A 288,358-nucleotide genomic window follows, 5' to 3' on the forward strand; every position below is an offset into this window, starting at 1 on the left:
GACGTGGCATTTTTAATCAGAGATTGTGTAGATGTTCTGTGTCACCACAGGTATTTTCTGTCACCTATTCCACTGTTTAAGCATATTTGAAATATATTTAGTGGGTTTTCCAAAGCCAAGGCAGTTCTTGTCTTTGTTACAGTTATCTTTGAGCTGATGGATGATGTCTTATTTTGACTGATTTGATTAACTGTGGAGCCATTAAACCCAGAGGTGGGTCGAGTATCCAAAAATTGTACTCAAGTAAGAGTAGCATTACTTTAAAATATTATTACTCAAGTAAAAGTGAAAAGTAGTCGTCAAAAAAGTTACTCAAGTAAGAGTAAAAAAGTACTTGGCGAAAAGACTACTCAAGTAGCGAGTAACTGTTTGAAATGTCCGATTTATTTTTTAAATAAATGTTATCAGACAAACAAAAATAAATAAATATACAAATGTTACCATTAATTTAAACCACACTATAAAACATTAGCTCTCTTTTTAATCCATTTAAACAACTGACTGGCTTCCATTAATCTCTTTTAGTGGGTGGTTCATGCAAACTTGCTTTATATGCAAATAAAACAAAACTGAAATGACAGAACAATAAAAGGAGAATTAAAGGTTTAAATATCGCAGGCTGCCGATAATAAAAGTTTATGTCTAATAACGGAATAAAAACAGTGCATATAAAGTAGAAAAATCAGAAATTAAGATGGTAAATAATTATATGCATCAAGCCTGATCTGTTTAAAATGATATATTTTGAGTACATCAGTGGTTACGTTGTTGCACTTTGCTTTTTAGTTTGTAGTTAATAAAACTAGTAGTAGCACAACTTCCCTGCAAATCTGACAGAGAACCAACACAGAACATACATGTTGTATTTTACATTTTTATTACACAAAATAAACCCCGCGGTAAATTGTTTTCTTTTTGTTGTTGTTCTATTGTGTGCATTACAATTTCACCTTTTCCTTTCTTGCAGTATTTTCACACAAAGGGGTCCCGGCAGTGATTAGTGAAAACTTTGAGCGATTCTTTTGTCTTTAAAACAATAAATTTATGAAAGAAAGTCTCGTCCGGGCTTCGTTAGCCGGGCCTTCTCCGTCGGGGGTAAATGAAAATGACATTTAAAACAGTTTCTTAAGCAGAAAACAGCCGCCAATCACTCTTAAAGGGGAAGGATTGCAATTAACAGCCCTCTCCTAATCCCCTCGTTTCACCTCCTACGCCGCCTCAGCTTTGTCCACCTCTCTCTCTCCGGCTCACTCCTCTCCCACTCTCCTCTCTGAGCTGGAGTGGATAGCGTCTGAACTCAGCTACTAAATGCTCTTTACCATTGGAGTGCATCTGTTTGGGGCTGTTTGTCACACAAAGCGAATATATTTAGAGAAATGCTAGGCAATCAACGCCAGCTGAGCGACTGCAGGCGGTGCACATAGCGGATCTGGGAAGAGTGAAGTTGGAGGGAGAGCTGCTGAGAGGAACAGGTGGAGCACTGGCATCAGTAACTTCAGTACTTCAGCATATTTACTTCCAAGAGGTAAGCACTGCCACGGTCTCATTCGGCTCTAATTATTTACTTCTTATGTAACAAACACAGAATCATTTGCTGGAAATCCAACAACTTCATGACTTATTTGTCAGGAAAAGTGCACGTTAGTCCAAAGATTCACCCAAAATGTGACTACGTTTAAAAATGTTAGCCTGAGTTTCCATAAAATTAAGTCCAGCAGTAAAACGTTTTATAAGAAAGCCTCTTTGTGTGTGAAGTTGACCCATAGTCACAATCTTATTAGTGGTTTGTTGGAACACTCAGAGTCTACGGGGTTCTGACCCTCTGGGCCTCCGAAGAAGATAATCAGGTTTAGGTGGATAACAGTCATCCTAGGTGACCTAGTGATCTGCGTCTGCGTAGCCTCACCCAAACATCTTCCCTCGACCCCAGGCCCAGGTGATTGCCCAGACGCTCGAATGCATTTATCGCTGGATACCATGAGCATGGTGGACGACAGCTGTCTCTCGCCCAGCAATTTCCACGAACTGGGTAAAGGTGGGGGCGTTGCAGTGGGAGGCCGCGTCCACAGCATCGATGTCATCCTGGGTTTCAGCAAAGAGCAGGACCCCTTGCTAAGTCCCGCCACGACCCCCGGACCCCACAAAGTGAACATAGACAGCCTGGCGGAGACCGGGAAGCAGCTGGAGCCCTCGTCGCACCCGTCCTACAGCGGGCACCTTTCCTCTCTGAGAAGCAGCAGCGGCACAGAGCAGCAGCAGTACCACGGTGAGTCCGGCTGTTGCTCTCCATCCTGGCAAAGCTGATTTTGTAAGAGTAGCACCACCTTTTAAGATGATTTTGTTTCATTAAATTTTGTGAACTCTTTGAGCAGTATGGATCAGCTGCTGCAGAGTTTGTTACTGAGGGTGAATCATCAAAGCCTCAAAGCATAGAGATGGTCAGAGATATTGATTATACAGCAGCAGCAGCACTGCTGGACTGAAGTGATCTTTGCTTTTTCTAACTTTAAGGATTTGAATGATGTAATGCAGAACATAGGTAGACTGAAGTTATTGATGCTGCTGGGCAAACATAATATGTTTTTATACTACCAGATAGCTGAACAGGATATTATCTGACCACAAACACAGTTCGAGCCTTTTATAGTCCAAACCTCGCTCAGGAACCAGAATAAACCAGTCAAGCTTCGTGACGTGACTGTTTTGTCGGCAGTTGTGGTAAAAAACAGGAAACAGATCAAATGACATAAATAACAAGTGAAGCAAACATTTTAAAACACAATTAGATAAAAACAGCCACTTAAAGGACATCACACAAACACCCAGGCCTTTATTTTGACCTGAGATTTAGAATCTGGTGTAAGAATCTAATAAACCAAAATCTGATTTTCAACTCTCACACACACAAAATACACAAAATGAGTAACAAAAGCAGCTTCAAATCTGTGACATTCAGTTATAATTACAGCTCGTATTATTTCAACAGCCTATCGTCAAAAGTCTGATCACTTTAAATGAGGTTATTCCACCTTTGCATGAAAACCTCTCACGCACCGATTCGAAATCAGTGCATTAAACACCGTTGGCATGTAAAGCTGCATTAACTCCACCGTGTGGACTGAGATTGAGAGATAAATCACAGGACAAGATGGTGTAGGGGGTTTATGTCCCCAAGACCAATCCCATCCCCTTGTGGAATTCCCCTAATCTTCTCTTCTGTGCAGATTAGATTGTACCGTAGTCCAATCGCTCTTTATTGTTATCGTTCGCTCCTAGAATCAAATTGAATCATGTTTAATCTGAAGCTATTTTCACACACAGGATCAGGCAGGTGGTTGGTGATTTTGTGGCAGGAACAAGAGAAAAAGTTGTTCCTGTGAACCGGAGACGAAGCAGAAACACTGCTTTTAAGTGACTCAGATGCAGTTTGGTTTCAGTGCATTAACATCCATCAACACCAATGACATCACTCCATCCTGTGTGAAGTCAGCCCAGTTCCTCCTGACCGAGCAGCTTCTCTGTGTTCGGTGTCAGTCGGGCCACCCCCCTCTCCTCTCCGTGCTGAGATGTTCTGCTGGCTGATAAACAGTAGGGAGGCTTCAGACCAGTGGCTGTGATGGGCTGACAGGCCAAGAGCTGGTCACTGAACCAGGCCTGACCTCTGCCTTTGTCGGAGCCTGGTCTTTGTCATAGCTGCTTAATGAGAGGTGGATAAATGAACCCCAAAACCCTGCTTTGCTTTTGCCTCGGCTCCCGTTTCTCCAGCAGAAAGACCACAGTCGACCCCCTCCTTCATCTCCATCACCGCATCCCATTAACAGAAACAAGCTAGCATTCAGATTCGTACACAGTCTGCTGAAGCTCTGAAATGTCATTCAACATAAAAGTGTATTCCTGAACATGTTATGACCTGTAGCTTCAGTCCCTTATTTCACTTCCTGCCTTTAAACATGACTGTTTTGGTTTGGAGCTGCACTGATGAGCGATGAGGACTCGTACCAATATCAGCTTTTAGGAAGTCAAAAAAATTGGGACTATAAATCAATTCTTCACAAACACACGCAGCCGATAAGACTGCCTCACCTGTGATGCACTCTCTGCTGCTAACACAGCCGAGACTATTGTAAACCACACGGTCTGAGCTGGTCGTGCGATGACGGCGTTTTTAAATGACCCCGAGATTTGAAATGACCTTTTCCTGCTCTTTAAAGTCTTGAACTGTCGTTATTAAATCAGAGAAGAAGAAGTCTCATTGAGATCGGGGTCTAGCCCTCACATCTCTCAGCCTGAGAAACCTGAAAAATATCTGCAGTCAGAATACAGTTACATCTGTTACAGTTACATCTGTTACAGTTACATTTGATACAGTTACATTTGTTACAATTACATTTGATACAGTTACATCTGTTACAGTTACATCTGATACAGTTACATTTGATACAGTTACATTTGTTACAGTTACATTTGATACATTTACATCTGTTACAGTTACATCTTTTACAGTTACATCTTTTACAGTTACATTTGTTACAGTTACATTTGATACAGTTACATTTGATACAGTTACATTTGTTACAGTTACATTTGATACATTTACATCTGTTACAGTTACATTTGTTACAGTTACATCTGATACAGTTACATTTGATACAGTTACATTTGTTACAGTTACATTTGATACAGTTACATTTGTTACAGTTACATTTGATACAGTTACATCTGTTACAGTTACATTTGTTACAGTTACATCTGATACAGTTACATTTGATACAGTTACATTTGTTACAGTTACATCTGATACAGTTACATCTGATACAGTTACATTTGATACAGTTACATCTGTTACAGTTACATTTGATACAGTTACATTTGTTACAGTTAATCTGTTACAGTTACATCTGTTAAAGCAAAGAGCTGAATACTTCCTTAGAGGGCTGATAGAGACCAAAACAGAGCAAAAATATGGCGAATGTCAGCCATCACCTTTACACTTTTAGATAAACACCTGTGCTGCTCTGTAGAGTAACTGCTGAATATAACAGAAATGCTTTGAAAGCTCATAAAAAAAATGAGATTTTTGCTCGTCTCACTATATGTTAGTTGGTGTAAGAGATACTGATGATACTGATGTTTCTATTGTTTACCTAAATACAAAATTAGCCCTTAATTAAAATCAGCTTAACCCACTGTCTGTGATTTGCAACTTATCTAACATCCTGAATGAAATTAAGTCTTCGAGTCAGATCCAAGCTTGGCACTTATTAACTCTTAACTCGAGTAGATTATTTTATTCCTGGATCATCATCTCTGTACTTTGTTTAGCTAAATCAGTTTGCTGGCTGGTCTGGTTACACCTCCCTGTTTTCCCCTGTGGCCTCTCCCATGTTTCTGTATACTGTTGATGAATATGCACGTTGATTCGATTAGAAATAGAGCTGAGGAAGAAGAATTGAGAGAGGAATCGTTTGACGGGGAGGGTTATGAGGAGGAACAGTGCCAGTGAAAGCTTTGTAGTGTCTGTAAACACCAGCTTGTCAGTAATCTGTGATCCTAAAGACGGACAGAACTCGGGACGTTTCCGTGCTTTGGCTCTCCTGCACAGGGGAAATAGATTCTTTCAGATCTGCTGTGAGCTTAGCCAAAAATGGTAACAATCTAAGAGTGGCTGTTGAGCGTGGTGATAAAAACTGTGGTTTTCAAATTTCTTTTTAAAGACCTTTTAACTTTGAAGAAAAGTAAACACTGGAAAAAGCTTCCTAAATCCGATTAGGAATGTTTTGGAGCTTCATTGAGGTACAGGGAATTGCTTGCTTCACTGACCTACAGTGGCCTATTGTTGCAGGTGTCAAACTAATGTTTGCTCTACTGGAAAGTGGGAAACTGCATTCTCCATTTGTATTTCTCTCTAAACTGTAGTTCTCATTCACTTAGTCCAGTCAAAAAGCATGTGGAGGAAATAAAAACTCACAATATTTTTTCCTGGGCTCTTCCACAGACTCCGGCTTATTTGCAAACAAATGTGATCAGGAACTGAGCGAGCTGAGGAAGAGTATAGAGAGCGATGAAGGCAAGTCTCCGGACCCAAGCAAGGATGAGCAGCCCAAGAAGAAACACAGGCGCAACCGCACCACCTTCACCACCTACCAGCTGCACGAGCTGGAGCGTGCCTTTGAAAAGTCCCATTACCCAGACGTGTACAGCCGCGAGGAGCTCGCCATGAAGGTGAACCTCCCCGAAGTCAGAGTTCAGGTAACGTGAACTGCATTAAAGGCAACACCATTTCAGAGATTGCTAAGAAGCACTTCAAACGTTTCTGTCTTGTTTTTGGGGTTTTCTTAGAGATATTCTCATTATTCTGGAATAAAATCTCATATTCACACTACGTGAAAGGCTGTATTCATCCAAAAAACTCCCCCAGTGTTGTCGAGTATATTCGAGTATATTTCCCTACCCAGAATGAAAAACTCTGCACTCCATCATATTTACACGTACCTTATTTTTCTGTCATTTTCTTCCAGGTCTGGTTTCAGAACCGCAGAGCTAAATGGCGCCGGCAGGAAAAAATGGACGCCAGCACCATGAAGCTCCACGATTCACCCATGCTCTCTTTCAACCGTCCGGCACCGGTTCACACCAGCATGGGTCCAATGACCAACTCCCTCCCCTTGGAACCCTGGCTGACCTCTCCCCTGTCCAGTGCTACACCTGTGCACAGTATCCCAGGCTTCATGGGTCCAGCTCAAGGCCTCCAGCCCAGCTACCCAAGCCACCATTTCCTCAACTCCACCCCCCACGCTCCTCACGCTCCTCACGGTCCTCACGGTCCTCATCCACACCCTCACACTCACACTCATCCCCATCCGTCCATGGGTCAAGGGATGCAGAGCATGGCTCCTCCTCCTTATCAGTGTCCAGCACCATACCCTGAAAAGTACCCTTTGGAGGATGTGGACCAGCGCAGCTCCAGTATTGCTGCGCTGAGGATGAAAGCCAAGGAACACATCCAGTCTATGGACAAGACCTGGCAACCCATGTGACTAACGAGCTCGGCGGTCGACGTGAGCAATGCTGGAAGTGACACACGTCACGTGCTACGCCACTAAGTGAAAGAAGTGGATTCTGAACTGTGAAAGCTGAGGACGTAAGAATTTTTGTTTGGGGGGGAGACTTTCTTTTCTTTTCTACTTCTTCCCCCTTAAAAAACAGCTGAAACCTTCAGCGGGTTAAAAGTTTCCGATAGTTTTGCTCGTCCAATCTCTAGGTGTCTATTGTTGCCTTGGGTTCGTTAAAAACAAATGTCTTCTTGGTGAAACAAACGGTTTATGACACCTAGAAGTATTTCCGAGTCACAAACAGGCTCTGAGTGCACGTTTCATGCCTGAGCCCTTGCTGCAGCTCTTTGGGTGCACCAACAGTGAAGACACGCTATATCATTAAAAACTGCCAAAATGCGGGAATTCTTATTCATCACTTTTCATTTATCCAAATCATTTGAGTCGAGCAAAATATCATTCTCATGCTTTTCTTTTCTAATTTTTTTTTTACACCACATTTGTGTTTTTACTAATTAGTCCAGCCGTCGAATTTTCATGGGTCTGCAAATCAGAGTCTTAGAGGACTTTGTGAATGGACCTTTGGTCTCTGTTTAATGTGACATCGAGGCATGAAGACACACTACAGTGTCACTGCTCATCTCACTAATCTGTTTAATTATAAAAGCCGTGTAGCTGGTTTTCGTTTTATGTCCACCTGTACTATGATTTATGTTTCTACTTGCTACGCAGTTTAGATACGCGAGTCCATGTTTTAGATATCTTGGTGTGACTGGAAGAAGATGATCAGTGAGGAGAAGCTTCTTTAAGAGATCTTCATCTGGTGGGAAAAGGGTCACCTCAACTGGGACCGGGAATATACCAAAAATATCTCTGCACGGATACATTTTTTCTGACTTGTGCTTTAAAGAAGGGAGGAAGCAGAAGAAAGGCAGAGGAAGTAGACAAAAAAACGCAGGCTAGTCAGCGGAGTAGCCCTCTTTTTGCTTGAGTGACTGTTGGAGGAGAAAACCTGTTGGCAGCTCAGTGTTGGGTGGCTGCGTGTACGTGCAGGGCAGCAGAAAGAGCCCTGTGTGATGCGTCACCCCACATAGTTCGGTCTTTGTTCGACACAATTGATCCAAGTGCATCCTCTTTGTCCCGAACAGAAGGGGGAGAAACGGTCTCAGGCTGCACTAAATAGGCCCTTGTAACCATTTTGTTGTAGTTTTTTTTTTTCTTTTTCAAACAAGAGGAAACATGGATTGTTACTGCTTTGGTCATTAGTGACACAATATTAGTCTTATGCCATCTGTTACAGGGTTAAGCCCCAATCATCTTAAAGTTGGAGCACAATATGCTTCATATGGACAGTAGAGGTAAATAAATAAGACTGTGACACTGAAATGTTTTTGCATGTGCAGGTACCATCTCAAACAAATCTTTGGAGGTTGAAATTTATATATTTTTTGACTTTTTAACAGAACAAGAGGGATAGAAAACTCTGTCCTCTTAAAGTGCAATTTTAGAAACCCATTTTTTATGTTTCTATATAAAATGTGTTTTTTCTTTTGTTAAAAATAAAAAAGGAGACTCATTTCTGCCCAGATTGTTACAAAGTCACACCCCACTTTTTTTTGGATACTTTTGAAATTCACTCTTGTCCGACCTAAAGGGGATAAGTAATGTTACAGCCGCTGTTCATCATCTGTCTTCATGTAGTTTTACACAATGGTGACCTCACACAGCACAGGAAACCAGAATTATCTTATGTGTTAACAGGACATTTAGTTTGCAGCATAAATGTTTTGGGCCAAGAATAAGCCAAAGGTTAGATAACAGACAAGATTGCACTAGTTTTAGTTATTTTTATTGTCTTACATGCCCTAGTTATGTCTGTCTTAGTGATATCGTTGTTTTATTTCTTTTGGATTTTGTCTGGATTGTTGATGTTCATATTCTGGAACAAATGGAGATCTACTGAAAATAAATATAGTTTGATAGAAATTGTATCTCTGCGTTCTCACTGCAGTGCTTTCATGTTGACCTATGCACTCATTCCCACAGTCACTGTGGGGTTTTTAACCTCCCTAAGACTACTAGAGCAATCCAAGATTACTACAGTATAATCGTTGTCATCTGACATACATGAGCAGAGACTTTTTTTTTTGCTGCAAACACTTGTGCGCCTTGTCTCACTGTCATGGTTTTCTTTCTTTTTACCCCTCTCAATCCTCTCTGCTTTTCCATGGGTTTGTGGCAGGATGCCAGCCTGTTAGGAAGATGAGACTCCAATCAATCAGGACTTCCCAGGGGGGCCTCTGACCACAGGGCTCGGCTCCCTAATTGCCCCCAGGCAGGCAGGCAGGCTGGCAGGCAGGCAGGCTGCAAGGTTCAGCCGCTGCAACACATGTTCACAGAGGGCCGGTGCCGCCGTGCTCGCTGGGCTCCTCAGCATGTGAGACACTGTCCTGGACAGATGGAGGGCTGAGCAGACCGTACTTCAAGGACCATATGGATAAGCCAGTGGATGAAGCATGGACGTTTTTGCAGGATCTTTTTAAATTCTTAACATGAAAATAGATGTGTTGCAATTAGATCCAAGTTACAGAGCTCAGCAAGATATCCTGATTTTAAAAATAAGTTGCATACAGTTTTTTCTGTGCAATACACAGATACAACATTTTAATATGCATATTTATGTCATGATATTTCATCCCAGCATCAGAATCAGAATCAGAAAGGGGTTTATTGCCAAATGTTGAGCAGGTTTACAACATTAGGAAATTGCTGCGGTGCTTCAGTGCAAACATAGTGTCATAAATAGCACTTAAATAGACATGAAAAAATAAAAGTAGGGATAAGAATTAAAAGTGCTACGTAGAAAGATATGTGCATGAGATATACATGAGATATATACATGAGAATAAGAATTAAGAGTGCTACGTTGAAAGATATATACATGAGTGCAGGTGGTGATCAGTGCCAAACATGGAATGATGCAGTGACACAGCGTAGGGTCATGTGTTAGTGGTGGGAACAGTCATATGGTTATTGTTCATGTGTCCGACAGCAGAGGGGAAGAAACTGTTCTTATGGCGAGAGGTTCTGGTGCGAATGGACCGGAGCCTCCTGCCTGAGGGGAGCAGGTCAAACAGACTGTGTCCAGGGTGAGAAGGGTCAGCTGAGATCCGAGCTGCACGCCGCAGTGTCCTGGAGGTGTACAGGTCCTGCAGAGATGGGAGTCTGCAGCCAATCATCTTCTCAGCAGAGCGCACAACACGCTGCAGTCTCTGTTTGTCCCTGATAGTGGCTCCAGCGTACCACACGGTGATGGAGGAGGTGAGGATGGACTCGATGATTGCAGTGTAGAATTGCATCATCGTCCGTGTTGGCAGGTTGAATTTCTTCAGCTGCCTCAGGAAGTACATCCTCTGCTGGGCTTTCTTGATGACGGAGGTGATGGTGGGCTCCCACTTCAGGTCCTGGGTGATGGTGGTACCCAGGAAGCGGAATGAGTCCACAGAGGTGATGGGGGTGTCAGTCAGGATGATGGGGGGGAGTGGGGCTGTGTGCTTCCTGAAGTCCACAATAATCTCCACTGTCTTCTGGGCATTCAGCACCAGCATTCAGCACCAGCATATTCTCCTTATAAGAAAAAAAATGTGGTGACACGATGTTTTGCACTTTACTTAAAAGGGAAAATTTGTGCAGAACAAAGTTTGTATTGAAAAGTCAGTAAGTACTTTTTCTTTAAAGGATTACCCAAGAAAAGTAATACAGGACCTCAAACTGTGGAAATGGCTTTTAGCTCTTTTGTGAATATAACAAGTGCACAGGTAAGACTTTCACTATTTACACACTTTTTACTTTACTGTCAGGCTCTCATATGTGAATAATTAAGCAAACAACACATCCTGAATGAAAAAGGGGAAAAAAAGTCAAGCTTTTGCCGAAAGGATGAAAGAGGCCGAGAATGTGAAGAAGCCAGATTAAGTTGGAGAAAAGTGTGGGTGTGAGAGACATGCAGAGAGAGGGAGAGTGGAGAGGGGGAGACAGGGGGTGGGGTGGGTGCTCATCAGAGTTAATGATGTAGAAAATCCCCCAATTAGAGCGTTTTCCTGTGTTGCAGGATGAGTTCAGAGTGGGGTCCTCTGACAGACCAGGGATTAGTACCCGGGCCGGGCGAGGCCGAGCCGGGCCTGAGCGGACACTAACTAACTGCTGGACTGCTGGCACTGCTCAGCTGGGGCCGGGTCGGGGCTACAGTCACAGCCGGGGGCTGGGGTAGGCATGCGTTGAGCCACAGTGAGTGGCACAAAGGAAAGCATGGGAAAAGGAGCAGCAGATCGGCAGGAAAAAGGTTCTGGCAGAGGGTCGTTTTCCTGTCCCAATGCTACTAACATTTACTCAACCACTACTTCTGGTCTTATTTGATAAAAATATTAACTTTTTAAAAATACATCACAGTATTACATACAAGAATGTGCTCACCCAAAACATTATCCAATATAATCTGGACATGTGATTAATCAGTCTTGTCCACATATTGCTTGATGTCAGACAATAAATCACCAAATGTGGCGTTGCATTAAGAAGCAGGAACACAACCTTTAATTCTCCCTGATACCTGGAACAATAAATCCTTCTGGATCATTACACAACAAGGAAGCTGATTAAACATAAACAATGACATCTGTTGTCATAGTTACCTAAATGCAAGAGATGTAAAATGCACACTCACACAAACCCATCAGGGACAACTGCACTTTACCCAAGGATGCTTTGGCATGCGGACTGGAGGAGTCAAGGATGCTCCACCCACCCCTAAACTTACAGCACCTGGTATTCCAAGGAGGTGGTAATGGGGGTGTGTGTCGCACTGAGACCCCAAAGAGGGGGCAGCTGTTAATATCAGCTACCAAAAAGATTTAAGAGATGTTTGAAGAAGTCTTGAGGCACGAGTGGTGCAAAAAAAGGTGGCATTTATTAATAATAAAATAAATAAATATGAAGTCTCTGCTTTGTGCTAACAAAGGCTTTACCATATGTATAACCTGCACCTCTACATACTGAAAGAATGTGAAATAAAGCCTCCTACTGTCCTCTTCTGTGTCCCAGTTGACGTCTCGGGACCTAATCATGCAAACTCTGCATTACCACTGATTACCAGCCAATTACCAGGAACCAGAGATGGGCAGTAACGCGTTATCCGATTACTTTTTTCAAGTAACGAGTAAAGTAAGGGATTACTATTGCAAAAACGGTAATTAGATTACCGTTACTTTACCGTAGGAACGCTGCGTTACTAAAACCGTGATTTCTTTGCAAGAACGTCTCATGACAGTGACGTAAGCGAGTGCGACGTTGGTGACAACAGCTGTGTGCAGATCAACAGTGGATCATATATCGAGTGCAGAGAGAGTATGAGCGTGCAGCGTTTAAAGTGTGGAAGTACTGACCTTACTTTGAGTTTGATTCCATAAAAAGTGACAAAAACATTAGTGTCCGCTGTGCGTGGGAAGAAAACTTCTTTTTACAGCGAAAAAAACCCCTAAACTTCCAACAAGCACCGAGTAGCTACGACGTAATGGGAAACTCACAGAGAAACTCACGGATTCTTCCACTGACCGCGGCACACCTGCACCAGGGTAAACCTCCGCCTACCCCACTCCTGCTTTACAGGTGAAAATAGAGCAACAGGACCGCTGAGTCTTTGACTTTATTTATGTTCTGCTGTGTTTCACTTGCATCTATTTGAAAGACTGAGTGTAAACACAAAAAATACTTTATTTTATGTGCTGGAATGTGCAGAAAATAGGTTTAAATGTTAAACTAATTTCTTCCAGTCAGAGAATGTTGCATATAATTAAATTTTTGCTTGATGCATAAAGTTAAAAGATTAAAACTAATAAAACAAGTTTTAAAAAGAGACTTTTCCATTTGATTACATTTTGTATGATGGATTATGTAGAAAAAGTAGAATTGGGCTGAAAGATCTATCGCTTTATCACCTATTCAGGTTGTAAATCGTGTTTTTAAAAAGTAACTAAGTAATTAATTACTTTTGAAAATAAGTAATCAGTAAAGTAATGGGATTACTTTTTTGGGGAAGTAGTTACTGATTTCTTTTTTCAAGTAACTTGACCAACACTGCCAGGAACACAGGTGACACATTAGGAAGTCAATTAAATGACTGAAGCCAACGTGATCAGTAGTGTAACAAAATTCATAAAGTTCTTTCAGTTGTGTTTTCTTGTGCAGTACAGCGGTGAAAGTCAAAGAATTCAACTTGTAGACACATTTCCAAACAGAAAGACGAGGAACTTTGAGGCATCTCTAACGCCCCTCTTCTACACAGCAACTGTGTTCATTAGGAACAACTGAATCCCTAATGACTAATTGATTAATTGTGCAGTCTATTATTTTGCTCCTGCACCCGAGTAGATCTGAAAGCGCCACGGTTGGAGTTAACAGTCTTATTGGAAAGACGCGTTTCTTGCAAAGGATAATAAGGGAAAAAAGCGGAATTAATTGGGTTTGATTAAGGGAGCTTTTCAATGGGACACAGCTTTTTCGCATGACATAATTAGAGGTCAGCTAACGGGGGGAGGGAGGAAAAGGGGTGGGGGATTTAGTTGTTGGCGCCAGTGCTGTGTGGGTGTGTCTGAGGGGGACAAATAGATAGAGAGAGAGAGAGAGTGTGAGTGAGTGAGTGAGTGAGTGAGTGAGTGAGTGTGTGTGTGTGTGTGTGTGTGTGTGTGTGTGTGTGTGTGTGTGTGTGTGTGTGTGTGTGGGGTGATGCGATGCTTCGTTCACACTTGCAGGACTACGTTGTGTGTCTGATGTGGTAAATTTCTTTAGGCCCACTCACCAGAAAACACACAGTGAAGTTCACGGGGGGGAAGCCCTCTCTGCGCTCAGTGTGTGATTATCATCACTACAATTGGCAGCATTAAAGGCCCAGTGCTCAGGCTTTTGTTGCTGCTGCATGGTCATTAGCTGTGCATTTCAAAGGCCACTTTACTATATGGAGGGAGGCGATGGCAGAAAAGTACTTTCAGCAGTCTGTTTGGATGAGCATGCAACATTCAAACACACACACACTCACTTTATGACTCTATAATCCTGTTACAATATCATCTAGAGCAGGACAGTGGGACACGCAAGCTGTCGGGTCTAAAAATACACCCAGACTCTCTTAAAACAAAACCAGGCTTCAGATTTGATTAGATGATCAAATATTTCATTGTGAGTCACTCCATCTGCATTTTTTTTCTCAGAAGAGCTGCGATCTTACTTTGTTTCAGCAGAGTTTGTAGCAGACAATGAGCCCGAATAGAAAGTGAAGACACAATCCCACCTTATATTAAGCATCCAATTTACTGACTGTTGTTCAGTAAGATGTTACACTACAGGTTTGTGCTGGAAAAATGAAGGCAGAGAGGATATTTCTTCTTAACATAATGTTAGATCATCATAGCTGAAGCTTTTATTTCTACAGCTGAATTTCCCAGCGCAGGACCAGCAGAGTACTCGTACTTTGTTATTGATTCCCTGATTTCTCACTGAACCCTGTCTTTCTTATTTCAGCTGCTCCCTTTAGGGATCACCACAGCACATCATCTGCCTCCAGCTCACTCGATCCCTGGTATTCTCTTCTGTCACACCAACCCTCTGCATGTCCACCTTTGCTGCATCCATGGATCTTCTCTGTGGTCTTCCTCTTTTCCTCCTTATTCATCGTTCTTTGTCCAATAAAGCCAATATCCCTCCTCTAAACAGTTTGAAAGTAGATCCTCAGAAGCTGAAACCACTGACTTTACTGAGGTTTGTGATCGGCTTTTATTAAAAATGCATAAAATACTTTCATTTGCTTACTGTGACATGTGGATACAAAAAAAGAGACGGTGAACTTCTATTACCTTCTTTGTGGTGGTCGTGATCGACTACAGCTGGTAGTTTTTTGTTGCCTGCATGAGAAGGATTTGCTTGAGAGCACTCAGTAGATTCACTGATACTCAGAACAATGTGAAAATCCAAAAAACTCCGTCAATATCTATAAAGAAGAAATGTACATTTACACAAGTTGGAAAAAAGTCTCTGGAGCCGTCTCCAAACAACTGCAGATTCCAAGAATTACAAATTCAAACAGGGTGGCTACAATGCAGCTGCCATCACCAGTGTGTGAATGTGTGTGTGAATGGGTGGATGACTGGATGTGTAAAAGCCCTTTGGGGTCCTTAGGGACTAGTAAAAGCGCTATACAAATACAGGCCATTTACCATTTACCGTGCCCTGGGTGGGACTGCTACACTGCAAAAAGTGGATGGAATAATGAAGAGGAGGAATCTTCACCTCCAGTCCACATCCAGACAGTTGAAACTGGGACACAAGTGGGTATTTAAACACAGCAGTGATATAAAGCACACATCAAAACTGGTTGTAGGTTGACATTAACATCTGGAATGGCCTTCTCAAAGACCCGACCTCAACCCTACTGAAAGTGGACTACGCTTGGTCCATGCAGGAAGAGTGGTCAAACGTCCAGCCAGGATTATATCAGAAGTTATTAAGTTATTAAATACTGTTATTTTTGCTGTGCAACGTATGTTTTTTGTTTTATTTTCCCAGTATTCTGTGCAAGTTTTCTTCTTTTCTTTTTTAAATAATGTATATAAATTTCTCTTATATTCTTAAGTGTGCATAGATTCTTTTCATACCCTAGATTTAGATTTATTTGTTATTTATATTGTACAATCAATGGTGAATAAAAGCACCAAAATGATATTCTGATGTGCACTAACTGGTGTGTGTGCTGAATGACAATAAAGTGGCTATTTATTCTGTTCTGTTCTTCTAAAGATGTATGCCGTGAGCATCTATCCAGCTATGGGTCGAGTGCTCCCTCTATACTTGAAACGTGGGTATTACAGGTAACTGAAACACAATGGCAGGAGGTGTTCGCTTTTAATGGTTTTATTTAAGTTTGAGCTGCTGCATCAGAAGTTCCCAGCACGACTCATGTTGATGTTAAACTGCTTCCCCTTTAATATTTTGGACCATTTGGTGAGACTAATTTATGACATCACTTTAACTGTAGCACAGATATTGGGATAAATATAACATCCTAACCGTGTCAGTCTTTATCCACGATCACTACTTTTAAAACACTTCTTTTTCCCGGTAGTTGGCTCCAGTATCCCACCTTACAGCATCCTGCTTGCAGCAATAAATATGGACACTTCCGTGTTATGATGTACGTCACCGGAGTGACACAAAACTCCCACAATGCAATGTTACGTAGACCTCAGCTAAACAACAAGCCGCACCTGAGCCTGAATGGTTTTAAATAGCCGGTCCGGATCGTCTGCCCCCGCTGTTTCTGTCCGGAGGTGGTCTGCCGGAGCTGGCTCGTTTTAGGTATGCTGTCCCGACAAATATGAGCGGATAGCCCTTAGCTAAGTAAGCTAACGGTAGTTATCATAGGCTGCTTCTAATTTAGCACAAATAAGCGTCTTTGAAGACATTTAGCTACAAATGAATCTCGGAAGCATGTTAGATTCTCGTAACTGGTTAATAATGAGTTGTGCTGTTACTCTGAGGTAATTAGTGCTTTTGAAACTAGCACTGATTCGGTGTAGTTGGGGCTAAATGTTCTGCTTATTTAAAGTTGAGTAATCGATTTGTTTTGCAGTGCAGTTAGCAGGTGAGCACTGAAACTGCTGCTTTTAGCCTGCTACAACTTCAAGATGGCGACTTAACAACATTTTTTTTTAAAAAACAACTTCTTGCTTTTATCATTTTAAAACTTAAATCAGAAAAACACCCCGTCTTTACTCTAATTTTCTGCGTCCACCTAAAATGTGACCACAAAAACGAAACAAAGCAACAAAAGGCCAAAGGAGCTTGGAAAGACAAGCGTCTGGACTTCTTTAAGTTGCTTGAAGACGTCTCACCTCTCATCCGAGAAGCTTCTTCAGTTCTGAACTTTAAGCAACTTAAAGAAGTGCAGACGCTTTTCTTTCCAAGCTCCTTAGACTACGATGACTGAGAACCTTCACAGACATAAAGCAACAAAAGTGGGCACAATATAATTCTCATGGTCCTCCTGCTCGACCATCCCAGATTTACCTAAAAGTTTTATGCTCCAAATTGTATTAATATATACAGATTTCTGTGAAGTTTAAAGCTTTTATAAGATGCTTTTCTAGATAATTTTATTAGAAAAATGGGGTTTCCAGCAGGTTTGTTCACACTTTGAAATCTGAGGCAATGTTTGAACTTGGACAGCTCAAAAAGTATTAAAGATAAAAGTCTGATGTATCCTTTGGGCTTTCTTACCATAAAAATGAACCACTAGTTAGGAACGGGTACTTTAAAAGTGTCAAAGCGGTCCTGTGAAGTCCCGTGTTTGAGCACAAACTAATACATTCATGTTGCAAAAGAGTGATCATTTCCAAACAGTATAAAGTCAAACTTCACAGTAATGCAAAATAAAACATGTAAAACACTTTTAACTTTAAATTCTTCATCAAAATCTCCATATTTTTACTCAACTGTGATGCTGGTTGAGTAAATATGACAAAAACAAAAATGTCAGCACATAGTGTGATACAAATAAAACGCCATCCTAGAGTTTTCAGATGGTACTCTGTAGGACTGCCTGATTTTTTTTTTTGATGTGTTGGTAACAAATTACATATCTTGATTTATTTTTTATGATGGGGGGTGGACTATTGTAAAATCTAAATATCTTAAAACACAAAAATTTCACAGCGTTCATTTTATATATCCAAAACTTGGTCCATAAAAACTTTTAGGCAAAGATTGTGGTTGCAAAGAAAGTGTTATCACAATGGGATGACTTTTACATTGTCTCGATTAAACTGCTTGCTTATTTATTAACTCCCTTGTTTGTATTGCACAGCTGTGTCCTCCCACTCTGCGGTTGAGGGTTCAGGGTCCAGGATGGATCCCGACTATGAACATCGCCTCCTACGCCAAATTAACACCGAGAATGACATCTTTGTGAGTCGTTCGCTTAGTTTCTCCTCCTCTTCCTAGTTTTCATCATTAATAATATGATAAAGTGTCATTTTTTCCATCCCTTCATCTGATTTGAAATTTGCTTTATTAATTTATTCCTTGTAGAGAATTATTCTTTTATCTACTCCGATATTGTAACCACATTGGCTGTAGTATGGGAACTTAATAAAGATGTGCATCAGTGCTGAATGTGTGACATTATTAAGTTAGATCTTAGATGACGTAATCACTAACAAACCTCTGTGTTCATAAACGTACATACTTAATGATAAATGTTTGTGTTGCAGAAACTGCAGAACAGTCGGACACCCGCCGGCTCACCACTGTCCTCGCCCACTAAGCTTGGAGACCGATTCATACCTACCAGAGCGGGGGCAAACTGGAATATCAACTTTCACAGGATCAACGTGAGGCTGTGTTTTAAGTTTTGGGTTTTTGTAAGAGAGCTGTGTGGACACACCCAGTGGTTCAAGTTCTAATTCTGATGTTGTGGAAATTTTTTTTGTTTTGTTTTGTCACTTTAAGTCTTTAAAATTCTTGAAAGAGCATCTCAGAGCACTTCTGTGTTTTATTTAAGCAGCGAAAATAGCCGACAGTAGGGAAACTGTCTCAGTGTCCACAGCTGGTGAGGTCGCTCTTCTCTGGGCTTTGACAGCAACTTCATGAATTAGTGGAAATTAAATAGTCGTGTAAGTCGGCTGGTTCGGGTTATGGAGGGAAGACTCAGATTTACTGTTTCATATTTTCTAAAGTTGTGATGTTTGTTTTCCAAATGTTTAAAATGGTAAAAATGAAGGCGAACCCTTGAATGATGATTGCTTGGTTTGTTGTGTGAAATAATTTACAGTGTAAATGTTATAAATTGATCAATAATCTTTATGATTTATGTGCAGGAAAATGAGAAGTCACCGACTGTGAACAAAAAAACAAAGGATGCCTCTTCTGACAATATCAAAGGTGAATATGTTTTGAAATTGTCTAAATTTTGCTGTTTCCTTGTTATTCTTTTATACCTGCACATGAATCAAATATCACTGCTGTCGTCGCTGTAGCAGACGGGCTGGCCTACTCTGCTTTGCTGAAGAATGAGCTGTTGGGAGCAGGAATAGAAAAGATCCAAGATCCCCAGACGGAGGACAGACGTCTGCAATCGTCCCCGCCCGAGAAGAGGAGTCTCTTCTCTGTATGGAAGTCTCAGATTCTCTCGGTCATCCATGTTTGTGCTCTGATCAGACCTCTGTTTGCTCTAATGATGCACCTTTACTTTTCAGTACTCGCTCAACACCAAAAGCTTGTCATCAGAAGACGGCGCCAACGTCTCTCCCTACTCGTTATCACCCGTCAGCAATAAAAGGTAAGAGCGCTGTTTGAGCTCTAAAGTTTGAGATCATCCCTGCACTTTGGAGTCACGTTATACCTGAACTTCCTGTTGCAGTCAGAAGTTGTTGCGTTCACCAAGGAAGCCAACTCGCAAGATCTCCAAGATTCCCTTTAAAGTCCTGGATGCTCCAGAGCTGCAGGATGACTTTTATCTTAACCTGGTGGACTGGTCGGCTCTCAATATGCTCAGTGTGGGGCTGGGCACGTGTGTTTACCTGTGGAGCGCATGCACCAGCCAGGTACCGATACTGGAGTGTAAATTTCTGTTTGTTGTTGCTGTGCTGTGCAACAGTGACTCACTAGCTAAGTGTCCTCAGGTGACCAGACTGTGCGATTTGTCAGTAGAGGGCGACTCTGTCACATCGGTCGGATGGTCTGAAAGGGTAAGTACACGTAGCAGACTACTGTCAAAGAAACCTGTTAGTTGTTTTTTGTTATTAAGAAGATGCTTTGCACTTTGTTTTAGGGTAACCTTGTAGCCGTGGGAACTCACAAAGGCTATGTTCAGATCTGGGATGCTGCTGCTGGCAAAAAGCTTTTTGCCTTGGAGGGCCACACAGCCAGAGTTGGTGAGTTAGTGTGATCGTGGCTTCAGAAATGATCCTAAAGGAATACTTGAAAAATCAGCCAGGATAAAGTTGAGACATCTTGGAGGTCATTCAAGCGGAGCAACTAAGACTGTCTAAGCTGAGGCTTAAGTTAAAGTTACTCTGATTACAGGAGCTCTGGCTTGGAACGCCGACCAGTTGTCTTCGGGAAGCCGAGATCGTATGATCCTCCAGCGAGACGCGCGGACGCCTCCGCTGCAGTCAGAGAGGCGCCTGCAGGGACACAGACAGGAAGTGTGCGGTTTGAAGTGGAGCACTGACCATCAGCTGCTCGCCTCTGGTGGAAATGACAACAAGGTAGTTTTGTTTTTTATGATGATATTGATATTTAATCAACCACAAAGACTGTACGGATTTGCTTTGCTCACTGATGATGTGTTCGATTTGTGGTCTTAGCTGTTGGTGTGGAACCACTCGTCGCTCAGTCCCATGCAGACGTACATCGATCACCTGGCTGCAGTTAAAGCCATCGCCTGGTCCCCCCATCAGCACGGCCTGCTGGCCTCGGGCGGCGGCACCGCCGACCGCTGCATTAGATTTTGGAATACCCTGACATCACAGCCGCTGCAGTGCATGGACACCGGCTCTCAGGTCTGCAACCTGGCCTGGTCCAAACATGCTAATGAGCTGGTAAGAGACCCCACATGCACAGTGGATGTGCTGTCCGCGGATTTATTACCATTTGTAATTGTGAAGACACTGATTAAAAATGTAGGTCAGCAGCGATGCGTTAAGAGTAGGGATGGGTATTGTTTAGGTTTTATCCAATACCGGTGCCAAACCGGTACTTTTGAAACGGTGCCGGTGCTTAAACGGTGCTTAAAGAACGGAAAACACAAACTTTGTCCAAAAACCTCTCATGTTTTTTTTTTCTGCAGTTTTGGGGCATATATGGCATCACTCTTGGCTGGAAGCAGTGCTTAAGCAATGGAAAAAAAACACAAACCTCTCATGTTCAGCTGTTTCCCACTTTTTCTTTGGTCATTTTAGCCTTTTTGGCCAGGGTGAAGGGAGTATCTGCCATCAAACAAGAAGACAGCCGCATGTAGCTATGATGATGTTTGCTAGTTCACCTTACGTGTATTAATGTAATAACGTGGTTAGCCTACTCAACGTAAATTAGCTACTCACGCAGAGAAGAACGGCTGCTGCTGCATCATCATCCGTCATCATTTCTGCTACACTGGCAGGGCTAGGGGCCAGGACTCTCCTCTTTGTGTTTTTGGGGAATGTTGCTAACTCCGGGTCCGATAACAGGCACCACACCCGCAGTAGATGTGCTCGGTGTGAGGTCTCGCAGCAAGCTATCAAATACGGTGCATTTCTCGGCTTTTAACAAAATGCTATACGTCTCCAGGTGTTTCATCAGATTCGAGGAGTCACCTCCTTTGACAGTATCACAGTATCAGCTTAAAGCACTTGTTGCTGCTGAGTTTGCATCTTTTGCTGTGAAGTACAGCCAGACTTTGACCGCTTCGCCTTGGACATTTTTAATCTGTAGCTCTGCTCTAAAAGAACGTACGTACCTGGCCCCGCCTACTATCCTTGGAAAGGTAAAATGATTGGCTAGAATCCAAAGTGTGTGACATCTCAGGGGAAAAAAGCACCAAAATAAAGCACTGAAATGTGCGCTGCTTTTCGGTCTGGTTACTACCGTTTATGTCATTATGGCAACGGATACCGGTACCCATCCCTAGTTAAGAGCATTTTCTGAAGTCGATTGGATACATGTACAGAGCTGTTCTGATTGGCCAGCTCCAGGGGCTTCTGCATGGATCGACCTCAGCTCTATAATCATGAGTGAGGGAGATTAAAACTCAACTCTGTTTCGTTGCATGTAAAATTAGCGTAAACCTACGAGTGCAGAATGAATCCTGTTTTGTGTGTTTTATTGAAAATGACAAACTTCAGAATTAAGAATAGCTGCAAAATTACTGATTTGTCGTTGCTGGACCCAAAACTGGCAGGTAGGTGAGTCTTACTGTCACATAAGGTAACTGTCATGTTTGATTTAATGTGAACTTTAAATACACAGATAAAGAGATTAATCATTTTGTATTAGTGATGAGCAGGATGACAGATTCTGTCAGGCAGGAGTCTCGTACTTTATTCTTCATCAGTCATGCTCTTTATTATTAAGGACGTGATTTATATCTTTAGTGATCCTCCCCCAACCCACTCAATCACTGACTCTTCAGATATCTTCTGGGGGGAAGATGGATGGAGCATGCTAATCATCTTTCCAGCCCTTTTAATGACATTTTGAATTTGTGATCCGAGCTTGACACAAAGGTTATCCGTTATGGAGAATGGGTTCAACAGTTACCCCATAAAACGGTAACATAATGGTTTGGACCTGTGCAGAGGGAAGGGTAGTGGAAGACTACAGAGAAGGTTCGTGGATGCAGTGAAGGAGGAAATGCAGAGGGTTGGTGCGACAGAGGATGCTGGGGATAGGCTGAGATGAGGCAGATGATCTGCTGTGGCGACCCCGAAAGAAAGAAGAGGTTTTCAGAGATTAAGCTCGCTGTTAATTCAGCTATATCGCCTTTACATACTGTGATGGCCACACCCATGACTGCACTCTAAAAGTCGGTAACTCTGATGTATTCTTTATTTCTTCATTAATAATAATAACACACTTCAGTTTGCAGTAAGTTTATTGTTTGGTTTGGATACATTTGTTTGTAAGCGCGCACATTTAGTTTGCTTATGTATTTATACCAATTTATTTCTGATTCTTGGTTTGATTTTTGTATAGTCTTTGTCTGGCCTCCCTCACCGATCGTGGCAGGTAAGAAACAGGTAAAGGAAACAAAAGGTGGCGTTTAAAGCAGTGAAATGCAGAGAGGGGATGATTGGACCGCACCACCACCTCCTGCTGAAGGGGGAGAAAGTGTGTTTTCTTTAGTTAAATGTTTGAGTTTAGGGTTTAGTTTTGATTTTCTTCTTTGGTGTTTAGTTTATTAACAAACTGGACTGTGCTGCATCGTTTTGTGGTTTGTTTACTTCTGTTGTGTCATAGTGGTCTGATCAGCCATTATATGTGTGTCATTTCCTGTTTAGGTCACTCATGTTTGTTTGGTTTGTTGAGGTCACAGTTCACTGTTTCTTTGACTTCTTTCATGAGGTCAACATTTACTGTTTGTAAATAAATGAAAACCCATTTTCGGATCATTCCTGCGACTCCTGCTTTTTCAGCTCGGTCCATCACACATACATGAACTGGAGTTCGCTGTTAAAAACAACAAAAAGCAAACAAATGCTTTTCTTTTTCAGGTAAGCACCCACGGATACTCTCAGAATCAAATCTTGGTGTGGAAATATCCAGCTCTCACTCAGGTGGCCAAGCTTACAGGACACTCCTACCGAGTGCTCTACCTGGTCAGTCTGGGTTTTTTTTCTCTCCACTGATAATATAAATGGCCTGTATTTATATAGCGCTTTACTTTAAATAAGAACATTATTGAGATAAAATTCGAATGACTTGTTGTACTCTCTAGGCCATGTCTCCAGACGGTGAGGCGATCGTGACGGGAGCTGGAGACGAGACTTTACGCTTCTGGAACGTTTTCAATAAAACGCGCTCGACAAAGGTGAGAAAGCATCGACAACAAACCCCGCCCATTTTAATACCCGCTGAAAACATTAACCAAGTTTCTTCATTTTTTGTTTCAGGAATCTGTATCAGTTTTAAATCTCTTCAAGAGGATACGGTGACTTTAAGCACCTTTTTTTTTTTTTTTTTTTTTTTTAAAGAAATAAAATCCTGCCATCATCGGCGGATAGCTCAGCCGCCCGGTGCTAAAGACATAAAGTACAATCAGAGGCTTATTGTGAGTTTTCTTTTCACAAAGGGAATGACAGCAACACCTAGTTTTATTTTTATTTTTTAAAATTGTGTGAAAAATTCTTTTGCACCTGCTGTGAGTGTATTATTTGTATTGTATGCTTAAAAAATGTAAAAGTGGGTGGGTTTTTTTTCTTTCTTTTTTGTCAGTATACAAAAGTAGAAATCACAAGCCTTAAGAATATTGGTATCATCTGAAATGTGTTTTGTTTACCTCAGATTTAATTTATTTAACACACTTATTATACAAAAGACATTCAGAGACTTATTTTTACACCATTGTTCATAGGATGGAGGTTTGGAGTGATTTAATGACATTATACTATGAATAAATAAAAAAACAAGCACCATGGTTATTGTGACCTTTGGACTGTGGTTGAGAGGAGGTGACTGAGTACACAAAGTCTAATGCTGTGCATTTAGACGTCTACTGAATTGCTGATTATTTGCAGTAAAACAAATAAAAGATACTCAGGAGCCACTTTCTGACTTTGTGTTTATTTATTTATTTTTCACAACTTGTACAGCGTGGATGGAAAACCCGCCAGTGCATTCAGAATTGTTATAATTTCTTCGCGGCATAAATTGAACAAGCTGCTGGAAACATTCCTCAGAGATTCTGGTAAACTTGTTGCAGTGTTTAAGAAAAAACAACCAAACAGTTTTAGATCATTCGAGTTTTGTGATGTGGCGCGTTATCCTCCCCAGACGCAACCATCAGAAGATGAGTACACTGTGGTCATAAGGGAATATGGTCAGCAGCAGAACTCGGGTAGGCTGTCGCATTTAAGTGATGCACAACTGATACTTCTGGACCCAGTGTGCCGAGATGATATTCCTCACACCACCATCAACCAGCCTGAACCACTTGCACGGGGCAGGGCGATGCCATGCTTTCATGTTGTTTGCACCAAACTCTTTACCGTGTGAATGTGAAAGCAAAAATTGAGCCTGATCAGACCGGACAAAGTTTTACCGAGCTTTTGTTGTTCACGTTTGATGAGCCAGTATGAATTAAAGCCTCAATTTCCTGTTCCTGGCTGATAGGCACAAAGTATGGTCTTCTGCTGCTCTAACTCATCTGCATTCAAAGGTGCTCTTCTGCATCCCTTGAGTGAAACGAGTTGTATTCCCTTGACCTCTGACATCAACACGGCAAATTCAAAGTCACTTAAATCACCTTTCGTCTCCATTCTGATGCTTGGGTTGAACTTCAGCAGGTTGTCATGAGCATGTGTATATATACCAAATGTCCCTGATTAGAAGTCATGTGAGTAGCAGATCAGATTTTGGGGTTGAACAGTGCAATAAATAACATGACAAACAACATCTTTTAAATTATCTCCACGTTTTAAAAAAATGAATATTGGCTTCTGGATCATTACATGATTTTCATTATGTGAGATGTTTGTGTAAAATCAAAGCTAAGGCACAGTCTGTGCTGATGACAGCAAATGGCTGTAGTTGTAATTGCTCTCCAATCCAGCAGGTGGCGGTACTTTTTTCCTCTTCCTCTGTGGTCGTTGATCGGAAATGCTGTCGACAGGCGGGAACTTGAAAGTTTGAGTAGGTTTAGGTTAAACAATATTCCCGTTTTAGCGCCGTAAACTGTTTTTATTGAATTAAAGAGGCGTCTTTCGTGGGAGCACGGTAAGTTGGAGGGACATCTGTGAATTACGTGCACTCATTAAGCTAACTACGCTGGCTGATGATAATAGTCTCCTGTTGTTGTTTCTAGCTTTAGCTCGTTACCCGCTGTTATTTGTCAGGATGGGAGACAGAAATCTTGTTCAGGACTTGAAACGCTGGGCGACAGAGGAGTTTGGGCTGCCCCCGGACAGGCTGCCTAATGACAGCTATTTTAAAACGTAGGTATCTACACTTATATGACCTGTCATCAATGTTATTACCTAACTTTTTAGCCTTGAACTAATGTTGATTGTTTTCCAGACTCTGTGTTGGGACGGGGAAGTCGATATGGAAATATGTCACCCAGCATGTTTTCCAGCAAAGGTGAGACTTTGCTCCCGCTTGCTTTTTGTTTTGTTTTATAAACCTTTTGATCACTAAATTATAACGAGAGCACGGCTCATTTCCTGTCCTCAAACATTTACTCAGGACTCTGGTTCATTGCAAAAGAAAAAACATTTGTATGAATGGCCTGTTTTCTAAAATAAACTGCAACCTCTGACTGATTTCTGTCTTTTTAGGAATGTGAGGATCATGCGTGGCAATCTTCAGTGGTATCCTTTTTGGTCTTGACTTGATTTGCAAAGCTTCCAGCTTCTTTCCAACAGACTTTAAATTTCTCCCGGACCTGAATGTTACCTTTCTTTGTTATTTATTTGCGCTGTTATCCTTGACATTGTTATTAGGTATAAATCGCTTCAAGACAAAGAGGTAGGCTGCAACTTATTTCTTTTCCCCAGCAGTTATAATTTAGTTTAATTGTTAGTGATTGCGCTTCACAAAGTGGAGTGTCTGTAAAAGCTTTGTTTGTGTTTACTGGTGTGCAGTCTTGTCAGGCTGAGGGCCAGAGTGAGGCTGCAAGGCGTAAAGATCTCCAGAAGAAGATAGAGCAGCTGAAAGAAGAGATTAGTCACCTGGACTCTCAGATGAGTGTTACAGAGGAGCAGATGGCCACACAAGGTTAGTCCATCATATACACTGTGGGCAGGACTTCCAGCCATTCCGCCATAATTTTCCTCCAGTCAGGGTTGTGAGGGGACTGGAGCCTGTCCTGCTGAGTGAGACGCAGTGCACATTGGACACTAACGCAGAGACAGCAACCGATCATTCTCACATTCACACCTATGCTCAATTCAAAATCATCAGTTGATGTGTTGTCACTACTTTGATTAGATGCAAACATGTCTGATGTTGTGTATGTTTGTTTCAAAAGGTACTGAGTTACACTTTGATTGTTTTCTTATATAAAGAAAAAATAATTAAAGTTAAAATGAGAGAAGTTCTGAAAAAATATCTTTTTCACACATTTCACATGGTGACAGGTTCAGCTCAAATATATTAGTTATACCACAAAGTGCTGAAAAGGTTGAATCGGTGATATCAGTTTTCTCAACTTAATTTACATGGCTGTGAAAAGATCTTTCTTCTTTAACTTTTGTTGAGGGTGAACGGCAGAAATGGTTTTTCTCTACTATTTTGCCGTTTGCGTTTAATAGCTGCATTTTCTGCTGTGATTACACAGAGAGCTCTATCAGTCGAACCTGGGCCCAGGTGGAAGACGGCCAACGCAGAGAGCTGCTGCTTCAGGCTTTCAGGCAGCGCTGCATCTCGAGCTGCAAGGATCTTTCTGATGATGTCCAACAGATCAGTGTGCACTGCCAGGCTCTGGAACAGATGGCCAGGTAAGACAAAACATTTACTAATACATTTTAAGTGAAAATGAGCCGCGATGCCTTTTACATGTTTTTCTTTTTGTGTGTGTGTTTATTGCAGAAAAGCAGAAATTGAAGTGCTGTTTGATAAATCTTCTTGCAACAGCCTCAATGTCAAAGTGGCAACAGAGGCACAAGTTCTGGTAAAACATGCCCGAATCTGTATTTTACTTAAGTTTAAAATTTAGAATGTTTATCAGACAGAAATATAGCTGCTTTGGAGGGACTCTGTGTGTTTTCTATCCATCAGACAGACATTCAGACTTGGGGCCAATTTATAGTTACCAGTTAAATGGTAAATGGCCTGTATTTGTATAGCGCTTTACTAGTCCCTAAGGACCCCAAAGTGCTTTAACCAACCAGTCATCCACCCATTCACACACTGGTGTTAACCCAACATTACTTCACCTAACCTTACCTAATGTATGCTGGGAGAAATGTTAACATTCGCACAAATCTGGAATCAGTTGCTTACCGAGGCAACTGTAGCATATCAGCTGCTGACTTCATGCAATCATCCATTACTTTTGTTTTCTTTCTTTAGCGCGATGTGAGAGAGCTGTGTGACGACAGGGTCCACTTCTATCAGTCTTTACAAGAGTGCGAATCGAAAACACAGCACTCTGCAGCCACACAGTAAGGACCGCAGACTGTACTCGATTTAAGTTATTCAGCTTTTAAAATGTATTTAGTTTCTTGTTTGTTTGTTTTCCCTGTAGTATGACCCGTGAGCAGCGGACTGCTGTATTCCAGTACTGGCTGAGTGCTGTTGAGGTTGGTGTGTTTGTGTCTGATTTTACAAAATATTTTTGTATTTGTGTTAACACTGTCTTTAATTTTGACTTTGCATTAACACGCTGTTGCTTGTTGTGTCACCAGAACGTGTTGGGTACTTACCCTCCAAACCATGTTCTATCAGCACTGCAGTATTTGGCTTCAAGAGAGCAGAAGGTATTGGAGGAGAAACTGTCGTCTCTGGACGTGACACGGGATGTAACAGCTCTGCAGTAAGGCAGTGACTGGGATCTTTCATTTCATGTTATGCTTCCAGATTTCCAGTGTAATGCATTTTAAAAATGTATTTATTTATTTTTTGACATGCAGGTTCCGCTATGAAAGCGATCACCTTCTGGATATGTCAGCAGAAGAGGAAAATGAGTTGCCACCAGTTAAAACCCTCTTAGAGGTGCGGTCACATTGCAGTATACCAATAGTAACGCAGACAAAACCATGTTCATACCATCATGATGAAAAATAGCACACCCCCTGTTAATTCTAACAGTTTACATATCAGGACATAATAAAGATAATCTGGTCTTAAAATGAGGTAAATACAAACAATAGCACATGTCATATTAAACCATATCATTGTTGATTTAACAAAAACTAATCCAAAATGCAGAAACAGTGTCAAAGGTTAAACACACCATATGATTCAGTAGCTTGTAGAACCAGCTTTAACAACAATGTCACATTTGCTGATGATCAGTGAATGAAATAAACAGAAGCAGTAAGAGTGGACTTATTTTTTCACACATTATGTCCTGATACATAAAATCTTGATCGAACCATGATCATCTCTTTCTTTTTCCTGGAATCTGCGATTGGTAACTTTTCATGCATAGACCCGCATGTGATTGTTGCTGCAGGCTGCTTGGGAAGAAGTGGAGCAGAACTTGGTGGAACTGGCCCAGACTCGCTCCAGAGTCCAGCAGCTCAAAAACCAGCTGCAAACCCGTAAGAAGGACGCTGAGCTCGAGGTGTCCAGTATTAGAGATGAGCTCCAGGATGATTCCTTGGCACTGTAAGTTCATTCCAATTCACTCTCTGCCTTTGCCATACATTTCATGTTTTTTTTGCAGTACTGCACCTTGGGAGTTGGGTTTCTGTGTGTGTGTGGGGGGGGCAACAAACAGCCACTGTTATTGTTGTTGTTGTTATCTGAACGTTACAATGTTTTTAAACTTTGTATTTACATCCTGTTTGAAAACAGCTATGTGAGCTCATTTTAATTAGTGGTAATATCTTTAGAGGCAATAATTTTGTCTCGTCTTCTACATGCTTTTTATTTTCCTTGCGCTCTGAACTGTTAGATCAGCTCTCGAGGTGGAACTGCAGTGTGTGATGCAGGCAGCCGCCAGGGATTATATCAGAGACCGCTGCATCCAACTTGACCAACATGCCCAAAGTCGACAGGAGGCGCTAAGAAGCCTTCGCAGGCAGTGGCAGAGCATACTGGACTTCAGACAACTAGTGGTGAGAGTTGACAGACAATATTTTGGGATGAAATATTTTCTACATGGATTATATATTGTAGATCTGTGGTCTAGATGGTTGCTAGGTGTGAGGAGACTGACTTTTTGTCAGCATTTGTCACATCATCGCAGCAATTTCCTAATGTTGTAAACCTGCTCAACATTTGGCAATAAAACCCTTTCTGATTCTGATCATAAAAATAATCATGTTCTGCTTTCTTGTTTTTATAGCTTCTCAGACAAGAGCAGATCAGAGGTCTGATTAAGGGGAACTCGACAGCCAAGACGCAGCTGATTCATCTTCACAGAGAGGTCAGGATCAATGACAGTTAAATATGTTTGATGAGAGGCTTCAGTCTGGGGTGAAAAACGAGAGTGACTAAAATTTAATTCTTATGGGGTTTTTTTTGTAGCACTCTGAGGATTTTAATCTTTGTGTTTTGTCTCAGTTAGAGGAATTCATCCAGGCAAAACTAGTGGCACAGTTTGAAGATGTGACCACTGCAGCCAACAGTCTAAGGAACGCTGTGTCTAAGGAGGCCAGACAGATGGGAACAGTTTCACTTCTTTCACTGGACCGCAGAACTATCGAAGGGTATGAGCATGTTGCTTGGTATCCCTCTATTTGCCTTGTTGGTGGTACATCTGTGGGCCCAGCTGCAGTGAATCAAAACAAAAACATATTTAATTGTTGTCCTTGTCCAGCGGTGACATTCGCTGACCAGAAATATAATTCCATTTTGTTTTGTTTAGTATGCAACGAATTCCTGCATCGTGGTTGTCCATCCATCGCTTGCGGTCCCCGACCTTCAGCAGCGTGTGTCAGAGTCTGGCATTCCCTCTGTACAAGGTGAGTTCTGGCATATAATATGTAAAGTATTGCAGTTTTACTGTTTTCTCTTTGATTCGGCTCGCTCTCACGCTCATGTTTTGCTACAGTTGCAATCTGTTTGTGATGATATGGTGATTAATTAGTGAAAATTGCAAATCTGTGTCCCTCCCTTACCATCTAAATACCACAGAAATTCATTTAATTACTTGCATTGAGAGCCCAGCCAGAAACTCATAGGTTTAAAACATTCTTTCACAAATTGCGACGTAGTTACTGCAGGTCAGTTGTTTATTGCAAATCGACAGGCAGTTGGAGTCGTCTCTTACAAATGAAGATTCAAGATTCTTTATTTGTCACGTGCATGGTTATACAGGTATAACACGCAGTGAAACTGGACCTGATAGGCTCCTCTGAACGCTCTGCAGACGAGCTCTTCTGTTCAGCTGACTCCGAATGATTGCATCGTTCAGGCAGACTGTCCGTGTTCGTAAATTAGACACCGATTATTTGCAGACAACCTTTGCAGTCGCCTTGTGATTGAAGGTGGTTGCCAGAGTTTGGAAGTGTTGCACACTCAAACTCAGGGCGTCCAGTTGGAGTTGGTTGCTGAACGCTAAAAACATTCAATGCAGTCACTGGGCAACCACTTCATTCTTCCTTCCTTCCTTCCTTTGCTGAAAGGAGGTTGCTATGATGATCTTGCTTTAGTGTGACTGAGTCATTTGCTTCAGTAAAAGTAGATGTTAGTCAGTGGAGCATTGTTCTGAACTGGTGACATCATGATTTTGTGTTGTATTATTTTAAAATATTCAAATTGTAATTTCAGTCACTAAAACAAACAGTTTATTCAGTCATGCTGCCTGGGTAATGGCCTCCAAAGAAATCTTCTAAAGGGACTTAGTGACCGTCTCACTATCCTAACATCACTTATGTTTCCTGTGGATCTTTCTCAAATCATTTTCTACAAAATCAGTGTTTGCAGCCAATTCTTAAATGTGGCCTAAGTGATTGTAACGGACGGTCATTGATCGATGCTGAACCCCTCACAACCAGGGATGATAAAAATTGCATCTTTGAAAGTCAGTTTCACTGAGCAGAAGGAAAATAGAGTTCCATGTACCAAAGCTGCTGGGAGGTGTCCTTTTTCACTGTTTTATTTTTCCTCATATATTGCATATTAGTAACTTTTTTGACTTTCACACCCGACTTCAGGCTCCGGAGGAGTTGTGTTCCCGATCTCGCTCACAACAGCTTGAGCTGCGTTTTCTTCGTCAGTTACTTCAGCTTCACTCTGCCACTCTGCAGAAGATAAAGAAGGAAGCGGATCAGCTGGAGGCATCTGATCAAAAGGGTAACCAGGAGAACTTATCGGGAGATAAGAGATTTAAAGCATTTGGTTTAAACACAAATGAGGGCAGTGTTTGGTGTACACGTACTTAATATGTTGAGAAATTTCCTCAAAAAATAAAATGCTCAGTGGATTTTTAGTAACATACTGCTGTCTGTCTGCACTCTTAGCTCTCCTGTCCAGAGTCATGGAGGAGGACCAAAAGCTTCTTAAGTCTTTGGTACCAAGAGTCCGAGGGCTCACTCACCGCTGTGCACAGGGCCTTTCTTATGGGGACCAAGTCAAAACCGCCATCTCTTATTGGTGAGACGCATCTTTTAAACCGATAACCTGTTATCATTTTAATTGCTGCTTAATCGAGATTTCTCCTTTCTAATCTGGGTGTATTTTTACAAATTGAGATCTGGGAATTACCTAGAGTGATACGGTTACCTGAACAACATCTGCAAGTGAATGGACGAGTTATCACTAAAAGAGCATGTTTTAAACACTCATTAGAACTACTTCCTGGTTTAACCTTTAGACAATACTAAGATTATTCGTGCACACTTTTGTAAGTGTTTTTTCTTTCCAATGTAAGTGATTTAGGCAGTTTTAATGATCTTTCATTGATTGTCTGACTAGGCTTTTGTTGCTGGAGTCCATTATGGAGAGATAAATGTACTTGCCATTTTTAACTGGTCTCCGTAATGCAATGGATAAATTACACCTGGTCAGTGATTCTGATTATTATTGACTTTTTTCTTTTTTTTAAATGTAGAAGCTTAATCCAGGTACGGAAACTGACTGATAGTGGTTTAAGTCATCTAATTATAGTTTTGCAGCTCAAACTATTTCAAAAAAGACCAGCTTTCTTAATTCTTTGGTAGTAAATGAAGTCTTAAACCTTACTGTCAACTTGCCTATCTACAGACAGGTGATTACACCATTTCTAAATGACTTCATGGCTTGAATTAAAAAAAAATAAAATTCATGCTAGTACATCTGAGGCCAATATCTAACTGAATTTATTGGCTCTAATTATTTTCCATTCATGCCCTTGCTCAGTAGTCCAGCGTCTCATTCTCTAGTTAACGTCCCTGTTTTGTGTGTTGTAGGTGGGAAAGGCCAGCCCAGCATGTCCTTCCCGAGGTCAGTAAAGGAGGACTGACTTTTCAGCAGTGGTTACAAAGGTGGAAACTAGCAGCAAAGTCCCCATAGTTTAATACTGTGATGGATTCCTTTCAGCACCTTTCAGTGGTAGAATGAACACTGTGTTGTAGATATTTAATGCACAAATTGTGTTTGTTTGTTTTTTCTCTCATTTGTCATCATTACTCCTAATGTCTTACCATGTGTAAATCAGTCACTAATAAACCCTTTCGAAGCAAAATACTTGTTCCTTTCTTCTTTGCTTCCTCATATCCATTAAAGTTGTTTAAAACTGCCTCTGGCTCCTGCATTGGAAAACCAAGCTGAATCCATTGTGAATGCCCTCTGAATGAGCCGTAGGTGTCTATCAATAGCCATGTATCGATCTTTCTCACAGTCGGCATTCGGTCCACCGTCGAGCTCCGTGGGCACCGTTGTGGAGTGTGCAGCCATCCTTTGCATGGAGTAGCGCTGCTCCTTTGTAGCAGTGAAGGGGGAGTGGAGCAATCTGATTCTTGTGAACTCAGCTCCTCCCATCGCTGCGACTGCGCAGTTCAATTTTTCACTTTTTTTTTCACTCCTACTCTGGCTTCCGGACGCCAAGACAGAGCGCTGCCGCCGAATTTAAAGAGACAGGCTTTAGTTTTTTTTAAATACGAAAAACGGTAACCATTGTCTCTGGGCTTATTTTCCGATACTTCTTGCCTGGGCTCGTTTAATTCGATGGTGATGTTTCATCAAAGTCACCGAGAGTAGCAGGTTGTCTGTCATCAACCTTCATTCTGCTGGATTTCCCGTCCTTTTTTTTTTTTTGCCTCTGTACCTAGACTGTCCAGCTAGGCAGAGTAGGGTTGCTTGCTGGCAGGCTGGCTTCCCGACCGAGAGCAAGGTTTGTCGGCTAGCCAACAACTGGAGGTAACGCCGAAGCTTCCCTCTTAAGTTGTGGTAGCGGCTCTCGAGCCTCCTGTCGCCGGGATAATGGCGAAGATTCAGGCGCACAGCACCGCGAAGCAAATAAACCAAATTCAAGACAAGCCTTACGTTATAACACAAAAGCAAGTGCAGCAGCAGCACTTCCAGAAGCTGAAGGTAAGGAGACAACGGACATGACAAGGGAAAAGTGGCTGAGAGTCAGAACCATTTTGTTCGTCGGATCATTGCATTGGATTTGAGGCTTTTTTCTCTTTCTCTCTTCTGTCGTCGAGAGTAGTGAAAGGAACGGCTGGCTAACGTTAGTTAGCTCGCTGGCCTATTAAAAGTAATTCATTGCTAAACAGCCTAACGTTAACATTTAATGTTGGATTTAGAAGCTATGTTTCGTTTAGTGGATGTGCGAGTGACAGTGGAGTGGCACAGTTAGTGGTACTTTCTCATTTGCCATATCAATAAGTGCTTCTGTGAGCAAACGTTAACTCAGACCTCGCTTGTGGGAAGTTCCTCCTTGTTCGTTTTTTCAGCCACCCGAACAAAGTGGAGGACGTCAGCCAGGCTAGCCAAGAACGGCTATTTCACTTCATTAGCAGCTTCAGTACACGTTTCTTTGTTATAGTAGTGTTTTAATATGTCGTACTGTTTTTGCCAACGCGACACTGTTGGCCGGGGACCAGCTGTGACTAAACATATTGTATAAATTTGTATGCGGGTAGGTGTTGCAAGTGTTGGTGGAGTTATTATCGTGAGTCGACTGGCTCCTGGCTAAACGTTAGCTACAACAACCCTCTTTAAGATGTGGACTATTTGTGACAATGGCTTGTGTGAAGACATTTTTCCCCCTTTAGCGCAACCTAAACTAGCCTAGCTGTGGTAGCGAAAGAAAGCAGTGGAGTAATGAACAAAAGCTGCCTGGTGTCTCTTGTGTATGCCCAGTTATTTATTTATTTTAGCGTTAGTTGTACAGCTTGTACTGCTAACCAGAGGATTTGTTGATGTTGCACTTTGGCTGATAGTGAACAAATCAGTCAGCATTCACGTAACTTCACGTATGCAGCACTGAAACAAATCTGTACGATGGGGCTACCTGTAATTTTATAGTACAAATCGGAAATAAATGCATTTATTAATAATGCAAAACGTAGCATTTGAAATCTATAAACAAGCTTTGTAGCTGTAAAATCATCCACCGTGAGCACCGTGGCTGGATTCTGGGGAAAATGCTGCTCCATACATCCAGCTGAGACTGCCTGTGCTTTGTTCTGTACTGATTTTTTCTTCCTCTTCTCCATGTTTAGGTTGAAGATGCCTTGTCATATCTGGACCAAGTCAAAATTCGTTTTGCGAATGACCCTGGGATATATAACAAGTTTCTCGACATCATGAAGGAGTTCAAGTCGCAGAGGTATCATTGGGCATTTATGCAAACAAACCACAAGTAACTACTACACAGGGGCACACAGGGAGCACACTGATTTCTGTTGTGCAGTTTTTAAGGGAGGTGGTCCAGATCCACTTTAAAATACAGTGGGATCTTCATTTACCCATACGCCACCAAGTCTTATGAAATTCAGCTTGATGGTTTTTGTATAATCTTGTGACCAACTGGCAGCTGTACTTCTGCCAGGGTGAAAACCAGAAGTAATGGGAGTTCTAGTAATGCATTCTTAATGACATACATTCCCATACATATTCTTTAGATGGTGATTGTGCTGCTTGTTTATGGAGTTTCATTACGTTGTGCTGTTTAATCCTTGACTAGTTCTGTTTCACAATCTGGAGTTTATCAGTGCATATGAAACTGCACATAGCTTCTTACTGTAATTATGCAACTGGTATTATTATCTTGAAATGAAACGAGGACTAAAAGCAAATCCTCTTTGCTCCTTTTTCTTTAAAGCTAACATGTGTAGCGCTTATTAATAACTTGTTTTCTGTTTTTGCTTTGTGGTGTTTGAGAGAAGTAGTTAATCAATCTTTCTCAACCAAACTTCTAAACTATCTGTATGTCTTCTGAAATAGCATCGACACACCGGGAGTGATAAACCGTGTATCACAACTGTTTCATGGACACCCAGACCTCGTCTTGGGCTTCAATGCCTTCTTGCCACCGGGGTATCGGATAGAGGTCCCTAAGAATGGGATGGCTTTCCTTCAGTCTCCTTTCTCTGCACAGGTAAGATACTCTTTTTAAAGAGATATCAGATATAAGTAAAGCAATGTACAGCAGTGTATGCTGACAGCATTATATGTTTAAGACCACAGAACATCTTAGGAGGAAACAGGTGTGGCTCTACTGCCCTGAACTTCAGCTGAATGATCTACCTGAAAAAGCCCTCACGAAGATTTCACTACAAAATGTGACAGCAGCTTTGTAGTTTAACAAAATTTCAGCTGGAGTTCTGCTTCTTCCTGTGCATTTTTGGCTGAAACAAGCACTTAAATCTCATCACAAAGAGCCAAATATATACAAGTTGTATATAAAAAAGAATTTCAGAGATTAGGAATCTATGTTAGACTTTAAAAGAATTTTACGGTGTAACACAAAAACGACTACACTGAGGAATTTGTAATGATTTCACTCTGTGGCATTTGGTCCGTGTCAGATTGAGTTAAACTTTTATATGTGTCAGCTCCTTCAGTTTCTGTGTACAATTTTATTATTTTAAAGTAAAAGCTGGGAACTAACTTCCAGGGATGTTTTGTTCTGAGAGATGGATCGTGCTTAGGTAGTGGATGGCAAGATAATGGGATTTGGGCAATCTTAGGTGTAATGTTAGTGTGACTTGGGATTTGCATCAGAACTACTTTCCTTTAATACTGACTTTAGATTACAAGTACATTCATATAAACATCCAGTCACTTTTCTTTCTGAACATTAGGCATAAAGTATGCATAATGCATGCGTTTCTTTTCTAAAACCTATGAAAGTTTATGTAAACTTTTTCTGTTAAATCATTTTAATATTTAGTGCTTTATGTTTACTGTGTACCTTTTGTCTACAATTACAATTGTTATTGTGTTATATAGAGTTTATACACTGCTAAGAGAGGGATTTAAAACGAACCCACAGAGCCAACTTATGTTTGAGTGTTTAATATTTCTGCAGCAACACAAGCACATTAAAGTTGGTTTACGTCATCATTTTAGCTGCACCTGCACCGGCATATACAAACAGATATTTCTCCCCAAGTCGTAAATAAACAGTCTTTTTCTTAATGCATCTCTGTGCAGGTATCCCCAAGCCCGCAGGGGAAGAGTCCTGTCGCTCCTGCTGTTGCTGCAACCTCGGGTAGCGCCTCTTCCTCTCACTCTGAAGTGGGACCTGCCCAGACCAGTGAAGTCAAGGTGGCCACAACAGAGCCCCTGTCTTCATCAGCAGCAGGACCTCCAGAGCCTCCCAGCAGACTTTCTCTTCCCCTGACCAGCAGAGAGAGCCAAAATCCAGCAGCCACCTCATCTGTGTCCCCGCCTGCCTCAGAGACGAGCCCCGTAGAATTTGATAGCGCCATCAGCTACGTCAACAAGATTAAAAACCGTTTCCTGGACCATCCAGAGATCTATAGAGCCTTCCTAGAAATTCTTCACACATATCAGGTACTGTAGAAGTAAGGCCATGAATACTGCATATTCATAGCATAAAAGGTGTTGGGTTTTTATTTGCAGTTTCTGAGTTTTGTTTTTATTTTGTGTGTGTGTGTCTCCCCTATATCTCTATAACATTTTAGAAGGAACAGCTGGAGGTGAAGGAGAGTCGAGGCAGTCGAGGCAGCAGTGGGATGACAGAAGATGAGGTGTTTTCTAAAGTTGCCAGTCTCTTCAAGGGACAAGAAGACCTGCTGGCTGAGTTTGGACAATTCTTGCCCGATGCCAAGAGATCACTGGTGAGTTGAGCAGCATAGACGGAGATTTCTGATGTTCCACTTGGGAAGGAGATGAAAATCTGCACAGTTTGAACAGAAACAATTTGCAGTCGGGCACGAAAGCAACATTTCTCATTTCCAGTTATTTTAACACAGTTTACAACAGTGACATTTTGTATATTTACGGCTCTGAAATGCCATCATGATAATATTCACACAGTCACAGTGAAGTGCCACTTTTGAACAGCTGAATATATAACTTGTCAAAAACGTTGTATTTCTGTCAGTCAGTTCTCTAAGAAGTTCCCAAAGTCCCAAGAAGTACTACTGAGCATTTTTTGCCCACGTGCCTCCTCTTCTGTAGTTCACAGGCAGTTCGCTCACCGGGGGGAAAGAGCAGCTGAAAAGAACAGAGGAAGAGGACACGATAACCAAACAGAACAAAAAGAGGCCGAGGCCCATACTTCTCCAGCATATGTCCCCACTGCTCAAGGTAAGTTCTTCTCTCTTCAGCGGGTCAGTCAGTGAAAGAGACAAAAGCTGTGCATTATGAGCTCAAATGCTACGTTTTATGATTGTTTTTGCAACTTCATCATCTTGTGAAATAGGGTCTAAAATTCTGACGTATTCACAATTAATTAAAAACGAGAGAGGGAGAGAGAGAGAGAGAGAGAGGTGGAGCTTTGAAAGACACCATTCTTGTTACAGACGCTACAGAACGACTGTTACCCTTATGGACTTTTTATTTGCTTTTACTTTGGTAAATTTCTTTATTTTCATAATTGTTGAGTAACACAGTAACAGTTTAATTGAAGAGAACTTACTGAATACCAGTTTATTTTTAATCTGTTACATTGAGTCATTTCTATAAGTTAATGTGTTGCATGTAAGCCCCGTGATGTATGTCATTTACTATTATGGACATTACAGCCTGCAACATGCTGGGCAAAATGTGTCTCACAAGCTTGTAACATAATTACAGAGTATTTGCATTCCTTTACTTCATTTCGTCAGCACCAACTCATTTGCTAGAAAATAATTTTGTGTTGCACAACACGAACTTTTCTTTAAAAGTTTCAACAGCTCTTTGGGATTTTCCAAAAGCGGTCGAGTTTGTGATGTTCAGATTTTATTCTTCTCTTTATTTAGAAAAAAATGAAGTATTCCTGTACCAAAGATCAGTCCTTTGCTTCGGTTGGCAAACATGGAGTCTTAAGAGAATTTTCCTTCTTTGATAAGGTGAGGGATTATTCTTCTGGGCTGTAATTCTGGATTTTATTTATTTAATTTTTTATACTAAATTTTTAATCCCATAATGTTTTTTCTTTTTGTTTCTTTTTGTTTTTAACTGAAACTTTTTTTTATTTTTTAAAGTGATTGAGCGAATTTTATTGTCAACCCAACTGTCGTTTAGGTTCGTCGCCTGTTTAAAAGCCAGGAAGTATATGAGAACTTCCTGCGCTGCATCGCCTTGTTTAACCAAGAAGTCGTTTCAGGAGCTGAGCTGCTACAGCTTGTTACTCCTTTCTTGGGGTGAGTGGATGGAAAGAATTTTGAGATGGATAGAAAGAGACAAACTAAAGTGGAAATGGTTTATGATGCTAATATCCAGTGTTAGTGAAGCAAATGGCAACAAATATTAAGATATTGTTTGTTTTCAGATATGACATTCAGGTCAACTTTACAAATTTGAAAGTTATCTCTAAATGGTCGTCACAGGGCTTTTTATACTAGCTGAAAATACCAGATGTACTTCAGTTATCTGTCATTAATAATTTTGTCCATATCCTTGCAGGAAGTTTCCTGAACTGTACACACAGTTCAAGTCATTTCTCGGGGACAAAGAGCTCTCTCATGCTGTGTCAGGGCTGTCGGATCGTTACATGGAGGGAGGAGGGGGCAGGGAGGTGGATTATGCCTCCTGCAAGCGCCTGGGGTCCAGCTATAGAGCACTGCCCAAGACCTACCAGCAGCCTAAATGCAGTGGGCGCACGGCCTTATGCAAGGAGGTATATCTACTTAAGAGTTTACCAAACAAAGACCACTGCGTCATTCATTTCTTAAAGTTATCTGTGTGCATTTGAGCCCCTTTCATCTGTTCCTTATTATTTCTTTGACAGCATCTTAACATGTTGGCTTGATGTCTGAATTTAAATGTTTATTTTTTTTCAACATAGCACAAGTTTGAACTGCATGCATAGAAACTGATGTCTAGATACGCACAATATTATGATTCCTGTTATCTTTGCATGCCTCTTTTGTGCCTTTGTCCCTCGATCAGCTCACCTAAGAATGTCATTGTTTTTGAGGACTCCCTAAACCTCACATGACATGAGGGGGTGGGCGAGGTTGCCAACTTAAGTTTCTGTCTCACACCTTCAGGCTGCCAAATATGAGGATGTCTCGAAGCTCTTCCTTTATGAAAACAGCTGCTGTTAGTAAGCTCTTATGCACACAGGGCTGAATCTTGCTGACAAGTTTTTTTTTTTCTTTCTTTTTTTTGTTTTTACCCCACATTTATTTCATCATCAACCCTGGTTGATAAACATCAGTCCATAAGTTACAGCTTGCATGCTTGTAGCTGCTTGAGATAAACGCGCAGGCTTTTACAAAATCACATCTTGAGTGTCGACTTTCCCTCTTTAAGTTTGTTTGACTTGAATATTAAATTACAAATTTGATCAACTTAACATTGAATTGTTCAAGTTCGCAAGTGATGAATCGGTGTTGTCTACATGTAACACGCAACCAGTGTTGGTCAAGTTACTTGAAAAAAGTAATCAGTAACTAATTACTGATTACTTGCCCAAAAAAGTAATCCCGTTACTTTACTGATTACTTATTTTCAAAAGTAATTAATTACTTAGTTACTTTTTAAAAACACGATTTACAACCTGAAGAGGTGATAAAGTGATAGATCTTTCAGCCCAATTCTACTTTTTCTGCATAATCCATCATACAAAATGTAATCAAATGGAAAAGTCTCTTTTTAAAACTTGTTTTATTAGTTTTAATCTTTTAACTTTATGCATCAAGCAAAAATTTAATTATCTGCAACATTCTCTGACTGGAAGAAATTAGTTTAACATTTAAACTTCTACACATTCCAGCTCATAAAATAAAATATTTTTTGTGTTTACACTCAGTCTTTCAAATACATGCAAGTAAAACACAGCAGAAAATAAATAAAGTCAAAGACTCAGCGGTCCTGTTGCTCTATTTTCACCTGTAAAGCAGGAGTGGGGCAGGCGGAGGGTTACCCTGGTGCAGGTGTGCCGCGGTCAGTGGAAGAATCCGCGAGTTTCTCTGCGAGTTTCCCATTACGTTGTAGCTACTCGGTGCTTGTTTGGAAGTTTAGGGGTTTTTTTCGGTGTAAAAAGAAGTTTTCTTCCCACGCACAGCGGACACTAATGTTTTTGTCACTTTTTATGGAATCAAACTCAAAGTAAGGTCAGTACTTCCACGCTTTAAACGCTGCACGCTCATACTCTCTCTGCACTCGATATGTGATCCACTGTTGATCTGCACACAGCTGTTGTCACCAACGTCGCACTCGCTGACGTCACTGTCATGAGACATTCTCGCAAAAAATCACGGTTTTAGTAACGCAGTAACGCAGCGTTCCTACGGTAAAGTAACGGTAATCTAATTACCGTTTTTGCAATAGTAATCCCTTACTTTACTCGTTACTTGAAAAAAGTAATCGGATTACAGTAACGCGTTACTGTCTAACTCTGCACGCAACTAATCAATTTAATTTTCTAATCAGCTGTTTTTTTTTAAACATTTTACTATCACTATGTTTTGAAACCATGCCATTTTGAATCTGTATAATGCCGATGGGAACAGCTTGACAGGCATAAAATAGTATTTCTAGGCCAGCAAGTCAATTCCTAAAAAGCTATTAGCAGAAACCTGTCACTTGTCAGTATGGTGTGCAGTGTGTCCGCAAAAAAGTTTGAGGGAAGTGGAAAACCGGACAGGTTGCAGACAAAATGAGTGTCAAACCTAAACAATTCTCTACAGTAGATGAACAATATCTGAAAGTCATGTCCTTAAGAAATGGGGAAAATAAAATCCAGCAAAGACTTGACATGGAACCTTTCAGTTGATCATCTAACCCTATCCCTGATCAGTATCTAACAGAAAATAACACTATAAATTATTCCCTTTTCAAAACTCTGAATAACCACAGTGATGTACAAGACTCTGACCTCATATGTCACTTTATGCATCACTGATGTAACGTTTTGCAGATATGGTGAATATCTTGTGGAGCACATCATTGCTCTCTTTCTGATTGTTGTGGGCGTGTCTGAATGAAGCTGCGAGTCAGTCTTCCCACATTTTCTCACACTTTATTGCCACCTGTATTTTAGTGAAATGGTGGGAAACCAACGGGGGGAAAGTGTATTGCTTGTGCATGTGTTTCTGTCTCGAGTGCAAAGTACACAAAAACAGGAACTCGGTTTTGAAAATGTTGAACCATGGCAAAAGGTTACACATGCAGTTAGGAGCACATGTATATACAGACGTACTGTTTGCTCAGTAGTATGCACATCGTGTGACCACCTAATAGAAACTTTGACCCTACTGCCATATTAGGATTGTAACTTCAGAAGCGTCTATTACTTAGCAGTCATCAGGAGCATGTTGAGGGAAAGAAATCCTAATTAATGGCCTGGTAGCTGGTAGTTGATTATGGTTATGCAGAATCAGATGAGTACAGTAAGGACAGGGAGGCAGTATGTAGCTTAAATATGTTTTTCCTTTTCTCATAGAAAAGTTTCAAATAACAAAGGCAGCATATGTACAAGTAATCGCTGAGGCTCAGCCTCCAGGCTGCTTTGAACCTTTCCTGCATACCCCTAAAATATGCCTTCTTGATAAGGCGTTCTGTCAGCACGGCAGCCTCACGTACCCTCTCTTCAAATATTTTGTGTGTGAGGGGCACCCAATCCGTAGAAAGATGCCTTAAAGGGATCTGTGCTACAGCAGATTGATCGGGCGATCATATTGTAACTTAATTATACTTTCTGAAGTCCAGAGTAAAAATATCAAGGTGCATAAAAAGCAATCTTTAAAGTGTTACCATAGAAAAGTGTGCTGGCATGAAAACTCATGTTTTTATCTGTATGTGTGCAGGTATTGAATGACACCTGGGTGTCTTTCCCCTCCTGGTCAGAAGATTCAACCTTTGTTAGCTCCAAGAAGACTCCTTATGAGGAGCAGCTGCATCGCTGTGAGGATGAAAGATTTGAGGTATGTGCATCTTAATGTTAGCGTTTTTAACAAGTAGTAAATATATTTGGTGACCCCGAGGATGTTTTATTCTTAAACACATATATCGCGTGGTGCTAAGCTTTAGAAGATGCCCTCTAAAAGCCGTCTCTAACACTTATTCTTTAGTTGGATGTTGTTCTGGAGACAAACTTGGCCACCATCAGAGTCCTAGAGAGTGTCCAGAAGAAGCTTTCTCGCCTCTCACCAGAGGACCAGGACCGATTCAGATTAGACGACTGCCTGGGCGGCACCTCTGAGGTCATCCAGCGTCGTGCGGTGTATCGTATCTATGGCGACAAAGCCCCTGAGATCATCGAGGGACTGAAGAGGAGTCCTGCTACTGCTGTGCCTGTGGTGCTGAAGAGGTCAGGACAATCTCTTTATCTCAGAATTCCCCAGTGACGTCTGACATGTGCAGACACTTTAAGCCTTATAGCCACAATATTCTTTCATATGCATATGAAATAGCAGGATGTTGAACCAACACATCTAATGTTTACATCACTGTGGCTATAGAAGGAAAACTGTTGATTATACTTCTGTTTACATGACCAGCTGAGAGATTTAAGCAAGTGACAATATGATGGGAATATTCAGCTGCTGACAGCGTGAGCAAGATCCTTGTATCAACATGGAGGTCTTTGTGCACCCTGCTACACGAATAGTGCTTTCTGAAGAACTGCCTTTTTCCTTCCAGTCTAACATGTGAAAAAACAAACGCACTGTGGTGACAAAATAGATTCAACTACATGAATGTTTTTTTTAGGCGTCAACTTTAAAGCTTTTCTTTCCTCTCCAGGTTGAAAGCTAAGGAGGAAGAGTGGCGAGAGGCCCAGCAGGGTTTCAATAAGATTTGGAGGGAGCAGTACGAGAAGGCCTACCTGAAGTCCCTCGACCACCAAGGAGTCAACTTCAAACAGAACGATATGAAGGCCCTGCGGTCGAAAAGTCTTCTTAATGAGATTGAAAGCATCTACGACGAGGTAAACACTCCTCTATTCGCGACCTTGAATGGTGATGAAAAGATAACGAGGTGTGAAGCCTGATATAGCAGTCCTGCATAATCGCTTCTGTATAATCATAAGAAGAGTCAGACTCAGTGAGAGGGTATAAAAGCGTTCATTATAGTGTAACCTGACTATTATCCTCTCACATTTTCTAAAATTTAAAAAGATTATTCTGGTGCTTACAGTTCATCAGTCAGGTGCACAACATGCGTCACCTGACTGAAGTTTCACATTTGACATTTTAACTTGTTCAAACTTCTGATGGTTCTTTAGGATTTCGCGTCCACGTTGACGTTACTAAAGTGGACCTGTTGAGGTCTGTATACGTGATGGGTAATCCCTATGAGCCAAAATCCCTGGGCAAAGCTCTGACCACCAGCCCCGCCTCCTGCTGTTCAAACCTTTTGTTTGTCATGGACAGCCAATTAGAGGACAGCTAACTTATGAGGAGGGTGGGCTTAAAGGGGGAGGAGCTAAAACAGTTTTTCCAGACAGGAGATGAGTTGAGGGCCTGAACTGAAATAAATTAACATTATTAGGAATTGTGAGTATGCAAAGCTACTCTAGTAGCATTTTTAGTAAGAACAGAGCTATAAAATTTTCCTTAAGTGGCTTTGCTCTAACACCATGGCTCATAATGAAGATGGTGTGTTTCAGTCAAAGGACATTGAGTGCAGGTGGGGTTTTTTTGTTGAAGGGATTTGTCAGAGGTCAGTGAAACCTCTTGGTGTCAAAGGTTTCCGTATTTCTGCTTGGCCTGTAGGAGTTTCCTTCTGCTGTCTGATTTTCTTCTTTTTACCTCAGCGTCAGGAGCAGAGCACAGAAGAAGGTGGTGTTGGCCAACAAAGCCGTAATGGTTCAGCCTCATCCAGTGAACCTCACATGGTGTTTACTTATGAGGACAAACAAATCCTGGAGGATGCTGCCTCACTCATCATCTACCACGTTAAACGACAACCAACTATTCACAAAGATGACAAGGACCACATCAAACGCATCATCCAGCACTTTGTCCCCGACTTGTTCTTCTCCCGCCGCGGTGAGCTCAGTGATACTGAAGAATGGACGGATGAGGAGGCTGAGCTGGAAGAGGGAGGCGATAAAGGAGGAGGTGGAACCGCCACCACCGCAGCAGGCGGAGGAGGAAATGGTAATAATGCATCAGGAGCAGCAGCCAGCAGTTGTCAGTCTCAACCCCAACCTGTCCAATCACAGTCCCAGACCCAGTCCCAACCGCAGCAGCAGCTCAACGGTGATTCCAGGAGGAGGCGCTGCAGCCCATCCCAACCTGCAGAAAACGAAGCCTCGACCACCTCAAGCAGCATAAGCCAGCCTGCTGGATCCACACCGACCCCGGGGTCTACACCTATGGAGATGAGCTCGGGTGCAGCCGGGGAGAAGGTGGACCTTCGTGACCCCGAAGCAGAGCACCAAAAGGAGCTGGATGGTGTCTACAACCTGTTTTTTGTCAACAACAACTGGTATTTCTTTTTGCGGCTGCACCAGACTCTGTGTTCGCGGCTGCTGCGGGTTTACCGACAAGCAGAACGGCAGCTGCTGGAGCATCGAGCTGAGCAGAGCAGAGAGAGGCTGCTGATGGCAGAGGGACGGAGGGAAAAGGCGTGTGACCTCGCTATGGAGCTCCGCCTCAAGCAGCCCAGTAAGTCCAGTCTATGTTTACAGTTACTCACATCTTTACAGTCGTCAGGTGTTTGATTTTTAAGTGGGGTTGGTCAGCTGTGATGTAGACAGGTAAGCTCAGTGTGGGTGGCTTTATTCCAGATCACTGAGCAATAATCACACGCTGTAATATACAAGTTACTTCATCAAGACGATTAGATAATTAGCTTCAATAAATGTGCACTGAATCAGAATGTGCTTTTAAATTGGTGTCAGTCACACTGTTAAATAAGATTAATGTTTGCTAAAGGGAATGATGTTCCAGATATGTTGAAACATTTCTCAGTGTTTAAAACAGCACGGCAATAAAATAACGTTTGAAAAATGATCGTTCTACTAATGCTACGTGTCAACCTTTATTTAGTTGACTTTGTTCAGAATCTGAGTGTTGTAGTAGCATTGTTGTGTTTTGTTTAGGGAAGAAATCTGTGGTGAAAGACTTTTTAATGCTCTGAACAGATTTGCAGGACCTGTATGGACCAGTTAAAGGCACTTTTCTAAAAGTCTGTTTAGGACAAGGTTTACTGGTTATCAAAAACAAACTAAATTCTTGTTCAGCATATTACAAGCTGTACATGTAGAGTGTCTTAGGCCACAATATTACATTCCTTGTAATATAAGACACAGAAAAGCCTCTTGTTTGAGAAACTTTCTAATATTTAGTCATTTTAACCGATAGTTTCTGATAACTGACTTGTTGCTGCAACCCTTCTTCAGATCAGAAGAATCTGTTCTTCAAACACACATCAGGCCTGCCTTTTGTAAATAACTGCTTTTGGTTGCTGGGACAGGGTCTCTACTAGGCCTGCACAATAAATCGAACTGACCAAAGAAACCCCTTTACACATTTGACCAGTCGAATAGAGCCCTTCACGGCATTAACCAATCAAATGGATTAGAGGCCCGCCTCCTACTCAGGTGGGGAACGAACAACGCTGCAGCACCGAGTCAGAGTTGTAATGGCTGAGAGCGAGACGCATGACGAGAACGCTACTGACTATGAACTCGTGGCTAAAAAAAAAAAGTACCTCGCTTATTTGGAGGTACTTTGGATTTGATAAAGACAACGTTCTCCAAACACAGGTGCTCTGCAACACTTGCCGAACACTCGTGGCAACCACCAGAGGAAACACGACTCCACCATCATCTTCAATACAACCACAGAGAACTGTTTGAAGAGTTCCAGAAAGACAGGGCTAGCCAAACAAAGGTCGCTAATGTTAAGACAAAGAGCACCGCAGTCCAACAGCCGTCTCTGTATCAGAGTTTTTCAAGTGGAACTCCTTATGAGAAAACGTCGAAGCGCTACAAAGAAATAACAGAGGCCATTACACATTTTTTTGGCTAAAGACATGATGCCTATAAATACAGTTAGCAGAGAGGGCTTCACCAGTCATAAAGTGGACCGGAGAAACCGCATCCCCTCACGAAACTACTTTTCCCATGTTGCCATTCCACAAATGTACGAAACATGCCGCAAGACCGTCACGTTTGAACTGAGCCAAGCTGAAAACTACGCAACAACTACAGACCTATGATCAAGTCGTACAACGGAGCCATATATGAGCTTCACAGTGCACTTCCTCACCGTAGACCCTGAACTGAAAACACGGTGTCTAGAGACTGTGTGTTTTCCAGACTCTCACACTAGTGAAAATACAGCCCGTGTATCACGTGAGGTGCTGGCCAGCTGGGATCTTAAAGAAGACCGACAAGTGTGTTATGTTTATTCAAAACGAATTCTAGAGACCGGGAAGGATGTCTTTCAGAATTCAAGCCTCAGACACTTTTTATGGGGGCAATGTTTCAATGTTAAAGTGCACTTTGGTGTTACTCTGCTAATACAGCAGCTTTCTTTAAATAAAACTGTTGCAGTAAAACAGAAATTATGTATTTGTTTTTTTTGTTTTGCTATTTATTTTATCGCAAGTCATATCGTTATCGCAATATTGATCACAGTTATCGCACATCGCAGGTTTTCCTAGTATCGTGCAGCCCTAGTCTCCACTGCACATCCACACAGATGATTTAATGAGAAGCTGCTCTAACAAAAGTGCTGTCCTTCCCCTTCCACAGGTGAGGTGGAGTTAGAGGAGTATTACCCAGCTTTCCTCGATATGGTGCGCAGTTTGCTTGATGGCAACCTGGACTCTACACAATATGAGGACACGCTGAGGGAGATGTTCACCATCCACGCCTATATCGGCTTCACCATCGACAAAGTCATCCACAACATCATCCGACAGGTAAACAGTTTCACACACAGGTTAATTCTCTAAGTCCCGTGACTCTGTAATGTGAACACTGGCATATTCTAATATTTACCTCTCTGACTAAAGTTGCAGCACCTGGTGAGCGACGAGGTGTGTCTGCAAGTGGTTGAGCTTTACCTGGCTGAGAGGAAACGAGGGGCAGCCGGGGGAAACCTGTCCTCACAGTGTGTTAGAGCAGCTTGGGAGACCAGCTACCAGTGGAAAGCTGAGCGAGTGATGGCCGAAGAGAACTGCTTCAAGGTGAGTCCAGTGGGTTAAACGCTTGGCCCTGACACACAGCTGTTGTTTGAAGTAGTGAAACTATTTCAGATTATCCTTCTCTGCAGTAAAAATATGCTGCTCTGCGATTTCACAGGACGGTAAAAATTTCAGAAGACTAGATGTACCCATAAAAGGAAAGTGCATCACTTAAGCTGTTTTTGTAAAGGAATGTTTTACGGACAGCGATCGTGATTGTAGGAAAACAAAAGCCAGCTCACTCCTCCAGTCCAAGTATTTTTTTCCCCCAAGGATTCATTCTTTACATTTTTCTCATGCTGTTGAGGCCTTTGGTGCAGTCGATTGAAATTTCACCTTCCAACTAATGACTGAGATTTAACTACGTTTTTGTGGACCTGAAATTATTTTATGACAGCCAGCTGTACCACAGCGTGATAAACACGTTTACACTTCAATGTAATCAGATGCTACCTTTCTCTGGTACTAACGCTTTGATAACAGCTGTTGAATACTTGATTACCGGTTGTAGAAGAATGGAAATGCTTTTCTGGGATCCAAACAGTTTGCTTGCTTTGTTTTTTGTTTTGTTTTTTAAAGATGTTATTGTTCAATTGAGAAAACAGCACAGTGTTCAGTAATTTTATCTTTTTAAATTTTAATTTTATCTGCATGCTAGGGATGAGAAACGCTGTACTACTGACCGCACAGTATAACACTTTTGTGAGGAGGGTGGGGGGAGATGTAGTGTATTATTGTTATTGGGGCAGGGATAGCTCAGTAGGTAGAGTGGTGGCCCCATGATCGGAAGGTTGGTGGTTCGAATCCACTGAACTGCTCCCCTACACACTGCTCCCCGGGCGCCCGATGGCTGCCCACTGCTTCACTGGGTGAACGGGTTAAATGCAGAGAGGAATTTCCCCACGGGGATCAATAAAGTATACTTTCTTAAATGATGTGTATAATATGGCACAGTTCTACTGAGAACCAAGAACGCCACATCTCGGCTTCTCTTTGGTTGGGTGCAGACTGTTTTTAATTTCTCTCCCAGATATCTGGATGCTGCTGTCCATCTTTGACTCAAGAGGAATTCATTGCGTTTATGTCCATTCGTGCAGGAACTTTACTACACAGAGCAAAAGATTTTGTGTGTGAAACAATGCAGATGTGCTTGTGTGCATTTCTACCAAAACAACACAAACCTGATGATGATGTTGTAGGTAGACTGATGGGAAATGAGCCAGAGCTCGGTTCAAAGCGGACGAAATATAACAAAATGATCCGAACAGCAGAATGAGAATCACAGACAGTTTTGTTTCTAACACTGTTTGCTTCACTACAAAGACGTTCAATGAAGGTGAACCAACAGCAGCCAAAAAACCCCCATAAAGGCCTTCAATAGACTAGTTGCTCCAAATATGTTTGGTACTGCCCCTCAGTGACCGTACACAGCTATAACATTCAGACTGTGCACAGCCACGTGGGGCCTTTAGTTTGGGAAATTACAGTCAAGTCGGGGCGACCGTGGCTCAGGGGGTTGGGAAGCGCATCTGTAACCGGAAGGTCGCCAGTTCAATCCCCGGGCTCTCTGTCCTGGTCGTTGTGTCCTTGGGCAAGACACTTTACCCTACCGCCTACTGGTGATGGCCAGAGGGGCCGATGGCGCGATATGGCAGCGAATGAATAGTAGTGGCATTGTAAAGCGCTTTGGGTGCCTTGAAAAGCACTATATAAATCCAATTTATTATTATTATTATTATTATTATTATTATTATTATTATTATTATTAAGTAATTGTTTGAATAAAGCAAAGGCCTTTGTCACACTTTTGGGTCATAGTTTTGATTCAGGTGTAGTGAGGTCATTCAAACATGGGTGTTTCATTTTTGTCATCAGGTGATGTTTATTCAAAACAAGGGTCAAGTGACAATGACCATCGAGCTGCTGGACACTGAGGAGGCCCAGGCTGATGACCCGCTAGATGTTCAGGTAAACACTTATTTATTAACAATTTCTAAACTTGTTTACATACCAGAAACTTGGAAATGAATAACTGGACTTTGATTAAACACGCTGGAACTTTCCTCTGTTAGTGCCTGTCGAGCTACATGGAGCAGTTTGTAGGAACAGAGTCCAGTCTGTGCTCTCAAGCAGAGGGCTACTTCTTCAAGCCCGTATTTCTGCCCAGGTATGACAGATGTTTCTACTGTTTCTACTTATGTGGCAGTATAAATAACAGCAGAATAAAGGTGTGACAGTGGAAATGAATCTGTAATATATTATATTTCATTATACTTGGAAAGAGAAACCAAAGTGCATTTGAATTCCTGCACACCTCCTGCGTTACGTGTCTTATTTTTAATAAACGTTGTGCTGTGATGGTGCATTTCTTTTGTGTATTAGACTAGACAGAATTTGTTCAACTAAAAATCAAGTAAAACTTACAAAACTGTGTCCCCAAATAGATTTTGATTGATTTCATGTTTTTATGTTTGGCTCGTTGTGCCTCAGCTGGTAGCATTATGGGAACGCTCTGTTAAAGGTATCTGATGACAGATCTGCTGTCATCTCAGATAACATTTGTAAAGATCAACAGGGTATAACGGATGTCTTTCAGGAACCCTGAGAATACGTCAAGCCAGTTTTTTGTAATCCGCACCGTGTCTCCATTTTTTTCAGGAACCTGCGCCGTTTTCGCCGCTGGCAAGTGCGACAGGTGGAGGCGATGCGCTGCAGGAGAGAGTGGCACCGCCAGCTGGGCGTGGAAAACGCCGGCAGTCTCGACTGTCGTTTTAAACTCAACACTCACAAGATGGTGTTTGTCATGAACTCTGAGGACTACATGTACCGCAGAGGGGCCCTCGTCAAGGCCAGGAAGGTAGGCTGGCATCTAAGTTTAAATTTAGACATCCGTCCTCCGCGTGGGTCTCATCAGAGCTCTGCTGAAGAAAAGAAATCCAACCCTTCTAGTTTTCTGCTTGTTAAATCCGGTTTTGTCTCTCAGTGACAAGTCTCTGACAGTTTGTCTTCTTCCTTCACAGTCGCAGCACAGAGTGGCAGCGAGCCAGCACGAACGCTTCGACAAGTGGCACCAGAGCTGGCTGACCAATCACGTTACAGCCTCGGCTGAACGCTCCGTACAGAACTGGCTAATGGGCGAAGACGAGGAGGATCTCATCCCCTGCAAGACTACCTGCCTCTCGACTGAAGTGAAGGGGCAGATGGTCAACAGATACCAGGTTCATTACAGCGGAAGCAAAGCCCCTTCTTCACCGTAGAGGCCTGCACAGAGATGGACAGTAATGCGTGCACACACACACACACACACACACACACACACACACACAGGTAAATGCATGAATGCAAAGGACATACGTACACTAAACACAGACATAAACAGCTGCAGTCGTGTCTCCACGACGTGCTCGCTCACTCACTCTGACTCACGGATGAAGAAACTGGCAGAAACGCAGTGGGTCAGTGAGCGAGCGAGAGGAGTGACGATGTGGGGACGAGGGCCAACAGACAGTGAAGTAATCAACGAGAGCCAGCTCGGCCCTGATTGGCTGCACGAGTGGAACGCACCGGGAAGAACGGAGTTCATCATCCTCAGCATCTTTATCATTCAAGCTTCTGTGGTGGCAGTAACGTTAATAAGGCTGACGGCTGAGTCAGCTGATCAGGTGAGGACTCATGAGATCATGGGATTTGTTTGAGAAATGTGAATGTCTGTTTGTTTTTCTTTTTCTTTTCTTTTTTTTTTTTTTTAAGTCAAATGTAGTTTTTAGCCTCTAAAGCCGGAGAGCCTGCCTGTGGGTCGGTTGGTTGGTTTCTGTGTGTTTATATGGGGAGATTATGGTAAACGTGTGTATGTATGTGTATCCTGCTCTCTTCATTTTTGTCTAATTGTAGGCCCACTGCAGGCTCTGCAACTATAGTAAATGCGTTATTACTGTATGTGCATATATATACACACAACAGGGATCCTGTATTTTTATATATGCATCTACACATCTAAAGATCATGTGGTTCTCTACAGTGTTTGCTGTCAGCCAACTCTTGATGTTTGTTGTTTATTTTTTTGTATTTCCCCCTTTTTTGTGTTGTAGCTAAACAAGTTATCACTGGGGCAACAATGAGTCCTTAAGATTAATTGGTTTAATATTAATGAAGATCAAATTATGTATCATATTCATCACCAAATGTTTAATTTCGCATTGTTCTTTTTTTGCATACTGACATTGAAAATAAAATCGAAATATCAGTGTTAAAATAGAATGTATAACATTTATCCTGTATCAGTTATCATAAAATAAACAACCTAGTTGTGAACTTCTTAGATGTTGACTAGCAGCTTGTTTGTCGTTGAGTTTAACCAACACAGCCTCGCCGACGCAAATCAGTCACTGTTGAGGAGTGTCTGTGTGCGCAGATGGAGCCTGTAAAGAGGAGATAATCTGACAGACCAAAAAACCTGGAGCTCAAACGACAATGGTAGAAACCTGCAGCTGCTTCGATAACTAAAGAGTCATTTATTTTTAAAGGTATGTGCAAAAGTTTTGACAGTCACAAAACAGAATCTGTTGTCATTTCTTAGTGGAAATCTATGAAAAATGCCAAAGATGAAACAGTTTGACAGGCATGAAATAGTAACAAAGTGATCAGCAAAGAATATCTGTGTCATTTAGAAAATTGAGGAAACTAGATGAGTAAAAAAGAGAAGTGGTCTACAAAAAACTGCATACAGTAGATGACCTGAAACAGGACCTGAGAGAACATCTGGCCCTTCAGTTGATCCATCTACTGTTCACCAAAGCTTGGTTAGAAATGGCTTCAGAGAAAATATGGATATAAAGAAGCAATTATTAAGGACGGGAACAGGGCTGAGGTATGCCGAATTACATAAGTACTGGAGCAAAAATCAACAGCTGAGGCTGAATTTGACTTTTTGGGTTAAAAATCCTTGTCTTTATGCCCAAATATGGCTATAGGCTGTGTCACGATCTGAGGCAGACTGAAGCCAGTGGTGTTGCGGATCTTGTCAAGCTTGATGGATTGATGAACAAATAAAAGTGCCACCAGATTTTAATCATGTAAAACCATCTGCAAGGCATCTGATTATTAATGGCTTCATTTTTCAGCATGACAGTGACCCCAAACATACTGACAGTGCAGTAAAAGCATAGCTCAACAGAACAAAGGCAGCCAACATCCAAAGAAGAGCTCTGAACGTCCTCCAAGGAGCCTGCAGAACTATTCCTGAACACTTACAGAATTAAGAGAGTTCAGACTGCGGTGCCAAATATTGACTTTAAGCTCATTAGAAATGCACAAACTCTGTGTTTGCCTTTTACACTGTTTGTACAAGCTTCAATAAATTACTGGACCGATTTCCCATTTTCGGAGCAAAATGGAAAGAAATGAGACTTTTGCACAATTCTGTATTTAAATAAGAATAATCATTGTCCGCTTTTCCAACAAAACAGAATATAATGGGTCCGGTAGTCTGTAGTTTTGTTACAAATTAAATCATTAAATGTTCCTCAGATGTATCTGGGTAAACTGGTCACATGACACGCAAACACTGACGCAGTGCCGCGGTGGCTTCCAAAGTTAGAAATAAACATTTTTTTTCCCTGAAGGGGAGAAAAACTGCTGCGATGCTTCAGCTGGATTATGAGAGCTTTTTACATGATGATTCAACAAAGTTCACCGTGTTCTCCTTTGATTTTTGTGGGGGCTTTCTCTCTGCCAACAAGCGTGATTTTCATGCTTCTCAATGATTCATTTCTCCTGGTTGGCACGCTGAATGTGACGGCGTCTGTCTGCCCGCTGGGAATTAAAAGAAAGAAAAGAGAGAAAGACCTCAAATCCCCAAAGGCTGCCAGCGCTGTTGGACAGACCTACATAAGCGCAAGAGCGGGTGAAGAATCAACTTCAAAACCGCACAATACAGTGCAGACATGAAACGAGCACGAATCCTAAAATGCAAAAGGAACCAAAGAACACTGTTAAAGTGCAGAAACGAACCATAATGCATGTGTGCTGAGGTTTATTTCTATATTCACAGAGCTGCATCGGGGCCCCGCTGCAGGGTGGAGACGCAGATAAAGGTTTGCAGAACAGAATATGCAGCGGCGGTTAAAAGAAGAGTCGAGAGGCCAAGTGAGCTTTAAAAATAATCGTGGTTTATAAAACCCAGATATGACAGGATCACCAAAGTGTATACAGAAATACAAATACCATCAGAAAAACCATCATAGAACAGCGTTATACACTCGACATGTACAAACTACTTTGTAAAAGGGACTCGGGGAGGATGGTTCAGCATGTAAGACATTTTCCCTTCATGTCTCTTTAAGTCACATTTAGCCACAATGTAGTTATTCTGTCATCTTTTTCAATTTTAAAGTATCTTATCAAAGTAGAACATCCATCTACCAAACTACAGTTACTATCACGTTCAGCTAGTTTAGAGAAAAGGGTACAAACAACATCGATATCGAGCACTTAAACATCGTGAAGGTTTCAGCAGGCAGTGAAAACAAAACCTTCACTCGTGAGGGGAAAAAGAGGGATGTCAGGGCTTATCATCGTGTAACATCTGTACAAAATCACCCTGTTTTTTGTTTTTGTCAGCGGGTTACACACACTGAACATTTCAGACAGACACTAATCACTAAAACATCTGTTTTTCTCACATCCAAGCACCTTGAAATGCTTCCAGTGAGCAGATAAAGATCCTTCATTAGTTTGATCAGATATTCAAGAAGTACACGGTGGATCAGTTTAGCGGTATCATGTTGTTGTGGTGTGGGTCCTCCCCGGACTGGGATCTCGTCCTGTGCCCTCCCACGGTACTCTGCAGGGCGACTAACAACGATAGATATGATGTCCACAATATTTCCATGCACATTCACAAATGTACGGACAGCGCCGCAGCTTGAGGACGCTGGAGTCCCCCCACCTCGTCCTTCTCCTCGAGCCCCGTTTATATCTAAATACGAAGGAATCACCAACAAGGTACGACTGATCACGTTCTCCATCTTTGTGGATTCGTTTTTTTTTCTTCTTCTATTTTTATACAAACACGTTTCAACAGATTTACACATGGAGGGGAGAAGTGCGGGACTGTGAACGATCAAAAATCTCCTCGTCGCCTCCAAAATACTGTTTGCTCTGGAGCAGAAATGGCAACGTATGAAATCAATCATTGTCAGTGGCTACAATGATTACTAATATACACATTATGTCAAATAAATTAACATCTATGTACAATGTAAAACAAAAAGCAGCATGCAGGCAAGACAACGGAGCCTTTTTACAAAACTATCTGCTGTAGTGTTTGTGCTCTCTGACACAAGAGAGGCAATGCGTGCGTGCGTGCGTGCGTGTGTCATGTTTAATGTGTGTATAAAGTCATGCTGTGTGTTTAAACGGACAGACGCTCCGTCCACGTTCTAAACTCTAAACAGATACGGCACAGTTTGACTTTCCAGCTTTTTCAAGTTCACATTAAGCTCATTGCACTCGGAGGCTTTTCAGCCTTTCAGCCACTGAGGAGGAGGAAAAAAGAAAAGAATCAGAAACAGGAGACATTTCTGTAATAAGTCGGTCTTGTAGCTCCCTGGGCTTTGTCTCATGACTAGTGGGTGGTGACACAGCATAGCCACGGGGAGGAAACCGCGGTAAAGTGAGCCGTCGTTTGTGAGCCGCGGTCAAGCCAGCCGCCTCTTATCCGCCGCATAAATTTCCTTGCGCTTTTACACCAGTCTTTACGGTAGCGCCTTTTCGCTTTATGTGCCGATTGAAAGCCTATACCCGCGCGCACGTGCACGCGCGCGAACAGTCGCACGCACATGCGCGCACACAAATTACAATGAAACAGCCCGATACAGTCAATACAATTATGGAAATGTCAGAAATTCATTAAAAATCATCCTGTCCCAGAGAAGTAATCTGTTGAAAGTTGGACCTCAACTACTCAGGATGATTTTTAATGAATTTTTGAAAATTGACATAATTCTATTGTATTGACTGTATTAGAGTGAATAAATGTTTCCATTAATTTCTGAGGAATTCTACAGTAAATCTGGATGAAACTTGGCACACAGGTACAGTAGGTGTCCCAGAGGAGGGATGTGTTGAAAGTTGGACCTCAACTACTCAGGATGACTTTTAATGAATTTTTGAAAATTGACATAATTATATTGTATTGGCTGACTGCATTGGATACAAGTACCCTTTAATTTCTGAGGAATTCTACAGTAAATCTGGATGAAACTTGGCACACAGGTACAGTAGGTGTCCCAGAGAAGTAATCTGTTGAAAGTTGGACATCAACTACTCAGGATGACTTTTAATGAATTTTTGAAATAAACATAATTGTAGTGTATTGACTGTATTGCACTGAATATGAGTTTACTGTGATTTCTGAGTAATATTACAGTAAATCTGGTTAAAAACTGGCCCAGAGGTAAAGTAGGTGTCCGAGAAGAGGATTGTGTTGAAAGCTTGCCCTCAACTTTTAAGAATGATTTTTAATGAATTTTTGAATATGCAACCAGACTGTCACGATGGCTGTATTGGGCTGTTCCATTGTAATTTGTGTGCGCGAGTCTAGGCTTTCAATCAGGATATAAAGCGAAAAGGCGCTACCGTAAAGACTGGTGTAAAAGCGCAAGGAAATTTATGCGGCGGATAGGAGGCGGCTGGCTTGACCGCGGCTCACAAATGACGGCTCACTTTACCGCGGTGGGAGGAACAGCAGAGCGAGAGGGTCAAACACGCACGCATAGACGCCAGCGTTAAAGCGTCGCCATCGTTTCTCGGACAGCCAGGGGGCCTTTCACAGGAGAAGCTCGAAACTTAAACCAGTAGCTGGTAATAGCATTGGCCAGACACGTGGCGCACTTACTTCAAAATGTAACAGTAACAGCTGAGATAAGTGAAGCAACGCTTGAGCTCAAGTGTGTGTTACAGAAGCAAAGACACCTGATTGTTCTCGTGGCACGAAATTGTCACAGATCGTGGATAATGCGCATTATCCACGATCTGTGGATCTGACATGATCTGTAACCATGGTTACTGTTGTTACAGCCTTAGATGCGAAGGGCTCGAGTTTAAGCTCGGGAAGAGAGCGGGATCACAGAGGGCTTCTAGCATCATCCCAAGCAAGAGCGATTGCAGCAGAAAGAGCATCCGGTGTAAAATCTGCACCAAATCAAGCATGCAGATCCATCCGCTGCGGCGTCCCTCGGGAAATAAAGCCACATGAAGCCGAAAGCTTCATTGTTAAAGAGCTGAGAACGAGCTTATTAAGTGTTTGACCACTGCCAAGTCCCCTCATGGCCTTACATGCAGCCCAGTTTTGTTTTTGTTATTAATCATTATGGATTTTATTGCCCGAACGAAACGACCGTTTACCTGCAGCTGGATGGAAAACCAAATCTGGCAACACCGCCGTCAGTAATCACAGGAATTCTGTTATTTTGGATGGGAGGCGAAACATCTTCATCAACATAAAGAATCCCAGTCGCCTAATTTTCAACCATTACTCAAGACTAACATGGTCCGGAGAACCAATGCAATCATATTAAGACAAGATGCAAAGACATGATCCGGCACATCGGTTTTAAAACTGACGGGACTCACTGAGCTCAGTGAAATCTAAAAGTGCTCCACGGTTTACGTGGGCCGCGTTCCAGAGAGCAGGTTTAGTGAAAACTGGAGTGAAAACTCTGGATTTGATGTTTTAGAGACGGGATTCATCTAAACATCGGGTCAGTTACCGGGGCAACAGACTCTCTATAAGTAAACTGCTCACTGACAGATTTCCTTTAAACAACTTTTAAGGTTTTCTCATTCGTGCAGTCAGTCTTAAAGCACCAAGGGGAACAGAAGCTGGTCCATACAAACAGTCCAATCCCATTTATATGTTAGCTTGTTGTTTATGATGGCTAACGTGGCTGCTTTCATAATAAATCTGTCATCAGTGTAACAGCAGAGTCAGCGACCACGGCATACCACGGATTTATTGCCGGCTCTGCTCTATAGGATACATCCTTCTGGCTCTGTGGGCAGTCAGGAATCTGTCAGGTTGTCCATGAGATGCCCTGCACTGATGCCTGACAGTGCGCACTACTGTAGTAATCACTTTCATTAGCTTTCACGTTGGAGATGACAGGAAGATTTCAGCATCTTCAGCGACTTTCAGGTTCTGAAAGCATTTTAAAATAAGTTTGAGAATCAGGACACATCCGGAGTATCTGGATGAATTCAATTGAATTGAATTCAATAGATGTCTACAGATAATTTATTTTCTACTCTAATTGTGCCAAACTCAGATATATTTTGGTTGGATTCAGTTTAAGTAAAGAATGACTGAGTGGACAATGCTGACTTTGTTTTTCATTTACTTTTATGCTAAATGCCGTAGCCCACAGTCAAACCCATTATTGGCTGATGAGCGCTGCACTGATCACGGCTTAGTTTCCTCACACTCAGAGTTGATTTGAAGCAACTCCGATCAGCTTGTTCTGGAGCCGAAAACTTAGAATTTGTTGAACCTGCTTTCTGGAACAGGACCGAGCTGATCAGCTGTACCTCTGCTTATGTTACTGTGATCTCCAGCCTGCAAACTTCAATCTGCTTTTAAACGTTTGGTTTTTATATCAGTTGGCAGGCTTGTTAAAGGAAGCTACCCCAGCCACAGTCACATTCACAAAAAATAAAACTTTGGTAATTAATGTAAAGAAAAGCAACGCATGTACATTTGCTGCAGTTAACAGGGCACGTTCACGCACTAATTAGAGGTCGGGGATAACCGAGGGTCCTAACTCTGAGCTCGTTAAAAATGTGGCACAAGTTCAACCATGAAAAACATTCCAAACATTATAAAACACATCGACAATCAGATGCTCCAACTAGTCTGACTAGTATAAACAACAATGTAAAAGGACTTAACAACTACAACAGAGTCATAATGCACATCAAATATTACAAAGGAACTTCACAGACTTAGAAATGTTTGAATCAAAATTTCCCTTTTTGTGTACAAGTACAAGATTTTGTGTAATAAATGCACTTTTCCTGCAAGTGCCTCCAGGGTTGTGATTGCACACTGATGTTATTACAACTAAAAAAATATTAAAAATTAAAAAAAAAAACAAGGAGAGAGAGAGATGGTGTATAAAAAGAATCAACAAGCTGAAACCAGTTGATTTGTTCTGATATGCTGTGATATGCGTGTAGAGTCCTTCCTCAGGTTTGTGTTTGTTAGTCTTTTGATTGGCTTTGTCTTCTCCCTGTTGATCCTAGTGTAGGTGTGCAAACAGTCGTCGGTAGCCTATTTTGTGCAGCGTCTTCTAAACAAATTCAGGAAATAAAAGAAGAATCTACAGAAAAGTAAACAACAGATATTAAAAAAAGTCCGTTTAAAAAACAGAAGAGGATAATCCCCGGGCAGTGCGGTCTTATCTCGCCGGTTATGTGCAGAAGGTTTCCCTTGATGTCTGTCCATCTGTCTGACTGTGTGGCTGTTTGTCTGGGTGGCATTAGCTCTCTCCTCACCTGCAGCGATATTATACTATACTTGTGCTTCAGCGGGTCTATCTCTGTGTGTGTTTCTACATTATAGGTGTGTGTGTGTTGTTTCCATACTTATAAAGACCAACTGTACTTACAAGGACGTAAAGATGAGGTAAGTTTCCCAGAGGTGAGGACAGTGACTGATGGTCCTCACTGCTTTAAAGGTTTCGAGACTGAAGGGTAGGCCTGCGCGTTAACACTACGAGGGAGGAGCTTTGAGGTCAGGCGTTAGCGAACGAGGTCTTTATAAGTACAGTGTCGTAAAGTGTGTGTTTGTGTGCGTGCGTGTGCCGATGTTGTGGACTCAGCTGAAGGCCTCATCGTCAGTATCTTCAATTAGCACCTTGGTGTCCTTCTTCGATCTGAAATAAAGACGATTAAAAAAAGAAAATCAGACGTTATCTGACAAAACCGAGACTTCATTTCACGTTGCGTTACTTATACATTACTAACTATTTAAAACAACTGCATGGACTGCTTTTTCATGCACTCAGTTCAGTATTGTCTTCACACAAGTCCAGACACTATGTGGGCAGCAGCACCGGGCCACCTGCAGGAGCCATGCAAACCATGCCATGAAGCTCCCGGTGCACAGTTACTGTGCTGATGTTAATGGAGGTTTGTGTAACACTGTGTAACACTTTGTGACTTTAATTCAGACAAAGGCATATACAGCATTTTACAAATTTATCAGACCACCTGTCATAAAAACAAGAAAACACATGTCACAGTAATATTTTTTAAATCATATTTTACTTCTCTGAGAAGTTGGAAATTAATCAAGAATGACACTCAGCCGCTAAAACTACTTTTGTGTTCAGGAATGAAAGTAAATCAGTGTCATTTTACATATTCATAAAAAAAGTTTTTTGTAAAACAGCAATAATTATATTTTAGCATTAAAATGTAAAATTTCTGCACATACGATTGGATTTTTGGTATCTCTTCATAGCTCAAACACCAGGATGTGGGAAAAGTTAAGTTCAGATCCTGGGTTTCCTTGATTGCTCAACATAAGGGACCTCAGCTGTACAGCCTCTAATGCAACATCTGGATACTTCCTCTACTGAAGGAACAACTGTTTTTTTCAATTTCAAATGGGTGTAGTATCTTTGAACACATTTAATTAATGAAAAAATGTTCAGTGTGACAGTTTTATAATCTCCAGGAGCAACGACGAGGAATGTGTAATCCTTCCATATCTGATGTTTAATAGAAGTATAACTTCTTTCATCTACAGTAATACCAGCTCTGCACTCGTCTTCAAAGTGAAATAAAAGTGCACGATGTCTGGCACACACGTGGTTTCTTACTGTGAGGTGGACAGCAGGGGGCGTCGGAGCGACAGGCTGTGGGACCTCTTCCAGGTCTTCTTGCCCGAGCGGTTCCGGACTCCGTCCTCCTGGTCCATCATCTGTTCCAGCAGCGTCTGGTCGTCAGCGTTGAGCGGCGCCACAGAGATATCCCGGACCGCACGAAACTCACCGCAGTTGTTCAGGTGCTCGTTCTCCAGACGGAAGAAGTTCCACACAAAGCGCCTGCAGTGAGGAAGGTGAGGAGGGCGACACGAGTCACCGTGGGTGCTCTGCGAAGCTCGTCGTAAGGAACAAACTTTGTTCAGACCCACCTGAAGACCTCAAGAGGAGCCAGCATGGTGGCCAAGATGTCGCCCACAGAGTTGATCTTGGTCGTTGTGATCAGAGAAATCTGGATCGTCCAAGCAAAACGCAGGATCACATCTTCCACAATAGCACAGTAGTAGTAGGCCTGGACACAGAGCAGACGGGGTTAGTGTCTGTTTGGGTGGGACGGGCACGGGGATTAAACCAGACGCTACCTTATGTGGATAAACGATTTCTTCCCTGAGGAAGATGTTTTCGCCAGCTCCACGATCAAACAGACCCCAGTCCATACGCAGATCCCAGATCAGTGTGTACAGGGAGCTGATGATTGAAGACACAATCAGAAGGTAGAAGAAGGTGTTGGCGTCTGCGTGACTTTGCTCTGAAAGAAAACACACGAACACAACTTGTGTCAGAGGCTTGCATTCAAGAACTCCTCTGGTTTTAGCTGCAGTAAAGAGAAATGCAACAGCATCAGCACACTCAGAGCAGGGTCGCAACTTTTCTATTATCACTTTTACCACTAGAGGGAGCCCTCCTGCCACGAGTAGACCAGCATTGATTGATTGAACAGATACCCTTAGAGAGCTATAACACTTCAGTGTTCACTTTTCATTATGCCTGCACTAAAATCTACACACTTGCAGCCCACAGCATAAAAACAGAGTGTGAAAAGGTGTTAAGGCTCGGTAAAGTAACCAGACTGTTTTTCATTGTCTTTAATCGGAACAGTTTCATATGCAAATAATCAGCGCCAGTTAGAGCGCCACCTAGTGGGAACAGGAAAGATCAAGTTTTGTCCTCTTCACAGGTTCATTACATGCACCCCAAAGGTCGTCTGCATTAACTTCAGGCCCTGGTGATGCCTTACTGTGAAAATTGTGAGTTTTTATTTAAGACCACGCCCTGTTGGCATGGTGATTCACCATTAACGGGTAAGCTGCAGATGAGGAGCTGGGAAAGCTTCAAAAGTCACGCCTCGAACGCGATGAAGGCTGTCATGTTTCATTGGTTTTTTCCCTGGGTGTGGGAAAATAGCTCTATAGCGCCACCTGTTTAAATAGTGGTTTTAGGGACTCCTGAAAATGTACATAGCATGTCTGTTTGCACTTTTTATGGGTCATTTGTGTCAGAGGTCAAGGGGAGCCGTGACACTGTCATGAAAACTTTAAATGTACTTATGTGGTACATGTAGTTTCGACTTTCGCTGCCATGAGGCCAGGTCTCTATTGGAAATGAAATGTTTAATCTCAATGAGATTTTTTACCTGGATAAATAAAGGACCAACATTTGCCTAGGTTCCTGCAGAGACGGGCACCTACTGGTCAGAGACAGACCCACAGAGGTCTTTGGGCTGTGCCTGAGAGAACTCATGCAGACACATGGCACTTTTAACCTTCACACACTCACACTCGGATGGATACAGCAAAGAGCACTTATGGGATGCAGCATCCTACCCAAGGATACTTCCCCATGTAGGTTGGAGGGTTGAACCAGTGACTTTTTACTAAAGGAAGCCGAGACCTTCTTGCTGTAAGGTGATAATGCTAAATAAAACAGGACCTGATGTTATGACAGTAGATTTTATTTCTCTAAAAAACAAAAGTAAGTCCTAAACCCCCCTCCCCTCCTCACTCTGCCTTCTGAGACATGAATGAAGGATTAATCGTGATAATTATTATTAGTTCAAGTGCTCTCAGCTGTGGGCTGTACAACAATCTGCAGTTAGTTTACAGCTGAGTGATGTACTGCGTAATGTCACAGTGTTTTTATAGCTGTGCTCAGCAGCGCCCGCGTGTCTCTGTGGGAGCCGTGCGGATGTGATTTCCTTGTTCCTCAGTGGGCGCCGATGTATAAATCAGCACCCGATGGCCTTTCACATCGACTCGCACAGACGGCAGCCACCAGGCAGAGATCGGGCTCGCTCTCATTTGTCATAGTCACTGTTCTACGTGCCTCCAGCCTACGAGACGCCAGGGATCAGAGCCGGGACAACAGAGAATTACTGCTGTTCTGTTAGCCGCTGCCTCCATTGTGCTGTTTGCTGCATCAGCTGAGCGACGGGATGGAACCGGTCCCTACGGCCACACCGAGGTCTCCCAGCTGTAGATTAGACTTAGTCCCAGACAACAGACTCTTTTCACTGGAGAATATCCACCGATGTGATTTCCTTTAGCTTTAACGTACTGAGGTATTTAATCCTCCACTCGCTGATGCTGTCTTTCCACAAGGATGGGTCACTGTTGGGCCATTAGGAGGTCAACCATGGTGGGATGGGCATTGATTGAACTGGTCAGGATGGGCTAACGGTGCTTACTGGCTCCTGTCACACACACTCAACCTCTATTTTCTTTTCAAACACACACACTGTTGTTGTCTTGGCCAGTCGTGCTGATAAAGACAGAGCACATCTTTTGCAACAGGTCAACAGGACTTGAAAACAACAAGAATGGCTGCTGTTGAATTATTTTTCAGCTTTTCCTTTTCACTGAATCCAGCACTCGTCCTCACAGCGCGGTTTGTTCTTCATTCTCTTACTTTAGTTCATTTTCACTTTGTGTCCCATGTTTTTGGCTTAGTTAGCAGTTACAAACACAGACACGTATGAGGGAATTTTTGATGCAGGCCAAGAATTCCACACCGAGCGAACTGTGAGGGCGTGAAACATGAAGGTAGGCAGAAGGTTAACGTGGAAGTAGACAGCTCCCCCCACACTTCCACGGCGCTGTCACAAAGGCCAGATGACCTTAGATATTGAAACACCATCCAATTCTTCATCTTTCAGTTATTCCCTTTTGGAGCTTCCCACCCCGTCCGTTGCGAGGATGCACACCAACCCTCCTCTTTTCCTCCTGCCTGATGCATCCAGAATCATATTTCTCTGTCGTGTCCTCGCCTCCCTCTGGTGTCCTTATTTTCGTGCTACTTGCTGTTCTTCCAACACCCAGAGCAACGTCTGGTGTCTGACAGTCCACAGCATCATAATTATACAGGTCATACATTTATTTCATAATAAAGGTGAAAGCAAATAACTTTGCAAACAGCGTATCATCAGCGTTTAAATGGTTGGATATTGTTCCATCTGAAACACTTGACTACATTAGCTGGTTATCACCTTACATGTGTTTTCAGTGGGGCTGATTTCCCCTTTGGTTTTACTATTAAGAGCCACTGTCATTTATTGCAGCCCTCACTTGTCCAGCATCACCAGGAAGAAGCTTAAAAAGACGAATAGAAACCCAAAAGTACTGGTGCAAAGAGATAACATGATATTTAAAATTAGAGAAAAGTCCAACAATTCAGATATTTTTTTTCTTTAATACCTCATTAATGATCTGATTTATCTTGTGCCCTGCTGGAGAGACTTGCAGCCTCACTTTATGAATAAACCATGTAAATGTCATTCGATCAGCTACAACAGCACAATGCAAAGGGTTAATGCATAAGTACAAACAGCCTAATACTTCTGTAGTATTATAGTATTACATGATAACAAATACAGCCCCAGCGTCAGTTTTAGGTGCTTTTAGTTTGAATATTTTATAGACATTTTCTGATAATGCCTTTGTGTTCAAAGCAGGGTTTAAACGCTATTTTTACCCTGTTGTCTCAGTGCTTTCAGATAAATCAAGGATCTGAGTGTTTATTCAGCTCAGACTTCTTCCAACCTAATATGATACCTACAGCTTTATTTGAATTATTTTACCTGTTAGCTCCATCTCAACATGTGCACTTTATCAGATTTCCACCTTGTATCTGAATCGAGATGTGCTTCACTGATAATAACAAGAGTCTGCTTTTGGGGTTTGCAGGGGTGAATCAGAGTTCAAACAGATGGCGAGAGAGACTCAAAGCAGAGCTTTTATCTGTTTTCAGTAAACGTGAGTACGTGTTTGACTAGAGCTGTGTCGGTGTGTGTGCTGTGATTCCTGTCCTGATAATGAACGAGGGTCAGTGCATGAAATTAAGTTGTAAAAGCTGTCAGTTCAGCCTCATCTCTATTCCAGCAGAGTCCAGCAGGCATGCGTTCAGCCCGGGGCTGGTAATTACACTCCTCTCCTCTCCTCCATTACTTCCGGTTTGATATCTTTTAAATATTAGTATCTCCTCCCTTTCATGTCCTCACTTGCCCCTGCTGCACCCTTGCTTTCTCTCCAACCTCTTCGCATTAAATTTCCCATTTTACTTTCCTCTCAGCGGCTATCGCTTCTAAATTTAGGGATTCTTCTCTACAGCCGTCTCAGTCCGTTTCCACCCGTCACCACCACAGTTAACCTCACACAGACCAGCAGGAGTCGTGTTCCTCAAGGTTATTTTAGATGTTTTACAGGATTTGGTGTTACAGATGGAGGGATCTCTTTAAAACCATGCCTGCAGTGACTCTACACTGCACTTTGGGGTTTACCTTTAACATCACATTTTCCCGTCTCCCTGCTAGCACAAGGCTGCGTTTCTCTTTCTGCCCGTCAAACATCGTTTTCTTCTGCCTTTGCCTTCCCTCTGGATAGATCCCAAGAATTTAAATTAGCATTAGGCCTGCAGCTCCTCTGCATCTCAAACAGTGATAAGTCTCAGGCTGCTGTACATAAAGCAGATTCCGTATCGATCCCGAGAAAAGCAGCTGCTTTACTGTCAGGCCTCAGTGCAGCTACACAGTTTGGGAACTCTGCCCACACCAGGAAATCCTCCAGCATCTCTCAGGTTACAGGCCTCAGAGCCTCTGCTGAGATTACAGTTTCATGACAATGTCCAATCAGCTGCTCGCAGCAGTGAGCTGAGCGTTTCCTCTGAGGGGAGAAATCTGCTCAGTTTTGCTGAATCACATTAAAAAATATGATTCAACACACACAGATTACTTAATTTCCACTTTGGCCCATACAGACCACAGAGGAGACTGTGCCTCTTAATTTTACAGATTTTGATCAGCAAATGGAAGCACGAGCCAATGGACACCACTCAGTCCTCTATGGAGAATCCTGTGATTTATTTCCTTCCTTTTGCTTCCCGGAGGTCTGTGTGGGCAGTTCCAGGAATCGGCAAGGTGATGTGGCAGCGAGGTCACAATGGAAGCGTTAGTGATGAAGGTGACACATCCACTCGCAGGCGCTGGGACCTTTGCCAGATCCCGACTGACACTCCAGACAGCTTTTACAGCCGGACCGAGCGGTGTGAACATGATACCAACCTGCTGTCTTTGCTGTCAGGTCTGCTGGGCGATGCAGGCAGACTTGGCACCGTCCTGTCCGCAGTAAGGCTCCAGCGAATATCAGCGCTAAAGGCTCCTTCGTACATCGACTCTGTATTTTTAGTGTGTCTGAGGCTCTTATTGCTTCTTTACCAGATTTGGATTCAGGTTATTCTGATATTGGCAGCCGCATTCAGCCATCAAAGCCTATTTATGTAGGAAATACTCAAACGATCTCCTCAACAGGCAGTTTCCTCAACCATTTATTCAACGTCCGTGTCTGTGTCTGTGGAGCCGTCTTCCCACCCTCCTCCTTCACTTAACCAGCGATCAGCCTTGGCCTCCATTATCATGCTGGATGAAAGACAGCTTCATACAGAATAACACATGAAGGGAGGCCATTAGTCTAAGGGTACACAGGCTTCAGACCAGAGGAGGAAGGAGGATATGGTTTAATGGACGCCTTTCCTACTGAGATGGAAGAAAAAAAAGAAAAAGAGGTCTGTCTCTCCTTCTGGTTCCTCCAGTATCACTGACGGTCAGCTTGGGAAGCAAATGCACTGATTTAAATTTAAATCGAAGAGAAAAAAGCCAAACCGAGAAATAGCATTTAATGATTTAAAAGGTTGCAGATGAAGTTTCCTTGCTGGCATTTTGCTGGAAAATAAATATATCGGCGAGCAAAATGCCAGCAAGGGTTTAAATAGAAAAGCAGCTTTGAAAGGAGACGTGTGAACAAATATCTGCGATGCAGACGGGAAATGCAAAGCTGCGTGCTAAAGAGATGCTTTTACTGCCCGAGCGTCTCTGAACATGAATTCCTTTGTGATTTGGCTTCTGAATCAGAATAATTTTAATCATTTCAGGGTAATTACGAAGCTGTTACGGAGAGAGTGACTCGACTATTAATGCTCTCTTTTTACATCCAACCTGCTCGTAATTTCAAATCTCTGCTTTTTCTTTTTAAATCCTCGACTTTCACCGATCTGCTGCCTCTCCTCTGTCTGACCTCCTGAACCGAGAGCAGAGCCTTGCTTACATACAGCTGTGTTTGACAGACCTCTCCCATTCTCTTTATAAAGCTCCAGGCATGGAAACCAAGGCCAGCTTCTAGCATTTGCGCTCAAGGTCACCTCAGCTCTTTGAGTACACACAGCTCCACACAAAAGGCATTTTAGCCTTTTGTGTGGAGCTGACATGTTCCTGTAATACACGAAACACACGGAAACTGTCGACTCTTCAGCTCGAGACTGACCGTGTCTGCGTTGGGTTCCTCTTTGATTCGAAGCACTGCAAATGACATAAGCTGTTATATAACGTCTGCCCAGCTGATACCTCAGCGTACACGTGCTTATCAGTCCCGTCTCCTACCTTCGTGTGTGGCGTAGAGGGCGGCAAAGGTGACAACAAAGAAGGTGGTAGAATATTTCCCAGCGTTCACCAGATGCGGGAAGGCCCTCTTTGTGTCACGGTAACGCCTCAAGCACTGGATGAAACGCAGCCAAGCAGGCAGACACTGGATGATGGCACGGAGACCGTAGGAGTAGCTGTGGCACATGAAGTCTCGGGAACCTACAACAATATAAAACAGAGCACTGTTCACTCCAGTGTGTGTGTGATCAGGGAAAAATGCACTCGTCCTCACAGCGCGGTTTGAATTATGTTAAAATGCTCTTCATAGACTACAGCTCTGCATTTAACACCATAATTCCCTCCACACTCACCACCAAGCTGGAGCATCTGGGACTCAGCTCATCTATGTGTCAGTGGGTCTCCAACTTCCTAACTGGCAGACCACAGGCAGTAAGGATGGGCGGACATGTCTCAGCCTCCACCACTCTCAGCACTGGAGCCCCCCAGGGGTGTGTTCTGAGCCCCCTGCTGTACTCTTTGTACACATATGACTGTGTGGCCACTACCAGCTCCACCACCATCATCACGTTTGCTGACGACACCGTCGTGGTGGGCCTGATCTCTGATAACAACGAGACGGCCTACCTGAAGGAGATTAGGAATCTGGAGAACTGGTGCCAGAGGAACAACCTCCTTCTAAACGTCAGTAAGACAAAGGAGCTGATAGTGGACTTCAGCACTAAGCAGGAGAGGAACTACCAGACCCCCGTCATCAACGAGTGCCCAGTGGAGAGAGTGGACAGCTTCAAATACCACGGAGTTCACATCACGCAGGACCTGTCATGGTCCTGTCACATCAACACCGTGGTGAAAAAGGCTCGTCAGCGTCTCTACCACCTCAGACGCTTGAGAGACTTCCAACTGCCCTCCAAGGTGCTCAGGAACTTTTACTCGTGCACCATAGAGAGCATCCTGGCGGGAAACATCTTAACCTGGTTCGGGAACAGCACCATGCAGGACAGACGAGCTCTACAGAGGGTTGTGCGGTCAGCTGAGCGCACCATCCGCTCCGAGCTCCCTGACCTGCACTCAGTCTACAGCGGGCGGTGCTGGACCAAGGCCAGGAAGATGGTGAAGGACCTCAGCCATCCCAACAACAGACTGTTCTCTCTGCTGAGGTCAGGAAAGCGATTCCGCTCCCTGAAGACCAACACAGAGAGACTGAGGAGGAGCTTCTTCCCGCAGGCGATACGGTCTCTCAATCACACCACCACACAGTACTGACCCACACATATGGTTCTTACACACACACTGGACTTTCTGGACTTTGGTTTCACTTCATTACTTAAATCACGCTGCTGTTATTGTGTATATATTTATTTATATTTCTTCATACATTCTTATATAGTTCTATATTGTGTATTTTGTTGTACAGTTATTTTATTTTCAACTTTAATTTATATATTTATCTTTATCTTATTCTTCCCAGTTAAATTTACCCTTCATTCTAATTTGTGTTGTACAGTTATTTCATTTTTAACCTTAATTTATATTTTATTCCTTCCTAGTTAAATTTACCCTTTTTAATTTTTCATATTTATTTCCTATCTTATTCATAGCCTTTTCCTTTTTTGTTTTCTTTAGGTCACGAGCAGTCGTCCAAGCATTTCACTACATATCGTACTGTGTATGACTGTGTACGTGACAAATAAAATTTGAATTTGAATTTGTTTTTATGTTTCTACTGTGCATGCTTTTCCAGTAAACAAAAGCAGAGCATAACGCCTCACCTCCAAAGTCCGGTAACAGGCCCTTGCTGTTGCTCCACTGCAGCTCAAAGATGTAGAAGCAGAAGAGATACTCCAGGTCCATGAGAGTAAACACCAGAGAGTTGAGCTGATCAGCCAGCCAGAAGTCTGCAAACTCCACCCGGTGAAATGGCGCGGTGAAAACACGAAACTGAAGAATGAAAAGACGGATGGTGAAAACAGAAAATGTGCAACAAAAACCTGAAAAATGCTTCTTGCGTTTCAGAAAACGCCCCAGCTGACCTCCCTGCAACAAACCTTACCTGGGACGTCATGCTGCAATTACCCCGAGTCTGCGGTTCATCACTGAGACTGAATTAGCCAACAAATTATTTGCATGCAAATCCTGCAGTACTTTACGAGGGAAGTGCAAAGCCGAGGGAGACACCTAACGCAGTGGGATAAAGCCTCCGGTCTATCTTATCAGCACGCCACAGGACGCTCTAATGAGTCATGCTTTTGTGCCTGTGCACATGAATTTGTGTATTTGCGTGCCACTAATTATTAGTGAACACAAAGACATGAAAGGAGCTGGCTGTGCTCTGCAGCCTGCTTCTACGGGCGTGTTATTTGGGATATGACTTTGGCAGGGGTTCAGTTATTGACCACGCTTTGTAAAATGATACAACCCTGCTCGACTTTTTCCATTTAACCCCCCCCCCCCCCCCCGCGGCTACATCTGACATTCAGGAGCGAATGCACACACCCTCCCAAACCCCACATACTCTTTATTCCCTACAAATGTCACACAGTATTGATATCTTTTGTTTTTGCACATATTAGCTGATTTCTTTTAACCCGTCAGTCAAAGTCAGTATCGATCGAGTGGCCATCTCACTCATATCCACTCCGTGTGTTGTTGTCTAAAGGCTAAGCCTGCTGCACTCATGGTAACGTCTTCATTTCTTGAGCAAACACTTGTAATTCAGCTGCTAGCTCTGCAATTTGTCCTGTAATGAAATCTTATACTGTTTGTCATCAGAGGCAACACGCACACCTGACATGGATACATGTGATCTCATTACTAGTAAGAAAACACACTGTTTACTCCAATGAAACAATAATCCAACACTTCATATCTACTCTAATTCTATGCTGCCATCATGAGTGTGCAGGACCAATCAAGAGTGAGACTGACTGTGAAGCCCAATCAGAGGAGGAGGGCTGAGGACTGCGGGGAGCTGCGAAAGAAGGGACACGAATACGAGCAGGGGGTCTTCTGCTGATGCTGGGGGACAGGTGGGGAGAAGGAGGGGGGATGAGGGGCTGAAGGAGAAGTGGAAGAAGAGGAGGAGGGAAAGGAGGAGCTCGGGGCATCAACATACTGATAGATCTATGCCTGTAATGATTGCACAGTCACAGCCTCCACCTCCCCAGAGACAAGCTGCATTCTATTATCCCTCACCCCCTGCCCTCTTTGTCACCACACACACACACACACACACACACACACACACACACACACACACACACCCTCTCTCCTGAAGGCCCCTATCACAGCTTAGACAAAGGACAGAGTAACACGCTTTGTAAACATGAGGTTTGAGATGGATATCTGAATTGTGTGAGATAGAGACGCATGCACACATGTGCGCAGACACATTTAAATCGCAGGTTAATAAAATAGAAAATGCTAGAACAGCAGACACAGCTCAGAAATTAATTTCTAATCGGTTTTCCTTTGTTTTTATTTTAAATCTTTGTTGCGTTAGGATAATAATGCCAAAATAACACAGGAACAAAATTAATTACACCTCGTGCTTGCTAGTGTATGTTCTCTACATGTTCTCACTGGTGTTTATTGAAAGTATAGAATATTTTTTCTCTTCAGGACTTAAAACGTCTGCGTAATAAACCTTCTGTTTGCCACGGTTGTGTCTTTCTCTCCGACACTGCAAAGTGACAGCGTTCATTCCTCAGCACACACACAGAGCAGGGATCTTACACCATCTCATCGTGTGTGCACTGGGTTCATGTTGTTAAAGCAGTCCGTATCAGCTGCTGTGTCACAGCTGTAAACATCTGTTACTGGACTTGCAGGAACCCTGACTGTTGGGATCATGCATCCACTTTGAATTACAGACTTTTCAGCAAAATACCCAGTGACTCAAGACACAACTCCCTTTAGCAAGTAAGGTAGGTGGTATCTTACTATAATACACCAAATCTCTGTCTGCCTGTGCATTTGTTTCTTTGTCTGCAAACTCCTCCTACGCAGTCAGGAGTGAAGCAACCAAACACTGCTCAGAAAAATTGGAAAAATATGTGGCAATGTGTTAGGAATGAAAGGAAGCCACATTATTTGATGGAAAAGAAAATCTACTGTGGGCTGAATTCAAGACAACCCAAAAATCTAAGTGAAAACTGACGAGGCAGGTTTGCCGAGTTTGGTCAGATTTCAGCCCCCGTGTACTTTTATGCATGTCTGACAATGTCAGGACATGATGGTGACCTGATCACTGAGATCCTGGGCAGTTTGAGCTGGGAGCATTGGATGGATGGAAACACAATGTCCCTGAGGTGATCTATTGGATTTAAGTCGAGAGAGCGTGGGGCCAGTCAATGGCATCAGTTCCTTCGTTCTCCAGGAGCTGCCTGGATGTTGTGCCCCAGGAGGAACCCAGGAGCCACTGCACCAGCGCAGGGTCTGACGATGGGTCCAAGGATTTCATCCCGATACCTGACAGCAGTCCATGTGCCTAATGCTGGCAGCAGTGACATTCACCCCAGCTAAAGGCAAACTTACAGCAAAGCAGGAAAAACTGTCTGAGGCGCCCACCTGTACGATCGTTCCTGTGCAGGGGGCTGTCTCATTGGTGCCCCTCTTATTAACAACCTCTGCTACTTAAGTGGCTAGATCAATGCCCACAGGTTTAATTGACTTGATGCTAAACTCTGATTTTTACTTTAGCTTTTTTTGAGCTGTATATAGTGATGTCATCACAGACCCTGGCAACCACTTAGCAACCGGGAGCTGTTTTTTGCCTTTTTAAACCTACAACACCTTATGAAAGCAGTCTATCACTTTAGTTTCCTGACAATAGCATCTCATTTATTTCCACAAAATTTGGATTGTACCTGCCCACAAACCACCTAGAAACGGGCTAAAATGACCCTTTCAGGCACGTCATCTCTCACCTCTATTTTGTTTACTTTTCTCATTGTGATTAAGCACATCAGTGTGCAATACTCTAGCATGGGCGTGGAATATTTACTATACATTAAAGGAGCATTTCCAGTAAACGAGTTAACCGACCAGCAATTTGAGGAGCCAGAAACGTGATTTGTAGTAGCAGGTCTTGAAGGGGTTGATGAGGAAGAGCACCATGAAGCCATAAAGGATGAGAGGGTTGGCCTGCATGGGGATGTAAGTGTACTGCGAGTAGAGACAGGAGAGGATGCTGAGACACCACAACACGCCCAGGAAACCAGCAATCTGCAGCACAGGAAGGAAAAAATGGCTTTAAAAGAAAGCTCCTTTGACACATGATCACCATTAACCCAAAAATCAGAATAACGAGTGAAAAGAGGTTCTGCTTTCAGTTCTGGGTTACCAACAAAACCCCGTGGACATCTAAAGGTAGTGCTTCTACGGAATCAAATCTTATTTTACATGATAATCTGTTCCTTGAATCATAATTACCCAGCTAAACAACCATGTTTACTCAGGCTAAACACTTTATGAATCCATGATTGCCACTCAGAGATTTGAGCAATTTTCCAGGATCTTCTATAAGACGAGACGTCTTTTTTCTCACCTCAAACAGGTGTTGGTGCGAGAGGTTGTTTCGTGGATTGATCTCAAAGATGAGGACGTGGTTGACTCCAGCCTGTCTCCATCCATAGGTGTTGATGCCCAACAGGAAGAGGAACTGGATCAACAGGAAACCGCCCCGATAGATCCGCACCATAGGCCAGACGTTCTCAGAGCGGAAGAACACGGCACCTAAACAAACCGCAGCATGTTTACTGCTTTATGAAGATGAACTATGACGCCGGTGAAAACAGTAACTTAGACTTACCAGTGATAACGAAGCAGATGGCAAGAATGATGAAGAAGCCACAGTAGAGACCCACGCGAAAGGTCGTCCAGGCCAAAGCAGGCTGAACCAGGCAGACAGGAATAAACCGGATTAACGTGACGACTCACACGAACACGTCCAAAGACGCTTTAGACAAAACGTCATGCAGCAATGAGTCACAGACACAATTTCATTCCTTTTACCTGCTCGTAAGCATAAATATATTTATCACACACACAGGAGACATGGAGAGCTCACATGTTACACACTTTAAGCCAGACATGACAGTAATTAATGCAGGAGCAAAAGATGCATTGGAGAGCCTTGTTTTTCTCCTGAATGATATCCCGTCTGTTCAACAGAGTCGAGGCACTTATAAAATCAATACTGAAGGCTCTGATGGTTTCCTTTGTCTTTCTCTCAATCTTTCTCACCCCGCTGGCTTTATTTCTCTTTCTTTTAAAAACTGGAATGTTTTGCTTTTAATTGTATTTTTTTATAGTTAGATAAATGCAAAAATATTGCATGCTGGGATATTCTTCAGCAAGCATTTCAACATTTGTTCTTCAAGAGGTGACATCTGCAACAGTACAATTACAGAACAGGGGAGGTATGAGAAGCACATTCACTAGCAACTTTTGACTTAAGTAATGAAGCTTCTATCCAAGTTCAATAAAGATGATCTTTAATCACTGATTGACCTGCTTACCTTGAAATTCAGGCTGTTAGTCTATTCTTCACATCCACAAACTCAACACTGACATTATTACTCTGGTTTGATTATTTTCTTGCCCCATCTTCAGTCTCGGTTCTGTAAATATCAATGATCTTCTGCCACTTGGACTCTCGTTCGTGCTACCCTCTTCCACCTGTCCTAACCTCCAACTTCACCTTCAGCATCTACACTCTGGGGATCCTGTTCTAATCACTATTGTTGCTGGGACTCTGCTATGATGGTTCATTGGAGTCTAATTGCCAAAGAGCTCAGAAAATCAAATCCCTTAAGTCAATAAATAATGTTCAGTTTTTCTAAATGATCTCTCTTTATTGAACTGCCTTAATTATTTAAGACTAGACTGGAAACATTCCTCAGAGATCCTGGTCTATATTGACAGTTGATGCATATTTGCCGTCTATATCCAGCTCTATCACATTCCAAAGGTGCTCTGATGGACTGAGATCCAGTGACTGTGGAGGCCATGAAGATGAGGACACTGCAGTCATAAAGGGATGGACATGGCCAGCAAGAATACTCAGGTAGGCTGGAGCTACCATGATGGCCACTTGGTGCTAAAGAAGATAGTATCCCCCACACTATTACACCACCAGCACCAGCCTGAACTGTGGATGCAAGCATGGCTCCATCCTTTCACGTCTGCTTGCATCCTGTCCAGCAGTGCCAGTCTTGTCTGGTTGTGGTGAGCCTGTGTGAACTGTAACCTTACGCTGTAGCCATCTGCTTCGAGGTTTGGCATGTGTGCTCAGAGATGCTCTTCTGCACAACTTGGTTGTGTTATTGTTGCCTTCAGCCTGTCAGCTCAAAGCAGTCTGGCTATTCTCCTCCGATTTCTAACATCAACAAGGCATTTTAGCCCAGATATTATCTGCAGTATATCAGATCATTCTCTGTAAACTCTACACGTGGCTGTGCAGGAAAATCCCAGCAGATCAGCAATTTTGGAAATACTCAGCCGAGCCTGTCTGGTACAAACAACTACGCCATGTTCAGAGTGACTTCATTCACCTTTGTTCCTCTATTCACCTGTTCATATAGCTGATTATGTATGAACAGGTGTGTTTCCAGTGTAATCAGCTGTGATTCTGACCTGAGCTGCCCCCAGAGGAGGAACTCTCAGCCTCTTCATGGCCCTTTGACGATCGCCTCCCTCCAGCTCTGTGGTCACCAGGGTCTGGATACAAAAACAACCATTCGTTTCAGACATGTTCGTTTTTTCTACACACGTCTGACATGTAGTAAAGTCCACGTGTGGCAGGCAGGCACCTCCGTCTCAGTAATGAGCTGTGTGATCTTCTTGCAGGTGTAGAAAGGTGCCACCTCCACATGAGCCACACGCCAGTCTGCCCCGCGGGAAGTATCCAGGATCTTGTCATGTTTCTTCAGGATCTTACGGAAACCAGTGAAGTTCAGGTTCTGTGGGAGACAAGAAGAAACCAGCAGCTACAGACCACACCAGACTGGAAAGAGACTGGAAAGGATATGTAGTCTGATCAAACGACTGCAGGTGACATAAAGTGATCTGAGTGTGTAGATGCACTAAAAACCTGGTAGTTCTGAAGCAGGATGAGGCTGAGGTAGAACTCGCTGAAGGCTAGCTTCAGGTCTTTGATGTTGTGGTGTTTGCAGCGCTCCTCCTGCGACAGATGGAACCTGGTCTTGCGTTTCCGCAGACCGGGCGAAGCATTGCTCTCTCGCTGAGCGTCCAGTGAAGACTGCAGCTCGTTCTGCAGCGTCGCAAATCGTCTCTGGGCCTCGGCAAGCTTCTCTGCAGAAGGACAATGAAAGGATGTCACATACATATTACACACTGTGCTGTGGACACACACACACGTTTACACACGTTTACACTTGCACAGCACAACTTCCAGTTTTATCTACTGTTAAGCGTGTTGATTGTTATTATAGCCACTGTGTATTTGCACATATTATAATGAATATTATACATTTTAGAGGATGTGTAGAGTAATACAAAAATAATAAAGGTCCTAATAAGCCCAGCGGAGCTGTTAAAAAACAAGTTGTTGGTTTGCTTGGACTTTTATTTTGGAAATTTTAATATTATTCCTGCATTTGCGTAAAATTAGAGCCTTTACTTTGGTCATTTGCTGCTTAACCTCGATATTGTTAAAATGCAAAAAACTGCTGCAGCAAATAACAATAAAAATGATTCTTTATTTCTGCTTGTTCCAGGAAGCAGAAGCATGGAGACTCTTAGGCTGACCTGTGAATGCTGCTGACTGAGGAACCATTATCTGGGTCAGAGATAGGTTAATACAGCCAGAGAGACAGAATGAGAGAGGAGGGGTAATCACACGCTGCTTGGACAGCAACCTGCATTTCATTAACTTCTCCTGCAGTTCAACTCACTTTTCCAACAAGCAGCTCTCATTTTCCTCCTGCTCTTTGTTTAAATGGTGAATGACTGGTTCTTATACGCCGCTTTGTCTGCTTTCTGTCTCACGTCCACAGCACGTCGAATGCATCGTGAGCAACTCGGGGTTCAGCAACTTGCTCAAGGACACTTGGGATGCAGACCGGAGAACCCAGGGAACCACCAGCCTTGTGATTAGCAGATGACCTGCTCTATATGCTGAACCACAGCCACCCGAAACAGGTCAGAATAACTAATCATTTGGGCCTGCTCTGATGTGAACCGGTGTTTGGTGTCCTCCCAAACCTACAAGGTTCTTTTCAAAGCCACCTACTCTCTGTAGCAGGCCAACAAGACCTGCAGCCCCCTCTTTTTCCCTTTTCTTTGCTGTTTCCTGCTCCGTTCACATGGTAGTATTTCTTGTTTGTGTGCAAACATACATTTTCCTGCATCCGGCTGGTTTGTGGAACAACCTGTTTCAAAAAAAGAATAACTAATCATTAATAAATGAAGCCAGTTTCTTCTCATTTAACTTCCTGTTTTCTTCATTTTCTTCAATGTATTTGAATAAAACTCTTTTTCAAACTGAAAATAGAAGTAAAGCTAACATCTGTTTATCATTGTTTGCACGTAGATGGCAGCTTAGTGGCCTGCTTTCCATTACATCCTCATGCTCGTCAATCCAAAAGTAGAATGACACAATTTCTTTGTCGACATAAACAATGTTTTCAGGGTATATTACTACAACCCTGAGTATTTCTTTTTCTACACAAGAGTGGAACCCGCCCGACAAAGATTTTTCCTCTTTATGCTATTCGATGTCACATCGATGCCTCGTGGGAAAGCAAAAACTTTGCTTCGACATCCAAACTCGCAGTAATCCCTCAACAGGCACAGAAGCATACGAACCAATGCTCCACTTAATGCTCGTGAGAAAGTCAGACTGCCTTGAGGTCAAGAGTGCAGCGTCACATCAGAAGATGTGGCTGGACAGTTCATCTGTGTGGGGCTAATGAAGCTGAAAGAGACAGGTGTTGGTTGGTTTAGGTTTCAGCGGCGTTGTCTTTACTGTGGTGGTGTTTTCAAACACCTTTTGTTCTTTCTCAGCTTCCAGAAAGTGACAGGGTGAAATCCTATCAGCCTAAAACAGCATTTCTTCATTTCTTTTTGTTGTGTATTTAATCCACGATGATGAAAGTGTTGTTGTCCAACAGACTGGATTCTAGCGCTTTGCAGCAGGATGGCTGTGAGAGGTCAGGGACCCCTTTCAGAGGGAGAAAGCTCAGTCGAGGCAAGTGTCTTATGTAAAGTCAGCACGCAATTTATCTCCATCTCTGCTTTAACACACACACACACACACACACACACACACACACACACACACACACACACACACACACAGCTCTGTAATTTCTTGCTCCCTCCTCCTGTGTGTGGAAGATAAGCAGGAGATGTTGATGTTTTCATGCACAGCTTTAACCGACCTCGGAGCTGCTGAGGACTCACTGACTCACTGTTGTAACCCTGATGTGACTCATGTCACATGCCACACTGAGACGAATGACACCGAAATGACTGTTTTCTTCTGTTATTCGTTATTCATAGTCCTTCACTGACAGACAATAACATGCAATTTTTGTTTTTTTTAAAGGCACTACTGAGCTCTACCAACAGGCACCAACCTGCCAATTATAAAGCAGAGGTAGGCAGATTGATCTAAATATTGATAGTGTCAATACCAACGCTGGTATTAGTATATGGGCGTACTAGCGTGATGGGATCGATACTTTCTATCCTCTAAGTTTAGTTCGCAGCCCACTCAGTTTTATTAAATGATTCTTTTTTTCTCGTTTAATGAGAAAAAAGACCTCAGACTTGCACTATGAAAAATGTCTGTTTTATTTATAGGTGACATCACATCTAAACAACAGAACTGAACCCAAACAGCAGTTTAAGTTTCAAAATTTGTAGCGTTTTCTCTCATTATTGTAGAAAGTAAAAATCACGATGGTTGGTGGTCATTTAAATATGTTGATGATGATTTCTCTCATCAAACCGTGCCACCGCGCTCTCCTCTATAAGCTGCCTTTGTAAGGAAAGAGCGTTGGTAACAGCAACGCTCTGAGAAAAATCAAGACATTCAAAGTTGGTTCAGCTTCATGGTAACGAGGTCCAAAGTGATTTATACCACGTCTGTTTGCTGCTCTCGCCATCAGTCTGCCAGAAACACCCCATCATTACGAGCTGGGACAATCTTCCCGGTCAGCCTTGGCCGGCCGTTGACCCAGCAAGTCTGCAGTTTCATTAACGGCCTCCAGGGGAAGCACGGTCTGCTGTTAGATAACATCACTTCACTCAGAGCTGGAGCTCAGGACCTTCTGGTACCAGAATACCAGAATATATTATGGCTTCCATCTCATGTTACACAGTACACACATTCCCCGCTTCACTCCCTGAAATACACACAGGCAGGCCTGCTCTGAAACGCGACTACCGCTGGCCATGTCTGAACTCAGCACAGAGTAAATAAACAGTGTGAATTATGCAAAAATGCTAAGAAGTAAATGAGGATACAGCTGATAGGAGTCTTTACATATTTACATGCAATATGTGATTATAGAAGACAGGTTAAAGCATTGATTTGTGATTAGTTCCAGAGCTCGTTCAAAGATGGAAGTATTGTTTTTAAATGAAGTTAAGGTGATATTGCTTAACATTGATTTTTCTAAATTTGCCAGCTGAATAGTAACCATGAAATTTCTGAGACGACCTCTTGTAATCGACTTGATTTAATATAATCTCCGCCGATTATTGTCTCGAGAGTAAGTGAAGTAAATAAATACCTGAATAGAAAGTATTGATTTTCAGAAGCTCCTTCTCACAGGTCTGGAAAAACCTCTCCTCAAACTTAGCGTAGTATCTCTTCACCGTGTCTTCATCTGTGACTGTTAAAAGAAAGAAAGAAACGATGGTTATTAGCAGTGGTGAGTGTGTTTACTGCAGCATTCAGCTAAATTAGCAGGTTATCATTTGTGGGACTCCCACTCCACTCGTGTACACAAATCCACAGCTGCCAAAGCAATTAGAGCAAAAATGTGAAAAATGTAACAACTTTGTGTTTTGTTTGTTTCAGTGTTACTACAGTGGACTAAAGGGACATGTAATAGCTGCCATCTATGTTTATCAGTGACTGGGTGATTTAGCCAACTGGCTAATCCTCCAAAAACAGCACGTACCCTTTAAGGGTTCATCAGCGACGAGGCAAACAGACGTCCATTCAGAGCTACAATTAGATCAGCAGCTTCCTCCTGTCTCTCCACTGTCTGACAAAACCCTGCATGTCTTTTTCAGGACCAGCCAATTCAATCAGCATTGATGCTCCGTCTCAAATGATCCTCTGCCTCATTCACAGCAGGCTATCCAACACCTGACACAGCTTAAATGCAGCCGAAGGCCAGTTACTGCACACGCACACACGTGCGCTCACTTCTGCAGTGCATGTTCTAAACACTGCTTTAAATTCATCATCAGCTCGTTACTGCAATGATGTTCAAATCCTCAGACAGCCTTTATTCATCAGGGGTCACCTCAGCGGGTAGCACTGCATGTTTGATTTGACAGCTGTTTTTATGCTGGATGCCCTTCCTGACATGACCCCAAAGGAATTATTATCTCTCCCAGGAATGAAGCAGGAAACTATGGAGCTCCTCAGTGTGACAATAATAATAATAAACAGTTTCCTAAAAGATCGGAAACATTCAGAGAGTCGTACTTGTTCCATAAATATTTGACTGAGCTCAACTCTGTCTGTCATGTTCAAAACAGCAAAATGAAAAAGGTCATTTCAAGTGGAACAAAGAGAAATGTAGGTTTGCTGGATAAAGCAGCTCTTCTGTCAGATCCACCGGTTACACAGCTCTGTAAACACAAGCTAATATATAAAGTAAGCTAGGCTGCAGGTGGCATGTGGACAGGCTTTCTATTGGCTACAGTAATAACAAAGAAAGCCGCGGGCAGCAGCCTGTCGATATCACCACTCCACACACACACACACACACACACACACACACACACACACACACACACACACACACACACACACACACACACACACACACACACACACACACACACACACACAGCAGTGTATGAGACTGTGAAGGTGAAACAATCTTCGACAGAAGTTTTAAAGTCCAACCGTTTTACAAGAAAAATAAATGGAAAACCTGCACAGAACCACACAGAGATAATCAATGGATAGGCTGATTAAAAGGTTATTCGACAGGTGAAAATATGAATAGCTGTAAAATTACAAATCCTCTGAAGCACCAGAGAGGAACACCTGCTGACAAAATAGCGTCCATGTTAGCAAAAACGTCGCGTGTAAAAGAAGTTCTAACTCAAAACCTCCAAACCAGATCATCATAACATCATAACAAGGCAACACGTGAACAAAGAACTGCATCCGGTTTATTTATGAATGAATATGCAGATTTCATGCACTGTAGTTTGCAGGGGAGGAGAAAGTGGCCAGATTATGGTACAGACTGAGGTATAATTGCAAAATAAGACAATATTTATGTTACAGAGGAAGCTAAGTATGAACAGTGGAGACCAGAAGAATAGAAAACATCGACTAAATCTACTAAAGAACAAATGAAAGGTGGACAGAAGAAGAGTGACTTAAAGAGAAGCAGATGGTTTCCAGTCTGTCTCATCACTCAGGTCCAGTTGCAGCTCAGGTACCTCAGCACCTGCAGGCTGATGGGGTCACTGACTGGATGGATGGATGCTGACCAATCGGCTGGCTAGTATTAGCAGCTTAGCTGAACGACTGAGTACCTTGCTGGCCAGCGTGCTATGGCACAATGACTAATGATCCAACTCACTCCTTCAGTCAGACCTGCAGGCGAGCAGCGAACTGAGCTGTAATGTAATTCAAAGTAAAAGGTTGGCCTGCTAATGAACACTTTGCATGGAAGAGCACTAAAGGATAGAGACACAGTAAAGCAGTTAGTGACCCGTGAATCATTCAGCATGATTACCAAATATAACCAAATATATATAAAACCATTCAATCATGAAAAATTCAAAACCTTTTCTTAAAAATAAACTCCAACAAGACCTTTTTATGTAAACCAGCAGTTTGTACAGAAGACTTCAAACTGGTGTCACTTAAGAGACAAAATATTTTGCCATGTTTTTAAAAAAATACAAATACATTTGATGTCGACCTTCCTGTGGTGCTCAGTAAAGGGCAGGTGAATGTCAGGAACATTACCTGTGATTCTGATGAATGAAAGAATAACATTTGTTTCTTTAATCAGCGTGTCGAGCACTAAATCACATGTTCAGAGACATTTTGGGTGAATTAAGCCCACATACACTGTGAAATGTTCTCCACCCTGGATTCTGACTAACAGAGCGAGCGTGGTGGTGGGAGAGGAGCTGTGCTGATGTGAGGGCAGCTCTCAGGTAGGAGATGGGCTATGAAATGACCTTTGCTTTCTGCTCACCTAGCACACAGAGACGCTCTTTATGCTGATGCATTTTGTGTGAGGTGTTGTGATGTGTAGGAACAAAGGCAACAGCAGGAGCAGGGTTCATCTTTGATTGCGTCCTCACAGCTGTGGCTTCACTAACAGGCTCGCCGCTGCTGCAGGGATCCTGGCACCTAGCTCCTCTCAAACCCACACTCCATCTTTATTAGCATACATGAGTACTGTTTACACCTCACAGTTACATTTCACGTGCTTCACGTGTCACTGCTGAAGAAACGCAATGAAACCTAATTATGGGAACATTTGAAAGTCATACAACGACTGCGGCGTGTTGCGCATCTTTGATTTGATCAGTGCTGTCAGTGTTCATGTTAACGACGTGTCTCTGTCAGCGACAGTGGGTTCTCTCATTATCTCGAGTCTGGACGGTTCATAGCTGAGATGGCTTCACAAGCTTTCACTACACTACACGAATAAGAAGCTTCACGAAAGTTTAAAGTAAGAAATAAAAAGTGTTATCAAACTTCTTTAGGTAAGTTGTGCTCCAATGATATGCATGTATTCATCAATTAAGCATCATTCTGCCTGTTTTATAATTTCCTGTTTTTGTGGAGATGGCATCGGCCCTCTGTGACTCACCTGCAGGACAGGTGCACCCCTCTCCACGCCGTCTTACAGCGGGCGCCACAATGTCCACTGTAATCCTGGATGTCCTGGTTATTTGTTTCTTGCGTGTTTGTGTTTGTGTCCCGCTGATCACTGTGTGCATTACTTCTGTCCACACACCTCAGGTCTCAGCAATAAACACTACTGTCTTCTGTTTTTGTAGCACCGAACGGGACCTTCAGAGGATTTGTGAGGACATTCAGTCAGTAATTAAGACGTTTATACACCCGACCAATCACCACAGAAAATTTACAGCAGCCGTGCTTCTCATTTTGCTCACGGCTACATGACGACTATTTTTCTAGGCTGTAATTTATCCAAAGCTGGAGAAAAATCAATATATGGTTTGATTAGATTTACGAACATTTAACAGCTGTAAAACACGAGCGCTGACTCGGTGCTCTCAGCGGCAATGAGGCCCAAATTTATTTTTCTCAACCTTGAGTGAAAATGCACAGAAAACAAACAATAAACCTCAACAACAGACAGTGCCGTGCAAAAGTCTTGAGCCAACCACCATGTTTTTTTACTATATTTTGCTTCCAAGGGGTCAGACTTTTTTTAAAAGGCTTTCTGACGCAGTCCAAAGTTTTTGTTTCAGCCGAGCACTGAGCACTTCAGTCCTGAACCTGACCGTTTTCTGAGGAATATTTATTTCTTTAAGATACAAACCTATGTAGCAGCTGACAGACAACTTAGCAAAGAAATTAAATTGTATCTTTTGAGACTTTTTAAGTAACATAAGTAACAATCTGTCAAAAAACTGGATTTGAAAATCAGTGGCAACAAGTTTTATGGAGTGATGAAGGCAAATGTTTTTGGTTCAGATCACTGTGTACGGAGGAAGTCAGGAGAACGGTCCAACACTGGGTGTAAACCACAGTGGAGCCTGTGTCACGGTTTGGGGATCTTTCCCAAACTGATGGAATTATGCACGGCCATGACAACGATCCCGAACACACCATGAGGCAGTAAAAGCAAACCTGCACAGGAAACACTAAATTAAACACTCTCAGTCATGGATTGGTCTCCACAGAGCCCAAACCACAACATTACTGAAGCGGTGTGGGATCATCATAGGATGGAACAAAAGGCAGCGAACATCCAAAGAAGAGCTTTGAATGTCCTTCAAGAAGAAAGCTTCCCTAACAGAGTTCAGGCTGTGTTGAAGAATAAAGGTGGTCATATGAAAATGTGACTTTCACTGTTTTTGGCCTGCACACTGTATCTCCACGTATGTTTGCACAGTGCAATAAATCGCTGCACATACTTTCCATTTTCAAGAGATTAAAGTGTGTTGATCACACAATGTAAGAAGGAATTTTTAAAAACAGTGGCTTTGTTTGTCCTTATTTTGGACTTGGTCAACTTCTTTAAAGAAAATACACAGGAAAGCCTAAAAAACAGGCAATTTGTATAAAATGTTCCCAGGTTTTCAGAACCAAAGGTCTTGATTTTAAATATTTTCCCAGTCTGTAGTTTAAAAAAAACAATCATATGTGTATATAATCAATTTCTAATCAGAGAACATGAAGCAACCCAAGCACATTTTGTGTTGCTGTCTCAGCCACTGTCAACAGCTTTACCAGGAAGCAGCCAGAGGAACGACTGAGTTTCTGCGTTCATGAGACAGACGTTGATACAACATGTCATTAGAACAGGAGATCCAGTCCAGCATGTTGTGTTGATTCACTGGCTTCACGCTTTCAGACAAAGAATTGCGCTGGTAGCTAGAAAAACAACTCTTGACCTGCAGTATTCCCCGGGCGGTGTACAGAAGGCAGCCCCCCCCCCCTCGCCGCTAACCCCTTCTTCTGTGGACTGTATAAATAAATGATGAGACAGCTTCCCCACAACCCTACCACACTCACCCCTGAAACACTTCACACATGCATACACACACATACACGCACACACTCCCCACCCCCAACCTCTTATATTCCCATAGAGGCGTTCTATGACGCGACTCTGTACCGCCAGCATATAAATCCTTCATGGAGACCCTCTAACTCGCCGACCACGAGCAAGATTTGGAGACAAGAACAGGAATAGACCCGCACACCTCCCTACATCAACTCTTTATATATTTGTTGATTTAGTTTTTAGTTCAGACAATTTTTATTTTCCTTTACGCTGCCGCACGCTTCATGTAGACGACTGACCGGTGTTCGGTTTGTCAGGAGGATATCATCTCTCATTGTCTCCATAACTCCCCCAAAACAAACACACACGAACCTCTCCACACGCCAATTCCATGTCCTTCTTTGTAAGGTCCATTTATCCCATTTAACGACACCTCGCTGTGCAATATACACTATATTCTGATGGCATTACTGCCAGGGGAGCTGAAAAGGCCATTACATTATGATTGCCGCTGTATTAGCTCCACTTATCTCTTCCCTGCAAGCGCACAGGTGTAAATCCCGAACAAAGAGAAAGACAAACTGAGCTATAAAAGCGAAGAGACTCGACTTAACTCAGATCTGATATTAATCTAGAGAGACAAAAAGAGTGGGTTCACATAAACAACTTCAACATCCTCTGGTGCCAGGCTGTAAGGAGGAAACACAGCAGTAAAACCAGCCCGACACCCCCACCTCCCTTCCCCCATCGCGCCTTTTTTCTCACTTATTCCCATTCAGCCCTGCAGCCACAATTAATTCTACCAATCATCTCTCTCATCGAGGCCAGGGGAGCATTAAGAATGCACACTCACCGGGCGAGACTGCCAGCGAGGGAGGACCGGAGGAAGGGTGAGGAACTGCAGCAGCTCCGAGTTTATTGTGTACTATTTATACTGCCAGACTGCAAGCAAAGCAGCTCCCTAAAAAAATAAAATAAAGCCTTGTACAGTAGAGAAACACACACTCGACACATTCTGCAAAGTGTTAATATCTTTGTCTTGGTGTGCGAGAGAAACAAATGAGGCACATGTGACGAGTAAATTACCAACAGCCAAGTGAATACTTGACGAGAGGGAGAGAGTGCAAGCAAGAGGCCAGATGGGGTGTGAGATGATCTTTGGACCCGAGAGAGAAGACAAAACATCCAGGCACACTGGAAAATGATGAGAAAATTATACTGGGCAGACGAGCAGAGACAGGCCAAGAAACACGGGTGTGAATGAACTCTAAAGGCAGGATTTTAAAGAAGGTAGGTTTAAAATTTGAATCTATCTTTAAGGTTCTTCTAAGTGTGTATGAAGTGTTTGATATCTTCAGGGTGGAAGCTGGAGCATCTTACAGCTCTGAAGCTGGAAGAGAGACACACACGATGGATAAACTGCATTTAATCAGATTACACAGGCTTGAATCAAATATCAACTATAACCACTTTATGAGGAAAGCAGCAGCAATAATTAGAATTATTAGAGTTGAGGAAAACAAATTTAAAACTGCCATTAAAGTATAAGTTTAAGTACGTCTGCAGTCAAACTCACTGTTGCATTTTGTAAATATGCAGCGATTCTCATTTCTTTGTCTTTAGCTGGGAAAATGGAAAATACCTGCAGCGATTTATTCAAACGTACATGGAAACAGAAAATGAACCAAAAACAGAGTTTTGTATGATTCTAACAAGCCTGGATGTTTGCTGGCTTTTGTTCTGATATCTATCAGGATGATCCCACACTGCTTCGGTGATGTTGAGGTCTGGCGAGGCCAATCCATGACTGTGGCGTTCCCCTGTGTGTGTTTTTCTAGCCAGGATTGTTTTTATTGCAACGGTAGTGTGTTCGTGATCATTGTCCCTTTACTTCATCCAGGCCTGACGACTGTAATAGTCTCTATTTTGGCATCAGCCGGGCTCTGCTCGCTCGTCTTCAGCTAGTTCAGAATGAGGCAGCCCGACTCTTGACAGGCGCTCGTAAGCACGACCATATTTCTCCAGTCTTGGCTCGTTTACACTGGCTTCCAGTACGTTGTAGAATTGATTTTAAGTCTCTAAATGGATTAGCTCCGTCATACTTCTCTGATCTTTTAACTAAAAATACTGCAAACAGATCTCTCTGGTCAGCTGATAAGTTGCTTCTAGTTGTCCCTGTCAGCAGGCTCCAGGGGAGACCGGGCCTTTGCGATTGCTGCGCCCGTCTGCTTCTTCATACTAGGATCTCTCCAACACTCGACATTTATAAATCCCGTCTGAAAACACATTTTTGCTCTGTAGCTTTTAATTGTGACTGAGTTTGTTTTATTCACTGTGTGTGTTTGTTCTACTTTTTACTTTTCTTACTGTGTACAGCACTTTGGTCAACATGTGTTGTTTTTAAATGTGCTCATAAATGGGGATGGGTACCGGTTCTGACATAAACGGTAGTAACCAGACCGAAAAGCAGCGCACATTTTGGTGCTTTATTTCGGTGCTTTTTTTCCCCCTGAGATGTCTCACACTTTGGATTCTAGCCAATCATTTTACGTTTCCGAGGATAGTAGGCGGGGCCAGGTACGTAGGTTCTTTTAGAGCAGAGCTACAGATTAAAAATGCCCAAGGCGAAGCGGTCAAAGTCTGGCTGTACTTCACAGCAAAAGATGCAAACTCAGCAGCAACAAGTGCTTTAAGCTGATACTGTGATACTGTCAAAGGAGGTAACACCTCGAATCCGATGAAACACCTGGAGACGTATAGCATTTTGTTAAAAGCCGAGAAATGCGCCGTATTTGATAGCTTGCTGCGAGACCTCACACCGAGCACATCTACTGCGGGTGTGGTGCCTGTTATCGGACCCGGAGTTAGCAACATCCCCCAAAAACCCGAAGAGGAGAGTCCTGGCCCCTAGCCCTGCCAGTGTAGCAGGAATGATGAGGATGATGATGCAGCAGCAGCCGTTCTTCTCTGGGTGAGTAGCTTCATGTTGTTCGTGTGTAATTTACGTTGAGTAGGCTAACCACGTTATTACATTAATGCAGGTAAGGTGAACTAGCAAACATCATCATAGCTACATGCGGCTGTCTTCTTGTTTGATGGCAGATGCTCCCTTCACCCTGGCCAAAAAGGCTAAAATGACCAAAGAAAAAGTGGAAAACAGTTAAACATGAGAGGTTTTTGGACAAAGTTTGTGTTTTTTCCATTGTTTAAGCTTCCAGCCAAGAGTGATGCCATATATGCCCTATAGCTGCAGAAAAGGCTAACATTGTTATCTTTTTACAAAAAAACAGCTGAACATGAGAGATTTTTGGACAAAGTTTGTGTTCTCCATTCTTTAAGCACCGGCACCGTTTCAAAAGTACCGGTTTGGTACTGGTATCAGATAAAACCTACACGATACCCATCCCTACTCCCTATAAATAAATAAATTGATTGACTGATTGATTCTGAATGTATAATGCCATCACTTTTAAGCCACACCTCCACTGAGACCATTTCTGATGAGGCTTCAGTGACTAGTAGGTGATCAACTAAAGCAGGGGCGTCCAGGCCTCGAGGGCCGGTGTCCTGCAGGTTTTAGATCTCACCCTGTGTCAACACACCTTATTCAAATGATTAGTTCATCACTAGGCCTCTGGAGAACATCAAGACATGTTGAGGAGGTCATTTAGCCCTTTGAATCAGCTGTGTTGGATCAAGGACACATCTAAAACCTGCAGGACACCGGGCCTCGAGGCCTGGGTTTGGCTAATAGCTGTTTGGGAATCACCGTGTTGTTGCAAAAACACAGTTGTATGCCTGTCAAATGTTGTTCTCTTACCAGTTTTCTTTAGATTCAGCTAAAGAAAAGGAGGATAGTAGTAAAATGCCCAAATAAACAATTTAAAAATGTGTTCTTTTGTAATTATCTATGTGTAGATACATCACTGGTTCATTGTTAAGCGTCTTAACAAACAACAAAAGCATTTGATTGAAAATGGTCAAGGAAACAGACTGGACTGAAAAAGTGAGCAAAAAAAATTAGCCACTGTTCAAAGAGAAAAACTGAAAGACCCTCATAAACCCCGGAGAACTCATGCTCAAGACCACTTTAAAAAATGACAGGAAAGTCTGGCGTCTTGGGGCCAAAATACAAAGAAACAAGTCTTGATGCATTCTCAATCATCCAGGTAAGGAAATCTCTAAAAGTTTTGGAGACAAAGAAATAATGTGACTCAAGACTTTTAGTGCTGTAGCTTGTAGAGCTAGTGGTGTGTTGGATCTGTCCAAGGTCCTGATGCTGGAGAAGAAATGAGCTCAAAATGCCTCCGTTAAAAACAAACAAACAAGCCTGTCGTAGAAACAGAGCAGACAGAGTGGAAGGTTCAAGACAGAGAAACTTTTACTTGTCAATCAAACTGTGTAATTAGGAGAGTACAAAAGATGCAGAGAAGTTTGGCAGTGCAGCAATTACCCCAGTGAGTCCCTAAACAAGACAAAGATGCTACAACATGCTGATGGACGCACACTAACAGGCAAAGTTTCTGAGAACAACATGAACTGGGTCACATTTGTTTTACAGGCTGAGTTTTGTCCATAATTTGTCCTTCATATATAAAAAAGAGAACTAACAAGAAACAATGCAACTAAACTCCTAATGCATGACATAAACCCTTCGCTTAAGGCATTCTTACATCCACTGTAAACTCAGATGTACAGAAGAAAAAGTATAAATGTGAACAGAAACATCTCGCTGTAGGTCAGTAAAGGAGGAAACATGGCTGAAAGCTAACTGGGAATAAGGAAGCAACATGAGGCATGACGGGACAGAGAGAGAAGAAATAGGAAAAATTACAGTCCACACAGAAAGCAGTGTGAGACCAGGGGGCTGATGGGAAAGTTAATTAATGCCTGCCCTACTTTGTTAGAGGGCAGTAAATAAACTAAAAAAGCAAAGCATAAGAAAAGTCAGCGTGTGTGCGTCAGTCTGAGCAAACGTCTTTATCTCTTGCCTTTCTTCTCCTCTCTCCCTTCTTATTTTACTGAGCCGCTGCTGTGAAGTGTTATCTCTGACAGTCAGAGTGACACAAAGTTTGGCTCAGACCCCTCCTCTCTCCTCCCAGCATCGCGGGCCTTGAAGATCAGGATAGTTTCTCTGAGAGTTTCACTGACTGCATCTACCTACAGGTAGATAGAGAAAAGGCAAACTGATAGCAGCACAAATTAAGCTGTCTGATTTATCTCATTGGGCGAAATGCTCGGCTGGACTTTTCAGCTTCAGTCGCACTCGGACAGCCTTTGAGATCCAGAATAATATAAGAAAAAACAGCCTGTGTGTAAAATCTGCTCTCAGGATACTGTAAACTAAAAGGAAGCATACACCACTTTCTTTGATCAGTAATATCATTCTGCTGTCAGAGTCGTTTCTTAAGCCTGTGCTTGCTTTTTAATGCGATAGTCATTATTAATATCATATTTCTTTACACAGGCTCCCACAGCTGGAAAATGCAGATTGTATTCCTGGCAGCAGTTCGTAGTTTAATAAAGGAGCAGGAATTAGTATCAATGTCTTAGTATGCAGAGTCACGCAGCAGATCAGTCACACAAAACTGAAGCAAATCTAATCTCACATCAGATCTGATTTCATGGAACCAGTCGCTGCAGAGTCGGTCTCTACGGTAAGGACGACTTCCCTGAGAGTCTCAGAGTTTTGTTATAATTTTTACTAAAGATTTCCTCTTAAATGCATTATGATGTCACTAGAATCACGATTTTGTGGGCACCATTATCACTCTGTGGTTTTCTCTCTGTTGGAAAGACCACGTTACACACACAGCATGCAAAAAACGAAAGTTTCTGCAGGACTGAAGTCTGCGCTGCTGTTTACAATAAGTGCAAATATTTCAGCTACATTTCATCTATTTATCTGAATGAACTTGTTCCCAGTGCAAAGGTGCTGAATTTGTATTACTTGTAACACAATTTTCTTTTAATGACAAATGGTCCAGAACACTGGTACTAAACTTCTGTCCATTTAACTGGTACAAAGAAAATGTACCAGTTAATACGATGAATACGAAGCCTTGCAGGTTATTCGGAAAATAAAAACTTTTTTTTACTAGTCCCAGGTTTTTACTGGGACTTTCTCCATTATCAACCATTTGGGAAGCAGCATCTAATTAGTGCCCTACACATCTGTTGTTCTGTGGATTAAAGGATGTTGTCGCCATCTCACTTGCAACATCTGGTCTCTGCATGCTAATATTTGCCAATAGCATTTAGCATGAATGAAACATGACACACACGTCTGTTATGTAAATCTGGTATTTCACAGTTACAGTCGTTTGTTTTTGCTTTATATTATATCACAGTTTTATAGTTTTGCACTGCACCCACATCACTCTGCACAGAAAGGATGAACTGATCTCTTTCAACTCAACATTATAAAACATCAGCAAAAACCTTTCCCACAGTCTGCAGGAGTGAGTGAAGATTGCACTTCTCATTTGTGTAAATCTTGAACCATTAAAGTAGGATTACACAACACTAGAACACTTGTGCATGAGCCGGCAGTGACTGTGAGCAGAAAATATAGTAGCACAGAGCTTCAGGATACAAAATACAAAGCTGCTCTTGGAAAACTGCTCCCTGATTCACTGAGCTGGAAAAATGAAGTATATTTTGAGTAACACCTAATTAAAAAATTAGAAGAGATGTGCAAGAGGGACGAGGGGGGAGAGTGTGGGGGACAGCAGGGTGCAGGGCAGCAGGCATCATGAACTAACTGCACAGGTCCACAGCTGGAGGGGAATTCCTTCATGTGTTTAAGTGTTTCCACTGAACCAAAACACTATTTCTGAGCTGCTATCTGGAAGCAAAGATGTTGAGCAAACACAAATGTTTGTGAGAACTGACCCAGTAACACTATAAAACCTTTTGTCCTGCTCCAAAGCTTTTTCACCAAACACTTAACTCCTGAATGATGACTAGACTCAGCTGACAGCCTAACACCATTAGTCAGGGCTGGTCTACATGGTCACGGCTCATTAAGATAACAATAAGGTTTACGTTGAGCATCACACAAACGTGACTGATATTAATCATCTGGTCTGTGGAGAAAAGAGCGTCGGAAATGCTCGATTGTGCTGCTAATGTCTCATTTTGCCGCTCTGCTGGAGAGGCACGGAGGACTGCAACCTCTAACGTGTTGCTTCAGCGGCTCTCTTTTCATTTTTGCCTCCTTGGTTGTCTCTTCATCAGTTTTCCTTCAGCTTGAGGAAAAATAGATGTTTATTTCCTCTCTCAGCTCCCTCCTTCGCTGTTTCTCCTGTCCCCGTCTTTCCTCACCACTGAACTTATTTTTCTGATCTACATGCAGCCAAGTGGAAGGACTGAGCGTGGCATCCTAGACTCACTGCATTCATACGGAAAATGAGGAGCACACAGGAGCCGAGGAGGAAGTCATCAGGGTCCAGTTTGCAGCTGTACTAAAGTATGGTAGCAGTAAGACGGGATGATCGGTTATTCAAAAGAGAGAAACAATACTGAGAGTGTCATTTTTTCTGTGCATGTGCGCTGATTTTTTTTTCTGCACCTGACAAAGACAAAGGAGCAACAGCAGAGCCATCCCCAAAGTACAGTACATACACACAACAGAAGCTTTCAAACACGCTTCAAAATTAATATGTCTCATTATCGCACTTTGTCCATCTTTGCACTTTTTAATCAATATTACAGCCTGTGTGAAAAACCACACGACAGGGGAACGGAGCAGCTGTCCTGTAGATTTTGCATAACCTTACATCATCTGCACGAGCTCCGCTGTAGTCTGCTCGGTCCTTTCTTACATTGGAAGCGTGCGCAGTGTCGTAAGACAGAGGACTTCTCCGGTCAAGCCGACTGATGAAATAAGCTAAATATATCACCGCAATAACAGGTGAAAAGTGATGCAGCTGAAGATCAGAAACGAGGCGAGATCATGAAGAAAGAAACAAAATAAAATTGCTGTGAAAATTGTGCACATGGGAAGCAGTTGACACCTTTGATGGATGAAAAGAGGAAATGAACTGCCATGTTTCAAGCACTTATTATTCACTGGAGAACCAGAGCAGGCTTAATGAAAAGGGCCGATTTTCTTATTTAATACAGTTAAATAAAAACAGAAAAAGACAAAAGCATTTAGTGGCAAAAACCAAAGAATAATCAGGGACATTCAGTGCTAGCTGCTCAACGGATACTTAAAAAAAATCACATGTTGATTACAGTACACGTAAGGTAAGATGGGAAAGAAATGCTTTATTCAAACATTAGACCTGCAGCCAAAATGACCCTCGACAGCAGAGCTGCTTTTGACAACTATAATAACACCTGGAAGGAGGAAAATTGCTCTTCCATTTCAGCATCTACGTGTGTGTGCATGTGTGCGTGTGAACTACAAATGCTCCAACAGACTTGCATGAGTTTTAGCGTGTGTGTGTGTGTGTGTGTGTGTGTGTGTGTGTCCTGCCCCATTTTTGAGCGCTGGTTAGTTGGGAGTGACATTGTCATTATCGACATCTCTGCCTGCTCCCCTGGATCCTGTAGCCATTAGCAACCGACTCCGGGAGTTGGCCTCTCCTCTGTTGCAGCCAATTGCTTTCACATCACTGTGTAACTGTGTGCATGAATGCGAATGAGCAGGTGTTCCTTATTCATTTGTGTGTGTGTGTGCATCCATGTGTGTGCACGCATGTTGGATGTGGCTCTATGATAGCACCATGATTGAATGTGTCTGGCTAGATTATTTGATAAAATGCAGTCTCACTCTTACTCATTTATTCCCAATTTATTTTGTGTCAAGACAAATGTTCCAGCCCGCTTTAGCTCCGCAGCGAGAGAACAGAAATAAACAAAACATGCACATATTCAAACCAGTCGTGCTGAGCAGAAAACTGCACAGCAGAAGAAAGCAGTCAGCATAAGATAATCAATAAGCCCTGATTAGTCCTACTCAGTACCTTTGTATTGCGTGGCAAGCAACCGCCCTTTCTGCGTGTGCCCGGGAATCAATACTGTGATCTCTGATTAGGCCGCGATGCACATCTCACTGAGCAGAGGGAAAAGAGCAGTATACACCAACTGACTGTGAAATTAGACTGAAAAAGCACCAGTGCATGATAGATGGCAAACTCAAACCATATTGCAGGCCACGTTTCCCAGAACACAAATTAAGCTGAATGTATGTTCCTAAAAGGCATAAGAGGAGAGCGATTCAGCGGCAGATTTCCGGCTCAAAGCCCAGCTTCTAATAAGGAAAGTCAGCAAATGCACGATTGTTGCTGCTGTTTTTGTTCATGAGTACAATAACATACGTTCAATATGTTTTCATAACCGAGCTGCGTACTGTCATAGCTCTTTGCTTTGGAGCAATTTCTTTCCTCTGCAAGCCTCCAGGTCGACACTTTACATAACAGATTCAATACCCCGAGCACTTTTTGGCACAGTGACATGAAAATCCTTTTACACTGAAGGCCGTGTGTCCACCCAAGAAAATCTGCGTACTCCCAATAATTGTTTCTAAAGTCACATCAGACTCAGGTGCACTGTTGTATTTCTGGGCTAGAGTACGCGATGTCAAGAAATACTGATTTCTTTGTATTTTTGATCACATGAACTGTTTTTGTATCAGATTAGACAGTTAAAAATTCCCCAATTTAAAACACATTTGTTCACCGCAGAAATGGATAAATGGAGACAAATATAAAGTGCTTATAAATTATGCTAATAAGTCTTTTTCCCTGTTACCATGGAAGCCACTCGTGTGACAGATCACTGGGGTGTGCCTATAGGGAACTAAGAATACCAGTGAGAAGCGTGTGTATGGGAGAGCGATCATATATTAGAGCTACATTACTCGCTGGTGCACGAGTTTAATCAGGCCGGTAATGTAAGCAGAGCGGGCTGATGGAGGAGGGTCCTCTGGGAGTTGCAGCTCTTTGTGTCTCTCAAATCCCTCTGGACCAGGACATCCTCCTCCTCTCACCTCTACATTGCCATCTTTCCACCCCCATTTTCTATTCCTACCCCCCCCCCCCCCCTCTTCGCCTCCACCTCTCATTCCCTTCATAGTTGCTCCTGAGCAGCTTTTAAGAACATAGAGTCTAAAACTCCCCCCCACCCCCAATCGTTACACATCTCTTAGTGCCACTAACCACACAAACATGACCTAAGACAATCAAACCACTCCCCCTTTTTTGGACACACTCCTATATGTCCCCCTCCTCTGGCCGGGCGCCACTCCCTTTGTGCCGTGCGGCCCCCGCGGCAGATGATCGATGTGACAGATCGGGCCCCGGCAGCGGCTGGGAGCCCCGGCGTAGCTGATGGGTTATTCATTACAGCAGGCTTCAACTGTCCTTTAAGGGCCCTTAAATGCCACAGAGCCAAGCTGTGCTCAACACAAACAACCTTTATTGTGATGGATGTGACGGCATGAGCCCGCGAGGACCTACAGGTATCCACCCTGCTGCTGGCTGTGCAACAGGATCACCGTTTACCTGAGTCTCTTATAGAAAGGTGGAGGTAATATATTTAAATGACACGGAGAGCTGCGTATTAAAGTCAGCGTTAGTACTATTACTCTAACAATATAATGTTACAGTGACATTTGACTAAATCACAAACTGAGGGCCCTCTAACAGTTTGCACTTTAGTTTAAAGAGCAAATATTTAATATTCTTTTTAAGCTTCAGCAAATATATCTCACAATATCATGTCTGATAGTGGATTTCATTATGAAATCATTAAATGCATCATATATTTTTATTTCATGTTTAGATTTGCTGAAAAAAATGAAATTCAGCAACAGAATAAAATTAATTTGTACGAGTTCAGAGTGACTGGTGCGCCGTAGCGAGCAGCTTGTACCTGAATTTGAAGTTCTTCTCTTTTTTCTTGTTAATACTGAGGAAAACAGCAGTTAATAGTTCACAAAGACGAGCTTGCTCCACTGAGGTGACCGGCGTGCACACGCTGCTCGCATCGCAGCTCTCTTTGCACAGTTTCAAACGAGTGTGTTTGTAAACAACAGTAAAGTCTCCACGATTGAACAAACCGAGTCATCACTCTGAGTTCAGGTCTGTACTCGGGGTGATGACTCGGTTTGTAAAAGTAAGACAACAACTAAATGATGATGTTGTTGTAGAAGAATCCATCCCATAAACGCACTGAAGCTGGTTGATGTCGGTCACGACTTTCACACAGGAAGAAGTAAAGAGATCCACAAACATTAAAGCATTTCTCAGGACCCGTCTGTTCATCAGTCAGCAATCGTCTACACAGGAAGGAAAACGAGGAGTGTTAGCCGCTCTCTGCATGATGTGTAATCCTGAAGTGTGCGAGCAGAAATCACCACAAACTGATCTGTCTGTAGCTGCTGGGAGGGGGTTTGGGAACCACTGTGGAGAAACCATTAAACTTTGGGTGCTTCATCAGTGTCTGTGCACCTTGCAGTTGCAGAGTCATCAGCCCTAAAATCCAGTCTCATCAGCAGCTACAGGACATGTCTGATGGAAGTGGTTGCTGAGAAATAACCAAATATATAAGTGCTCGCTTACTTTTTCCAGCCTGCACTATAAATAATTGTGTTCACTGTGTTCAAAGACATGAAAAACGCAGCTTCTGTGTTACCGGTTTAGTTAAATAGTGTTTGCCTGGTGCTTAGATGAAGCACAGACCACATTTCAAGTGATCGTCATAAATTCACACAGTTCACAAACCTTTTTCTGAACATTGTATTCAAAGCTGCTTCTCTGTAGTCCACAGACATGTAAACACCTGCTGTGAAGAACAAAGGTGCACACATGCACCATGATTGTTCCCTATAAGAAGTTCACACTCAGCTGCGCTGACACAGCCAGAAAGCTTTCAGGGAAACAGGCATCCATGTATTTGCCTGTATGGTGCTTCAGGCAACAGCAGACTTCAGGGCAATAAGCATTTGTAACTGTATCTGAGAGAAGGTTCAGCCTGAATTATATTAATGTCCTTACCAGACATTTCTTACATACAGTAAGGCTTCCTCTAGCTGTCTGTTTAGTCTGCCGTTGCTCCTGCGAGGGAGCTCAAACTGCTTCAGCTCTTCCCTCAGTATAAAAAGTAGCAGTGACAGTGCAAAGGTCCTGTGTGGGCTGGCAGGCTAAAGAGGAGTGATTACAGCTGAGTGGACTTTGGCCTCAGGGCGAGAAGGAGATGGACAAGGGCCAGAAAATAGTGACAAACAAGGCTTCTGCTGAGAGAGGGGAAAAGCAGCTGGAGCCTCAAGACAACCTAAAAAAATGAGCTTCTATTAACGACTATAAAAGAATGAATTATCAAAAAAAAGCATTTCTTTCACGTGTATTCACCAGTAAAATCATCACTTTCATGTGTAAATGCAGCACAGCGTGTTGTTTTGAAGATACACGCTCTCCTTCTGTTTACATCCACCTCTCGTCTAATTTTACTGTGCAGCTCATGAAAGAGGAGAGCTTAGCTGCTCTTCCTCCTTTCTGAGATTCCTGATGCAGTGCTGTGCGCGCATGTGTGTGTTTTGTTTTGTTTGTGTGTACATTGCTGAACGGTCCAGCATCGCGCGCCTCGTTTTACTGCCGTGGATACAGCTGGATGTCAATCTCAGGAATTCTATTAGGGCCACGGTCCTTTTGAAAAACCCTTAACAAGGAAATCTTTGGGCCTATTTCACGTGCCATTACACACATGACAACATAATGGGGGGAAAGGGCATTCCCTTCACTCATTTACCAGATCTTAAGATTGTAACTAAAACATCAAAACATGATGTCCTAGCACACATCGTATATACATGTATTTAAGCTAGAAAGTTGCAGGAAGACATCAGATGTATTCCAGCTTTGTGTGATACTGTTCGAGCTCCTGCATCTCTCTCATCAGGGACCTGAGCAAATGATACTCGAGTCATTAGTATTGTAATATCATTCTGATGCCATTTAGAAGGACTCCAGGGCCCAGACTCATCTCGCTTTACTCCTCGTACACATGTCACAGCAAGGATGAGTTCATGTATATATACATATCTCCCATTTACAAGCAGCAGAAGCAGCAGTCATTTCACATGTTCAGACCCCTGATGTGAACAAGAGAGACCAATGAATGACAACAACAACACACGAGGTCAGAGGTCAAAGGTTCGTCTCTTGGCTGCTGCGGGGAACACAAACGCACACATACTCCATCCATCATCCAGCAGAGGGTAGATGAAAGAGCCTGTAGCTGCGGTTGGAGGACGGGGATGGGTGGATGCTGGGAGAGTGAGAGGGGGTGTAGAGCGCGTGGGCGAGAGACAGACAACAAAAGACCAGCACTGCCCCAAAGTTCAAAAGAGCCCTTTCAACAGAGTGTCTACCAGAGCAAGCATGCATACCGCGTGCATACAGTGTGCATACAGTGTGCATACGGCGTGCATACGGCGTGCATACGGCGTGCATACAGTGTGCATACGGCGTGCATACGGCGTGCATACGGCGTGCATACAGTGTGCATACGGCGTGCATACGGCGTGCATACAGTGTGCATATGGCGTGCATACAGTGTGCATACGGCGTGCATACAGTGTGCATACGGCGTGCATACGGCGTGCATACGGCGTGCATACAGTGTGCATACGGCGTGCATACAGTGTGCATACAGTGTGCATACGGCGTGCATACGGCGTGCATACAGTGTGCATACGGCGTGCATACAGTGTGCATACGGCGTGCATACGGCGTGCATACAGTGTGCATACGGCGTGCATACAGTGTGCATACAGTGTGCATACGGCGTGCATACAGTGTGCATACAGTGTGCATACAGTGTGCATACAGTGTGCATACAGTGTGCATACAGTGTGCATGCGCCAAACAAACATCAAGTCCCTGATGTTTCAGCTGCAGTTTCAGCAGCACTTTGTCTGCTGCTGAAACTGTATTTCACACAGAGCCCTGCAGCCTCCTCTGAGTGTGTAGATTTAGGAACAGCTGCTGTAAATGTATTATTCTCTGATGGATAATCAGAGCCAGCCACACTCACACAGGCTCTTATTTTACTCAACAACACACACCGAGAGACAAAACAAACATCCTCACAACTTGTCCGAGGAGAGGACTTCAAAGTATTCTTTCAACAGATAATTTGCTTTAGGGCCCAAAGTCTGGATAAATATAACAATTACCGTGAATTTATAGCTTTATATATCAAATACTTGTTTTGTAATATATATATATGATTTTTTAAAAAGGCCCGTCTACTCATTTCCAGCATGTTTGTTTTTGTTTCCTGTATTTTGAAACCTGTGAGTCGCTTAAATATAAATATTGAAAAAAACCAACAACTTGTGAATGTGAACAAAGTAGGTCTTAAATATGACAAACATGCATATATTTAACAGAACAAACTGAAGTGGAAACGTTTTGTTCCGTTTCTGTTGGACGACCGACTAACGTGCGTGTTTCTGTGGCACAAATGAAATTTGCATAAAAATAGACTTCCTGTCATTTTTGGATGAAACATATTCTACATGTTGCCATGAAACAATGAAACTGCCGCTGGTTTTCTTTTGCAATATGATTTTTTCCATTATAAAAATGTTTGATATGTGAAGCTACAATTTCACAGCAATCGTTATATAATAAATTTTCACCATAAAACTTTAAAGAAAATTCAAGACTGAGCAGAAAAAAGACTTTTTGAGATTAAATAAACCGTCTGTTTTGGGCCTTTGAATTGAATAGAATAGAATAGAATAGAATTCAACTTTATTGTCATTGCACATGCACAGGTACAGGGCAACGAAATGCAGTGAACTGTTTTATGTAAATGCTGTCACTGATTAATGATATATGACATATATGATAAGATATCCACTGACATAGCAACAACAACAACCAGATAAAACTAGTAACGGACCTTCGGACACATTTGCTGGAAAACTAAATACCTATCTAATAAATACCTTCCTCAGAAACACTGTGAGCTCTGCAGGTGGCATCAGCTTTGTGGTCTTACGTACACAACCAGCTCCCTGTGGACAACAACCAGTTCATTTAATCTGCACGAGCAACATTTGCTTCTGTGGGTAGACTCGTACGCAGGGACCGTCTCTCTCAGGAAACCTTCGAACTACGCCTGACGTGTGCTGATGTATTTTCTCTTTTCTCTTCAAAGATCAGAGTTTTAAACACAGAATAATATTCAGTTGTCCTCTGTTAGAAACACGTTATAGTTCAATTTGTTTTTGATTCAGAAGGCGGCAGTGCTGCACAAAGAGGACAAGGTCAGGATTTCAGTCCAGGATCCAAGCTTTAGCTCTCCAAGGAAACATTTTAGGACCTGTGACCACTAATAATGAAAAGCCTCAGCCAAACTCAGCTGCAGCGCTCTGCTGGTGTAATGGTGTCAGCCCCTGAGAGTCCGTCTCTTAGAGACGGAGCGAAAACAAGTTCTCAGAAAATGCACAGACGTGCACGATCAGGCAGCTTTAACCAAAGCAATGCTAACAGGACTATGGAGAAAATAAAAGTGCAGCTGATATTAAAGAGCAAAGGAGGACTGAGCATAAAGAAAATACTCGATAAATTAGAGGGAATTTGTTTCTTGAATAATATATTAAAATCCTTTTGGTGTGACTCAAGAGAATCGACAAATATCACAAACACAAATTTCTCTTAGCAGCAAGTTCAATTTTTTTCCTTTGGACAAAAAAGTAAATTACACAAAGAGATGTAATATAACATAACAGCAAAACAACTTTCACATCATCAGCCAAATAAAATCAAATACTGAGGTTTTTGCAATCTGAAGCTTCTAAATGTGATTCAAACTATTAGATATCATATTGCTTCTACTATTTATACTACTACGAGTATACTACTCCAAATCTGCACAATGACAATACAGAAAAATTAATATAGTGAAAGGTTTTTATTACAAGTGATATAAACCAATTAACAAAAGATGAATAAGGAAATAACCCAATTTTCTATTAAATGTGCTGCAAATGTAAAAATAGGCACAACCGAGGGCTGAAAAAACTTCATGAATAAACAGTGAAGTGATTTTCGGTATTGCACTGACCTTTATTTAAATATTTCACACAAATCCCTGTATTCTGCTTATCTCTCTGTTGAACTCAGTTCTACAAAAAATCACATGTAATGGACACGAATGAGAGGATGCATGCAGAACTACAACAATGCAGGAGGGACGGCTGCATGAGCGTCAGGCTGGGAGCTTTTCAGCCAGCTATGTTTAATCTACAAAAACACTTTGGTTGGACAGAATTTACATAATTGTAGCACTTATCACACCATCACTGAGAAAGTAAGCGGTACCCCGCCCAGTGAAAGAACAGTTGTCAAGGCAACTGAGGCAAGGGTTCAACGAGAGCGTGTCGCCGGCCTTGAGAGACAATCAGGGAGGGAGTGGCTGAGGTAGCTGAGGCGATGTCAAAGCTGGCGAGAGAAGTCATCGAGTTTCTTTCTCTGAGCTCAACACTGCAGTCCAGGTATGTTTGCTCAGATCGTTTCCAGGTTTCCATGGTTGTCAGTCCTTGAGCTGCTGTGAGGTTCTCACCTCCAAGTCACAGCAGGCGATAAAGCAGGTTAACACACGCTGTAATGGGGCCATTTAACTACAGTCCAGCTGTGGAGAAGCATCTGTAGGTCTGCTAACGCTCCACTGACCACTCAACTGACCACTGAGCACATTAAGTTTAATGAGTTAATTTACTTTGTGTGTTCACACATAAATAGCTGCAGAGCACTCGCATAAATCTGTCTGCCTCTCTCTGCTCTTTCCTCTTGCCCTCGACCTTTCTCCCAGCGAAGGACGTGTCTGCATACAATCGGTTATTTAAGGTTTGCATGTGTGTATTTTTATAAACATCCACTTCTTATTCATGACTTTAATATGAATCAGAATCAGAAAGGCAGCGATGTGCGGCCGAGTTCCCAGAGAAACACAAAAAAAGTCACTCTGACTGCCGCATAGGCCTCACACAAATAAACACTGACTACAGAGAACTACACAAACAGACCACAAGTGTGCAGGAGCAGGTGCAGTCCTCTGTCTGTCCAGCAGGAGAAACACATTAGTAGGTGGTCTGCTGGACCCGGAGGCTGGAGCCAGAGCGTGCAGCACTAAAGGAGGAACGCTTCAGCCAGAGGCCTCAGAGCCGATTGCAGTTCTGTGCCTCGTTTTCTGCTTTTGGTCGCAACATGCAAACAAAATGGCAACGTAGGAGATTTTATACATCGTGGATTTACAACAAACTTGTACCCTGTCTTTGTGTGTGTCTGGCTTATTCCAGAGTCAGTCAACTTGCTCATCTACTGATTCGTATATTTCTGCGTTACACTCACCAATTCTTTGCCAGTTCATTAGTTATATTCAGACTTTTGTCTCGTGTGTATTGGAACTCTTTGCTCTGATCCACGTCTGTTCCCCCACATATGTTAAAATCGCTTCCCATCTCTGACTGGAAGCACGCTCCAGCCCAGCACCACCCTAATCATCTTCTTTCCATCCACACTCGCTTTACCAAGGTTGCCCAACTGCCCAGTTCACTACACCTTCTAGCCAGCTCCTCTCCAAGCTTGCAGCTCTTCCCACAGCAAAGTCATCCCAAACTTCAACCGTCCCAGGAATCATGTCCTGGAGCACACGGATGTCTTCTAGACTAAAATGATGGATCAGAAAAATCATTATTGTTACAAGAACTTAAGAAACTCGATCGCTGCTTCATTGTAAATTCTATTCAGTAGGATGGGTCGGTGAAATGACAAATGCATGCAATGAATAAAAGGCTGAGAACAAGCAGGATTCAGAGATGTCATGATACAAATAATGATAGAGATCCATTACACGGGCAGATAAAGAAATCCCGGCAGAATCAACAGACTGACAAATTCCTCTGCAGAACATTTATGCTGTCCGTCACTTTGCCAAGGCCACTAACACACTGAGGGATGGCTGTATCCAGGCAACTGGGCGGCAAGCATCAGCAGTCTGTATCTAACCACCATCAACCAATCACAAGCATCAATTTCCACCTTAGCCAATCATGACTGATGTCAAGCGGCTGCTGTGAAAGAGCCATTATCATGGCCAACCTGCTCAGTATAGCCCAAATGTATAGGCAGGTCTAGGAGTTTACAACACAACCAGCACACTGCATCAATCCAGACGAACTGAGGGGCTGTCGAAGATTATATTAATAGAAATGAATACTGCAGTTATAGCTCTGCGCCAATCATTCTGACCGCTAATCTGTGCGTTTGTTTTTACGAGCCACCAGTACAAACTCCATTAAAAACACACACAGCTTCTCTGCAGTTCAGTTATTTCTGCTTCAGTATCCAGAAAGCTTTCAAAGCGAACCCACTGTTACAGAGTGTGGTCTCAACGCTGACGCGACAGAATATATTCACATATATAACACAATGAGATTTCCACTCGGGTTGGTGGAGCTCTGACGATCACAAACCCGCACGGGAGATGACAAAAAACAAAACACAACTCTCTTAGACGGTTTGTTATTGAGGAAGGGCGCAGGTCAGATTCGGTGTATGTCAGCACACCTGCTGACAGAAGCACCTCTGCAAAGCCTGACGATGTTTTCATGTGGTGTAGGTGAAATAGCGTTTATCTCACAGATTCCCGTCCTCGCCTCTCTCGCACACGCCATCAGCTAACTCACTCTGACAGACGCAAGTTCGGGCAAAGCAATCTGTTAAGCTAAACGTGGCTGACGGTTTCTGTGATGTCTGGTTCTCCCTCTTTGTTTGATCTTGCAGGTACAGAGGAAGCGGAGCCTACAGGGACGCTTCGTCTGCTCAGTCTCATTGGCTTTCTCTCTGATCTGCTGTGATGCTGCATAACAATACAAACGGCGCCAAAACACAGAGGTAGGCGTACCTTCTGTGTAACTGTGATCAACAAGCTGCCGTCTTTCTCTACATATGTTTAATTCTGGTATTTGAAAGGATTGTTCATCGAGGTTTTCAGTTCTACAGCCGCGCTCTGAGAACTTGTACAGTGTTGCTTTACTCTACCAGTCGGTTCTCCTTATTGATGGCGGATAACACACTGCACTTTATTTACACTAAAAGCAGCTGTGACACTTTGCAGACAAGCCCAGCTTCTTCCACTGGTCTCAGATGTCCACTGCCAAGCAGCCACTCACCTAGGCCTGTCACTACCATCAGGGAGAGAGCATTATAGTCGCCACACGCTAGGTGTGCTGCTTTCCCGTCTGGTGTTGCGCCTTGAACCACACTACCACCACATAACACTAAAAACGAAGTTTATAAAACAAAGTTTAGTTTACAGTAAAGCGGTGGTGCAACTGGAAACGGAAGCCAAAAGGATTCACCTTAACAGCTCCTGCCTCTGTCTCCAAGAACAGGTGTGACCTGAGATGAGATGCAACTAAAAAATGTAGCTGAGACAACAGCTTGCAAACGTTTAGCAGCTAACATGTAGTGTTTTTAAATCATTTGCAAAAGTGGACACGTACACAGTCCAGGAGCGACCACAGAGACGGACTCAAATGACCAGCTCGAGGTGACATCCCTCTGTCTGGACTCACAATAAACACTTCTGCATGATGCAAAGATCTGATGAAACCAGAAAAACATATTTTAGATTTGCCTGATTACTTCATGGTTTCATCCTATTAGATTTGTAAAGAATTACAACCAAAGAAACGTGCAGTCAGGTCACGGGGAGCTAGATAAGTTGGGCGGGTGAACTGTGTAAAACGCCAGCTCAGCAATTCTCTTAATCTTGAGCTTAAAGCCATTTGGGTCAGACAGGAAACATCAACTGAGTTATAAAGTCAACGCCGTACACCGCTGTAGGCGTGTGTGTGTGTGTTCGTGTGTGAGTGCGGCTGCACACGTGTGCCTCGGGTTTATAGATAGAAGCCACTGGACTCATAAAAACAAGATAAGTGTTGTGTCAATAGTCCAAACTGAAGCCATTAATCTAACAGAACAAGAGCTCAGGCTCCAGCACTGTAACCATGGCAGAAGCAGGCCGGCTCTGTAGAGGTGGATGAAATTCAGTAACAGAGGGTGCAGAGAGGTAACGTTATAGCCAGCACACAAACAGCAAGGATGCTGCTGTAGATTTAAATTCATCATCGCCCATAAGACTAAATGTGACGGGCCGTTACATATCCTCAGAGCTGTGCACTATGGCCCCTTTGCATGCTATTTGTTTTGCAGCATACCGCGGCTCTTCTCAATTTCAGAGGCAGCATCAGAAATAGGCAGCGACAGTAATGGCAGCGGTGCACCCGTGTAAAGTCCTGCATAAACACTATTGATCTGAACGTTCTGCTGCACTTGATCTATTGTCAGTTCTGCCTGGAACACATATATACATATATGCAAGAAGGACAAACTCAAACTGACGTGATTAGTGGGGAAATTGTACGGATACTGTGTTCACAGTATACTCTTTTATCCGTCTGCAACTTAATTAGTGGACTAAATGTGCAGTCTTTTATTCTGAAAAGAGTCTCGCAGGTCTATCATGTTGCAGGTAAATATAACAACATGCTATTATTCATACTTGTTTAGGGCTGTATGCCTAGTCAGCTCAAGGACAGTGAGCCAAGGTATGTATGTGTGTGTGTGTGTGTGTGTGTGTGTGTGTGTGTGTGTGTGTGTGTGTGTGTGTGTGTGTGTGTGTGTGTGTGTGTGTGTGTGTGAAGATGTCCCTCCAGACTGCCGTGGCATTCTCACAACACCAGCTGCAGCCTCTCGATAAGACTCACACTAAACGGCTTCACTTTGAGAACTGAAATGTTAGGAGAAAAACATTTAGAAAAGCACACCAACACACACACACACACACACACACACACACACACACACATTTATGTCGGTAACATGGAAGCTCGCAGATTAGCAAGCATGAAACAAGGCATTTTCCCCTCTGAGAACAGGAACATGTTGTGCACCGTTCCTGAAAAATCCTTAGTCAGGCAGCGGCTCTGGAGCTGGCAGCAGTGTCAGCTCCAGAGCCGCACAGTCCAGTATTATGTCAAAAGTCACACTGATACTTCAGGTTAACCCCGGGTCAAAAAGAGGAGAAGGTAAATAGGCGAAGGCAGAGAGAGGATCAGGTGGATCACAGAGGGAATAAAAAGCGAGAGGGAAGCATGAAGAGGGAAAAAGCAACCACAAAAGGAGAGAAAGTAAAAGTGTTTGGGCTTCAAAGAGTCTTGGAGATTAAAGATGAAACACGGAATCAAAATACGGCACAACAAAGGAGAAAAGTGAGTATGAAAAACAGATTACAAGTCTAACATGTCTTACCAGAGCAATGCAAACCCACATAAATGTGAGTGCAGCCTGTTCACTCATGTAGCACACTGTACAGTTGTCATTATTACCAGTTTGTCTACTCAGCCTGATCATGATGATGCAAGCAAGCAATTTATTTATATAGCGCTTTCAGATCAGCCACCAGCTGAACACAAAGTGCTGTACACTTGACATGCCAAACATGATACATTGAGCATGTTAAAAAAATAAAAAAATTGTAATAATAATATAAGATAAGTAAAATATATATATTAAAAAAAACAACAAAAAAACAACAACCCACATTTAAAACAATAAAATCAGGGTCAGACTGTGTCATAAGCCAAAGAGTAAAAATGGGTTTTAAGACGCGTTTTAAAAGTGGACAGTGAGGGGCCTCTCTAATGTGCTGGGAAAGATTGTTCCACAGATTAGGAGCAGCAATAGAGAAGGTCCTGTCCCCTCTGAGCTTTCTCTTGGACCTGGGTACCTCCAGGAGCAGCTTGTCAGCTGACCTGAGAGACCTGGGGGGTGAGTAAGGATGCAGAAGCTCAGAGAGGTAAGTTGGGGCAAGACCATTTAAACATTTAAACACAAACATGAGAATTTTAAAATGAACTCTAAGATATACAGGCAGCCAATGGAGTGAAGCCAGGACGGGAGTTATGTGCTCTCTCTTACGAGTTCTGGTTAAAAGTCGTGCAGCAGAATTTTGGACCAGCTGCAGACGAGAGAGAAGATGCTGACTAACTCCACAATATAGTGCATTACAGTAATCTAAACGACATGAAATAAAAGCATGGATTACTGTTTCAAGATGCGGCCTGGATAAAATAGGTCTTATCTTTGCCAAGCGCCTTAGATGATAAAAACTGGACTTGACAGTACCCCTAATCTGATGCAGTTCTGGAGGTCAGCTTTCCCACTGGAAAAATCTGTTTCCATTTTCTCCTGGCAGTCCTGTAACTCTAACTTATGAATGAGCGATCGTCCTGCTCATTCCACCTTTGCCATCCTGGCAGGGAGGAAGGAATCCAACACTTAACGTTATTAAATTAGGAGCAATTTCCTGACTCAATCTGATTAAGAGCGCGCTGACCTTGGGGTGCTTCAGTGTTGTATCATTAACATGATTTACATGCACAGGAAGGACCCTGTTTTTATTTTCGTTCACCTACATTAAAACAATACAAAACACCACATCTGTCACCAATGTGTCTGTAAAAGAGAAGGGGAACTTCATTTTCTCCCGCTTAATGTACTATTTGTGGATTTCTATTAAAATACAACCAAACGACTGTTTTCTTTATGCCTGATCTCGGTTGAAATTAAATCTATAAATAAAAATCAATGTGCCGATGTCGGAGATGCAGCCTCGCCGGGGGATCGTCTACGTTCGTAAACAACAAGTTGGATTTTCCAGAAAGCGGAAATTTATGTACAGAGTCTATTTGATAATGTTGTCTTTGTGATGTTCACAAAATAAAATGAGCAAAACATTACAAAATCAGAAAAGAGTCAGGAGGTTGAGAAAATATCCCCGTCGGAGGTGACTCAGTCGCTCGACCTTGAAGTGCACGATGGGTTTATATTGTTGATGTTAGACAGGCAGACATGTGACGTTTGCATCAGTGCAGACATGCAAGGTCATCACGTTAGAACAGCAAGAGATCAAATTCACACCTCGAGATACACAAACGGCTTAAAAGCAGAGATTAAAGTTCCTGCAGTTTCATACAAAATCCTGTCAAACAAGATCATTTTTCATGCGCCTGCACACACTTTTTTACCCCTCGCTGGAGTTTGTATGTTCTCCCCATGTCTGTGTGGCTTCTCTCCGGGTACTCGGGCTTCCTCCCACAGTCCAAAGACAGTGAGTGGGGTTAGATTAATCGGTGGTTCTAAATTAGCCGTAGCTGTGAAGGTAAATGGTCGTGTATCTCTCTGTGTTAGTCTTGTGACAGAGTGGCGCCCCTGCCGGGCCTCTTGTCCTATGGCAGCTGGGGTAGGCTCCGCCCCCTCAGCAACCCTGAATTGGATACGTGGAGGAAGGTGGATGGATGGATGTTCATGCTGCAGATGTCAACAAAGATGAGCAGGCATAAACTGAGTGACCTTTTTTTTCCCTAGTGGCAGGTATTTATTAAGGTTAATGTTTGAAAATCTCAACAATCATCAGAAAATACACAAACTCTTTGTGTACAGTTGGACACACTCTGTTAAGCTTTATATACACACATGACGTGTTGCAGAAATTGGTCACTTTTACACACCAAAAACATTTCTCAATGTAGAGGCATTGTGACTTGCAGATAACATCTGCCAACATCTGGCCGAGTTTTTGCCTCGATGTTTTATTTTTATTTTTTTTTAAAGTTCAGGTCTTTTTTTTTATCTTCCTTCTTTAAAATGGGACATTTTGAAGTGAGAACAGCTCAGAGTCGGGGCTCCTAATGCTTCACTTTTCCTTACCTGTGTGCATCTGAAATTCCCATCCCTCTTGACAGATGATGACAGTCGCAGTTATATTAGTTTATAATCTGAAAGTGAGATTACTCACAAGAACAGACATGCAAACACGTGCATGCTGATTGTGCTGTTTTAGGAGACATTGGGGTCGGGGGGGGGGGGGGGGGGATCATATGGTACACAGGGGTGTTTGTGAGCTGAACTGAAGGGTGAACGTTTTGAGAAGTATTTGTGGCGTGCAAGGGGGTCTGTGTGCATTTGAGCAGCAGAGTTTAAAGAGCAGCGAGCAGAGGAGAGACAGAGTGACTGTCAACCACCAGCAAACACAGAGCCTCTGAACTCCATCCCCTTCATGTGGCCTCAGTACAAACAGAACACCAAATCAGAGTCTAAGGTTTCTCTCACTGTGTGTGTGTGTGTGTGTGTGTGTGTGTGTCTTACTGATTGAGCCCTGCAGCAAACAGCATCTGGCTGATATTTGTTAACCTGAGATCGGCACGAGCTGATGAACCATAAACAGTCTGGATGTAAGTTTAACCAAGGCAGAAAATTCAGAACCATCATAGAAATCTGTTGTATTTTAGCATTTTTACTATGCTGAATTTTTTAAACGAACAACAACAAAAAAATTTTGTCTAGGTGAAAATGTCAAGTTGATCCACACAGTGCATATTTAAATTATAGATGACCAGAGATTAAAGACAGTGGCAGCCACCAGCACCATGCCTGAGCATCCTGTTGGTAGAAGCTTCAGGTGGCACAAATCCCCTGGAAGTACAAGTTCGGGAACACACCAGGTCATATTTCACCAGGTTAAAAGATGCTCCACACTCAACAATTGTGGAACATCTTTAACACTTCCATCAATCATATCATTCTGTCATCGTGCCGCGGTCTGAATATCTGCACGGTTACAGCAATCTGACAGCAGAAGAGTTTTATAAGATGAAAATTCCCTAAAAGCAAACTGTGAAAAAGCTCGAAATTTAAAAAAAATTGAATGATATATTTCCTGTATGATATCCTTCCTCAGAAAATACACCTGTGTCGTGGTTTTTAAAGGGACCTCCCGCTCAAGCTACTGCGTTCACAAGATTTCCTGTAAACTTGACTTCTGACCTTAACCTTAGCAGACACCTATGGGTGAGGAGGTAGAGCAGGTCACCTACTGATCGGAAGTTCGGTGGTTTGATCCCTGGCTCCTCCAGTCTGCATGATACTAATCCCAAATTGCTCTCCGATGCATCCATCGGTGTATGAATGTCGTTAGAAAGCACTAAGTGTAGATAAAGTGCTTGTGAGAATGGGTGTGATTGGGTGAATGAGGCATGTTGTATAGAGTAGAAAAGCGCTATATAAGAATCAGTCCATTTACCAACGTGAAAATCCTGCGTTGCCTCGTTCTCAAGTTATCATGTTCACAAAATTGGATTTCCACGTCACCTGACACCTGCCCCCCTCGCTGGCGGGGTAACAACACTAAGCCTTTCAGGCTGAGGAGCAACAACAGCTGAAAATGAAAATCATCATCAAATGAAGTCATCACATTAAATTCAACAGACTGGAGGTATTAAAGCAACAACATGCTAATCAGCATGCCTACAGTACATGAACAGAAAGCATTGTCGTAGACCATTTAAATGTCAAAATGATCGTTTCTGGATATTATATCCATTTGGAGTAATCTAAGGATTACTAGTAATCTAACGAGTAATCTATTTTGTCACGTGGTAAAGTCATGTGACTGCAAAACCCCAGAGTGCTCCGTGCATGGCTTTACACAGTTTTTTTCTACTCTTGGATCTGTATGATGTCAGTGGGAGCAGATATTCATAATGTGGTCATCGCCACTGTCTCCACCCACCTGCTGTTCAAACCGGTTTAAAAGGGGCAGCTAATCAGCACAAAGGGAGGAGTGAGTGAGACAAAAGTCTTACTTTAGGACACATTGAGGGGCTGCACAAAGGCTCAATAAATCCTGCAAAGCTACTCAAATAGTCCACTGCTGGAAATCAGCAACAAAGACACAAAAAGACTAAGCGTATTCGAAGCAACTATTAAAGAAAACGAACACAAACACTACACTCAAATCCCGTTAAAGCCTTACTAGGGTCATCTATCTCATCCTCATCGCCTATGCCTGTTTTCCTTCCAACCTTATCAGGCTATCCCAGCTGTCTTAGGGTGAGAGCCAGGATATACCAATCTGTCGCAGGGCTAACACATAGACACAGACAACCATTCCCATCTATGGTCCATTTAGAGTATCCAGCTAACCTGTCCCCACTAACGGTCTTTGAACAGTGGGAGGAAGCCACACAAACACAGAGAGAAGATGCAAACTCCACACAGATCCCTGAATTGAACAGATTGGACTCAGGACCTTCTTGCTGCCACCCTATGCCCGTTTTGGTACCTCTGTATGTGTTTGTGCTGTTAACGAGTATCAGAATGCTTCCAGAAGAAAACATTATAATTCAAGAGAATGCTCGCACCCTTAGTTCTGCTTGTTCGAGGTTTATTGTGTTTGGGTCCTGAATGTCACAGGAACAAAAAAGGCCTGAATTACTCTGGCCTCTTTCTTTGGCGTCATGGTAACTGTGATGGAGAAAGTTCAACACGGCTTTATGTGCAACGCTGCAATGAAACCGAAGCTGAAACAGTGGCTCTCCCTCCGCCCCAGTGTCTTCATGCTTTAACTGGAATCATGACAGAAGATGTGTCACAATGATGGAGTTCTGCTGCGCGACATGTTGGCTGCAATTTAAAAAACAAAACAAGTACTTCTGAGAATAGCTATGCAACAGTTTAACTCATTACACATGTGATTCAGTCTCATAAAAACCCCAACATGAAATCTACAATAATCCTCTTACAAATGGCTACTGCACATGCCAGGGGAACAATAAGCTGCTCTCTGCTCAATTGAGCTGCATACTAATAGGGTGATTATGAGACCTAATTATCAGATGGCACTTGTCAGGAAGAGAAGCCAGTTTGCAGTTTGCCTGAGGATGAAATGCAAAACAGACACAAACTGTTGTTTCTACTGAACGGCATTCGGGCGCGTCTTCCTTTTACAGCTGGTTAGAAGTCAAGAGGACACTTTTTCAAATCGAACACCATCACGGTGCAACACTGAGACGTGTAGTCAGAAATGTGACACGCAGACAGGCCACGACCCTCACAGTCGGTCAACCTTACGCGCTGGATAATATTGACACGAGGCATGAATGACATCACACGTTGAAGAGGATATGAAATATGCATATTGCCTCAGGCCAGTGGTAGCAGGGACGGTGAACATCAACAACCCTGAGACAGTGAATGAGCACATGAGAGTGTGCACACAGTACGGCTGCTTTGCATTGTCTACTCTCTCCGTCTCTCTCTAACATACCCTAAATGTCTGAAGCACTTTTGTGCTAATTCAGTTCTGATGCTTGAAGTTGCTCTGGTGCCCTTGTGTCTGCCAGTGAGGGACAGCGCAGTTTTTGAAGACACACAGGCATCAGGGGAAAGATTCACCACATTTCCAATCTCTCACAGAGTTAATAATTCAACATTTAATATAAAAACGGGCTGTCCAGGAGGGAACAATAGCTGTGAATTATTGATCTCTCTCCTGTTGTCTCCAGATTATAAGAGGATATAGTGTAAATAAGGAGATAAATTATATCTGGAGAAATATTTGTTGCCCTCTGAAATGACCTAAAATGTATTCAACTTAAATTGCGAGTTATTGCTGCCATTTTTGGGACGTAGTTAAAATGTGAAGCAAATCCAAAGTCACTGAACGAGCAAATGAAAGAGTTTGAGCTCTCGTGTCTTTTCTGCCTCCAGTTCTTTTATTTTCACACATCTTTCATTGGAGTAATTGTAACGTTTGGGAGACGAGGCTCCCCGAGGCTTTAGCTTCCTTTCCTCCAATTACCACCAATGTCACCTCCCTTTCTTTTTTCACTCTTTTTATCTGTCATTCAATCACTTCCTTCTGTATGTCGCTCTTCCCGTGGGAAGCCTGAAAATAAATCTATCAGGACCACAGGAAGTACATCTATGCCGCCTTTGTAACCTATACACAAAAATGCAATCATGCGCAGGTGTGCTGACGCCCACGGGGCCAGTTTCTGTTTACAGTGACGTGAAAAAGAACATTTCTATGGGGCTGTATGGATTCCCGGGAACAAAATAAATATGTGTATGACTTTATTGGCCTCTTATATCTCTTACAATGTTGCTTCAGTACATTGAGATTCATGGAAACTGGTTCATGCACAGCTCAGGTCCCGCTGTAACGTTTCAGTCGGGTCTGGACTTTAACTCCACGTTGATTCTTTTCTTTTTCATCCATTCTGTTGTCGCTGTCCTGCTGCGTGACCCAGTTTGGGACAAGCTGTAGCTGTTGGACAAATGAACCTAAAATACTTTGGTATGCAGAGGAGTTCATGGTCTAGTCATTGACTGAAAGGTGTCCCGGTCCTGTGGTTCCAAAACAGGCGTCCCACCCCACTACATGTGACAGGTGAGCATTTTAACACCTACCCCGTTAATTCCCATGGAAGCAATAAGAGTCTACTTCATAATTCAAGGACTGACTTTGCACAGAATCCTTTCCTCACTCTTCACACTTTTCCATTATGATCTAGTTTTCAAATTGGTGTCTCCGTTTCCAGGTTTCGGGTTAGTAAATGTACTGACAATCAGCCAAAAGTCATCGCAGTAAGAGCTAAGAAAAGGAGACTGACCGGTATAACATCATCGTGAATTTGTGCTCTAAGCCAATCTGTGCCAGGTTCCAGTTATCTCTCCAGAGAAACGATGCAATATACTCGTCTAGTAAAGGACACTGTGTCCTCTGCAAGGCCCACATACTGTACGAACCCACCCACACCTCCCATCAAGCTGGTTGTAGTACCACTAAAATGCCCACTAAAACCTCTATAAACCTCTATACCTCTGGAGAAAAATTATTTAAAAGCCAAATCGAAAAGCTAAATTAAAAGAGTGCGGGTGTCAAACAAGAATTGTCCCTGAAAAGATGCTTTTCCCTGTTAATAAAAAGCTCTGCCATGGAAATCTGTAGCGTACACCAAAATAATTAAGTAACAGATGTAATGAGGCCAGTTTTTTCAGCATCTGCCACAGAAACATCTGAGCTTTTGTTTTTGTTTATACTGATTCACAATTTTAAAAAAAAGGGATATTTTCTGTGAATTGACAAAAATTATATAATATAGATAATTTATATTACATAAGTCTGGACAATGAAATATCAAATTAAATACCTATTAAACTCGTAGTTTCACTGGTCCAGGCCACTTAAGATCAAAGTGGGCTGGACGTGGCCCACGATGTCAAATTACTGCTGTGATTTAGAAAACACACAAACCCGGTTTAAGCAACTGTTGAAATAAAAACTTAATAAACTGAGACGGAGCATGTTTGCAAAATCTATCACAGAGGGAAAAGAAAAGAAAAAACCTCACATGTGGGCAAATGTATTCATAAAATTATAAATAAATAAAAGCAGATTAGAGTGGACACTGTGTAATGATTTGATTGGCTGTATTCTAATTAAGGACTAAAACACAGAAATATAGCAGCATATGGCCCTGCTGTCATCACCTATAGCTCACAATCACACCCACATGCTTGTAGCATGCAGCTCCGTGTGTGTGTGTGTGCGCGCATCTCTGCATGCAAATGTGCACAAGTGTGAAACTCTCTGCAAACAGTTGTATGTGAGTGCAGCAGAGACGGCCTGAGAAGATAAAAACATCAAGGCGCACAGCAAACACAAGGTCGCGCGTCTCTATTCTTCTATCCGTCACCAGCAGCCAGCTTTGTGTTCTTGTTACATTTCTATCGTTGAATGCAGGACAGATGCTATTTGGGCGTGCAAATATGCAAATTGAAATCGAGAAATTCTGCCAAGCAATGCAATTGATTAAAAAAATGATTCCTTTTAATCGTTTTAAAACATTTGTGTGAATCTGGGCTAGATAAATGATACGCAGTCAGCCATTCCTGATTTGCTACGCTCAGCAAAGCCTGGCTGATCTGCTGGCTGCCGGCCAAAGCTGTCAATTAAGCATTTCATCACTGATTTAAAAAATAACTCGCCTCATAACAAAGGTCAGATTATAGCGTGGAAGCCCCTGCTAATGCCACACAGATACAGTGAACCCCTGAGACGTCGAGGATCTTTTCTAATCAAGAGAGACAGATCTCATTACAATGACATGCTTCCCATGCTTGAGATTGTTGCGATCGCTCTTGCAGCTCGTTGTATGTGATGTGCAGTTGTTCACATGGCAAGCAGCCAAATCATATGATGGATGCGTTATGCTTATTTAACCTTTACATGATTCTCATTTGGGAAAAGAAGCGGCATCTCATTCGTGTGTTTAGTGTCCAGGTTGGTGTTTCTGAAAGGTTCACATCATGTTCATATGAGGATAGATATGTATGCTGGATGAAGCCATTATAGGGATTAGTAGAAGCCCTCCTAACTGCATTTAAGAGGCGAGAGGGTTTCCAGGATGACCTTGTCTCCTCTGAGTGCTGCTCACCTCTCCTTCACCCCTGTCCCTGATCAATCCCCTCCCCAAAACGTGCATTTTTCCTACTGCAATCCTCTTCCTGCTATTTCTGCCTTTCTTTGCCAGTTTTTCTCCGGCACACTGCCTCTGCACCATTTGAAAAAACCTCCCAGACTCCCCTCAAACACCCAAAATCTAAAAATACTATCTCAGCTGGAGCTGCTGCCTCTGAACTCCTCACCCTTTTCGAACATCACAACACTTGGTCCTCTAAATCAGCCCATACCTTTTCTTCTCCTCTTCGCCTCCACTTTATTCAGGCGAGATCTAATTCACTGATGAATAATGGATGGATGGATAGGAGACTTTCATCCACCATGCTTCTCTTTCTCTCGCTGTCTTTATCTTGTGGGAAGGCTATAGTGCTAATGCAGGGCAACATGCATTGGAGATGAGCCCAGGGACCTCCCACTCAGTCTGTTTGTCTGTCTGCTGCCTGAAGGATCTCTCTCGCACACGATTTCTCAGTATTATACTCTTCCAGTCTGGTCACCGACAATCCCGATCTATATTGTAATTTCCTAAATCTTTAATTTTCATTATTGTTTCGTAATAATGACAGCAAACATGAATGTGGAGCGCTGATCATCCTTTCTTATCCCTTTCTTCATTCAGTCATTCAGTTTTTTAATCATTCTTTGTCTCAGTTCGATTGGTCCCTGACCTTGGTACAGCAATCCCAGCTTTATATTGACCCTGATCCTCCTCCTTCCTCCCCTCTAATACCCTCAGAAACCCCATCAAAGGACCAATCTATGAATTCACTGCTATGTCCACATTTCATTGCTTTGTAAGTTCAGTGATGGTTTGAACACCCATGGAAGCCAAACCTTGCATGGGTGCTCGAACAACTGCTCGAAACATCTTGATAACCATGTAGCGTACTGTATGTGGACTAACAGCCACGAAAAAGTCTGCATGGCTCATTTCCTATAAATTCCAATTGGATGTAGCAGGAGGACCGACATCGACACGTTGCAGGCAGTAAAATCTGTCTGCACCGCAGATGTAAAAGATCTCCCAAGGTTTGTTCAGTTTATTCACAGTTGCATATCTCAGCGTTGCCCCATTTACTTTTATTTGACTTCACATATCTGCTCAGGTGGCGCCCAGATTAAGGACCTAAATAAATAAATAAAACCCCAACCCCCACAAAAAGCCAGCAATTAGTGCTTGGAAGCAAGCACAAGCAGCAGCTTGTCAAAGAGCCCATCAATAATGCAGGTGGGTGGGAGACCCTGGCTGGGCGACCACTGTCCTGATGAACCCTTCTGCCCGTCTACCTGTCTGTCTGCATGTCCATCTGGGTCTCTTCCTTTCGACTGCTTCTATCACCTCCCGCTGTCCTGCCAGCACCTGTTTTGCCTTTTTCACAAGGCACAGTATTGTCTGTTATGTCTTTTGGGCATGCATCCTTGAGTTGCAGTGTTGTTGTTTTTAAAACTACTGATCAACTATCGTTACGTGCTCAAAAAAAAAAAAAAATGGTGCTCTTTCAAAGATACTAAGGTACTTGCCAAACATGCCGTGTGAGTGGGTGCGTCACAGACTCCTCGTGTAATCCCAGACTAACGCTGGTTGAGACAGGCGAGAACTTTAGTGCTGGGCCGTATTATTACTTTCATATTTTACAGTTAAATCACAAAAAGGATTTGCATGACAAACTGGACCAAAGTGGGTCAGGTTTTGGTCCAGTGTCTTGCAAAAGTAACGCACCACTGCTGAGGGGAAAAGAACAAAAGGCAAAACATCATTTTTAAAGCACAGAAACATGTTCGGAAACAAAAGTTACAACTACGTGCTAAGGCGAGAAAATTGCACAAATTAGACGCATTCGACGCAGGGGCGAGAAAAGACTTGAGCGGGGAACAACAACAGCAATAACAGCTGCTGCTCCATCGCATACGCAAGCAGAATAACAATCAGCGCAGGCTAGCAGCTAACCTCTCATCATGGTCATCGACAACAGCAGGCAAAATGGCGCGCAAGCAAACAGCTTAGGCAACAAAGGTATAGTGGAGATGTAGCTGTGATTAGTGGAGCTGCTTTATTACACAGATGAAGCACGAAACACCAACAACTACACAAAAGTGATGATTAGAAAGTGTTGGAGCCATGAGGTGGCTGACAGATGTGAAGAGTTGGTGTCCTGCCCCATGTTTTCATCAGTGTATGAAACTAAAAAGAAATGAAGAAAATGATCATCCAAGGGAAGCATGGCAACAACAGACTGACACACTGGAGAGGTGAGAGGGAAGCTGTGACGCTGTGGCAGAGGTATCAGGGCTCGGAGAATAAGAGCTAATGAGTGACGATTAAACGCGATTCATATATCTGTATCTGTGGTGTTGTGTAGTTTATGTTCTGTTACATCTTAGTCTTTGTCTTTGCAGCGAAGCTATGAAAGTATGAAATGAGGTCTGAGAGTAGTTTCATACAGCTCTTTGAGGAAATGACAAGCAGCATGATAGCATCTCAGCAAGAGAGTCATCATAAAGAACCTCTGACTGTCTTCCTTTCAGCTGTGGACTGAACGAGCCATGGCTGCAGAAGCATCACATTTCCTCATCAGCGATCGACGACTGACTATCATTTGAATATCATAAGTTTTAGTGTTCACTCGTGGTATGTTAGGGATGTTTAATTAAAGGTAATTTCAGCAGAAATAAGCGCCTTTCAGTAGGGCTGCTCGATTAATCGAATTTTAATCACGATTACGATCTGGGCTTTCAACGATCATTAAAAATGACTGAGCCCATTATTAGCCCCTCCCTCGTGCTTTACTCTCGCGCTGCTCCGTGTGGCAAATCGAGCGCACCTCTCTGCATTTCGAACACAACAATTAAGAGCAGCAGTCTCCAACCTTTTTTGTGCCACGGACCGGTTTATGCCCGACAATATTTTCACGGACCGGCCTTTAAGGTGTCGCGGATAAATACAACAAAATAAAGCTAGTACCGGTACCGAAAAAAAAGAAGATTTATTCATAACACACGTGAAAAGACCCAGGAAAACAGAGTAAATGATAAAAACGATAACAAAATAACGCTGAACACTGATAAAAACCCTGAAAACTACACATTTCACACCTGAGCCTCAACTCTCACGGACCGGTACCAAACGACTCACGGACCAGTACCGGTCCGAGGCCCGGGGGTTGGGGACCGCTGATTAAGAGGACCCGAGGGAAGCTCGGAAAGCTCAGCAGAAGTTATTTGGAGAGGAGAGTGACTGCTGTTGGTTGAAAAGAGAGGTAAAAAAGCTTCAGTGGTGTGGAAACATTATGGGTTGGCGGAGTCAGACGTGCACCAAGTAGACACAGTGTGTAAACTTTGCTACGGTGTCGTAGCTGCACCACAGAGCAACACTGCAAAGCTCACTAAACATAGATGTTTACATTTTTCATTTGTTTCTTATATTGCAAACATTTGCACTGTTATCAGTATTTGCACTATTTTATATTATTTTTTGACAATCTTTAAAGTCATTATTCAACACATTGTTATTGTTAAATAAATATCATCAAATAATCGAGATCTCAATTTCAGTGAAAATAATCGTGATTATCATTTTTGCCATAATCGAGCAGCCCTACCTTTCAGCACAGCAGGCTAGAAGTAACAAAAAGGCGTCTTTTTTCATTATAAAGGTAAAGCAGTTCATTTCACCACAAAGACACAGTGCAGGCCGTTTCACAAGGCCGCGACACGACGCTCTTTATTTCATTGGATAAAACGTGGAAAGTCCTGAAGTTTGAATATCACAGCGGAGCAACAAATCTGAAGTGAAACCTTAAGTGCAGAAGGCGGTTGATGGTTTTGGATGCAGTGCAACACAAGAAACAATTAGCTGACTTGTCTTTGGTCTCATTTGTTCATTCAGAAATTGTAGTTCAGGAAAAATCTGCTCCCCTGAGTTATGAAGTCAATAATGTGCAACATCATTCCTTTTATCAGACCCCACGTGTGCTCGTGATGGTAAAAGGGTGCCCGCCAGATTCTCAGTGTTTATCCAGCCCCCCCTGCAGTCGAGCCCTGCACAGATACCATCACACTAATAGACTGCCCATTAAGAGAGTGCAGGAGGAAGGACACAAAGGAGGAGTAAGTGAATGAATGAGTGAGTGAATGAAACACAAGTGAATGACTGTAAGGAGCAGAAAACGTAACACGTTATAAATTACAGGCAACCGTGGCATGTGATCATGGCCAGGAATATGATGATGATGATGCAGAAATAAAGCTGTGTGTTTAGTATCTGGGCCCATTGTTCTCAGATCTCTGTAAGAACCAGCAGCCTAATTGAATTAGATCGTGGCACGACTCACTGCGATGGCTGGAACAGGGAGCACCAGAGAGCCAGCCAGCTGTTCCCCTTTTCTGTCTCCCCGTACAGGAGCAGACTTGTTTTAATTACAATTATTCCAGGACCAATGAGAGATGAAAGGAACGAGAACAAAGGCCCTAACGAGGGGTGAAGGGTCACGGTATCAGAGACGCATTAATGCGCATGTGTTGGTGCATGCCATTTTGCAACAAGATCCTTTAATTAGTGTACATCCGTCCTGCTGAACTGAACGATAACCGAGTGAAAATGAAAGTGCATTATTCTGTGGCACATTCCTTTGGTGGATCTCTGCAGCAGGAGTGCTGAGTGAGGGAATTCTGTTTGATAAATAAATAAAATTAACCACACGTGACACAGCCTACGCAATCCTGCATCAAACTGTAGCACTCCACGTATTTGCTGGTCATGTGCTGTAACAGATAAGTGATGCAAAGGCCGTGACAGAAGCTTCAAAATGTCTGTTCAGTGCAATGTCTATGTTACACAGCTCTATCAGGTACAGCGTCTAGTGAGAAAGCAGAGCGGGTGAGCAAGTAGTCATAACCCAGTAAACTGGTTCCCTCAGGCGAGGATTCACCCGCCGAATACCAAAAAGCTGCTTTTTATAAAGACTGAGGTGGGAGCGAGACAGCGAGAGAAAAGCAGAACGAAGCACATCAGGAAACCAAATCCTTTCTGATGAGGCTCCATCGAAAAATAGTTTATATGCTGTAATTACATTTAACATTATTAATTAACTAGGCCTTTATAGATGAGTTATAAGCTACAAATTAAAAGCAACGTTTCTGCTGTCAGGGAAAATCCTCCTCCAACATTAAAATGATGAAGGTTTAATGTTGGGCTTGACATTACAATGACTGCAATTCATTGTTAGCTACTCTACACAAGGAATGTCAACAAATGTGCTGCTCAGATACTAAGCAACAGTAAATATTAGTATCAGCTGAAGACTCGAAACACTGATGAAGTCTTTCTGGAGGTCAGTAGAGCTCCGGTGTCAACGACAGTCAAGTTTGAGACACTTACTATAAATATTAACCCCACACAAGTTAATGTTAGGAGTTTAACACGTAGCAACTACCAGGCAGTAATATTAGCCTTCTATTATTATTATTATGGTAGCAGCTAGTGCTCATGAGTAACATTACTGTGTTATCTATGTAGCAAAGCTTACCGAAACTATTTCATCAGCGTTTAAAATATGGAGCCAAGTCACCAGAAGCACAACATCAGCTTCAATCTAAAAATACTGTCTCTTATTTTTTGCACCACTGAAGAGAATCTTAAAATATTTCCAATATAAACAACATAAAGTTAAATTACAGAACTTTTCTTGCACTACATCAGCACGGGACACCACACTTTAACTTACAATAAGCGGTGTAATTGTATCTGGGTTTCATGCACATTTAGACTTTATTTCAGATGTTAAAAATGCAACGAATACATAATTTGGCCTTGCTAAATATAGTTGGCTCATTTTCAGTATTCTGATCACTGATTATGTGATAGCAACCAAACGATCTCTATCAGCTGGTCTGTGTGCTGCACACATGTGACGCTGCCATGATGGACGTGACAGCAAGAAAGCAGATGGTGGGTTGACTTCTCGCTCCTCGTGTGCACGTGGAAAGACTGAAATCTGGTCCTGGTGTTAAAGCCACCACAGCCTTAAAATGCTTTTATATTAAATCATTAAAACAAAAAGCTATAAAAGTCCAGTCGGTCTATTTCTTCTGATGTCTTCAGGCCCCAGTCTGAACTAAATCACATCTGAAAGTTTTCAGTACAGGAGATGTGATGAAAAAGTGCTACGATAAGCTTTTATTTCATAACACATCCTAATATTGTTTCTGTTATGAAAAGTCAACGGCCACAGGAGAGCGTGCTTTTCAGGGCTCAATAATGCCATTTGTCTCCGCCGCCATTTTCATTATGGGCTCTCTGGCTTTCCCAGCAAACACAACTCTGCTACAGACTTTGACTCTCGCACACATCACACTCCTTTCTCTGCACGTGCTCGCTGCAAAAATGAGCGAGGAGAAGACAAATCGCTGTGATCGAGCAGGGAACTCTGTCACACTGATGGCAGAATACGATTTTGAACTGATCGATCGAGCCCGTCGCTTTTCATAAGACATGCTCACCTATCTTGCGTCAAGTTGACAGAGGCAGAGCGCAGTGACCCATGAGTACAGCTCAGACCTGAGACAGGAAATAATTCATCATCCACATCGAGGCTGCCTAGCCGAGGAGACGCTCTTAAAGGGAGAGTCTGAGCTCGACTGCTAACAAGCAGGCAATATCACTAAATTCAAGAATATTCACACAAACACAGGAACTACTTTATGTAGTTTTAAATAGAATTCTTATTAATATTATAAATAATAAATGTCCAGAAATGAGTCAAAAATAAAGTCAACAAAGATTGATTTTTGAGTCTGACGCTGACAGAGATGGAGCGCTCTCATCATTGCAGTCTCAGCGCCTGTTACATCTTTGTCATTCACAGATAGTCAAACTCACATCCACACCAAACCCACTCAGCAGGAACACAGCAAAACACTGAAAAAGAAAAAATCCCTACACGGGCTTGCGCGCGAGCTGCACCCAAACCCTGAATCTACTTCAGCCGCATCATAAAACTCGGATGTTCCCCAAATGAAAATCTGTGTTTTCCTTCCACGTTTTTCACCTCGTTGTCCCACCTGAATTGGCTCAGCGATCCACCAGCGGGGCTCGCCCCACAGTTTAATAACCACAGCTCTCACAAGTGTTTCATGTCACATCATTAGGTACACCCAAACCCTGCAACTGAAGAAAGTTGTTTACGCCACAAACTGGTGTCTAAAATAAAAACAAATGGTTTACATTCTTTCCCACACTACACACACACTCTGAGGCCAAAGAGTAATTATAGCTGGCAGCCTTCCTGCTATTTGGTGCACTGAGTGCCGCTGTTAACCATCGTTGCTTAGGATTTTTAGGGTGTTTGAACGCTCTCTGTTTACATTACATGAACATAAAACAAACAGTAAAAATGCTTCATTTACTCCTCAGCCCTCTTCTCTTTGCATGTGTTTATTACTTTAAGCAGGTTAGCTTAAAGTTAAGTCACAGACTGAAGTGAGTGGCAGCGTGTTAGCTGTGATTTACACCTATTTTTAGCAGGGCTGTTATTCTGGTGATGCCCAAAAAGGGGGTACATAAGTGTGTGTCTGGGAGTGTGTTTTCCTCTGTCTGTGTGTCTGGATTTCTTTATCCACATAAGCAGCTTCCTTACCTTCTATAGATGGAGCTTGGTCCTGGGCAGCATATAGCATATCCTTGAATGCCTGATGAGGAAGAAGAGAAAACAAATATGAGTGTCTGCAAACAACAAAAACAAAAAGCGGCTTTGAGCAAAAGACATTCACAATTTCACAGAGCCTGTGATTTCACAGAGAGGGCTGCACATGTGCAAAGTGACTGTGGTTTGATTTAGATGGGATGATAAACAGCTAATTGCTTGAATTAGCTCATTATCTAAAATCCCATCAGTTGTAAAGGTGTGTTTACAGTAGATAAATGGGGTGATTAGAATAAACCATAAGGTGCCAGAAAATTGTTAGAAACATCTGCATACAGAGAAGGACCTTAAAAAGGACTTCAAGAGCTATTAACTAAATTACAGTAAAGACCAGGCAGCTGTTAACATTATAGACAAAGTCTGCACAGCATAAGCTTCATTTTAAAACGCCCGCTTGTTACTACATTATTGTGTTTGGTACACTGAGCACTGTGAAATCATGTGATTATACATGAAAACATAAAAACACATACAAACCCCGAACCAAAGGGATATGAGTATGCCCCACCCTGCCCACTGCCTCTCACATAGTCCAGCCCGGCTCCAGGAAAAGTTTTCTTGAAAGACGGATGAATACAAAAGAATGACTCGGTGGACAGAGCACAGGTAGCACCTTTTATCCAAGGGTTCAGAAGAAACCCACGCACTATCACAGAGGTCTGTGCGTCCTGTGACCACCATGCTCTCTTCTGAACATGCAAAACCTGCACAAAACCATTCAAATCATTCGTAGCCTTTCACATTTACCCTTTCTGAAGCCCTCGCTGCACTCAACAAGACTTACTGATGCTTATTCTCACTAGCACGTATATTGATCTCCCTTTAGCCCATCAAAGAGACTCATTACAGAACGAAAGCAGTGCTCTTAGGTGAGCCTAACTAGATCTAGTCAGTATATCTGAGCCTCACCCACTAACTTGGGCTCATTCCCAACCAGAGAGGTGACATTCCACGTCCCTGTGGCCAAACTTGTCAACTGGGAATTGGATGCCAGGACCTCTGCTCCTGACTGGCACCTGATCCACATAGCACTAAAAGCTATGGCCCCTTCTGCAGGTATTGAGCCCACCGGAGGGCAGAAGCTGGGCCCAAGACCCAATTTGGAGCAAATTAGCCCCGACTATACAGATACTGGGATAATCAAGCAAACCCCATACACAACAAAGAGGCAATTCATAGAGAGACAGTGGTAGCATAAAACATAATTGCCCTATGACTATATTATAATGTGACAATTTATGAAATAAATAATTAAAGGAATAGCAGATTGACAAAAGCTGAGAGACAAACTGGCAGATACAAAGCAGAGATAGCAGCTGTGGTTAAACGGGGTCGCTTCTTTTCAGTGAGACTGATCGTGAAGATAATGGAAACAGACGACTGCATGCTGGCTCGTTTGGACATTTCCTCATAACTTTTTTCACAATAAGGACATCTTTGTAACCAAACTGCTCCAGAATAAGAGGAAAAAAGGAAATTATAATTTTGGACTTTTCTTTAAATTAATTGTGAAGTAAAATCTAAGCTTTGCACCAAATTTCATGTTTCAGGTAAAACATAGGTGCCAATATATGTGCTGTCATTATCATCTCTGTCTGGGGTCAACATGGGAGAGACAGAGAGGACTGTGAGGACTCCTGAGTGTGTGTGTGTGTGTGTGTGTGTGTGTGTGTGTGTGTGTGTGTGTGTGTGTGTGTGTGTGCGTGTGTGTGTGTGTGTAAACCACTCAGAAATCCAGTGCATTAGCTGAAGCCTGGACTGTTGATACTTGATACTAAGTTCCTCTGTGAATTATATGCAGTGAGACTGCAGCTCTGGAGCCTAATCCTGGAGGTAAACATTTCTTTATGCAGCATTCGCCCCATTTTGTCTGATTAAAATCACAAAGGGACCAACTGTGGACTCACACACAGCTCGCTGATGTCCAGTTAATAACTAACAGTTAGCAGCTGATATGGTCAAGTGATAGGTGGGAAGTAGAAGTACAGATTCAGATGGAGGGGGGGTTCATTAAGGTGGAGGCATTGCCATGGCGATGGCTGTGACGGGAAAGGGGGGCAGGGTGTCTTGGGACGGAGATAAATTTGCAGTAATCATTGGTGAAACCTGTAGACAATAACTAAGCCAAAGCTTTCAGGGCCATCAGTTAGAATTACTAAACATTAACATGACGATGTGGCATACTCACATCTGAGATGGGCTCCAGCCGCCCACCCCCATGACCCTGCACTGGATAAGTGGAAGAGGATCAATGGATTCATGCATGGATGGAAGAGGATGGATGGATGGATGCATGGATGGATGCATGCGTGGATGCATGGATGCATGGATGGATGGATGGATGGATGCATGGATGGATGCATGGCCCACACCAGATTTATGTCACTATTGAAACTAGACCTCTATAGCAGAGTATCCATGTTAGTGAATACTGTGTGTGGATTTCAATCCTTTAAATGCTGAATCATGTTGAGAGGACACTAGCCAAAATATTTGGCCAAATCATTGCTCTGTGATGCTTGAGATCGTGCTTGAGGAAGTGCGAAGCGTACATTATTAGTCTGAAGGGATCTATGGATCACTTCAATCTGCAGCTCAGCGTCTGAGTGGATGCCTGCATGTAAAGCGAACATGGGAGGAGAGGATAAAGGGAGGGGAGGAGGGGAGCAGAGGGCAGGTCTGGTCGGGGACCAGATGTCCTCCCAGTGGGGGAGGAACGATGAGGTGAGGATGCAAGGAAGGAGGGAGGTATAGAGATGGGGCCTCTCAGCAGTTGCCATGCCATGCCTGTTGTATACATAATGTTCAAATTGTTGTGCAGTGCTGATAAATCATACTTTCACTGAACAGGGTACAGTTACGTTTCTGTAATGGCTACAACGACACAAAGCTCGCTGCGCTTGTTTAGACCTTTAAATCACTCAGATTAATTACAGAAAGGCAAGACTTGACCTTTGAACAGTCACTGAAATCACACACATCCCTGTTATTCTGCAACACTTTGCTCGTTTGAATTGTAAATGTGAGTCTCTGCGTGCACTCTCCTCCTCCTCCTCATCTAAGCTTACATGAGTGATTAGGCTGCTGAGCTAAATGCAAAAGTGTCCTTGTTCTCTCGCCCACACACATACACGCACACACCTGAATCACTGTCCTTCATCTGTTCTCATAACTGTGCTGCTCAATACAGCTGCCAAACACAATTGTTACTTACAGTCTACATCTTACCTGCGCTAATATATTCACGTTTGAAAAACTCACTAAATTGTACCTGTTGTTGTAAGATTTCATCATGTTGCATCACATTTAAAGGGAAAAATCTTATCAGGCTGCAGTTTGGCATAAATCTGGGGTTGGCAGGACATACACACCTCCATATCAAACAGCTGTTTAGCATACAGGTTTATAACTGCAGTCCTACAGGATAAAGCAAACACCTAATTGCCCAATCACTCAATTGGCTTGTCAATGCTTCCACATTTGAATGAGGTGCGTTACTAACTAGAGCCTCTATATGCTGGAACAGCCACTTTGCTGCATCCTTTTCATCTGCATAGAAACCGGCTGACCAATCTAAATGGGCGCCACAGTTTTCCACACTAAAGGGCGCTCTTTAAAAGTGAAAACTGTGCAGCAGGTTAATGAGTTCAACCAGCACACAAAGCCAAGAACATAACTTCAAACCACAGTCAGTTTGGATGAGACTGACAGAATGAGCAGAAGTGTCGCGGCTTCTACATGAAAACGATGCTGCAGGAATGATGTCAGCGTGTCATTACTACAATGCAACAGTCGCATCTGTGTGCGACGGCTTCACCAAAACAACAGCCCACGAAGTGATGCAGCTTGGGTTGCATCACAGCAGCATATCAAAGCTTTTGCATCTCCCAGAATAAAAAAATTCATTTCTGCTTCATCTAAGTGACTCACTTCTCTGAAGTCGACCGAGTTCAGTTTAGCTTCATGTTTGGCCCTATCTGCCGACTCGTTTCAGAGGAAAATCCAATTCTTCTAATGAAGTGTCCGTCATCTATAGGTGTGAGTCCTCTCCCACCCCGCCCACTCAGTGTGTGGTCACAGAGGTCGCACAAAGACTGAAGACTCCCACGATGACATAAATACACGAACACATTCTCGGTCAACAAACTATATATGATTCAGATCGGAGCAAGAGTATGAAGTGCAGACACAGGAGAGCAACTCTCCTACATCATTTAAAAATAGGAGCTTACATATGTGACGAGAACATGTTTGTAAAGACTGTTTATTTTAAATGGTTAAAAAATGTAAATACTAACTCCCGGCTACACGAGTCAGTCATCAGTGATCAATCACAGCTGTGTTTTAAAGGATTCGTCATTCGCCTTTCAGTTCTCATGTCTAATTTCTGGATCACATGCAGAGACGATAAGAGCCGATCACTGAATACAATAAAGAAAAAAGGACATATTATAGAACTCAGCTGGCTTTAATAATAGCTCTTCCTTAAGTGCATTAATATTATCAACTTAAATGTCAAATTCAAGATTATGTCCCAGAAAAGAGCAACCATAAAACCAACACTAATCACAGAGAAAATATATCATCCATCTCAGGTCAGCGAGTGCTGCACTGAATACTGGAGGTGTAAAATGGCTGGTATGGCCATGCATCTGTCCCTGGGCTACAGTGTGCTTCAGTCTGTACATACAAAGACAACATACTGCACTCGCATGCATGTTAATCACCATTTTTTAATTTTTAAATAAATTTTCCCAGGTTTCCCAGCTATGCCTATTCATTTTTTCTTTCCTTTTAATTATAGTGTCCAAAGATGTTTTCATTGCACAACAATGACAGCATATCATGTTGTCAAGAGCAAGAGATCCAAATGTCTGCTGTACCAACAGACCAGCTTAACATCATCATTCAGGGCAGGATACCAAAATAAAACCGGCGCACTGAGCTTCTGTTGAGTCTGGGCTGCTGAGGGTGAAGAGAACGGGGTCTTTGTCTATAATTCATAGAGTCAAATGGAAGTGAGCAGTCTGTCCTGTCAATGCATGTCTGCACTAAAGCTCTCACTGTAGAGCCAGCAAGAAGTGGGGTGTGAAATTAAAATACTCTTCAAGTAGTGTACAACACTCAACAACAAAAAAGCATGTGTGCACACAAAGATGTTGCTCTAAATCAACAGATATCAAAACCAGACAGGTTAGACGAAGCCCTGCAGGCTGATTCACAGACAGCTATTCCTGGTTGACTGAGAAAAATGATAATAAACATCATTTTAGTCTCAAAGTCTTGCAAAAAAATATGCTTTCTTATATTTTTGACTCGTTAGAAATGTGAAATTTTTGGAACACATTGCACTCAATTGGTGGAAGAGATATAACCTTTGTCTTTAGTTAGAGTGATGAAAATAAATGTTAATAATTTAAGGAGGTGATTTTTTTTTTTTTTGGGGGGGGGGGGGGGTCTTTGGACAAAGAGCGTCTTTTATTATTATTTTTTAACAATACACCATCAGTTAACATGATGATAAAAAAAATGATGTGACCGAACAAAAAGAAATGTTGAAAATTGGGTTGTTTTGCAAAGAAATGTGAAAAATAAACACAAAGACAATCTTCAGTTTTTTGTTTTGTGTGAAGCTCTCCATAATTGTTAAAATAAAGAAAATAATAATAACTTTAATTTTTTCCACAGTATGAAAAAAATGTTTTGTTTTTTTAATCAAACAGAGTTTTTATGTTTATTTTCATATGTGTTAAAATCAACAAACAGCAATAACAAACGCTGAATGCTCCCCATGGCTCTTAACAACCGCAGTCAATTTCCCCTCCATAAACAATAGGCATCCCTTATCTTTCCCGTCGTTTATTGCCCTCAGGAGCAGGCTTTACTGAAACTGGAAAAAATAAATCAAACTTAAAACACTTTACATTTTCTCTTAGTTAATCGCGACTCTTTTCTTCCAGTTTCCTGAAGCTCTATGAAAGCAGGTTCGTTTTGGTCAGCGTCCGTTCCCACCTTAAATTCATTTTTAAAAAACATAAATTCTGCTTTACCTCATACTGAAGATACTGTTTCCTCCACTCTGGAGTGATATGGGACGAAAGATGCTCCGCGAATTTCATTTTGCCGGAACAAGTGTCCTCCTCAAAGCGCTGTTAAATCCGAGCCCGGCTGTCCCCTTCCCCGTCGACGCGACTTTTATTTTATCAGTCAACTTGCTGGCTCAACATGCGGCGCGTCAGCGCGGCACACTGCGCTCCTGCTCACTCCACTTCTGGCTCGTCCCGGTATGCGCACTCCCTGCAGATCCCGTCCCACATACTATTTCATTGGAGAGACAACGAGAACAACAACAGTGGCCTCCCTTTAACAGGTGGTCGGGCGACAGGTTACTGGAGCCGGTGAAAGTGGCTCAGTGACTTTGCTCGGTCCCTCCCTGGGCAAGTCTGGGGACACTGCGGTCCGCCATCGCTATGAACCGCTGTGACGTGGTTGCGTCAGCAGAGCGCGCAGTGTAACTCGGACACTGTTGGGACCTCGTGAAAACTGTTAGTGGTGCACCGTGGGACCCCTCACAGTCTTCGCTTCACTTTATTTCCTTTGGGGTTTTGTACAGTAGTTAGAGAGGCAACTGTCTGCTGTGTGTTTCTACAAAAAGAAGAAGGAATAAAGTTTTTTACTTTTTTAAAGATATATAAATATATATATTTAAACTGACCAACCAACAGTAATAACTCATTTAAAACTTATACAGTTTTTCTTTAACTAAAAGGTGTCTGTGAGGTTTATCTCTCTGCAGATAATATGGCAGAAAGTCACGTAGACAACAAATTATACGCACTTTGATGCTTAATGTAAGCTGCTTGTAGCTTTCGGTCTAAAAACAGGTTCACAAGAACACGAAAACAGGCTACCACTAGCTTTGTAAAAATATCCTCATTAATACTGTTAATATACTGGGAAGTTCCCCGTGTTTACCGCATATGAAGTAGAACAGAAACAGAAAGATACGAACCAGAAATAATTCGGAAGTTGAGCTTTTTCTCAAAGAGGAAAAAAACGTTTAATTTAATAGAAACGTTATTGACTTAAGCTTAGGCTACTCGATTATTGAATCCATTTTCGTCCTGGTGAACGTGATGAGCGACATCATGTACTTGGGATAAAAAGTGCCAAACGCAAAAATAAAACATCTTTGTGTTAATAGCACCATCTGCTGGACACGATATGTTAATACATTGTTTTCACAAAGCTGAGTGTTGTGGCAGGTGTCGCAAACATTCAGGTTGATTAATATGTGCTGCAGTAGAGTCCAAGTAGAATTAAAACATTTATAAAAAATGTGGTGGACAGAAAAACGTCGTTAAAAAGTTTTAAATTGAGGCCCTTAAAGGGTTTTTCTGAGCGAACGAATGTGAATGGAGTTTGTTTTAGAACTTAGATTTGATGCTATTTATTTATCCATAACTATTGTTGCAATTCATTACTGCTCTTTTTTAAACTTGGTCTTTTTAAACTGTATTGCTTATTGCACTGTAGAGGCTGGTGAGAAACCGTATTTCGTTTCAGGCTGAGTAACACCAGAGCAAATGTCAATAAACTTCTTGAGTCTTAAAATTAAGCTATTACCTTCTTGTCTGTAGTTATCCTCATTTTAGGATAATGAGAGTCCCTTATAAAACAGAACCCATCGCATGCACACATATCACACTAAAATGTTCTACCAGGAAATGTCTGTGATGGAGTATACAGTGAATGGACGGGCTGTCCAATCCTTGTATTTTTCTTCCAAGTTTCCAGACCCTCATTTTTAGCCACTTTGTTACTAACAGTCTGCCACAAAAACGCAATTTGTTCTATTTGTTTTAGGGGAACTTGTGAAAAATGTCTAAGCTCACACAGTTTGACGGATATCTGGACTCAGACTGGACTAGGTACCAACAAGGTGATTCCTAAAAACGTTGCATATCTCAGCATGGTGAGCAGCATGCTTTTTGTTTTGTTTTGTTTTTTAAGGAGGAAGAAAAAACGGAGGAAACTGGACAAATATTGGACAATAAGTGGCAAGAAGGGGAAAAAGTCCAGGAAAGACCTGACACGGTACCTGATAGAAACATTTGGCCCTGCAGCTGAAGGACCATTAGAAATGATCTCTGTGTAATAGCGGCTGCCAAAAAGACAACGAGGAAAGGCTGAGGTGTGTCTTATTATTACTTAAGAACTAGGAAATAAACTCGACTAGACATCTTGTCAAATGAAACTGCGAAAACAAAAAGTACCATCCCATTTTGATCCACCTTGCCATACCACCTGGAAAGCATCTGAGCAACTGGCTTCATTTGTTAGCATGACAATGACCCCAACCTCACTGCTAATGCAGCAAAAGCATATCTGGACAGAAAAACATGGACTGGCCTTCAACATTATTGAAGCAGCGTGACAGAGAAGAGAACAACAGGCAGCCAACATCCAAAGAAGAGCTTTGAATGTCCTTCAAGAAGCCCTGAGAACTATTGCTGAAGACTCCTTACACAGCAAATCCAGCATGTCCAAATTAACACTGTCGGATTTGATTTCAACACTATTAAAGTGTCTATATGGGTCCACACCAGAGAGTGTTAATTTAACTCTTTTTGGAGAGTTGGTACGTTAACTCTGATTTAGTGTTAAACACCAAATCTGTCTGGAGTTGATAATTTAACACTTGGTGTTAAGAGTTTATATATTAACTCTCAAAGAGTATTTTAGTTTAACCACGTAAGAGTTATCTTCTAATTCACTCTAAAAAGCGGGAATTTTACTGTTCTGAACTTCTAGAAATTTCTTTTGGAAATAAACATTTACTAAAAAGACGCAATGGTTTTTGAAAAACATTTATTCTGAACTGTGCACCACAATTTCAAAACATTTTCTGAAAGATGTAACAGTGTACATGTTCTCACTTTCATTAGAATTTTGTTTATCAAAAGGTCTGACATGGTAAATGCAAATAACAGCATCTCATCACTTATTTCTTCAATACAATATGCATGTCCTTCATTCATCCCTTTGTGGAACTTCAACGCACTTCTGCTCTCCCCCATATTCCATCTTCACAAGCATATCCTGTGTGGAGATTGAATAAAAATTAGTTGACACTAATTAATGGCACAAATAATCCAGTAAACAATTGCAGCACAGTAAAAAAAAAAAGGAATCCTCTTTGAGTCATTACTTGTGTAAAGTATTTTCCCAAAAGACAAAGACACAGGCAACAGGTAATACTGAACTAAATGTAAAACCTCAACCTTTTTCATTTTTACCTAAACCGTGTGCACAAAACTCTGGAGGGATCTATGCTAACGTAGAATCCAGTCAGGACGCCTGCTACTGCTGTTTGCTCGTTTTGTTTTTTATGGGCGATCGTTTTCAGGCTTCAAGCAGCACCATTATACCAACATTTCACATTCTAGACATTGTTTTAGGCGTATTTGACCAAAAGTTTGACTGAAAATTCACATGCAAGCTTTTTTCAAGGCTGTGGTATTTGCCCGCAAACAATACCTTTCAGCTAGCTAAAACAGAATATTATGCTATCAGCGAGCAACATGGCTAATGCCTTTCACACAGCTTTGTCTCAACTCCAAAGAGCCACAGAAGTAAAGGCTAATAACAATTGAAACAATCTTTGAAAAAATGACTTACCAAGCATGGCAAACAACTCAAATATGTAGAGCAAAATGTTCTGAAACGGCTTCACTTCAGCTTCGATTGGAGCCTATGGTGCTGGGGGCGGAGTCTGTGAATTTACTCTGTTGGTGTCATAGCCCCTGTAGGAGTTCAGAGTTAAGAGGTCAGGAGTTAATGTTTCCATTGTAACACCTCCAGATTTGACAGAGAAACACTCATTTTTAACACTCGATTTTAACTACTATCATTTTACACCTCAGAGTTACATTAAAAGAATGTGACTCTGCTTAGAGTAAAATTAACTCTACTTTTGCAAGAAGACTATTAACACCAAAACATTTAACACTTTTGAATTTGCTGTGTACAGACAGGACGAGAAAGCTTACTACAGAGATTTCGGGCTATGAGGAATAACTGTGTTCAAAACAAATATTGACTTTCAAAGTCATTAGAATGGAACAGACTTTGTTTTTGCCTTATAGGCTTTATTTTGATTTATCTTTGCAGATTTGTTTAATCAGTTGTTGTGCCCATTTCCAATTTTCCAGCAGAATATAAAGAAATGGCTGTACTTTACGTAGTTTTTTATTTTTATTTGAGGAGATTTCAAGAAACATTTTTCCACCCAAAGTATCAACAAACCCACTGCAAGCTACTTTAGCGCTTAAGTTAGCCAGCTAATATATATTATTCGGTGTCCGCTGACCTACGATAACGTGACATGTACACAGCAACCAGAAAAAACTCAAACATTTTATTTTCATTTAGACAATATTTAGTTTTTGTTTAATCATTCATAACAAATATACAGAAAAGCGCGTGTTCGCGTCTTTACTCGCACCAGAGTCGGAACCTTTCTTACTAACAGCGATTTTTTACCGGCGCTTTTAAATTGACAGTACCAGCCACGGACCAACGGCAGAAAGAGATCCGACTGTTGCGGATTTGCTACGATAACGGATTAAAATCCAAGTCTTTGCTGAAACACTTTGCAGACATAATATAAATAACAGGCAGCTGCTCTCCGTACGCTTCTCCGCGTTTCTCACGGAGATCCGCGGCTCCCGTCGTTTGAGACGCTATAAACAATAATAACAATGGCTTCTGGTTCGCCGTCGTCCTCTCCGGACACCGCGACGGGCTCAGGTACGGAATTCAGCCCGGCCCGACACAGGAGAGCCCCTCGGTGGAGCAGGCTGGACTCGGATTCGGACTTGGGTTTGAGTAAATTTGACTGCAGCGCCATGGAGGTGGGGGACCGGCTGGAGGGAGAAGAGCTGGAGCGCGAGTTCGAGTCTGCCGCCGACCGCGTAAAAGACTTGATACAGACGGCCAGCAGGGACCAGCTGCTGTACCTGTACGCTCGCTACAAACAGGTGATTGTACGATTAATGTCACTGTGCGTGTGTCGGCCACACTCGAGCCTTCAAGTAGTTGCACCACGCTGCTTTAGACGGGACACCCCCCACACGCCATGAATCTCAGCATTTACGTGACTCCTCTGGTATTTAATCGAGTCAGGCTCACAACTGCAGGCGACATTAAATCAGATATGTAATGTGATTTTGTATCTATAGGTCAAAGTGGGGAAGTGCAATACACCAAAACCTGGTTTCTTTGACTTTGAAGGACAAAGAAAATGGTAAGTAGCCCAGATTTCACTTTGCACATATTTTAAAGCCTTATAGGTCAAGTAAGTCAATTCAATTCACTTTTACTTAAATGGCACCAGTCGCCTCATTGTAAGGCAAAGAACCTTCAATAATAAAAAGAAAAGTCCAACAATCAGACGACCCCCTACGAACGAGCACTTGGCAACACTGGAAAGGAAAAAGTCCCTGTTAAACAGGAACCTCTGGCAGAACCAGGCTCAGGGATCCACGTTCAGATGCTTGATGAAGAAAAATGTTTCTGCTACTTAAAATAAACCACTATTCACAAACAGCCCATCTGCTTGCAAAGTATTAAAATGATTCCCCCAAAGTCAGTGAATCTAATATTTCTATTTTCATGTTTTAGTTCACGGCGTGTGAAAAGCTTTAACAGTGATTACTTTGGTAATTGTGATATCATAACAGGCAAGCCTGGAAGCAGCTTGGAGACATGGATCAGGAACAAGCAATGCAAGAGTATATTTCCTGTGTCAACATCTTAGACCCTGAAGGCAGCACGAAGGTAATTCCTGAGAATTTATTTTTAATCCACATTTTGCTTCTAAACCGATGCAGAGGTGGGTTAATGTTGTGACTGTTGTGGAGGGTCACACCAGTAAGTTTATAAAGAGATCAAATGAACATTTTTTTTACAATGGATCTTATGATAACATAGATTATAAAACATTAATTATACATTTATAACAGTTCGTTTGCTTTCAGCTCAGCCTTTACTGCAACAGTTTTCTTTGTAGTAATAATTTGATTTTATGGAAGATGGTCCTTTAGTAGAGAATGTTGAATGTCAGTGTTGCCATTCATCATGCTCCTTATGACTTTTATGGTCTTGTTTTTGAATATATGTAGAAAGAGTTTCTGGTTCTCGTCACTTTACACATTTTCTGGTTATAGACTAATGTCTGTAATTTCTCAGTCATCCAGGTCACGGTAGTCTGAAGTGTTTGAAAAGAAGGCAACTGAACTCTTTGCTTCTTGAAGATGTTTCCCCTCCCATCCAAGAGGCTTCTTCTGTTCTAAAACAAGAGATTTGAGAGTTTCAGGTGTCTGACCTCTAGAAGAGGCTGCCCTCTTGGAGGTAGTGATCCCGTGAGCCCAGGTGTGGAAAAAAAAGGCGTGGGTCATTGTCACCAGGGGTCAGTCACAGTGGACATAGATGGGCTCCTTTCTCAAATAATCTGTGAAAAATCTGAACATTGGCATCATTGAAGAGCGTCCTTTCCCCTTCAAGAGAAGGTGGACAGCTGCGTCTTGTCCTTATGAGGCGGCTTTCTTGTTGTGCCATGCGTCTGTGGAGTGTTGTTTCTCTTATGGTCCGAGCACTCCTCACATGGTACGCTACGCTGTTTAGCTTGTGTTCGGGGGTGAACCAGGTTTGTCTGAGGGTGTTGCTGGATCAGAAGTGCACTGTGATGTTTATGCATAGAGAAAATTCCGAGTTACCACATAAGGAACGACAGTGTCATTCTGTTTCTTCCTGGTTCTTGTCAATTTCTGACCTTATACACCTGATAACAAATTCTGGAAATGTACATGAACTAAAACAGACCTTTAAAGGTAAGATGTCTGAAATTAGGCCAAAAAGGATGACAGATATAGAACAGAACCATCTGTGAAGTACCCAGTGTTCACCAGGAGGTGTCACTGTCACATTGTCATTTTGTTGCTGCTCATTTTCTGCACATTTAGAAAGAAAAATGAAAATTTTGCGCAGGTTTCCTCAGTGGCTGATATTTTGGAATAGTAATTATTTAAATGTTCATATTAAGGCTGTTGGGATGTGCTAATTTGTATAGTGACTGTTTACATCTCTACACACTCTTTTCTTAGCTGTGCCATAAACAGGTTGCTCTTTGGGACAACATTAGGTTTCAACACCAACCTTGGATGGTTTGCAGTAATGGAGTATAATCGTCATACTGATAAAACACTTATTTTTATACTTTGTTTTATAGATCATCTAAAAGTTGGAATGATAAAGTTTGTAGCAGCAGTGAGTGAGCACCAGTGTCACAGTTTAGTCACAAAGGGAAGTGTTTACACTCTCTGATAATCTATTAAAGTCACTGTTAGATATTGATATCTACAGATATATTACATATCTTCTTTTAACAACAGTGTGTAAACATCTGCAAACTGAGGAGACCGGCTGCTGGACTTTAGGGAGAGGACGTTGTCCCATTCTTTCGTTCTGTTTGTTTGTTCGTTTGCTTTTTGGCTTCTTTTTTTTTTTTAAACAGTTCAGCAGTGAAGAGTGGACTAGAAAAAGGGGGAGAGCGAGCAGGGGAAGACTCTCAGCAAAGGGTCCCAGGTTGTGGTTGAAAGGCGTCTGCTCAGCTGGTGCACTTTGTCTCACTCGTGTCTGATATAAGATTCTAGCTGCTCAGCGGTCCTGGGTCTTTGTCATATTCTTCATCTCATGAAGCTCCAAATGTTTTCAGTTTGGGAAACATCTTGACTATAGGCAGGCCTCTTCAGCACCTGGACTCTTCTTAGATCAGCATCATCTTCCAGAAATACGCACGGCCGTCCCTGAAAGAAGCTCATCTGGATGGGAGCTTCTAGATGAGCTTCTTTCAGCCTTTCCAGATGTTCAAAGCACTCATCAGTACTGAAATTCTGAAACGATCATGTTCCAGAGGCACAAATGCCCCCGTTACAATCACAGATGCAGGATTTTGGTCCTGCTCCTCTTTAGTCCAGAGGACAGCGTGTTCATGTTTTCCATAAAGTTTTGATCAATCTCACCACAAAACAGTTTTACACTTTGTTTCAGACAATTTTAAATGACCTTTGGCCCGGAGAAGACGGCTGGATCATGTTCACATGTTCTTCGTATGATAGAGCTCTGACCTGCGTTTGTGGATGACATGGTGAACATTTTAGTTCTGTAACTGTTCATGAGCCCATGCAGTGACTTTAATGACAGACTCGTGCACCTGAAGGTCACAGGCATGCAATAAAATGTTCCTCCAGCTGTTTCTTTTAAATACTGCTCATTTTTCCAGTCTTATGTTGCACTCCTCAAACTCTGAGACATGTTACTGCCATCTGATTCAAAATGAGCTCTTATTTTACACAAAATAGACGAATGTCTCAGTTTAAAAATGTCAATGTTTTCTATATTGGATTGTGACTAAAATATATGTTTGAGACTTGCAGATCGTTGATTCTGTTCTCATTTACACCGCATCATGACTCTGGTTTGCCGTGTTCGTGATACACAGAGCACATGTGAACATGAGAGCGTGCACTCTTTACTCAGAGGGATGGGCACACAGTCACATATGCACAGCTACAACTTGGCTGCAAAGCAAAGGAACACTGAAACATTCATTTTTAAAGGCAGTCTGTGCTTCTTGCTCTTTTCCCCCCATTTCCTCTCCCAGTCTTCCACTCACTTTGCTGCCCCCCCCCCCCCCCCATCCATTCATTTGTGTCTCCCAAATAGCATCACTGTCAACCACGTATCCCATCCTGACACGTTTCTCTTCCACCAAGCTGTGGGGCAATACTCGCTGACTCTGCCCTAAGCCACACAATACCAGGGGTGGGCCCAGCAAAAGCACCGCTACCCTGCCTGTAAAGAACCTGATTCTATTAGTGTTAACAAAGCGCCATAGCATGGCAGCAGCTATTCTTTTGGAAGCACAGTTAAATGGTGTAAGTAGAAGTGCATAGACAGAGAAGCAGGGGAGAGAATAATAGCCACAGTTTGACCTCTGTTCCTGTCTCAATTGTTGAGCAGACACTGCCTTTATATTGCATTATACTGCAGAGGAGCAGGGCCAGTGCATCAGCGAATATTCCGAGTTTCTGAAGTGAATTAGGTTGTCCCAAAAGTGCACGCACGGTTTTGCTTCGCTTGTCATGTTCTCCCCACTCTGCCTATTTTCTGAAATCAGATTTGTGTGGGCTCTTTTGTGAGTCAAGGTTGGCCCACAAAGAATAGTCTGGGTAATAAAGTCTTGGCTGAGCTGAATGTAATGTGGGATCACATGAAAACAGAAGATTAACAATAGTCACAAAATTAAGACATGATGCATTTAAAACTATTGCACATTTTGTTGGCCATTTATTAGCAGTGAGGTCATGTCTGAAGCCCCCAAAGAGTCGTTTCAGATTTACACCATCTGAACTGTTTGCCAGCTTTAGTTTCTCAAAGATTAGAGGTAGGAGCCTGCTTTATAGAGAATCGATGGGCCCATCCCGCTGTCACTGGAGAAGAAACCCAAGGCTGGTAAACTAAGCTAGAGAAGGCTGGGTGCTTGGCAAAAGCTCTGACTGCACAACAGGTTTTTTTTGGAGGTTTATTGCCCCCCAAACAACATTTCTGTTGTTTTAAAAACACATTTGGGTCAGTTTTGTTGGACTTAGTGTGACCTTATGGCAACAATAGTAACTTATTGGTATTCCTATCAGGGTGTCTGTAGCTCAGGACGCAGAGGAGCTCATCTATCAATTGGAAGGTTGATGGTGAGATTCCTGGATGCTCCAGTGTGCATGCCAAAGTATCCTTGGGAAAGATGCTGAACCCCAAGTTGCCCCAAGTCTCCGACGCATCCAATGCGATGGTGTGATGATACTGGCCTGCAGACATACTCATCAAAAGTCTTACTCAGTGGCTGTCCCTTCCTTTGGGTTTCCACAAAGACGTCAGCAAGCATGGCAGCTTCAGCGGCTCTTTTAGGATTAGAACATTCCTAACTATTGTTCCTTAATTACTTCACTGCACTCGTTCACTTTTAGGCTGAATCCATTTCCCCACACAACTCCTTTACCCTCCCAGAAAGCTCCCCGAGGTTCTAATCAGGATAAATATGAAGGAAACTGAAAATGAAAGTTGATAAACATTCATATGAACTGAGGCACATTGGGGCCTTAACATTATAGGTAGACGAATGAGGCAGAAGAACCAGTCTGAATGTGATCATGTCCAGGCAGCTGCAATTCTCCCAAAGGTAACAAGGAAATGCTCAATACCATCTTCAGTTTATGTTTGTAATATTGGCTCAGAAGAGTTACTGACCTGACTCTGAAGTTAACTTCTGGTGGGATGTAGCTGGACCTGTGACGGTGATCTCCGTCATCAGGAGCTTCCAGTGGGTCTGGGTCGGTCGACGTGCAAGTCTGCATTTCAGTGTTGCTGCTACATGCTGTCCCATGAAGGTTTGCAAGCTCCCAGCCAGTTCCTTCAGTTTTATCTCTTTGATATCTTCTCCCTCATCATCAGCCATATTAGAAGCTCAGGTCTCCACATGCTTTTCACTAGCTGTGTGATCCTCACCTATTCTAGTCTCATATCTCCACAGTGCAAGTCTCAGAAGAAGTACAGGAAGGGAGTCAAAGTTAGAAAGAAAAAACTGGTTTGTTGAAAAAGGCCTGTGTCCTGAGGTGACTGATCCCACCGCTGCTACCATACCTGAGGAACTGAGCTGGTTAAGCGTTGGGCTTTAATAATCACAAACAAACCAAACACTGAGCTGAGGGACAGCAGCTGGCTCATCAGCACAATTTAGACACGTGGGGAGAACAAACTCTGACACACTATCTAATATCAAAAAGCACAACAAAGAGTTAGTTTAATAGTTTAAATAACAGAAACCCCCCCCCCCTCCATGTGGCAACACTTGGTATGTCCCAATCAACATGTTCCAAAACACCTGTATTTAATTGGCTACTTTTCACAGCAGCTGTTTGGTACCAGCAGATCTCTGCCGCTGAACAGACCACCATCACTGGTAAAACAACCAAAAAAGAAGTCAATTAAGATTTGTTGTAAATATGTAAACACACCAATGATAACTAAATGTCCTTCAGCAATACCAAATAAATGAGTGTGATGTAGGTGGTTAAATATGTGTTTGTGTATGTGCACCAAATATGCATGCTCTGGGTTTACTGCATTTATTGTTGTGTGGCTTCAGCCAGCACGTGTGGCCTTCACTGTTGATGTTGCATTTCTCACTGTTGTTACAGGAAAGACGAGGAGCGGAAAGGAGAACAGGCTTCGGTGCAGCAGTCAGTTCCCTATACCAAGAAGAGATGATCAGGTATCTGCATATCTCAGAAATGAAATCTACTGACATCCTAACACAAGCTTGAACAGACTCATCTTTTTCCTCCAATTGTGAATCGCCGCTTATTTAATGCTCAGGTCGGTCTAAGTCTGGCATTGTTGATGCAGTATTTGATTATATTCAACAGACCATAACTGCAGTTCAGGCCCAGAGACGTCATCCAGTTTTGATTTATGTTAATGAAACACATTCTCCATTTACTCTTGCCTCGCAGACCTGCTCAAGCTTAAAAAGCTCATCCTCATTTCAATGAAAAAGAGCTCTATTGGAGATGAAAATGAGATGTGTGATTCCTGCAGGTTTTCATCATAAATGGCTGCATGTGATTAGTATGCACGGTCTTGGGAAGAGGCGGGCTCCCCTTTTTAATTATGGATTTATTTTTTTCATTTTTTTGCGTCGGGGTGGGGGTGATGAAGACGACCTGGGTACAGCAGAGCAAGGAGGGTGAAGCAGGGTTCCCAGAACAGCGCTCCTCTTGGTGATATCCAATAGCAACGATGCCTCCCGTGGGAACCAGGAAGGCAAAAATCTGCACACTTGTGCACGCCTAAACATACAGTCTTCACTATACGTTGCTGCAGGTTTTCATCCAGGTCCTTGCACAACCTGCCAGAACTGTCACACTCACTGCTCTGCTGCATTTCAATTTCCTTGTGCTCACACAGAAACACGCGGATCCTCTCCATACTAAACAGCTAAGCACCTGTTAACCAGACAGTTAATTGCATTGCTCGCTGCTCATCTCGACTTTGGAGCGCGTGTGTGTTTGTAGACGTGTGTGGAGCGTGCATCGACAAAAGCAGGATTGATTAGCGATATCCCTGGACTACTGAGCTGATCACTGTGTGATTGAGGAGCCTTTGAATGCTACACTTGTAATTCTCTCCCCCACCCTGAAAAAGGATTGGGATAAACAATGGAGGCTTTGTTGTCCGAACGCTCTGCTGGAAGCCGAAGCTGAGTTATTCGAGTTTCTCATACTTCCGTGGAACTCGGCCTCGTCGAGGGGATCGACCAGGGCCCTGCAGGGAATGTGGTGACAGATTGTGTAGGTGTATGTGTGTGTTTGTTTGATGAATGGTGTGGCCATGGTGTTGATCAGTGAAGCTCAGGCCAGGTAGATGAGTGTTCTCCACCACTGTGACCAGTTTAGCCTGATGGATGAAGGACATATCTGCCAGTACACCAGACTGGACACACACATGTGAGCACGTAACACTCTTACACACAAACACAAAACCATTGGTACCCCAGTGATGACAGAGTAGCCTGTGACCTTCCCAGCATGCTTTGCGGCGCTGTTGATGTCATGTCGTTTATAGGACCCACATTAATCATTAGTTTGTTTAGTGTGTGTGTGTGTGTGTGTGTGTGTGTGTGTGTTCAGTGTTAATGGAAAGGATCAAAACGAAAAATTGTGTGCTTTCCTTCCTTCGTGAGCTTTTTTATTTACATTTTTAATAACCCCAATCTAACCCTTTAGCGATCTGCATGCGCACATGCAGGGTTCGCTTGTGCTTTATATATGTCAAGCAAGCCCCGTCGACCATCGACGAAAGACTGATGAGTCGCCCTATTGATTAGTTGCCGGGGGAGACGGATGGCGGCCACACATCAGGGACATTTGGGGTCAGCGTGGCCATCAGACAAGGAAGTAGGTGGAGCCCAGCTTGGTGTCTCATGAATAAACATAGCAGTGGTAATCAGGGCTATGCAAATGAATGTGCTCATACATAACCTGTCTGTGATAAAAGTGTAATGAGTTATTCATAATTCACCAAAGGCTGATGAGAAGAGGGAGGTGATGGGAGGCAAGGGCACGAGAAAGGGAGGAAGAAAAGGAAGTGCAGAGGAGCATTAAAGAGCAAACTGCAGATACAACTTCCTTTGTGTTTTGCTGTGTCGGAGTGGGAACGAACTCAAAGCGTAGATTGTGTTGATGGCAAGTGAGATTTATCTCCCTGATGTTTGCTGTGCAGGATCTTTAGTGTGTGCTGGATCTCTGGTATCAAGATTGTGATACTGTGGCTGTTTTCATACATTAACTGCAGCCTGGAATTTTAGGACGCCACAGAGGAGAGCACACATGTCAGAATCAGTCTGATTGGATGCTAAACGGTCTTTAGCTGCCCGATTTCATGGTAAAACGTGCGAAACCTGTCCGATAGTGAGGATGCTCAAAGAGAGGAGCTTTGTTTGCTAGGGTTGTCCTGTTTCCTGTGTGGTCGGTCCAGGCAGCTGCCTCGTTCTTTAAAACGCTGAGCTCGTCATCTCCTCTGTGCCAAATGTGACAACTTTGAACGTAAAAATTGTTTCTGACACTCAAGTTGCTTTTGTGCTTGAATTCAACCAAATCTGCTTCACATTTCTAACAGAAGACTGCTTTGGTTGTATAAGACGATACCTGACTGGGTCTAACTCGGAGGCAGCTGTAGCTCAGGAGGTACAGCAGGTGAAATGTCCCAAAATGCCGTGTGTGTGCGCGCTCTGGGACTTTTGAGGCCCAGTGCAGCAGAGCACGCTGGCGTCGGAAACAGGAAGTGGGGGATTTGCCTTGGGGATGACTGACTGTGTGGGAGCGGTAAAGCGGCAGGTTTGCAGGGTTTCCTGTCGAACAATAGAGCACTAAATTGAATTAATCTGAATGGCCGGCATGGGCAGAGGAAAGGGAAGGCGTAAAGCTCTAAATGAGATTTTGCCCCTTCTCTCCCCCTCACCCAACGTCCCTCCTCCACCACTGCACCCTCTTCTCTCCCAGCATGCACTCCTGTCCCCAATGCCAAGAGGTGATTAGAGACACAGAGAGATAATTAGAGGTGGGATGGCTCTGTGTGCATGTGTCATACGCCGGTGCTCCCGAGGGATCTGGGACGCGTGGCTGCTGCTTTTCTATGAGAGATGTTATCTGTTACGTCTGTGGTTGCTTCACTATGCTAGCTGCTACCATTACCACTAATGTGACAACGTGTTGCTTGTGTGGTGTACCTGAACTTTCCATTTTGAAGGACCGCATGATGAGCTACACAATCTGCTAATAAAAAGCTTTTTGCCCATGGACATAGTTTCAGTTCAATCTTCTCAAAAAATGAATGGATTTTGGTTTGTGGTGCTAAAGGGCAACATTTGTTTCCAGAAACCTGCCGAAATCTCAGTTAAAGTAAAACCATATTAATAATTATAAATATTATGGTAACTGATAGCTGTTCATTTCCCCCCCCCCATGTTCTCAGGGAAGAGGATAAGAACATCTTTGACTACTGCAGAGACAATAACATCGAATACATCACCAACGCCATCACCTCCCAGAACGTGGACGTCAATATACGGGATGAAGAGGTATCTGCAAAGCTCAGTCACACTCCACTGGTTGCATGATTGACTTGACAAAGTGTTACTTGACAGAACTGTAGTTTTCATACATAATGCAGGAGGACAGGCCTATAGTAGCAAATTAAAATCAGAGTCAGGAAGAACTTCATTGTATGGCTGACGTGTCTGTTGAATCTGCAACAGCTGCATGGCTCTGACCCCTTGTGTGGGAGGGGAAGGTAAAAGCGATCAGACCCATATCATGAAAAATACAGGTCACCGGGGGAACAGCTCATGCAGCTCACGCAGCCGTCGTTACATAATGGTTTCAGTGATCTGTGGCCACACGCGGGAATCGCTGCTCTGACTGAAATGCGTAAATTGTATGAGCGGCTATTAGCATCAGGAGGTGTTTTCTGGATTGACCCTGAACTCCATTCATCTGTCCTTGATTGGTTAGCATCCAGGCCAAATGGCTCACTCCCAGCCTCTTTCATCACAGCCGCTATGCAGATAAACAGGCAGTCGGCTGGTGAGTTCACAGTCAAAGGCCAGATGGCTGAAGGACCTCAGTGAGAATGCTTTGTGTCCCCAGCCATTGTTGGCCTCTTAGCTGTAATTCAGCTTGCTGGACAGGAGAGGGCAGTAGTGAAGTTTTCTATTGGCGAGCAGCGATCATTTGCATCTGTGGCTCAGAGACAGAAAGGCGGTCTTCCCAGCACTCACTGTTTGGGGCAGTGATCAAATACCCACCTGTGTTACACATTTCTAGTAGCAACCAACAAACAAAAGCTCTGCCTTAGAGCTCAGACTCTAAGGCAGAGAAATTTAAAAATGCATTAGAATGTGTGAGGCGAGCTCATCCTGTCAGCTGTTGGGACATGAATGTTCTCCCTTTCTGATAAAATTCAGTGAAAATTTATTACTAGATAGAAAAATGCCCCCCCTAGTTTTTATTTATGTAACGCGTTCAGATCATAGTTGAACCAAACCAACTGACAACTATTTACGGTTTGGATGAATAAATGGCGATTACCCCAACAGATCACATGTGGTGTTTGTGCTTCAGTTCTGATCCAGAATATCTGTAGATGTAGAGCGGACTGCATTAAGAATGGCTTTGAATATAATAAAAAAGCTCCATATTTAAAAGCTGCATCTGTGAACGTATTATAGTCGTGTTTATATAAAATAGGAAGTTTTTTTTTTTTCATCCAGCAGTATTTATCTAAATTACAGTTGAGTCTGAGTCAGCATGTCGGGAATTGGAGAACTTTTTATGTGGCAACGGGGAGCTGAGAATGTAATTTATAGTTAGATTTTCACCACATTAAGAGGTAGTGTTACATTTGGAGATACTTGTAGTGTGAGCATGCTTCAGAGCATGTTTGAGTGGACAAAAGCTCTACTCTGCTCTCAACAAATAACCAGCGTACAGCATATTTGTCTTCTAGGAAACACTAAAGGCTCCTTCACAATCTCTGCAGCTGAATCTCAATATCTTGTGTAGCTCTGTGTTAACTGCTGGGACGGTGGGGTAAATGTTTTGGATACTGTGGTTTGTGTACTCAAATATGCAATAGGTGTTTATTGGGACTAAGAGGATAAAAGAACCTTTTAACCTTTTGTTCCTTTGCTAATGTCTTTTATTTTTTGCAGAGGTGCACTTACAGTCTCCACACTGGTCAGGAATTTAACCCACTTTGACCTATCAGAGCAGAGCGCCAGCACAAAAGCGGGTTACCTTCTTCAATAGTAATATATTAGCCATGTTCAAAGGTATCGCTTTGCGGTTTCTGGGGAAAAAGTAATGAAATTTAAAATTTAATTGTGTTTTGTTTTTTTGTTGATGGTAATTTTGACTTTTGGCCACAATTTAACTCAAATATTCATATTGTGATTATGACAGAACTTAAATATCCATAAATATCCAGTGCTGCCATGATGATCTGCACAAATACTCCTATGGAGTTGCAGAGTTTGTGTGATGTCCCACTGGAACCTGCACACTTTGGTCTTCAGTGAAAATGTGGGCAACAGTCAGCAGAAGCACACCTGAGAGCGGGAGAGAGAGGCCAACTTATTGGTATTCCAGCCCAGCTTACAAGTATCCATTTTAACATGCAGCCGTGGTGATCAATATAATTTAAGCAACAGAATTGGACTTGGAGAGTTAGCTTTACCTAATTGGCCTCACTGAAAAATGAGGTTGTGTGGTTTTATTAGAGCAGGATCTTGGACCTAAGGAGAGGATGGTGCATGAGTGTGAGAAAGGGAGGGAGAGAAGGGAGGCTACTCATGTTTTGTGCACAGCGTCGCATCAATCAACCTTTGCAGCATTCTGCAATTTGCCTTGAAGTCTTTGGACTTTGCTTCAGCCGCGTAAAAGTTTGTGCATATAAGTGTTTGTATGAGGCCAGAGTCCACATGTGTCATCACTTTATACTCGGCTCATTATGGACCGGTCCAAAGGCTCTGATTTCTGAATGGGCATTCATAACCTTTTGTAAAGCTCGATTGGCTTATTTTTTTTTTTTTTCTTTGAGGTAGAGAAGGAGGAGAGGTGACGAGGTGTCTTTGTATCAAGCTTGCTTGATTTGGTCTGACCAGACACGACACTGAGAGCGTCACGCTAGTTTAAACACATCTTGGCTTTGGAAGTTTGGTCATCCCTGCATGTCTTTGATGTTATCGTACACCAATTATTTCTTATTTTTGCAGGGCCGGGCTCTCCTGCACTGGGCCTGTGACAGAGGCCACAAGGAGATGGTGTCTTTATTACTACAGCACAAAGCAGAAATCAACATTCAGGCGAGTAACACTCTTCCTTTATGTATTCTAAAGAAAGTGTCTTGATAGTAAAAATCTCCTTCAAAGTCAAATGCTGCCTAAACATCACCACAGTTACTATGTGATGTGAGAATTCTACTTCACGCTCAAGTTCTGAATCTTTGTGATCATTTAATATTAGACTAGTCTTCATGCCATCATCATCATCACAGGAGTCGTTTTAACATTAAAGAAATGAAACCTGAGTTATTGACAATAATAAAGCTTGGTTAGCAAACGCACTGCGGGAGGTTTATTAAACAGCTCTGCAGAAACTGCAGGATGACCTCAGATCTAATGCATTTCTATGTTGACTTGTACACAACATGTGGTCATAATGTAGAGAATTTGACATTGTGTGGGATGAGGGCATGGCTACTCGTTTGTACATGGACAAGTAAACTAAAAGAAAATGGTGACATCTCCTGCATCCCCACTCCCCTCTTTCTTTTTCTCTCCATCCTTTTCAGAAGGTCACCTTTAATTCACTTTGTGCCACAGACAAATCCCTCAGGGTTTTAGCAGACTGAGTTAGCTGGTAGCTAGCCTAGTGTTTAGGCTCCCTGAGGTTTAGTAGCATCCAGGAGGCTTTAGCTTTGGTAAGCTGGCTCAGCTGCACATCGGAGAAATTACTCCTGTTCCCCTGCACGGCGGCATGACACAGTGCAGTGCAACAGCCCGCGCTGAGGTTTTAACTGTAAGGACGAATCAATTGGAAGTAATCAGGCAAATTGTTTTACGTTGCACAACCCACATAATCAGGACATTTCACAAATGACTTTCTCTTTTGTGGTCATGCGTGGCTCTTTTGTTTCGAATGCTCGCAGGGAGGTGGTAGATTTGTGTCAAATGGCTCATAAAAGACTTAACAGCAGGATAACTGCAAAACACTTCACTGATGATTTACTGCATATCAGGATAATGACAGCAGAAGAGGATTGATGTATAGATGGAAGCTTGTTTTTTATAAATAAAACAGTCATGTATCCATCTTTAAAATAATACATCTAAGTGAGAAGACGCTTCAGCAGTCAAACTGGGGAAACCTCAATCTCTGCCCAGGTCGTCCTAATGGATCGGCTAAATTTGGGCACGCTGAATTTATTTCATGTTTTATTTGTTTCCTTCTTCCTCCTGAATCAAACGGAATGAAGATGGCGTTAGTGAATGACTCAAAGTGATCACATTCAGTCTTTAAAATCTACTTTGTGGAAAGATGGGTATAGAAACAAACACATATTTCAGAGGCAGGATGTTGTATCTCGGCACAATCGCAAACTCGCCTGAATTCATGTATTCAGGCCACCGGGAATGTTCCACCTGCTCGCCTCTCAGGTACTGCAGCACGTCTGTGCAGGAGGCTGAATATTAAGAAACTGGACCTCAGTGTCAGAGCTGCTGGAAGCAAATTTATGAGGTGACAAAGAGGTGGCTCAGAGAAAATATAGTCGGCTAAATCATGCCACTGTGTTGCAATGCCAAATTATCTCACTTTGTGAAGCTTACAGAATAATATGCCTCCCATTAGAACATGCTGGAACATCCTTTTGTTAGTTGGTCGTGGGCTTTACTCAGGAGGGGAGAAAGTAAGGGAATGATTTTTGTTGCACTGAGGTAATATGGAAAACGTAACAAGTAGTTTTAATGGTTCATTTTTGCTTTGTTTTGGGTGTTTTTAATACAAAAGAAATGTGAGAGGTTGTTCACGAGGGGCAACGGAGGCATGTTTGGGTTGTTTGTAGCCTATTAGTGTGCCCAGTAATCTTTCTCGACCTCTACCAACTGCCGAGCAACCAGTAAATAAAGATCAAACATGATTTATGCTTAATTTGTTGATTAAAAAAGGGGAGGGGGGCTTGGAGTTAAAAACAAAAGTATTATCATTTGCTTGGCAGAAGAGGGGAAATCGTTTGAAATTAATCAACTGATTGTTTTAGTGAATTGTTCCCAAACCCTGGTAACCTGCATTAAGGGCTCGTTTGATAGTTAATCCAGGATCAAGGCAGGGAGGGACCACAATAGGTAGCTGTCTGTGTTTGAATACACAGATCTGCCACCTGCTAACTGTAGATCAGGTTATGGTGCAGTAAAACCCGCTGCTCCTCCTCCACAGCATCCCTCGACTAATACACCCAGAGCAAGTGGAGCAAGCGAGACCAACTGGTGGCAAGACAAATGCATTTTAATAGGAGAAATTAAGACTTTAATATAAATACTAAGGTGGTAAATAAGTATTTAGCAAATTGCAGTTTAGGACTTTCATTACATCCCAACAGTGGGATAAATTGATCTAAACAGGAGAAAATTCATTGTAAATTTGTTTAACCTCCGAAGTCTTTCATGGCAGCATTTTTAATTTCTCTTTGCATTTGGGCTGAGTGGGACCTGATGAATGTAAAAACAACCACGAAGAATCAGAGTAAATCTGTGCGTTTGATTTTTGTTTCTGAGGAAAAAGAGCCACACATGAGGACATTCGCTTTAAATTTCGATAGAACAGTGGCAGCATGATGTCCTAAGTGGGTATCAGGCCCAAAATTTAGTATTTTGTTCTAGACAACCCAAAATGTGAGGTCCACATATGTGGACGCAGGTCCTTGGAGGTTAAATATAATTAGTATTACAAATACCTGAATTATGCTTTGATAAAAACTGGAATCAATCATTTTTTGTCAATTAAAGAACATATTACCAATCTGGAAAGCTAGCGGCGAGTCTGCTGACTTAACCCTTTGTGGATTAGTTGTTCAGAGACGTCCCGCCCGGTGCATTGGTCTCTAAATGTAAAATAAATAAAAAGCAAACTGTAGCCATGAGGTCTGGGATTGCAGTTCCCTCTTTTGGTCAACCAAAGTCTGCTCAAAGAACACGTGAATACCAGAAAGTCTCCATAGTCAACAATCTTGTCCCTTACTAAAATATTTTATTTCATTTGCAGATTTGATTATATGCCAACTGATTTGACTTTCTTACTCCATGGGGAGAAAGGGAAAAATGGTCCTACGTGATCTTGGTTCTAAAATTGATACTTGCCAGTTGTAGGTGTTAAAATAGTCTTTTGATGAAATTCATAACACACTTTGCTAAATAAAAGAGAATAAAAGTACTTCTACAGCTGCTGCGTATGAATACACGTTTAAACACAAACGCACAAGCTTTGTCAAAAGAAATCATTCTGAGCACAGGCTGGTTTAACATTTCAGTCAGCCGACTGGTTTGTATTTTAAAAGGTTCAACAGAAATCATCAGTAACCGTTCACTGTTTTACCACAACACTGTTCTCTCAATAATATTACCTCATTGATTCAGTTTGGTTCCTTCAGTTTTAATCTGGAAAAAATAAATCAAAGCAAGACAAACAAGTTTCAGATATTCAGTTACATTGTTCCCAATCAAGACTTTGGTAATTCTTCTTTTTGTTCACTTTGAAGTTTGGGAATTTGTCCCACACGGCCCCACGTGTGGTCATTCGCTGTCCAGATGCTGTAATCTCAAACCCACGGCTAAGCCTCATCGCCCACACACACACAGACAACTTTTGTTTTTTTAGGTGGAAATCCCAAACACTTTAATCTTCCCAGCAACCCTTTGGGTTGCTACGGAAACACATTTATAAAAGGTGTACTCAGTCGTGGAGGAGGAGTTAAGAAGGTACGGCTTAGGTCCAGACTAGCAGGAATGGTCGGGGTAGACTTTCACAATGTCGGCCTTAGACTGGGATTACTAAGAGCGTAGGTGACACAGGGAGGATTAGTTTAACAAAGAGGACAGACAGGTGACATGCAGGTGAACCCAATGGGCCCTCAATGCGCAACAGGAAGTGAGCATTAAGTTTAGGTGATGGGAGGAAAAATGCAGCCAAAGTTTTAAGCACCATGACTGCATCTCGCATTCTTTCACTTGCTTTTTGCCTGTCCCTCTGCCTCTCTTTTCCCCTCGCCTCATCACTCTCCCCTCCCACCCAGCCAATGCCACCATCCCCTTCACTCCATCCCTCTCTGCCTCCGCCTCTACTTTATATTAAAACAACATGATCCATGAGGCAGCGAGGGCGACTCGCAGCACCGCTAATTCTAATTAAACCAGCGTGGTAGCGTGGCCACGGCAGGGCCCAAGCACTCCCAGTCTATCAGTCTATCGGATAGAAATTCATAACTTAATTGAGGTCAGAGCCTTGAGCCAGCAGAACAAAAGTCTTCAGCCAGGACCAGCGAGATCAATAGTAATAAATATCTGACTGGGTGGCCTACAATTGGTGGCTGGAGTGCACACAAGTCGCATGCACGCAGCCTGCACGTGGGACCTGCAGATGTCTCGTGTGAGAGAAGTTTGGCCTTTGAGACGTTTTATTTTATTTACCTTTTATCTAACTTTTTTATATTCCAAGAACTGGGCAGAGCATGCCGCTCGTGTAAAACTGGAAAGGGCACACTGTGGCTTCAAGTCTGTATAGCTGATTTGTAATGACATGGTCTCTCCAAGGATGCATTGATTTGATATTGTAGTGAGTGGAGTGGGTGGACTTAAACTGAGGTGGATGTTGATTTATTTATTGAGGCCAAACGGTGAATTTGTCTCCATGGGACACCTCGACTTTGCTGAATGTCTGCGTAGATCAGCAAAGAACTGTAAATAATCTTTGAAGATTTTCCACATTAGCACTTTGTGCATTTGTTCTAATCTAAAGCTATTAGCATGTAGACATTAGCTTTTAGAATATGTTGGCTTCTCATCTTAAGCCATTTATTCAAGAGGTGCAGGCCACACTACACTGCTCATCTCCTGTCAGTTCATAAATGCCCCAACTGGAAAAAACCAAATGTGTAGTTATGTCATGCATCTTTGTTAAGCCAGTGTAATCTTAACTAATCCACACACCCAGCTTTAATAAGCCTGTCTTAACATACAGGTGAAGGGCCCTGATGCAGATGATATTCGGGTCGTAATGTAGACGTGCTTCTGCAAATACACAAGGGTCCATTAGCCTGTAGCCAAATATTCACTCATGCTTCGGAGATCCTCAGTTATGACAGTAACCTAAAGCTTTGTCAAAAAAGTGAAAATGATAATGCAACGAAAATGAGTCAGTTATTTATTTATACACACCCACACACAATGCCAAATGTTGGCACTGCGTTGGAGTAAATCCACAGGTTGAAGGCTTCAAAACTAGTTGCAACTGATGTGTTCATTATGAGATTATTCCAGTTATTTCTTTTCTCCCCTGTACCTCCCAAAACCTACTGCATTTATCACTCATCTTTTAGTGTTCATAATTTTTCCTTCATAAATTCTCTAACATAATTTTCCGAAGCCGTCCAGTTGCCTAGATTTGAGTCTGTACCCGGTCCCTGATCTAAACTGTTTTGAATTTAAAGAGCGAATGCATTTTACATAACCTGCAAAGTCTCACTTTTGAGGAGGTGGACCCCAGAACATCGGCCTTTTACACTTTATTCTAATAAGTTTATAGGAGTAGTGACAAAGATCTACAAAATCCAGGAAAAAGTCATTTTGCTTCTTGGTTTAATAATCCTGACTTGCTGTGGATGTGCTGCATGTTTAATTAATTTAAAAATATAAAAGGTCAAAATGGAGCATAAATAAAAATTACAGTGCTTACTGAGAAGTGCATGACTGCTTTTTCTTCACAAAAGAAAAATAATTATGGTTTGTGCCAATTCCCTGCTTCACAAATCAAGCGGCACATCTGAAAAACATTTAATTTGAATTTTTCACTAAAGCACATCAAACCTGCATCAATATTAAATCTCCCACTGAATTAGCAAAAACATAAACCTCCTTATGGATGTGGTGCCGCTCTACAGCAGCAGAGTCCTCTGCTGTGGTGTCGGCTGCTCGTGTGATCAAAGCGGCGAATGCGCTCACACACGCCATGGCGGGCTGATTGAAATTCTATGGTGGAGGTATTATTACACGTTTGTGTCCCTCCCCTTTCCCAGCACTGCCTCCTATAACTAATGGCTCAGTCAGCCCAGTCATAACAAATATCCAGCAATATTTGTCATAATTGTGTGCGCGCGTGTGCATGCGTTTCTGTGCATATAATTGTGCAACCTATCCTCCAGAATGTATAGGATAATTAAGAAAATGCACCAAGGTGGGAAAGGCAAGGAGAGGAAAAAATATATGGAATGAAAATGGATAACACAATAAGGTGAAGGCAGAAAGTGGGCAGAGTAAACAAAGATGCGAGATGGACACTAGTGAGGTCTGATAATGTGATGCAACACTGACCTGTTGGAGGGTTCGCCATACTGCCAATATTTGTCTTGCACATTACTGAGTGTATTGGGCTGTTTTTGGCAAAGTCGCAGTTCAGTCAGCATGATTGCTCGAGGGCACCACTATACAGTATTTTCAGTGTAGCAGAACTTCCAAGTATTTGTATTGCTGGATAAGACAAAATGGAAATGCTTAGTTGGGTTTGGGCTGCAGCACAATGATGGTATGTTTAGACTGGATGCACTGAACTTGACCTTTAATGGGACACCAGCACCCAGGTTTATCAGATCTGCTAAAGACTTCCACTGTTGCCATGGTTCTCAGCTGGAAAACGGGGGGGGATTGCCAACTCTGGGTCAGGGACAAGTTGTTGCCCCAAGTGGAGGAGTTAAAATATCTCAGATCTTTTTTTCCCAACAATCTGATGGGGCAGACTGGGGCTGCATCTGCAACACGGGCGTTGTACTGGTCAGCTGTAGTGAAGAAAGCTGAGTGTAAAAGCAGAGCTGTTGACTTTACTGGTCTGTCTGCATCCCTACCCTCGCCTGTGGCCTCTGTCTTAGAGAGAGGGCGGAGAGTCTGAGTAGGACGACTAGTTGGCGAGGTGTTCCAGGCACATAACACAGGGAGGAGGACTCGAGGTAAACCCGGGACACACTCTGTCCTGGGAACGCCTCTGCGGTTTCCCCCTCCCGAATGAGCTGGGGGAGGTGGCTGGGGAAAGGAAGGTCTGGGCTGCTTAGGCTGCTGCCCCCACAACCTGACCCTGGATGAGTGGATGCATTACTGCTGGGGTTTTTTCTTTCCCTATAGCCCTGATTATGAAGATATAAATATGACTCTGGGATGTTACTCAAGTGTTGTCTTTTTGTGCATAAAGTAAATCCACGATGTCCTTTTACCATAATTAACTAAACTCACACATGTTAGCCATTTTCAAGCCAGCCTGAACCGCAGCACAGCTCTGTAAAGGATGCACACAGGGCATAGTTTCCCGTCACACAGCACTTGTCATCTTAGCAGTCACGCAGTAACCTGGTGTTATAGGATACACATTTGGTACTTGCTGCACATTAGCCGGACTCGATGAAATAAAAGCTGTTGCAGTGCGCTGTTAAAAAGAGCCTATCAGACACCGACACAGTTATGAATCTATAATATGAGCACTCAGAAAAGAGCCAGCTGCTTGACAGTAATGGTCCAGCCTAAAGAGCCATTCCAGCAGGTAACGGTCCTCTTTGCCATCATCAGCTGTTGTTTCTTTCTTATTGGCCACTCACTGGGCCTTGCCTACACTCAACTATTTGATTTCCATCGTTCTTAACCGTCCACATAAATTGTCAGGAGCATTAAAGCTGTCCTCGACTGTTGCAGACAGAGGGGGAGAGGAGAGTGAGGGAGTGAGAGCTGGATACAGACAGCGAGGGGAGGGGATGGGGTGAGGAGAGAGAATAAACAAAGTAAGTGTTTTGCCTTCCATCAGTCTCCTGCAGTACTCAGCTTTATGAGTCCCTCACTCCAAATGCCAGGCCAGAGCCCCCACTGCTTGCCCATTGATTTTCATATTACACTCTTTTATGTATTTATTTATTTCATATATTTCTTTTTAAACATCATCGATGAGCCGCAGGAGGGCCTCTGCCGATGTTAATTCTCAGCCTCAACCCCATCTTCCTTCTCTGATGGCTTTAATGGAGGCTAAGGTGTCCCATGGGAACAAGCAAGCTTTGCGACATAGGCGGGGCGAGACGTGTGGAGGGGAAGACGTGGATGAAGAGATGGAGATTTGGTGAAAAGACTTCTTGCCTTTCTCTGTAGCAGAGAGGAAGGAAAATGACTGTTAAAGTTCTTTAATGCTGAAACTGCACATAGATCTACAGACACACTGAAACCCTTTAACTCATTTAATATCTACGGTCCCTTTTTTATGTCTTTAGGTTTAGCTGCTTGGTGTGATAGCACATATAGAAGTGACAGAGATGGGGAAACCCAGGAAGCTGAAGGACACTCGCAGAAGGTGTGAAGGGCAGGGAGTTTGGTGTTGGGGCTAATTTGACCGTGGGCGGCAGTGCTCACACACTGAATGGCAAGGTTACCTCTCCCAGCTCAGAGAGGAGACCCAGATTCAATTAAGGCTGGGCCTGGTCTGCAGATCCTTTTAACTGGGGGCCTTCCCAGTGCACATGTCAGGAAAAACGTCCACAGAAGCATCAGCAGCAAACAAAAGCAGCCACACGGCTGTGTAACGTCTTCAGCTTCACTTAATTTATGGATATTTTAATGTGAGGTAAAGACACCAAAACATTTAAGGGATCCATTGATGCTCATCTTTATATTGCTTTAAAGCATGTTTTAGTTTCTAGTTTCTGCTGTTCGTCGGTTTTTGTCGCTCATTATTCGTCACAAATCTGTTAAATTTCATTTGGATAGAACACAAACTGGTGATAAATCAAAGTATAAATATCAGCATACGTATATTCAGCTGTTAATCTGCGTAACTTTGCACTGCACGGCAGTTTTGCTTTTCCGTCTTGTTTTTGGAGCAGACCACTTATCAGAGGTTTTGCACATCAATCCCTTTATTGTGTAAAGAATCAGTCTTTGAATAGATTTGGCTTGAAGGGTAGAAGCGATGCACAGTGCCCAGGACACTGAGTGCTGATTGCATATGTGTTTTGGTAAATGGCTTTCTGCTGGTTGATATGATTTATATATTGTGCATTTAAGTTGTCCAACAAGTCCAAGGTTTTGGTGGCACAGTAGCTGCTCTAGTCTTAGATGGGACCCGCTGAAGGAGGATCAGCTTCTCAGTCTGGGCTCTTCTTTCTGATTGATGGCACCTGCTCATCATAATGCTATCTGCTGGAATCTGCATACCAATGATCCCAGCCGCCTATCGATTCACCCCTCATCTACCCCACACACACCCTGGAGACCAATACACACACACACACACCCACGCGCACACATTCATCCACTCCATCTCCCTCCCCAACCACTGTCATTATAAAAGTCAGCAGCTGCTGCTGCATGCATTGATCATAAATCATAATTGCTTCATTTTTCCCTACTTGTTTAATGTTGCTGTCAGGGACAGTAGGGGGAGAAAAGGAGGAGGCGGAGAAATGGAGGAAGAAAAGCCCAAAGAAAGTTTACTGAGACGCAGAAAAATGAGATTAGAACAGAGAGCTGAAGGAGAAATGGTCTCCAATCTCTCCGCTGGCATATCGAGTCCTCTGGCCTTTAAAAGAGCAGCAGCCTGACATGTCCGCATTGGCTCAAGAATTTAAGCTGTTTCCACTTCAGACGTTTTTCCTTTTAAAACTAACTCTGCTCACATTAAAAGAACCAAACTCTGATATAGTGCTAAATGGTGTTTTGTCTTCATGACGGTTTATGTAAGTGACCAAAGGCATTGTGTGCTAATAATATGCATCAGTATTTTAGAGATGCTGTTTTATTTGTTGTTTTTTAAATATAAGATAAATGGCGCAGGGACTCGGCAGTTCCATTCGTTTCCCCGGCTGAGCTGAGTTTCCACCTCGGACATGTCCCAGATCCCCTCCTCTTAATCCTGGAGTGAAGTTTAGCTTTGGTTGAATGTTTTGCAGCATCCATTGACGAAAACAAGTTAAATCGTTTTACAGAAATGAACTCAACATCTTTGACCGTCCCCTTCTCTGCAGATAAACGGAGCTACAGACTTTTATTTGTTCCCTTTTTGACTTTGAGTTGTTTTGACAATCCTGTGCTGATATTTTTAGGAGTGGCTGGTACTTTATGACAGACATGGAAGAATAAAATGTATCTGATTTTTTTTTCTTCTTCTTCTTTCCCCACTTTTGAGCACTTTTGGAATAGTTACACTATTTTTGATCTTTTTAAAAGTATGACTACATGCTGCATCTCTGTATTTCCTTAATTCACTCCTCCTCTCATCAATCTTGCTTCACATCATTTGTGTGTTAGAAAATGATAGATTGGTGTGACTGAAATTCACCAAAATTGCAAGTGTACTGATAGATCAATCCCTACCCATGCGGCTCCTAAACGCATTGCTCCACCCCATTAGGGTGATGCACTACACAGTGCTGGAGCTCTCCTGCTGCCATTGTGCAAGCAGCTGCTTTATTGAGCACTCTGCTGACATACAGCCCAGCGTTTCTGCATCGCAAGGGGAAACTTTGGATGACATGTAAAAGCAGAGGTTTGGTGCAACATGCCTTCATAATGGGATGGGAACTTGGGTGCACGAGTGAGGTGGGAGGGGGGCGTGCTAGCTGCAGGTATTGTGGGGGGGAAGGAGTGTCTCTTCCTGGCTGCTTCCAAAGCAAATGGAAGACAATCCAATTTCCTGTGATTCCATCAAGCCTCCGTCCTGGATCCGGGAGCATTAGGGAACGCTGAGAGGACAGGCCGCTGACCCCCTCACATGAACATGCAAGAGGCATGTAGGCTGCACACGTGCGCTGGCGTGCTCATCTGTATTGTTAGGTTTGTTGGCCTGTGTTTTATCAGTCACATATTTTCACTTACGAGCGCACACGCGTCCTTTTATGCTGCCGAACAACAAACTGCAGATTAGCGCTGGAGGCAGATTAGAGCTTAAAGCCGTTACACTTTAATTATAACTGTATTTATGTGCGGCGTGGTCTTTCACTTGGCCCTGGCTGTAAACATCTGCCGCTCTCCCACTGTGCTCAGTCTTTGTCTGTGTTGTGAACTAAAGGGGAAATTGGTTGCAGCATTATCTTATTTACACAAAATGCTGAGAAGATTAAAACGTGACCCTCTTGCTGTTAGACGTATGCGTGCATATATAAATGCAGCTATTTTGCTACAGGTCTGCCTGCTCTTCTCCAGACTGTCAGGCTGACACGTTTTCTGCAGTACATCACAGGTTGTGATTTGACTCTCAGTCAGACAGCATTGTTGTCTTGGGTTAACCGCTGCACGCTTTCCACGCTGGTGGCGATTTGCATCTGTTCTCTGTGATCCACCCAGAGGGAATAGAAAGCTCTAATCCAATCAGCAGGTCCCTGAAGTGCTGCCCCTGAGAGATGGAGAGAAACACAACAATAGGATCACTCTGCACTGGTTTCAGCAGGAGAAGGCAGACGGGAAAGGGAAGGAAGGGAAATGAGGGATTGTAGAGGAGAGGGATTAAGTCTGAAGAAGAGACGAGAGGAACGAACGGAGGCGAGGATGATGGGTGAAGTAAGGAAATGAAATGAGGGAGGTGTGGCTTGGTGTGACAGGAGGTAACAAAACAGGAAAGACTAATGAATAATTTTACAATAGTTTGGAACTTTTGTGACTGCAGTGACATGTGAGCTACAAGAGCCTTAGTTTTAATCTTCTTTGAAATGATTCCACTTGGTTCAACTGCTGCTCTTGTTCTAAGGCCACAGTTTATTACCACGGAGGTGCAAAAGCAGGCTGGAGCAGTGATTTTAAACTGAATCTCCTGGTGATGGTGCCTGTCAGAACTGTCTTTTATATCTACAGACACGCAAGGACGCAGTTTCCCCATCGCTGTCCTCAGTCTAACACTTCATACAAGATATCATATCGCTGCCGCTGAGCCTTTTACCACAAGGATCATCTGTTCAAAGAGCGTACACTCAGATCACACAGATGTTGAGGTCACAAACTCGTGTATCAGATATGATGCACTTGATGTTATAGGTTAAACACGGTCACTTACAGATGAGATGGATATAAATTTATTTATTTTTTTAAATGCATGTTTCTGGCTCATCTTTTAAAGGTTTATTTGGTTGGGGCTGAGTAACAAAGTAGCCATGAAAGGGTGAAATGCAATGAATGTAAATGTAGCCAAAGTCCAGTGTTAATAGACCTTGACCTGTTAAAATCCATACTATGGATGAAGGTGCTGGGACATCTACACTTTATACCTGCAGGAGCGGCTTTGGTGTGGAAACGTGTCACGGAGCTCCTAGCAAATAGTTTTTGTGCATCATTTGAGTTCTTTTTGTTTTAAATGTGTGCACTTTGTGTCTGAGCGGCTGTGGTTCCTAAATGCAGTTAGTTGGTTGTGACATTTCGTACCTCCCAGATATTCACAAACTAACTTGAATATAAGGGGAGTGCTACACTTAAATTCAGCGAGCTCTTTAGAATAAACCGAATGTTTAAAGGCTGCACGGTGAGTTGCTTTTTGTTTAAATACACCTGTGGCAAAATGACAGAACACCTAAACTCCAGTGTTAACGGCTCCGGCCTGTGTCTTGTCCATATAGTTTGATTTGTATGAGCTTTGACTTATTAATTAACACTTCAAACAAGCCACACAATAGTCTGTGAATTATAAAAAATAATTTCCAAATTAGCATCAACGTGAGTGAGAAATGTTCCCTTTCTTCCACTCAGACTTTGTAAATCCAGTATTGATGCATCGTTTTCGTAATGGTCACATAAACATTACAACTAAGGTTGGAAACCTGCTGTCAGCTGAGACGCCCACTGAAAACATCCAGATGAACAGATTCAACCTTTCGGTGATGGGTTTGGATTCGGGTTGATGCTGGATGGGCAGCTATGATTGAAGGGGGTGATGGCTCCCCTTTAATCTGAGCTTTAGGTTTCAGGTTAACCAGAGCTGGAAACGACCTGCAAGCTGAAAGTTTAGATTTTTCAGGTCACATGTTTCTCAAATCAATATCTCATCGTCTTAGAATTCCCCTTTGGTCCAGGCAAACATAAACACGGCACCCTTTGTCCACAAAAAATGTTTAATTTGTATTCAATCAGGTGCGAGTTTCCCTCTTGAAGTCTGGACAAAGTGACAGCTCACAACTTACTCACAGCAACTGCTGGCAGTATTTCTGTGTTAAGTGGATATTGTTTGAATGTGCACTCAGTGAAGTCTTGTTTTTGCTGTGTCACAGGTCCTTTGAATTAAACACTTGTTTTTGGCTTTTTACAGGACGATGAAGGACAGACGGCGTTGCATTATGGTAAGAAAGCATCGTGAACACTTTCCTCGCTGTAAAGCTTTTTGTGCCTATTTTTCAAATTGGCTCATCTCATTCCACATTTATTCTGCACAGACATCATGTTGTCTGCGTGCGCACTCTCACTTTATTTACAGCAGCTTGTTTTTTTTGTGCGCACGCCTTCTTTGACTATATTTTGTTTCAAATTGATCATCTTTGAGTCCTGCTCCTCCCGCTCTATCCTTTCTATTCCTCACTTATTTTCTGCTGTTTTCCACAAAGTTTGTCATTCCTTCCTTTTTGCTCCTGCGTGTGTGTGTGTGTGTGTGTGTGTGTTTGTGTGTAATAATCACTAGACCTCCCAGAGGAAATCAGCAGTGGTCCTTAGACTCCCCTGACCCCCTCGTGCCCCAACACACATGTCCCTGAGGGGCGTTTCCCATGTCCTCTGAGCCTCTGTGTGCATGTGGCTGCACCATCTGTCCCTGTGCTTGGTGGCGTTGGAGTGGGCATGCTGGATTACCCACTGGAGATCTGCACACACACCCGCACTCACCAGAAGAAGCCCTGAGGATGGGGCATAAAAAGATGACTAATAAACATAAGCGATGAACTCCAAGAGACAAATAGCAGAGAATGAAAATTCATTCCCACCTCTCTTTGCACAGGGCCACACTGGCTGGCAAGTGATTAATTGAGGGTTTACTGCTCACCATAAATTGTTCTCCTCCTCTACGGCTCCCCCGAGGGCCAGCCACTTTTTACAGCTCAAGGCCCAGGCGAGAGACGCGCCGCACGCGCACACACAAGGCTGGCTAAATAAAATACTGTTTAGAGTAACAAGAGGAGGGCTGCAAGTGTGGCTGGGGGGGAGAAACAGTCAAGCTTTGTTACTCTGTTTTAGCTGGAAGATTAGTGATTCTTGTGGCTTTGCACACCTCATACATTCATTCATAGCTGCAGCTTGAGCATGCACACAGCCTTGCTCTCGCACTCGCGTGCATTCCGATGTAACATCGCATCCCGTGCGTGCACACTCCCACCGGCCACCTCTGAGCTGGAGGTTAAAAGGCCTTGCTGTCAATCACTGCGGCTGCTGACATCAGCGAACATGGCACAGCAGAGTCTGCTCTTTAAAAGCAGCGAGCGGGAGGGAGTGTGTCAGAGGGGCAAGAGGTAGATCGGGAATGAAGGAGCCCTCTAACTGGGTTAAGAAAGTGCATGCTGCCCCCCGCCCCTCTCCACTCTGCACTGGGAGGGGAAAGACCCTTTTAGTGGGGTACAAATTGTCAATGGGGCAGAAATGAAGTGTTTGAAGGAAGCTCAGGTCCAAGCCAGTGTCAGTGCTGGGCCTGCAGATTAGCTTTTCATTAACTGCAGCACTTTACATACTGTATTAACCCACAGTGTGGAGACTGAATAAGGCACATTCACTCTAACCTGCCACATCGTAACAGTGGTTCATTGTTTCATTAACCATTTAAAACTAAATGAAACGCAACCACATTAACTCTGTTTGGTTAAAACTCATTTATTAATAAAATGTTGCTAAAGCTGCAGTCTCAGTGACAACATGGAGGTAAACAGTTTCATTTGTCCAGGTGTATCAACTCGAACCAAAGTGTTTAGTTTATTCATCCATTCATACGAGGACTCGAGTTTCTGTAACGCCTGTCTTGGCAATCGATCCAACAGCTTTCACTAAACACACGTGAACCTCATGGGGGTAAAAACTCAAGGATGCTCACACTGATGTGATAGATAATTGGTTTTCTATGCATTTGTTCTCGGGAGACGGAATATTGATTTAAAATATCGTACATTTCATGTTGTTCTTTCGGTTTCCAATGTGACTTTGTTTTGTTTTTGTAGCGTCGGCGTGTGAATTTGTTGAAATTGTGGATCTGCTGCTGAAATCTGGAGCTGACCCAACTATCACAGACCAGGAAGGTTGTCTTCCTGAGGAGGTCACTGATTCCCGTGCGATCTCCCTTCTCCTGCGTGGGTACACTACTTCGAAAGGCTGAGTCGGCCTTGCATCCCACCACCCTGTTATTCCAATCTCCTAGTCTCCTCCCTGCTCCCCTCTTTTGCCCAGCCTTCCCACCCATAATCCTTCATTCATCCCTGCAGAGACTTCTTTCCCCCTTTTCAGCCCTAACAGTCTGTAGACCTGGACTGCAGACGGGTTTTGTTTTCTATTTTGTCTTTTTTTTTTTTTTTTTTTTTTTTCCTCTCCCCCACCCAAATTGTTGAGGTGACTTTGATTTCATTGGTTTAGCTCTTTTTGAGCTGCGGTTGTAAACATTAGTCATTCAATTTAATACACAAGGGCACTGCATGTATTTTCAGTCTTCTATATACTGTATTGACTATCTGCACAGTAGGGTTGGGTGATATGACGGTTACTGTAAGACAGATTTATGAACTGATAAGGTATAGCTACAAGACTTTGACTGGAGATGGTGCAATTAAATGAGCTGGACAGCATATTGGCAATATATAAATGACATTGTGTGCATCTGTGTGTTAAAGCATCTGTATTTATCCGGCATCACCAGATCAAGCAAAAACAGACATCCCCATTCACTTATCTATAAACGCTATAAGATATCACAATATTTATCATCATCACGACATGGTGTAACATCCAAATCCATCAGAGAATCCCATACATATCACCCACTCCTACTGCAACCAGCCAGGCCTTTTAATCAGTTTAGTCTGTTCTAGTGGTTTGTTCATGATTCTGTTAGGTACCAAGGAATGCTTTCCACGTGTTTCATTAAAGTGTTCTGCAAACCTGCGTCCTTGACTTCCTGTTATCTGTTCAAAAAGAAGCCTTAAGCACTGTTCTAGAGTTCCCCGTGTGAGTGATGTAACCCGATTCCACTTGGGCGTCTTTCTCCACGTACATGTTTACATAAATGTGTGAGGCCATGGCCCACACTGCTGACGAGCGACGTCCGCAGAGCTGCTCGTCTTGCCAATGGACCAATGAGCTTGTGCAATGGTGATGCGTCTGCCTGCGCCTGCTTCACATGTGTCGGAGCTTTCGGATTTTAGTGAAACCTGCACATGATGATCACCTGATCCAGATTGTTCTCACGGTCATGTTTGTAGTTTTACGCTCCTAGATTCATATTTTTGGATAAATCTATTTTTTGTGAGCATTCTTGATTTCCAAGTCTGTAAATGCATCATTGATGATCTGCTTGAATCCAAGGAGGGCGCATTGCTATGGTCAGTGTTGGGGAGTAATGGAATACATGTACCTGCGTTACATATTTAAAATACAAAATATGAGTAACTGTCTTCCATTAGTTACCGTTTAAGAAGGTGATATTCAGAATATGCTCTCTATTTTTAGTAATTCCACTCCGGTGGAAACCCAAACAAAACGCGCATTAAGAGGCTCTAATGTCTGTCTCAATCTCGCAGCTGCATAATGACGTGAAGAAATATTTTTAAAATTATTATTCAAAAAATGATTTAATATGAAGGCAACAGGCAGAGTGTTGCAGGCATCGCCCTAAAGCATGTAGCCTGATGGGTGGTGTAGTCCGTGATGTGTCTGTGAGCGAGGGAGGAGAAAAGGAAAAGTAGGAGCTGTCACGGAGCAGAAACGGGAGCTGGAAGCATGTAAATATAATAATAATAACCACTGCAGCCAAACAGAGCCTGACGAGCCCAGCTGTAAGTAAGCTGTTAAGACTCGACTCTACACAGTGTTCGTGTTTTCCTCCGAAAACAATAAGCTCCGTTGGAGCCTTTCAACGCCTCTCTCTGTCTCTCACTAGCAAAGTTGACCCAGACAAAGTAAAGCTAGTTTTCAGCTACGAGCCCGACACGAACCCTTTACTACGGTTCGGAGCCGCGGACCTGTTTTATATACGCGCGGAATAGTTTTCTACACGAGATCGCTGCAAAAAGTGCAGCTTTACCTAATGTCCACCTACTGTTACTCATTTATATTAAGATTTAAACATCTTGTTTGTTGGTGGTGTTGGTATGGTGAGTAACCTTCAGTAATAGTAATAAATCACCAGTGTTGGGACTAACGCGTTATTAAGTAACGCGTTACAGTAACTACGTTATTATTGTGGTAACGAGCACGGTAACTAGTTATTATGCCAAAATCAGGAACGCATTACTCGTTACTGGGATTTAGATAGGGTCGTTACTCGTTACTTCGAGTGGTGGCTATCGCGGAGTTTCCACAGATTCAGTAACATTAGCAAGTGGTGGAGGCAGCAGGTGGATGAAGGAAAAGAGACCCGAGGCGGCCGCCGGTCCGAGTGTGAACTGAACTTCAGGTAAGAAGTTATGACCTGCAGTCTCTCTGGGTCAGATATGAACCAAGTTTAGGTGGAGTTTATTTTCATTATGCTGACTTTTTCCGTACTGCGTGCTAGCTAGCATGACGGAGTTTCTATACAGCTGGGTGGTGCTATGTTACTGATGTTGAACTTTATTTTGTTCATAAGTTATTAGAGTTGCCAACCGTCCTGTCTGGTATTCAGAGGAAATATTACGGTTTCTTATTGAGGTGAAAAGGAACAGTTTGTCCCGTAATTCAACTACAATGAAAAAGACACAAAGCTGGAGTTACTCTGTGTCTTTGCTGCACAGCTGCCTCTTCTTTCATTCTCCCCCCTCCCTCTCCTGTTTCTACTTCAATCATGAAACTGATCAATGATCAGCTGATCGGCTTTTCTCTCTTGTTTGTTTATCGCTCACTTTGCGCCGAAAGAGGAAACCAGCGGATGTCGCGCTAAACAGCAGCAGCACGTTTAAGCTTGATCAGCTGTTGCTAGAATTTATTTAATATTAATTTCTAGTATCAGCTGATGTTTGCTGGAGCCACAGCTGTAAAGCTGCTGGTCATGATGTCTGTTTGGATATGTGGTGAGAGGGAAACATGAAGATGAAACCAGGAGATGTCCTTACTGGATCATCAGAGCTGAACAGGTGATGGAGAAACAGGTTTACCTTTTAGGTCACATGAATGAGTTGAAGGGAAGTTATGAACTGTTTCTGAGAGACAAATAACCCCAGGATCCTTTTTTAGGTAGCTGACATTGTAACAAACCTTTTGGGTTATAGCACCACTAGGGGGGGTTGCCCAACTATTGTAGTAGCGGTGGGGGTCTCCTAGTGGGTGTGTGAGTTGTTAGCGGCAGCCATTTCATGCTGCTCATGTTCCATGCTCCAAGAAAGCACCTTACTTACTGTTGTGACAAGCTGGCGCTGGTGGTACCAATCCCCGCGCATGTAGGTTCGGACGAGTACAGCCGAGGAGACCTGGCTTATAAAGTGTAATGTTGCTGACGGCGAATAAAGGTCTGTTATTGGATTTAACCGACTGGTTCCGTGTTATCCGGCTAACCTCCACACCACATGCCCGCTGGACCGGCTAGCCGCTCCTTCCTCGCCAGACTGCTGTTACAAAGTGGCGCCCGAACATTGTTCTCTGGATCTTCATCGTCATCCGGACCGACAGACGGTGGGCTCGGATGTTTTTCCCGTGTTTTTCAACGATCGACACTTCGGCTGAGGTGGCGTGTTTTTTTTTCTCTTCGTCTGGCTGTATTGGCCGGGCCGATAGGACCCCGTGAAGGAGCCGACCCCCCGGGATTTCAACGACATTTGCAGGCATGGAAGAGCGCCGACCCATCGCTTGACACGCTCGCCTGCGAGGGGGAGTACTCCGTGAGTAACTGTACGGTCCGTCGGACCGCTAACTCAGTGCTATTGGACCGTTACGACATCGGCGGTGCTAAAGCTAAGGCTAACGCTACAGTGACTTTGACTCAGTGTTCATCCAGAGGGACGTTTTGTTTTGTGTGAAGCATCAGAGTGTGCACGGACGCTCTCTGTCTGATGGATATTAACGCTTAGGTACTCTGTGGGAACGCTCTTTCACTTTGCCATAACTTTTGTGAGAGAGAGAGTGGTTTCGGCCATACTTTTGAAATGGCGTCCCACCCAGACACAGGCAGCGAGGGAGACGGCTGCGACTCAGATGCTGAAGCTCCCAGCCTGACTAAGTACATCATCCCTCGCTCTACCCCTCATGACCTCAATCTTAAGGTGGAAAGCTTGCAAGAAGAGGTGGAGAAACTGCGAGTCTGCTTGCACGATTCGCTGGAGCTACAAAAGAGCCTTCTGAAGCACTTGGATGGTGGCGCGAGAGGGGAACCGGGGGAGCAAACACCTCCTCAGAGAACCCCCAACCCAGTGGCTTTTTCCACGCCATTCACGCAGAAAGGGATTAACACAGAGCCCCCTCCGCTTCTCCAGCGTCAGTCGGCGGAACTCTGCAATACATCGAGGATGATCGCCGCAGCGCTGCACCAGGCCAAGCTGGAGCCCCCAGTGTTCGCTGGTGACGGCGGAGTGTCACCGGAGGAGTGGCTCCAATCAGTGGATAGCTACAGATCGTCGCTGCGCCTAACCGACTCGCAGGTTCTGAGTGAGCTCCCTCACTTCCTCAAGGGAGAGCCCAGTAAATGGTTTAGGGCCCTCAGCTCTCACATTACTACATGGGCACATTTTTACCAACTTTTTGAATCAGTGTTTGTGTCAGCTGATAACCAAGAGCACGTTTGGCGGGGCATCCTCGATCGCGTCCAATCACTAGAGGAGCCCCTCCCAACGTTTGTAGCTCACATGCTCGGTGAGTTTAATAAGCTAAGGTGCCCGCCGCCGGAGCATGAACAGATCGAGCTCATATGTAAACATTCATTGGAGAAATATCGGGTTGCGTTGTACGGTACGCCGGTCCCGTCGGTTATGGACCTACTGCTTCGCGCGCACGAGCTCCACACAGCCTTAGGTCCAGTTGGCCGCTCAACCCCTACTTCATCTCCTAGTGTTGCAAGCGCGAGAGAACCACATTGTTTTAAATGCTCCCGCCCAGGGTTTACCACACGCACATGCCCAAGTTGCACCTGGGTTGCCCCAAAAGAACGAGGTGCTGCCAGACCCAGGGCAACCTCCCACCGACCTCTTCCAGGACCACCACCGGGCCTGGAACTGGCCGATGCTGAGGGGCTGGATTCACTGCCGGCAGCTCGTGCGGCCAGTCAGCAGTCGGGAAACCCCCGGGGGGGGAGGACATTTTAATGAGGCAGCCCTCCCCCCATTCACAAAGTATGCCTCGCCCGCATGATGCCCACCAGATTGTGCAAGGCATTGTGGGGCACATGGAAGATGTAGAGTCTGGAGCACACTGGAACACCCCACTGAAAGCCAAAATTAACTTCAACTCAGTGGCAGTGAACGCTACGCTAGATACAGGGGCATCCCTGTCTGCTGTGCGGGCTGAACTCATTTTGGAGAACAACTTGTCTCCCAGCAGGACCCACCAGTGGATGGGTCCACCGGTGAGCCTAGTAGATGGTGCTCGCTGTCTCCCGGAGGGTGTTACATGGCTGCCCATAGGGTTCTTGAACAAAAGGTTTTATCACCGGTTTGCTGTCATCCGCAACTTGTCGTCCCCCTTTGTCTTAGGGATGGACTTTATGAGCAGGGCCTCTTTGACAATCCACATCCCCTCGAGAACCGTAGTTATGGACGACAGTCCATGCCCAGGCGCGGATGAAGAGGAGGGTTGCTCAGTTGATCTGTTGAGCGATGATAATGTCATTATGACGCTTGACATGGTAGAGCCCTCGCTGGAGACCAAAGCTCTGGAGGCAAACCTAACAGATAGTCAGAGAGAACTATTAGTTGTCCTCCTTGAACAATTTAGCTGCATGTTTGATGGTCATTTGGGCCGCACGTCTTTAACTGAACATGTGATCGACACGGGAGATGCGAGGCCTATTAACCTCCCCCCATACCGCACCTCCCCTGCAAAGAAACAACTCATTGAAGAGCAGGTCCAGAAAATGCTGGAAGATGGCATAATTGAACCGTCCATGAGCCCCTGGGCCGCACCTGTCGTGATCGTTAACAGGTTGGGCGCTGACCCACGGTTCTGTGTGGACTTTAGGGGGCTGAACCAGGTGACTCGGAAGGACTCATACCCCTTACCGCGGGTCGATGAGTCTCTCGACTTCCTAGCGAGAGGTCGATTCATTTCAACATTGGACCTGGCGAGGGGTTACTGGCAGGTGCCGGTCTCAGGGGACTCACGTCCTAAAACAGCCTTTGTTTCCCATTGTGGGCTGTTTCAGTTTCGCGTGCTCCCTTTCGGCCTCTGCAACGCACCAGCCACCTTTCAGAGGCTGATGCACAACGTCCTCAGCGGCCTTGTTTACAAGACATGTGCTGTATATCTGGACGACATTGTGGTTGTGTCCCCTACCTTCGAACAGCATTTGTTGGACCTGCGGGAGGTCCTTGAGAGACTTAGGTCTGCGGGTCTCTCATTGAAGCTTAAGAAATGCCAGTTCTGCCTGAAGGAGCTCACCTTCCTGGGCTACCGGGTTACCCCGGATGGCATTAAACCGGACGATGACAAAATCAAGGCTGTGATGCAGTTCAGAACTCCGTCCTCAATGAAACAGGTGCGGCAGTTTCTCGGTCTGACGGGATACTACCGCAGATTCGTAAAGGAATATGCTCGCCATGCAGAACCTCTGCACGCCCTGACAAGGAAGGATGTTACCTTTCAGTGGGATGACAGGTGTCAGGAGTCCATGGACTTCCTGAAACAGAGCATTGCGACAGCGCCTGTCCTGTCACTCCCTGACTTTTCCCGGCCTTTCTTCATCCATACGGATGCATGTGACCTTGGCTTGGGGGCGGCCTTAATGCAGAAGGATGCAGAGGGTAGGGAAGTAGCGGTCGCTTACGCAAGTCGAGCTCTTCACAAGGCAGAGAAACCATACTCTACGCCAGAAAAGGAGTGTCTGGCTGTGATTTGGGCTTTAGAACACTTTCGTCCCTATGTGGAAGGGCTTCATGTGACGGTCTTGACTGACCACAACAGCCTTAAGTGGCTGATGTCACGCCCAAACCCTACTGGCCGGTTGGCGCGGTGGTCCCTGCGCTTGCAGGACTTTGACTTTACCATCGTACACAAGGCGGGGGTACACAACAGGGTGCCAGACGCTCTGTCTCGCAACCCACTGCCTGCACCAGAGGGTCCTCCTATTGAAATCTTGCCGGAGCATGCTGTCATGTGGGGCATGGATCTTCGTGCCCAGCCTCCCCTTTTGTTAGAGGACCGAACACAACTAAGGCAGCTGCAGTTAGATGACCCAGGTGCAGGTCCAAGGCTCCGAGACCTGGAGTGTTCCCCCAATCTGGGTTCGGACGCCAGTCCTTCACCGTCCTTGGTGGTCAATGACGGCCTACTCTATTACCGAGGCCCGAAACATAAGCGCAGTCTTCGGCCCCAGGAGGAGCTGAAGCTGTATGCTCCTACGGCTCTCCGGGGTACCCTGTGCGGTTATTATCATGACCACCCTACAGCAGGTCACCTGGGGATTGCTAAGACACTAGCGAGAATGCAGTCTAGGTTTTACTGGCCCAAGATGGCATCGGAAGTTAAACGCTACGTCTTGTCGTGCCCAGTATGTCAACTCACAAAACCCAGTCAAAGAAAGCCAGCGGGCTTCATGGTCCCCATTTCGCCCCAGCGACCCTGGGAATACGCAGGGGTCGATTTTGTCGGACCACTACCTCGCACCGCTTCGGGGAACTCGTACATACTGGTCTTCGTAGACTATTTCTCGAAGTGGATCGAAGTGTGTGCGGTTCGGGATGCGACGGCTCGAGTGGCAGCCAGTAAGTTCATTAACGAGGTATTTGCTAGGCATGGGGCCCCTAGGTACCTTATTTCGGACAGGGGCTCACCTTTTGTCAGTGAGCTGTTTGATTCTGTTCTCTCCACTCTTGGGTCCACCCACCGCCTCACGACGGCGTATCATCCGCAAACTAATGCGACCGAAAGAGTGAACAGAACTCTCAAAACGGCCATCCGTGCATACGTGGGCGATAAGCACGCGTCGTGGGATAAGTTCATGTCCCAAATCTGTTTCGCGCTGCGCTCAGCCCCCCATGAGAGTACAGGACTCAGCCCTGCTATGATGTTGTATGGTAGGGAGCTGGAGACACCCCTTGACTTGCTTACTAAGCCGTCTGGAGAGAGCGAGGAGTCATCCATGCCCTATCCGGAGACCCTTAAAGCGTCGCTTCAGGAGGCCCACGATCGAGCCAGGGAGACACTGGCTCGCAGCCATGCTAGGCAGAAACGCTACTACGACCTGAGACGCCGGCCGATGACCTATGCAGTCGGAGACTTGGTGAAAGTCAAAGCTCATCATCGATCGGACGCTCAATCTTGCTTCACGGCCAAGCTGGCACCCTTGTTTACAGGGCCCCTCCGGGTTACTCAGAAGCTTGGGGAGGTCAACTACAGATTAGCCAAGATTGACACTGGTGAAGACGCAGGAGTCTTCCACGTCGTGAACGTTCAGCCATTTTACTCCTGGGACTCCACATCTCCTTCAGGGCACCGGACTTCGTCCCAGGAGAGCCTGGATGAGACTGAAACGGGGGAACAGCCCTCATTCCCGAGTTCAGGGGATATCGGAGCAGGCGGGCACCCCGCTGAGGGCGCCTCTGAGTCGCCACCGGCCAAGGGGGAACAATATCATTTGAGACCCCGCCGGTGCCCCAGAATCACTGAGGGTTGGACTGCTACCAGGTGGACTAACCGTCATCATACGGACAGACTCAATGTTGACTGAGGGTTGGTTTCATACATGTACATGCTGTAATTGTTCTGTTCATAAGGGGTGATTACTTGTTCTGTTCCACTGAGCCCTGGTAATCGTGGCCCGTGAGAGCCTTTGTTTGGTTTTCTGTTATACTGATTTGAGTGACCGGTTGTGTTGTATGTCTGACTGTTTCCCTTGTCTGTGACCATCTCTGGAAGATGGATTGGCAGTAATACTGCATGTTCTATATTGTTTGCTTCAAGCACTAATTTTGTTTATTGACTGTACCAATGCTATAAGGTAAGGGTGTCTAACAATTCCTCCACAACCTGCTTAGTACCTAATGTAACTATGTATAGTGAAGAAGGGTAGCGGGAGGAGGGTCACCTGGGTCCGGCTGAGGACAGCCTGCGAATTGCCGGGGGGGTGATGTAACAAACCTTTTGGGTTATAGCACCACTAGGGGGGGTTGCCCAACTATTGTAGTAGCGGTGGGGGTCTCCTAGTGGGTGTGTGAGTTGTTAGCGGCAGCCATTTCATGCTGCTCATGTTCCATGCTCCAAGAAAGCACCTTACTTACTGTTGTGACAAGCTGGCGCTGGTGGTACCAATCCCCGCGCATGTAGGTTCGGACGAGTACAGCCGAGGAGACCTGGCTTATAAAGTGTAATGTTGCTGACGGCGAATAAAGGTCTGTTATTGGATTTAACCGACTGGTTCCGTGTTATCCGGCTAACCTCCACACCACATGCCCGCTGGACCGGCTAGCCGCTCCTTCCTCGCCAGACTGCTGTTACAACATCTGGTAACTGTGCAGGGGCGGGTCTAGCAAAGTGTTGCCAGGGGGGCATGTAGGGCATTAACAGGGAAAGGGGGGCACAAAGAAATACTTTTCTTTCTTATTCTCATTTAAAATGTCTCGCTTTTAAAAAATAATTATCTGAATCTTACAACAAACGATTGATAGATTGATGCATATATACCATCAGAACAGTGAACATCACTGTCACAACAGTCAGTGTTTATTTTCATTCAAAGGCTTTATGATTTTTCCTATAACGGTGGGCTGGTCTCTAGTCAAAATGCCCAGGTCGATTTTTTTTGTCCCAGTCCAGCCCTGTATGCAGCTCATCTGCAGTCTGCTGTTACCTACATCTTCCTATTCAGAAGGCAGAATTTCCGAGTTCTGAGTACAATCAAAGCACCACGACTGCAGTTTTTGTGTTGATGTAAAAGGCGCACATGACTCTGTGACGTAGGCTAGAATCATGGCAGCAGTCAATGACGGTCCAGGCGTGGGGTTTCTCTCGTGGAAATGTGCACATTATCTTTTCCTTTCTATTGGTCGGTGGCACAGTGCACTGTGGCAAGTAAGCAAGCTAGAAGGCTGGCAAAGTTATGGAAGCAACACATTAACAAGAGAATTCTGAGTAAAACCAAAGTTACTTTCCCTAGTAACTAGTTACTTTGAAAGTAACGAGTAACTTGAAGTAACTGAGTTACTTTTGAGAGAAGTAACTAGTAATGTAACTAAGTTACTATTTTAAAGTAACTTACCCAACACTGTAAATCACACAGCAATAGTTCATTCATGTAGTTGTAAGAAGCATGATAATATATTAAGTAATCCAAAGTATTTAGAATATGTTACAAAATACATTTTGGGACATGTAATCTGTAGTGGAATACATTTTAAAAGTAACCTTCCCAACACTGGCTATGATTAAGTGCACGTGCAGTTGCACATACAAAACACCTGATCGTTAACAGCAGCAACGTCGTTTAAGGTAGAAGCAGGCCTCATTACAATAAACCTGATCAATAATCAAAACCAAATCTGGGGGGGAAAAGTTTTATATATTCATAATTACTAAGACGACATTTACTGGAGCTTAAACTTCAACACATGCACAAAGTATTTGTTCTTTTCTAACCTCCAACAACATGTTCGGTTCCTTAGGTTTCGGTGGCCTGATGGACACAATTGTTTTAATTCAAACATTTAAGCCACGTCCCCACGTGACCAGCAGAGACTGTAGTCCACAGAGCACAAACACAACATATTGTATATAGAGAGCAGCCTGTGCATGATTATGTCATATAAGGAGGAATCTGGATGTTCTCCAAAAATAACCAACACATGGTCAGAGTCCAAATCAGCTTTACTGGTCCTCAGCTCTATGACACACACACACACACACACACACACACACACACACACACACACACACACACACACACACAGTGCAGCAGATGAGAATGCACTAAATCTGGATCCTGCTTCTTAACTACAGATTCACGAAGACGTCGTGCACGTTTTGGGGACAAAGCTTAATCCTTTACTCTCAAACACACAGCTTTGCTTCCCCCACCCTCCTGCACTGTGTTGCACTGGAAATCTGCTCTAACACACAAGGCGTTAGATAACTGTCTCAACATGTCAGCCACTCGCAGATCTGTGACAGCTTTACATGGCCTGGTGAGGATCAGTAGTCATCGCGTAGGGGGGTAGCGGTTCAAATTCGATTTTTCGTCCTGACAGGTGTTGTTGTGCTGGCAGTAAATTCAGATGCAAGTGAGGTGTGCTGTACACGAGTTGAATTAAGATCCCTCCACGTGATTTCGAAATCTGCATCCGTGTCTCGTTCAGCCCTGCTTTCACAAGTCTCAGCGGGGAAGAGGCCTCAGAGTTTTTATTTCATCTTCCACTTTTGTAGACTCCGGCCAAAGAAGCTTCCTCAATGAAATTGTGTCCATGTCAGCTCATGAATTTTGAGGAGGAACCCTGCATAAGCTAAGACGGCGCCTTTTGAGTATTCAACATGAGTCCGAGACATGATGCTCTACAATCCCACAAAGAGACAACCGCTGACCATCTCGTCGTTATGAATTCTGTCCACATCCAGCCATTAGGCTGTTGGTGTATCTCTAAAGCCTGTTTGGGTCTCGGCGTTGTCTCCCCGTTGCTTCCTAAACCCCGTTATACTTGCTTGAGGTAAGAGAGAATGACGGCAGTCGTGCTTCCCTCCCGGCTCGTCTGCGAGACTCTGACACTAAGCCCATTATGCTTCCATTATGGGGCTTCAATTTTCCTCTGAGCTTTTCACTTCTGACACGGCAGCTCCCTCCCTCCTCAAACCGCAGACTCATACCCCCCAAGGCCTAGTGCTGCACGGCCGTTCAGTTAGGAACTTCAGTACGTTTTTAAAGTACCAGCCCTGATTCTTATTCAACGGCAGTTATTTAAAATTGCACTAAGATGCATAATATGACAACGTTACATGTAAGCAGGCGTCAACAACAAAACATACGAGACAAAGCTAACTTTGCACATTTATACTTCAGTAATGTTTTAGGGCAACTTTAATTTGACAGCAAAGTAATTAACACTTGTGAGATTCAGCGTCTTCCTCAAGAAGCTGACATGTGGCTGCAAAACTAGTGAGTACAATTAGCCACATAGCAACACAGCAAACCATGTCATTTGTAAGATGTTATTAAAAAAGACACTAACACCACATACATGACAGCAGTGTAGCCTTGCATGTACCTGAGGTGAGGCCTAGCATACAGTTAGTGGCCGAGTTGGCACCCACCTGTCACGCCAGCCCAGACCCATCTTTAACTAATTTGGCGATCATGTGGAAAAATAAAATCCAAATGGATTCTCACAGGGAAAACAAAACCGTGCTATTCCTAACTGTGGGAAACTACTGCACAGTCTTCAGAGGCAGATTCTGGGGCGATTTTTTAGTTTCAGGGTGAGCCAGCAGGTATTTATAACAAGCATTATTGTCAGCATTACTGACACCTGCATGCAACCAAAGCCTCCTTAATCCCGACTAGAAACAGAAACCCAAACTTCTTGTTCCTTGGCTGATAAGTGTACACAATTTATTTACTATTTATTTATTCGTCAGTACAGAAAAGCGTAGCTGGGATGTTGAGGAATTATAGCGTCATTCTGCACACTGCCTCTCCTTTACTTTCTCTCTCCCGTAAAAGCCATACCATGTTCCTGCTTTGGCCCGCTCTTAATGCAAGCCTTTACCTCGCCACAGCCCTTCCTCCATCTTTTCTTTATGCTGCAGCACGCCCCCCTCACCCACTCTCAGCAGCAGCGTGGTTAGGAACCCAGCAGTAAGCAAAAATCCCCCTGCTGCTGAAACAGTCTCCACTAATACCAGATTGGTTTAGTGGTGGCTTGGACTGCGCTCGTGTGCGTTTGTGCAGGTTTGTGTGTCCTCCACTCTGGTGCCTATGTGTAGTTTGCGTTGATGAAGAAGCGTTGCCACTAACTACCAAAACCAAAAAGTTGATGTTTAAGACTTAAGGCGGAAAACAGAGGCTTGGTTCTGAGTTACATTCGAGATTTTTCTTCAGTACAGCTACACGTTGTCATCTACCTGATTTGGCTACCTGTAACCTATCGGATTTCTGTGGAGTGGAAAAGTCCCAGTTTCACATTAAAACAGCATTGAGCTCACAACCTTGAGGGTGTCATTGAGAGGCCTCTGTTTGACTCCAGCTCCTCTTTAAGACTCACTCCGTCATGCTGCGGATCATTGTTCACTGCAGGCTGGATGAAGTTGTTTGGGGAGAAAAATGTCCTGTCTCAACGCTGCAAGATTGACTTTCGGTCTGAAAACAAATCCTATCTATTTTGCATGTTAATTTATTCCCTTTTGCTTGAGAAGGAAAAAAAACCGTTTCCTTGAGGAAGTTTGTAATAAAAGCCTTGCGATCGATGATAATGGCATTTGTGCTTGTGTTTGTCATCTTCGCAAAAGCAACAGTGGTGGAGTTTCCACAGATTTATTTGTATACTAGTGCTGTAAGTGGCGTGTAAATTATCCTAACTGTCCGTGTGGCTCTTTATCTTTGTAAGCCAGTACTATTAGACCCTATCCATTAATGCCCATAACCCAGCCAATCAATGCTTAAATAAAAATCAGCTCAATTTGTAGCATTTTATGCAAACGTGCAAACTCCAACCAGGCTGACTCTTTGCTTTTTGTTTTTATAATGCTACAGGAATAGCTAAAACACAAAGGAATCGATATCACTTACGTTTGGGTTGTGTTGGCCTGCTCTCAAACAAATGCTGCACGTTGCTGCATAGAAATGAGTTTCATACGGATGTACACTGTGCTGTAATTTCATTATAATTCTATACATGCTGCGCTTAGCCAACACCATAGTCACAGGGAGTAAATCCATTGTAACTCGTGAGCTTTTATCAATGCAGCAGGAACTGCATGTGTGTGAGTGCCAGTTACAACTAACGACGCTGGGTTCACTGCACTGACACGGAGCCCACACGTGACTGTTTTGTGTCATTTCGTGGTAGCGTCTCAGGGGTGACGGCGCCGATCGTTCTGTCTGCTGTTTTGGTTGAAATGTGTTCAACATGTGAATTTTAACAATTTTGAAATCAGTGTCTATGAAGCAGCTCCAGCGTTACTTTATGTTGTGCATGTATTAGGATGCTTATGTGCTAAACTAAGAAGGCCTCTGTCACACCCTCACGTTTCCATTGCAGACTCCTGCTGGGACTCACTGTTATTTTCTGTTTTCACGTTAAGTACAGATGAAAATGTGCAGAGGAGGCCTTTTAGGTAATAATTACTGCAACTAAAATTTAATTTAATAACTAAATAATTTTTTGTAGTATTACAGTCATCTTAGGGTATTTTTTTACTGCAAATTGTTTATTTACCAGCTCGACATGTGCGAGCACGCTGCCTGCATATGGATCATGTTCCCGCTTTGCCTGACTACAAAGCACATTTGCCTATATTTCACAATTAGTTAGCAGCTCAGGGATTAAGGGTAGATTTGACAGTGCAGTGCTGCAATCTGCTGTTGTGTCTCTTTAGCACTGAGAGGATCAGAGAAATAGCCAGCGAGCATCTGTTTCTGCACTTGTTTTATTTCTCTCTCCGGCTTTCTTTCCTTAATCTCTCTTCATGCATCTTTCTTGTCACCCCCCCCCCCCCCCCCCCACCCACCCACCCACCCACCCGGAGAGCGAGAGCGGAAAGCAGTATCAATCACTGTTAACTGACTGACCACTGTCTGTTGGTGGTACTAAATGGATCCCCACAATTGAATAGAGGCCTAAGTGTGTGGTAAATGCTCTCAATGGGTAAATGAATTTGCGGGTTAACTCGCTCTAAGAGCGTTTCAATAAGGCAAAATAATAAAAACACCTACAGCACATATTTTTCTTTTGATATATTAAAAACAAAGTCCAGCTGAAAATCTTAAGTCTCGCATTCATCACCGCAGGCCCGGAGTACGAAAAGAAAGCAGCCGAGCGTAACCCAAACACAATCCAGCTTTATTTTCCTCATATAGATTTGACTGTACACAGTTCAGACCATTACACAGAAGGCATAAATGAATAAATTCAGTGCTCTCTTTTACATCTTTTTCAAAGACACATGGCAATAATAAATAGCGCTCATGAAACAAGATGATCAACACGTTTTCAAACTGTACAAAATTTACAGCAATTGAGATGCAAAGTTTGGAGGCAACACAGACTGAATGAAACTGTCCTGGTAATATGTTTGTTATTTCATTTAACTGTGAAACTTCGATAGAAGCTCAAACATTACGCTGTAATTACGGTGCACTCATCCTGGGGGTAACAGATGTTTACTCATGGTTGATGTGGGTTATAGACTGCATCCCTTTTTTAACTGTCACATATGAACACATGAACAATTGTAATGTTTTACAGTAGCTCAGTAATTTAAAACGAATGTTTTGATCTCGAGTACACTATTCTTCTTTCAAAACTTTGTCCACGTTGCTTCCAACTGTCATTTCTAAGTGATAAATGAAATAATCAAATATGAGATCTTCCTAAATTTGTTTTTTCTATAATACATTTATTCTTCGTTGTTTTGGAATTTAACTAACTGTAATACATCTAAATGTTACCCCCGTGTTACACTTTATATAGTTTTAATTTTATCAACCAAATAATTACGCTGTAATTTTAGAGCTGTAATCTCGAGTTTCTCTGAATAGTGTCATCTTGTATTTCTTTATTTGCTTCCTGGTATTGAAAACACTCGTTTTTTTCCCTCTTTTCCTTGTTTTTTTTTTTTAACAAAAGAAGTACCCACATGAATAAGACTCTGTTTCTCTTTTGAAGCAGAGATCAAATCTAAATGATGGTTCCTGCATGCTCAGCAGGTCAAGAATCAGAAACACCGAATCGTTCCACTGTTTCAGTTGTTGTGGGTCTTTAAAGATGCAGCTGTGGGAAATGCATCGGCCCGGCAGTCGTGCCAGCACTGACGCTAAAGCATCAGCCCTGAATGTGGGGGACTATCGGTAATCCCTCTGACATGCAGGCCAGGCAGTGGGAGAACAGGCTGACGACACATCTGGGGTCAGTAAGTAGGTTGATAGCAGGCAAAGCTGCACTGAGTAGATTACCAAGAGGCGCCTGGATCAGACCGAAGAAACTCAAGAGAGTTTTTATCTGTGTTCCTGCTTGTTAGCATTTTAAGTGTCAAATTTATGTTTGCTTTTCAACGTCTGCAAAAGAATCTGCATGTGCATACAAATGGATAAGATGCGGGGCGTCTTTAGCAGTTAGAACTGAATATTTCCAAACCGTATACATGTCTTGACTTTGCCTTAAACGTATAAGCTTTTTATTCCTGGCGAGTCTGTGTCTGAGATAATTTAATACTGACGGACGTCTGCTTCCAGACCAGCTTTTACACAGATGACAACAAGTCAAGCACCTATAAATATAGAAGAGAGATCTGCTTTGTAGCAAACAGTGATCGCCCTCATTCAAAGAGGGGAGACATAAACTTCTAATGAACAGACGGACGGACAGAGGAAAGGACGGGCAGACCAACAGTCATCTATTTCCTAATAAGTTTGAGCACTATGTTAAAAACAACAAAAGCATCAGCGTGGTTCAAAATTAACACTTGTGCCGCTCTTTTTTTGTAAATTTCTCTCCCAATGAAACACTGTTTGTTGCCTTGTGCATACGTCTCTCCTCCTTTTCTCTGCTCTCCCCACATTCCTGTCCACACGTGTAGAGAGACGAGGAGAGTAAAGTGCATCGCCAATGTAAAGGCTTGGATGTGGCTGTACGGCAGGCCTGCTCAGTATGAATGAGAAGCATGCAGGTTGACTCCTGGGTTTCGTAGGGACTTTGATCTGGATTGTGTCGCCCTAATGTTGTGTGGTTTATTTCAAGGGATGAGACGTTTCTCCCCTGTGAGCATTACTCCACCGATATATTTGAGATCCGGTCTCACTTTCAGAGAGTGAACGAACAAAACAAAGTGTAAAAAACGATCGTATGATGCAGAGTTGACTCATTCTGTGTGGAGGCGTTCTCGCTGCTTCCGCTCAGACTACATATCTCGATGGCTACCTCACCAACTACGACTGCTGCGGGACTCTCCCTTCTCCTTCGCCCAACATCGCACCCGAAACATACCAGCAGTGGACCGTGGAGAACGATAGAAAGAAATGTAAAAAGCCTTCTGAGTCCACTTTGATGTTTCCCCACAGTACTTTTTTTTTTACCATGTCTGAGACTCAAAACTGGGAATGGTCCATCTCGTCCAGCCATGAGGCGGGGCTGGTGGGGAAGTCAGGGTATCCCGTACTGCTCCCTGTGGAGAGGTCTGAGGTCGGGCCTCCTGCCATGGCCCTCAGAGCCTGTCCCACACCACCCGGCCCCCCCTGTGCCACCAGGCTGTCCATGTTGAAGCTCAGGTTGTTGAGGAGAGGAGTGTGGCCGGGCAGAGAGGCGATGGAGGAGGGCGACTGGGGGAGACCGTAAGGGCTTCCCGCTCGGATGTCGTGGTAGGGCTGTCCCGCCGCGTCGACGGAGAAGCCGCCGTTCAGCGTGTTGGTCACATCGCCGACGCTCCCGTAAAGCCCGTTGGCGTGGCCGAGATCTGACAGGACCTGGTCGTCTGCAGAGGAGAAACCGTCACTTAGCACGAGGAGTGTAAAAACTTTGAGACATCAACAGCGCCGTCACCTGTGCGAGCATTATACAGTTGTTATATTTCAATACAGTTAAGTGCTTTTACGAGTCAGATTTATTGTGGCAGATTTCATGGAGGTACAGTAAATGGACGAGCCACTGAAGTCTTTGAAAGGCTTTTCGGTTCTCTTAGCGAGAAAGTGAGAAAGGATGCTCTTTCTGCTTCATCTCTAACCGAGCAATTACTGCAGCACAAAATATTTGTTTCCATCTCGTCCCTCCCCTGGGTGGCTTCAATAACAACAACGCCCCAGAGCGCTTTCTCTCTAATTGACTAAAAGCCTCACATGCTTTATAGAGTTTCTGTCACCATGTTTTCATTTCTCATAAAAATAGCCTTCTTTGGCTTGAGGACTTTTATGACTACCAAAAACGGGGTGTGCAAACATTAAATAACATGGCATGTCTAAAACGCCGTTTGCATCCCACTAAGGACCCTCTCTCTTTTCCAATAAGCTCCATCATGGTGACAAACAGAGGCAGGAGGATGCGTCAGCAGCCACAGGGATGTGTGACGGGAATGTGAAATGAGAATGCCATTTTGGATTTGCCCGACTGCGACGCCACGCGTTGATGAATGCTAGAAAACAAATGAAACGCCACAAAGACACTTCCAATTGCCGCGGCGCTCGTGTCATTTAGCAGCTTCTAGGCTCCCTCGATCCCATTAGCACGGCAGCATGACGGACAATTCCCTTCAGGGATCTCACTTTTAAGCAATAAAAGCTGCATACCTCTGAAGCTCAGCTCGCTGTCGCTGAGTCCTGCGTCGTCAGCTGAGCTCTCCTTCTCCACTTTAGTTCCTCCTCGGCTGCGTTTGACACTTTTATAAAACTGAGTCCAGCGATGCCGCCCTGCGTCTTTCTTCAGACGCTTTTCCTTCGCTCGCCGGTTCTGAAACCAAACCTGTGGAACATTTTATTTATCGTTAAGTGCAAATGAAATTATGAAACACTCTCTGAAACATTATCTCCAACTAAAAATAAATGACAACAGGAACGATACCTTCTTAGTCTGACTTCAGCCTCGGCCTTTGTTTGACGCAATATAGCGTCACTCTTTATAAATGTGTTTATTTGCAACCTGAGCTTTTAAATTCACAAATAAACTCATCAAATTTTAATTATCTCACAACAGTCGATACCAGAAATTTTAGGTAGGAAAACAAACGCATGACACTAAAGTGAATATGTGAAAAAAATGTAAGCTTTGCACGTGGATTCTCAATAAGGTCTGATCTTTTTAGCTCTGAAACACTCTAAAATACTAAATATCCTCATTTAAATTTAAAATTCAAGTAAAATGCATGTGAATTATGTTGTTTCCAAATATGTATTTGCTTTTTAACATTTGTATCAGCACTTGAGAGGCCGGGATTCAGCGATTCCAAAGTAACTTGCTTCATTACAAAAACTCGATCCCAGTGAGTCAGCTTTCTCAGGGACCTGCAGGATATAGCCAAAATACTCTACCTGCACCACTCTCATGTCTAACCCCGTCTCCGATGACAGCTGCTCTCTGACGTGGCGTGCAGGCTTCGGCGAGTTTTTGTAGGCACTTTTGAGGGTCTCCAGCTGTTTGGCGGTGATGGTGGTCCTTGGTCTCTTGGTCCCTGCCTCTGAATCATCTGAAAACACCACACACACGAGCGTGAGTGACTTCTTCCTAGATTTGTCATGTTGCCTCAGCAGGCACTGCCCTCAGGCCTTCACATTGAGCGTGTCTGTGCTCAGTGAAGTGAATGGTCATGTATAGAAGTGTATTATTGTCCTTGTGCATCTGTCCCACTCCCACAGCAGAGGACATAAATCTATTCACTGCCGGAGGAATGGAGTGATTGGAACAGCACCATATAAGAGCATTGCTTCACTTTGCATAATCAATCAGAGATGCATGGACATCTGAGGAGAGAGGGAGGGAGAGAAGCAGCACACACCCACAAACAAACAACACGGATCCACCGGCAGGAGTCGTATTACCGCTTTGCACCGTGAATACAACTTTATCCATGATTCATAGTGTTGTGATTCTGGTGTAGTTAAGTGAAGTCATCAGCACTAAACCAGGTGGATAAAAACTGCTAAGAGTTATTGAAACATCTCTTTTTTCATATTTTCAGTAAACGCTCGTTGTAGCCTAACATCGAATGCTCCTGCACACCTACCATTTTGTTTGGCGGCCTCGTAATCCACCTTGCACACCAGCCTCCCGTCTTCCATGAGGTAAAACTCGTCCCCGGTGGCCAGCTGTCTGCTGCACATGATGCAGGCGAAGCAGTGCAGGTGATAAACAAAGTCCTGCGCCTTCCGCACAACCTGTGTCGGCGGGATGCCCTGCTGACACGATGCACATTTTGTACCAAAACGTCTGCAGGAAAACATGAAGGAGAGAGAGAGAGAGAGAGAGAGACGCCATGAAAAAATTTGTAAAACGCCGGCAGGGTGGACTGATGGAAAGAGTGCGAGCAGCTGAGATTAAAATTTCACACACTACATGACTATTTCTTCATCTGCAGCCAAGAATGATGGCACAGTGTCTGTATTAATAGGAACTCCAGCTGCTGAGGAGGGAAAAACCATCCCTGGAATGTGTTTCTGTTAACGGTAGATCTGCTAGCAGACTGATAGATGGACTGGATCAGTGCACTGTGTGGGTTTGAGTGTGCATCTGCATGTTTGCATGTTTATGTGATTGCAGATGAACTAGAGTAAAAAGAGAACAAGAAGAGGAGGAGAAGGAGGAGGAGGGGTCCTCACAGTAAAGACACCCCGAGGAGAACCAATAAAACACTGACTCGGGAGAGGCTTTAAATCACAGCACAGACACACAAAAATAAAAAGAGCAAGGTGAGGCCTCCAAATCACCTCTGGGAAGCAAACACCAGCAAAGCTATGTGTATGTATTATTTAGTATGTGTGTCTGTGTGTGTTTGAACATGCTACAGCCCCCACCAGCACTGCCCCCTGGGTCACCTAACACAGTTAGCTCCCAGTGAGACTCCGGAGCTCTTTAGGTCTCTTTCTAGCTTTGAGCATTAAAACCTTTCAAACATGATTTAGTAAAAAGCCCCAATATGCCGATCGTGTTATGGATAAAAGTCAAACTCAATTTTCTCCTGCAATGCCTCAAACATCCAATTGTTGAAAGAATAAATAGCAACTAGACTGTGAAATAAAGGGATTTTTAATCTTTCCTACAGTGTGACAGAGCTGCCACTACACTGGGAATCAGGCAAACTGTGCACATTATGAGGGCAACCAGCATCACACATGTTCAGTCACAACAAAGAGGAAAACCATCAACGTCCAACCCAAGCAAACACACCTGCAAGCTGTGTTTCTGTTGTTCTTCATAAATTAGGGGAAAGTGGTGAATATGTATTATTAAATAATTAAAGGTAAAAAGACAAAGGTTAGCCTAATACACATGTATGGCACGATGTTATATTGCTAGCATTTTAACCGTGTTAGCAAACGGAAACCAGTCGGTTGCAATACTAAATGCACCGGAACTATTACAGGTCACAGTCGGATTTTTGTCAAGGAAAATTGTAATATTTGTTAGTGCTGCCCTGGAGAAAGGCTGGGCCAGTGCTCACTCTGCAGGAAACAATCCACGCGGATGGTAAGGGGAGAAAGCAAAGGAAGAAGCGCACTTACTTGAAGAAATCCTCCTTGCAGTAGACGCTTCCTGCCCGGGAGAAACATTTGTCCGCCAGCGGTGTCTGGCAGTCGGCGCACTTGAGGCACTTGGAGTGCCAGTGTCTGTCCAGCACCTTCAGGATGAACTTGTCCAGGATGTGCTGACTACAGCCTGCACACTGAGGGATCTCTGTGACGGAAACAAGCGCAGTCCCGCGTAGTTAACAGAGAAGCAAAGAGGCAAAGAGAAATAAGCGCTTTACGCGAACGAAATTCATTTCGTTTTACCTTTACAAAAACAACAACAAAAAATGAAATGACATTCATGGTGACGGAGAATTGTTTCGCACATTAAAGCAGGTTTTCGGGGTTTCCCCTAAATCTGCAAGCCTGTAGTTTAGTTTTAGACAATAAACTCGGGTTTCACTCATATTTCCGTATAGATATAATAACAATGAAATCTGGAGATTATGTGCATGGATGTTTATTTTCTAAAGGCCCGTCACTTTTTTTAAATGTTATTTATTTTGCTTCTGTTTATATATTTATTTTATTTTATTACGACTTATTTTGCTGTTGCTATCACAGCTAAACAGGACAAAAAATATATAAATTTCGCGTATTTGTATTGTCCGTCTCTGTCCAAGGTGCTGAACTCGGAGCTGTTCGCTTGTAGAGCGAAAATAATTTTCTGACGAAATATTGATTTTTGTTTCTCTTAATTTCGTTAGCCAGATCTAGTTTGACCCTAATTAATCTCCTAATGATTTTATGGGAAGCATGGTGGCAACCAGTGTTAGAAGGTGAGGCGGTTTCTGGATGTAAATCAGGGTCAAGGGGAGATTAAATTTAATTTTTGTGAATGTAAAAAAAGAAAGGGAAAAAAGGTGTCTTGGCACACCACACGTGCCCATTCGGAGGCAGATATTAGCAATTAAATTTGGCATCGATGATAAACTACAGGTAAGCTGCACATTTCAAGACGTCTTAAAAAGCGAAATAAAATCAAAACATAATTTCTTTCAAAACAAAAACCGATTTTCTGTCGAAGTAGCACATTTATAGAGATCAAACAGCATATTTTTTATATTTTAATATTTGTATTTGTAGCATTTTTATTATTACAGTAACTCCTACTCCTTCTATTAAATTAAAGATTGTAAAAGTCCACCTGCAATGCTCCATAAACTAACATCACGTCAGCATTTGTCTTTAAAGACCTTTAGACTGTTTTTATTCTCGGCCTGTCTTTGTCACACATCTGCATGATGCTACACGACGAGAAAAAACTGTAAAAAAAAAAATACTGAGAAAAAACAAGTGACCGGGGCCGGTGACCATGAAGCTAAGACACCCACATATCACAACCTTTGCTGTGGAGAGAAAACATATCGGCCGTGAAATCATCTTACAATAACCGTGTAAAGCGCCGGGTGCCTCATGCGTAATCCCCACACACAATACTGCGTGCAAAACCAAGCTCACTGACTCTGCACCGTGGAGGCGCGGACACGCACATTTTAGAGGGTTTTTATGTACTACTCTTAGTACCTTTGGCATTTCTGTGATTTTAATTTTAATTTCAAGGAGGAGAAATAACTGTAACTCAGTGAAAATGAGCTTTTTTAAAAAAAATCATTTTATTTTCAGTATTCATTCGTTTATTTTGCGAAGAGTAAGAACAGATAACCTCATCGAAATATTCGGTCCTTATTACAGAAGCTTAAATAACCCAGTGCGCACACTGTTACACACAGAGGAACATTCCGGCACAGACACAGCTTGGACTGGCTTTGTGTCTCCTCGGCGAGGTAATTCTCATAGAAAGGGTAGAAGAAGGCAGTGAAATTATTATGAAAGGGTGGCCTGTGTCTCGGACTTTAAAATGGGAAAGCATTTTAAATATCCAGAGATAAGTGGTGGGTGGGTGAAGCCGAGCGGGATGGCTTTGGAGAGAGAAGTGGTGCTGAAAGGAAAGCAGCACGATTCTTGGCAACGACAGGGCGTTCGCCATCCAGCTTCAGTGTGTGTGTGTGTGTGTGTGTGTGTGTGTGTGTGTGTGTGTGTGTGTCAGAGAGGGAGAGAGGGAGAGAGAGTAAACCTCGTGTATTCAGGAGGTCTTCTTCGTATCTTATTATCTGTTGCCACCACTCTTCACCACGTGCAGTCTCATCGCTTTGCTCATTTCACACAGCGGGTGAAACACACTTTCAGACTCTTTTAGCAGGGGTGTTGTTTAGAAGAAGAAACGAAAGGAGGAGGAAGAAGAAGAAGAAGTGCACTCTGGCAGCCGTTGGTTGTCAAGCGATTTGTGTTAATTAAACGTGAAGTAAACACTCTATATCAACGACTAATAGCCTGCAGGTTAAGGTGTGGGTGTAATTGCCCTGAGTCAGCAGAGGACTGTGTGTGTGATATAAAATGCTCAGATATATTCTGCTTTGCTTTTATTCCTGAAATAATCCAGGTTTAAATCCAGGATGCCTGCTGGCTCTGCAGGGGGCTGAGTGGCAGGATCTTTATCCAATCTTTTAATCTGTCTCGATTTATAAAATTAAAGAGCATAAGCCCACCATATAGAGGCTTCCCCCCAGTTGGTGAGGTTTAAATACTTCACTGAACAGGCTGGAAGTCTTAGATGACTCTTGTCATATTTCACCGTTGTTTACGGTTTTTTAGTTGGATGGGAGCAATGTGGAAAAACCTGAAAGATTCCCCTCAGTTTTGTTATATAGTTTTAGCCATTTGTTAACAGATTTCAAACCTTGAATGTGCGTCTTTAAATGTGCATCATGAGTATTTTGAAAACAGAGCAGTCCAGTAATTTCGCTCGACGTTATCCCGTTCTGTTGTGGATTATTTTTGACGTTACCCTATTAGACCCGGTCCATCTGTACATTGTTACTAACTGGCATATTAAATAATTAGGTCAGAACAGAAATGTATCCAGTTGCACTTAGACCTTGATTGCGCGAACAGATTGTAAAAAAGAAAGAAAGAAAAGGTTTGGCACAGATTAACAGGAGAACAGATGTAAGGCATTTCTCGCCTTTGATGCTGGAAGGTAGAAAATACAGTGATACATCGACAATTAACTACTAAATATCTGCCCTTATCCTCAATAATAATAATAATAATAATAATTTCACTTTTATTAGTGCTTAAATTGTAATAAATAAAAGTGTTTCAAGCTATTTAATTCGACCCAGTGATGAGTGTCAGTCAAAGTCAGTGTGTTTGTCTGAAGGGTGATGACAACTGCGCCTGATCTCTTGACCATGCAGACTCTTTTACAAATTAACAGCTGGGAGGCTCCGTGTGAGCCCAGCAACCTGACGCGGGAAGTTAGAGGCCAAACTAGGGAATCATAAATGTTGCCTTTCACCAGAAATTATTTTTCACCCAGGATGAGTGAAAAATATCACAGTTTGCGCTTCTACTCGCAGCCTAACGCAGAATACGTCTTCGCTATCTGAGGCTGCGAAGATTAATTGGACATGCGGGTGGCTGTGAGGCCGTGAAGCAGAATCGTCTACGAGGCGCTTTTGCACCGTGAAATAAAGACTAAGCATGGCACATTAGTGGTGTACGTGACAAACTAAGACTCCCCAATCTCGCTCGGGTTGCTGGAACTAAGCCCCTCTCCCTACAGTCAAATCCCCGCAGCACCGGTTGCGCTCGCCAACCAGTTTCCAGACTGATCGTGGACAGAAGAAGAGGAAGAACAGGAGAAAAAATGTCTTACGCTGCAGTGGCACTCCGAGAATCTCCGGTAAACTCTTCACAGGACTCTCTGTCGGTAGGACCGCCGCACTTTGCATCATCGTGATCCAAACCGGGAGACAAGCGCACGCACATACACCCGCAAAACGGTGGGCGCACTCCCCCGTCCTGTCTCGTGAAGAAAACAAACAATGATGCTGATGTTGTTGGGCCTTCGTGCGATTTGGAGGCTGATCTCTGTCGCTGTCCCGTCAAGCCTCTATTCCTGTTATTTTCCTATTCCCGGGATGGTGTCCGTGCTGTGCCGTGCCGTGTTGAGCTGTTTTGGAGTGGATCAGACAGGCTGCTTGGTCCATTCAGCGCTGCAGGGGCGGCGGGGCCTGACGTCACCACGGCAGAGGCTGACCAGGAGCCAATAGGAGAGCAGGAAGAGGAGGCCCCCCGAAGGCGGAAAGCATCCTCAATAGGTGTACAAGGAAGAAGGAGAAAGGAGAGGAGCAGGGGAGTCTTACATGGTATATGAGAAAGTCTCTGGAGAGGCGGGGCCTCGCTCCCTTGGAGACCATAAATAGCTCACTGCAGTGGCTTCCAGAGGGTCCCCGGGCAAGCAGGGCTCCTTTAGGAGAGGAGGAGAAGGGACCCGTGTTGCCAGGAAAATTAGAGTTCAGCTACATGTCATTTTACTTTAGAAATGATCCACGAAGCAACAAAAAAGAAAGCGTGTCTGCTGTCCACGCAGATTTCCCTGCGGATCGTCCAGACTACAGTGTTGTTTCTTCAGCACCCACGTCTGTGACCAAATGCGATGCAAAAATGTACTTTTATAGAATATCAGCAGGTGGGATGGCGGCATCAGTCAATTCAATGCAAGTAAACGCATTTTTCTTCATTTTTATTATTTGGTGATGGGATTGATTGGCCCTATAAAACACGCATGTAGGCACCATCACACCTGAAAAGTATCCCTGTAATCTGAGGTCTTACTACAGCTAAGGGTGCAAAAAAAAGGGGAAAAATAATAAATGAAGCCACACCACAGAAGGAATATTATTGGACACGTCTGAGTCACATTCACAGCACCGTCACCTGTAGCCCTTTTCCCGGCAGTGGCAGCTCCCGTGCAGCTGCTCTCTCAGTGACAGGTAGGATTAGGAGTCTGGGCGCAGTCCTCCTGACACTGCTCATTTCAAACCCCATCGTCTGAGACGGCTCTCCCGGATAAGATATTCCCTCCGGAGGGCCGCTAGTTCAGGCTAGATGAACTCAATCTTCGCTTCCAATTTACTTCAAGCATGGAAAGAAAAGCACACAGTGGCGCTTTGCCGCCGCGGTCCGCCTCCAAACCAGTGCAGGTTGTTTCCATCAACTCCAAGTCCGTCTGAGGGTCCCAGGTGATTGTTTGCAGCTCGCTCTCTCTCACACACACACTCACACACACCACATGTTCAACTAAAACAAAACCAGTAATTTTTCTTTATTTAAAAAAACAAACAATAAGTGAAAGCATTTCTTTTTAGTTTATTTACCGCTTGGCTATTTTAGGTGAGGTTTTAGTAGTTCAAGCGGTGTATCAATTCGACGCATTTATACCCTTTAATATCCAACACATATTTGAGATCTTCTGTGATGTGACTCAATATTTTGCACTAGTAATAGATCAAAACTAGCGGACTATTTTATTTGGCTTTACAAATATCAGAAAAAGGGGAGAACAAGCTCTGGCAAAGTAAATTTAAGTTGGCGTCATATTATGCATATTTCCCCCTTTTTGCCCATAAACTGATTCTATCTCTGTTTATTATTTATTTTTATTTATTTATTTTATAGCCACCCTATGGTGTTTGGACCCACAATCCCCTTCGCCTGTATGCGTGGCGTTTCCAGATATAATTTAGTAAAATGAAAACGGACATCAGGATGATTAAAAGGCAGGCTGGGATATTACAGGAATTTTATCCGTCCATCCATCCATCAGTAACGCGCATGTGTGGCGAGGGGATCATATGGTCTCACTTTATTTTCATTATACACTTTTCCCCTCAAGATCATTCAATTTATTCGACTATTCAATTACTCTGATTGTTGGAATCGAGGCCCTTTAGCTGTCCTAGAAAACAATGCAGATAAAATGCTCTTAAACTGTCAGCAAAGGGCAACACAATTAGAATAATTGACGGATGCAAATGCAGCGAGAGAGAAGATACGAGCGCGCACATCTGGTTTAGTGGGACAGTAAATGATGAGGTGCGTTTTTCATCTTTAAATGAGATGGCAAAGCAACGTGGCTATTAGTGCACTGAATGATGTGCAAAACAATCCGCATTTGGGGGGTAATCGTTTTGCATTTTACAAATATATGTATGCTGCACACAACAGTTAAAAATAATAGTAATTGAAGTGTGACATTACAGAGAAGATATATTTAATGTTATTATCCAAGGGGACTCAAACGGCTTCCGCTCTGTTAAATTCGCCCGGGCAGTCAAATGAAGTTTAATTCGTAAACATTTTTAACACAAATCAGTAAAGATGTTTTTGATTTTTCTATTTTTATGATACATATTTGGAAGGAGGTTATTTATCTAAATGAATGTAATCTTGAGAGGAGGCAGCTCTCGGACAATAACTCAAACAGAGGGCGACTCCTTTGCCACCGCCGTTGACCCAAGCACCTCTAATTAGATCTAATATTTCAGTGGATGAGTTCATTGTCACCAAAGCGCAAATCTGCGATTCACAGATCCATCTTAGTGAGAGCAGAGAGTCAGGATATCTTATGTGATCAGGCTTTCATGGAGCGCGATTCATTTGTGGGATGAAAACCTCCAGCAGGCCTGGTTCATAACGAGCCACAACAGAAAAAGCTTCATCTGAGTGTTTATTATTTTTGTGCGTTTAAATCTATTATTTGAATGTTAGTCACACAAACCAACGTGGATGTCAGCTGAGCACATTTGCCATGCAATGGTGATAACACGGTTCAGAGCACAGATTCAGCCTGGGTACAATCAAATTCATGCAGAGACTGCTAGCAGAACAAATGCGTTATGTTCCAGTGGCTTCCCTTCGTGCAACACTTACACTTTAGAAGTGCGTAAATGTATTCTCGACTTCCAAGACGAATTACAGCCCAGCGCATGGCGCAGACCTACCTGGCAGTCTGTCTCCTCTCTGCTCTCCCTCCTCCTCCTCGCCTTCTTCTTCTCCTCCTCCATACCGCCGAGGCTCGTTTCAGCGGGGTGAGCCAGAGCTCGCAGGGAAACTGCAGTAGTCAGTCCACACTTTCTCCGCCGTCCACCCGCAAAACAACATCAGGTAGCAGTGGCACCGTGTCCCCACGCATTTGGTCCGAAAGCAGGAAAGGAACAGAGAGAGGGAGAGAGGCAGAAAGCGAGGGGGAAACCTTAGGAGAGAGCTCGGAGGAGAAAATTAAATTGCACTTGGGGGGCAAATTCTATTAGGGAATAGTTATTGTCTCCTGACAGCTCCTGTCCATTTGGGTAATTAGTAGAAGAGATTGGTTGAACAAACGAAATCTATTCCCGTCAGAAATGATATTTTCCAATTCCCTGATTGAACCTGACCCTGTCCTGCTAAGACGAGGCGGTAATAGGCTCATTTGACTCGAATAACTACAACAGTTTAAGCCAAGCCTGCCCGAAGAAGGATTTCATTTGGATTTTGCTTTATTTTCACGACACACTGATAAGATTTAATTGAAACACTATTAATATTATTTATTTATGACAAGATAAAGACACACAAACAGGAGAATTCAGCAGGATCCCCCTTTAACTGAAAGCCCTTTAAATTATCCAGTTTCAATTATAAGTCCTGTGATGCACTGGCACCTGCCCAAGGTGCTGCCCTGTCTGAATGCTGCCCGTCGTGCTGGAATAGACTCCCGACCCTCACGAACTTCATTAGATAAGCGTGGAAAGCAAATGGATATAAGGATGAATGAAAGCTGAGACCTGAAGCTTAAGCTGCTCTTGCAAACCAGAGCGCAAAAAATAATCTGGATTCAGGTGAAACCTCCTGATGCAAAAATGATGTTAATGTGTGATTAGCAGAAGCCCAGAGCTGCAAAAACACATTAACAGCTCCTATAAGATTACAGTTCCTCTGCAGCTCCCGTTGTTTTCTCTGCATTCTCAGATTTAAAATAGGCATTCTGAATTAGTTCGCATGTTCACCGTTCATGGGGCACACGCAGCTAATGCATAGCATTTAAAATACAAGACTGATTTTGACCAACATTATTGAATGAAACCATATTGTTTTTTTAATTTCAGCAAATAAAACCCAAAACCAAATAAAATGCATTTACTCCAGTGTTGTATTTTGATATTTCTATTTAAGATAACTATTAAAATCAGATTATTTTACTGCAGATGACTGATCCTAACAAACTACTCAGTAAAAATGTGTGAAGGCCCGCATCCACAACCTAAAGATTTCCACAGAAAGCCTGTGTTGCGTCTTTGATGCTCGGTGAAAGGAGCAGTGTTGGCTGAGTGAGTGAAAGCGGTGTGACTGACAAGTGTTGGCTCTTCTCCAACTTCATTATCCAAGCACTTCCTGTAAGCTATATGCTAACTCTGGAGGGGAAGGGGTGGGGGTAAAACAGGAGCAGAGCCCCGTTTCCCAAAATCATCTATAAGGTAGTTTCATTGTAAAGAAGTACAATGGGAACAAGATGATCCAGGCTTAACAATGTTTTTGGGAAACTGAGCCCAGATCAGCAGAAGTGAAGGTCGGGGTTGTGTTGTAATGAAATGATGCGGAGACGTGAACTCACAATTTTAAGTCCTGAAAGTTAAATTATGAGATTAAACAAGCATGAAGCAGTGAAAGTGATTATATTGGAGGAATTTAAAAATAGTTACTTAAAATGATATAAAACCCATGTCTGCATTATTAATGTGGAAGGAATCACAAATGAATTCGAATAAGACAAACGCATCAACCTGGGTGTATTCCACAGTTTCATCTGGTGTAACTCTGGTTGGCTGGTTGTGCTGGGTGTGCTGGGTGTGCTGGGTGTGCTGGTTCGGGGTCTTTGGGAGCAAAACAAAAGCTTATAATCTGTGCTCATTCATCAGCCATTAATTTGAGTGAACTGACAGAAGTAGAAGTTACTGCATAAACTGAAAACCTTGGTACAGGCTGCATGAACACTCACTGAGATGTTTGCAGATCTCGGCAGATGAGCGTCCACATGAAAGGGGGAGGGACTGCAGCAGAGAAATGAGATGGGTCTGACCCTGCGTGACTCCTGCGTTTAAAAGGCTGCATGTTTAAAACCCGAAAGGGGATCTGGCTTAGTTAGGATGCAATGTATACCAATACCATATATTAACCTCTTTTTCATAATTTATTCACCCCCACTCCACCCCCACACCCACATTCTCCCTCTACCCACAGCAGGAAGCTTTATAGTATTATTAAAGTCAGAAAGAGAGATGACAGAAAAATGCATCAAGCCCCTCCTGCATTTTAATATCAATACCGGCGGGGTAATAAACATCGAGGCAGAGAGCGTACAGGAGACGAGTGACTATAAAACTCTGCATTGTCTAATTTATGGAAGACAGCAACAGGGCAGGAAGGTGAGGTTTTTACCCTTCAGTCAGTGGTTTCATAACGCAACTTTGTCTCAGTTCAAAGCATCAGTTTTAGACAAAACACAAAAAAGTTTAGAAGAAAGTAATCAGCTCGTGTTACTCCAAGAAGATATACGGTGACAAGGTATGCAGGCAAAGCTCCGCCATGACGGTGTCACCTTAAGCTCAATTTGCTGTTTGTGTGGTTGCTTTTATAAGCATTTGTCGTCTTTGACCTTGAAAACAAACAGATTTGTAACAAGGTCAATCGGCAACATTGTAAACTGAACAAACGGATGTTTTCAGATGTTGGTGGACTGTGGAAACCTTCCTGTAACACAAGTCAAAGAAAAACATGTAGATGAGTGAAAACACATCAACTGCAGCTTAATCTGTAGGGATTTATGTTTCCTTCCAGTCTGCGTGCGAAAGAACTGATTATTTCTGAGCCTTCTTATAATGCGATTTATTCTTTTCAGTGTTAAATATGAAACTCGAGGATCGGCAACATGGACAAACACTAACAGCTGGAGTAATCCACTGATGAGGCCAAACTACTATCATGTCTGTCCATCACATATGAATATTAAACTGCAGCTGCTATATGGATGGTTTTCAATAACCATAACTAACACTCACTAATTAGTGACATACCAGACATTTTGATCACCAAGTTAGCCAACCTGGGGCTCCTGCCATCCACCTGCTCTTGGATAAAGGACTTCCTGGTCAACAGACCCCAGCGGGTGAAACTGGGTCCTCGCCTTTCGTCCCCTCGCACTCTCAGCACCGGCTCTGCCCGGGGCTGTGTACTAAGCCCACTACTCTACTCCCTCTACACATATGACTGCAGTCCCGCCCACCCAGAGAACATCATTGTCAAATTTGCTGATGACACAACAGTGATGGGGCTGATCACAGAGGGAAATGAGGCAGCTTATAAATAATTTCCCCTACAGATCAATAAAGTATTCTGATTCTGATTCTTACAGAGATGAGGTCCTGAGACTGGGTGAATGGTGTGCATCAAACAACCTGGTACTTAACATCACCAAGACCAAGGAACTCATCCAGGACTTCAGGCTGTGCCCCCCTGCACATCAACAGAGAATGTGTAGAGCGAGTGGAGTCCTTCAAATTCCTTGGCCCACATCTCTGCAGACCTCTCCTGGGCAGCTAACACCACGGCCCTAGTCAAGAAAGCCCAGCAGCGGCTACACTTCCTATGGGTGCTCAGGAAGGAGCAACTAAACACCTCGCTGCTGATGACCTTCTACAGATCCACCATCGAGAGCCTGCTGACCTGTGCAGTGACAGTGTGGCACGCCAGCTGCACCGAGGCAGACAAGAAGAGACTGCAGAGGTAAACACAGCACAAAAAATCATCGGCCGCCCCCTGCCCTCCTTGTCTGCCGTCTACAACTCCCGTTGTCTTAGTAGGGCCAGAAACATTTTAAAGGACACTACCCACCCCGGCTTTTCAACCTAATGCCGTCTGGCAGGTGCTGCAGATCCATACGGGCCAGAACAGACTCAGGGACAGCTTCTTCCCCAAAGCCATCACCGTACTCGACTCAACTGTACAAAAGTAATCTGCACTGAAATATCATCAATTCCCTGCCTGTCTGTCACTGTGTCAGCACTGTACTGTGTATTTATATTTATAGTAGTGTATAGTTATATTATTGTATAGTTTTTATAATGTGCTATAAGCATGTGTGCACTTATATAGAGCTGTTTCCAATTTCATTATACTATGTATAATGACAATAAAGGCTTTCAATTCAATGCAACTATATTCATACTGTCACATAACTGACATTTTGTGGTTTGTGTGAATTCGATTAAACGGTGTAAAAAGCGCAAAAGGCTCCGAATGTGTCCTAATTTAGATTTGAAGCCTCTGTCCTCGGTGTGAACTGCTCACCTCAGCCTTGGCAAAGCTGCAGACAGATATTACACTGCTGCCAACTTCCTCATTAACCATCATTAGTCTGAACCAGCATAACACTTGCAGCTCACTGAAGCTCAAGACACCTGATAAAGGGCTTGTGTAGCGTGAGCAGCACACAGCGTGGCTGACGCCAATCCTCTAACAAACACAGGTAAACGTTTAAACAGATTAACTGATCGGACGTGCGGGAAAAGTGCTCGAGAAAAACAACGTTTCCAAGATTTTCATGATGTGCAAAAAGTTTAAGGATACATAATTCCTGCTTCACTCTGATGGTCTTCCATCCCAGCTGATATTTTAAAAAGTGTCACGGTGCACTGGATAAAAGGCATAAATAAACAACTTAAGGAAGGTTTCTTGTGATGAACTGCTTTTCTCGATCCATTCTGGCAATCATAATGTGTCATTGAGGATCTCATTGAAAGTACCTGAGAGTTTGATTAAGTCACACAACCACAGCTGCTCAGCTGTGATGCTCTTCTGCTTTAATGTGGGGCTATTAATCACCCTATTTTGTGTGTGTGTGTGTGTGTGTGTGTGAGTGAGAGAGAGAGAGAGAAATTGACTGCCTCAACTCACCTATGTCATCATCAAAACTGCAAAGGCTGAACACATGGTTTGGATGAAGGGATAGAACGGGCTATGGGATAAGATCAGAGGTTTTATCCACGTATGCTTTGGTGACAGGTTGGAAGGTGGAGGTAAGGGGCAGGAGTCGAGGGAATTCAAGCCGGCGTTCCAGGAAACACAAAGCTCAAGATCAAGCTTTGGTTGTCCTTCAGCTGTGCTCGTTGTGATCTCAACATCAAACCCTCATCCATCCATCCATTTATCCCCCCCCATAGTACTCCTTTCATCCACCCCTTATCCCATCATGTTACCGCCCCTGAGGGTCTGCCGTTGCCCTTCCTTAGCAGAGCCCACCTCCAAGTGTGTGTGTGTGAGGATGGAAGAAGCCTCATGAAAGCCGATTGCATTTTAATAAAGTTTATTATCTGCTGGGAGCTAATCCTCAAGGGTAATCTCTCCTCTCTAGTCCTAAAGGAAAGCTGGATTACTCACTTGCTATAATCCCAATGAAATTGTTAGGATTTAGCTTGCGCTGCACAGCAGATGGCAACAGGCTTTTTCCTTCAACCTTGCGTGGTTTAACCCCCATTTCTACATGTAACACCCTTCTCCTTCTCGCCATGTCCTGATTGTTTTTTGTTTTGACCTAGAACAACAGGAAGTCACTTTCAAACCTGTAACAAAAACATATTTCGACATTAAAGACAACACAGACGCCATTTACGCGTTTAACACGACCGCCACGTCAGAACAAGGAAACAAAAGACGAAAATCGTTATCAAAAATAATTTTATTGATTCAGACCAAAGCAAATGGAAACATCGAAGAAGAGCAGCGCTTCATCATTCATGGACCCCAGCCAAGAAAACAAAAACAAAACAAATCCCGATTAATCCAAATCCTCGTCCAGTGTGAACATATTCCTCACTCCACTTCAAGAACCAGAGTGGCTATTACGTGGACTCAGTGTGATGTAATATTCAAAGACATCATGTCAAGCTCAAGTGTAATTTGGACCAATGCAGCTCATCTGCTTCTCTCTGGTCGAGTCACAGTTTTCAGCAATAATTTAAGATTCAACACGACTGCTCTGAATCACTCAAAGTTCATTTAACCGTTAGTGCGTTAAAATTCACAAAATTGAGACTGAAATGAAGAAGCAACCAAAACAAACGTAATGTGACTAAATTCTCAGCCACACAACACCGTTAAGGAGGGAATCTGACAGAAAACAGTAACAAAAGCAGTAAATTTAAAAATCCACCAAAAGTGAAAGAAAACCAAACACAGCTGAAACTTATTAGACCACCCAGTACAGCTTTATGCCATAACTAACAGTATTAGTCATTTCCAAAATCATCTGTGTTTCTGTTAATCCGCCAGTTTGTGCAAGCTCTTGAATCAAAATGATATTGGTCCAGTCTTCCTCCCATCACCCCCAGTCAGTCTCTCTTCTCTCAGCCAGGCTCTGCCTGGGGGTTTGTTCCTGTTAAAGGGGAGTTTTTCCTTCCCACTGTCACCCATGTGCCTGCTCAGAGGGGGTTTATCTGATAGGTGGGGTTCTCTCTGTACTATTGTAGAGTCTTTACCTTTATAATATCAAGCACCTTGAAGTGACTTGTGATTTGGTGCTATATAAATAAAAATGAACTGAAAATAAACTCATTGTCATGTGAATTTTCAGATTTACCATTTTACAAACAAAAATACAATAATAAGATAATAAAGCACATTTTCCAATCAAGACACCAAATTAAAGCTATTTGCTTGAATTCCTGCAGAAAAAAAAAATGTTTTGGTGGTTTGATGCTTTACCCGATTAATTTCTGACTCCTCTCTGAGTCCACTGTCGGCTCAAATTTGGGATTAAAAATGTGAATTTAGTTTATTTTGCCTAATAAATGACAGCTGTTAGCTATAAACAAGCTTTTTGACACATTTCTAAAACATTTGTGTTTTCTTGTTTTTGATGACAGGTGATCTAATACATTTTAAGCGCTGTATCTATATCACACAGATTACAGAAAACATTTCAGCTCATACTGGGGTTTAAAGTGGTGACAAAAACTGATTTTCCTTTATTTCATGTAAATATACATCTAAACACACATTTTTCCCACAGTCAGTGTGGAAAGAATGAAATTCCCTGCAGGCTGCACGGAAAATAAAATCATGACTGTCCTGATTTTTTTAAAGTAACTTGCTAACTTTCCCTTCTCCTCGTCTGTAGTTGGACAGAAAATAGTGAAATTCACAGTAAAATGTGTCACTGCAGGTAACATTTAACTGGACAGTTATGGAGGGCAGCATTTTATATTTGTGTGCAGTGCGCTCAAACTTAGGAGACATTAACCAAATGAATGTTAATCTTTGTTATGACTCAGGTGAAATTAGCACACATGTTGGCTCAGGGGACGGAGATTTTAGGCCGCCGTCGTCTGAGGCGGTTTTTGAAGAAAAGGTACATGACCAGAAGACACAGGGAGGACAGGAAATAAAGGAAGACACACAAGCTGATGTCCACTTTCGAGAAGCCAATGGTCAACACGGACATCAAGCGTCCCTTGTGCCTCAGCTCAGCCTCCTGACCAAAGTACTGGCCCGCCACGTCTCGCTTCTGCAGCCGCTTCCTTGGCCGCGCAAAATCCAGATCAAAGCCTGCATCCACTGGTTCCAGACCCACCATCCCCAACCCTGCGCCCAGCTCCATGCCGAGCCCAAACACCGGCCCGGGCTCCTGCTCTTCCTTTCTCTGCAGGCTGCGTCGTTTGACTCGGGTGGAGGTAGCCATCTGCAGCGCCTTGGCCTTGTAGTGCTGGTTGACAAACGAGTCGAGATCCACAATGTCCTCCTGCGGGTCTCTCCTCATTCTCACAAAGCTCGGTCTCCTCCGAGCCTGCTGCCGGCCACGACCCAGCTCCATTTCAGGCTTGGCCCAAGGCGTTGGCTCAGACGATCTTCCTACCATGTCACCTGCTAGTCCATCCTCTTCATCTTCCTCTTCTTCCTCTGCTGCCGTTTCATCCTGTGGGCCTTCTTCCTCTTCCTCCACCTCCCCGCCTTTTTCTTCCTCTTCCTCCTGCTCAGTGGGTTCTGTTTCCAGAGGATGTTTTCTGAAGTCCAAGGCCTCCCTGGCTCTTCTCTCTGCGTGTCTCTCAGCTATGTGAACGACCTGCTGGCTGGCATGTTTCTCCCTCTGTTTTTCCAAAATCTGGCTTTCACTCTCCAGGTAGTCTGATGGGAAAAGGGCAACAAACCCAAAACAAATAAAACATACGTGGTTCTCCCTTCACCAACTTTCCAAAAATTACACTCTATGAATCTAGGACCAAATCTTCTCAGAATCTTAAGATACACAGTTACTAGTTTACACTTAGAAATTTAGCAGTCAGTCATTAAATGCATTAAAAATTCAATTAGTAAACAATGCTGCTTCATATATGTGTAACAGGCATCCAGGTATTGATGAACAGGTACAACATTTTTTTTTAAATTTATGTTTGGATCAGTCTAATTTTGACCTCCCAGTTTGGTAAAGTTCTTGAAGTTCATAAAATGTTTTCAGTCAAACCTGTGAGGATTCTGTCGGAGGAGAAGTAGGTCAACAGGAACTTGAGAACCTCCGTCAGGTTCCACGTGTGCTCCCCGTTGTCCTTTACTGCATGGCAGGCTGAACACATGTCGGGCGGAGGCCACTGGATCTTTGGAAATTGAGGATCTTCACTCAAAGCACCTGCAAAAGAAACAGGGTGAGCAGATCGCACAGTGGAGTTTTAAGCACTTTGTAACTGGGAGAATATCAAACGTGCAACAACAGACAGGAAATCAGGATCAACTATCACTGCAGGTTACATGCACCTCACTGTCAGAGGCCTCAGAAGTAAACTTCACATCTTCCTTCTACATTTATGACCATTTCATTCAGAAAGATGTCCTACACTTTATTACTGATATCCTTTTTATCCCTTTTACAACAAAGAGAAATCTTACAGTTAACGTTACAATGTTACCATGAAAACAGACTTTTTCTGTATTCACACTGCTGACAGAACTCAAGCATTCAAGAGATTTTTAAAAAACAAATGCAGACCGTCTCAGTGGCTTCTTTCACAGCCTCAGAGTCACACTAACAAACTCAGAGACTGTCTGTGGCAGATGAAGCGACTTCCAGTCAGATGCTTCTTCTATTGTTGGTGCACGCTGACAGCAGGATGTAAGTGCTTTGAGGACTGGATGCAATCTGCGCTGAACCCATTTGATCTTGTCACAGTGCTCGTAAAAACTAAGTGCCTATATGCATATGTGTATGTATGTATTTAAGAGTCTATATGTAAATCATCTGTCTGGGTGTGTGTGCATGTAATCTATGGATTGATACTTTTGTGTGCACTTGTGTGCGCGCTCGTATGACAGGGTCTAACAATGATCAATGGGCTTCTGGGATGTCCCAGTGGGAGGGATGGTGAGATAATAGATGTGGCCAAAGTGGACAGCATCCCCACTCATACGCGCACCCACCCACCCGCCCACTCACACACACACACCCACCCTGTTTTCAGGCACCTTGGTGCTCTGAACCACCTGTCTTGTCCCTTTACACCCCTTTGAAAGCAAAGTCCAATCTCCAAATTGAACATGAGACCAAGAGCAGCCTCAGCGGGGAGCTGCCCTTCTAATGAATTAGAAACTTTCTCCTTTAACGTGTTTTCTTTTATGTAGCCGCTGCCCACCAACGCCGCTCATCGCTCACACATCACTCGGCCTTTGTATGCTTGCAAACACACTGGCAGAAGACACGTACACCCACACACAGGGCAGCATCTAGTAATGAATTGCTTGTTGTCACCAGCAGGCCATTGTGTGTCTGAGTGTGTGTGTGTTGGTTTGTGTTGGAGAAAAGAAGGGCGGGGGGGGGGGGGGGGGGGGGGGGTGCAGAGCAGCAGGTCTGTCACTTTACAGGACTGTCAATTTACATCCTCCTGCAGCACCACCACCACCACCTCTACTCCCCCTTCTCTCCACTGCTCAAGATTAATCTCAGTCATATGCATGGGTGTTTGTACTCTGCATACAGTACTTTACATAAAGGATACATCAATTTTACTGTGTGCTGAATGGGTGGCTGTGTGTGAGTGAGAGTGAAGGGGGGCTTTTAAACATTTCAGCAGGTGAGGGTGCACGTGCACATACATCCAGTATGCCTTGCATCTCCTTCCTTAGTCTAATCAGCTCGCCACGTTTGCAGCCAGGGTGACTTTAGCCACAGTAGCCATATCCAGATTGCCACAATAGCCCGTCACAGAGATGTCATCACTGCCAGGCATACATATTCATCAGGTATAAATATGTATTGTTCAGCACGTCAAACTAGCTTCTTCAGCAATAATCCTGCAACCACACATGCTATGCCAGCAGTATGGGGTGCAGGGGTGTGAGTGAAGGGGGCTAATAGTCAAGATTTCATGCTTATTTAAATAATTGGAGAGGAAAAACTCATTTAGGGATTGTTTATTGTATATCAGAGTTTCTGCTGGGGTTGGATAATAAATATCAATATTTCTTGTTTTAATTGAAAAGTGTGAACATGTAGCCCGATTCATTCAGGTGACACGTGCTCTTTATGGAACTACTTTCTGACTTTTGCTAATTTTAGATCATTTCATAGCAAAGTTTTTATGCAATCTATACTTTTATTATGAAATTCTCTCATTACCTGGAAAGATTTTATTGGACAAATATTTTTGGGAAAAGAAAATGTTGCTGAAAAAGTTTAACTTGACATTTTTATTTATTATTTGCTTATTTGTTTGCAATAGCTGCATGTTTGAGTTAGTTTATGCTATTTAACCAAGCTGTCGTCCTGTGTGTGTGTGCGTTAAGTTTACTGGGACGTGCACAACAAGCAGATTCTGATTTGACATGCACTTGTGATTTTGTTTAAAGGGTCACATTTACAGCAAACCTCAGTAGTATTGATGCATCTTGAATAGATTGTGTGGATCAAGAAAAAGCAAACGCGAAAACACCAACGTTTCAGATAAAGGACGTAGCTGTGCTCGCACAATGTCCGGGTAACGACGCGTTAACAAAAACAGAAACTACACAGAAGCAATAGTGATGGTTTTAATAAATCAGGAACATTTTTATGCATCATTCGTTGTTTGTTTTTTTCTCCATTTGATCTTACTGTTAAAAAAAAAGTGCAATATAATTTTAGGGGAACCATCCACAACCAACAAAAACATCCCAGGAGGCAGCTGGAGCCGCTGCAGCAGCAGTGCTCTTCCATCTGTAGAAATGTGAATCAGTCTCAGCTGTTGACAAGCAGCAACAGGACTGAGCTGCCACCAGTCTTAATTCTGCCCGTGCAAGAAGGCCGAGGGCCCTGGGGCCTCTTTGTTGCCAGCTAAATTAATTGTTGGGCTGCTTTACAAATAGCTGCTCTTTCATGCATGGCTGCTTCTGAAAGGAGGGGCGGGGAGGCCTGCTAAAGAGCTCCACTTTAGGCAAAGAGGAGGGGAGGGGTTGAGTGGATGGAGCGCGCTTTCCTCGGGGAGACGCCGCCACTCACTGCAGCAAACGCTGCCAAACCCTCGGCTCCTCCCTCGCTCTCCCCTCCTGATTCGCCCGATTTAACCTCAGTGCCCGCCCCCCCCCCGGCGACAACTTAACCCATACAGAGGAAAAAGGGGAGGAAAAAAAAGGAAGCGTGTGTGGCTTGTGTCATGGTGTTTGCCACCTGCTGTCGCACATTACCCTGGGAATTGTACGCAAAGCGGGCCGGCTCCTGGGGGACGCATCCTGTGAGGATGCTGCACTATTACTTGTCAAGCAGAGGATATGAGTCCCAGGGGATGGTGAGTGGAAAGAGTGTAAGCTACAGAAGAGGAAAGATGGATGCATGAAGGGGGAGGTTAGATGGTGTTTAACTGTCTGAGGAGCCGCGGGGACGGTGTACTGCTGGCCTCTGCTGCTGAGGACACAAGCTGTCCCTCAGATAGAAGAGGGGGCAGTCACAGAAACACAAACAAAAGGCAGTGATTTAACAAAGTAGGCTGTTAATGACCACGCCACGCCTAATAAAATCAGGAACACAGAAGAGGGAGGAGAGACACTCTGTTTAGCACTCGTGCCTGATGTGAAGAGAGGAATTTGCTGACAGAGCACAGCGAAAACTAAAAGATTATATTTAGAAAGCTGAACCGAGAAGGACGGACAAACCTGGAAATACAGAGAAAGTTATGTTCAACATTAGATATGGATTTGATTTGTAGGCAGCAGTAAAAGATATTACTTGATTAAGCAGAATATAAAACCATAATCTGGCATGGATTATGAATGAGGAAGGGCCATTCAGACAACAGTGGGGGTACACTGGGTGTGAGAGAATGGGAGATGGCGGGGGGGGGTCAGGAGAAAATGGGCGAGGTGGAAGCAGATGATACTTGGAGGGCTAAGACGTGGTGACAGCTGGTGTCTGATCTGAGGATCCATCCTTCCTCCCCTCAGCCTCTTTTAGTCATATTACAGAGACTAACTGGACACACACACACACACACACACACACACACACACACACACACACACACACACACACACACACACACACACACACACAAAGAAAGAGGCAAGTATGTGATGGGAAAAGTGGGATGGAGTAAAGTAAAGTTTAAAAGAGACTTACTTTGATCTAACGTACATTATTGCAGAAGCAGCAACAAACCATCAATTTATTTTTAATCACTGATTAATCCATGTGGTCCAGTAATGAAAAATGCAAATATAATGCAACAAGTGCAACATCTTAAATGTGCTTGTTTGTCAGATAAACCACCTGAACGTTTCATTTTATCATCTCCATGTTTAAACAAATAAACTGGTTTTTCAGTTTTTCACACACATCTCTTAAACATTACGTCACCAGTTTAAACACTGGTGGCTTGGACTGCATTTCTCATCTTTTTTTAAATTGTGGGTTTCATACAACTTGGCTTTCTGTTAGTTTATCTAATATTTGTGAAACCATGCTCGCTTTGGCGTGACTCACACTTTTATTTAAAGCCGTGTTACTGTATGTTAGTTTAAGTTAGTTCCACGATAGAAGATCAGAGACATTTTAACATCATTAAAGTTTGAGAGCTGAAAGAGGGAAAAGAAGATTCTACAAAGAAGCGACAGATGACCGAGCCAACTCCTACCTGCCAGTCTGTTGTTGACCACGTTGTGTCTGGACCACAACCACAAGACTGCTGTGGGCAGTGATGTCACCTGCTCCAGAGTCTCTGCTGCCATGTTCTCAAAGTGTCCCGCACACTCCCTGCAGCCAAAGAAGTTGTGGACGTAGCTTCTCATCGCACGCAGCACCTCTTGAGGATCTGAAGGGGAAAAGCAGAGCAGTGCACAATCCTTTAAAATACATTACAATACGTTTAAATTCAACTTTACTGTAGCAATTATTAAATCTGTCATTTCCTCCAAAGTCGCTCACAATCACAGGCACATCTAAATGAGGTCACAGCTGCAGAAACGCACCTGAGCATGCACCTCCTGAAGGTGTGCCAGTGGCAGCGAGGATCCAGCACCCGCTGGATTCCCACGATTACGTAGGAGTCACCCAGAGCTGGGTTAACCCCCATATTGAGATGAATGGGATAATGCAATCTGGAGATTAAAGGCCGTTAACGCTCTATGTGAATGGTGGCCCGGCTGTTGTCTCAGGACTCCAGCAGCCCGCAAACATATTTCCCTTTAGCCGTTTGCTTTTGTCCTCAGCTTAGCAGATCCTTTAGATGTTCACCAATCAGCTGGTGAGAGCACGGACAGGAGCTTTGAGCCCTTTATGAAAATAACGATAGGCCTGTGGAACACACCTTTGATACTGTACGGGTGTATGCAGATATGGATAAATGATGTTTTCTCTGATAGTCAGAAGTGTGTGTTAGTGTGTATGCCGTGGTGGTCTGCGGTGGGCCAGATGGACACCATTTTTGGCCAGTCCATCTGCAGGTCACATAATGGTCTGTAAACCTGGGGATTAACCTCGGTGTGGATGTATCTGAGTGTGCCTGTCTCTGTGCGTACTGAAGGGAGATTAACGTCCCTGCCAGGAGCGGAGCCTCTGGTCATCTGCCTCCTATTTTTATTAACCACTCACATTCCACTAATCTGCAATAATCCCTTTTCACACAAACAATTAGGCTCAATTTGAACTGTTAAAAATAAAAATATAAACTAACTCATCTCTGTCAGATCAGGTCACTGTTGGGAAGGAAAAAGGCCAAACCAGAGCTCATGTGTTTACAAAGCTCTCTCATCCTCAGTCTTCCACTGCATTTTTGACCTCTCAATGACCTTTTAATTCATTGCAACACAAACTGTGTTTGTACCTGAGCCTTTGCTGTTAGCTTGAACAGTAAGAACATGGAAGAGAGTCCACACCCCACAGGGATAACGTCTGAAGTGGGGCTGTGAACCCTGGCAGCCCACCCACCTCACGCCGTCTGGCAGCGTCGAGTTTGGAGACTGAGAGAAACAAAAAGAAAAACAGAAGAAAAATCAAATTACCGGTAAATGTGAAGTAAGGACAGGAAACAAACAAGCTAAATAAAGGAAATCACATTTTCTTTCTCGTTGTTTTAAAATAAAGCAGGAGGCCTAATTTATCATAAACCTGCACGCTGACCTCTTACTCCAGTGAACATGAGATCTGCTGCATCTCTGCACAAACCCCTGCAAACACCTCTGCACAGGCCCGACTCTGCAGATGAAAACGGACCTGAACAAATGATTACTTAACCTCGTGTGGTCACTAGAGCTTCTTGGCAAACGCTATTCAGCTTTTTAGGAAATGTGGGGGGGTTTTCAACAAAAGGGAGACCCATTTTATGATTCTTCAAAGGAAAGAAAGTGTCTTAGTGTTCAGAGAAGCTGGAAAGTATCACCAGGCTTTTCCTCTAAATGAGACAAAACTCTAAAAGTAAAGAGTCTCTCCAGTATCTCGAGATCCGTTCAACTTAATGAAAGCAGCTGCGTGGAGTTTCCTGATCAATGGGAAGTCAATCTCAGGTTAATGGCTCAGCCCTCCACTAATGAACAGAAGCTATCTGCATCTCTAACCACGAGCCACAGTTGAATTCAACAACATATTTTCTCTGACATAAAGTCGTTGCGCTCATTGCACTGCACTGCCATCACTGGCTTGATTGACAGGGTTACTCAGATGTCAATAGTAAAGATTTGGTGCAGAGTCCATTTCCTCCGAGGCGGAGTCTATTCATACCTTCCCATTGATTCATTGATCCATTGATTTGCCTGCTAAAAGCTAATGATGTAAGTAAGTGAGTCTTTCAATTTGTGAGCGGCTGTACGCCGGAGGCACGCGGGCTTCATTCCAAAGACAACAGCACATAGATTTCCAGCTGCATGCGCTAGCACAGAGACAAGCGCAAAGCAGATACGGCAACATCTGGATGCTCATCTTTAAGAGTATTTTTCTACCCCTAAACTTGTACAGAAGGTTTTTTTTAAGATGTATTTTTATGCCCATTTTGGCATTTCTTTGACAAATTATTGTGCTGCCTCTGAACTGATTAAGTGTCCAGACTGACAAGTGACCTTGTGGCTAAGCAGAACGACGAGGCTACTCCCAGCCAGAGGCTCGGACATCAGTCTGGGTGTATTTTGTGATGACCTGCCCTCTGTTCTCCCTGCAGCTGCTCATCTGTCTGCTACTCTCTCCTCTCCCTTCCTTCCATTGGCTGCTTTGGCTCTGTTTGCATTTATGTACTTTCTAAATGTAGTCTGCAAACTACAAACTATTTTTGAAACCAGTAAACGCCACAGACATAAACAACGTTACTACAAATGATTCGGATGCACCAAATTCATTTTAATAATAATAATAATAATGTATAATTTGTCCCTGTCAGAGCTCACCTGTGCATCATTTTCCAGTTTTTCTTTAAATGCTTCGTATGAAATGCGATCTCCAGTCTGCTTCTGTAGCCAGGAGTTTAAATCCTTCAGCAGGTTCGTCACTATAGGACGGCCTGGGAAGTACTAAGGAAGAACAAAGCACAACATATTCATGGTTCGCAATACAAACAAGGAAAACATCTCTACTGAGTTCCAGTAAACAGACTAGAAAATGAAGGGCATTTTGGGGAACAGTTGCAGGTTTGAATCCGTCGATTCATTACTGGAATAAGAGACATATCACCAGTGTTGGTCAAGTTACTTAAAAAGTAATCAGTAACTAATTACTGATTACTTCCCCCAAAAAGTAATCCCGTTACTTTACTGATTACTTATTTTCAAAAGTAATTAATTACTTAGTTACTTTTTAAAAACACGATTTACAACCTGAATAGGTGATAAAGTGATAGATCTTTCAGCCCAATTCTACTTTTTCTGCATAATCCATCATACAAAATGTAATCAAATGGAAAAGTCTCTTTTTAAAACTTGTTTTATTAGTTTTAATCTTTTAACTTTATGCATCAAGCAAAAATTTAATTATATGCAACATTCTCTGACTTGAAGAAATTAGTTTAACATTTAAACCTATTTTCTGCACATTCCAGCTCATAAAATAAAATATTTTTTGTGTTTACACTCAGTCTTTCAAATAGATGCAAGTAAAACACAGCAGAAAATAAATAAAGTCAAAGACTCAGCGGTCCTGTTGCTCTATTTTCACCTGTAAAGCAGGACTAGGGTAGGCGGAGGTTTACCCTGGTGCAGGTGTGCCGCGGTCAGTGGAAGAATCCGTGAGTTTCTCTGTGAGTTTCCCATTACGTCGTAGCTACTCGGTGCTTGTTGGAAGTTTAGGGGTTTTTTTCGCTGTAAAAAGAAGTTTTCTTCCCGCGCACAGCGGACACTAATGTTTTTGTCACTTTTTATGGAATCAAACTCAAAGTAAGGTCAGTACTTCCACGCTTTAAACGCTGCACGCTCATACTCTCTCTGCACTCGATATATGATCCACTGTTGATCTGCACACAGCTGTTGTCACGAACGTTGCACTCGCTGACGTCACTGTCATGAGACGTTCTCGCCAAAAAAAATTAAAAAAAATCACGGTTTTAGTAACGCAGCAACACAGCGTTCCTACGGGAAAGTAACGGTAATCTAATTACCATTTTTGCAATAGTAATCCCTTACTTTACTCGTTAGTTGAAAAAAAGTAATCCGATTACAGTAACGCGTTACCGCCCATCTCTGCTCCTCACTCAGGCTGTCACTGTATATGTAGTTCGAGAACCAGAAATCTCATTTCATGCATGTCACTCACTCTAATTACATTTGTGTTGTTAGACTGCAGTGTAGATTACATTAATGCAATAATGATTCCAGCTGAAATTTAATTGCTTGCACAAAGTTTCTACAACTAATTTAATTCATGTTATGAGCTAAACATGCAACTTAAACTAGAGCCAGAAGAATCCATCTTAAATGAAACATTTGTTTGTATCCATTACATCCAATTCAGCCTGATTCATTAGAACCCAACTCCTGAACATGTTTCTGATAGAGCCACTCACCAGCCAAAACATGTTTTCAAATCAACATCTCAGTTTCAACCAGCAGTAGAAATCCTGCAAAGGTCCGAGCAGCGCTTCTGAATAATACCTCCAGATCATTAGGATTATTGGAAGTCATTGCATGCATGCCTAAATGATGCAGTTTGATGGAAAACACTGCGGGCTTCCCATTTACGTCAAATTTAGTTTTTTGCTGATTACCTTGAAATCTCCAAACACCCTGTACGGCCCCCAGACCCCCCAGAGAGCTGCTACATGTCCAGGTTTAAAACAAAGGGGGAGCACGCAGTCGTGGTTTTAGCCTCAGTGATCAGATTTACTTTTAGAGCAAACCACTTTTATCTCTGTTTAAAAAGAATAAAAGAAGTTTGGCTTTTTTAAAGATAACATTTTTACACCATCTTTAATTATTACATGTCTACTTATAAAAACACCCTGTAGCTCTGGTTTAGAAAGAAGCTACGGAAAGAAAAAATAATGTAGTGATGAAGATGTGACGACACGGGTCTTGAGGCTTCTTCGAAACGCACGTCTTCACCCGGGTAGAACATTTGTTTCCTAATATTTTACAAAAGATTGTGGTTTAAGGTTTGTTCCTGCTCAGCACCTTTAAAGAATTTCAGTAAATGTGACAAAAGCCAAGCTTGAGCTTCTTCATTCATTAAGATCCATTTCCTAAGCCACTAACAACCACTTAGGTGTTCCTCACTCGGGCTTACTCCTCACGTCACCTTGGCAACAGGCACAGCTGTAAAGAAACGTGACACTGTAACTAGCAAAGTGGGTAAACGAAGCGGGAGAGGAAATCCAGCTGATGGGTGTCTGAGACCAGTGATGACAGCCTTAAGACACACACAGAAAACACGTCTGCCCGGTGACTGTCAGACAGACAAGACCGCTTTAATAAACTTTGGCTTAATGTGCTTCCTATTCTTACATTAAGCCTCTCTCTGGAATAGGTTATGATAACGTCTCGTTTCTCAGAAACAGACACAGCAAGTAAAGCTTTTTTCCACAACTTATCCCGTTTTTACGAACGCACTGGGCCTCTGGAAGCAATACGAGGCAAGAACAACAAAGCAGGGGAGGATGTGTTCATGGGAACACGCCTGCATATAAACACACACTGATCTGTGCGTTACTCCCACTTCATCAGACCTGCTGCGATGTGCTAAGAGTCCTGCTCCAACACATGTGTCCCTTACATAAAGCACTAATAACTGAGCACAACCTTCCACTATACTTTTTTCATAATCCATTAATAGACAAGTTGACTGAGTATACAGAGGTAAACGGAGGGTTTTCTGCAGTTTCAGAGTTACTTGTTAAGTAATTTATTGGTGTTCATGAAACTCAGATCTCCAGCTCAAATAAAAAGCTGACATCATGCGCAGGTTTGACTGACTTATAAATATATAATTACAAATAAAGAAACCAGATGAATCCTGTAGCCTGACAGCTTTGAGCGGACCGACCGACTCACCAAGCCCCGCCTCCATACACACGTACACAAAGTTGGAAAGTTGGGATGTGAAGAGCAGCACAAAGGCTGTTTGCTGCTCCGGAGGCACAGTGATAATAGGTTTAGGTGTGGATCCGAGGTCTGAATGCCAACTGGTTGGAAAAGCTCATTAAACAGCCATATGAATTTAACCAGAGGAGAAAAGGCAGATGTTTTCCACTAATGCGTTTAGGTCAGCATCACCAAGCAGCCCTATTCATGAGCTGTGCAGGTTCGGTAATCGTGTGAAAAGAAAATTTAAAAAGGAGAAAAAAGAGACTCAGACGGTTTCGGTTTGCTCACATTGATCTAAATAAAGCTTCATCCTGCCTGCCTGGTTCACAATCAGTCAGTTTTCACCAACAGCTGCTTAAAGTAATGCAGGCAACACCGCAGCATTTAACAAGTTTCCTTGTTTAAAAAATGTGTTAATTATTAAACTAAAATGTCATTGTGTGCTTTTTCTTTTTCACAGCAACAGTAGGCTGGCATCAGGAGAAATTATACTGGCAATATATTAACAAAATAAAACCATTCAGCTGACAGGACGATTAAAATGATTCATTTATGGATGAAATTCTGAATGAGGGACGCCTGCTGATTATTGATTTTCTTTTGCTACTACTTTTATGATCTCTGCATCTCTCTGCTCCAGAGATCTTCATCTGTATCTGTCGCTGTATCTGCACAATGTGCACAAACACTTCACCCCCTCCTGCACCCATCCCAGTTGGACCATGACAATCCCATTCACCCTGGCAATATGTCATTCCTGATCCGATTAGTATCAGCAGCACTTGAGAAACCGCAAGCTCCTTGTGGTGAGGGTCCTGAGAGGGAGGCATCTGTTGGCTCTAACAGGGGAGACCAGGCCAGGCCGGGGGTGGAAGCCAGGGGTGAAGGCCCTCGGTAATCTACTGCAGACACGTGCCCGAGTGGAAACCAGAAAACAGCAGCCTCATCCTCACACACACACACACGCACACAAAATACATCAAAGCGAATTGACAAATTCTGAGGGAATGCTCATTAAATCTGTAATATGATTCATAATTATCTGGACAGCTAATTTTAAGAAAAGCCAAGGCAATCTTGGCAGCAGAGGCACTTTTACACATTATGTCCTGGGCCGTGGCGTGAGAAGGCAGACGTCCGTGTTCCTTTAAACTAAACCCCTCCTCTTAATTCTTTGTTTTATTCCTCAGCCCCTTTGTCCCCTCTGGGCTGAAGGGCTTCTTTCGAGAAAAGCAGGATAGAGGTGTAATCCTTAAAAACCTCGCTGTAATGCTCTCATGCTTCCCAAGATCCACTTTTTTAATCCTCATATACATGTAGAGGATTCATAAATCCGGCTCCAGCCTGACAAGATAGTAAATCTAGTAATATTACGACTGGGTGCAAAAACGCTGCCATCTACAACATGTGGCACAGAGATGTGATGATTGTATGATTATGGAGAAGAAAGAATTCATGGAAGTGTGATTCTTTGACAAAGCAGACTAATTAAAAAAACGAATCCAGGAAAGAAGACGCTCAGGAGGCTCAGGACACAGTTATTTGTCTAATAAGAGTCAGTTTTATATATTTATTGGTTTTCTTGTCTTAGTTGATGAAAAACAATCATTAGAATCACTTAAAACTATAATTTTCAGACTTTTTAGACAATTAACTGGATACGCAGAAGAATGACAAATGAATATGCTGATTAAATTAATACTGAAAGCCTTACTTGTAGGCACACGTGAGCCTGTGCATGGAGCTTTCCACTCACTGTGTGGTTCAGCTCACATTAAAGAGTCATGATTAAGGAGCATGACAGCAGAGTGAAATAACACTGACATTAAAGGTCAGGCCATCGTGAGTCACTTTCACTCTAATCACATGACTCACACGTGGCGCTCAGGTGTTTTTGTGTTTCGTTTTAAACGTAGCGCTTTAATAATAAGGTGCAGAGAACAGTTTGAAAGTGAGCGATTTTAGACGAATCAAAAAGCGAGTCAAAGATTATCCAGCTGGCTGCACTGTAAACATGACCTGCAGGCATTTCCTGCGCTCGTGTCCAACCCGGTCTCACAAACCACGACTAACAGCGAGTCGAGTCTGGCTTAAAGCATTCTCACCATGCAGCGAGACCTCTCAGTCAAATGTCAATAAGGGCCGTCGAGTGGCGGTCGGCTGTAACAATGACGCCCTCCTCAGCAACACAAAGCCCCGCTGGGCTGCCGCTCCATTCTGGTAAGGGGTGGGGGCATGCTAAAAATACCACTGGGACCTGCTGCTATTCACTAAACAAACTGGAGCTAATAGGAGGCCACAGTGCTCTGCCACACACACACTGACGGAGATGGCTCTCTACGATGCCTCCCTAGAGAGCGAGATATAATCAGAGAGATTGGTGGCGGACTAGGGCAGTGAAACAGGCTGGTCTGTAGCCAACAGGAGCAGGATAGCAGGTCAGGCCTCATCATCACAACATGTTTGCCTGGCTGGCTCACTTCACACAGAAAGGATTTAGCAAATAGAGGGGTAAGAATGCAGCCAAAGGCAGGGCGGTAAAAAGAGTGGAGACACTGAAATATTTTGGAAAAACAACAACAACAAAAAGGAGGAAAGGGTAACAAATGACAATGAGAGACAAACATCACTCGCACGCACCCACAAGACTGGCATGGTCACAAATATTTACAGAAATGCTTGTGTGAAACCACAAGCAGGAAGACAGCATGAGCCTGTGGGCAGCAAGCACCCTGAGAGGCACCATCAATGCCCACCAGAGTCTTTGGACTTCTGCTCTAGTCGGTGCCATTCACTCCGGCTTTCTGACACGTTTGTGTGTTTATGAGTGCGCATACAAACAACAGCACGCACAACAGGATATAACTGTAACAAAGTGACGGAGACCAAAGTTAATAACGTATGCGAAGGAAAACAAAAGCCAAACGCTGGAACAGGAAAACTCAAATCTGCAGCTTTAACCCACATTCTGCTGTCTCAATCTCCACCTAGTGGTGACCTGCTGCAACTGCAGGACTTGAGCTACAACATTGCCTGGTGAAGCAAGTTCATGTTCAGCAGATTTGCTAAAATTGATTATTTTTAGTTTATTTAGTTTATCAATATCTAGAAACAAACAGTTTTTAATGCTTTTCTGACCACAACAGTTTTCAGTAGTCAGTATACGTCAAGATAACAAATCCAGTCAGACAACGAGGAGCAAACTGCTTTAAAAAATACAAATCTGCTGTTTTTTGTACTTGCTGTGTCTGAAAGTTCTGCTAAGTGTACCTTGGCCAAGACAGAGATGTAAGCCTTGAGAGAAGTCAGTGCCCGCCCTTGGAAAACAGACTGAGCACCCAGCTCAACGCGCAGGGAGTAGTGCAGCGTTGACTCCAGGTCTGCCATATACACCCTGAACCTGAGTGCAAAAAGCAAACAATCACATCAAGGCGAAATATGAGTCAGTAAAGATGTTTGTGGATGTTGTGTCTCATTCATACTTGTCGTACGGTCTCCAGGGATCCTCTGTGTTGTTTTTAAGGAGTTCGGTGGAGACTGGTGGAGGCTTCCCTGACCGCACCACCCCCGGTAGCCTCTGGAGGGCATAAGAGTAGAAGGCACGAGCCTCAATGTCACTGTGGGAGAAAGGGAGAAGTGAGGCCATCACTTACACAGGTTAATACAGGATGTTTTCAGTGTGAAAGTGCATCTGTGCAGAGACGTGCACACTGAGAAATGCAACAATCACACCTGAGTAACATTAACGTGTCCATATCTGCAGCGAACCTCAAAAAGCAGTTTTCTGTTTCGTTTTTTATTTCAGTTTCAATCTTTTGTCTCAGCAGTCCAACGCCATAAAACCCTTTTTACGACCTGTATTTTTCACGGCCGTATATTTTACACACTTACGGGAATGCATTTTAAATACTAGGCAGATGGTGCCAGGGTAAGTAGGAGAGAGAGGTATGGCTGATCATTTAGGCATGTGATAACCCTGCAACCACAACCACTAAAGCGCTCACCACCCTCCATCCCTCACATCCTCCCCTCATTTTCCTTCTCTCCTTGTCACGGACGGAGAGAGAGGGAGGGTGAACGAGAGAGGGAGAAAGAGCGAGCGAGAGCATCGTAAAACTTGAACAGGATGGTAATAAGGAGGATGGATACTCGGGGCCAACGCTTACTCACACCAGCCTGGGACTCAATTACACCTGCGTGTGTGTGGGAGTGTACAGATGTGGAGGGGAAGCCATTCATCCAGCGATCCCCAGGGCCAGCAGGCAGGCAGGCAGGCATCAGGGTGAACTGAGGGGGAATGCATTCACCTGGGACCAGCACACATTACATGCATGAAGGATGTGAGACGCCACCCGCACGCTCGCGCGCAGACACGCAAACACAGGCGCACACCACTGTGCTCTCCCAGGATCAATCAGACATTCAGCGATGATGGGAGGCCATCTGTCGCCGTGTGTGGCTGGGGCTTGTTTGGCAGGTGAAGCCAGAAAAGCAATGGCATTGTTTTCATGCAAGAAATTAAAAAACCTCCCTTCTGTACAGTGATGGAGATGAGGGGGGCTGGAAAGGGGAGAGATGGAGGGTGAATAAATAAAACAGCAATAAATCATTTCCTCTTTGCATTTGTCAACTAAAAAGAGTCCTCTTTGCATGCCAAGTTATTGAAACAGCCAAACAAAGAGGCATAAACAGCAGATGAATTTGCAGGGTGAGGAATGATCAGCGCCGCTTTATGATGGTGAATAATGGAGTGATTTTGATGCTCTGATCCCATTAAGAGGCCAGATGTTTAAAAATATTCTCATGAATAGCGTTCAGATAATGAGAACACTACCAAGCTTTTCGGAAGAGAGCGGTGCAGCCGCGTGTTGAACAATGACAACCAAAGGGGAATAAACTTGGTGTTTGTGCAACTCTGACCCAGTTTGAAAGGAAAGAAAACAGGTAGGAGATCCATGCAGGGCACGGACCTTCTAGTTCCACAATATTCACGAGGTGGCAGATGTTTCCACAGCCAGCGTGAGCAATGCATGTGCTTCTCTCAGGCTCACTGCCTCAGCTCAGCCATTCAAAAAGAACGGCCTCATTATAATAATGCAGAAATCAGATTTTTACGTTTTGTGCGCCTGTTTCACGTTTCATTGCTTTGGGCAAGGAGCAACTGTGTTGGACTGAGAAACAGACATTTCTACTGGAGCCTTAGACTTTCTTACGTTCTGTTAGTGCTTAGCCAAGGTTACTGTCACATTTTAGCTGGCTGCCTCCACTTATGTGTTTACATAGTGTGGTCGGTTTTATAGTGGTGCTAAACTGGTGGAAACTCCGCCCGCGAGCCTGCACTGGTGCTCACTGCACTGGTGCTCACTGCTACCCTCTTTTCTCACCTGTATTCTCCTCTAGTAACTACAGCGACGCCAAAGCGCATGAAGGACACGTCGTACAAAGACCTGTAACTGCCCTTTTATGTTTGTGCTGTACAGTCCAAAGTTCTGCCCACCCACAGAGATGTTTTCACTTTCTGGCCGATTCTCACGATGTCCAAGAGTTTATACGGAAACAACAAGGTCACCAAATAATGAACAATAACAAATATCAGTCAGAAAAATCAAGGAAATCCGTGAATAACAAGGTTGATTAGACAAACTGAGTAAAAACATTAGATAAGGAGTGTGTGGGTTGTTTCAAATATTTTGATTTTTTTCCATAAGATCATCAGTATTATTATAGAGCGTGCTGAACGCCCTTACATTTTCCTTATACTAGAAAAATGTGTTTATAAACTTTATTTTGTCACTTTTTCAAAAGCAGTTTGACATGCAGTAGATACTGTAAAGACTCTCACACTCTGAGTCTGGTGAAGTTGCCTCCAGGATAATAAAGGTAACAGGATGGAAACTCTGTGACGCCCAGTTTGGTCACCAGGCTTTCCTCAGTGTTCAGGACCCTGCGCACCGCAATGCTGTCAAACTGTAACAGGTCCAGGGTCACCTAACGTACAAAACACACACACACTTTACCTCGCCATGTTTCATAACACGGACCTATTTAATGTTAATACGCCGCCGTTTGACAACAAACACTGCGAGCGTTTCAGTCACATCTCCGACGTGTTACCTCTCGGCCAACGTACGACGTGGCATCTTCAAAGATGAGAGCCAGGTGTTTGACATCGTTCGTCTCAAAGAAGACGTCGACCTCCATTTGGCTGGGGGGGGGGGGGGGGGGGAGGGAGAGGGAGAGACCCACATCTGACTTTTTAAAAATCAGCAAAGATAAATAAAAGTGAATCATTATGTGTCTAAAGGTCATAATAACAGTATTTAGGGTGCAGAATGGTTTGCGTGTGTTTAATGTGTTACATGCTTTTCAAGAATGTAAAAATAAACTAAATGAAAAACACAAACAAAAACACCACCTTTCTGTCATTTCTCTGCCTCCACCTAAAATACTAAAACTTTACAACAAAATCGTCTCCACCTGTGAAAAAATAAATAAAAAAAAATTCTTTTTTTGCTTAAAAAACCCCAAACAAAAAAACCAACTGCATTTCTGAATTTCTGCTCTAACATGACGCTTTCACTTTAAACCCAAAGAGAAAGACTTCCTGGGCCTTCCCCTGCTGAACTATGTGTGCTTTAGTTCACATGTCTGTATGCGTGTGTGCCATGCGTAGGCACCAGGGCGGCCATGTAGTAATAATGAGCTAATGGGGAGTCTTCTGAGTCAAACTGAATTTGTCATAAACTTTAGAAATCAACTTTTTTAACCCCTTATTTAAATTTAAAGTGAACAGTTCTTTTTTTTTTGCTTATAGGAACAATTCTGCAAACAAAACTACAAAATCCACAGAAAGTTGAAGATATGAATTAAGTTCAACAACAAAAAAAATAAATAAATAAAATACACTGGGAACATGACAGATACTGGAAAGGCTCAATTTTAGGTGCATACACAATCGAGTAAGAGGACAGAAACGAATTCAAAACAAGTTATTTTATGAAGGCAGGGTAACAGGAACTGCAAAAGAAGAGCGAAAAATATTGAAATAGAACCCGTTTTGTGGAAACATGTTTTGTATGCTTGTAAAAGTATGGGACGTGTGGAAATACATTTTGTGGATGTTATTGTTGTAAAATTAAAGTTATAAGAATCTTTTATAAGTTGCTATATGCGCATTAATTCCTTCAGCTGGTCGTTTAAGCCCCTTGGTAGGTGGTTGCTAGGCAACACAGAGACATCATAATATCATATTAGATGAGAACCCTCGAACCCCTAACTGTGTAGGAGTTACTGCAGATACATCAGCTGGCTTCAGTCGTGAGTGATGATTGAACAGACGATAAGACTGCAACTGTAAAACTGCTGATAAAAATAAGTTTATAGAAACTAGTGTTTCTGCTCGTGTGTTTACCTGGTGGGCTCCAGTGGGGGGCAGGCAGGGGGCCAGGGTTCACCGTGGGTTTCCAGTTTGTCTAAGATCTTGTGACGGAGGTCTTGAACATTACGGCTAAACTCTAAAAATAAATAAATCAAAAATGCAAAGATTTTATTACAGATGATCTTAAACTGACACAAATCCGTATTTACCAAAACATCAATACAAACGAGTCCAAAACAGGTAACTGTACTCTTAGGTTGGTGAAATAAATGATGCACAGTGGATATAGAACACGTTTGAGCTAAACCAAGACAAAATAATTAGAAACAAAGGAGGAAGTTTGAGGGTTAAGCATATTGAAATAACACCATGACTACACAAGACAACTTATGGTGGTGTTTCCAAGAAAACAAGCTGAAGGCTCGGTGAGTGTCCTCTCTGTGTGTAATACCTCTAAAAGGCAGTCCTTCATAATCAGGCTTGGAGTAGGCATGGAAGAACTGAGAAGAGAAAACAAAGAGGGAGGTCTCAGTTAAGAAAAGACGAGAGAGAGAAGTGAGATGTGATCAGACGGGCCTCACAGCTACGAGTGAAGCAAAGTCATGTTCTGTAATATCTGATGGGGGGGGCAGCCCTCCTCTTGACCTCTTCCTGGTTAAAATGAGTAGCAGATGTTAAAGCTCCAGTGCAAGTTCAAAACAGAAGGAGCTCTTTGTTTTATTGGCTTTTGATGCGTGAGCTTGAACACACTCTGCTGACTAATCAAGTATGAGTGCAGATGTTTGAATTTCTGCGATGTGGCTGTTGATCATGCAAACGTTGCATGTGGCAGACTGACGAGATACTGCAGCTAATACAAGAATAACGTTTTCAAAATGACTCCTTGATGTTGAGACTACTAAAGGACAAACTACACAAAGTATTGTTTGTTTTTATATACACACTGTTTTCATACTGCCTTAAACAAATATGCATAATTACAACAGTATTAAAATCTAGAACAGGACCCGTGAATATAACAGTGTTTGATTCAAAGAGTAAAAAATGGGACCGTTACTCATGCAAAGGTTTAACCATCATCTGCAGAATATGATCAAATCTTTGCATCACTGCTGGAAGAGCTGAGAAGGAAAAGCATGGACCTTCATGGGATCCATCTCCATGTGCCACCCCTGCACGGGGGAATGTGCTGGACTCATTTCTAAACAGGATTCATTAATGCAAACACGGCGAGCAGATCCCAACAAGCTGAATGTAGGACAACGAGTATGTTTGTATAACACAATTTGCAGTTTCTGTGATAGTTTTCTAACAGTCATGTGCTACTTTTTTTTTTTTTTACCCTGTGTCTGATAATCATCTGCTTTTGTACGCTCGTACACTGACACGTCATTATTTCCCCAGTGCAAAACTGAAAACAGAATAGAGAGGGGGAAAGACAAAAACACTGAGTAACAGTTGTAGGTTGTGTCAGCCTTTATTTTAACAGCATGTCTTTTTCCTCTGTGAAAGTTTCCAGCCTCTTCTAGTGAAATATGCACACCTGTGACTTCAGCACGAGCAGTGAAACAGTGACAGTCTGATGATGGTCTCTCGTGCTTTCGTTGTAGCTACTGAATAAAAGCCAGACTTGGTAAAGAGTCTATTTGACAGTGTTTACTTTTGAAAACTAGAACAAAATCTAAATGTGGGACATGGCCTCAGTATGTGGGACAGGGGGTGGGAACGAGGGGTAGAAATGCTGTGTGCTCAAATCTAAGGGGGGGCTTTGGTCACCCTACATGCAAACTGTTACATAAAAGCCATATCAATGCCCAACCATGTGAAACTGAGGAGTTAACAACAAACTGCCTTTTCAATTTCTTTCCAACTTTCTTATGTCTGAATAATTGTGATTTAATTTATTCGGAGAACTAAGTTGTTTACTTTCTTTATGTTCTCCTTTGTGGATCACTGTAAGGATCTTAACTCCAACTCATTGTCAGCGTGCTGTGGTGCAGCACCTGGAGACCAACTACAGCTCTAAGCTTAGTCAAGGGAACTATGGGAGTCAGGTTCTCCTGAGAAAACCTGCAGGAGCAAAGAGGGGTAAAAACAAGCGAACCACACAGAAACATCCTGCCACTCAGGGGGTCCGAACATGAGACTTTCCTGCTGTGACAAGACAGTGAGCCACTGTTTTTGGATGCCTAATTCAGCCTCTTTTTCATATAATCAGCAGCTTTAGTGGAAAGAGTGAATTTCCACACAACACTCATCATAAAGGAAGAAACAGCCATGCAGACAGTTCATATATAGCATACGACCTTTATTGTGGGGTACCCTCGGACTTTGTAGGTTTTGCAGACCTCCCTGTTCTCCTGATCAGCGCAGTCTACAGCTGCCAGATCCACAGCCGGCTTCCACTCTGAACAGACATCAAACAGAGGGAGACAGACCCACAGTAAATATTTATTTACAGTCTACTTTGCTGTGTACAGTCCATCAGCACTGGATGGGGCCCCGAATTAGTCTCGATCCATGAATCAATATAGAAGGTACGGCTTTTAGGATAAAAACTTCTAGCTATAAGCAAACTGTCAGCTGCTACAGGTGAGCAGCATTTTCCTTTGATATTCATTTTAGAAACTTTGCTTCACGAGCAGGATCGTGGGAGTCCACACACCCGACAGAGGTCCAAGGCTCATCCGGTGCTGCTCCCAGTGTAAAATCATTACATTGCGAGCATTCCTAATCCCTCCAAGGCAGGCCGTTTGATAGCATGCCAAGCCATGGATGCCACTGTGGACTGCGAGTGAAAGCACTGGACTGAAATACCCTGTGACTGTGTTGGGCCCCAGCCATCATCAGAAACTTCGTCCTTAACCATCATCCTAATTATATTTGCTCGGATGCTTCTGTGAGATTTTCGTTGGCAGCGGCTGCAGGAGCAGCTCTGAGTTGGAGAGGACGTGAGAGCAGCGAGCAAAATAAAAACACTTCCATTAGATCTCATGCTCTAATTAACAGATGGAAAGTGCAGCTTGGTGTTCTCATCATTTCCGCGCAGAGATGAAGCTCGGGAAATATTTAAAAAGACTAAATTATAGATTTTTTTTTATCCTTAAAATGTTTAGCAGAAGTTTCTTTTTAAGGCAGCGAACAAGACCAGCTGTGCAAAGCTGGAAGTGAACACAACGAGAGTCAGAATGACTGAAAGCTTTCAAATGTTGCTGCTGCTCTGTACACACCTTTAATGTCTCTGGCCAGGGCTTTGTACGTCGGAGAAAAGGCGACACAGTGTCCGCACCACGAAGCGTAAAACTCCACGATCATAGCAGCTGTGGAGTTGATCAAAATAAACTCCACATTTTCCTGAGTTAACAACACGATCTGGTCCGAAGCCGTGTACAGTCCGGCCTCCGCGGACGGAAAAAGGAGGCACAAGCACAACCAAACCGCAGATGTTGCCATCTTTCTGGGATGTGTTTGTATTTCTTCACACCGAGACGTGGCACGGCCGGAGCGCCGCGCCATCTTCCCCCTCCGAGCTGCTGCTGCTGCTGCTGCTGGAGCTCCGAGTCGTCTCTCTGAGCGCACACACTCACTCCGCTGTCACAAAACTTGTCACAACTTTTTCTGCCTCTGCTTTTTTATGCCCACCGGGCTTCGTGGGTCCTCCCCCTGCCGTGCAAACCAAAAGTGCCATACAAACAGCGCAACTCCGCACGATCGCCCATTTGTCGTCACTTTAAACGCACGCTAGAATAAGATGAAACTATTAATTCATGACGATTTAAAGTCACGTGCAGGACACGACTCTACACAGGAAATGTCATTTAATGGCTGTACAGACTTTAACTGCGAAGTGATACGCGTCCGAGCACACGTTTAGTTTTATGTGTTTAGTTTGTGGTTTTCTGCAGAAGATACAATTTTGTGACGAGACAGAGTTTTGCATTTTGAGGGCAGGTGTCCTTTAACAGAACAGCCACAGAGACACAATATTCAGTTTATTTCCAGCTTTTTATCTATAACGCAAACACACTAGACTAATGAAGAAAGATCCCTAACAATAAAAAAAAAAAAAACCACTCTTTGAGGAAGCACTGGCAACTGTGGGAAGGAAAAACTCCCTTTTAACAGGAAGAAATCTCCGGCAGAACCACGCTCAGGGAGGGGCCGCCTTCATAGACTCACAAAGACTACAAAGTTATGAAATCAACAATGAATGGGAGCAGAAACAGAAGTAAACCTGTGCAAAACTCACCCACAACAAAAAACAGACTTCCATGTAGGGGGAGCTGGAGACAATTTACAGGTGTGTGCAAAACAATTCATTACTTGGAGAAATGAAAGTGAAGACCATTTCACAGAATAAGCTGCATTTGACTGTTCAGGTATGACTATATTAGAAACTTACTTTGACACAGAAGGAAACACAACTAAGAATCAAACTATGTTAAAAAAGGAGACCTTGTTGTATGCTTGTTTTGACCAGACTTGTATCCTACATGGTGAAAAGAGCCTTTAAAAGTTACCCAGGACACACTTTGTGAGTTGTTTTCAGTGAAAACAGATAAAACATGGATGGTATCCGTGTTTAGGTTTCAGGTGACTCTAATTTAGGGGGGAAAGTGCAGTTTTATTGAAACTGTGATAAATCCAATAAAACTGATACCCAGCAATTGGGGAAAAAAACAAACTCTGGTGCTGGTGTCACTTGGGTTGATATAAAGTTGATTCGTTTGCAGTTTTTAGACGAAGCCTAAATGTGTTTTTCAGCCCTGCTCATTATGCTGGAAAAGCAAAGGCCACGATCTTCAACACAGCCCTGCGTGTTTTGGAGGCCTGTAACTTTAGGGATGGGACTTCAGTGAATATGGTAAAGTTATTAAAAACACAATCTTCATTTTCCCAAACTTGGTTGGTTTTATGTTGAATGAGTCTTTTTTTCTTTTAAATGAAAACGATTCACTGATGCAGTGAGATGGATCTCCAGCTCTTCTGCTAATTTGCAGATAGCTTTGCAACAATAGCCTCACGACTGCGCCCTAAAACAATGTGACAAACAAACATCAACACACAGTCGAACATTACAGAGAGATTTGTTATCCTGCCGTCAGCACTGTAACATGTGGGAGCTACTTCTGCACACCCTAAATTAAAATTGAAAACATTTCACATCACATTCCTTTAGAAACAATGAAAGCTTTATTTACAGTTTCAAATTTCATTTAGTAAACAAATATATACTATGTACATATTTGCAAAGTAAACAGTGTTTTTTTTTTCCTTTTTATACAACAATCGTTAAAGTTACCGTAAGTGTGGGTCAGATTGGACAAACAGTATATTTACACCCATAAAAGATTTGTACTAATTTTCAAGTGCACTTGCAGCACACTCACAGCACATTATTATAAATATTCAGGGAAATCTAATTCGACTTGTTAATATGATACTCAAACATCTTGTGCCTACTTTTTACAGAGATCAAACGGCAGGTGCTGCGTCTCCTGTGAAGACCTCGGACCAGACGATAGGAACGACACCGCTACACCAAACAGCTTCAAGCTACTTGAAGGCTGAGTTAATCTACAGACTACAGCTGAGGTCTTAAGCTGTTTGGTCCAGACACACAAAACAATAAGTACAACCAAGTACTGCATAGTTACAGAGGGGAACTTAGCTTCCACCAACATACAATCAATTGAAGAGGACAAAGACGGAGGAGTCGCAATAAAGCCTTGCAGAAAACGTTTCTAAGATACTAATCATGTCACCAGACTTTAATGTCATATAGCATGGAGACTGGTATGAAACGTTTTTGGTCTTTTCCTACATTATGTACAGTTTGAACATACACCTCAACACGTATTCAAACAGCATCAGGAAGGGGAAAAGAAAAAGACTCAGTTTAAGGTCACTTTAGCTCCAAGCAGTCAGTGAGAATTAACAAGCTCTCTCATACATGCCACAATGAGTTTCTACAGTTTGTTGGATCAAAGCCACACTGACAGTGGCACAAAAAAAAGCCCTTAGATACAGTCCTACGTGCTGAACCACATCAGCTCAGTGACTCACACTGTGCAGCCTGTCAGCTTGAGCCACTTGTTCCTGATACAGTACATCAATAACATGACTCAACAGTGTCTATATGCACAGACACATGGGCTGGCCTGATAAGAAGCAGGTTAGACGCAAACATTTCCTCGGGCTGAGGCACAGAAGCAAGAGGAGATTTAAAAAACTGTCCAAAAAAAAAAAAACTACACAGAAATATCTATAAGGCAGAAACTGAAGCGCTGGTTAACTGGTCAGAAGAAGAGCAGCCTTTGTAGGATCCTTTATAAAACGGTAGTATACAGCAGTTTAAGGGAGACATTCGAAGAAAATAGGTCCAAATGATGCAGAGACATCAGGAAAGTCAGTTTGAAACAAACAACTCAACTTGAAAAAGGCACTTGAACTGAATATGGAGTTCGACCACTTCTGGCTACTTTGTGATGCCTCGTTCGAACTGGTCGATGACTCGCAGCGGCCGTGGTTTTACATGACAGGGTGTTTATTTCAGGGCAAATGTTATGCAAACAAACCTTTCAGAGAGTAAATAATAAAGAAACGAGAACCACGGGTGTTTTCTCAGATAAGACGAAGTAAATGGACCGTAGGACAGCTGAGGCTCAAATCCAGCATTTCGGTACTGTCCCGTAATGTAAGTGTAAAAACATCAGCCTACTGCAGTTGTTTCTCTTCTGTTTTCGTGCTACACACTAAAGTGTCGGTTGCGTTCACACCTACCACATAGAGAAACCAGTTGATAAGGTTTCTCTGTGTGGTCGACACTGTGCTACAATGTGAACATGCTTCCTAAAGTTAGCATACAGCACAGAAGAGGAACGCACTGTTGACCGACTGGACAGCTGTGGCCACAATAAAAAGTCACACAGTTTAGACAAACAGTTTCAATCGATTATTAAGAGAACGACTTTAAATATTTAAAACACATTTCTCCATCTTCTCTGCCTGGATTCTCCTCCCTAATGTATTGCCATATTCACATTTTTTATTTGTGCTTTTACAACAATGTTAGACTTTCTTTACACAAAGTTTAAAGGAGCTCTTCTCTGTATGTTTACTTACAAGATCATTTACAATTCTGAATGTTCTTTGTGCCTCTAATTAAACATTTTCACGCAATAAATAACTAAGGAAGCAAACATGTTTCATAGACTCTTTGAACTCAGCGGTCCAACACAGCAAAGTCTGTCCAGATCTGATCAGAGACCAAGTGTTGCAACTCTAGATTTGTAATACAGCACTGACTATTTAAAGCCCCAACTCTCTGCTTTAAAGGCGTTTGATGGTCTGTAATGGCTGAAATACTTTTTCACAGACAGAACGTGGAGCAAGCCTTTAGTAAACCTGCAGTCAAAGCAAACCATGAGCTTTGTGAGCCAAAGAGTTGAATTTTATCATTACTGGTAGGCAAATCACTTGACCCAATGCCAACTAAGGAGGTGCTGTATTTGCCAAAGACCAGAAAGTGATCTAAAAGTCCCCGTAAACAAGCAAGAGCTACAGCGGTTAAGGCAAACTTACAGAACCCTGCAAAGAGGACTGTGAATAAAACGAGCTGCAATTACCCCCCCAGATCACTGGGTCTGGATGTGAAACCTACAAATTAAAGCTTAGAGTTGGTACTTTAACCTGTTTAGTTTCAATGTGCTGCATTACAAAGCCAAGGCTATAATGTATCACTGTCAAACCAGACTGCACGTTATATTGCTCATTTGTTGTTCTACTACAATTTTTGAATCCACATATATACACATTTACCTAAAGATTTACAATTCAAAAGAATTATCTACTACTGTTCTGAGTGGATGTTATTCCAAAGTCCACGACAAAACGATCACTTAGCAGCATTCATGGACCTTCGCATGCTTGCAAATGGCACAGTCCATCTCATCATCATCAACAGTCTGCAAAACGGCCGGTCCAGGCGAGAGCTCAGACTCGTGTTAAGGTTTTAGAGGGCGGGATTGCTCAAGAGGCGTTTTGAGCGCGACCGTTGTCGCTATTACAGTCAGCTGATGCGATTCAGCGAATGAATGTTGGAGAACTAAGGACAATTTGTTTAGCTGCGAGGTAATACTGAGACTGAAGGCATCAGAGGGTTGCTGTTGGCACATCAGCTGGTGGAAGCCCGAGCAGCGACAGTTGGCTGGAGTTCACCGTGGTGGGGAAAGAACAGGATTGAGCTAGAAGTTGTAGTTTAAACTCAAGCAGAACGCCATCAGGAGAGCGTGTCTCTGTTGGCTCTCTTGTCAGAAATGAGTGTGAGCACATTCACTGTGTCCTTCAGTAAAGAATCGAAGATGCTGTCTGCTAGCTGCATTTTGACAAACAGCTCGTCCTCGTCATAGTTGACCCACTGGGCCTCCTCCTCGTGGAGTTCCTGAACCTGAGAGAGAGAAAAACTGGTTTTACTACAGAAGCACAGTGACTGACAGCTGTCCCTATGACAAAGAATATATAGTAACGCAGTAATCTTACTACTATGTAAAGTAGTCTGAGGTGACAAACACCGTGGTTGGCACCACACAAATAACATCAGAGACATTTCAGGGAGCGAAGATAAAAAGTTAATGTTCTGTGTTTATGTAAACCAGCATTTGGTTTGTCTGTTATCCTGGCTAAACATTAAAACATAGCATGATAAAGAGCTGAAAGACTTTACAATAATTTCTTTGCTTTCTTGGCACAAAAGGGGAATAAATAAATTAAAAACAAATAAAACAACTGTTTGTTTTAAATATCTGCCCAAAACCTTCGTCCGAGCACATCTATCCATCTGGACCTTTCCTCTCAGGAGTCATTTCCATGGAGCCAAAAGGTTCCACTGTTTGTGTTTCCACTTTGGTGAAGGCTCATAACTGACACAGCTGTTGCACAGGACCGTGGAAAGCAAACTCTCGTTCATGTTCTCTCCTTATAAAAACTTAGCAATCAGTCTTACTACTTCCCCCCCAATCTCTTCAAACACACGTCTGTGTGACGGCCGGTAAAGAAACAAACACAAAGCAGCAACAGTGGACTCGCTGCTTATAACCTGCCCTGTGGTAACAAGCTGCACCTCCTCACAGAGAACTGGACCATAGCTACTGTAAAACAATCAGAGTCACAGTGTCTTTATTAACACCATTGTTTGGCTCAACCACTAAAGCAAAAAATCCTCATCAATCCATTTTCACATCTTAGCATCTCTTTTCTATTTATTCTATCTGGTTTCACATAGTTTCCTCTGAGAGGATAACCACATTTGTGTATGTTCCCACCAGGTTAATCCCCTCTTTTGATTGCAAAATGAAAATGAAGACCCCTAAAAGTAGAACTTTCTCACATTTTCATTTTGCAGTTGTAAACGAGGGAATTAACCTGGTGGGAAAATGGTTTAGGCTTTCCAAAAACCATCTGACAGTTCCTGTTGTGGAAAATGGCCTGTGTGGAGCACTTCTCCTGCTTAAAATTGCTCCTCTTCTCTAAAGACATTAAATGAACCTGCACCACCTGAAATAAACCATCGCAGTATGAAGCTTTTCAGGCAGATTATGTTCAACTTCCTGTAATTTAGTGGAAATAAAATCATTTCTCATGTGTTTACTTCTAAAAATGAAAAAGGCAACATTTACAAGATGCTCCGTTTGGGCCACAGAGAAATGCAAATGGCATTCGGGGGCCTACCAGTATGTGATCGACTCTGTCTCGCTTCTTTCTTCCAAACTTGAGCATCTTCTGCCAGTCGTTCTTCTGGTTCTGGTCTTTTGTCAGACCATAAAGCTTCAGTACTTCTTCTGTGATGAACTCCTGAGAAACAGCATAAGGGGGACAAAAAACATGTTAGTCGCGATGCTGGATTTGAGTGACTGTAAAATCCTTATTAAGAATTTCTAATTTGGTGGTCAAAGGCCACTAAAAGTAATGCTCATGAAAAGGATTATAGAACATAAGTCAACTATGAAACAATTTCACAAAAATGTAATTATTTTATAGTCAAAAATATCAACAGTCAACATCACTACAGCATCATTATTGTCACTGTTCAACAGTTTCTCTCAGTGTTGCTGCCATCGTTCTTTTACCTGGATCTTCTTGATGTCTCCCGGTGTCCTGACTTTGTGAAATGAAGAGGACTTCACTCGACGCGGTTTGACCCACTGAGGCTGATTAGTATTGGGGTCTTCAGCATAGATCTCCTGAAGGATCTCCCACGTTAAGTCATACACAGCCTGAGAAAAGAGCACAGGTAAAAATATGAAGTACTGTATGAAATTTACATAAATAAAGCTTCTCAAGTAGAATAACCTCAATTTAGGTGGTTTAGCCCAAAGCCAGCTTTGGAGCTTTAAAAACATGACTGACATTTTCATGGGTCCACACGTCTTATTTATACCTTTCTGTAGCTGCGAATGGACAGCGACTCCTGGTTCTGGGTGCTGTCCTCTTTGCCAAGGTATTCTAGTGAAGGTTGTGGACTTAGCAGCTGCCCATGAGTGAGCGTTCCCTTGTTCCCGAGGTCAAAGCTGTCCCAGAGCTCCCGTGTGGCAGCATGGACCATCTTCTCCACCTCTACAGCTGAGTGGGGTACCACCATGGCAGGCTGCTCAGGTAGTTTAGGAGGCAAGGGGAGAGGCAGCTCCGGTCTAGGTGGTGTCTTTACCTGGGGTTCTCCACCTGATGACGGACCCATTTCCCCCATAGCTGGGCCAGCTGATGAGCTAGATCTCCCAAATCCCGCTCCCAGTCGTGCCTCTTCCTCTTTGAGTTTCTGCTGTTTCCTGCGGGAGCTAAGGCCAAAGTCTTCATCAAACCAGTCCTGATCATCACCGAGGTCATCGAGCAGTTCACGGCTCAGTTCCAGCTCTGCTAGACGCTTGGCGAGCTCTTCTTGACCAATGGCTCCTAACACTGGACTCTCCTGTGTTGAAAAAGTAAAAATAAAAAAGGACAACATCAACATCAAGCTTACATTCAATTCTAGATTTGCATAAATATTAACATCTGATTGCAACATCACACCACGAGGCCTACAATAAGTTTCGGTTTTGCATTTTAGTGTCAATTTTGCTTACAAATATTTCACAAAGGCTTCAGCACCGACCACCAAATTCAATGAAGTCTGTCAATATAAAGTTGGACTTTGGCTGAACAAATCCCGAGGACAGGCTCAAATAAACAAGTTACTATCTTGATGTCATCACTGCCAGCGGTTAGCTGACTGCTTTGAGCTTATTATTATTTTTATCCACAACTCATTACAAAACAAAGAAGCGGAAATTAAATAATCTGCTATTAAACGGTTAGACTCACCGGTCGGTTACACAGTTCTGGAGAGGACAGTTCCTCCTTTTCAACTGGGAGAAAGAAGGGGAGATCATCTTTTTGATCCACTGTAGATTTCCATTTTTCTTCTTCTTCTTCATTTTCACCAAACAGGTCTCCATTCATCTGCTTGGCAGCTTCAATCTTCTGCTCTTTCGCCCTTTTAATTTCAGCACACTGTTTAAGAGCGTCTTCCACAAAGTTGTTGACAAGCCTGTCTGCAACTGTGTCCAGAAAATCCTTGTCCTTTTCTTTCCTCTTATCATCATGTGACTCTACGTCTTCTTTTTCAACAAGGGCTGTAATCTCCTTTTTACTCTCCATCACCTGACCTGTTTTATCCAAGTCAGAGATGATGAGAGTGTGCGATGCATCTTCAGAATTCAACATCATGTCCTTAATGTTCTCATCAGAAAATTGATGTTTAGATTCTTTGTGATGTTGTGAATTGAGCTGGGGCCTGTCCCAATGTGGATCCTGGCTCTTGAGAACAGAGCCATCAGTTTCCTTCTTATCATTTGACCCAGTCTCCTTGTGAGAGGTCTGTTCATTTTCCCTGTTGAGATTTTCTTGCATTTGGAAATTGTCTTCCTTAGTTTTAGGTTCATTTCTATCTTTATCTGACAAGTCATCAAAGAACGAGTCCTCATCTTCTGTGGTATCGGTGTAGAGCTCAAACTTGTCTGGGAGGTGTGAGATTTTGTCTGGTGGAGCGAATATACCATGGCGCTCGTCACACTCAAAGTATACTACTCCATCGTAAGTGCCATTGTTGCTCCCTTCAGACTTGTCCAGCTCAACCCCTGCCCAGAAACCATTGGCGAAGCTGGTTGGACCTTTGAATCGCAAAGTGCCGGGCTGAACACCACCAACAAGAACTCGGTCTCCAATGTAAAAATCCGGCATTTCATCTATAACAGGAGAGAGGGGGACCTGCAGAGAATAGATGGTTGGTGAGTGTCTGGAATTAAAGCTCTCATTGTCCCGTTTAAAATCTACTGCCTGCTTATTGAGATCCAGCAGTCTTCCGGATTTATGGCTAGGCACACTGATGCCAGAATGGTGACTCAGATCTTCAGCTATTTCTTCCTCTACAACTTCATCCGGGCTGTCAAATGCCAGGCCCCTGCTAGATGCGTCTTTTCTTGAACCCTTGATTTCATGGGAGGAAACGTGGGAGGTCTGAGACTCAGCCTTGGAACTATGATGTTCTTCCTTGGATGAAGAATCCACTGATGACTCAAAGTCATCGTGATAACCATCTGCTACTGGAGAAGCCTCAGTGTCTTTTATGGAAGCCTCCTTCATTGAACCAAAAGCATCTGAGTTTGGGGATTGGGCCTGGTCAACAGATGCAGAGCTGTAGTTTTGATGCGCTGAGGTTTTGAGGTCCGCTACCGCTGAATGTGGCGGACTAGAGGCAATAACGTATGGCTGTAAAGGTTCCTCTACATCAGATACTTCACTCTGCTTCATCTGATTTCCCTGTTCAAGGCCAACAGTTGATGAATGTTGTTCTTCTTCATCCACAGAAGAGGAAACACATTTAGATGTAGGCAACCTCTCCTGAGAGTCAAGTCTGTCTTCATTTTCCAGTTTTAGAAGATGCTGAGTTTGTTCATCCTCAACTCTGGAGCTTATTTCCACCTCCAGCTCTTCCTGAATATCAGATCTATAATCAGACACAATATTCTCATCTGCATGTTCTGACTTGTCTTCTGTGGAGTGCTGCCTAATAAGATCTTCTGTAGACTGATGATTCCTCTGTCCTGAGGTTGGACTTTCTGGGCTGCCGGATATTGCCACACCCGGAGTGACTCTTTGAGGCGCCTCAGCAGACACGTCTCCAGGCACTGAAGTGGATCTACTTAGATGTGGCTTAGGAAAGGCATCTGTCATAAGAGTTGGGAGAGCCGCATTATTACTGGAAAATATTTGTGAAAACACATTTTGAATAAACACTCCACGTATTCTATTTATTATAATAAAGTATTTATTATGATGACTTTAAAACACTCACGATGATCTAATGATGCATCAATTTGTGTCCTTTCAGACTCTGAGATTTTGATGAGTTCAGACCTGAGAAACAAGCATTTATTTTTAACTGCACACCATTCATTTGAAAATTATGTAGAAAAATATCATTATTATTCTCTGTACCTGTGTGAAGATGGAAGATGCTCTAAAACAGAGTTGGACTCGTTGATCTGGGAGTTGGTATCAAGTGTTAAGTCTGGCTCTTTGTTAAGGTCTGCCTTAGTTTTCTCAATGAAGTTGTTATAGTTCTGTAAAATCAAAATAAAACACAGAATGATAGCAGAGATAAGAATACACGCACAAGTAAACGTCCATAGAAGAAAAGAAATTATTCAAATCTAACTGGATGTTTAAATGTAGTTTACACATCATGTTTACCTCCAGCTGTTTCAACAGACTCGCCTCCTCTGCCTTCAGCCGCTCCTTATGTCGCTTCTTCTGCTCCTTCTTTAGCTCGGAGGCCATTAACTTACGTTTTTTGAGTTCTTCCTTGAGCGCCTTGATACGGCTCTCTATGTCACTCTGGTCTGAAATGGTTTCTAAAGAAAAATGTACATGACAAATCACAACTACAATGTGAAAATGGTGCCAGACCTCTGATTAGCAACGGGTAATCCAACCTTTAGCCCACTCAAACACTAACACATTTCTTTGGGGATTACTGTACATTTTCTTTACCGGGAATGTGTAAAGTTCATTTCCATAAACACACTGAACAAAAAGAGTATTGAAAACATTTAAAAAGTGACCTGGAAATGAATAAAGCACACTCAGCTACAACACGAGGCCAGCACAACAGTTTGCACTGGTACGATAAAGTGCAATGCAAAGAGTTCCCGTCTCCTATCACACAGTTAAGCTTGTTAGGGAGCAGGGAAGTGGTTGCATAATGCATTTCTGGCATCATCACATTCTTCCTGCCTACACAGCGCCAGCAATATAGCTGCATTATGTCAGCTGTCTGCTTTACCCATCCTTTCATCTCTAAAAACTGTCGGGAAGAATTTCACACTCCAAAAGCGTTATAATCTCAGCGTGGGTTTTGCACACTAGTAACTCACCAGACTGGGTGGCCATTGGAGGGTCGGTGGGCTGAGTGCAGGGGCGGATAAGTGTCCGGGCGGTGGAGCGGAGCTGCATCTTTGTTTTACTGCTGCCCTCTGAAGGAGATGCAGCAGGGCTGTGGCTGCCTTCAGGAGCATTAGACTAGATGGGAAGACAGAGGAACACTACTTCAGGACATGTCACATGACATCACAGTCAACAGATCGTATGCTTACATTAATATTTTACAGTCACAGTAAATTAAGTAAGGCTTATGAACCCTTTTCCTAATCCTCAAGAAGTACAGCAGAGGAAAAAACGCAGCTATAAGATTCTTTCTCCTGTACACAGATGTGTGTTCAAAACCCCAAAAACTACAGTGAGTATCAAAGCAATTAGTTGAAACAATAAAATACAAAAAGCTAAAAATACAAAATCCATTACATGCAGTTGACTTGCAGGTGATTGTGATGCTGAAGTGAAGTCCTGGGTGTAATTTGCAGGGCTGCCCTGGACAGAGGCCAAAGTTATTTCAGAGACTGAGGCAGGTGGAGCCGGTCCCTCCGTGTGCATACTGGACTCAGGTGTCACTGACGAACAGTCGCCCTCGCTAACATCCTCTGAAAAATGAAACAAATCAACATTGTTATGTATTTTACTCTTACTCCCACACCACACTGTGTATTTTTTAAATCCCATTACGTTGTTATTTTCCGGTTAAACCATGTTCTACACTTGAAAATAAGAAAATTCGGCAGCTTCACCTTTCTCGCTGTCAGTTCTGGGCTCTGAGCTGCGGCGGTGACTGAGGTGGGAGCTTATATCAGAGATGTCCTTTTCCTGTCCCTCTGACACGTCAAGATGATTGTCCCGAAGTGTTTTCTGGTCCCATGCAGCCAGGGCCTCTTTCTCCATCCTACGGACCTCTGCCTCCTCCTTGTCCAGTTGCTGCTTCCATTGTAGCAGCTCTTCAGCGTGGTGACGTCTTTGCATCAGCTGTTGTTCTCGTTTGGTCAGGAACCTACAGAGGTGGATGGAAAGGAAGAAATGGGAAAGAATAAAGTGATGAAGAGGAAGTGGAAGAACGGTTAAAAAAAAAAAAAGAGATGAGAATGGCAGAGAGGAGGAAGATGAAGGAAGAGAGTTGAAGAGAAGCAGTACAAATACACTGAGCATTAGAAAAGGTTAAATATGACCTGCAGAAGCAAGCAAACCCAGAATCACCTTGACATTCAGTTATTACTGCAAACTCAACTCAAACTTTTGTCCAGCGCACACAGAATTAAAACACACATCCCACACATGCCCAGAATAATCATCCAAATACAGATATGTACAAGTACCCATTATATACAATAAGTGATGAAATGTCCCTTAGGAGAAAAGAGGAGAAGGAAGATAATAGTAAAGATGTCAGATTCATGCATCAGATTCAAACCCAGGGAGCAATAAGCATAGTCACACACACACACACACTAAGCAGTTTAAATATGATTTTTTTAAGTCCTAAGAACAAATTCTTCAGTCTCCGAGTGTTCCTTTACGTTCCTCCACCTCCTTATATATCAGAATAACAACTCAAAGAATAGTTTTGTTGTCTCGCAAAGCAAGAAGACCGTTTAATTCTTCAATTCAATGTATATCAGGGACACTAACACGTACAAATATCTGTCAAAATAAAGCGCAGTCAGGTATAGCTGTTTTGTAATATGGTCTCCCACAGCTATGGGTGCCATTACAGTGCAGTATTATTTAGCCTTGATCTAATTTAGAAGCCTTTCTCTTGACCTAATTTATACTGATGACAGCCCAGATACTAAAGACCGAGACTGGGGAGATTCTTTAGTGCCTTCCCAAACTCTATTAGAGCCAATGACCATCTGTACTTATTATCCCATCCTATGCAACAGTTACATAATAAAAGCGCTAGTTAAGATTTACTGGGCTCATTAAAGAGATAAACCACTCCATCTCTGGTCTTTTCTCTGAAAACTCCTTTACTTCAATGTCACTGTGCGGTTTCATTTCCAAACATTTTATTTTGATAACTAGGCTGCAGCTCTCAGCTAGAAGCCACAATGTAAAGAATAATTTCCACTGCAAATTTCGCTAATTCATTCCAAGAGGCAAGGAGGAGGGAAAGAGTTGTAAATTAAACATGACACAAATTAGTGAAATCCCAGTTTTAAGTCTGAGATTCCCATCCAGCAAGGAAGGCTCCTACTAAATAACATAACCTTTGACCATCGCAAATCAAAAGGTTTCTATTTCCCAATTTTCCCTCGTGTTTATTGTTTTACACTCGACCAGTGTGCTTTAATACCTTCTCTGGTAACACTGGATTTTTTTGTCTTGCTGATGCCACAAATATCAAGGACTAGAAAAAAAACATGTTTAAGGTTAGCTTATTTCAGTAAAGCAGCTTTCCTTGGGCACTTTAAGCTTTCATCCAAACTCTGTCCCCATGAAAAAGCCCATCCTGAAAGTTACAAACCTTGAAATATCCCAACAAAGAACCTCAGACATATCAGCACACATCATTCACCATCCCACCCCACCAAGGTCCCAGTGCCAGTGGACAAACACAAGCATGTTCCATGGGGTGGGGGTGGAGTTGAGGCAGGGCAGGGCAGGGCTAGGTGCATAGGTAGAGAACACTGTACAGTACCTGACCAACTGCTTGTAGATAAAGAGCCTGAATTTAGGGTGAAGGTTGGGAAGACAGACACTGAGGGAGGCCCAGTGATGGGCCGTGAACACAGAGAAGAAGCAGTGGACAGGAGAACAGTGTCTACAACACACAAGCACGCAGAGACAAAGTCAAAAGAGCCACACAAACGAGGATACATTTACAGCGCACACGCAGACACACGTACGTAATGTAAAGAAAACAGAACAAGACGCAGAGGAAAGAGACAAGCAGAGAGAAAGGGAGAGAGTGATGTGAGAAAATGTCGTTTTATCGCACCCGAGGTGTCAAGCTGTTACGTTTAAAGCACCACTTCTCATGTAACAATCCTTTTATCAACATTTGACTCAGTGTGTGTGTTAAGGTAACCTTGAGGGTTTGTCAGGATGTCATTACCGGCTAACCTGCTTACTGAGGCAGTTATGACAAACTAATCTGTAACTACGACAGTCAAACTAATTAGTGTTGGTTAACACCGTTAGGTGAAGTTGTTACTGGGTATTTTTGTGCAATTGCTTTTGCCATTGTTAACAAAACAGCAGATTTGGAGAACAACGGGGAAAAGGTCGTCTAAATGGTCCGATTATATTAAACTATATTACCTGCCTGAAGCCTGTAACATTATACAACAAAACCACAGTAAAACTGCTCAGATGTTTTTTGTTGTAAGCCTTTATTTGAAGAATTGAAGCCCTAAAAATTGCTGAAAACGGGTAATGGAAGGCTGGTCTGTCACTTATACGCAAATTATAAATCCCAGAACAATTCACACTTGTTTGTACCATCTAGATTTGAGAGGCTCTGCAGTCAGCTGACCAAAGCTGGTGACCAAGTTTAAAGCTTTAGGTGACCTACAGCTACTGCAAGCCCATGGCCAATATGAGAGTCATTGGGTGTAATAAACTTTATGGAATACACGGCATACATATAACTGAATGTTGCAGTGCTAAGGTTAAATGGTACTGTAAATATTTAGGGTCTTTGATTATTGTCTGATGTTCTTTCTTTCTTTCAAACATATGAGTAGGAGAGCTTTTTACAAAGTAGCTTATATGAATCGAAACTCAAAGATGTACTGAGGGAGTGTGTGGCTGCTCGTCTAAGCTAAAGAGACGAGCACTTTAAAACAGCAAGAGAAGCACGAAAGATGCCACTGTTTCAATTAGTGCTAGATAAGGTCTCCCACAGTAAATGTACATCTCTGCTTTGTATCCTGTCAAACTAGAATTAAAAAGAAGACATTTATAAACTACGATACCTTTTCTTTTTAATGAAGCTATGCTATCCAAGAACATAGCACTAATGGAGGGATGTCTTTGCAGCCACATACTAAAAGCAATTCAGATTTTAATCAAAGTAAAACTAAAGTTAAGTTGAAAAATAAATGAATACATGAATTCTTATCATTCAGTGGGAGGCTTGTCAATAAGGAGACAGCCAAGCCCAGTTAATCCATGAAGATTAAATTAAAGTCCTTACTTTTCATCCATGTGAGAGCGCATCTTCTTGAGCTTCTGCATGATGCTGCTAGTCTCACTTCCAGAGACAGAGAGTGAGGGAGAGGGGCTGCGGTTATCATCAGCATGCCTCATATCTGGGGAAGCTGGCTCAGACCCTGGGGTTTCTGACACCGGGGTCTCCTAGAGGATGATCGACACACGCAGAAAGATTGAGAATTAACAAGGGAAAAAAGAAAAGAAATGAGCACACCAACATGTCTGGTTGAATGTACGCTTTTTTCCTGTGTTTATTCAAGACTACCTGTCACGAACAAAGCATGAACTGAACTGAAATCGCCTTAATTCGCTGGTTCTTCTGCAGGAGCTGATAAATGACTGAGCTACTTACAGGAGGCGCTTCAATCCCAGCACACTTGAGACGTTCCTTCAGCCTGAGTGTTGAGTTTCTCATCCGTTCAATCTCCTCCTGCTGTTTCAGCAATAGCTGCCTTTCCTTCCTCGCAGCTTTGTTGGCCTCCTGAAGTCGCCTGATCTCAGCCTGAGAAAATGAGCACAGTGAGAGAGAACACGGCTTAGTAGCAAAAGTTAACACCACAGCATTCAGTGAAGCTCCCTCAATGTAACTGTGCTTTTGCCATCCACAGTACCTGCTCCTGCTGCAGCTTTAAGAGAAGGCCTCTCTGCTTCTTCCTGATTGGTGGCATTTTGTCATCCTCTCCCTTATCTCTCAGCTTCTTCTTCAGGTGCTCTAGCCAGGCCAGCTCTGTTCTGGTCTTCTCCTTGAGTGCTTTCTGGCGAAGACGCAGCAGAGAGCTCTGGTGCTGCAGTCTTACCTCCTCATCTTTCATGTACTGGCGAACCATGTCCATGGTGAACTGGGAAAAGCTGTCCTGTCCACCAGAGAAGGCTATGTTTGAGTCCTGTGACTGCAGGAGAACGTGAAAATGAGAAGACAGAGAGATTTAAGAAGGAAGAGAAATCATAAGTTCAGTAAGGAACAGGTAAAGAACAAGTAAAAAATGATTTCAGTTACATAGCTGCATCAACTGATTGTGCTGGCCAGTGTTTGGACTCTCACCTTAAAAGAATTGTGCAGCCCCGGTCCTGAAACCAATGTGCTGTGATTGGCTCCATCATCCTCTGACTCCTCGTGGTGGCGGGATTTTTTCTCCATGGTTCCCCGGCGATGTGCCTCTGATGGCAGAAGAGAGCGGAAGGAACGCTCTTCAATCTCGTCTTCTGTCATGGACTCGTCAAACTTGAGCGAGTACTCTGTGGCCACAGATGTACTGTCTCCTGAAGGGGCAGAGACCAAAAGAAACTCGGGGTGAAGTTTTGGGGGTTTTTTTAGATAAAGATCAAAGGTGGGCATCGTGTTTTTATATTTTCCTCTAACAGTGATGATATCAACATCTGACTGTTTACACGGGGAAAAGAAACAATTTAAATGTATGTCGAGTTTTTAACTTTTACCTTTTTCATCCAGTACAGATGGAATACTGTCACTGCAGACGGAGTCATTTGCTGCTGCTGCTAGAACTTCCTCTTCTATGGAGCTGCTGGCTGCTTCCTGTTTTGGCCTTTTCTCGAGTCCACTATTCCTCCATTTCCCCTCTATGGCCTCTTTTTTCATCTGCTTCTCATGGTTTGATAAGTGATGTGATGGGCTGTGTTGGCTGCTTAAGGCAGATCCACTGAGCGAAGGGAAAAAAGGCATATTGAGTGGGTTTGTTTCAATTCGTATTCCTCAAATATAATGAAAAAAGAAAAACCTGCAGACATGGCACTGCATAAAGAGACTGACTGGTACCTGAGATTCGGTTTCCTGAATGATAGCGAGTCAGAATGACTCGTGCTCAGTGAAGACAGCGGCTCCTCTGACCTGGTCCTTCTGTTTGATGGTTCACTCTGAAAGCTGTAAGAGAACAAGATTTTAAATTTAGGCCTTTGAGGTAAAAGGGTTGACAACACTTGGGTTGTTACCCTAATGCATGTCCAACTAGTTGTTTAATATTATTAGAGATAGGCTTAGCTGTGAATATCTGAACAGTTCAAAGGTGGGTCCAATAGTGAAACCAGTTACAGCTAGCATGTCAAAAGTCTGCCACAGCTTTGCAGAGTCATGCCGACAGATAGAATTTTTATTTCGAACATGCAAATATAACTGAAATAACAAAGAAAACAAAAGTTAAAAATCGTCAAGTTTTCATGTATATATCCATGTCTACAGAATGTGTGTGCTCGATGAGGAGTAGGATGAAGTTTAGACTTTTCCTGTTCTACCCCCTTATTTTAAATTTCATTGCTTACAAATCCATACCCAGAATTCAACATTATTTGATCCATACATGTTTAACTATGTACAAGTCTAACACATGAACATACACAAATAAAATCATTTTCATCACGTAAACCAAAACAACAACAAACTACATTTTTACATAAACTAAGCACCTTGTGTTTGACACCAGCTTAATCTCTGAGCTTATTTTATATCTATGTGACAAACACCTTAATGAACACTTAAGCTTGGGGTCCTCTGGACTTGATCTGTGAAATAGATCAAATGGTAAATGGCCTGTATTTGTATAGCGCTTTACTAGTCCCTAAGGACCCCAAAGCGCTTTACACATCCAGTCATCCACCCATTCACACACTGGTGATGGCAGCTACATTGTAGCCACAGCCACCCTGGGCCGCACTGACAGAGGCGAGGCTGCCGGACACTGGCGCCACCGGGCCCTCTGACCACCACCAGTAGGCAACGGGTGAAGTGTCTTGCCCAAGGACACAACGACCGAGACTGTCCAAGCCGGGGCTCGAACCAGCAACCTTCCGATTGCAAGACGAACTGCCAACGATCGCCCGCATCAAGGCTCAGCACCTCATGTGATAACACGAGGTGAAGGGTAATCTTCAATTCGTCAAGCGGTTCCCTGCAAAAGCATTCTTGCTTTGCGTGCCCATCGCTGTTACGAAGGATATAAAAATCAGAAACTGACAGGAAAGTGAGTGTGATCGTTTGGAGTGTACCTGTCAGAGTCTACGTTATCCTGTCGATGCTCCATCGAGTAAGTGTCATTTTCTTTTCTTTGCTCCACTGTGGAGGAATCAGTGGCAACAGGAGGGACAACCACAGATCCTGACATCTGCGACCGGACTAGTTCTGTCATCTGATGAAGTAAAACACAATAAGGCGATCAAAATGTATGACCTCGTCACTCTTAGGCTGGATGTTATGCTTTTTCTCTTCTTCAACAATCAATTAGCTTTTGCTGTACAATTAGGACACAGGCTTTTTCCAGGCAGGGAGGAGGGAACTGATTGCTAACCTCTTTGATGTGTCGGGCAGCATCGGCTGTGTACTGCGCTGCCTCGGCCTGTTGAGTCATCATCTTAGTAGTTGATTCCTGGAGGCCTCCCAAAGTCTTTTTTTGAGATGCTGCCAAGGTTTCCTGCAGTTCTATATGAGCCTGGACAAAACCATATACATACATATACATTACACAGACAGAAAATCAAAGCGCTCATACGTTGGAAATTAAAAGGTTATAAAGCAAACGTTGAATCTATTATCCACAAATACATAAACATTTTGTTGGTTCTTGTGAGCTGATTGTGTGCAGTACCCTGGCCACTCTCTGCCTGTTTTCTTCCAGCTGTAGTTTTGTCTCAAGAGCTTCTCGTTCAGCCTTGATCTTCAGCTCATAGAGCTCACGTTCATGGCGCTGCTGCTTGGCCTGCAGGGTCAAAGTTCACAGAGTAGGTCAATAAAGTGTAATACAGTAAAACAGCAGGTAATATTCTTGTTTTCACCCCAGCTGGTGCTGCAACTAATACAACATTTAGAAATAAAAAGAAAACTTAAAGAAAAAGATATTTAAATACTGACCTGTGTTCAAAACATCAAATCATATTTCATGAGCCAGAAAGATTATAGAAACTAAGTAACTTGTAATCCTTTGAAACTTCTGATAGGTAAAGATTAATGCCACAGCTAATATATATCTCTGTCTCTCTTCCACAGCATGTCTTTATCCTGTCTTCCTTCTCTCACCCCAACAACAGCAGATGGCCCCGCCCCTCCCTGAGCGTGGTTCTGCCGGAGGTTTCTTCCTGTTAAAAGGGAGTTTTTCCTTCCCACTGTCGCCAAAGTGCTTGTTCATAGGGGGTCATATGATTGTTGTTTTTTTTCTGTATGCATTATTGTAGGGTCCACCTTACAATTGAAAGCACCTTGAGGCGACTGTTGTTGTGATTTGGTGCTGTGTAAATAAATTTGAATTGATCTGAATATATATCATCACATTAGTATTTCATAGGAAACATCTCCTACTTTACCTTGAGCATTTGGGCCAACGATGCACTCTCCTGCTGTGCCATGGACACACCCATTAACCTTTCCACATCCCCCAACTGCCTGAATGACTCCTCAATTGAGTCCAAATAATGGAGTTCTGCTGCCATACGCTGCTGCAGGACACCAGGTGAATACTGTAGCTCACCTGGGAGAAAGCAGAGACGAAGGGAGTTAGACATAAATAAAAATAGATAAAATAAATAAGCAAAAGAACTTTATTTTTACCAGTGGACTTGGTCTCTGCTCTACCACCAGGAGCTAAAGTGCCTGTGTTCTGGTTGGACGCATTTCTCAAAAGCTCATTGGGAGATTCTACTGTTGGAAGAGACCGGGGGATTGGAGAACTAGTAGAGGAAATCAATCTGGACCTGCAATAACAAAGCGATGAAACATCATCAGTATATGGGGTTTGTCAATGTAATAGTTAGCAACATGTTTTAATACATTATTTGATATAGAGAACAGAAGGGGAAGTGGGAAAAGCAGGCATGCGATATTTTTACAAACTGTTGCAAAATTGACATTATGAAACTGGCATTACATGTACAAGATTGTATAAATATTTAAATAAGAGTTTCAAATATTCACTAGAGCATGTTTTACAGAAATGGTTGCCTATTCTGAAGAACAGGAGCCGAATGGCAAAATGATAAAGAGCGAGACAGCTCGGGTCCAGCAAAGGTGAGAAAGTGAGAAAGAAAAAGGCGCTGCTGTGAGAGGTCAGAGTTATCAATTATGAATCGTTTCTTCAGAAAGAAGGAGCGTCTAAAAAATAATAATACTTTCTAAATCTGTACAAAAAAAAAAAAAGCAGACAGTGGCACTTTTTTCCTTTGATCAAAATCTGCACAATGACATGAAAGCATCTTGTCAAAAGTCAAAATACTACAGAGGGTGACTTCCCTTAAGAACATTTTTAACTGTTTTTGTCTTACAGAGTCAAAGAAAAAAAAGAAAAGTGCATTACTAATAATAAAAAGTTTATAATTCTCTCACAAGTTTCTTCCTTTATTGTTGAAGACACACAGACCGTGCAGAATCCCAAGAATCTGCCACCTGGGCTTTGGAGTACCATTAGGGGGCTCAAATATCACTGCTGCACAGTGGGATTAGAAGGAAAACAAGTCTCTTTCCTTCTCTCTGGGAGCAGGCCCAAGCGGTGGTGAAGCTGAAAGACCCGATCAACAACCCTGTGGGCCTCCAAAACAAAATAAGCAGTGTTTTCTGTCTTGGGTTGAACTACAGTGCGGTCCTGTTGCTGGGCACTACGCGGCTGCTTAAACCCTCAGGCCCTCAAGAGAACAGCAAACCACAAGACTGCTTAGACTGGCAGCCTCAACTGAGGCTCCTCTAAGTGTAGTTTAGTAATTAGTCATGCTTAAATACATTTACTTTTGGTTAATAAATAACAGTATATGCCAAGTGGAAATTTCAGAGTGGTTGGAACAGCAACAACCGAGGTTGCCTAGTTCAGAAAATATCCAAATGATTCCTGAGTGCACATTTTTAAGAGAAGTTTAGGTTAGTTTGGAAACACTCTGGGAAGCAAACAGTGTAGCTCGTGTGTGGCTTCCCAGGTTAATGTAAATTTTACTTCATACTTGCCCTGCATCCAGGAAAAAAATAAATAATAAAATGTTTTAATTTATGAAGCCGGACTGCATCCAGAAATAAAGAAATATATTCATGCTGTGATCCTAAATGAAAAATATATATATATACACCTATAACCTACCACATTCAGACAGCAAATAGATGCGTCACTGTAAGCCAGAAGAACCCCCACGACACAAAAGCAGTGTGGCATTAAAGCTTACTAAAAACCAGGAAGGAAATACCAGAGACAACTGAACGCGAGGGCAACGTAGATTTGTATGAACAGTACACACCATTCATCCTGCTCTCAAACAGTTCTGTACATACTTCAGTTGGATATCTTAGAAATGATCTTAACAGAAAAATCTGCTGATTAACATATCTGGTGACATATTTGCAGCCTTTATAGCACTGAAATAAGCTTACTGTTGGTGAGAATGGCCTGAAGCTTCCCCTAGTGTGTCATTAGAGTGGACACTCTTGGCCTGGGTGTGGGAAGAGTTTTTGTCCGAGCCTGCCTTTCTGGATTCAGACGATAGTGCTTCCGAGGCTGGAGAGCAAGAGCTCCTCTGCTCCTCTACAAGAGTGGTGTCACTCTGATCTGATACTGGTCCTGCAAAGAGACAAAGCTTTGTTCTGTTGCAACTTATGACTTCAAAGACAGTTTAACTGAAATTCAGCTAATAAGCTTAAATGTATTAATTAAAAAAAAGTTTACAACCTGGTCATGTCAGAAAATAATCATTACAAAAATTAAAAAACAAAAAACTCACCTCTTTTTCTGGCAGAGTGCCTGGAGAGGGGCGAGGAAGCAGGTGTTGAACCAGAGGAAAGATGCTGTGAGTGATTGGATGACTGAAAGGATGAATGGTGGGAGTGACTGCAATCTGTGCTTTTTTCATAAGGTGACCTCCTCATCAGTTCTTCAAAGTGATTATTCACACTAACAAAGAGTGCAGAAAGAAATCGTGAGCATTGGACTTCTATCAAGAGCATATCTCCATTCTGAGTTCTGTTAACTCAAAATTTATAGAAATACATTGGTTGAAAAAAAAACCCCATAACACAATCAGACACAACACCCCACTTCCTCACACATGACAACAGTAATATGTTGTCTTCTACTATAATACATGGAAATATGGATAACATGATAAGGATTCTATTTATCAAGTCAAAGCTTTGTGAGGACACACGGATGACCAGTTTTAAATCAGTTTCAGGGTCTTTGATACGACACATACAAAAACAAAGCAAGGAAACAAAAGTGATCCTGAAAGTTGATCTTTACTCTAAAAAGGAGGACAAATGTTTGTATCTGAGAGTGCTGGAGAAACCATCTGTGTGACATGAATGCCACCCAGTGGTGACTTTGAAGACGTCTTCAGTTACCTGGGGGAATTGGAGCTTCTCTTTATTTGCCCACTGGCTTTGCTGCTATGTGACGATACAAAGTCATCTTCATAGACTGCTGCGTCTCCAGGTCCATTTCCAGAGGCCGCAGAATGGGCGGAGGGAGAATTCCTCTCCACATTTCTATCACTCACTAAAGAACAAGTTGGAGACAGAACACACACGTCCTTATCTAAACTGACCGCTAGTGTTTTGCATACATATGACCACTGTGGTTTTCATATTAAATGCATCATGTGAAGCTATTATATGCATAGTCACACGTGAACTCACCTTTAACGTGGCTGTGATGGTTTTTAGTGAAGATGTTGATTACGCTCAGAGGGCTTCCTTTGTTCAGCTCTTCCCAAACTGCTTTGTCCCGGTCCTGCTGTGCAAAGGATACGCTGAGGCCTGAGCATTTCTCTGCTTCCCGCTGGAACTCCATCAGTCGCTGGTAATCCTTTCTTTGACGTGCACAGTAGTCCGCCGCTTCCAGGCGATCTGCTGGTCTAGGTACATAATTATATCTAGAGGGGTGAGGAGGACTTTGCTCATCCTCAGAAAAACTCCCTTCACTCAGAAGAGGACCCTCACTAATAGATCCACCACTCGAATCATGGAGATCTGTCCTGTTCTCCCCCTCGTCCATAATTTGTTTCCTTTCTGATATTTTATTCATTCTTGATTCCTTCTCCAAGCCATTGACTAGCTCCCCCCTTTCTTGTGTGTAACTGTTAAAGATGGGATCGATTACATCAACGGAAGTCTGTTTACCATTCTTCAACTTCTGCTCCCTGAAGGAATGCAGACTGCCTGCTCCTGGAAGAGCTGTGCCATTGTATGAACTATAATTTGTGGTAGTCAAAATCTTCTGGATCCTCAGAGCCATGTTATCTTTTTCTATGTCACGTGCTGCCGTTCCTGCCCATCCATCGACAAGAACAGAGGGCCTAGGCACTAAAACAGTATCCATATCCATTGATGTTGCATTACCGTAGTTGATGCCTTCCCCAGCAAGCTTCCGTGCCTCACTTTCTATGCGGTTAGAGAGGGATGCAGCTGTGGCCTTGATGGCTTCGATGCGGGACATTTTGGACCGGGACCTGCCGGAAGGGGCTGTGGCTGGTCGCAGGGTTTTCATGCCGTTACTAGCAGCCACTTCTGCCTCTATTCTTAAGAGTTGAGAGAAGAGACGGTCATCGTCCGATCCTTGAGCAGTGCTGCTGGGTCCAGTCAAAGGTCTAGCAGGTGGGTACAAACGTTCTTGATGAGGCAAAGGGGCAACTCCAAGATCAAGATCAACCCTGTGACAAAAAAAACTTTATTTAAAATGTAAGAAGACAAAAGAAGACTAAACACATCTAAGTGCAACACCCTTGGTAGGTAAGGTAAGCAAACGGTAAAACTTCCACAGACAGTAGTTATGGTTTCAAAGAGTCCCCCACTTCATGTTTTTAACGCAGCATCCCAAACAATCATCCTGTACTTTGGTGGTAAGAGATGTAAAAAACTGATAGCAGCCTATGAGGCTATTGATTTCCAGTCACTTATCGCAGATGTTCTTTATCGTGCACTATTTTTGTTTGTTCCTGTAATAAAACACTCGTGGGTTGTTGCATGCGATGCTCATAAAACCAAACATCTGGATTTTTTTCAAAAGCCAGATGATTTTCTAGTTATCAAACAAAGATCATTTCAAGAAGACAGAGGACTGTGTGTACCGGCAGGCTGTTGTTGTCTATTTGTGTTGAATGTACTGAGCTTGTTACTTGTGACAGAGGTAAACACAGTTTTGTACTTGGGTATGAGCATGAAAGTACCTAGTTAATGGAGGTGGTGGATGATCATTCAAAGACCTGTCACTGCTTGATGGGCTCTGGGGTGCCTCTAGTCGTTTGTTCTCTTTGTCCGACTCTCCCGAGGGCTGGTACATCGGTCTCTGTAAAAGAATACATCAACAACACTTATTTTCGTTTTATTTTTCCACTACATAAGTGATCATATCTTTGTTTTTGCAGTTTCCATGTTTGTATAAATGACATTACCATGTTTTTGTGACCATACTTACCAGCTGAGTAGAAGGAATAGCAGGGAGTGTCTGCATGGCCCCTTCGCCCAGCTGGGCCTCCTCCATCAGCAGTTTGTTGTAGGTCTCTTGTAGTCGCTTTTGTACAGGGGCCACGGGAGTCTCAGTGGGGATTGCCACAGTTCTAGCAACCTCTCTTTGCTTCCTGTAGAGCTCCTGCAGTCTCTGGTGTCTCCTCTCCGATTCCTCCCTCATCGCCTTCTTCTCGTCCGCCTGACGCCTTTTTCTCTCTTCTTGTTGCCGGGCAATGTACTGGCGTACTGTATCTGCATCATAGTGCCTTTTCTTGTGCTTTGCGTCAGTTATGTTGGTAGTTTCTGGACGATGGACGGGGCTGGCACTGCGACAAACTCTCGATGAGCTGTTTGCTGCCGCAGTAGTTCCCCAAGTAGAGACGGGCGTCCTTGTTCGTGACCCTGAGCCCCCTCTCCTACCACTGCTGCTACCCCGGGACCTTTTTCGGGCCCTCTCGTCCTGCTCAGCTGCTTTGCACTCCAGCTGAAGGTCATCCAGTATTCCCTGGATGTCTGCTGACAACAGGTCTGAGCTTAACCCTCCTGGAACCTTGTCCTGAGGGATAGATGTTGGTGTGAGGTGGCTTTGTGATTGTCCCTGAAATCCACTGCACGGCCGCTCTGTGCTGTTTGGACGTGATCGTCGCTTTGATTCTGAGCGTAGATCTGAGCGGTGGCGGGAATCTGGAGAATATTTCCAGAAAAGCAGATATATCAGTAATTCATTCACGATGTAAACAATGACGCACACTAAAACAATGTGTGTTGTTAAATGACTTCAACCAAGAAAGACTCCTGTTTAATAAGTGTAATATCAACTTGACCTTCTATGCCAATAAAATGAAATATTTCATGATAAATATCAATAAAAACAGGTTCATCCCAGCTTGAAAAATGAGAGATCCTCCAACATGTGACTACAGCTGATTAAAAAATTCCTAAGCTGAAGCATCAGACATACGCATAAGCATAATAAATGAGGCTTAGGGGAAGGCATGCTATGGCAACTCTAATCTGGGCCAAATCGAAGATTCCCATGTCGTATATAATCCAGACTTTTTTTTGTTAACACTCCCCTGCCATCCCCATGGTACATGCTGCATGCACTTGGGTCAGCCTCTGGAAATCAGGTCATGTCTTGTGCATCCAACCAGAAAAGCCAGTCAATTTCTATTCCTTCTGGTCAGTGGTGGCCAGTACAGACACAGCGAGCAAAGACAGAGTGAGGTGTGGCTTTATGTAAGTGTACTGCAAGTGTGCAGCAGAAGCTATGGACTTTATTTAATGATATTCCTTTGGCAGGCTCGGTTTTCTGCATTGCTGTCAGATGTTCCAGACAAATGAAACTATACGTCTTTGAATTTTCTTATAATATTTTCAAACTACTTTATCACAGATAATAGCATCGAGAAATGTCCATGTATTTCAGGAGTTAAAAGGCTTAAAGCGGCATAGTTAACACAGGCAGATTTAAGTCAACTGAAAACAGTACATTTTTTTTTAATGAGGAGGTGCGAGAGGGTTAAAAACCTATTTTACACTTCAGTTATTCTACAAGCAACTGAGTAAAGTCACACTGACACGCTGTGGGTGAGTCTTTAATGCTTAATAGACTTCTAATGATCTTTTCTGTCTCTATGCTATTCAATTTAACTTCTTTACTGTTAGGTGAGAGCTTGCTGTTCTCACCTGTTCGGCTCAATAAGTCAGCCGCATGTGGACTGTCCTCCTCTCTGGGCAGCTGAGGAACTGGACCTAGTACCATCTTCACCAGCTTCTGGCCCTCTCGCCATGATGCAGGGCTGATCGCTGCAAAGTAACAAAGTTCACACGTGAGACTGTGTGCTGCTATACTGAGTATAGTTGCTCTTGGCCTCATGAAACATAAGCATCTATATATCCATCACCAGAATAGACACACAGCTAAGAGAATGAAAGACAAGCAGCAATCTGACTTTCCTTTAGTGGGATTTAAATGATTATTCAATCAAATAGTATTACAATAAAAAAATAAATAAAAAAATGTAGGCAGTTGCTCTAAGTCTATTTTTCAAATCACTTAAGTTGCTGTGTGGAAGAGTCGATGCACCAAAGGAACAATGAGTGCAGAATACTGATTTTGCAGTACAACCAAATCCCAAAATGGATATTGTCCTCCTTGGCTTTAGTGACACAGCAGGTACAACACTCTCAGCACAAAAGCAATGTCCCTCTATCTGAAATCTCTAGAGCACCCTCCACCCTGAATTCTCGTGAAGAGCAGTTCCCGGTAATGAAGCTGCACTTCTGCTCACCCAGCAGCTGTTTGTGCAGGGTGAAAGAGCACACTGAACCTGGCCACAGATCTAAGAGGGCTATTTATAGAGTCGTGAAGGAAAGAGAAGAAACCACGAGACCAAAGCGAGCTAGAACACAAGATAAAGATCTTTTACGGCTTTTAGGGTGTTTTTTTTAACATCGTTTTCATTTCTGCCGTGGAAAAAAGAGGAACTACATGAAACAGGATGCCAGTTAGAGTCAAAAAGCTGAAGTTGGTGTCTTAACCTTTAGTAAGCTAATTCTGCACCAATAGCTGACAAATCAAAGGGCCATTACCTCAAAGCAAGGTTAGTGGGTTATCCATACCATAATGTAGAACACTTTTAATGAGGATAGATTAAGCTCAAACGGTGACCAATCAGATCTCTTAAAACAAGAAATCACACAAAAACCAAACATGTACACAGGAGTCTATTATAAAGAGACATAATGAACAGCAGACAGACAGGTATGTGACAGCTGAGACAAACTTGTCTGTCCCACCCTTTCAGTTTCGCGCTGACGAAAGAAAACTTCCTTCCAAACCAGTTCTCTGAAAATGTTGCTGCCTTTACATTCTTGATTCATTACAGCAGCTGAGAATAAGATTTTACCATGATAACTGTAAATTAAAAAAACAAAAACAAAGTGGCACATCCTTTGTCACTACAAAAATAATCATTTAGCACTCTTTGAGCAGTAATAGGACACTTTGGTCAGGCAGACCTTAACATTACATTCTAATTATTGAAGATGGATAACAATCAGACACATTAAATGTGTACTTTTGATGGCAACTTATTGAAGGGGTGAAGCTCTGCGATGATCAGGTTTCGCCAGTGTGTGTGGGCACAATTCTACTATGCTGGTGTCTGTACGCTACTAGCTGGCCACAAACTGCATGTCACAAATGCTGGACATTTCTTGAGAGGTTCGAGTCTTAACACTGCACCAGCAGCCAGCAATACACTGCCACACACATACACACACACACACACACACACACACACACACACACACGCACACGTTAGAGACAACTACAAAGATCAAAAGAACACACTAAATACTAAAGCACAAACACTTGCAGGATGTTTGGGCAGGCTTCTTGCACGTAAACAACACCAATTTAAAAAAACAGTAACATTACTCTGATTGTGTACATGCTAGCCAAAAGTTTAATATTTGAAAGCATCGAAATCACTACTCAACTGAAACTCAAGTGTGCTGGGTAAAGCAACAACAAGAACATCTATGAATACATACAGTGGGGCAAAAAAGTATTTAGTCAGCCACCGATTGTGCAAGTTCCCCCACTTAAAATGATGACAGAGGTCAGTAATTTGCACCAGAGGTACACTTCAACTGTGAGAGACAGAATGTGAAAAAAAAATCCATGAATCCACATGGTAGGATTTGTAAAGAATTTATTCGTAAATCAGGGTGGAAAATAAGTATTTGGTCACCTCAAACAAGGAAAATCTCTGGCTCTCACAGACCTGTAACGTCTTCTGTAAGAAGCTTTTCTGTCCCCCACTCGTTACCTGTATGAATGGCACCTGTTTGAACTCATCTGTATAAAAGACACCTGTCCACAGCCTCAAACAGTCAGACTCCAAACTCCGCCATGGCCAAGACCAAAGAGCTTTCGAAGGACACCAGGAAAAGTATTGTAGACCTGCACCAGACTGGGAAGAGTGAATCTACAATAGGCAAGCAGCTTGGTGTGAAAAAATCAACTGTGGGAGCAATCATCAGAAAATGGAAGACATACAAGACCACTGATAATCTCCCTCGATCTGGGGCTCCACGCAAGATCTCATCCCGTGGGGTCAAAATGATCATGAGAACGGTGAGCAAAGATCCCAGAACCACACGGGGGGACCTGGTGAATGACCTGCAGAGAGCTGGGACCAAAGTAACAAAGGTCACCATCAGTAACACACTACAACGGCAGGGAATCAAATCCCGCAGTGCCAGACGTGTTCCGCTGCTGAAGCCAGTGCATGTCCAGGCCCGTCTGAAGTTTGCCAGAGAGCACATGGATGATACAGCAGAGGATTGGGAGAATGTCATGTGGTCAGATGAAACCAAAGTAGAACTTTTTGGTATAAACTCAACTCGTCGTGTTTGGAGGAAGAAGAATACTGAGTTGCATCCCAAGAACACCATACCTACTGTGAAGCATGGGGGTGGAAACATCATGCTATGGGGCTGTTTTTCTGCCAAGGGGACAGGACGACTGATCCGTGTTAAGGACAGAATGAATGGGGCCATGTATCGTGAGATTTTGAGCCAAAACCTCCTTCCATCAGTGAGAACTTTAAAGATGAAACGAGGCTGGGTCTTCCAACATGACAATGATCCAAAACACACCGCCCGGGCAACAAAGGAGTGGCTCCGTAAGAAGCATTTGAAAGTCCTGGAGTGGCCTAGCCAGTCTCCAGACCTCAACCCCATAGAAAATCTGTGGCGGGAGTTGAAAGTCCGTGTTGCTCGGCGACAGCCCCAAAACATCACTGCTCTCGAGAAGATCTGCATGGAGGAATGGGCCAAAATACCAGCTACTGTGTGTGCAAACCTGGTAAAGACCTATAGTAAACGTTTGACCTCTGTTATTGCCAACAAAGGTTATGTTACAAAGTATTGACTTGTATTTTTGTTATTGACCAAATACTTATTTTCCACCCTGATTTACGAATAAATTCTTTACAAATCCTACCATGTGGATTCATGGATTTTTTTTTCACATTCTGTCTCTCACAGTTGAAGTGTACCTCTGGTGCAAATTACTGACCTCTGTCATCATTTTAGGTGGGGGAACTTGCACAATCGGTGGCTGACTAAATACTTTTTTGCCCCACTGTATACAAGGGAATAAAGGTACATAAGAAACGTTGTATATACTTAGAGTGCAGACAGGAAATGAGCAAAGCAAAGAAATGAGAAAGTACCACAGAGATGGTGCAACATTTGAGGCTCTTGGTTGGCAGCAAGTTCACTGACCCGTGACAAAATCCTGCCAGACTGTTCCACTTGCTTAGCTTTCCCACTGTCACTAATTAAAAATAGATCAGGGGGTGGGTTTGCCCACACATAAAAGAGGATTATTGTACCTGGTTTTGGATTTAGGTCAGAGGCAGGGGCAGCTCTGTGGACCTTCCTAATGGTTTTGGGAGGCCTCCTCTCTTTGGACCTGTCTGCTCTCTGTTCCCTCTGCTGTTGGTGCCTGTGTCTGGTGCTCTCTGAAGACATAAAACACATACAGAGTATAAGCTATAAAGCCAAACAGACGGGGACAATTCTAATATTTCAACATCTGGGATATTGTAAATCAAAGGCTGTGCATAAATCTAGATTTATGCATAATCCAAAAACATTTAAATTAACTACTGTTTTCAATAAATCTGTTGTGTTTCAAAGCTCAGACAAAAACATCATGACATGAAGAGTGTTTTGTGTTTACCAGCAAACTGCTTTGACAGGTCTCTGTAAAGTTCTCTGCTGAGGTTATGGAAGTCCTCTTCCTTCCAAACTTTCCCATCAGGAGTCCGGATCTTTGTCTCTGTACTGTTGAAACCTGTGAATAAAATGATGGTTTAAATAAAACACAGCATCATGTTCCCTGCCATACAACTCAAATCTGTCAGAAAGGTTGAAGATGATGAACCAATCCTACAGTGGAGATACCTTTGTATATGGGAGCAGGTGGTGCAGCTGCTACTTTGCGTATTTTGGCTGCCGGCTTGTTGCTTGTACCAGCATCATTAGTCTCAACAAATGTGGCTAAAGGCTGTTCCAGATTCCCCATCAGCTTCTCCCTCTCTGCAGCCTCCTCCAGATGTTGTCTCTGCCTTCGAATACGCTCTTTGAGTTTCTCCAGCTTGTTGTCGGGTTGATGTCGTCTTAGGTTTTCCAACCGCTGGGAAGCTGAACCAGGACTGGTGGATGGCGTGCTGTCCTCTTGTCGGAAAGAGCCTGGGGTGGAAGCAATACATGGGCTTGACTGTTGGCTATCCATGCCAACTTGTGCTTTGGGGCTGCTTTCCTTAGTCCTTATGCTATCCAGGGCTGGCTGGTCATTGAGGTAGCGCACCTCAGTGCTCTCCCGACCTGAGGAGCGTGTGCTGTCTAGGTCCTTGTCAGCCTCCTTGTCTATGGTGTGTTTCTGGTAGACCAGCTGGCTGGGCAGAGAATCTGAGCGGGGAGGAGAGGATGGGTACAAAGACGCTGGCACCAACTTCTGACTGTAGGCCTCTGGCTGAGAGGAAGGATGTGGTGGTGGGGTGGCCTCTCTGGACACAAATCAGATTACATGGGATCAAGAAGAGGATCAAGATTTACTTTTAATTCATTGCTCACCGAGTTTACAGAAGAACATACTTACTGGCGACCATGGGTTATAGAAGGCTGGAAAAATGGACTCTACCAAAATGTTTAATGATGAAAAAGTGAAAACCTTTGACCACACTAAAATAATGATTTGGATAAATTCATTTTTAGTAATAAATTTTAACACTACCCGCAGTGCACAATGAGATCGTATGTGATGCTTTCTACGTATCATGGACCATTAAGTACATAGCAAAAAAAACCAAGTCTGATCCATCTCCTTCCACTTCCCATACAATATTGATACCTACCAGTCAGTGTTAATACTTAATGAGTTAATGAATTAATCATTATAGATGTTGAAGGACCAGCATCAGGCTTGACTTAGTCAATGCTTTCCTAACACTGTAAAATAAAATGTAAAAGATATTTACATCCAGTTACTGGATGTAAATAAAGACACTGCTCTGACCTCAGTGTTAGAGTAACATCAGACTGCATACTGCTAATTTCTCCTTTTTCTGCTTGCACTGAGAGTACACTACACACACACACGTACACACACACACAGCATTTCAAGTCAGGCTGACAAAGTGAACATTAACTGAGTTGACGACAGGTTATGTGACCGTAAGTGCAACAGAAGATTCCCAGTAACAGTTACATTGTACATAAACAGAAAAGGTGAGTAGGAAAACATCTTCGTGGGAAGTGTTACCGTAAGTCACCTGACCCCACTCTGCAGTGACGTAGAAAATTATTGCAAACATACAAAGAAAAAGCTGCTGGTCCCGCAGTTCAGTCTTTGCTGTTAGCATCTTCTATTCTATGCTGTTTCTCACACTATGGTAAATGGTAAATGGCCTGTATTTATATAGCGCTTTTCTAGTCCCTAAGGACCCCAAAGCGCTTTACACATCCAGTCATCCACCCATTCACACACACATTCACACACTGGTGATGGCAAGCTACATTGTAGCCACAGCCACCCTGGGGCGCACTGACAGAGGCGAGGCTGCCGGACACTGGCGCCACCGGGCCCTCTGACCACCACCAGTAGGCAACGGGTGAAGTGTCTTGCCCAAGGACACAACGACCGAGACTGTCCGAGCCGGGGCTCGAACCGGCAACCTTCCGATTACAAGGCGAACTCCCAACTCTTGAGCCACGATCGCCACACTAGTAACATACGAGTAACTTATGCACTGTATAGTACACACACACACACACACACACACACACACACACACACACACACACAGCATTAACTAGATACCATGTGCATCTCACAATATGTCACAACTCCTCAACCATTTTGGGCTAGAGAGAAAATTCAAATGGTTCCAGAAAGATGAGAATTATGTTATAATTTTATAGCCAAAAGCAGCCAGGCGGCTTTGTAAAGGGTAATCGAGGTTTCATGAATGCATTTTAGTTCATTATTCGTACCTGTATGAGGCCAGCGGTTCCCTGAATTCCACGCTGTTGTTTCTTCTGACATTTCTGTCCTGGGTGGTATTTCTCAAGGGGCTACGTGAGCTGCTCTTTTCTGGGCTCTGCTGACTTCGACCTCTGGGCTTTGAAGACTCTCTGATGTCATCAACTTGTCGTCCATCTATCATAGAGAGCAATCTTATTAAAAATCATTACAGAACTCACAAGTGACCTTGTATTCAGACTGTAGTATACCAAAATAAAAAAGGAAAACCCAATTAGCCATACTACAATTTACAAAGAACAAGTTTTATATCTTAGAATAACCCACCTCTGTGGTGGGCCCTAGAGGATTTCTTCTTGTTAGAGTCAATGACAGAGTCCAGGATAACTCCTGTTCCTGGAGCTGCTTGTATACGATTTTCTATGTGCCGCAACTACAAAGAGGAAATACCATTGTCAGACTGCGCACATACTGCAAATTCAATTCTGCTTCTACAAAAAAGACAGTGATTTAGGAAGAGCTTACAAAAAGCACAGTTTCAACAGAAAACCATTTCAGTTGTACTTACAGCAACTTTGGACTGAGCCAAACTTTTCCATGCAGCTGTCAGCTCTGTTAAAGTGTAACAGTGAAGATAAAATGTAAATTCCAAAACCCATATCACCCATTTAGGTTACAAAAAGTCAAATTAATTCGTATTTCAAAAAAACAAAAACACCAAAATTAAAAAGGAAATTCTTCTACACACCTGTGCCAACATTATGATCAGAAAGGTGCTGAGCAGAACTTTTAAGAGATGCCTCAGTCCTCCTGCTGCTCCTCATCTCTCCCACTCACCTGCAGTTAAACAAATTACCAAATATATTACTGTAAGTGAGATCCACACAAAAACCAAACCAAAAATGTTGACTGAAACCAAAACAAGGAACAAAGTACTAAAAACAACACTGAAACAAGTCAGTGACAGACAAATAATGATTTAAAAACATGAAGCACTACAGTTCGTACCCAACATATTAACAAGTTAAAATGCAAAGTAGTCATGGCTCGGCAGAGGTATGCAATTTGTCACACAGCAACAGCATAACTCTGCTACTCTGCCATTTAAAACTGGTTCTACAGCCTCACATTCCTAAAATGTAAGCACAACTCAGATATGTGATGTTTACTCAAAACACCTGTAATGCTAATCACATGTCTGCTTTAATGGTAGGCACTGCATATATCAAGTCTGTTAGCCGTTTTATCCTGAGTAGGAAAAAGTCTTCCTCTACAGCATTAATGGTTGCCAATGTATTCAGATAATTACAGCACAGATCTGTGAGAGTCAAGTCTAGTCAGTGAGACACTTAAGGGTGTTTTGCACTAACATTTAACACTTGTTGAGTCATGAGGAATTCTTGAGAAGTCATGCCTTTGCCTCATAACAATCACGTGACACAGCCCTGGGGCGAGATAGGAAAAAAGAAGAAGAAAACTAAATCCACTCTTCTTCAGTGGCCCTCCCTGTTCTGTTATCAGAGCCATAAACAAATTACTGATAGGATACACTCGACTCTATTAAAAGACTGTTTTCTACCACAGACCGCTGTATTTGCTGTTGTGCGAATCCAAAACGCCACACAAAGAGCAGCTAAACTCTGAAACATTAAACTTTTTGTAAAGTTAGTAAATTCAGAAGGAAATGTCATTTTGCTGGGCTGTCACGTTCACTACGGAAATATGCTGACGTTGGCTGAGTTTAGAAAAACTGCACACCCCAGCATTTGTGAAACACTCTCTTTTTCTTTTACAAGTTTAACCCAAATAACAGGGGCATTACAACCAAAGTGAACTTATTCTGCCGATTACCTTAAATGTAAAACCCAGAGAGTTTAAAATATTACTGTATACCTGAATGATCCTGTATTCCTGTATAAGGGAACACACTGCTTTTAGACATTTGGGACTTCTAAAGTTTGAAAACGATAATATATTGAGACCCCAAACTTCCAACAGAAAAATCAAACTCTTTAGCAACATATCAATGGAGTAAAGGAGGATACTCTGTGAGAATTTAATGACAAAAACACTTTCACCGATAGACTGGAGGTGTTTCCACCACTAAAGCCGTGTAAAATCCAAGATGGCACATAACTTCTTCTAGTTAACCGATTGACGCGGCTTTCAGCAGCAGCGGCTCGGTGCTGCCGCACACGGGAAGAAACTGTATTACAAAAACACTAACACCGACTTGACTGCTGCAATGCAGCTTCACACCACACGTGTCACTAGTGTGCAAAAGGTTACTTAACAGCACCTCAGTCGTTCAGCAAGGAGGAAATAATTGGCCATCTTCGACTTTACATGAGCTGTATTGACTTAAGCGTAAATCATCAGGACTCGATCTTAGTTGTGTTTTTGGTTTCTTTAGAGCCACCTGGAGTTGCATTTATGCCGCCGAATACGGCGCCGATAAGTTTACCTTACCTTCAAATAAAAATATCATCTAGTTGTAAAACGCTGAGTACCCAAAATAGACGAATTCAGACTGAGCGCATCCGGAGATACCCAAACGCTATCTGTAGTCAGTATTAACAGCACCCCTATTATTATCGATTCTGTTAAACATTAACTATGCGAAACAGGAAGTGATAGTAATGTTAAAAACCTTTAAACTGTTCTGTAAAAGAATATAGCTAACAGTATCCAGGAATTATTCGCTCAAGCAACGGGGCAACAAAACTAATCGTATATCTCGTATTGGGTGTTAACTTAGAACCCACGGTATTATGGATTTTACATAATTATTGTTTTTAATAATAACTATGTTAAGTTGTCCAATATACTCTGCGTGCGCTCAAAAATCACGTTTGTAACTCCATCCGACTTAAAGATGAGGTACCGCGTAATGTCTTCGGTCCAGTGAATAGTCGGAGCCCCAACTCGAAAGAGTGAATAATAACGCTAGCTAACTAGAAAATCATGATTGTACTTGGCTATTCCAGCTTTAGGAGAGTAATAATATGTACCTTCAGTGAAACGATCCGGTGCGTCTAGATGTCCGCATTTATGTCGATATCCTCATGATAAGAAAATCCAAAGTTCTCCGGGTGACTTCTTCAGTTTCGTTCAGCTGTATGTTTGCTAACGTTAGCATCAGCTAACGATGTGGAAAACCAGTATCAGTTAGTTAACCAGTGTCACTAAGCCAGCAACTTTTTTCTACATTCACCCATCGCTTCAGAGTTAGTCCAGAGAACAACGTCTCCCGTGTTTCGCTGTGAGATTCCTTCAAAGAAATGTCGCCACCCGCCTCCGAGGTCGCCTTTCCCGGGTTACTATGATGATGTTTCTCAACAGTGAAACTGGAGTATCCAGGACGTGTAGGTAACTGAGACACCGAAATCTCGCGAGAATTCAAACCCGAGAAACACCGGTAAAAGCCCACCTCCGCTCCCATGGCAGCAGTAATAATAATAATTATAATAATAATGATTAGAAACATACCTGATATACTTGAAGTGTCTGAAACTTAATTTAATGAACCAGTTTGATTATATTAAATCATAAAGTCTAAAAAGCAGCTGTACAAAAACCCCCAGATTATTTCACAGAATAACGAAGAAAAACTAAAATCTGAAATGTATTTTCTAAAAATACTTTAAAAAATGAAATAAAAACACATCTGAGAATCGAAGGGCATTAAAACCAGAAAAGACTTCTTAACTCAAGTTATTTTTGCCTATGTGAAGCTGGACGACACTGCGTCAAGAGTTCAATGAACTTCACCAACATATCAAAGAAAAATTTTTTTTTTACTTGTTCCAGAATTATGTGGTCAAAATGAGCAGCTGGAGAGAATGGAGACAGACTGTGGGAGGCAGCTGAGGCTAAATGTGTGTGTACAGATCAGACAGACTGCACACACAATAAAAGGGCCAGCGACTGTTTCAGGTACACAGCTCTACATGACGTATCCTAAGGTGTACTCAAAATGGTAAGATGTGTACCTAATAATTTAATCACAGTCAAAGCATGCTGGCAACACATTTCGAGGGTATATGTGTGTATTTTCTTTATTTCTGCTTTTAATGTGTACATTACATCAACACGCCAAGTAAAGTTTTTATTTATTTATTTATTTATTCAGATTAAATTTAAAATAGCTATTTGTTGAAACGCAGTAAAATATTGTGCATTACTGTAGCAGGATGGGCAGAAATCTTTACAGTGAAGTCGGGTTAATCACTTTTTACTCATTGCCAGACAAAATAAGAGAAAAAGTCTTTGAAAGTTTTTGTAATTTGTAACAAATTTCCCACGCGTGGGACTAATAAAGGTTGTCTTATCTTATCTTATCTTATCTTACGTCGGATTACATCCTGCGAAACTAACCTCAAGCACTCAGTTTTATTGTGTTGATTCGCCTGTTTGCACAAGTGTGACAATAGATGTATTGAAAAGACCAGGTACTCCCTGAGGCTTCAATCTTGGCATATAGGCTACACCCATGAATATTTCAAAGCTTCCTGAACAGCTAGTCAAGCCGCACAGCACGGCAAGAAGGATAACGCTCAACATATGTGCGATTACTGCCCCCTTGCGGCTCGATTGTGTATTACACACAGATATAAACTGCTGGTTGCATGGCGTCACCGTGAATGCTCCACTTATTCAAGAAGTTACCTCAGCCCACTTACCTTACGTTCAGCTCATTTAATTCACTTTCCCCCCTCGATTGATTTTTATTGTAGGCCACTCAGACTTGGCGATTGGTCTCTATGACAACAAATGAAGTGCGCAGAGAAAACTGGACAGAATAGTTTGATGATCTGTTCCCGGTGTTAATAGGTGAGTCATAAATATAAAAAACTGTGCAGCAGAGATTGCCATGAAGGTAGAAATTCAGGTTTCCAGGTTATGGCTGCTTGTTAGACAAAACGGAAAGCAACAAGTAAGCAGCCGTGCTTAATAACAGATTACGAGTACATTTTCTTATTGAAGTAAACAAATTGTCTAAAGGCTTTAATTAACATATGGAATATTTAGTATTTTCAGTAAAGATTTGCAGCTGGCAGCTGCTCCATTTCCCCGGATACCCTCTCGGCAAATAACCTGACACGGTCTCTCTCTCTTTCTCTCTTTCTCTCTCTTTCTCCGGGCAGGCAGGATAGTACGTCGGACGTGGTCGTGTCTGCTGCTACATTTTCATTTTGTCTTGAAAGGTGAACGAAATGGAAAGGAGTTGTTTCTTTGTAGGTAAGGAATCCGGCGTTTTCCCTCGTCAAACAGGTGTTAAGTGAGGGGGGGGAGCAGTTTCGCGACTGCATTCAGCTTGTAGCCTAAACCTTTTGCTGGCAGATGTTATGTTTGTGAAAACCAAAAAGAAAGGGTGCAGAAATCCCAAATGAGGAATATCTTATCAGTATTCACTGATGCTGATTAATAGCAGACAAATCGTGGATTGTGAAGGTGTTATGTGATGTGACTTGAAAGTAGAATTCATTTGCTGATTGGATCTCGGCTAATTAAAGTATATACTACAATTCAACATAAATTAACTTTAAAAATATTTTTGTGTTATATATTACATGAACGTGATATGCTGTATGTCTTTTTCTTTTCTATATTTCTTTTTTGGCAGGAAGCTTTTTTTCAAGTCCACTCCCTTTGCCATGATTGCATACATATCATTCAACAACGTTATCCAATTAGCAGCGTGCTAAGACCATTACAGCGCCCCAATCACTCTTCACTGTGGCTTTTACCAGTGTAACAGATTGATAGGACAGTGGAGTGAGTCATTAGAGTCACAGGGATGCAACAAGATTCAATTCAGAGTGCCAGAGTAGTTGTCAGTATTAGGACCATGTGGAAGCAGGCTTTAGCCAGGTCCTGCTAATAATTTAGTGGACCTATACCAGATAATGATAAAAAAAAATTCTAGGAAAGAGACTCTCTCTCGCTCAGTCTCAGAGGCTGTGGGAAAACAGCCATCATTACCTCAAGGAGGAGGAATTAATTAAAGTAGAGAAAATCGAGAACACATTTGCTGCAGTGAACAGGAAGAAAGTGTGTCTGGCATGTTGTTCCTGAGGTTTTACCTTCTAAAATGTAATTTACTTTCCTCAATCACTCCTTTCGCTGCCATACGTTTCTTTGACTTGAGACTTTGGGGATGTAAGTTTGTCATCATCGTCTTGAAAGAAGAACCCGTGTTGAGACCTGTTGCAGTACAGTCAGATAAACTAATCCCATCAGTCTGTTTTCTAATGTAACTGGAGTTTCACAGTGGAGGAAGAGGCAACCTGAATAATCAGTGTATGCATTTTAAATGACAAGCTGCTAACACTGTGCCATCTTCTTCACTTGAAAGATGTCTTTGTCGTGAGCCAGTGCCAGTTATTTCTCCCATTGCTGCCCAGTACTTCAGCAGGCAAGGTCATAACCTTTAATTACAACTGATCAAATTATTTTATTCAGACAAGCCATTGCTTAAATCAATTCTTTCAACTGTCTTCCTAAATTGTTTCATCATGACACTTGTCAATTTCCTTTAACTGGACTACGTTAATCCTTTCTTGTCAACAGCTCTGATTGTCCTGATTGAATAACACCGCTCTACTAGGGGGTGTAAATTGGTTTTCTTGGTGTATAAATTAGTGCCTGTGATCAGCACCAAACTGAACCTAATGAAACCTCTTGAACCCATTTTGCAAGACGAGCTGTGTGTGTATTGTACCACCTGCTTCACATTTCCTGTGATTCATCTTAAGTATTTTTTTTATATTATTATTTTAAAGAACAGCGTAACCAGAGAAAGGTTGCTGTTAATTCTGCCCTCGTAGGCGGGTCTCTAACCGTAATGAATTTTTAATCTCTAGACTAGGATTTTACCTCTTTAAATACAGCGAAATGAAAACGAATGGCAAATACATACGCAAGTGAAGAATGTCTCTAATCAAGTGTACTGAAAAAAAAAAGAACAAGACTCTTAGCCGGCTATAAAATTCTGAGCAAGGAATGATTGGATGGAATTAAATCTAAGATACTGCCTGATAACACATCAGTTCACCTTGGACAAAAGAACAGCTCGAAACAGGAAAAATAAAACTATGATTTGAGGCTTCAGACTGTCCCTGGTCCAGAGGCTGGCGACTCAAAATTGGTTCGTTTTTTCAGACACTGCTCGCTTTGTGTTCATACTTTGAACCACTCGTGCACCATCTTTGGGTCCTGTTTGTAGTACATACACTAATGTGGTTCTTCACTCTGATAAACCGGCGTGGCAGAGCACTAACATAAAGCCGATGTACTTTTCATTCAGATATGCCCAAATGTGACCAGTTTCCAGTAGTGAGTCCCATTTTCTCCAGCAGAGAGAAATAAGTGTTTCTGGCAATAAATCCATGAACTGTATTGATTTAATTTCATCCCAATGTTCAGAGTGTTGCAGCTTGGTTATGAATCCGAGGGACGCAGATTTTTCCACGTTTAGTTTATATTTTTGCTTAGAATGGCTGCATATCTTCTTCTTGTGGATACATTTTGCAGAGGCTAAATGTCAGCAGTGTTAGTGCCATGTGCTCTTTGTGGACAATTGTGCGCACAGCGATATTGTGCAGCAGACTGTTCCTAATAAAAGGGCGGATTATGGGATGCAAACCTTTAAAATGATTTCCAAAACATTTCAGAGTAAATTCCATCAAAGCTTTTTATCTAGTGTGCAACTGTAAACAGGCGACACTGCAGATTCATTTGTTTATACCAAAAGCAGCGACTTCTTTCGCTCCTTACGCTTCCTGCTGCAAGCTGTAAAATATGATTTACCTGTAACGGTGAGGCGCTATGTTTATAGCTTTCAGTGATTTTATAAGACCTGGGGCTCTGGGGTTTCTCACGGTGGTCCCTCACAGACATAGATGACAAAGAAGTGTAATCTTTCTTGACCTCTCTGCATCGAAACATCATGAAAGATGGATATTTCCTCTTGTGATCGTTTGTTGCTTCATTAATTCATAAATACATTATTAAATAAAGTTGGCAGGTTTTTTAGATTCTAATATTCCAGCCTTTGCTCTGCTCCCTGAAGCCTCTGAACCTTCCAGTGATTAGAGCATAAGTGTGAAGTGTTCCTATTAGTGATCATTACTGATCTAAAGGGTCACTATTGCATAATGGTCTTTGCTAGAAGGTCATGATAGCAATAGGATCCCTCTGAGAAGCATCTTTTCATCTTCTAATGGCTCTGTGCTGTGGAATATGTGGCTTCAGTAAAAGACATAAAACATGATCTAAAAGAATATTATTTACTTTTAGAGTCTGTGTGCATATCAAGAGTCTAATCTAAAGAATAATAGTGAAACTGATCCACAAATACAGTTACCCTGGGTGCTGTCAAATGTCTCTGACTCTGGTTTCCCACAATTTGATCTATTCTAACCGAGGTCTTACAGAATGAAAACATGAAACTTTAATGAACCCTGCAGGAAAACCGGGCCATGACTATTGCAGAATAACACATCATATTGGTAGAATGAAGCAAAGAAACGTGGAATAAAAATACAATTAAACTCAATGGATGCATGAAATAAATGGCAAGTAGAGCACCGTGCAGACTCGGAGTAGTAAATATTAAATGGAGGCATCTGAATGGAAAGTGTGCAAGCTGCATGCTGAATGACAAACATAACGGCGCAGACAGCACATGAAACAAAAGGGAATACGTGCAGGACTTGGTCAACACCAGAGCAAAAAAGACCAGAAAGGACCAGACGGTAATGGATTTTATTTCCAATAAGTCCACAGAAGGCGCTGCATGACAAAAACAAAAAAGAAAAACCCATCATTACATATCTTTCATTTTTTTCCCAAATACAGAGGAGCTGAATTAATGATGCAGAGACAACAATAGAGGCAGAGGGACATTTCTGTGGGTGTGAGTTGAGTTGGCAAAGCACAGTGGAAAAAGTTTATCTCGTTTACATATTATCTGGCCTCCTCTGTTATTGTGGCCTCAGCTGGAAACTGTGCATTAGTTTCATAAGTTTTAAAGGCGGACAATATTCTGCCTGTCACACTTAACGTTTGCATGTTTTGCTGCTTCTAAGGGCTCACTAACTGTACCACAGCGTGTTACCGAAAGCTGTAAATCTAATATGTAAATGTTGGCACTGCCGAATGCACTCAGTATAATTTAGTGCAATAATATGCAGTGACTGTATTTCAGATAGAGCAGCTGTTCAAAGTCAGGGGCTAGCTGAGACTGAGGAAATTAGACTTCTGACGCAGTACTTTCACAGTGTGCACTTTTCTCCAGCTCATACAGCATTTAAGTGTCAGAATTTGTCCGTCTCTGCAAATTTCAGCTGGTTTTTGTTGTTCTTGTATAAATCCAATAAAATGTTTTGTTTGCACGTGAAATATTATTGCCAACTGGGGCCACTGCTGGTGGCTTTTATCTCCTTGTGGAGTTTTCCTCAGGCGTTGTAGTTTTATTTAATCTCATTCCCCTTTTGTACTCTCAATGCTTCCCTTAAGCTTTCTCAACACTGACGCTGAATATCCTGAACCTCAACTACCAACAAGATGGTTATTTTCAGCTGGCTGAAGTGTTGCCACTGATTTTTCCCTCAAACATACTGCCCATTAGTTTCGGATGACATAACGCTTCCTGAAGCATGTTTGGTTTGGCCGCTTACCAGGCTGACACTCCGGCTGGGTGGAAGGATATGGTGAAATATGAGGTGCAATGAGGCAGTTGTGTCGGCTAATGGGGGCAGCAGGTGTGAGAAGGCTTCTCGCCTGCCTCAGCCTCTCCTTCACTCCTCATTATGAACCTGGAAACACCTGGCTTTCCAGCAAAGACCGTAAAAACTGTTTGGCCCCTGTAACAATTTCATTCAGTTTTAGTGAAAACTAACTTTTTTTTTCTTTTTTTTAATCTGACGCTAAGCGACCGAGAAGTCATCAAAGGCTGTGAACAACACATTAGCTGTTCATGAAAAAATTCTGATTATGGGAGTGAAAGCTGACTGAGTACAGCCAGTCGACGACCACCTTTTAAAAGCTAATCTGAAGAATTATATGAGCACACAATCAACTTTCCTGGCTGTAAGGTTTTGATAATTGTGAGGGGGAGCCACAGTGCAGTGGAGCCTTGATGTTTAAGTATGACTTGCAGTGTAGGTGTTTTCTAAAGCGTTGTGGTCAGTGCCTGTCTTTGGGTTGGTGGCATTTTTCTGTAATAATGATCCTAATAATGGTTACATTACAGAGCTGGCTTACATAAATGTTTCTTAGAAGTCCAGCCTGTTTTTTGTTTTTTCCCCTGATGATATAAAAGCAGGGAAAATTTGATGACTCTCTCTTAATTTTATTTCTGTCATTAATCTTCATTCTGACTTTTTATGACAGCTGTAAATGGCAGGGTGACATTTTAGGAGCCATTTGGCTCTACCTCGAGCAGCCGATTAGCTTAGATCAACATAAAACTGGATTCAAGCAGCTAAGCTAAATATCCAAACATCACAAAGCCTCTTCCTATGAATATCTGTAAGCAACAATGGGAAAACATGAATTAATAATCAATTAATTAATCAAAGTGGAATAACTTGTGTACCTTAGAAAGCCCAGGGTAGCCATTTCCCCCTGGTGGGCTGTGAAGGTACTGCAGACAGGCCTCAGTAATAACAGAAATTCAGTTTAAATTCATTACTGTGCAGCTACATATTAATGCATTTATTCATATAAAAAAAATCAGTTCAAACTAGTCATAGGAGGTGGTTAATTTGTGATTACTGCTCTTGTTTTGAAGTTTGTGTCGTAGTGACACGTGGGTCACATTTCCTGTATCACTTTACATGAGTAGTATTAACAACAAACAGCCAACAGCCTGTGTTGTTGTTTGGTTTTTTTTTTTTAACAAGCATTTAGATTTTTTATTTTCTTTTTTGATTAGAGTAAACATTTCAGATCGTGTGGGCCCTGTGGGATTTTTATTTATTTATTTTTTACGTAGGATCTACTCCGAGTCTTCAGAATTCCTGAATTTATGAATGACTGCTGTGCAGATACTTGGAAGTTTACTTGTTTCTTTAAAAAAGAAAAAAGAAAAAAAAAAGAGCCCATTAACAGCCTAATAAGACACTGATGGGTATTGATTAAACGTATATCAATATCAAAATATACCTTTAAAATATATCACAGGTGTCGAACTCCAGGCCTCGAGGGCCGGTGTCCTGCAGGTTTTAGATGTGTCCTTGATCCATCACAGCTGATTCAAATGGCTAAATGACCTCCTCAACATCTCTTGAAGTTCTCCAGAGGCCTGGGAATGACCTGATCATTTGATTCAGGTGTGTTGACCCAGGGTGAGCTCTAAAACCTGCAGGACACCGGCCTCGAGGCCTGGAGTTCGACACCCCTGAAATAGATGCAACGTGGTATCAGCCTGTTCCTGTAACTCTTCACAGACTTATTTTTCCAGTTTTTGTACAATACATTTAAATCCAACTCAAACTATTTTAGAGGAGTGCAAAGGCACTAAGGGGATTATTTAGGGTGTCCTACTCATATCTGTATTTTTTATTGATGTTTTAAAATCTCATTGTATCTGTATTGTATCTTGTAAAAGCAGATGGTTGGCGCCCATAAAAAAGTCACTTTAGAACTGGATAACCTGTAGCTCAAAAACCAGATAGACAAATATGGTGTAAATGGCCTTTCCCTCACGGAGCAGTAGATAGGCACTCACTGTTTGCTGATGAGGCCTGGATTGACTTAAAGTAGCTTTGTGCTTTGGAAATGTAAAGTCAATGTTTATTGTCATATATTTCTTGCCATCATCAATTTCTGTGTGAAATTATAGCTCTCACCCTTTGGGAGCTGCTATTTTGCACTCTAGTATAAAGTATATTTATCTTTTTAAGAAAACTTTTTTGATGTCTTGTAAGTGTTTTTAGATTTTATTTTATTATGACCGACCACAAAAACAGTGCCTTTCTGAGTGCAAGTTTTTGTGTTGTTGCATTTTCTTATTAATGTTGCTGTGAAACGTCATCGAGTATCATGCTCAGTTCTAATTGTCTCAGTGTGAGCATCTGCATAAATTATCTTGCTGTGTGGGCAATCCTGTTCAGCCAGTTTGAAAACATAATTTGCTAAATGGATTCTGTAACCAGCAGATCAATGACAGTTCTCCTGCCATATCTAAGGCCTCCCTACCAGGAACTACACAATGGGCAATAGTATGCATAAGCAACTTCATATATTTGTGTATATACATCATGTACTTTTGCTAAGATGGGATGACTTTGCACTAACTGCTTTCTTTCTGTTTTCTTTCTTTTTGTGTCAAAGGCTCAGTTTATATTTATTAAGCACTTTGTTCCCATCAGTTTCACCGTTTCAGAGCTCCAGCTTTGTTATTATACATCATTAACTCCACAAGGAGCAGAAAATTGAAGATGTTAGATGTTACAAGCACCGTGAGTCAGAAACTATAAAAAAATGCCTGACTGTGTGCTTTAAAAAGAAAAGCTGTTAATGTGTGCTAAAGGCATTGATTGATAATTGATAGGTCTTGCCAATCAATAAAGACCTCCAGGAATTTGATTTGATTCTGAAACAGCACTTCCTTTCTGTTGTGTGTGTTTTTACGGAGAGAGGAGGATGAGCGGCAGCATTGTGGTTTAAAGATGCTCTGGCACGTGACAGTTAGTGTAAGAACTGAACATTGTTACCGATTCTACGTAGTTATAACTGTAACGTGACATTCGACGTGACATGTCATCAACTCTTCTTTTGATTATGTTGCCAGATCAAAGCACTTTTGATCATCGGGAGTTGTTGCATTTTGCATTGCAATAAGTTGCACTAGGTTTCATCCTGTTCAACAAATAGTCTCGGTTCAGATCCACCGCTCTGTTGAAGCCCAAGTTTTCCACAGAAGAGCTCAAGTGCCTCTTCAGTTTGCTTGGCAATATTAACAAACTCCCTGCCACAGATTGCTTGGGCACCCCTGGTCTGGCTGAAGCCAGAACACACAGAGCAGACTGTTTAACCAAAATGTGGGTCACATCTGCTTTTTTCCTTGGTCCACATTTGACCTCGGGACCCCTCAAAGTGCTTTACAATTCCACTATTCATTCACTCTCACATTCACACACTGGTGGAGGCAGCTACCGTTATAGCCACAGCTGCCCTGGGGCAGACTGACAGAAGCGAGGCTGCCATATCGCACCATCGGCCCCTCTGGCCATCACCAGTAGGCGGCAGGTGAAGTGTCTTGCCCAAGGACACAATGACCGAGACTGTCCGAGCCGGGGCTCGAACCGGCAACCTTCCGATTACAAGACGAACACCCAACTCTTGAGCCACGATCGCCCAAATATTTAATGGTTTTACTCTGAAAAACATCCCTAAACAATTTTTTAGCATATAGAAGTTGCCTCTCTGTTAGAAAGTGCCCCCAAAATAAAGAAAATCTATCTATCTATCATTATAATATATAATGTTTGGGTAACACATGGTCCCAAAGACTCCACACCTGGATTCCCTTGGAGAAGAAAGATGTAAACCAAGTTTTTCTTTTAATGATTCATTCACTTTGGTTGATTAATTTAATATTTACCAATTTTGGGACAGCAAATAGAGTTGTAAACATCAGTACTTTATTTCCTTTTAAAGTTGATTAATATATAAGCTAAAAGTGGAATAATGACAAACAAGCTACAGCAGACGATATCTGACAAATTTCCTCCAAAGGGAAACATCTGGCCCTTACTAAAATTTCCCAAAGGGGACACAAAGGGGAGCAGTAAAGTGGGATTTAAAATAAAATAAAATTAGCTAAAAGACGGTAAGAGAGAGAGTATATTGTTAGACTTTGTAACAGTGCAGCTAAACAGCATTTGTACAAACACAAACAGCAGCTGACCCACTTCCATTATCTCTTGCTGAGTGGAGACAGTCATCCTTGCCTCAGGAAAAGATAAAAGTTCAATGCTTAATTTGTTGTATGTTTTGACACATTTCACTTCATGTAACTATATTTTCATTCAGTTTGTGACAACTTTTCATATGTGGAGGCGTTAGTGGGGACCTCTTAAGGAGGTGTAGATTCGTAGCGGAAGTCGTCATCAAATCAAGCCGGCCTAGCAATGTTCAGGTGTTGACCTCAGCCTAATGAATGAGTAAGAATACTGAGGCAGGCTGAACACAGCATAGTTCCTCTTCCCTCTTATCAGCTACACTATGCTCGTTTTACTGAGCAGCAGCTTCACCACACACAGTTATTTAGAAGCTTTCCTCTCAGAGGGGCTGTAAAACCAGCGATCGATCATTTGCCAAACTGAGATGGTGAGAGCTCCAGCGTGAGCTGCAGTAACGTAGAGGCTGCGTGATGTACAAGTGAGATGTGCAGCATGACAGGAGAGGACGGGTTGATAAAAATTCTCTCCCTCTCAGTTTTTTTCTTCTTAATTGCACAATTAAACACAGCTCTGGCAGCATTATATTACCATTTGTTTTGAAGTCTGTGTTATTACAGCTTATCTAATTGGTTCTGACACTTGGAGGATTGCTGATATTTTAAGTCAGCTAAGGACACTGAGAGCTATTGGGACACTGGCAAATTACCTCAGGAGTTTAGCTGAACAAATGCATAGTTATACAGTAGCCGGATGTCTTCAGGCTTTTTTACTTGTATTGCCACCCACCCAAACAGCGAGTGTCTGTGTTTCCAGTGGATAGAAGGTAGATGCACAAAGTCTGTTTCAAGAGCATAAACAAAGCCTCCCTTTGTGTCTTTGTTTTACAAAAAATGTTCATATTGTGTGATAGATTCAGCTTTAATAATACAGTTTTATTCAGAACACATTATACTGTTTATACTGTGGATGAATATTGGAAATAGAAGACGTTAACAGTATGAGAATACTGAGTAGCCAAACGATAGACTACTGATACTGGAAAGAGCTCCCAAACCTCAGCTTACAGGTTTCCTATCTACATTCAAGTCGTGTCCTCATATATCACGAGAAGCCTAATAAGGATAGATATTCAAAAATGAAACTTTTTAATCACATTTGTATTTGCTGTCATCTGTAATTAGTGTTTCCACTGCCATTTCAGCTGAATATGAGATCCAGACAAAGTATCTGTTTGATGGTGTCTTTGATATCAGTGATGACTGTGTTCATTTTCTACGTCTCTAACATCTTCTTTCCTGCATTCCTTCTCCTCTCTGTTGCAGCACTATGCTGAGATCCAGAGGCGCTTCCCCACCATGCTGGAAATGGGCTCCTGTTCGGTTAGCTCTCAGTCTCTGACAGGGAACCACAATGCTAGAAGCCCAGGAGGGCCTGACTATCCAGTGGGTGGTTTGGCTGTGGGGGCAATGTGTGGTAGCAGCACCCCCCGGCACCACATCATCCGCCCATCCCCAGCGGACTGCGAGAGCTGGCAGAAGCATCGCGCAGGACTGGGTGGAGGGTCAAAGCTGTATCCTGAATCACACTCCCTCCTGGAGCCCGAAAGCCTCTCAACCAGCTATGACACCCTCCACCTCTCACACGTGTCTGGCCACGCTCCTCCTTTACACCCAAACCGCCTCGGTCTCACCCTTGATGTGGTTTCCACTTTTGATGTTGGAGTCGGGATGCTTGGGGTGGATGGAGATATGGCAGTCAGTCCTAATGTGATCAAGAGACGTCGGGGTGGACTGATTGAGCAGAGAGACATTGTTAAAGCCCACCAAGCCCATAAGATTCAGAGCACACCTCAGGCGCGACGCAAGGAGTGGGAGTAAGTATAAGGCTGATGATACACACTCTTAGATCCCTTTATCTTACCTGCTAAATTACCATGAAGTTGAACTTAAAATCCAAATTTTAAGGTTTATTTTCTCCCAATACTGTTCTTCAGCAATCCAGTGCTCTAAAATCCAGAACTCAAATCTGCCTGCAGTGCCTATAAAAGACCACAACCCTTTTTAAAAACACCATTAAAAATAGCTACACACATGTTTTGATATGTTATAGTACCATTACTATGTTGTGGTGTTCCAGCTGGTTTACTTACCTTTGTTGGGACAAAATCCAATCTCCAGACGATTAGTGGCTAGGTTTCAAAAGTCAGAGAAGCTATAAAGCAGAAACAGATTTAGTGTACTGTAAACTGCAGTTTCTCTTCTTTGTTTTGTAGACTTGCCTCTGTGGCACACCAGGTGTCTATTTATCATTCTGTAAACAGACATGTCAGTCCTCCGGGGACCAAATTTTATTTTGACAGAGCGGACAAATCTGCTGCAATACTAGTAAAACCAATTCAGTGTTCAGCTTTGTCGGGGCCGCTATTTATTTTTGTTTGTCATTAGAAACAGTATTCAGCTCAGGTCAGGAGTGTGAAACCACATCTCCTATTTAAATGTATAAAACAAATATACAGTAAATGTTACAGAGCCAGTAGCCTGAGGATTACAGCTCACATCAGTCTCAGCAAAAGTATATTCACAACTAGTGACTCTGTCATGTTTTTCTCTAAAGGGAAGAACTTTTTTTTTCCCCATTCATAGCATCAAACACACACTTGCAAATCAGTCAAGAAATATTTTAGAAAAAAAATACTGTTGCACTTATACGAGCTTTTCATGTTTTTATACAGACAACAGTCACTTAGCTTAATATTAGGACTGGAAACCAATCTGCATAAAGCAACGAAATTCACTTAGTGCCACATTTACAGCTCGATTGTTCTCCATTGTGGTCACAGACATGGACAGCTGGAGATGGTCGAGTTCCTGTTGTACTTCTTTGAAGTCTGGGGCGGATCCACAGTCCGTGTAACGTAAATTCTCTTGTGGTTAAAGAAAAAAAAAAAACCCTAAACAGGCAGACATGCTGCATCCGCACAGATTGTCGAGCTGTCTGATGGTGAAATTGACATCACTTGGACCACTCAGCAGTTAACATTTTGCTAATCTAGTTAGCTTAGCAATTAGCTAAGCTAACTAGCTAATGGCAATGACTTCGTATAGAGCATAGCATAGCATCTTTATTTATAACGCACTTTACATCTAACAATGTTGACCAAAGTGCTACAAATATAAAACAGAGAGGAAACAGTTTAAATTGCATATAAAATATCTTAAAATTAAAAATAATATAATTAATAAGAAACATATTAAGAGACATCAACAAGTCCTGCTGTGCTAAAAGCCAAGGTAAATAAATATGTTTTAAGACGTGATTTAAAAACAGATAAGGAAGGTGCCTGTCTAACATGTAAAGGCAACTCATTCCACAATTTTGGTGCTGCCACAGCAAACGCCCGATCCCCTCTGAGCTTACGATTAGTCCTGGGCACGCTCAGGAGGAGCTGGTCTGCCGACCTGAGGGACCATGAAGGTATGTATGGATGAAGAAGCTCAGAGAGGTACACAGGGGCAGCATTGGACAAACATTTAAAAACAAATAAAAGCAGCTTAAAATGGATCCTAAAATGCACGGGCAGCCAATGAAGTGAATATAAAACTGGGGTGATATGTTCGTATCTACGAGTGCCAGTTAAAAGGCGTGCAGCAGCATTCTGGACTAACTGCAGTCGAAAAATAGAAGACCGACTCACCCCAAAATAAAGAGAATTACAGTAATCCAGCCGAACAGTTACAAAAGCGTGGATTACTGTTTCAAATTGCTGTCTCGTAAGAAAGTGCTTAATTTTGGCCAGCTGCCTCAGATGAAAGAAACTAGACCTTACAACCAACCCGATCTGGCTTTCAAGCTTAAGCTCAGGATCCATTTTAAAACCCAGATTAACAATCTCTGGTTTATAGAATGATTTCAGGGATTGCAAATCAACACACGGAACAGCAGTGGAGGCAGGTCTGAACACCATTACTTCAGTCTTAGAATCATTAAAACAAAGAAAGTTTAGCGCCAACCACGACTTGACGTCCTCCAGACATGTTTGTAAACGATTTACAGACGACCCATCTTTCTTTTTAAGAGGAACATAAATCTGGCAGTCATCTGCATAACAGTGAAAAGAGAGTCTGTGTTTTCTAAAAATTGAGCCCAATGGAAGTAAATAAAGTGAAAACAGGATAGGGCCCAGAATGGAACCCTGTGGTACTCCGTGAGACAGCGGAGCTCAGGAGGACTCACAGTTTCCTAAGCGAACTGAAAAGGTTCGGTTTGTTAAGTAAGACCTGAACCATTTCAGAGCCACACCTGTTATACCGACACACTGCTCCAAACGTGAGATTAAAATTTCATGGTCTACAGTGTCAAATGCAGCAGTTAAATCGAGTAAAATAAGAATGACACTTTCACCAGAATCACATGATAAAAATATATCATTAAAAATTCTTAAAAGTGCTGATTCAGTGCTATGCATTGCTTTAAAACCAGATTGAAAAATCTCCTGAACGTTTTGTGCATTCAAGTATGAGATCAATTGGTCATATACAATTTTTTCCAAGACTTTAGATAAAAAGGGCAGCTTAGATATTGGTCTAAAGTTCTCAACAGCGTTTGTATCTAGCCCAGGTTTCTTAAGAAGTGGTTGCACTATTGCATCTTTGAAATTCTTTGGAACCACACCTGAAGTAAGGCTGCTATTTAAAATGGTTAAAATGGTTGGACCTATGGTAGAAAAAACTTCTTTCAGAAAAAGGGGAGGGATAGGATCATAAGGTGAGCCTACAGGCTTTAAATGATCCACCACCTCCTGTAGCTGAGCAAGAGTAACCGACTCAAACTGCTGAAAGACAGCTGAGCAAATTGGAAGATCAGAGGGGTCAGATGTGGGCAAAATAATCTGCGCCCTAGCCGAGGCTACCTTGTTTATAAAGAAGTGCAGAAACCTTTCACACATTTCAAGTGAAGGCTCAAAACTAAGAGCAGAGGGAGAGCTTAAAATAGTCTCAATTGACTTAAACAATATATGTGGTTTCTGATAATTCACCATAATAATGTTTGCAAAGTGTTTCCGCTTTGCTTCTTTTATTGTAAGCTGATATAAGGCCCAGCACTCTCTTAAACTTTGTAAAGAGACCTGTAGGTTATCTTTTTTCCATCTCCGCTCAGCCCTACGACATTCACGCCTCACAGCACGGGTTTCATCGTTCAACCAGGGTTCAAGCTTTGTCTTAGGATGCTTAATTTTTAGAGGGGCAACAATATCCAAGACAGTCTGACAAGTGGTATGAAACCAAAAACTGAGTTCCTCTACGTATTGGAGTGTCTCGGAATGGAGAACTGATTATAGTAGGTGGAGAACCGTGCTGCCGTGGAAGAATTTAACAAACGAGATGTCTTTGCAGGGACAAGCCCCCTGAATTCATTTCTAGATAAAGAGATGTCAAGCAAACACAACCCAGGCCCTGCCCACATATGTATGAGTATTTTGTTAAAAGTCACACTTTGGCCTTTTGTCCAAACATGAATGCTTTTTTTTTTTTTTTTTTGGCCACTGAAACTAGAAAATCTCCTTGGCGGGTGAATAGTTTCCTTGTTTACATGGGTTCAGGGCCTTTTTTTTTTTTTACCCTAGATTGTGCTCCGTGTTCTTTTGTAGGCTTTTGATTGACCAACAGTTTCACACATTTAGGGTTGCTTTGGCATGTTCTTGACATTTTTTTTTCTTTTTCTTGGTGACAGAAATATTTTTGTATATAAAAATGCCCATGTGTGTGTAAACGTATCGTAAGAGTAGATTCAGCCTCATCTAACAAATCATTTTTATGTCACTTTTGCACATCTTGTGATTGTTTCCTGTTTGAGTTAAAGCGAGTCTTTCATATGCGAAGGTCTAGTAAATACTTTTCATTCAAACTATATTTTTAACACACTGAAAACATATTAAAAACACCATCTAATGCTTACTCAGTGAACAATCCTATAGACTATGTTGACTGTGTGATGTCTGCGAGTATGTGTGTACTCATTCACATGTTCGTACCACGTGCATGTGTGTGCATATATTTAATGGTTTCCTGCCCTGCAGCGCTGTGGAATTTGTAGCTGATTATATCAGTGATGCCCCCCTCGGTTTCTCTGCTGAAGCTGAGGCTTCACCTCTAGTGGTGTTGGCACCCTCTGTGCCTCCCCTCATATCCTCTTCACCGCAGGTACAGGATGCCACGTCTTAACCTGAGCTACTGTATATCTATAGTTAAAGAGATGAAGGACTGTGGAGAATGACAGCACATAGTGGGAGGACAGATGGAACAGAGATGACGTACACTGAATGCAGGATAAGTGTGAGTGGGAAAGAGACTAACGTGAATCAGTTAGAGGAGCAGTTTTCATTGAGAACTTTTCCTGCTTTAATTTGCATTTGATATTTAAATCCATGTGACAGTAGTGTGGAAGTGGGTGATAACCATTCAAACCAGGCCTGTGGAGATGCTATTCACCGCCCTGCCTAGTATAATTATTACAACACTACATGACTGATCTATAGTTGTGCTGCTGAGGGGACAATGACTAAAGTGAGTCAGGAATCATTACAACCATAAACATCCACCTCTCAGAGCCACTTAGCAGCAAACCCTCAGTTACCTGACACGGAGGATGGAAAATGAGATGATGCACCTGAGCCCACCTGCACACCTGCTTTTGTTTTTCAAAGCAAATTAGTCTGATTTCAGACCAAGCTGCAGCCACATCTCATGAAAAAAGCGAAATTCATCATTAGTGCCATGCTGTATAAATTTAGCCAAATTTGAAAACTCTACAGTATCTTTAAGTCATTATAGTTAATGAGGCCATGTATTTGTTTTGTTTTACTTTCTACTTTTATTTCAAATTAGTTTATATGGAATCTTATTTCCCCACTGGAAAAAACATTTGTTGCTTTAATAACCATTAATACCTAGAAAATCTGAGACATCAATGTTTTTTAATGGCCTAAACAAGTAAACTATGTAATGTAGGATGGACACGCTGAAACATCTCTCTGGTGTCAACTTGAATCCATATGTTCAGTTAACATTTCAAAAAGGAAAAACCAAGGCCAATAAGTCTGCTGTGGACTTTCACAAATACATTCATTCTCACGATCTGTATCAGATTTGGCCCTTAACAATATACAGTATTGTAGTCTCATTGTGATTCATTTGATGGGCATGTTTATGCTCCACAGGGGGAAAGAAACTGTATAGTGTAGACCAGAGGTGGGACCAAGTCATTGTTTTGCAAGTCTCAAGTAAGTCTCAAGTCTTTATCCTCAAGTCTCAAGTCAAGTCTCAAGTAATGTCAGGCAAGTCAGAGTCGAGTCTCAAGTCACTGGTGTAAAAGTCCAAGTAAAGTCACAAGTCTGAAACTTTGAATTTCAAGTCCTTTCGAGTCTTTAAAAAAAAAAAAAGAAAAAATAATGTTGCAGTTATGCTAAATGTAAATATTAGACCATGTAATTTTAAATCTGTGTTTTTCTCAACACATGACAAAATAGTGAACTTAGAAAATATACACAAATTGTGAAATTGCACCTCTTTAAAATGCAGCTCAATTAAACTTAGCTCCAAGAATAATTTTCACCGACAGTTCTGAGATAAGCTGCATGTTATTCTTGGATGCGGTTGTAGGACCAGCTTTAAAATCGCATGACAAAAATATCATACACATTAAAAAAAAACTGTATCACCAACGTAGCCTGGACAACATTTGCTAGTTAGATGAAGTCAGCTATCTCATCTTAGCATATTTATATGCATATTTATAATCATACGGTTCTTGGAGTGAGTGCACACACTCATGAAGTTTAGTAACTTCCGGTCACTGCAACAAGCCCAGGTACAGTTTACCGACGGATGGGTACAGGACCTTGAAATGCACCGTGTAGAACGAAAGACCATCGTACGTATCATAAGTTTACCAGTCTCACAAATCGTCGTCATAAATACACATTCGTTAACCGTTTATTAATAGGACCTTTGAGCTCAACGGTAATTAATTAGTAGTGGAAATAATTTCTGGTAGCATCACAGAAATGTAGCAGTGACAATAATACTGTATGCTGTAATCGTACTGGGCAATTGGTGATACAAAAAACCTGTTTTATCCTGTGAGTATATGTTTTTGTCAATGTACCATAATAACAGAAGCGAAACGCAATATTGTGTCAGGACAATTCACTATTTATGCACAATAAATAAAGGAGCATAGCGCGAAAATTTCTGTTCAGCGCCAGACTTGCTTGTAACCTATATCACCAATTATGTTAAGAAAAATGACGTATTAACTACTAAAAAACACTGACCTTCGTGTAAATGCTTGGAGCAGACTAACCTGTGAGCTGGAGTGTTCTAGGACGTTATATTTGATCTTTGAATGGCTGCAATCCAGTCGCGTCTTTGTTACTTCGGAAACATGGCTCGAACAATTTCTCTTCAACGACGTAATCCGATAACAACCGATCTCTTTACCCGTCGGCTTCCCGTGGCTGTCATGCGACCGGCTATTGCAGTTAATAATACAACAGCTTCTTGACATTTTTGTGTTTCTTTTTATCGCTGTGTGACTGATTTTAATTGAAAGCCTGCGTGCGCTAGTACCGCTTGCCACGAGTTCCCAGAATCCTTTGCGGTTCTACCCGTGAATGACGTCACATTTTCAATCTCTATATAATATGCATGTTAAATTTTATATTTGGGGTAAAATATCAAGTCTTTTCAAGTAAACCGGTTCAAGTCCAATTCAAGTCCCAAGTCATTGGTGTAAAAGTCCAAGTCAAGTCACAAGTCTTAGAACATTTTTTTCAAGTCAAGTCTAAAGTCATAAAATTAATGACTCGAGTCTGACTCGAGTCCAAGTCATGTGACTCGAGTCCACACCTCTGGTGTAGACCAGCAGTCACTGGACTGTTTCCTCTGAACACTTTGTTCTGTGAAAAATAATGAGCTACGGATTTTGTCTTTTGGCATTTTTATGTAATTCCTGTGGGAAACCAATGAAATATTAGCTTGTCACACACAGCTTAGTTGAAAGACAGGTTGAAACAACAAACACTTGATATCATGCTTTGTAAAGGAAGCAATTAAGCATCCAAGACTAGTAACGTGTCTTTTAATCAGGAGTGGACTGTGTTTGTGTGTTTGTGTCTGTCTTTGCAGGTGCGTGTGTGTGTTGCATTTCAAACATAGCGGTTAGGATATTAACATCCGTTCGGAAGATCTTAATGAAATAGCAGTGTTTGGAGTTGGCATTAACTTGATGCTGATGACAGTGATCAGCTGGAATCAGTCTGGCTTTAGGAGGCTGGTCACCAACAGAGGAAAGCACCAAATATGTTTCTGGTCCTGCTTGACCTTTGTGTTGATTTGTGTCTGAGTACGTGTGAATGAAATGAGTAATGGGTGAAATTGTAAGATCAGTGACTCTATACAAAATATGCACGCCTTTCCATATTTGAACATGAGTGCAGTATTCAACTAGCATGCTTGGTTAGTGTGTAACCGGCTTCTGCTTCACCCACTGCAACAGGCCGGCCCAAACAGACTCATCGACTCTGTGTTGTGTTTTTACGAAGACAAGGAGTCTCTGATTGATTGTCGCCACTTTATTTCTCGAATGGAAACAACGGTGTTGTATCAGTGCAAAGGGCACGCCACACACCACTCCGCACAGCACACTACGGCAGAACATCCCATTAGCATTCTGCTTTAGCATACAGTTTAACACAATATTAAACAAATGCAAAGTACATAAAACTGGTGTTGGACATGTGTCCACTGAGCACTGATTACACTCGGTGCCCATCAGTTGATCAAACAAGTTTTATGTGTCTGTACTACTTAGCTACAGCAGACTGGCAGCGATTACTGCAGCAAACCTAACCGGCCACACCGAGAGGGGGCGCTGTTTCCCCATTACGCTGACATTTGTGGCAAGTGAAGTAATACCACAGAAACACTGTTGCATTAGCAACTCACAAACAGTATAAAAGGTGGGCAGAGCTACTGTTAAGTTGATTTCTGAATTCAGCTTTTTCACCATCGCCATCTTAAGGCTTCAAAAAAACTGGAAGTGACAAGAGGAGCGGTTCAGCCTGTAAAACTGTTAAGTGGTGAATGACTTTTCAGTCTCAGTTCATTAGCCAATAAGTACAATAAACCTCTATTTTGAGCCATAGAACAACCAGGACTTATAAAATAGTGTTTACTATATGACCAGGAGTCTTTTTGCAATTACAGCTATTGCCATCTGGTGGCCTTCAGATATATTGCAGGTTTAAGGTGCTTCCACATTGGTGTCACTTTTCACATCTGTCCAAGTTTTATAGTGTCTGTTGAGGTTTTGCATACATGTTACCACATGGATGTTAAATTGGGCCTGTGACAGTCAGTGTAGGATCAAGTGGACAAGGCTCCATCCGCAAACGTAAGTCATCAGTCTGTGAACATCTGGTAACTGACTGGTTAGAAAAAAACTCCTTGTGACTGCTTTGGTCACAAGCAGCAAGCTGTAGTGAGAGTGTGACACAAACGGGAAATGGAAATCCATGAAAGGTAAAAGTTCTGCCTTTTCAAATATATTAGCTGTAGCTGAGTCCTAGCTAACAGTCCCCATTTCAGGTTCGCGTTACACTCTTTTAACTTTTTCTACTGCTCGACTACTAGTTTTTTATTTTTGTTTTTTTCCTACAGGCCTACCACAAAGGTCTGTGAACAGCTACATTTTTATTCCATGAGAATTGACTTCCAATCCTCAAGTGGCCATTAGAGGAGCAACACTTCTGGCGCTGCCATGTTGGCTTTGTTTTTCTCCTCCAGTGATTTCCGCTTAAGTCAGGTGGATATTATGATGTTTATTCCTGTGGCAGGTTTTAATTTTTGTCTATTTTTCACACATTTTACAAAAGCTCGAGTGCACTATCACAGTATTCAGTGTCATTGCACAGTTGGCCATGTTTTGACGATGGCATTTAGATGCCCTCTGCCGAGGTCCCAGGATATACTCGTGGCTTTTTAAAAAGGGCTTGTGATTATATTCCTTTCAACATTGGGCAATTCTTTCTAGAAGAAGAGACGTTTATAGGCCTAAAAACTGGGAGGATTACAGTATAAAGTTGGGAAGCACTTGTTTGAATATTCAGCGCCTCTATTCTTAAATATATACTTTCATGGATGTAAAATTGCACATTTGCTGTATTTGAATAAAAGTACAAAATTATACTATGAAATCCAGCAAGTGTGGAAAAAATGTTCTTCGTTGTTTTCCTGCACTGATCAAGACAAAATCTCATTAGCAGACAGCAGCGGCATTAGGTGCTGCAGACAAAATCCTAATTTCCGGAGCAATCTTATCGAAGTGAAGAGAGAAACAGTAAAAGAAGAGCTGCTGGCTGAGTGGGAATGGTGGTTAATTTAAATGCTGCAAGCCACAGATTCAAGGCAGTTAGAGCTGTTAAACTAATGGCAGCATATGTTGAATCCATGACTCATTAAGCTGAACTTGGAAATGGAAGCTGAACAGACTTCTGAAAGAATGGCATGACGATCTACCGTAAGCACAAACTCAGTATACAAGTGACAACACTGAAATGGGGCTTTACGCCTTTAGTATATTCTTGAAAGTCTGGGTAATTATCTTTGAAATGTTTATTGTATGTGGATTCCAGGTGTAACCCTAATGGTGACTTTAAAAACTGTTTCTGGTATCACACGTGCATCTGGGTTTGCTCTGTTTCTTCTGCTCTGAACTCTTCTGTCTAAGGGTCCTTATACCCGCCTAAGTTCTGCCAGCCCATATTTATGGTAAATGGATGCAGGATTAATGAGAATTAAGTGACTGAGTGCAGTGAGGATACAAGAGGAGTGTTCAGTACACCAGTAAATACCAACACTTCATCGCGGTGCTGGAGACCCAAAAATGGGTTAATTGCGTGTTTGTTTTCTCCCCTTCAGATGCAAAACTGAGCAATATAGAGTCAATATAAGTGATCAAGTTCTTGTGTCACTGTTTTCATAGAAACCACTGGTTAAAGAAGGCGTGTTGAGAAATTGCACTGTTTTATTTATTGACTTGGCACAGAGTTCATGTTGTGAATTGGAACAAGCCACAGGGTACTCATTAAAACATTTTCAAAATGGAACCTTTCCAAAAAAATCATTAGCAATAAAACTCACAAAAACATTGAGTCCTACCAGAGAGAGCAGAAGGTACAGCACACTCCTCTGGTTGCTCAGCTCGGTTTCACTTTTGCTTTTCAGAGAATATACTGCAACAGTTACTGAGCTGAATCAGTCATACCGCCCAAACTATTTACTGATCTGCCTTCACACACATATGAACCTGAGTGGCATCTTATTCTTAATCCATTAGGTTTAATTTTATATCAGCCCACCGTTTGTAGCTATAACAGAGTGTACTTAGGGGGATGTTTCACTGTCCTTCCACAAGTGAATTTGTGAGGTCAGACACTGATGTTGGATGAAAAGGCCGGCTCGCAGTCTCCACTTGAATTCATCCGGGTGGTGTTCTGAGTTTTTCTACACCACACTTGTCCAGTCAGTCATGTTGGAGCAGAAAGGGACCATCCTGAAACTGTTCCCACAAATTTGTGAGTATGAAATCATCCAAAATATGTTGGTCTGCTGAAGCATAAGAGTTCCTTTTAATGGACCTAAGAGGCCAAGTGCAGTTCTTAAGAAACAGGCTCCCCACCCCCACCGAACTACGCTTGACACAATGCAGTCAGACAAGTAACGCTCTCCTGGCAACTGTCAAACTCCGACTCGTCCTTCAGATTTCCAGACGGAGAAGCGTGACTCGTCACTCCAGAGAACACATCGCGGCTCTAGAGTCCAGCATGGCTTCACCACTGCAATGCACTGAAGCTTTGCATTGCTCTTGGTGATGTAAGGCTTGGATGTAGCTGCGGAAACCCATTTCATTAAGCTCTCTATGGCCTGTTCTTGAGCTAATCTGAAGGCCACATGAAGTTTGGATGTCTATACGCCCCACCGAGCCTGCTCTGTGATTTTACGTGGCCTACCACTTTGTGGCTGAGTCATTCCCAGTCGCTTCCACTTTATTATTATAATACCACTAACTGTTGACTGGAATATTTAGTAGCAATAAAACACTTGCAGACTTCTCACAAATGTTTTCATGACACGAGTTATTGTCTCTGTAATATGATTCTTTGTTTTTCTGCTGACCACACGCATTAAAAAATCAGCACCCCGAAGACTTATCGAGGGACGTCAATTCAAGAGTTCATGCAATACTTCACAGTGCTTCACATCCAGCCGTGGTCATAGCAGACGAGGACACGAGTGCATCAATGTCGTTTTGCATTTGTGTGTGAGCGCATGTGGTTTCCTGCACAGGCCTGTGTTTCTTGTACCTGTTGTTAGTATTCCTGGCAGAAATGTTTACAAGATTGGATAAATTGTGTGATATTTATTTCCCATGATTACACTCTGATTAGAGCGAGCATGTAATTCCATCCCCCACAGATGAAGGTGAAAAATTGCCTGTTTACAGAAGTGTCTGTCTGGTTCTTCACACACTGGGCACAACTTATTTATTCGTACAGCCACTTTAAGAAGAAAGAGCTTATTAGGTCTTATGGTTGAGTTTTTTAATTGTAGAGTGTAAAACCCATATTTTGTAAATTTTAGCCATGCTAGTTGGAATAACTCTTGGTGTAACAGTGTTGATTTGTTAGAAGTGAAATATCTCAGCCTATTGACATGGATATGCATAAGATTTTCTGCCATTCATCACTGCAAAGTCTGCCTGATTTCTTAGTGTGTTTGCCTCTTGCATTAACAGAAGGTTCACATGTCTGGGCTGGAGTTAAATGCCTCAGTAAATCTTTGATAGATTGCCATGAAATTTGGCTCAGACATTTATGTGATCCTCAGGATGAACTGTAATTGCTTTGGTGGATCTTTCATTTTCATCCAGTCATCATCAGGTAAAAAATTGTAATATAATAATTTGGTCTGTAACAAAGATCAACAAAACAAATGAAATCAGCAGCTCTAGTTGAAATTCCTTTTAATCTTAATGCACCACTGTGCAAGTATAACATGACTTTTACCTGCCATGTTAGATTCAAGAATGAAGCTGTAAAAGTTATTAATAAATGATAAAAGTGATACTTCATTGAGTAATTATATTTAACAATTAAATTTGAATGAATGATATTTACTGATAATTAATTATGTCGTAATTTGATGAAATAATAAAAAGGAGGCTACACAGCAGTTTTTGTGAAAATGGTTCGATGTTTTTCCTTTTAGCTCGGTAAACCTGTACAGCAAGACTCAAAGCTCTGATTACCAGTTTTATCAGTGGTGAGAGAATTCAATGCGACCAAGGCAGGAGCAGTCAGTACGCTGACTCTAATTTTTTAATAATGGATTGCATTTACATAGTGCTTTTTGAGACCCTCAAAGTGCTTCACAATTCCACCATTCATTCATTCATTCATTCATTTGTCGTTGTCATCATCTATTGCACTTAAAGACACACCTGGTAGACCAAAGTGCTGTACAATATAAATATAGTAATACAATAGCAAAAACCAGACATAGCAATAAAATTAATTTAAAAAAACCGTCAGTCACCCACAGAGTTGTTGCATTCACACACTGGTGGAGGCAAACTACAGTTGTAGCCACAGCTGCCCTGTACTAAAAATAACCTATTAGTTGGCCAGTTAGTATTGTTGTCATTTAATTTTAAGAATTTAAAAAGACAAGTTTAGATTTTACCAAGAGAAAAGACACAAGGCAAAGGCTACATTGTGACAAAGTGGCACAGAAGGGAGGACCAATACACAAGAGAGGGAGAGATCATAAAACGCAGGTGATACAAATCGGGGCACAGCAGGTAATCGGAGCAGAGGGAAACACACAAGGGAGGAATCGTAGCTTCTAAAAAGACGAGATTAATAGATAAAAAGCAAAGTGCAGAAAAGGGCAAAAGGTGCAGAAAAAGGTTTGACAGTAATTAGACTCTTCATGACAGTAAATTCATCCATGAATTCAAAGTTGAATCATTAGATTTTCTCCTCATGTTTGCACACAAAGCAATACCACAGGAAGAGCACTCTGCACTGTGGTGCCCTCAGAGGCTCTCACACATCAGTGCATTTGCAGCCTGGGAGGAAATAAGTTGCTCTGCAGCTCATTTACACATTTTTATCCCACATTTGTCTCTCATAAGCACAGGAGACGTGTGAATACAACTCAAAACTGCACACAAAACCCAAAAATCTGAAAGTCATGAAGCGCTGCTTGTTTTGGTGATTCCACCGCCACGTTAAACACTTTCTGTTTAGCTTCCTGTTTTTGTCCTTAGAGTGACTGAAACTCTTCTTTGGCTCAATTTTAGGTCAGCGGTTGAGTTCTGTAAAGGTCATCACAGCTTCTTCCATCAGTGTTTTGCGAGTAAAGGTTCGACACTATATTAGGCCTGAACCTTTCTAATTGCACACAGCTGAGAGAGAATCGGTCTCTCCCTGTGTTGGACTCCTTTTCCTTCATAATTGTCTCCCTGTCAGTGTCAGGCAGACACCCAGTGCAGTTTAAATGTCAGAGCTGTTTGTCATAAGTGAATTATTAATGATGACATGCTGAAAAGCTATTTTCTTTACCACAAAACCATGCGCTGTCAAACCATATTCAGAAGGGAGAAGGCAGCGTTATTAAAATAGAACGTGATTCCTGGGAAATCCATACAAATGGCTTCTGTTTCACACGGTGCAGCAGTGTTTTCATTCAGGCTGGCTTGATGCTTTGCTTGAAACAACTGTCTGTGCTGCGTTTAGGACGGAGAGCTTCTCATTTAGTGAGAAAATGATGAACTGTTTCATTAATTCTCTCTCTCTCAGTTCGCTCTGTCTGTTTGGTTTGCAAAATACTGAAAGCTGACATTGATGATGACCATCAGAGAGATGGAAAGAGAACTTGAGTTTGAGCGATGTGTGACCTGTCAGCGGATGATGGTTTAGGAGTTTGACTAAATGTTGCTCTCGGGTGCAAAACAAGGAAACAGTGATGGGAAACCTTGTGAGTGAATCAAGGACAGGAAGGCACAAAAGTGGTTTGAACTCTTCTGATTAAATTTGATGCACTATTGTCTTGAAAGCTGTTCCCTGCTCAAAATGAGTGTCAGAGGGACGAGTACAGCTGAATGGTCTGCATATACACAATAACACTGTTACCTTACATAACAGAAATCTATTTCTCTGATTACTGTGGTAATCATTTTCTTCAGAAAAGGCAACCTTACAACATTCCTTTGCTTTTATAAGCCTGGATTCATTCTGGTGAAGAACGTTTTACCAACCACCCACCTATTCCCATTTTCAGTCTCTAATATCACTATAAAACATTTCAAAATAATCTACAAAAGCAAAAACACGCTTACACAACTGGTGTTTTGATGTCATAAATGCTCATAGTTACAGTTTAAACATAGTGACGTTTATCAGGTATGATGGTCGCACGATCAAAAGTTAAGAGACTAAAAGCAAACGTCTTTTAGACTCGCAGAAATGTCACACATAGTTGTGTATTTCACAAAACCTTGTCACTTCACCATTTTTGCAATTTAGCATATTTAATCAGATGATACCTCATTTACATCTTGAAAAATCCATCCATCTGCCTTATCTATCTTAAGCATTACCAAGCAGCCAGTGTGTCCTAAGTCTGCCCTGAGGCCTGCTGCTGGTGGGACATGCCCAAAACACCTCACCTGGGAGGTCCCCAGGAGGCATCCTGTATGGATGACTGAACCAGTTCAACTAGGTCCTTTTGATGTGAAGCAGCAGCATGCTCCTCCTGTATGACTGAGCTCCTCAAACTATTTCTAAGGCTCAGCCCAATTTTTGTCACTTAAATCAGTGAATAATGTGATTTCAGTATTGAACAAAATAATTTCTTTGACCCTCTGGGATTTTCCCTCACAAACATCTGTAGGGTTCCAACAGGTCATAAGAGAATGTCCAGACTGCTCTGAACTCATAGGAAGGCAATAATAACTCAAATAACCACACATTAGTCAAAGGCAAGCCTTTCTTAATGCACAACACGTCAGACCTTGTAGCAAATGAGCTGCAGCAGCAAAAGACACACCAGATGCCAGGAAACTGATGCTGCAGTTCACATGTGCTCACCAGAATTGGAACATGTAAGCATTATTTTTCCAGTCGTCCAACATTAACCTGCAAAGTAAAACAAGAGAATACCAAAAGACAAAAACACAGACAAGTTTAATTTAGCTTAACTTTATTAAAGACACACACGGGTCCATAGAAAATACACACACACACACAGAATACATTACACCAGATATAATAACAGAGACAGAGGAACAGGCACCTTTAAGACAGGAGTCGAGGGAAACACTGAAAGAATTAAAAGCACAAGAGGAAATAATGAGCTCAAAACAGAAACCGAAGCTCAATAAAACCAGAACTCAGATACTCAAATAAGTCAAGAGCCAAAGCCCAATATCACCACAATGGTAATGAAATCAAAACAGGAATGGAAAACATCTTCAACACACAAAAAACAAACAAAAACAATCACAAACGAGCTCAACGCTGAAAGAAAAAGGGATTGTTCACCTTCAGTAAAGTTGATCGATAAATAGGGGGTTTCCTTAAGTGAAGTCCTCAGCAGGGTAAGTTTCATGGTAGCATCTGTTTAAACTTGCTTATGCTAAATACTGGGAGAAGTGATAGGATGGGCATCACCAATATCTATACAAATGGGTGACAGTCAGTACTGTAGATGACCTGACCTGCTGATAAAGCAAAATCCATGAATATGGACACCGTTGGTACCTGTACCAAATTTGTCCACAAGCCTCAAATACAGTCTCGATCCAAAGTTTAAGACCACTTGAAAAATGGCAAAAAATCATATTTTGCATGTTTGGATCTTCACAAGGTTCCAAGTAGAGCTTCAACGTGCAACAAGAAGGAATGGGAGTGAGACAAAGCAGTTTGTGAGCGTGCAAATGATTGAAAACAACGCTTAAACTGAAACAGGCTGTTTTACAGCTGATCAGAAGCTTACGACCACACCTCCAAAAATCCCAATAACCCCCCAAAACAAAAAACAAAGTTCCAAACATGAAATCAGTAATTACCGTTATTGTTGATCACTTCAACAATTTGTTGCAGTGTGCTTGATGCAAGAGCTTCCACGAGGTGAGTGGGAACATTTCTCCGAGTGGTGAAGACAGTCGCACGAAGGGCATCTACTGTCTGGAACTGTTTTTTGTAAACTTCCCTTGCCATCCATCCTCAAAGGTTCTCAGTTGGATTTAGATCAGGGGAACACACAGGATGGTCCGACAGAGTGATGTTATTATCCTGGAAGAAGTCCCTTGTCCTGCGGGCATCGTTACCCCACAGATGAGGGCCCTCAGTCAGGAGGGATGCTCTCTGCAACATCTGGACATAGCCAGCAGCCGTTTGACACCCCTGCACCTCCTGAAGCTCCATTGTTCCACTGAAGGAAAAAGCACTCCAGACCATTATGGCGCCCCCTCCACTGTGGAGCGTAGAAAACATCTCAGGTGGGATCTGCCTGTCATCCCAGTAACGTTGGAAACCATCAGGACCATCAATGTTACATTTTTTCTCATCAGAGAATAAAACCTTCCACCTTTCAATGTCCCATGTTTGGCGCTCAAAGTCCAGACGCTCGGTTCTGTGGCATTCAGAGAGACGAGGCCTTTGAGGACGAGTTTTGTTTTTGAAGCCCTTCAGTCTCAGATGCCGTCTGATGGTTATGGGGCTGCAGTCGGCACCAGTAACGGCTTTAATTTGGGTCGAGGATCGTCCAGTGTCTCGACTGACAGCGTATTGGATCCACCAGCTCAGTGCTGGGGAAATTTTGGGGGATCTTCCGATTTACTTTTTTTGTTCCATAACCCTCAGGATCATTTAAGAAATTCCAAATGACCGTCTTACTGCGCCCGCCTCAGCAGAGACGGCGTGCTGCGAGAGACTGCTTATGCAGCCGACCACGTTCAAAAAGGAAAGGTGTTTTGCCATCAGCGCGTCAGACCACCTGACAGAAAATGACAATAAATCCACATTTTTGCACAGATTTCTGCACATTGCTTTTCAAGGCATGTGGTCCTAAACGTTTGATAGGCTATAAAACAGCCTGTTTCAGTATAGGATGTTCAAACAAATGCTTTGTCTCACTCCCATTTCTTCTTGCTTAATGTTGAAGCTCTACTTGGAACCTTGTCAAGATCCAACCAAAATATGATTTTTTTATTTATTTATTTTTTTTTGCCATTTTTAAGTGGTCTTGAACTTTTGATCGGGTCTATATTTAGCAAATATTTCAGTTTGGGTAAAAGTCAAAGAAGGGCATAAACAAAACAATATTCCTGTTTTGTGATTAAATACCAAAATGAAGGTGTTGCCACAGAAATCTGCCTGCACTCTGTGCTCCCATTTTTTTTCAGTGCTGCGGTTGCTGCAATAGATGTTTGATGCCCTGCTTTGCTGCAGCTAAACGTCCTGAGGGAACTTTGAAATATGGCCACCGGTACTCCTGTCCAATGCCACGTGACATCAGCATGCTTGCCCACGTGCTGTTGATTCAGATTCAGCACAGTGAACAACTTCATGATGGGGTCCAAATACAGATGGCTTGCCAGCACCTTCAAAATTCAACATTTATTATTTGTTTAATAATTAATGATCTACAGCGTGCAGATAACTAACTTACCAGAAGCAATATCTTAAATTGATGTTTAAGGCTTTTTGCTGCTGGAGTTTTACTGTCAGTTCACACTTTTACTGGTTAGTGCACTCTATCTGTCACGACTGCTTTTCCAGAAAATAAAACAGAAATCTGCCAGAGGAGCATGAAGCTAAACCCCGAGTTACTCAGAAGTGTCTGAGCATTGATTGAAGGAATGCATGATGTATTGATCCAGAATAAACTGCTATCAGCTTCTGTCAAAATAAAGTGCCTCCCATGAATTGTTAATATCTTTACACGAAATGATGTGAGATTATCATTTTAAGTGGATTTACTGTCTCTTCGTCTTGTTTAAAAACCTATTTCCAGAATGAATTTATTTTTCATAGCGGCTGGTGGGCTTGTATTACTGCTCTGTGATATTGAAACCCTTTAGTGCAGGAAGCAATGCAACCTGTCAACCAGTTCCATCAACCTATCAACGGGTATGAACTTGCACAGAGACAAATAAAACACGCTCATGTAATTAAGTTTGGTTGGAGTGAGCGTCCCTGTTGACTGTCAGGTTGCAAAAAAATCGTATTAAATAATTTATTCCAGACACAACTGCATGAACTCCACGTTTAGAAAACAGCAAAATATAGATTTTAACTTGTGTTTTCCAAAGTTTTTATTGTTGTAATAAGGTATAATGATGCTTCATGTTTCTCTATTTTATCTATGTCTACAATTAGATCCATAACTTTTTGGACAAAGGCAAAAAAATTTTTACGTTTTTGTCCCTCTACAGTAGATTTTGAATCAGTCAGTCAATGTGGAATTTAAGTGTAGACGTTTCTCTTTAATTTAAGGGGTTTAACACATTGTCAGAGGCTACCATAAAATTAAATATAAGGATTTTTTTAAATAGTTGGCAGCCAATGACTGTATGATGTCTAGAAGTTATGGACATCAAAGACTAAGTTTCTTTTTGTCCTCAGTGACTGAAACGCTGCTCTTCTGGGTTAAAATCAGACGACTGGCATGACAGTTGAAGAAAATCCCACTCATTTGCCTCGAGAAACTCCTGCAGTATCCTTTGGTTCATTATCTATTTGCAGAATGAAACGCTGTCTGATCAGTTTTGCAGCATTTGGCTGAATCATCAGTAAATACCAGTGGCCCCGTTCCACTGGCTGCCGTACATTTCCATGCCATAACATTACCTCCATCAAGGTCTCCATAGTTTCCTCTCCTTCTCATCATTCTGATACAAATTCATCTTTGTTTCATCTGCTTTTAGACGTTTTCTGTCAAAGTGGCACCTTGTCGTAAACCCTCTGTCTGTCCGTTCATGAAGGCGTCTCTCGAGGTTAGCGCTTGACAGCGGCACACCGACCTCCTCGAACATTTTCTTGACTTGATTGGATACTTTCAAGGGTTTTTTCTTGATTAACCCTTTAAAGCCCAGTGTATCGTATTTGATGTGTTTTTGTGACTTTGCTTTACCCTCAATGATATAAATTGCATGACACGTTTTTAATGACTAAAATGCAAAAATATTGCTTATGTAACAAATGTGATGCAAATTAAAATCCTATGCAGATTAAAATTTGATATATATTGTCTAAAGGTTCAACAAACACTCCAGTATCACAAAATTTAAGATTTCTTGCAGTTATTTTATGGTCCAGGTTTTAAAAGGTTAAGGAAAGAATTCTGTGATCATCCACTTTAGTTGTCTTATGTGCTCTTTCAGACCTTTTGACCGCTGCATTAACCCTTGTAAACTTTTTGCTGTGCCTCTGATGGATTTATTTTTCAGCCTAGTGTTGGTCTTCCTCACTTGCACTGAGATGCCTGGAATCAGCTCCAGCTCTTTTTGTCATTTGTCATGAAGTAACAAGGGAGCCTCGTCCGGCTATTAAATTGCTTGTCAGTCAATTGTCCAATTACTTCTGAGTCTTTGCAAATGGAGGACTAAAAATGTGTCGTCGCCATTGGAACGCCAGTGTGTTTGACACTGCAGCTGTCACACGTGTCTTTGAACATTAAAGTGACCCTGAGGGGGGATGAATGTGAGCCCTGTCACAGACCTCGAATTCACTCCCTGCTATTCATTCAACGCTTTAGATTTAAATATCAAAGATGATTGTGATGTGCTCTGAGTTCAGTGCTGTTAGCTTATTGGAGCAAATAACGCCTTTGT

At 42.6% G+C, this 288,358-nt stretch overlaps 11 protein-coding genes and 1 long non-coding RNA gene across 18 annotated transcripts in view; 6 read left to right on the top strand and 6 right to left on the bottom strand.

Annotated features, from left to right (window-relative positions):
- The first annotated feature begins 708 nt into the window (after positions 1-708).
- On the top strand, positions 709-9,027 carry rx1 (retinal homeobox gene 1). The gene is made up of 4 exons (XM_082525405.1): positions 709-1,525; positions 1,931-2,266; positions 5,996-6,249; positions 6,519-9,027. Exons 2-4 carry the CDS (start codon positions 1,957-1,959, stop codon positions 7,035-7,037), a joined length of 1,083 nt encoding a protein of 360 aa, XP_082381531.1. The 5' UTR covers positions 709-1,525; positions 1,931-1,956; the 3' UTR covers positions 7,038-9,027.
- A 706-nt stretch (positions 9,028-9,733) lies between these two features.
- LOC309701304 (uncharacterized protein) lies at positions 9,734-14,981 on the bottom strand. Of its 3 annotated transcripts, none has more exons than XM_082525408.1 (2): positions 14,957-14,981; positions 9,734-10,679 (listed from the first exon to the last, which is right to left on the bottom strand). In XM_082525408.1, exon 2 carries the CDS (start codon positions 10,658-10,660, stop codon positions 10,052-10,054), a length of 609 nt encoding a protein of 202 aa, XP_082381534.1. In that variant the 5' UTR covers positions 10,661-10,679; positions 14,957-14,981; the 3' UTR covers positions 9,734-10,051. The 3 variants fall into 3 exon arrangements, with proteins under 3 accessions (XP_082381534.1, XP_082381532.1, XP_082381533.1); XM_082525406.1 differs by lacking the exon at positions 14,957-14,981 and adding an exon at positions 12,494-12,548; XM_082525407.1 differs by lacking the exon at positions 14,957-14,981 and adding an exon at positions 11,526-11,957.
- Positions 14,982-16,320: 1,339 nt separating this feature from the next.
- Positions 16,321-24,400, top strand: LOC309701300 (fizzy-related protein homolog). 2 transcript variants are annotated; one of them, XM_082525399.1, is made up of 14 exons: positions 16,321-16,454; positions 17,962-18,062; positions 18,368-18,487; positions 18,974-19,037; positions 19,133-19,263; positions 19,352-19,434; positions 19,516-19,699; positions 19,778-19,843; positions 19,927-20,029; positions 20,181-20,365; positions 20,465-20,698; positions 23,348-23,452; positions 23,572-23,664; positions 23,747-24,400. In XM_082525399.1, the coding sequence occupies exons 2-14, from the start codon at positions 18,003-18,005 to the stop codon at positions 23,786-23,788; spliced, it is 1,470 nt and encodes a 489-aa protein (XP_082381525.1). In that variant the 5' UTR covers positions 16,321-16,454; positions 17,962-18,002; the 3' UTR covers positions 23,789-24,400. The 2 variants fall into 2 exon arrangements, with proteins under 2 accessions (XP_082381525.1, XP_082381526.1); XM_082525400.1 differs by having other exon boundaries at positions 19,136-19,263.
- Positions 24,401-25,425: 1,025 nt separating this feature from the next.
- On the top strand, positions 25,426-33,079 carry haus5 (HAUS augmin-like complex, subunit 5). The gene is made up of 20 exons (XM_082523152.1): positions 25,426-25,568; positions 25,657-25,786; positions 25,869-25,931; positions 26,129-26,161; positions 26,294-26,318; positions 26,435-26,567; positions 27,130-27,289; positions 27,381-27,462; positions 27,864-27,955; positions 28,039-28,093; positions 28,199-28,326; positions 28,424-28,505; positions 28,969-29,123; positions 29,413-29,575; positions 29,806-29,886; positions 30,024-30,169; positions 30,328-30,424; positions 31,619-31,757; positions 31,925-32,057; positions 32,852-33,079. Exons 2-20 carry the CDS (start codon positions 25,689-25,691, stop codon positions 32,952-32,954), a joined length of 1,968 nt encoding a protein of 655 aa, XP_082379278.1. The 5' UTR covers positions 25,426-25,568; positions 25,657-25,688; the 3' UTR covers positions 32,955-33,079.
- Positions 33,080-33,472: 393 nt separating this feature from the next.
- On the top strand, positions 33,473-52,476 carry sin3b (SIN3 transcription regulator family member B). Of its 2 annotated transcripts, none has more exons than XM_082523150.1 (19): positions 33,473-33,974; positions 35,114-35,220; positions 35,838-35,991; positions 37,050-37,412; positions 37,544-37,699; positions 38,043-38,171; positions 38,828-38,917; positions 39,093-39,211; positions 39,474-39,687; positions 42,824-42,940; positions 43,088-43,326; positions 43,761-43,944; positions 44,773-45,628; positions 47,725-47,894; positions 47,988-48,161; positions 50,034-50,126; positions 50,231-50,325; positions 50,817-51,015; positions 51,179-52,476. In XM_082523150.1, the coding sequence occupies exons 1-19, from the start codon at positions 33,864-33,866 to the stop codon at positions 51,413-51,415; spliced, it is 3,807 nt and encodes a 1,268-aa protein (XP_082379276.1). In that variant the 5' UTR covers positions 33,473-33,863; the 3' UTR covers positions 51,416-52,476. The 2 variants fall into 2 exon arrangements, with proteins under 2 accessions (XP_082379276.1, XP_082379277.1); XM_082523151.1 differs by lacking the exon at positions 33,473-33,974 and adding an exon at positions 34,225-34,527.
- A 1,827-nt stretch (positions 52,477-54,303) lies between these two features.
- xpr1a (xenotropic and polytropic retrovirus receptor 1a) lies at positions 54,304-130,130 on the bottom strand. The gene is made up of 16 exons (XM_082524164.1): positions 129,968-130,130; positions 129,006-129,600; positions 122,890-122,941; positions 79,670-79,771; positions 76,000-76,220; positions 75,719-75,868; positions 75,543-75,626; positions 73,717-73,798; positions 73,453-73,640; positions 72,951-73,130; positions 69,677-69,845; positions 67,905-68,105; positions 61,564-61,730; positions 61,354-61,493; positions 61,040-61,264; positions 54,304-60,088 (listed from the first exon to the last, which is right to left on the bottom strand). The coding sequence occupies exons 2-16, from the start codon at positions 129,072-129,074 to the stop codon at positions 60,031-60,033; spliced, it is 2,088 nt and encodes a 695-aa protein (XP_082380290.1). The 5' UTR covers positions 129,075-129,600; positions 129,968-130,130; the 3' UTR covers positions 54,304-60,030.
- A 3,388-nt stretch (positions 130,131-133,518) lies between these two features.
- acbd6 (acyl-CoA binding domain containing 6) lies at positions 133,519-162,523 on the top strand. Its single transcript, XM_082522938.1, is given in 10 exon segments — positions 133,519-133,775; positions 133,777-133,816; positions 133,819-133,997; positions 134,199-134,263; positions 134,700-134,796; positions 140,271-140,344; positions 143,605-143,710; positions 146,405-146,494; positions 159,708-159,738; positions 161,590-162,523. Coding segments are annotated over 10 exon segments (894 nt in total). The 5' UTR covers positions 133,519-133,718; the 3' UTR covers positions 161,745-162,523.
- Positions 162,524-176,700: 14,177 nt separating this feature from the next.
- Positions 176,701-187,225, bottom strand: lhx4 (LIM homeobox 4). 2 transcript variants are annotated; one of them, XM_082523041.1, is made up of 6 exons: positions 186,823-187,225; positions 183,096-183,267; positions 181,601-181,803; positions 180,909-181,063; positions 180,171-180,342; positions 176,701-179,362 (listed from the first exon to the last, which is right to left on the bottom strand). In XM_082523041.1, exons 1-6 carry the CDS (start codon positions 186,899-186,901, stop codon positions 178,980-178,982), a joined length of 1,164 nt encoding a protein of 387 aa, XP_082379167.1. In that variant the 5' UTR covers positions 186,902-187,225; the 3' UTR covers positions 176,701-178,979. The 2 variants fall into 2 exon arrangements, with proteins under 2 accessions (XP_082379167.1, XP_082379168.1); XM_082523042.1 differs by lacking the exons at positions 183,096-183,267; positions 186,823-187,225 and adding an exon at positions 182,761-183,053.
- Positions 187,226-195,702: 8,477 nt separating this feature from the next.
- On the bottom strand, positions 195,703-220,098 carry qsox1 (quiescin Q6 sulfhydryl oxidase 1). Its single transcript, XM_082523371.1, has 13 exons — positions 219,597-220,098; positions 218,673-218,773; positions 216,818-216,866; positions 216,400-216,502; positions 215,103-215,193; positions 214,831-214,976; positions 212,471-212,605; positions 212,259-212,388; positions 205,866-205,988; positions 204,317-204,452; positions 203,129-203,305; positions 198,502-198,663; positions 195,703-198,164 (listed from the first exon to the last, which is right to left on the bottom strand). The coding sequence occupies exons 1-13, from the start codon at positions 219,880-219,882 to the stop codon at positions 197,338-197,340; spliced, it is 2,466 nt and encodes an 821-aa protein (XP_082379497.1). The 5' UTR covers positions 219,883-220,098; the 3' UTR covers positions 195,703-197,337.
- Positions 220,099-221,536: 1,438 nt separating this feature from the next.
- On the bottom strand, positions 221,537-255,836 carry cep350 (centrosomal protein 350). 2 transcript variants are annotated; one of them, XM_082523677.1, is made up of 38 exons: positions 255,494-255,836; positions 253,231-253,319; positions 253,051-253,094; positions 252,810-252,915; positions 252,494-252,659; positions 250,403-251,007; positions 250,179-250,292; positions 249,829-249,957; positions 246,107-246,226; positions 244,386-245,101; positions 244,138-244,256; positions 242,609-243,621; positions 242,315-242,468; positions 241,696-241,865; positions 241,349-241,535; positions 239,552-239,694; positions 239,308-239,471; positions 238,596-238,706; positions 238,299-238,439; positions 238,000-238,139; positions 236,777-236,881; positions 236,440-236,660; positions 236,045-236,262; positions 235,614-235,892; positions 235,355-235,504; positions 234,986-235,146; positions 233,486-233,608; positions 231,582-231,838; positions 231,262-231,437; positions 230,835-230,979; positions 230,152-230,312; positions 229,897-230,021; positions 229,754-229,815; positions 227,722-229,625; positions 226,805-227,329; positions 226,494-226,640; positions 226,096-226,218; positions 221,537-224,815 (listed from the first exon to the last, which is right to left on the bottom strand). In XM_082523677.1, exons 2-38 carry the CDS (start codon positions 253,304-253,306, stop codon positions 224,648-224,650), a joined length of 9,468 nt encoding a protein of 3,155 aa, XP_082379803.1. In that variant the 5' UTR covers positions 253,307-253,319; positions 255,494-255,836; the 3' UTR covers positions 221,537-224,647. The 2 variants fall into 2 exon arrangements, with proteins under 2 accessions (XP_082379803.1, XP_082379804.1); XM_082523678.1 differs by lacking the exon at positions 233,486-233,608.
- A 1,508-nt stretch (positions 255,837-257,344) lies between these two features.
- LOC309700408 (uncharacterized protein) overlaps positions 257,345-288,358 on the top strand; it is a gene marked incomplete at its 3' end in the record, with an annotated part of 44,830 nt that continues 13,816 nt past the window's right edge. The window contains exons 1-3 of the mRNA XM_082523927.1: positions 257,345-257,418; positions 257,630-257,723; positions 267,721-268,271. Coding sequence (XP_082380053.1) covers positions 267,754-268,271 — 518 coding nt within the window. The 5' untranslated portion in view covers positions 257,345-257,418; positions 257,630-257,723; positions 267,721-267,753. The remainder of the gene's footprint in view (positions 257,419-257,629; positions 257,724-267,720; positions 268,272-288,358) is intronic.
- LOC309700560 lies at positions 268,290-270,235 on the bottom strand. Its single transcript, XR_014274696.1, has 3 exons — positions 270,093-270,235; positions 268,548-268,609; positions 268,290-268,436 (listed from the first exon to the last, which is right to left on the bottom strand). It is a non-coding gene; the product is annotated as an uncharacterized lncRNA (long non-coding RNA).

Source organism: Aulonocara stuartgranti (assembly GCF_965226115.1).
Source record: "Aulonocara stuartgranti genome assembly, chromosome: 23".
Taxonomy (NCBI): domain Eukaryota; kingdom Metazoa; phylum Chordata; class Actinopteri; order Cichliformes; family Cichlidae; genus Aulonocara; species Aulonocara stuartgranti.

What these genes read in the sequence shown, in the direction of transcription:
- rx1 (XM_082525405.1), top strand. Translation starts at nt 1,957, where the DNA reads ATGCATTTATCGCTGGATACCATGAGCATGGTGGACGACAGCTGTCTC. An exon ending in AGAGCAGCAGCAGTACCACG is followed by an intron (nt 2,267 to 5,995) that starts GTGAGTCCGGCT and finishes GCTCTTCCACAG; the next exon opens with ACTCCGGCTTATTTGCAAAC. An exon ending in TCCCCGAAGTCAGAGTTCAG is followed by an intron (nt 6,250 to 6,518) that starts GTAACGTGAACT and finishes ATTTTCTTCCAG; the next exon opens with GTCTGGTTTCAGAACCGCAG.
- LOC309701304 (XM_082525408.1), bottom strand. Translation starts at nt 10,660, where the DNA reads ATGCTGGTGCTGAATGCCCAGAAGACAGTGGAGATTATTGTGGACTTC.
- LOC309701300 (XM_082525399.1), top strand. Translation starts at nt 18,003, where the DNA reads ATGGATCCCGACTATGAACATCGCCTCCTACGCCAAATTAACACCGAG. An exon ending in AGAAGAGGAGTCTCTTCTCT is followed by an intron (nt 19,264 to 19,351) that starts GTATGGAAGTCT and finishes TTTACTTTTCAG; the next exon opens with TACTCGCTCAACACCAAAAG. An exon ending in CCTACCGAGTGCTCTACCTG is followed by an intron (nt 23,453 to 23,571) that starts GTCAGTCTGGGT and finishes TGTACTCTCTAG; the next exon opens with GCCATGTCTCCAGACGGTGA.
- haus5 (XM_082523152.1), top strand. Translation starts at nt 25,689, where the DNA reads ATGGGAGACAGAAATCTTGTTCAGGACTTGAAACGCTGGGCGACAGAG. An exon ending in AATGACAGCTATTTTAAAAC is followed by an intron (nt 25,787 to 25,868) that starts GTAGGTATCTAC and finishes ATTGTTTTCCAG; the next exon opens with ACTCTGTGTTGGGACGGGGA. An exon ending in TGGACTTCAGACAACTAGTG is followed by an intron (nt 29,576 to 29,805) that starts GTGAGAGTTGAC and finishes TTGTTTTTATAG; the next exon opens with CTTCTCAGACAAGAGCAGAT.
- sin3b (XM_082523150.1), top strand. Translation starts at nt 33,864, where the DNA reads ATGGCGAAGATTCAGGCGCACAGCACCGCGAAGCAAATAAACCAAATT. An exon ending in GCACGGCCTTATGCAAGGAG is followed by an intron (nt 39,688 to 42,823) that starts GTATATCTACTT and finishes GTATGTGTGCAG; the next exon opens with GTATTGAATGACACCTGGGT. An exon ending in GTGAGGATGAAAGATTTGAG is followed by an intron (nt 42,941 to 43,087) that starts GTATGTGCATCT and finishes CTTATTCTTTAG; the next exon opens with TTGGATGTTGTTCTGGAGAC.
- xpr1a (XM_082524164.1), bottom strand. Translation starts at nt 129,074, where the DNA reads ATGAAATTCGCGGAGCATCTTTCGTCCCATATCACTCCAGAGTGGAGG. An exon ending in AATCAATACTTTCTATTCAG is followed by an intron (nt 76,221 to 79,669) that starts GTATTTATTTAC and finishes GTCCTTCTGCAG; the next exon opens with AGAAGCTTGCCGAGGCCCAG. An exon ending in CTCCTCTGGGGGCAGCTCAG is followed by an intron (nt 73,799 to 75,542) that starts GTCAGAATCACA and finishes TGCCTGGTTCAG; the next exon opens with CCTGCTTTGGCCTGGACGAC.
- lhx4 (XM_082523041.1), bottom strand. Translation starts at nt 186,901, where the DNA reads ATGATGCAAAGTGCGGCGGTCCTACCGACAGAGAGTCCTGTGAAGAGT. An exon ending in TGCAAGGAGGATTTCTTCAA is followed by an intron (nt 181,804 to 183,095) that starts GTAAGTGCGCTT and finishes GTTTTCCTGCAG; the next exon opens with ACGTTTTGGTACAAAATGTG. An exon ending in CGAGGCCGCCAAACAAAATG is followed by an intron (nt 181,064 to 181,600) that starts GTAGGTGTGCAG and finishes TGGTGTTTTCAG; the next exon opens with ATGATTCAGAGGCAGGGACC.
- qsox1 (XM_082523371.1), bottom strand. Translation starts at nt 219,882, where the DNA reads ATGGCGCGGCGCTCCGGCCGTGCCACGTCTCGGTGTGAAGAAATACAA. An exon ending in CCTGGCCAGAGACATTAAAG is followed by an intron (nt 218,774 to 219,596) that starts GTGTGTACAGAG and finishes ATGTCTGTTCAG; the next exon opens with AGTGGAAGCCGGCTGTGGAT. An exon ending in AACTTCACCAGACTCAGAGT is followed by an intron (nt 212,606 to 214,830) that starts GTGAGAGTCTTT and finishes TTTCTCCCACAG; the next exon opens with TGACATTGAGGCTCGTGCCT.
- cep350 (XM_082523677.1), bottom strand. Translation starts at nt 253,306, where the DNA reads ATGAGGAGCAGCAGGAGGACTGAGGCATCTCTTAAAAGTTCTGCTCAG. An exon ending in CCACCACCTCCATTAACTAG is followed by an intron (nt 243,622 to 244,137) that starts GTACTTTCATGC and finishes TTTTTGTCACAG; the next exon opens with GGTTGATCTTGATCTTGGAG. An exon ending in CACCTGCAAGTCAACTGCAT is followed by an intron (nt 230,980 to 231,261) that starts GTAATGGATTTT and finishes CTTCCCATCTAG; the next exon opens with TCTAATGCTCCTGAAGGCAG.